We start from the raw sequence: 279,080 nt of genomic DNA, 5'->3' as shown, positions 1-279,080 counted from the left end.
GATCTCAGTCTTCAGATAGCTTATTGGTCAGACTGCGTGCTCTTGATTGGTTGAAGGAAAAACCTGCAGCCACACGGCCCGTAATAGGCACGTAATAGGTTTGACATGCTTGATTTAGACTGTCCCCTCTTTCATCGTGAGGGGCCAGGTGACGGGTGGACAAAGACAAGTGCGTTTCAGTTTGAAATTTGTGTAAAGAGTCCATGGGAAACAACTCGAGCAAGCAAAAAAAAACCCAAAACAAAGCAAAACACAGCCTGTGCAGCATGATTCCGTAACTATGAAATGAAATGCAGATTTCAGTGCTGTGTGTTTAAGTGTGAGCAGTGAACAAATGATGAACAAACTCATTAATTTTCACCAACAGTGCAGTAAAGTTTTTTGTGCGACAGAGCAAGTGAAAGAACAGTGTGTGTGTTTCTGTGGCCTGTTTGTCTGATTACCCTCTGAAGTTCGCTGTGGTTTTCCTGCAAGCAAGTTCCGCATACTGACACTTAAGCATCTCAATGTCCGTGTAGTCAGACACACCAGCATCTTCTCTGGAGGAGTCCGGACAGTCTGTGTGTTCAGCTTCATCATGGCTGGACGCCTGTTGTTTGTCATCCTCATGTGTAAGATAAACCTCTTCTAAATTTTTTCATTGTTAATGTCGGCTGTTACAAACCAGTGCAGGTTCACACAGGTTCAAACATGGCATTAATGTCAGCCATTATGTACCATCATGTTCTACCAAACCACACATATTTTTTTATCATTTTCATGGTTGATGATTTCATGTTATGTGTTGTTATATCCTCTTCTGTCACTCAGTGTTGTTTATTTGAAAAGTTATTCTGGAACTGTACTGCAAAGTTCAAGACCAATCACACCATCTTGATGAATATAGTATATCTTGATCTTGATCTTGACTTCTCCCTCTGATGGACAGAATTAAACATGAGGTGGAGTTTTAATCTTTCTATATGTTGTTGTAGGTATCAGTGTGTTATTACATCTGTTTACTGTGTGAACACATTATATTTCCAACAGATTCCTTTCACAAGATTCAAACACAAGGTCAGTGTCTGATGTGTTATCTTTCATGTGCAGCTCTACAGTGTTGGAGGTTTATTATTCTTATCTTTTAATCATTTGACTACTTTTCTTACACAGTTTGGTTTAACACTATATTTTTCTTTACTTTCTTTCTGACACAATTTCTCATTAGGAATACTATCATATTAATGCAACTATTAAGTATCTGACATAAAATATGTGACACTTTAAATTTTCAGCTCTTCTTCAACCTAAACTGACCGTGAATCCAGCAGTGATCACAGAGACAGACTCAGTCACACTGAACTGTCAGACTCCATCATCTGTTTCTGTGTCTCAGTGTTTTTTCTACACTGTAAGAGGAGGAACTGTCAGAGGCTTCTCATGTCAGCAGACACTGAGAGGAACTGATCTGCTGTGGATGTCACACCAGAGTTCACCTGCTGAGGTTCAAGTGAAATGTTATTACAGTGTAAAGGTTGGAGAGTTACAATCTCCATCTCCACACAGTGACACATCCTCCATCATCATAAGCAGTGAGTGAACACTTCTTTTCTGAATATTTCAGTAATTTGCTACAGTATGAGCTCAAACAGCACGGTTGTCCTTGACATGGAGGTCAGGCTGTCAGACGATGTGCTTGAAGATTTTCAGTGATTCTTCTCTGCCATTATAAATGTATCATTGGAAATGTTGTTTAAATAAATGAAAATATCAGTCATTTGATCCAACATGTGCTTCATTTTCAGCTCTTCCTCCACCTAAACTGACTGTGAATCCAGCGGTGATCACAGAGACAGACTCAGTCACACTGAACTGTCAGACTCCATCATCTGTTTCTGTGTCTCAGTGTTATTTCCGTCCTGTAAGAGGTGATCCTGTCAAAAGCGTCTCATGTCAGCAGACACTGAGAGGAACTGAGCTGCTGAAGATGTCACACCAGAGTTCACCTGCTGAGGTTCAAGTGAAATGTTATTACAGTGTAAAGGTTGGAGAGTTAAATTCTCCATCTCCACACAGTGACACATCCTCCATCACCATACACAGTGAGTGAACACTACTTTTATAAATATTTTAGTAATTTGCTACAGTATGAGCTCAAACAGCAAAGTGGTCCTTGACATGGAGGTCAGGCTGTCAGATGATGTGCTTGAATATTTTCAGTGACCATATAAATGTATCATTGGAAATGTTTAAATAAATCAAAATATCGGTTGTTTAATCCAACATGTGCTTAATTTTTCAGTGTCTCTTCCACCTAAACTGACAGTGAATCCAGCAGTGATCACAGAGACAGACTCAGTCACACTGAACTGTCAGACTTCATCTGTTTCTGTGTCTCAGTGTTATTTCTACACTGTGAGTGGAGGAACTGTTGGAGACTCCTCTTGTCTGCAGACACTGACAGGAACTGAGCTGCTGAGGATGTCACCCCAGAGTTCACCTGCTGAGGTTCAAGTGAAATGTTATTACAGTGTAAAGCTTCGAGAGTTAAATTTTCCATCTCCACACAGTGACACATCCTCCATCATCATACACAGTGAGTGATCGCTGCTTTTATGAATATTTCAGTAACTTGCTACAGTATGAGCTCAAACAGCATGGATGTTCTCAACATGGACATCAGGCTGTCAGATGATGTGTTTGAAGATTTTCAATGGTTCATTGCTGCCATTATAAATGTATCATTGGAAATGTTGTTTAAAAAAATTTAAATATCAGTTATTTAATCCAACATGTGCTTCATTTTCAGCTCTTCTTCCACCTAAACTGACAGTGAATCCAGCGGTGATCACAGAGACAGACTCAGTCACACTGAACTGTCAGACTCCATCATCTGTTTCTGTGTCTCTGTGTTTTTTCTACACTGTGACTGGAGGACCTGTTGGAGACTTCTCTTGTCTGCAGACACTGACAGGAACTGATCTGCTGAGGATGACAAATCAAAGTTCACCTGCTGAGGTAGAAGTCAAGTGTTTTTACACTGTAAAGTTTGGAGAGATAAATTCTCCCTCTCCACACAGTGACACATCCTCCGTCACCGTACTCAGTGAGTGACTGCTTCTCTCAATCATATGTTATCATATAGTGTTAGTGTGTTAGCGTTAGTTAAAAATGTGATGACTGAGGTGTGACAGTAGGATTGCTGTGAATGTGAGCACTGTTTGAAGTTGTTAAATAAAATGTACTTGACAGCAGAACAGTGCTTTGTATTTAATGACTTAACATTAATCTTTTTGCAGGAGGAAAACCACAGATGAGTGTTCAGCATTTTGATGGTGACTACGTTCTCTTTACTTGCTCTCTGCCTGGATCTGCTGATCATGATACAAGATGTAACCTGTACTTTGGAAAAGCAAGTGATCCAGTTGTATCAATGACCATCAAACCGAAAAGATCCACAAAAACCAAACAGTGGTTCTGCCAGTTTACTGTCACAATCGATGAGCTCCTGAATCGTACACGTCTGGTTGAACAAAGGGATGCCAGCTGTGATTCCAGTTTGGGACGTGAACCCAACTCTTTGTCTCCTCGTAGTGATCGATACAGCTTGACTGGTAAGTCAGAGAAGACATGAATACACGTGCTACAGTGCCTTTATGTGACACAACACAGCATTTCCATTATCCATTCCACAATTAATGAATGTATTCTGAATGAACTGCCAGTGAAATTGTAAATTCAGACGCCACAAAGTATGTCTCCCCATATGAGTTTATCTTTCATTGAATGCATTAACGCCATCCATCAGGGGCATTTTAGTTATACCCCCTCAAAGACAGGGGGGCAATGCAAAGCAGGAAAAAACAAAAGACTGTCATGCCTGATAAATTCCATTAGTGTTTGAATATCTCTAAACTTGACTAGAAGACTTTTACTTAGTTTATTTTTTAAACAAAGCAACATTTGGCAGTGGCCAGCAGGCCTTTAGCCTACTTGGCTTAATTAGCAGGGATGTGGGTAGAGTGAATAATATCAAATGTAATCATTTTATTACTAAAGTAATAATAAAGTAATTATATCAAACAAAGGGCCTTAAACAAATGCGTAGTTTGGCCTATATCATTCATACTGTAGAATTCAGATCTCAGCCTCTCTCACGGACCTGATGCAATATTTATCATTCAGCTTGTTGTCATTTGTATAACCACCAAAACCAACCCAAATCTGTTTGGGGGATGAGCAAAAGTTAAAGGGTCACTAAAGTCATGTGGATTTACATCTTTGGACCCTGAAAGTCTTTACAATATTTCATGACAATCCACGAATATCATAACCAAAGTGGTGGACCGACTGACTGATGTTGCCGCCCCTAGAGCTGCGCTGCTGGAATGATTAAAAACATGGTTTCTACTGTAATGTTTTGTGCTCAAGTGATTACATAAATAAGAGAAATCACACAAATGTTAATGTATTTGTACACACAGAAAACTGACGGGAACAAATCTTTCTTACTGTAGATATTGTTGAAAAAGAATCAAGCAAAGCTCCCACACAGCACACATCAGCATTTGCTATGACCACAGGTAGGACACGCTCTGCATCTAAATATTCACAACATCATCACTCAATTATTATCACTTAAAAGATCTGAAAAGTTATTTTGTGTCTGTATTTACCAGATTTAGCTGTCAGTAGGCCTGCTGTTTCCACTTTTGTAACTCATGTGAAATCCACATCAGGTAAGATGTATTAAGTGTTAAATGAGTCAGTCACAAATGACATGCTTTTCTGGTGATTCGCTCATGAAAACTGACATCATTTTCTTTTGTGGATATTGTGGAAGTGGAGTCACGCAGGACACAGACTCTGCAGACATTTACTATGACCACAGGTAGGACATGTTATACATTTTAACAGAAATCTACAACATTATTACAAACCAGTTATTATGTTTGTTGCTGTTTTGAAAGATTATTTTTCACCAGGTCTGACAGTCAGCACGTCTCATACTTCCACTCCTGCAGCTCCTGCAAAACAAACATCAGGCAACAGAATTACAGGTTCAGTATATTGACTGAGACTGCAGTTACTGGAAAATTCTGTTTACATTATCCTTTATGTGCACGTAGACCAAGTAACACTGAATTTTATCTCTGCTTCCCTAGTACCAGTGAAAAGGGCATCAGGTGACGCATCTCAGTTTCTCAATGATTGACTTTATCCTGGTTTTGTTAATTTATGAAATGAGGAAGTGATGCAACAAACATTTTTTTAAGACTTTTTTTTTTGTACTATTTATGTATTACAGATCAGACACTTGATGGGCTGACCACTAAAGCCAGCTTGTCTCCTGTAACCCCAGTAAACCAAGCATCAGGTTAGCAAGAGGCACATACTGCTTATTGTCAATATATTAAAAAAAAAAAAAATGCATTTCATTTGACATTTTTCAGCAAGTTCATTTGAGCTATGCAAACATATCCTTCCTGCAGTCTTCCTGCTTTTGTGTTAGAAGTGAAACTGACACTTGTTTGTGGCCTCCAAAACAGAAAGATGGTTGTTGAAGCTGGGAGTATTTGCAGCTGGTTTTGGAGTAACTGTGGGTGTTATCTTACTGGGGCTGGCACTCGTCTGTCACAAAAGAGGAACCGGTGAGAACTCACTTTATGTGTCTGCTAAAGTGTGAATGTATTTTTCCTCCCTGCTGTGTGAAACAGCTCGTACAGAATCTCAGCAGAGGATTAGGCTGAGAGAGCTAATGCCCCTTATTAAGAACGTAAATCTTAGGTAAACAACCCTATGAAATACCACATAAGGAGGAGGTTTTGGTGGTGACAGGAGTTGCAGCACCAGAGTGATAATGATGAGTGTCAGTTCGTAATGTCTGCTCTATACACCTGTACACCACCGCTTTGACTGGATGTTACTAGTTACTGTTGTCACACAGCTGTGAAAGAGCCAATAATTAAATTAAATGAAGCATATCAGAAACAGCTGATGCCAATCAGCCAACACAAGCACAACTTCAACACTGTGCTTTCTCTTTCTGATTTTTCAGACAAATTTTCTTTCAAGAGGTAAGAAACACTTTTACAGCAAAAGCTGGTTGACCAAGTATTTTCTCCAACTTTTTCATACAGATGTTCTCTTATTCAGTTCAAGTAGCTGCCCTGTGCAGCTTGACTTGTATTTCATGTATGGGGCAAGAAATATATCCCTCTGGATACAACGTTTACTGTCCTATGGTGCTTTCTGCTTACTTGTATATTAAGGGCACACTATTTATTAAATCTCTGTTTCCCTTTATATCTGTGTAGGACACAAGCCAATGTCACAGGTAATGTCTCACATTAAATAATGTAACAGTATGTACTGCATTTATAGTTTGGTCTTCTAGTGTACTGAGGTGTGTTTATCCTCTGTTGCAGATGACTTTATACGCATGACAAATCTTGACCATGGAGATTTGGTAAATAAAAAACAAATCAACTTTGCTTGGTCAGACATAATTATAATAATAATAATAATGAGGTAAATTAATGTGTAAAGTTCAGCATGAATTCCTCTCATTTCCTGTCCCATCTTACCTTTCATCTTAAGTCACCTGCAGGTAACGATGCAACCTACAATGTGGCCACCTCAGTACCTGGTGCTGACTGTGCTACTGGTGAGCTACTCTTTCCTTTATTATAATAATATAACTGAAGACTTATTATTAGAATTTACAGTTGCACAATGACTGAAATTCTTGATACAGACGGCGCAATAAATGACCAAACTTGCCTTCTCTCTTACTTGCAGGCACTGCACTGCTGAACAGGCAAGAACCTCAAAATAAGGATGTAAGTTAGACATGGGACACAGTGTTGAATGTGTTTGTTATATAGGTTTACAGATTCTACACATCAAAAGACTCTTACAGTTGTTTCTTTCTTTTATAGTCTTCCGCATACCATTTGTACGACACCATCTCTGAGGAGCCGCCACCATCAGCCCTGAAGGACATGGTGTACAGCACTGTACAGGAGCACTGAAACTCAAACTTTTTAAACCTGTAATGACAAACAGAAAGCAGAAATCCTAAAGAGCTGTTTTTAATTGATGTGGATTTTTTAAACTTGACTTTCATAGTGCACTTGCAGAGTGACCGAGGTAGTGTCCTGAGCACCCTCCTATTTTTGCTTTACGTTAATCCTGTTAGTTTTTGGTACAAGGACCTTACACAAACTTTGAAACGCAACCTCCAAGAAGCACAACAAACTGTGTGGTGTCATTCTGAGAGCTTCACTGGTTTCCAGTGGAGGGCTGAGCATAGCATATTGTTTAGATGTGGTTTGTACTGTAGAATTTTACATGGGAGCCTCAGCTGCTTATTATTTAATTTTCAATATTATTATTTGGAGAAGGTGGAGGAAGTTGACATTTATAATACAAAAACCAAATATATATATAGCAAAATTAAACCTCACAGTCCAAGAAGGGTAAAGATTGATTGTGTTGTAACAGAATAGCATAAGCTTCCTTCTTTAGTTAGGGAGTAACAAAATCACCCCACCTTTAAACAATGGCTTCTGGATGGTCCCTAAAAAAACTGGATGTCAAAATGTTTTACTTTCATTCAATGACATTTCTTGAACTACCAGCCAACAGTAACAGTACTCTCTGTTGAGTGTTTATACAAACCAAAAGGACATGATTATATTAAATGTATCTACAAACTGCCAATGAAAATGTTGATACTCTGTGTCTGCAAAATGTTCTCTGTCAATGTATTGAAGTTGTTTTTCTAAAATATTTGTTCCTGGCAATCCAAACCTCATTTATGTTTTCACGGTCATGTTGAGGCAACTCCAAGCACGTGGTTACCGTAAGGGAAAGCTTGCGAAGTGATGAGGTAAGGTGATGCACCTGAAACAGCAACAGATGTCGTTTGAAAGTGGCTGAGCTCCAGGACAGTAATCAAGACCAAGAAAACAAACTCATATTCCCTGATCAGTGCCAATACTGCTTGAAGGCATGTGGTCAAAACACAACTGAGCAATAAAACAAAAGGCAGAACTTGGTATTTGAATGTGTAGTGTAAATTTTTCTAACAGATATGTGATGATGTCATGTATTCACTGGAGAAATAGAATATAGTGTTGTAATCAATGGTAGCAAATGACTGAAGAAGATAGATTTGTTGAGCCTTATATTATAGTAGCTCTGATGAAGTGTGTTATTGTGATGCACTGCCCTCAGAATGACACCTGGCCACAGCCGATATACTGAGCATGAATCTGTGATACACTGAGACAGAAGGTGGAGTGATCATGGATATGACGGAAGGAGAATGCTCATGGTCTGAGATTTTGAGGACAGTGTTCGTAGCCTGAGATTCTGAAACCCCCTTTCGTGGCTTCGCAGGTGTATGGGCAGTTGCTACTCCTGAGATTTTGAAACCCCCCTTCGTGGGGTGTGCAGGTGTTTAGGCAGCTGCTACTCTGTGTGACCTAACATAACCTCGCTGTCCTGAAGTAACCTTAAAGCATATATTCTTTATAATTGTGTGTTTACTATAATCACTGATGGATTGAAAGTTCTCATAATCACTTTATGTTCACTGAATGACCAAAGTATTGTTTTTATGCTTTCTGTTATACACTCTGTGTCTGCAATAAAGTTGTAAACTTTTTACTTTAAGTATGAAACAAAAACCAAAAGATAATGATGTAATTTGGGAAGAATAGGGAGAAAAATAAATTGACTGCCTCCTTGAGAGCACTGACCATTGTACTCCGGAGCTCGTCAGGATTGCACCTTTTGTGTTTCTGAGCGTGTTCCCCTTTATTGTGCACAATAAAGTATTTTTGCTCCTCTGACTTCTGACTCCCGCAGAGTTTCATTCTTATCGGACTCCTATCAGACTTCTTGTCAGACACCTTTTTATTCTATTCGACTCCTTTTCATTTTTATTGGACATCCTCTATTTTTATTCGACACCCCTTATCTTTATTGGATTTTTACAATTTTTATCTTTATTTCTTTGAATACAATTGGACGGCTATTTTTGAGTGTTTTGGGCCTGATTGTGGTTTGTGCATTTGCCCTTCACATTCCATGACAAATGTCATTCCTCTGTAAGCAAAGCACAGATACTATCTGTGTTTTGCAAGAATTGAAATATAAATCGGCATCCTTTGAGTCTGCAGCAGTGAAGTTGTGCCCTTGTTGAACTGACTTCAGTACCTTTTGTAAAGTCAGTGTCCTGAACTTTCTCACACCTATGCTGTGCAGGCCTGCCAAGAGGCCTCTCTGCTGAGCATCATCATTTATGGTACAACTCCACCCTCTGCTGGGGGAAAGGATGTTTTCCCATCTTTAAAGTCAGGCAAATATGATTCTTTCTTGACACACAGTTTTCTGTTAACACAAAAACACGGCGCTGTTTTTGCTCAGTCAAGTTTGCAAAGGACATTTTCCTTTTATTGCACATGTGGTAGATGTCAACAATCTTGGGCCTACTGATTGGGGTGTGGACGCTGGGGCAATTTCATCATCACCAACACGTCCTACATCTGTGAGACATTAGCTCATTTGTGGCTGTGTGGGATGGCTTATTGTAGGAGTTGGCATCTAATAAGAAATGGCAGCTCTGTTCGTTGGCCTTCATACCACAGTTTAGACTAAAGCCAACTCTCTTTGAATGTAATGTGTGGATTATGTTGTTACGTATGATATGTCCCTATGTTCTATCAAGAGCCACCAGACATTACATGCTAAATGTTAGCACCTGCATCAGATACTTACTGTATTTAAGTATTTCATCTTAAGTCGAACTGAAGTTGTTTAGCTTCAATTTTATCACAAGATTTATGCGATGTACATATACAACTAGTCGTGTCATTTTAGGAAAAAGCAACATGTAAGACAAACAATAAGAAGTACAATAAGAAAGCAACAGAAATGATGAGCAAAGTGTACTTCTTCTGAACCAGTTAGCTAACACTGTGGTAGGTTTGATCTAAATATATAGTCCCACATGTACTGTGGCTTTATCAATGACGTCAAGTGTAGCCTATGTGTTTCTGTGGCCTGTCTGTCAGTTTGATTCTCTTCTGATGCTTGCTGTGGTTTTCCTGAGAACAAGTTCTGCAAAATGACACTACTGGCTGTCAAAGTCCATGTAGTCACACACACACACACACACACACACACACACACACACACATGTGTTGTCTTGGACATTCACATCATTCAGCTTCATCATGACTGGACTCCTGCTGCTCTTCGTCCTCGTGTGTAAGTTAAACCTCTTGTCACTTTCTTTCATTATAAATGCAGGCAGTGACAGTACAGGCACATTTTATTTGCAAGGTCCAGGTTAGTATGTAATATTAGTCCATTATATTGTATCAGTGTTGTATCAGTATGCTTTTTATATACACTTTTATGTCAGTTTGAGAGAAATACAGCTTAAATTGAAGTTTACTGTTTTTTGATGTCACCTGTTTCTCTTGTTCACACATTTTTTTCTCCAACAGATTCCTTTTCTGAGATGAAAGCACGAGGTCAGTTACAGAGTTTAATATTTGTTGTCATGACCAGGTTATTCTGTTGTGACTAAATGGACAGTTTGGTCCAGTCTGCAATTAACTTGACAATTTTCACACATAGTTTGGCTGTTCAGTACTTTTACTCCATTGTCTTTACGTTAAATCACAATTGCTCGATAGAAAGTTTATGATCTTAATGTGGATATTTAACACGTGATATAACATGCTTATCTGTGACTTTTCAGCTCTTCTTCCACCTAAACTGACCGTGAATCCAGCGGTGATCACAGAGACAGACTCAATCACACTGAACTGTCAGACTCCATCATCTGTTTCTGTGTCTCAGTGTTATTTCCGCTTTATAAGAGGACAACCTGCCAAGAGCTTCTCTTGTCAGCAGACACTGAGAGGAACTGATCTGCTGAATTTGACACATCAGAGTTCACCTGCTGAGGTTCAAGTGACGTGTTTTTACCTTTCAGTGTCTTCATCACCAGACAGTGACATGTCCTCCATCATCATTCGAAGTGAGTGAGCACTATTGTTGTATTAGGATATCTTTCTACAGCATGACAAAAAAGAAAGTGGCTTTAACATGTGGCTTGAGTCTGCCGAGGAAGTGTTGTAAGATTTAGAACGAGCACAGATTTAGTCAATTCAATTCCAAATGTAAATGAAATACATCCACCTCAGGGTATCCGCTACTGTTAAAAATGTATCATCAGAGTCAATTGAAATGAATGCAATTTTCAATTATTTAATCCAAAATGCACTTTTTCAGCATCTCTTCCACCTAAATTGACCATAAATCCAGCGGTGATCACAGAGACAGACTCCGTCACACTGAACTGTCAGACTCCATCATCTGTTTCTGTGTCTCAGTGTTTTTTCTACACTGTGAGTGGAGGAACTGTTGGAGGCTCCTCTTGTCAGCAGACACTGAGAGGAACTGAGCTGCTGAAGATGTCACATCATCAATCACCTGCTGAGGTTCAAGTGATGTGTTTTTACACTGTAAAGGTTGGAGAGACAAATTCTCCATCTCCACACAGTGACACATCCTCCATCACCGTCCACAGTGAGTGACTGTGTCTACTGAAATTATTGAGCCTTGATACAGTATCAGCACAGGAAAGGTGGTGTGGTTTAATAAATAAAGGTGTGAATTTGTTACTAACCAAAAGGACAGAAACACTGGATGAACAGCTTCAAAATACTTTCTGTTGTTGGAGATGAGACAGATATTCTTTAGTTAGTTTGATGAATTGTTTTTTTTTTTTATCAGGAAATTTGGTATTCTCAGCAGTGATAGATTAGATTACACATCATTGCATTATTGTGAAACATATAGAAACTCACATTGGATGGCACGCAGAATTATTTGATATGATGTCTGTGGTGTTTTATCACAGTAGAAGTGTTGTATATGTCAGCATGTTTGACAATATAGATACAAATTAAGTGCTTCATAGCAGACTCACATTGTATTCATTGACTTTTCATTCATCTTTTCACAGGTCTAAAACCACAGATGAGTGTTCAGCATTTTCATGGTGACTATGTTTTCTTCACTTGCTCTCTGCCTGGATCTGCTAATCGTGATACGAGATGTAACCTGTACTTTGGAGAAGCAAGTGATCCAGTTGTATCAACGACCGTCAAACCGAAAAGATCCACAAAAACCAAACAGTGGTTCTGCCAGTTTACTGTCTCAATCGATGATTTCCTGAGTCGTCTATGTTATGTTCGACAAAGGGATGCCAGCTGTGATTACAGTTTGGGACGTGAACCCAACTCTTTGTCTCCTCATAGTGATGGATACAACTTGAATGGTAAGACATGAATACACGTGCTGCAATTCAACACATGCACTGAAATAAATGTAAATTCTGTGTAAAATCAGACCGATGCTACAGAACGACTCAGAACAACTAATTTGTGACAGTTTGATATGAGAATCAAAATCATTGGCTCAGCATGGCCGCACATACAAGGACCAAGGTCCATAAAAGCTGATATAATTTAGAAATCAAAACACTGATAAAAGCATGCACATCTATACATACACATTGTCACAACTGTAATGAAAAAGGGTGTGTTCTCTCAGGTTTCTAGTTTTGTGAAAGTGATCGCACACACACAGTGTCCCACACAGTTGTTCACTCATGAAACTGACAAATCCATCTCCTTTCATTGTAGCTATTGTGGAAAAGGAGTCATGCAAGATGCAGACAGTAACATTTACTATGAGCACAGGTAGGACATAATATACAGATAACAGAAATCCAGCACAGTATCACAAACCAGTGACTATATTTTGAAAGTTTTAACAGATTTTTATTCACCAGATGTGGCAGTTAGCACGTCTCATGCTTCCACTGCTGTTACCCCTGCAAAACGGACATCAGGTAACAGCATTACAAATGCATGATGTGTTATATGCTTTTCTGAGCATTATGGCTATTTTGAAAGGTACTTTTCTTCATTCATCAGGTTGGTCTGTCAGTACACCAAGTATCACCGACAGTTTTATCTCCACTTTGCTAACATCAGTAAAACCAGCATCAGGTGACATAAGTATTCAATTTTTACGTTTCACACCGACTCTCATGTTGATATATGTACACTATGTACATTCACATGTGAAACACTTAATATACTTATCAAAAGTGATTATTCTGACTCTACATTCTCAAAGTACATCCTGAAATAACAGTTGCTGATTGTTTGGTCTGATAAATACGCAGTTGCTTATGCATATGTGGTTTATCTTCTTTTTCATCACAAGCTAGCCCACATTGTTCAAGTTAAATGTGCTTCTTATTATTTGTACCGCTAGTACTAAGGAAGCCAATATATAGTTCTAATGTTACTATGTTTTTGTGCCTTCAAGAAACAGAGAATATGACACCTGTGGATCCAGAGTCTGGCAGTCAAACAACAGGTAGACCAAAGATTTTCATGATTGCATCAAAATGCTAAAACGCTTTGCACACATTTGTGGTCATGGATTTTTGAGGTTTGAGTGTTAGTATGCCTGCCACTAAAGACAAAGCAACCACGCTGAAGACACTTCCAGGTGAGTACAGTATGTACGATTCCTTTGCACTTGAATTCACTGATTCAATTATGTTCACAAGCTAATTTTCTCAGTAACTTTATATCACTCAGCTTTCCATTTTATGTCTTTGGTGTGAACTGATATCAGTGGTTGAAATATTGCAGTTCAGCACATCATATGTGTTTTGTTCATGCTGTGAGAAGCGAAACTGACCCTTGTTTATGGCTTCTGTTATTTTAAAGCAGAAGCGTGGATATGGATGTTTGGAATAGCAGTGCCTGGTTGTGGAGTAAGTGTGGGTGTCATCTTGCTGGTTTTGGCAATTTACTGTAAGAAAAGACGACCTGGTGAGAACTTTTCACAGATAAAGTCAAAATCTATTTTTGTATGAGTGTTCACACATACTGCTCAATACTGAAGAGTAGAATTTCATGACAAAAATCTAAAGCCATCTGAACTGTTTGCCTCTGATTATGAAATGTATGTAAGCTTTACCAGCTGCATTTTCACATTTACTCAGTTTTGAAGGGTGAAACAGCTGCTCAAAAGATACAAGTATCAAACAAACAAACAAACAAACAAACAAACAAACAAACAAACAAACAAACAAACAAACAAACTTGAGTTTGAAACACTAGTCAAGCACTTGCCCATTTATAGCAAATGGTTATACAGTGAGACTGAGCAGATGGTTGTGCTCTTGGAGGGATCTCTCAAAGAATCCAACAGCATTAAATTTTAGTTAAATTAAAAATACTGAAAATGTAGCATATAGGGAGGAGGTTGGTGAGAGGAGCTGCAGCAGCAAACGTCACTGGCATGAGTGTATGAGCAGAGTGTCAGTGGGAAGTGTAATGGCTGCACTGATAGGCACACAGCTGGTGAACGAGCCACTGGTGGTGAAACATGGATGAAACAGATGATGGCAGACAGCTAAAGCAAGCACAGCTTCAGTGCTGTGCCTGAACTAGAACTATTCATTTGGGTTGAAATAGGCCACACAGTTGTCCTGTATACATAGTTTGGCTTGGATATAAAAGCCTGCAGAAAGCTACACTGAGACAAAAATAATCTTTGCTTGGGTCACTGTTTTTCACATACGGACAAAATACTTCATGAGAAGTGATGGTAGAGAATTGTTCTCTGCTCGACTGCTGGTTTATTTTATTGCCACTAAAAGATGAACTTTACAGTGTAATTTTCTCAAAGATGCATATTGTGACCATCAAATTCTTGAATCCAATCAGCTGGACTTTTATTTTATTCAGAGAAACGTATTATTTGACATACAAACTGTGCAATTTAATCAAGCTTAAACCAGCTAGTTGGAGTGTGGGTGCAAAAATGTTTGTAGGTGTGTTCAATCTTCACAAACTCCCACAATGTTCAGGCTCCCTCACTGCTACCAGCAAGTAGCAGAGCACACGGTCTCACAGGTAGCAGCTCCCCATACTGAACAAATGGCCTTACCAATCTCCCAATGGCAGCTTTACAAAGCACATTTCAACCACAGAGGCAATTCAAAGTGCTTTACAGACTTGAAGAAAAACTTTAGAATGACATCTAAAAACAATAAGCAATAGAAACAAGAGTAAAATCTGTTCAGATAGAATAAAATTTGCTTTTAAAAATGAGCTGAAATGAAATATAATACAAATAGCATAGACAAGAAATACAGCTAGGGTGCAGTTACAGTGCAGTTGTAAACCACCAAACTTCATGGGAAACAATCTGTGTGTGTTTCTCACGAGCAGGTTCTGAGGAAGTGAAAAGGCAGGAGTCTCAAAATGAAAATGTAAGTCTGACACGAGGCACAATGTTTAATGCACTTGTCATGTATATTAATAGATGCTACAGCCGTTTTTTCTTTTCTTTTGCCAGTATGACGCATACCATATGTACTCCATCATCTCTGAGGAACCAGCTGCATCAGCCCCGAAGGACATGATGTACAGCACCGTGCAGACACACTGAAATGCCTCAAGAAGTGTTAGAAGTGTAATCTGTGTGTTCTGTAATGTCTTTCTGGGATCAAACCAAACCAAAGTTTTACAAGTTTTCCAGCCAGATCCAGTTTAGATATAGATTGATAACGCATTTAGTTTTTCTGATATATTACTAAAGCCATAGTTCACTTTACTCCTGTTTGTGATTTTTTGTTTTGTTTTCTAACGTATTTTCTGTTGGATGTTGACCTTGTTTTTTGTAAGTGGATGTATTTTATTGGAGACTTCTGTCACTAGTCACTACATATAAATTTACATGCATTTACAGCTTACTGCCACTGGACATACACTGTATGTCCATCCATCCATTTTCTTTCCCGACTATTCCTTTCGGGGTTGCGGGGGGGCTGGAGCCTGTACAGGTACACCCTGGACCGGTCGCCAGTCGATCGCAGGGCCATACACTGTATGTTTCTCCCAGTAATACCATACTTTGAATTTCTCTGTATTATTCAGATAGGTGTTGTATTTTGTATACAACCTGCATGAATATATTTCATTTTTTTCAGTGAGTCTCTTTTAGTCTCATTAATTGTTCAAGGTCAGATACTAAACACTGTTGGTTCTATAACTCATAGCTTTATTTAAAATCAAGTTTATTTAAAATCAGTATATTCATCTGGCTTCTTTCAGTGTTTGACACCTTTGCAGCAATATCACTGCATTCCCATGGCTCAGCAATTAACTTTGGTGAGTACAGATATTAGAGTAGATGATGGGTTTTGAAGCATCCAGTTATCCCACATCCTTCTCATGTACCATGAAGTCCACCTATGTCTAGTTCCAGAAGCCCACTTCTCATCCGGGCCCTCCCAGATCTTGCTGACCCATGGAACTTGGCCCGGTTTGACTCTCACAGTTGCGGATTCACTCATACTTAAGAACAGACACTTTGACCTCGCAACAGAAGCATCTCAGAACGGCTGGAAGATGAGCATCTTTCCAGTAGAAGTGGGATGCAGAGGTTTTATTGCGACATCTACCACCAGCCTGTTAAGGAAGGTCAGAGTGAAGGGACGCTCCCTCCAACAGGCTATCAAAGCCATATCAAGTGCTGCGGAAAAAAGCAGCAATTGGCTATGGACAAGGCGATATGATAACGTCTGGAAAAAATGACAGAGGACAGATGGCATGCAACCAGGTATTACAAGAGGTACGGAGGGGATGGCATGGAGGGGAGTGTACCTGGGATGCTGGGCACACTGTCGAGCCCCCTGGAGATGTCGTGGGCCTAAATTAACGAAACGTCGATGAAGGGGGGTGCCCACCTGAAGACCCCGATGAAATACACCCCCCCCCCGCCCCTACCTTTTCAATCACTCAATACCAACGGCCATCATCAAGAGAACCCACTATCAGAGGGATTGAAACACCCAGTCCTATGTGCTTTACAATTTCTGTGGCCTGTCTGTCCGTGTGATTCTCTACTGATGCTTCTGATCAGACAAAGTCAAGAACTACTATATATAATTCAGAGATGGCTGTAAATATTCATCCCAACAGATCCCAGTTAAGTCATCAAAGTGATAAAACTTAAATAAAAAGCATGAGAAGGAGGAGGTTGGGGTGCTGGAGCAAGCTGCAGCAGCAAGTAGTTGTTGACATGAGTGAATCAGCAGAGTAATAGTGACAACTGTCAGGTCAGAGAGCCTCCATCTCATATTTTCCCAGCAGAACCTGAGATTCACATTTTTCTCACATCATTTAGAGATATTTGGGGAGAATAATACAGTGTACTCATTTGGAAGTGTGCATTGCGCTTTTGTTTTCTTCTATAATGAATGCACACTCCTTATAAATAGCTGTTTTTCTGCTTTTTTTTTTTTTTGGAAACTTTTTGACCTTCTTAACACAAATGGAAACATAACCACTTGGTGGTGCCTGTTCTGCTAAAATTCTTAAAAGTTGGCAGAATTTGAGCACACATAACATGTCATTACAACATGTTATGTGTACAATCATGAAAATGTGTGTATTCCCTGATACAAAAGTGTTTCTCTGAGTAAACATGTGCAATTTTTACATATTGATAAATGCATAATGCTGGCAAACACGCATCAGTGAGTGACATCAGCAGCACCTCAGAGGGTCCAGCTACATCAGTCCACAGAGATACAGTGTTCAGCACTACAAAGTCAATTTGAAACACAAGCATTGCATCTTTTTCACTCTTCTGTCTTATGTTCAAGTTGTTCATATCACTTCCATCATTTTGTCAGAGAGCAGACATTAGACTGAAGTCAGAGCTTAAATGGACCTCATTGAATTGATAGAAACAGAAGTTAGGTCAAAAGATAACCTGTGTCATGTTGCAATGAATAATAAAACTATTGTACACAACTTTTAAAAAGTCCCATTAATTTCAAAAGTTAAACTTCAGGTTTATGTTAAAACATGTTTGTACCAAAGAGCTTTACATAAGAGGAGCGATTCACATGAGCAACACAAGATTTATCACATAATGATGCAATGAAAATGGGAAACCACAAAAGAGACAAAGTCATTCACGACTGTATGCATGGAAACAGTATTTTAAGATAAAATAAATTCTATTCAATTTAATCAATCAAAAATATCTATTTAGCCAAAGTGACAATTTGACAGCTAGAGGGATGAACACACAACTTGTGCAACACAATATGCAGATACAAAATAGTCAAATGTTCAAGACAAACATGGGAAATGGTTTGATCTAAATATATAGTACCACACGTACATGTACATGTGTCTTTATATGTGTTTCTGTGGCCTGTCTGTCAGTTTGGGTCTCTTCTGATGCTTGCTGTGGTTTTCCTGAGGACAAGTTCTGCACAATGACACTTCTGGCTGTCAAAGTCCATGTAGTCGCACACGCACACAGACACACACACACACACACACACACACACACACACATACACACACACACACACAGGTGTCGTCTTGGACATTCACATCATTCAGCTTCATCATGACTGGACTCCTGCTGCTCTTCGTCCTCGTGTGTAAGTTAAACCTCTTGTCACTTTCTTTCATTATAAATGCAGGCAGTGACAGTACAGGCACATTTTATTTGCAAGGTCCAGATTAGTATGTAATTTTAGTCCATTATATTGTATCAGTGTTGTATCAGTATGCTTTTTTAATACACTTTTATGTCAGTTTGAGAGAAATACAGCTTAAATTGAAGTTTACTGTTTTTTGATGTCACCTGTTTCTCTTGTTCACACATTTTTTCTCCAACAGATTCCTTTTCTGAGATGAAAGCACAAGGTCAGTCGCAGAGTTTAATATTTGTTGTCATGATCAGGTTATTCTGTTGTGACTGAATGGACAGTTTAGTCCAGTCTGCAATTAATTTGACAATTTTCACACATAGTTTGGCTGTTCAGTATTTTCACTTCATTGTCTTTACGTTAAATCACAATTGCTCGATAGAAAGTTTTGATCTTAATGTGGATATTTAACACGTGATATAACATGCTTATCTGTGACTTTTCAGCTCTTCTTCCACCTAAACTGACCGTGAATCCAGCGGTGATCACAGAGACAGACTCAATCACACTGAACTGTCAGACTCCATCATCTGTTTCTGTGTCTCAGTGTTTTTTTCGCACTGTAAGAGGAGGAACTATCAAAGGCTTCTCATGTCAGCAGACACTGAGAGGAACTGATCTGCTGAAGATGACACACCAGAGTTCACCTGCTGAGGTTCAAATGAAATGTTATTACAATGTAAAGGTTGGAGAGTTAAATTCTCCATCTCCACACAGTGACACATCCTCCATCATCATATACAGTGAGTGAACACTGCGCTTCTGAATATTTTAGTAACTTACTACAGTATGAGCTCAAACAGCAAAGTTGTCCTCACCATGGACGTCAGGCTGTCAGACGATGTGCTTGAAGATTTTCAATGATTCTTCTCTGCCATCATAAATGTATCATTGGAAATGTTGTTCAATCCAACTTGTGCTTAATTTTTCAGCATCTCTTCCACCTAAACTGACTGTGAATCCAGCGGTGATCACAGAGACAGACTCAGTCACACTGAACTGTCAGACTCCATCATCTGTTTCTGCGTCTCAGTGTTATTTCCGTCCTGTAAGAGGTGATCTTGTCAAAAGCGTCTCTTGTCAGCAGACACTGAGAGGAACTGAGCTGCTGAAGATGTCACACCAGAGTTCACCTGCTGAGGTTCAAGTGAAATGTTATTACAGTGTAAAGCTTCGAGAGTTAAATTTTCCATCTACACACAGTGACACATCCTCCATCATCATACACAGTGAGTGATCGCTGCTTTTATGAATATTTCAGTAACTTGCTACAGTATGAGCTCAAACAGCAAAGTGATCCTCGACATGGAGGTCAGGCTGTCAGACGATGTGCTTGAAGATTTTCAATGGTTTATCGCTGCCATTATAAATGTATCATTGGAAATGTTGTTTAAATAAATTAAAATATCAGTTGTTTAATCCAACATGTGTTTAATTTTTCAGCATCTCTTCCACCTAAACTGACTGTGAATCCAGCTGTGATCACAGAGACAGACTCAGTCACAGTGAACTGTCAGACTCCATCATCTGTTTCTGTGTCTCAGTGTTTTTTCTACACTGTAAGAGGAGGAACTGTTGGAGACTTCTCTTGTCTGCAGACACTGACAGGAACTGATCTGCTGAGGATGACAAATCAAAGTTCACCTACTGAGGTAGAAGTCAAGTGTTTTTACACTGTAAAGTTTGGAGAGATAAATTCTCCCTCTCCACACAGTGACACATCCTCCGTCACCGTACTCAGTGAGTGACTGCTTCTCTCAATCATATGTTATCATATAGTGTTAGTGTGTTAGCGTTAGTTAAAAATGTGATGACTGAGGTGTGACAGTAGGATTGCTGTGAATGTGAGCACTGTTTGAAATTGTTAAAAAAATGTACTTGACAGCAGAACAGTGCTTTGTATTTAATGACTTTTCATTCATCTTTTCACAGGTCTAAAACCACAGATGATTGTTCAGCATTTTGATGGTGACTACGTTCTCTTTACTTGCTCTCTGCCTGGATCTGCTGATCATGATACGAGATGTAACCTGTACTTTGGAGAAGCGAGTGATCCAGCTGTAACTACAACTATCAAGAGGGAAACAACTTCAACCAAACAGTGGTTCTGCCAGTTTACTGTCACAATCAATGAGCTCCTGAATCGTGTACGTCTGGTTGAACAAAGGTATGCCAGCTGTGATTACAGTTTGGGAAGTGAACCAAACTCTTTGTCTCCTCGTAGTGATGGATACAGCTTGACTGGTAAGTCAGAGAAGACATGAATACACATGCTACAATTTAAGCTTTGTTTTTATAATGTAGATTTTCTGAGAATACACGTTGACAGAACAACAGAAACAAAATAACAAGAAACACAATCTAAATTGATAGATTTGTAAATGAAGTGAACTGCACCTCCATACTGTCAGACATCGAAGACCTCAACTCAGTCAAGTTTAACTGTGACATCAGAATTTTAAACGTTTGTTCTCCAAATACGTGCTCACAAATACGTGTAAATTAAATGTCATTTCAAATGTACACACACACACACACACACACACACACACACACACACACACACACACACACACACACACACACACACACACACACTATTCTAATTAATAAACCCTCCAGTTATTCTGTGTTCTGTGCTTTTTATTTTTGTGAAAATAACTGCTCAATTAATTACAGTAATAATCAGGCTACAAGGCTTAAATGCATAAATATCGATTTATTTGTAAGCACATGAAAAAGATCCATCTTCTTTTATTGTAGATATTTTGGAGAAAGAATCAAGTATGAGCCTGAGAACGCCGACATTTACTATGACCACAGGTACGACATGCTACACATCTCAAAGTCAGTCCACAAAATCACCACATATCACTTATACATTTGTCATTTTAAGAGTTTATTTATTTATTTTTTAATTAACAGCGATGACTTTTAGCAATCCTGCTGTTTCCACTCCTGTAACTCTTGTGAAAACCACATCAGGTAACAAACTCACTGATATTAAGAGTTCATCAGAAAATGTGAATGTTTCATACTGAGTGTTTTAAAATGTACTTGTGTTTATTCGGCAGGTCAGACTGGTGGTCCATCACATGATATTGGTAGTTCTGCCTCTTCTTTCCTGACATCAGTGAAACCAGCTGGTGACTTAATTACTCAAGCTCTCAGTGATTCTCTCTGACTTTTTAGAAAATGTTTGGATATTTGACATTTTTCATATAAATGTTTTTCTGTCTTCAGTTACTGCTGCAGGTAGTTTGACTTTTGCTCACACAACTCTTATGAGTCCAGCATCTGGGGATGTAATTGCAGGTACACCTCATTTTACTTAGTGTATCAGCATGTTAAAATACTTTGCTGGAAATGTTTCTAATTGTTTTGGACTGCGCTCTCACTAAATCCTGCAGCTTGAACAGATAGCAAAGCAAGCTCGTTACTCGTAAGATGCATGTCATTCTTCACATGAACTGTATATTATTAATTTGAAATATTCACATATAAATATTGACATATTTATTCCTAATTCAGTACTTTTTTTTGCCATTATTCAAATCTTTTGAAAATTGTTTAATTGACAGATTATTTAGTATTCTTTAATGGGCAGTAGATTGATTTCATATCACTTGTCATCATTTGGGTTTTTGCTAATGTAAATAAATGATCAGCGTGTGAGATTGTTAGATCATTAACTTGTGGGTCATCAATAAATTACAACACCGTAATAGTAATAGACATCACCATTAAATCCAGCACACAGTAAATGATTAAAAACAGCATGACAGAAATAATATAGAGCAGTTCTTCTTTCCTCTGGCAGCTTGTAGGTTTTGCTCTCATCCTGTTAATCAACATTTGTGTTTGTCAGGTTTTTAGTCTTTAGGCAAATTAATGTCAATGAGCTCTTCTCTTAATCCAGAGAAGATGATATCGATAATCGGAGCTGCTGTGACTGTGGGTGTCCTGTTTGTGGGATTGGCACTTCTCTTTACTCAAAGCAGGATTGGTAAGAATAAAAAAAAACATTAACTTGGACAGTTTGAGTGTTCAATATAAAACACAGCTGCAGCTGCAGGAAACACATTTCACATGACTTTACATGTTTTCAGTTAAAGTTCACATTAGACATTATCACTGTTTTGTGATGGATTTTTGAAGCTTCCTGATATCAATAATTGCTGGATTATTGTGACTTTTTCCTTTTCTAGAAAAACATGACTCCAAGAGGTAAGAAATCTTATTCCTCAGATATCATGAGTTGGCTTGAGTGAGTACCTCTTACATGTCTTCTTTTCCATCATGTCTATACATAGTTTCAGACATTCATTCTGGAAGCGGCGCAGGAGAACACAGTCCTCTTCTCACTGCCTCTGAGCTTGTAGATTAAGTGCTTTGCTCAAGTGCACATGAACACTTGGCAAAAAGATTCTGTGAAACTTGGAGCAGCATTGATAATTCTGCTGGGAAAAATAACAGCTCTGGCACATTTTAAGATTTCACTAAATTATAGCAAAGAGAATTCAGAGATGGCCGTAAACATTCATCCCAACAGATCCTCGTTAAGTCAACAAAGTGATAAAACTTCAAAAAACAGCATGAGAAGGAAGAGGTTGGAGTGCTGGAAAAAGCTGCAGCAGCAAATAGTTGTTGACATGAGTGAATCAGCAGAGTAATAGTGACAACTGTCAGGTCAGAGAGCCTCCATCTCATGTTTTCCCAGCAGCACCTGAGATTCACACTTTTCTCACATCATTTGGAGATATTTGGGGAGAATAATGCTGTTTTTCTACTTTTTCTCTTTTACTTTCTTCAGATCAAACACAAACATCATTGGTAAATCAAAAGGTATGATGACCATTTGAGTGTAATTTCTACATCAATGTTTCATTTACATTGTCTTGTTACAGTGTGTTAACTTACACTTCTGCTTCTGTTGCAGATGGCAGGAAATATACAGTAAGTGTCAACAGGAAAAGTGGTGATATCAAAACTCCTGCTTCTACTGAAAGGTTTTCCTTCATGCAGTGATTATTCTGTGTCAGAGAATCTGCTCTCACTCTCTCCTCCCTCTGTCATTTTGTCAAATAATCTGCAGGTGGATTATGATGAAACCTACAGTACTGTCACCTATGAATGCAACAACAGTGAGCTGCTTTCCTCTTCCTGGATGTAGTTTAAGGATCTTACATGGGCTGATTCACCACTTGGTGGTGCCAGTCCTGCTAAGATGCTTAAATGTTGGTAAAATTTGAGCGGGTGTAACACGATATTACCGGTACATTCATGAAATGAGGGGAGTTGAGTTATGTTCATTTCTTTGCACAGAGTGACATCAGTAGTACCTCAGAGGGTCCAGCGGCATCAGTCCACAGAGATACAGTGTTCAGCACTCCAAAGTCAATTTGAAACACAAGCATCGCATCTTTATCACTCTTTCACTGCTTTCTTATATTCAAGTTGTTCATATCATTTCCATCATTTTCTCAGAGAGCAGACATTCGACTGAAGTCAGAGCTTACCTGAGCCTCATTGAATTGATAGAAACAGAAGTTAGGTCTAAAGATAACCTGTGTCATGTTGCAATGAATAATAAAACTATTATGCACAACTTTTAAAAAGTCCCATTAATTTCAAAAGTTGAACTTCAGGTTTATGTTAAAAAATGTTTGTACCAAAGAGCTTTACAAAGTCATTCACGACTGTATGCAAGGAAACAGTATTTTAAGATAAAATAAATTAAGTTCATTTTAATCAATTAAAAACATCTCTTTAGCCAAAGTGACAAAGGGATTGACACTTCTCTTTACTCAAAGCAGGACTGGTAAGAAATAAAAACATAACAAAACATTAACTTGGACAGTTTGAGTGTTCAATATAAAAGGTGCAGGAAACATAAATCATTTGAATTTACATGTTTTTAGTTAACGACAGTCTACATTAAACATTATTAATGTTTTATGATGGATTTTCAAAGCTTCCTGATATCAATAATCACTGGATTTCTATGACTTTTTCCTTTTTCTAGAAAAATGTGGCTCCGAGAGGTAAGAAAACTTATTCCTCAAATATCATTAGTTGGCTTGAGTGAGTACACTTACATACCTTCTCTTCTATCATGTCTATACATACACTGAACAAAACTACAAATGCAACACTTTAGTTTTTGCTCCCAATTTTCATGAGCTGAACTCAAAGATCTAAAACATTTTCTATATACACAAAAGATCAATTTCTCTCAAATATTGTTCACAAATCTGTCTAAATCTGTGTTAGTGAGCACTTCTCCTTTGCCGAGATAATCCATCCCACCTCACAGGTGTGGCATGTCAACATGCTGATTAGACAGCATGAGTATTGCACAGGTGTGCCTCAGGCTGGCCACGATAAAAGGCCACTCTGAAATGTGCAGTTTTATCACAGCACAATGACACAGATGTCGCAAGTTTTGAGGGAGCGTGCAATTGGCATGCTGACTGCAGGAGTGTCCACCAGAGCTGTTGCCTGTAAATTGAATGTTCATTTCTCTACTGTAAGCTGTCTCTAAAGACGTTTTAGACAATTTGGCAGAACATCCAACCGGCCTCACAACCGCAGACCATGTGTAACCACACCAGCCCAGGACCTCCACATCCAGCATGTTCACTTCCAAGATTGTCTGAGGCCAGCCACCCGGACAGCTGCTGCAACAATCGGTTTGCATAACCAAAGAATTTCTGCACAGTCAGAAACCGTCTCAGGGAAGCTCATCCGCATGCTCGTCATCCTCATCGGGGTCTCGACCTGACTGCAGTTCGTTGTCGTAACCGACTCGAGTGGGCAAATGCTCACATTCGATGGCGTCTGGCACGTTGGGGAGGTGTTCTCTTTGGATGAATCCCAGTTTTCACTGTTCAGGGCAGATGGCAGACAGCGTGTGTGGCGTCGTGTGGGTGAGCGGTTTGCTGATGTCAGCGTTGTGGATCGAGTGGCCCATGGTGGCGGTGGGGTTATGGTATGGGCAGGCGTATGTTATGGACAACGAACACAGGTGCATTTATTGATGGCATTTTGAATGCACAGAGATACCGTGACGAGATCCTGAGGCCCATTGATGTACCATTCATCCGCGACCATCACCTCATGTTGCAGCATGATCGTGCACGGCCCCATGTTGCAAAGATCTGTACACAGTTCCTGGAAGCTGAAAACATTCCAGTTCTTGCATGGCCAGCATACTGACCAGACATGTCACCCATTGAGGATGTTTGGGATGCTCTGGATCAGCATATACGACAGCCTGTTCCACTTCCTGCCAATATCCAGCAACTTCACACAGCCATTGAAGAGGAGTGGACCAACAGTCCACAGGCCATAATCAACAACCTGATCAACTCTATGAGAAGGAGATGTGTTGCACTGCGTGAGGAAAATGGTGGTCACACCAGATACTGACTGGTTTTCTGACCCCCCCAATAAAGCGAAACTGCACATTTCAGAGTGGCCTTTTATCGTGGCCAGCCTGAGGCACACCTGTGCAATATTCATGCTGTCTAATCAGCACCTTGATATGCCACACCTGTGAGGTGGGATGGATTATCTCAGCAAAGGAGAAGTGCTCACTAACACAGATTTAGACAGATTTGTGAACAATGTTTGAGAGAAATGTTTTTTTTTGTGTGTTTATAGAAAATGTTTTAGATCTTTGAGTTCAGCTTGTGAAAAAAACCCCAAAAGAGTTGTGTTTATATTTTTGTTCAGTGTAGTTTCAGACATTAATTCTGGAAGCAGTGCAGGAGAACACAGTCCTCTTCTCACTGCCTCTGAGCTTGTAGATTAAGTGCTTTGCTCAAGGGCACGTGAACACTTGGCAACAAGATTCTGTGAAACTTGGAGCAGCATCAATAATTCTGCTGGGAAAAATAACAGCTCTGGCACATTTTAAGATTTTACTAAATTATAGCAAAGAGAATTCAGAGATGGCCGTAAACATTCATCCCAACAGATCCTCGTTAAGTCAACAAAGTGATAAAACTTCAAAAAACAGCATGAGAAGGAGGAGGTTGGAGTGCTGGAAAAAGCTGCAGCAGCAAGTACAGTAGTTGTTGACATGAGTGAATCAGCAGAGTAATAGTGGCAGTTGTCAGGTCAGAGAGCCTCCATCTCATGTTTTCCCAGCAGAACCTGAGATTCACACTTTTCTCACATCATTTAGAGATGTTTGGGGAGAATAATACTGTTTTTCTACTTTTCCTCTTTTACTTTCTTCAGATCAAACACAAACATCATTGGTAAATCAAAAGGTATGATGACGTTCATTTGAGTGTAATTTCTACATCAATGTTTCATTGACATTGTCTTGTTACAGTGTGTTAACTTACACTTCTGCTTCTGTTGCAGATGGCAGGAAATATACGGTAAGTGTCAACAGGAAAAGAGTGGTGATATCAAAACTCCTGCTTCTACTGAAAGGCTTTGTGGCGACAGTTCAAGGAAGGCTGGACCCAAATGCGGGGTGGCAACAAATAAACAGTTTATTAAATAAAAAGTCACAACAAAAAACTCTCAGCGGCTGGAAAACGATGCTCGACTGAGGAAGGCAGTCTCTGCTGGAGGGAAACTCGACAGCTGGAACACAATACTCCGTTATGGGAAAAAAGGCTCTCAGGCAGGCAAGGCAGGAACGAAGCTGGAGGAAAAACTCGACAGCTGAAACAAAAAACTCTGTTAGGGAAAAGGCACTCAGGCACACAAAAATAAACACGTACTGGAGGAATAACTCGACAGCACTAAAAGAAACAAAGAATCACCATAAGGGGAAAAAGGCACTCAGGCAATAACTCAAACACTCGAGAGAAACAATACTCGGATGGACTCAACGTCGGGAGATACGTGGCAGGGACCAGAGACCATCAACCCTTCGACACTCTCTCAGGGAAGAACCACAATCTTCTGGCGCCTGAGAGTGAGAAGAGCGTGCTTAAGAGAGAGAGCTCTAATCAGTGAGAATTAATCGCAGGTGAGTCTGGCCGATGCTTTAGTCTCAGGTGAGATCGGCCCCGCACTTGCCACGTATCTGCCCTGGAGAGACACAAAAACAGAGTCATAAGCAGAAACCAAAACCCAGCCATAACAGGTTTTCTTTCATACAGCGATTATTCTGTGTCAGAGAATCTGCTCTCACTCTCTCCTCCCTCTGTCATTTTATGAAATAATCTGCAGGTGGATTATGATGAAACCTACAGTACTGTCACCTATGAATGCAACAACGGTGAGCTGCTTTCCTGTTTAAGGATCTTACAGGGGCTGATTCACCACTTGGTGGTGCCAGATCTGCTATAATGCTTAAAAGCGGGTAAAATTTGAGCGGGTGCAACATGATATTACAGGTACAATCATGAAAATGAGGGGAGTTGAGTCATATATGTTTCTTTTCACAGAGTGACATCGGCAGCACCTCAGAGGGTCCAGCTACATCAGTCTACAGAGATACAGTGTTCAGCACTCCAAAGTCAATTTGAAACACAAGCATCGCATCTTTTTCACTCTGCTGTCTTAGGTTCAAGTTGTTCATATCATTGCCATCATTTTCTCAGAGCAGACATTAGACTGAAGTCAGAGCTTAACTGAACCTCATTAAATTGATAGAAACAGAAGTTAGGTCAAAAGATAACCTGTGTCATGTTGCAATGAATAATAAAACTATTGTACACAACTTTTAAAAAGTCCCATTAATTTCAAAAGTTAAACTTCAGGTTTATGTTAAAACATGTTTGTACCTTTACATAAGAGGAGCGATTCACATGTGTCCCTTCCATTTACACAAATTCATACAACTCATATACGCAACAACATCGGACAACCAACTGAAACACAAGGATTTATCACACAATGAAAGGGTGAAAATGAGAAACCACAAATGACACAAAGTCAAGCACTACTATATGCAAGGAAAGAGTGTTTTTAAGTTAAATGTAATTAATTCAATTGATTTAAAAAAATGAATTCAGCCAAAGGGATATTTTACTGAAGAGAAGGAAGAACACACATCTTCTACATCACAATATGTAGATTCAAAATGGCCAAATGTTCAGGACTAACATGGTTAATGAATGCATGTTCACTTGAGCAGATCATGAACTTCAATACAAACATGAGACGTTTTCAAGAAATAATTTTTAGTGATGCTCGTGTGTGTATGGAGAAAGAAGTGGTTGGCAGCCATCTGAGTGCTGGAAGTGAGATAGACCAGAGGACAACTTGTGAAGGATGTTATGTGCATATTTGACCCACTGAAGCTATTTGGAGCAGGAGGCAGGGTTTTAGGAGGAAATGTACCACAGGGCTGTCTCCATCTCCACATGCGTTCATATGTTTTGTCTGTCCGTTGGACTGAGTGAAACCCAGAAGAGAGACTGACAGTGGCACCTAGGACACAGCAAAACGAGAGGTGAATTGAGGTACCTTGTCAAACACTGGAGTAAGTTTATAAGAGGAACAGAATGTGCAGTCTTGGAAAACTGGTCAGCAACACTGAGGATGACCAGATCATAATGAGAGGAGAGCTGATGAGATGTGAGACCAAGGCCAATGAGAAACAGGCAGCGTCCTTCAAAAGCCTGGTGGAGGATCTTTGGGTTGAGAACATAGTGTCCTACGTCATGGAAGATCACTAGTAATGTTGACGAAGGAGAGCCAGAGTGCAGGTGAGGCCAGGCAGAAGGAAGGTCCCCAGAGGAGGACCAAATATGAACTGAGACCATAAAGCATTTACTGAGACGAACCACTACAAGCACGGTGTCCTGAGTTAGAGTGCTTTACCTCTCGATTGTGTCTGCTCCAGTGATGCAAGCAGTGGGGAGGGAGTCTTGCCCTCTGACTGGAACTGGTGAGAAAAGGCATCTGGTTTTGCATTCTTGGAACCAGGTCAGAGGGAAGGAATGAGCTGAAACAGTTGAAATCAGGGCCCACTTGCCCTGATGAAGACTTTAGATGCTTGGCAGTGCACACACATTTCAGGTGTCCTGCCCTGTATGGTATGGTAGCTGCACGGTCTCCAACCGCAAGACTCTGCGCATAGTGAAAACAGCGACTCAACTCAACATGTGAGCTCCACCAACGGGAAACAGCTTCATCCACTGCACTGTCAGGATGTTGAACTCTCTCCCCATTCTCCCCCCTCTCCCCTCTGCACTCCAAAAGACTGGACTGAAATCACCCTGCCCCCCCCCCCCCCCCCCCCCCACCACCTCTCCTCATCACACACGCACCCACATCCAGCAAAACTCACATGGAGTCGTGCATTCATATAAAGAGTAAATTACAATCTGCTGCGATCTGTTCTTGCACTATGGACATCACTGTATTTGCCTTAGTACTCTTCAGTGGTTTGGTACTTTTATCTCTATTGCTGTCTTGTTTGTGCCTTTATATTTTTTTCATTTAACTCAAACTCACCAGGAGGAGGAGACAGAGCAGATCTGAGGCGCACAACTGTCTGATGTATCATAATATAGATCAGGCAAGTAAAGTAAAATGTTCAGCTTCACTCATATTAAGAAAACTGGCAAATGGCAAAACTGACACAGAACTGCTGTGTGTCTGGGAGAAACAACAGCAAAGCAACAGCAAAGGCGAACATCTTTCTGCAGAGTTCGGTCTCCAACGTGGTTGATTTGATCTACGTAACACACATGCACACTCGGTGCTTTAAAAAGAATGTTGCGTGTGTGTATTTCTGTGGCATGTATGTTAATGTGATTCACCTCTGATGATACCTGTGGTTTGTCTGAGAACACGTGCAAAATTTTACTTAAGCATGTCAATGTCTGTGTAATCAGACACACAAGTATCTTCCAGTCGGGACAGTCTCAGTATTCAGCTTCATCATGGCTGGACGCCTGTTGTTTGTCATCCTCATGTGTAAGTCAAACCTTTTATGGATTCTTTCATTGTTAATGTCAACTGTTACAAACCAGTGCAGGTTCACACAGGTTCAAACATGACATTAAAATGTCAACCATTGTGTGCCATCATATTCTACCAAACCAAACATATGTTTTATATTTTTCATGGTTGATGAGTTGATTTCATGCTTTGTGAGTTGTTATTTCCTCTTTTTTCACTGACTGGTGTTTACTTGTATCTTGATCTTGATCTTGACTTCTACCTCTGATGGACAGAATTAAACATGAGGTGGAGTTTTAATCTTATATTTTGCTGAAGGTATCAATTTGTTTTTATTACATCTGTTTACTGTGTGAACACGTTGCATTTCCAACAGATTCCTTTCACAAGATTCAAACACAAGGTCAGTGTCTGATGTGTTATCTGTTATCACACTGTTGAAGGTATATTATAGTATTAATTTGTCTACTTTTACACAAGGTTTGCTTACATGGTATACTTTTCTTTACTTCCCCTATATTTAAGTACAATTTCTCCATGGGAATATTATCATATTAATGCAGCTGTAATGTATGTGAAATAACATATGATTACCTCCAAATTTTCAGCTCTTCCTCCACCTGAACTGACCGTGAATCCATCGATGATCGAAGAGACAGACTCAGTCACACTGAACTGTCAGACTCCATCATCTGTTTCTGTGTCTCAGTGTTTTTTTCGCACTGTAAGAGGAGGAACTGTCAAAGGCTTCTCATGTCAGCAGACACTGACAGGAACTGATCTGCTGAAGATGTCACACCAGAGTTCACCTGCTGAGGTTCAAGTGCTGTGTTATTACAGTGTAAAGGTTCGAGAATTAGATTCTGCATCTCCACACAGTGACACATCCTCCATCATCGTACGCAGTGAGTGAACACTGCTTTTATGAATATTTCAGTAACTTGCTACAGTATGAGCTCAAACAGTAAAGTGGTCCTTGACATGGAGGTCAGGCTGTCAGACGATGTGCTTGAAGATTTTCAATGATTCTTCTCTGCCATTAAAATTGTATCATTGGAAATGTTGTTTAAATTAATTAAGATATCAGTTGTTTAATCCAACGTGTGCTTAAATTTTCAGCTCTTCCTCCACCTAAACTGACTGTGAATCCAGCAGTGATCACAGAGACAGACTCCGTCACACTGAACTGTCAGACTCCATCGTCTGTTTCTGTGTCTCAGTGTTTTTTCTACACTGTAAGTGGAGGACCTGTCAGAGGCTTCCCTTGTCAGCAGACACTGAGAGGAGCCGAGCTGCTGCTGATGTCACATCAGCGATCACCTGCTGAGGTTAAAGTGACGTGTTTTTACATTGTAAAGCTTGGAGGCACAAATTTTCCATCTTCACACAGTGACACATCCTCCATCACCATCCACAGTGAGTGCACACTACGGCACTGGACAAACACTTACATATCTTGTTACAGTATGCACACAGTACACACAGTGCACAACTGTCAGAGGCTTCCCTTGTCTGCAGACACTGACAGGAACTGAGCTGATGAAGATGTCACATTTCCACACACAGGTTCAATTTAAATGTTATTACACTGTAAAGTTTGGAGAAGTAAATTCTCCATCTCCACACAGTGACACATCCTCCATTACTATACACAATGAAAGTGAGTGACTGTTTCTGCTGATATTATTTTGTCTTGTTAGAGTATCAGCAAAAAGAAGCAAAAAGGGTGTTACATTTCATATATGAATTTGTCGTAAGGGGTTCCAAACCAAAATGAAGGGATAAACTTTGCATTAACAACATCTATTTCCATTGAAATGCCATCTGTGGCAAAGGTGTTGCAGATATGATTCTTATTAGTTTGATAAATTGTTTAATTGTGTTCATCTTTTCATAGGTCTAAAACCACAGATGAGTGTTCAGCATTTTCATGGTGACTCCGTTTTCTTCACTTGCTCTCTGCCTGGATCTGCTAATCATGATACGAGATGTAACCTGTACTTTGGAGAAACAAGTGATCCAGTTGTAACTACAACTGTCTGGAGGGAAAGAACCTCAACCCAACAGTGGTTCTGCCAGTTTACTGTCACAATAGATTTCCTGGGTCGTGTACATCTGGTTGAACAAAGGGATGCCAGCTGTGATTACAGTTTGGGAAGTGAACCAAACTCTTTGTCTCCTCGTAGTGATGGATACAGCTTGTCTGGTAAGTCAGAGAAGACATCGATACATGTTCTACAGAGCCTTTACTGTATGTGACATAACACATCCAGTAAAACTTAGAAAAAGAAGTATTAATGAAAAGTGTAAATTATATACACTTTATAGAATGATTGCACCCTAACCCCGTTGAGTCTTTTTTATTTCATGCTCTTTTGAAAACTTGACACTTCAGAATCAAATCATTATGCAGTGAGAATACTTATATATGCTTATTATGAACTGGGGCCCATGCTAAAAACATACAAATACACAAATAATCAGACTACATAAACATTGATTTATGTATCCACACAGGAAATGTCATCCCAGATGTGTCTTCTCTTATTGTAGGTATCATGGAGAAGGAGTCAAGCAGGACCCCAACAATACCAACACTTAGTACGACCAGAGGCTTTATATACAGAAATAGTAGACAGAACATCATTACATACAGCATTTCAGTGTCTAAGCCTGAGGAGGTCTTTATCTTTTTATTCACCAGGTCTGACTGTTAACAGGTGGGGCACTTCCACTACTGTAAAACTGACATCAGGTAACTTAACATGTGACATTAGTCACGCACACATTATACATGTTTCGTTGTATTAAGTATTTTGAAATGTTCTTTTGTTGTTCCACCAGGCTTTCCTGTTGGTCAGCCAACAATTACTGCTGGTTCCACCTCTACTTCCCCAACACCAGTGAAACCTGTCACGTTGTCAGGTGACGTAATTATTCCTTTTTTCAGTGATTCACACTGATTCATTAGATAATGTTGATGCACATGTAAAACATTTAATATGTTTAGAGTAACCATTTACACAGTAAATACTATAGTTTTAGTGTTGATATGTTTTTGTGCCTTCAAGAAACAGAGAGTATGATCCCCATGAATCTGAAATCTGGAGAAGAATTAAAGATTCTAAACATTATATCAAAATGCTGACATTTACTTTGCTGTGGATGCTTGCGGCCGTGCATTTACCAGGTTCGAGTGTTAGTATTCCTGCCATTAAAGATGCCTCCCTTTCTGCAGCCCCTCTGAATACAGCTTCAGGTGAGTATGAGTAATTCCTCACACATGCAGTACTGCATATCCTGATATCAGCATGAAAAAACAGTCTACAGTGACATAGCCGCTTGTTGTATTTATGTTTTTCTTTTGGAAACTTTTAGCCACAAGTTATCTTCAGAAACTGTTGGACATGATTTAAAATTTGAAGAAATTTTCTATTTTAAAGTTGAAAATGCTTACTCTCTCATCTTTAGTAGACACACACTATAAGCTGCCATTGTGAAAAGAAATTTCAGATTTAGGTAACACCTTTTGAATCATTTTAATTCTTCATGACCTCAACTTGCTAAATTAATTTTAGAATTTAATCACTAACTTTATATCAGTAACAAAATAATACTTTTCTGTTCTGTTTCATATCTTCCTGCTTTTTGGTTTTAATATTGTGAGAAGCAGTCTGGCACTTTATGGCTTTCTGGTTGCTTACTTATGGCTGGTGTCTCACAGCAAAAATGTGGAGATGGAGGTTTCTGGTCGCCGTGGCTGGTTGTGGAGTAACTGTGGGCATAGTTGTAATGATTTCAGCAGTTTTCTGGAACAAAAGAAGAGCTGGTGAGAACTGTGTTCATTTCTTTGATAAAGTCAGAATGTGTGTTTATACGGGTGTTCACTTGAACTGTTCAATACTGAGGTGAAGAACTTCATGACAAAAATCAAAACCTCTCCCCATATTTTTTTTAACACTTCGTTTTAGGATCAAATATGTGTAAGCTCGAGAGGGTTCTCACTTCACAAAGCTCAAAGCCACTAAAAATAACTATTGAAGAAATCAACAGCATTAAACAAACACACAAGACCTGCAAGACCCACATAAAGAAACTGCAAGTAAACCACACGTGTGAGAGACTACTGCTACACTGAGACAAAAACAAACCCCCTGCTGTCGAAGACTCTTTTTCACATGTGATCAGAATACTATATGAAAAGAGACGTTATAGAATTGGTCTTTTAACTGCTGGTTCATTTTATTTTGTCTTTCTCATTAGCAGGTTCTGAGGAAGTGAAAAGGCAGGAGTCTCAAAATGAAGACGTAAGTCTGACATTAGGTACGATGTTTAATGTATTTGTCATATGTATTAATAGACAGATATTCATAAACAGATGTTTTTTTCTTTTCCCAGTATGACACATACCATTTGTACGCCACCATCTCTGAGGAACCAGCTGCTTCAGCCCAGAAGGACATGATGTACAGCACCATGCAGACACACTGAAATGCAAACTGTTTGTACTGTATAAAGATGAGACAGCCCAAAGAACTGTTAGAAATGTAAAGTTGTTTAAAGTCGACTACTATCACCTAGACTGATGTTAGACTGCTGCAATACTTTTTTTTCAGACCAAACCAATGTTTTCCAAGTTTTACAGCCAGATCCAGTACTAAAGTCATGGTTTATGACATACAAAGCACAGCATGGGTTCCTGCATTTCAGTTTAGCTTTTTAGATCAAGATTGATCTAAACACACACACACACACGCGCACACACACACACACACACGCGCACACACACACACACACACACACACACACACACACACACACACACACACACACACGCCCGTGTACCTCGTGAACAGGGGACTGTCGCAGAGCACCTGGGAAATGGTGACTGGTGTTTCTGGTCATTTTAAAAATACAAAACCAAAGTTTTCCAAGTTTTACAGCCAGATCCAGTACTAATGTTGTGGTTTATTGCATACAAAGCACAGCATGGGTTCCTGCATTTCAGTTTAGCTTGTTAGATGAAGATTGATCTAAACACACACACACACACACACACACACACACACACACACACACACACACACACACACACACACAGACGGAAACAAACACAACAGCTAAAGGAACGACAATATTTCTTTGTATTTATTCATCAGCTTTCTTAAACATGTAGGAGTCTGTGGTCACCTTGACAAATTATGAGTGGATGGATGTATCATTCTGTCATCCTCTTCATGCATCTATAGCTTGTCTGAAATGTCTTCTGCTTTAAAACAGAGAAACTGGCAGAATAAAGCAAATACAAATGTTCCGTTTCCTCTCAGGTATTTTACAAGATCCATATTATTACTGACATCAAACAGAATTCAATTCCAAAATAAACTTAAACTACTGGAAGGAAGAAAACTATGATGGTACTGTCAATTGTTTTTGGCCATTTACTGCCAAAAATATAGACCGCTCTGCATTATTTTCACGTGACAAAAAGTGCATTTTACATTCTGCAGACTTTTACATGAGCCTTGATTTTTTTTCCCCAACAACAAATAAACACATTTAATGTCTTACAGTCACAAAGGACCTGTTTTATACTTTGACAAGAAACACCTGCACTCCTTTTTGAAAAGAAATAGCTGTATTCTTTGTTTTTACTGTTAACATACTGCATTTCTTTCTCTCATCTCATTTCAGCACACATTCAGGACAATATGGCAACCTGTCAGTGGTCTGATGCTCTGAGCAACATCACCAAGCACTCCCATTAGTCTCATTTTCTCTTGCTGCACACATCCACATCATTTGTGTTTTCTACATTAATGGATGTGAGTCTCAGTGCTACAGATAAAGATTTTTTCTGAGTAGAGCGCTGCCTTTTGCAGAGGTATGAACAATTCATTTCTGAATGTTCTCTATGTGTTTATAAGCTTCTTCTTGTTGATTTAGTCCTTACTGAAGTCCATTTCTGCCGCTAATGGTCACCTGCTGATGGTCGCCACTATCAGAGGGAGCAGAGCTGCTGTTAGAGGACTGGACAGGCGTGTTGCTGAACCACACTCCATGGCATTTTCCTGCAGAGAACACAGTCATCAGGGTTTGATGTGAATATCAACAGGGTGGATACAACTTGTACTGTTTGGAAAAGACAGTAGTGGAAGCTAATAGATGTGAGCTTGCTGTTGTTGAACAAGCTGGATCTTAATCTCACAGCTTTGACCATCATTTTGATTGATCATGATAACACGGTACAAACAAACGTGACTACTGAGATCTGGGAACACTGCAGCATCACTACAGCCCAGCCACTCTGAATTGCTGCCCCCAGCTGGAGCTTCTTTCGCTGCCAAAACTTGCATTAAAAAGGGCAAACTGCAGCAGTCTCATGGCAGTAAATGGTTTGAGCTTTCATAATCACTGCTCCTCCTCATGGATAAATAAAGCATTGCAACTGGTTTCCACAACTGGAAGATACAGCAGCCAGTTAGCTTAGCTTAGAAGGTAGACTGGAAGCAGGGGCAAACCACTAGCCTGGTTTGCACCTCTAGCTAATTAACATTTTATATGTTATACATATTTATTCATGCATAACTCATAACTCAAAATTCAAACACAACAAGTTGGAGGTTTTTTTGCACATGTACGTAAAGGCACACTTGTATGCAAACAAACACACAGTCTCACACCTCAGGGTGGAACGGATGACATGATTCAGGCTTCTTCCTGTCCTTCCAAAAACAAAACATGCTCATTAGGTTAATTGGTGACTCTAAAATTGTCCTTAAGTGTGAGTGTGAGCGTGAATGATTGTTTGTCTATATATGTTGCCCTGTAATTGACTGGCGACCGGGCTCTCATCCGTTGACAGCTGGGATAGGCTCCAGCCCCCCGCAACCCCGAAAGGGATAGTTGGGTATAGACAATGGATGGGTGGATGGATTTCATTCAGTGCCTGAAAATTATTACATGTTGATGTCGTGCTAAAGAGCGAGAGGTGCGACCATGAAGATGCATTCGAGATGCAACAAAATGATTTCAGTGTAATAATCTCAAAGATTTTCATCTAGATAAATGTTTGATAAGTTGCCATCTTGAGCTTGTGATTGAGCCCGGGGCTCTGATAAAAGCATTGCAACATTTTTATGTTTGCCATGGTTAACTGCATCTGTGGAGATGCCAGCGGATTTGCACTAAGGCTAAATCTAATGATTGTTTTCTTTATTGCTTAATCTACCAATAATTTAGCAATCAGCCATTAGCAAAAACAGCCCAAGCACAAGTTTCCTGAGCCCAAAGTGACGTCTTAAATTGTTCTGTTTTGTTCGACCAAGCATCTTAAACCCAAAGATTTTCAGTTTACAAACCTTACTAAGAATTAGTAAATGAGCTGATGTTTGGCACACAATGAATAAGTGTTGTCCTCATCCAGTGTGCAGACAAACAGGGCTTTCCCAGACGATTCTGAGAAAAGCTCTAATTGCCTGAAATCACCAGCATAAATCCTTCCATTGTGTGAGAGAAAACCTTGTTCATCATCAGCAGAGCTTTGTTCTCAGTGAACAGACCCGGAGAGGACTGTTGATTAAGGCTGCCCTTCACTTATGTGATACAGACATATTTTGTTGCAGGGCACAGTGTTGAAAATGTGACCATTGTTTTCATTCATACTCGGAGCATGGCTCTGGGCGTTGGCTGGAACATCAGTAGGTTCATCGCTTTGGTCCAAACTGAAATATCTACTACTGGATGGATTGCTATGAAAGTTAGTACAGACATTCATGGTCCCCAGAAGGTGAATCATACTGACTTTGGTGATTCCAATGTCATGAGGTTGGAATTTGCAGTGTTGAGTAAAATGTAATTACATTAATTACATCAATTACTGGATGGCCATGAAATGTGATACACACATTCATGGTCACCTCAGGATGAATCACCAGCAGGTCAAAGTTCTCACTTTCCCAGTGAAATGTGTTCACATACAGTTAGTGTATAGGTACACAGTTATGTACAGGTATTCATGGTTCTCAAGTGATATAACTGTAATGAATTTGTGTTCCTGTGATGTTTTATCTTGTACCCCATCAGGTCAAAATTTTACATTGTTTGTTTTATGATCAAATGCCAGCAAAGCTAAGAGCATTCCTATTGGCCTCATCTGTATGCACTTTGTGTTTAGTGCTATTTAACGAATGTTAGCACGCAAATGCGTAAAAGATTGTTAATATATTGTATACGCCTGTTTGACCACCTAAACATCAGCATGCTAGCATTGTTAGTGTGTGTATGTTCAGCATGCTAACATTAGTATTTGCAGTAGCTCACATCACTGCTGTACAGCCTCACATAGTTGCCAACATGACTGTTGTCCTATTCCAGTAATGACTGAACAATACCATTCTCAATAAAAAGCAACTAATCGGCTTAAAGTTTCTTAGTCAACTAAGACCCTTAATTATGGCCAATTAGTTGTCGAACCAACCGAGACAGAGTCCCTCTACTGCATATCATTAGTGTCATCGAAAAGTGACTTTGACTCTGGTTGAGCTCATTGCAGGCCGTGTATTCTGCATAGCACATGGTAAATTCAGACGAGGAGCATTATGAGAGGAAGACATGTTCAATATTTGCATCTGACTGGTCTCACAGCTGCATTAAAAGAGCTATTAACAGTCCATCCATCCATCCATTTTCTATACCGCCTATCCCTTTCGGGGTTGCAGGGACTGGAGCCTATCCCAGCTTCGATGGGCGAGAGGCGGGGTACACCCTGAACCGGTCGCCAGCCGATTGCAGGGCAACCTACAAAGACAGACAACCATTCATACTCACACTCACACCTAGGGGCAATTTAGAGTCACCAATCAACCTAATGAGCATGTTTTTGGTCTGTGGGAGGAAGCCGGAGTACCCGGAGAGAACCCACGCATGCACGGGAAGAACATGCAAACTTCACACAGAAAGGCCCTGCCCGAGGATCGAACCAGCAACCTTCTACCTGCTTGCTCCACCGTGCCGCCCGCTATTAACAGTCATACAATTCAATTCAATTCAATTCAATTCAATTCAATTCAATTCAATTCAATTCAATTCAATTCAATTCAATTCAATTTTATTTGTATAGCGCCAAATCATAACAGAAGTTGTCTCAGGACACTTTCCATACAGAGCTGGTACAGGCCGAGCTCTTTTATCTACAGAGACCCAACAATTCCCTCATGAGCAAGCATTTGGTGACAGTGGCGAGGAAAAATTTCCTTTTAACAGGCAGAAACCTCAGGCAGAACCAGGCTCTGGGTGGGCGGCCATCTGCCTCGACCGGTCGGGTTAGAGAGGGAGAGCGAGAGAGAGAGACAGACAGAAGTGCAGTCATGAAAGTGATCTTACAACTAAGAACAGAGGTTTAATTGTTCCATTGTCCATGATCGAACGTAAAATGCCATTGATCAGCAGGCATATTTATATGCAAAGACATATCGGGGGCGGGATGTGAGGTGAATCCACCTGCGCAATCTTCCAGGTGGAGTGTGATTTATAAAGGGAAAATTGCGTCCAGGTGTGAGTACGCACGGTTTTATAAATCCGAAATTTTTTTCGCGTACGCCGTTTTCAGCTTTTGGGTGTATGCACACTTTTAGTGTGGATTCTACGCAATGTTTTATAAATGAGGCCCCTGGGCATTAACCAAGCAGGTAGGGTTGCATGAAAGATGCTTTTAGCATTTTTGGTGCTGTCATTTGTGACATTTGTATTATTATGATTACTAATGCAACATTAAATTGGTAGAATACTGTAAATCTGAGGTTTTCACCCATCAACATCAAGCTTCAGTTTACGGTGGAGAATGACATATGTGTGCTACAACATACCAGAGACTGGTCAGGAGACCATGATATGAAGATCCACTCGTAGCCCTGTGCATTCTGGGAATCGAGGCAGTACAGGATGTAGCGGGGCTCCTGGTCGTCGAGGAGAGGAAGCAGTCAAACTTCAGATCTATTTCTCTCAAATATTGTTCACAAATCTGTCTAAATCTGTGTTAGTGAGCACTTCTCCTTTGCCAAGATAATCCATGCCACCTCACAGGTGTGGCATGTCAAGATGCTGATTAGACAGCATGAATATTGCACAGGTGTGCCTCAGACAGGCCACAATAAAAGGCCATTCTGAAATGTGCAGTTTCGCTTTATTTGGGGGGGTCTGGGGGGGTCAGAAAACCAGTCAGTATCTGGTGTGACCACCACTTGCCTCACGCAGTGCAACACATCTCCTTCTCATAGAGTTGATCAGGTTGTTGATTATGGCCTGTGGACTGTTGGTCCACTCCTCTTCAATGGCTGTGTGAAGTTGCTGGATATTGGCAGGAAGTGGAACAGGCTGTCGTATACGCCGATCCAGAGCTTCCCAAACATGCTCAATGAGTGACATGTCTGGTCAGTATGCTGGCCATGCATTGAGGGAGCGTGCAATTGGCATGCTGACTGCAGGAGTGTCCACCAGAGCTGTTGCCTGTAAATTGAATGTTCATTTCTCTCCCATAAGCCGTCTCTAAAGACGTTTCAGACAATTTGGCAGTACATCCAACCGGCCTCACAACCGCAGACCACTTGTAACCACACCAGCCCACAACCTCCACATCCAGCATGTTCACCTCCAAGATCGTCTGAGGCCAGCCACCCGGACAGCTGCTGCAACAATCGGTTTGCATAACCAAAGAATTTCTGCACAAACTGTCAGAAACCGTCTCAGGGAAGCTCATCTGCATGCTCGTCATCCTCATCGGGGTCTCGACCTGACTGCAGTTCGTTGTCGTGACCGACTCGACTGGGCAAATGCTCACATGACTGCGTGTGTACAGAACCTGAGATTCACACTTTTCTCTCATCATTTAGAGATATTTGGGGAGATTAATAATGTTTTTCTATTTTTCCTCTTTTACTTTCTTCAGATCAAACACAAACATCATTGGTAAATCAAAAGGTATGATGACCATTTGAGTGTGATTTCTACATCAATGTTTCATTTACATTGTCTTGTTACAGTGTGTTAACTTACACTTCTGCTTCTGTTGTAGATGGCAGGAAATATACAGTAAGTGTCAACAGGAAAAGAGTGGTGATATCAAAACTCCTGCTTCTACTGAAAGGTTTTCCTTCATGCAGCGATTATTCTGTGTCAGAGAATCTGCTCTCACTCTCTCCTCCCTCTGTCATTTATGAAATAATCTGCAGGTGGATTATGATGAAACCTACAGTACTGTCACCTATGAATGCAACAACGGTGAGCTGCTTTCCTCTTCCTGGATGTAGTTTAAGGATCTTACACGGGCTGATTCACCACTTGGTGGTCCCAGATCTGCTATAATGCTTAAAAGCGGCTAAAATTTGAGTGGGTGTAACCTGATATTACAGGTACAATGATGAAAATGAGAGGAGTTGAGTCATGTATGTTTCTTTTTCACAGAGTGACATCGGCAGCACCTCAGAGGGTCCAGCTACATCAGTCCACAGAGATACAGTGTTCAGCACTCCAAAGTCAATTTGAAACACAAGCATTGCATCTTTTTCACTCTGCTGTCTCATGTTCAAGTTGTTCATATCACTTCCATCATTTTCTCAGAGCAGACATTAGACTGAAGTCAGAGCTTAACTGGACCTCATTGAATTGGTAGAAACAGAAGTTAGGTCAAAAGATAACATGTGTCATGTTGCAATGAATAATAAAACTATTGTACACAACTTTTAAAAAAGTCCCATTAATTTCAAAAGTTGAACCTCAGGTTTATGTTAAAACATGTTTGTACCAATGAGCTTTACATAAGAGGAGCGATTCACATGAGCAACACAAGATTTATCACATAATGATGCAATGAAAATGGGAAACCACAAAAGAGACAAAGTCATTCACGACTGTATGCATGGAAACAGTATTTTAAGATAAAATAAATTCTATTCAATTTAATCAATCAAAAATATCTATTTAGCCAAAGTGAGAATTTGACAGCTAGAGGGACGAACACACAACTTGTGCAACACAGTATGCAGATACAAAATAGTGAGACGTTCAAGACAAACATGGGAAATGGTTTGATCTAAATATATAGTACCACACGTACATGTACACGTGTCTTTATATGTGTTTCTGTGGCCTGTCTGTCAGTTTGATTCTTCTCTGATGCTTGCTGTGGTTTTCCTGAGAACAAGTTCTGCAAAATGACATTTCTGGCTGTCAAAGTCCATGTAGTCTCACACACACAGGTGTTGTCTTGGACATTCACATCATTCAGCTTCATCATGACTGGACTCCTGCTGTTCTTCGCCCTCATGTGTAAGTTAAACCTCTTGTCACTTTCTTTCATTATAAATGCAGGCAGTGACAGTACAGGCACATTTTATTTGCAAGGTCCAGATTATTAAGTAATAGGGCTGGGTGATATGGCTGAAAACTCTATTGCGATATAAGTGTTTTATATTGGTCGATATCAATAATTATTGATATTTTTATGACCTATTTAAAATAAGGACCAGGAGAAAAATACATTCAATTCAAACATTTTTGTTTTAAATTGAACCTTCCTCTGATTATAATCCCCTCAGCTATCAAGGCAGAAAGGAAATGTCAACACAACCATGGAAAACACTCAAATAATAAATGTAAAAAAAAGTAAAAATGTAATGTAATGTTTTTTTTCTGCAGGTTTAGTGCAGAAAGTTCACAAGCTGATTCACCTTCTGCTGAATAAAATGTTTTCAGATATGTGCAGTGTTTTGGAAACGTAGCAGAAACTCAGGTAGACTTGACATCTGTAACATACAAACAAACAAACATGATAAACAGTACAGTAAGATTGACTGAGCTATAAAACCAGCCTAGACATATGAACAACTTTAATCACTCTTCTTACTCTAAACATACATGAACTATTCATTTGTATTTTTATTGCAAGTGTGTTTAAAAAAAAAAAAAAGCATGTATAAGAGATGTTTATAACCTGGCTTCTCCACAGTGCTCAGTGAAGCATGTCTTTAGCTATATGATATGCCGCTGCCTCCATTATGTCTTCGTGCCTTTTAGATGATTTGTCATCAGGCACTGAAGCAGATACCTCTGCATGGTGGTCAGCTGCTTGTGCGGTGGTGCTGCGGTTGGCGGACGTTGGCGAATATGGCTGCGCTCCAAAGAGTGAGCGCGGCTAAGGTGGTTAAATAAGTTTGTGGTATTACCGGTCTTGGTGGGGACGACAGTATTGCATAAGTTACAGACCACATTGGTCTAACTACGGTCCGACTTATAAAATCCAAAAAACTCCATACTGGCGAGCTGACTTTCCCGGTTTTATCGATAATTTCTTCGCTCGCTGCAGCGCTCACTTTCTATTTCTCATCTTACTCCTCGTGGAGCAACAAACACGTGACAACGAGATGGCGCAACCGAACTTGATAATGTTACATGATTGGCATGTTAGCGTGTCTCTCTCACTGATTAGCGATTACTCCCTATGTTGCTCGGTTACCTGAGAGTGAGTGCCATTGTTTATGCAACCAACCTCGCTTAGCAACTTCTGGTTTCTTCCGACGAAGAAAAAAAAAAATTATCGAATGTTTTATCGAACGCGTTTTTTTACTGATATTGATGACGTGTCTATCGCGAGACATATCGCTATCGTTTTATCGCCCAGCCCTAGTAATTAATATTAGTCCATTCAATTGTATCATTGTTATATCAGTATGCTTTTTAAATATACTTTTATTACAGGTTGAGAGAAATACAGCTTAAATTGAAGTTTACTGTTTTTTGATGTCACCTGTTTCTCTTGTTCTCACATTTTTTCTCCAACAGATTCCTTTTCTGAGATGAAAGCACGAGGTCAGTCGCAGAGTTTAATATTTGTTGTCATGATCAGGTTATTCTGTTGTGACTAAATGGACAGTTTAGTCGAGTCTGCAATTAATTTGACAATTTTCACTCATAGTTTGGCTGTTCAGTATTTTCACTTCATTGTCTTTTCGTAAAATCACAGTTGCTCCATAGAAAATTTATGATCTTAATGTGGATATTTAACACAGGTTATAACAGGATTATGTGTGACTTTTCAGCTCTTCTTCCACCTAAACTGACCATGAATCCAGCGGCGATCACAGAGACAGACTCAGTAACACTGAACTGTCAGACTCCATCGTCTGTTTCTGTGTCTCAGTGTTTTTTTTACACTGTGAGTGGAGGAACTGTTGGAGACTCCTCTTGTCTGCAGACACTGACAGGAACTGAGCTGCTGAAGATGTCACATCAGAGTTCACCTGCTGAGGTTCAAGTGCTGTGTTTTTACATTGTAAAGGTTGGAGAGACAAATTCTCCATCTCCACACAGTGACACATCCTCCATCACCGTACACAGTGAGTGACTGTGCTATTATTATTATTATTATTATTATTATTATTATTATTATTATTATTATTATTTATCTACTCTTATTATTATCATTATTAATGATAATTTTAGATTAGATCAGATTCACCTCTGTTGTCATCGTCAGAGTGCAACACAGACACAATGAAATGCCATTTAGCAGCAAACCAGAAGTGCAAACAGCCATATTATCCAAAAATATAAATACATACATGTAGTGCAATTGGCATGAGGTATAAACAGTATGAGGTAGGTGCAGGCAGTGCAAGTAATTTCTGTGAAACTATAAAACATGTGCACCATGGTATGTAAACAGTGCAGTGCAGTAAAAAGTAAAAAAAAGTATAAGTGAACAGATGATGAATACAGTGCATATAAAATATAGAGTGATATGTGCAGAATGACATGGGCTGAGTTGTAATATTCATCTTTGTTTCTACTCTCTTGGGTCCTGAGTGAGGGCCACGAGGTGGTAAGAGGGGGTGTCAGTGCCAATGGGAGGGCAGCAGGGGTTGGAGGGGGGGCTGCTGGGGGATACAGTTCAGCAGGGTAACAGCTCTGGGGAAGAAGCTGTTCCTATGCCTGCTGGTGTGGGAATGGAGGCTCCCAAACCTCGTACCAGATGGCAGGATGGCAAACAGTCCATGGTTGGGGTGGGAGCCATCTCTGCTGATGCTGCATGCCTTTCTTAGACACCACTTGCGCTGGAGGTCCTCGATGGTAGTTAGCTGGGCACCGATGGTGTACTGGGTGGTTTTCACCATCCGTTGCGGGGCCTTCCGCCCAGAGGTGTACAGCTGCCATACCATACTGAGATGCGGTTGACAGAACTGCTGAACATGATGTCTGTGGTGTTTTATCACAGTCGAGCTTCTGTATTTGTCAGCATGTATGAAAATACAGATACAAATTAAGTGCTTGTTAGCAGACTCACACGTTGTATTCATTGACTTTTCATTCATCTTTTCACAGGTCTAAAACCACAGATGACTGTTCAGCATTTTCATGGTGACTACGTTCTCTTTACTTGTTCTCTGTCTGGATCTGCTAATCCTGATACGAGATGTAACCTGTATGTTGGAGAAGCAAGTGATCCAGTTGTAACATCAACCGTCAAACCGAAAACAACCACAAAAACCAAACAGTGGTTCTGCCAGTTTATTGTCACAATCGATGCTTTCCTGAGTCGTCTATGTCATGTTCGACAAAGGGATGCCAGCTGTGATTACAGTTTGGGACGTGAACCCAACTCTTTGTCTCCTCGTAGTGATGGATACAACTTGAATGGTAAGACATGAATACACGTGCTGCAATTCAACACATGCACTGATTTGTAAACAGAACGACAGAAATTTTGTCAGGATGACAAAATTGTGACAGTTTGATATGAGAATCAAAATCATTGGCTCAGCATGGCCATACATACAAGGACCAAGGTCCATAACAAAAGCTTATATGATTTTGAAAATAAAACACTGATAGAAACATGCGCACCTATACATACACATTGTCACAACTGTAATGAAATAGGGTGTGTTCTCTCAGGTTTCTTGTTTTGTCAAAGTGATTGCACACACACAGAGTCCCACACAGTTGTTCACTGATGAAACTGACAGATCCAAATCTCCTTTTATTGTAGCGATTGTGGAAAAGGAGTCATGCAAGATGCAGACATTTACTATGAGCACAGGTAGGATATGTTACACATCTAAAAAGCAATTCACGAAATCACCACATATCGCTGAGTTAATCATAAAATGTGAATGTATCATATTGAGTGTGTGCCAGTGATATAATTACTCAAGCTCTCAATGATTCTCTCTGCTTTTTAGAAAATTTTGGGATATTTGACATTTTTCATATGAATGTTTTTCTGTCTTCACTTACTACTGCAGGTAGTTTGACCTCTGCTCACTCAACTCTTATGAGTCCATCACCTAGGGATGATATATCAGGTAGACCTCATTTAAATTTGTGTATCAATATGATAAAATACTTTGCTGAGAATGTTTCTAAATGCTTTTGACTGTGTTCTCCCCAATCCTACTGCTTATTCAAATCTTTTGAAACTTGTTTAATTGACATGTTATTTATTATTCTTTTTAATGGATGGTAGATAAATTTTATATCACTTGTCATCATTTGGGTTTTTGCTAATGTAAATAAATGATCAGCGTGTGAGATTGTTAGATCATTAACTTGTGGGTCATCAATAAATTACAACACTGTAATAGTAATAGACATCACCATTAAATAAAATACAGCACACAGTAAATGATTAAAAACAACATGACAGAAATAATGTCGAGCAGTTCTTCTTTCCTCTGGCAGCCTGTAGGTTTTGCTCTCATCCTGTTAATCAACATTCCTGTTTGTCAGGTTTTTAGTCTTTTGACACGTTAATGTCAATGAGCTCTTCTCTTAATCCAGAGAAGATGATATTGATAATCGGAGCAGCTGTGACTGTGGGTGTCCTGTTTGTGGGATTGGCACTTCTCTTTACTCAAAGCAGGATTGGTAAGAAATGAAAAAACATTAACTTGGACAGTTTGAGTGTTCAATATAAAACACAGCTGCAGCTGCAGGAAACACATTTCACATGACTTTACATGTTTTCAGTTAAAGGCAGTTTACATTAGACATTATCACTGTTTTATGAAAGATTTCGAAAGCTTCCTGATATCAATAATTGCTGGATTATTGTGACTTTTTTTCCCTTTCTAGAAAAACATGACTCCAAGAGGTAAGAAATCTTATTCCTCAGATATCATGAGTTGGCTTGAGTGAGTACCACTTACATGTCTTCTTTTCCATCATGTCTATACATAGTTTCAGACATTCATTCTGGAAGCGGCGCAGGAGAACACAGTCCTCTTCTCACTGCCTCTGAGCTTGTAGATTAAGTGTTTTGCTCAAGGGCACGTGAACACTTGGCAAAAAGATTCTGTGAGAGACGTTTCAAAAACTTGGAGCAGCGTCGATGATTCTGCTGGGAAAAATAACAGCTCTGGCACATTTTAAGATTTCACTAAATTATAGCAAAGAGAATTCAGAGATGGCCGTAAACATTCATCCCAGCAGATCCTCGTTAAGTCAACAAAGTGATAAAACTTCAAAAACAGCATGAGAAGGAGGAGGTTGGAGTGCTGGAAAAAGCTGCAGCAGCAAATAGTTGTTGACATGAGTGAATCAGCAGAGTAATAATGACAACTGTCAGGTCAGAGAGCCTCCATCTCATATTTTCGCAGCAGAACCTGAGATTCACACTTTTCTCACATCATTTGGAGATATTTGGGGAGATTAATACTGTTTTTCTACATTTCCTCTTTTACTTTCTTCAGATCAAACACAAACATCATTGGTAAATCAAAAGGTATGATGACCATTTGAGTGTAATTTCTACATAATTGTTTCATTTACATTGTCTTGTTACAGTGTGTTAAGTTACACTTCTGCTTCTGTTGCAGATGGCAGGAAATATACGGTAAGTGTCAACAGTAAAAGAGCGGTGATATCAAAACTCCTGCTTCTACTGAAAGGTTTTATTCATGCAGCGATTATTCTGTGTCAGAGAATCTGCTCTCACTCTCTCCTCCCTCTGTCATTTATGAAATAATCAGCAGGTGGATTATGATGAAACCTACAGTACTGTCACCTATGAATGCAACAACGGTGAGCTGCTTTCCTCTTCCTGGATGTAGTTGAAGGATCTTACATGGGCTGATTCACCACTTGGTGGTACCAGATCTGCTATAATGCTTAAAAGTTGGTAAAATTTGAGCGGATGTAACATGATATTACAGGTACAATCATGAAAACGAGAGGAGTTGAGTCATGTCTGTTTCTTTTCACAGAGTGACATCGGCAGCACCTCAGAGGGTCCAGCTACATCAGTCCACAGAGATACAGTGTTCAAGACTCCAAAGTCAATTTGAAACACAAGCATCGTATCTTTTTCACTCTTTCACTGCTTTCTTATGTTCAAGTTGTTCATATCATTTCCATCATTTTCTCAGACAGCAGACATTAGACTGAAGTCAGAGCTTACCTGAGCCTCATTGAATTGATAGAAACAGAAGTTAGGTCGAACGATAACCTGTGTCATGTTGCAATGAATAATAAAACTATTATGCACAACTTTTAAAAGTCCCATTAATTTCAAAAGTTGAACATCAGATTTATGTTAAAAAATGTTTGTACCAACGAGCTTTACGTAAGAGGAGCGGTTCACACATGCCTGTTACATTTACACAAATTCATACTCACACAAAATCCTATGCACAAAAAACATATGGACAACCAACTGAAACACAAAGACTGAAAGAGTGAAAATGGGAAATCCCAAATGACACAAAGTCAAGCACTGCTGTATGCAAGGAAACAGTGTTTTTAAGATAAAATTCAGTTAATTTAATGTAATCAATTAAAACCATGACATTTTACTGAAGAGAAGGAAGAACACACATCTTCTACATCACAATATGTAGATTCAAAATGGCCAAATTTTCAGGACTAACATGGTTAATGAATGCATGTTAACTCGAGCAGATCATGAACTTCAATACAAACATGAGACGTTTTTTAAGAAATAACTTCTAGTGAAGCTCATGTGTGCATGGAGAAAGAAGTGGTTGGCAGCCATCTGAGTGCTGGAAGTGAGATAGACCAGAGGACAACTTGTGAAGGATGTTATGTGCATTTTTGACCCACTGAAGCTATTTGGAGCAGGAGGCAGGGTTTTAGGAGGAAATGTACCACAGGGCTGATTCCATCTCCACATGCGTTCATATGTTTTGTCTGTCCGTTGGACTGAGTGAAACCCAGAAGGGAGACTGACAGTGGCACCTAGGACACAGCAAAACGAGAGGTGAATTGAGGTACCTTGTCAAACACTGGAGTAAGTTTATAAGAGGAACAGAATGTGCAGTCTTGGAAAACTGGTCAGCAACACTGAGGATGACCAGATCATAATGAGAGGAGAGCTGATGAGATGTGAGACCAAGGCCAATGAGAAACAGGCAGTGTCCTCCAAAAGCCTGGTGGAGGATCTTTGGGTTGAGAACATAGTGTCCTACGTCATGGAAGATCACCAGTAATGTTGACGAAGGAGAGCCAGAGTGCAGGTGAGGCCAGGCAGAAGGAAGGTCCCCAGAGGAGGACCAAATATGAACTGAGACCATAAAGCATTTACTGAGACGAACCACTACAAGCACAGTGTCCTGAGTTAGAGTGCTTTACCTCTCGATTGTGTCTGCTCCAGTGATGCAAGCAGTGGGGAGGGAGTCTTGTCCTCTGACTGGAACTGGTGAGAAAAGGCATTGGGATTTGCATTCTTGGAACCAGGTCAGAGGGAAGGAATGAGCTGAAACAGTTGAAAATTAGGGCCCACTTGCCCTGGTAAGACTCTAGATGCTTGGCAGTGCACACACATTTCAGGTGTCCTGCCCTGTATGGTATGGTAGCTGCACGGTCTCCAACCGCAAGACTCTGCGCATAGTGAAAACAGCGACTCAACTCAACATGTGAGCTAAACCAACAGGAAACAGCTTCATCCACTGCACTGTCAGGATGTTGAACTCTCTCCCCATTCTCCCCCCTCTCCCCTCTGCCCATAATATAGACGCCCATGCGTGTCATAATATAGATCAGGCAAGTAAAGTAAAATGTTCAGCTTCACTCATATTAAGAAAACAGGCAAATGGCAATACTGACACAGAACTGCTGTGTGTCTGGGAGAAACAACAGCAAAGCAACAGCAAAGGCGAAGATCTTTCTGCAGAGTTCGGTCTCCAACGTGGTTGATTTGATCTACGTAACACACATGCACACTCGGTGCTTTAAAAAGAATGTCGCGTGTGTGTATTTCTGTGGCATGTATGTTAATGTGATTCACCTCTGATGATACCTGTGGTTTGTCTGAGAACACGTGCAAAATTTTAGTTAAGCATGTAGATGTCTGTGTAATCAGACACACAAGTATCTTCCAGTCGGGACAGTCTCAGTATTCAGCTTCATCATGGCTGGATGCCTGTTGTTTGTCATCCTCATGTGTAAGTTAAACCTTTTATGGATTCTTTCATTGTTAATGTCGACTGTTACAAACCAGTGCAGGTTCACACAGGTTCAAACATGACATTAAAATGTCAGCCACTGTGTGCCATCATATTCTACCAAACCAAACATATGTTTTATATTTTTCATGGTTGATGATTTCATGTTTTGTGTGTTGTTTTTTCCTGTTTTGTTGCTCAGTGCTGTTTATTTGTATCTTGATCTTGATCTTGACTTCTACCTCTGATGGACAGAATTAAACATGAGGTGGAGTTTTAATGTTTCTATATGTTGTTGACTGTATCAGTGTGTTATTTTTACATCTGTTTACTGTGTGAACACATTGCATTTCCAACAGATTCCTTTCATGAGATTCAAACACAAGGTCAGTGCCTGATGTGCAATCTTTCATGTGCAGCTCTGCTGTTACAGTGCTTATTATAGTATTAATTTGACTACTTTTACACAAGGTTTGCTTGCATGGTATACTTCGCTTTACTTCCTCGATATTTAAGTACAATTTCTCCATGGGAATATTATCATTTTAATGCAGCTGTAATGTATGTGAAATAACATATGATTACCTCCAAATTTTCAGCCCCTCTTCCACCTAAACTGACTGTGAATCCAGCAGTGATCACAGAGACAGACTCAGTCACACTGAACTGTCAGACTCCATCATCTGTTTCTGTGTCTCAGTGTTTTTTCTACACTGTAAGTGGAGGACCTGTCAGAGGTGTCAAAAGCTTTTCTTGTTGGGAGACACTCAGAGGAACTGAGCTGCTGTGGATGTCACACCAGAGTTCACCTGCTAAGGTTCAAGTGAAATGTTATTACACTGTAAAGTTTGGAGAGGTAAATTCTCCATCTCCACACAGTGATACATCCTCCATCACCATATATAATGAAAGTGAGTGACTGTTTTTGCTCAAATAGACATACTTTTAGCTGTTAAACATGATCTCTGTGGTGTTTTAGCGCAGTAGGCTTTCTGCGAATTTCCTCCCTGTTTGAAACAATAGACATGTTTTAAAGTGTGTTTAATAGCAGACTCACACATTATATTTATTGACTTTACATTCATCTTTTCATAGGTCTAAAACCACAGATGATTGTTCGGCATTTTCATGGTGACTACATTCTCTTTACTTGCTCTCTGCCTGGATCTGCTGATCCTGATACAAGATGTAACCTGTACTTTGGAGAAGCAAGTGATCCAGTTGTAACAATGACCGTCAAACCAAAAAGAACCACAAAAACCAAACAGTGGTTCTGCCAGTTTACTGTCACAATTGATGATTTCCTGAATCGTGTACGTCTGGTTGAACAAAGGGATGCCTGCTGTGATTACAGTTTGGGACGTGAACCCAATTCTTTGTCTCCTCGTAGTGATGGATACAGCTTGACTGGTAAGTCAGAGAAGACATGAATACTCGTGTTGCAATGCCTTTACTGTATGTGACATAACACATCCCATGAAACTTAGAATAAGATTTATTAATGAAGTCAATTGTCAAAGTGTAAATAATGTACACTTTATAGAATGATTGCACCTTTGAGTCTTTTTAATTTGATGTTATTTAAAAAGTTTGTCACTTCAGAATCAAACCTATATGCAGTGAGCATACTTATATACAGTTGTGATCAAAATTATTCAACCCCCATTGCATACTAGGCTTATTGGCAAAATGTACCATTTTCAGCAGTTTGCAATAAACAAAGTAGACAAGAACAGTTGAAATAGTTTAATAAAACTAATATTACCATATTTTTTATCCAAATTCACCACAAAATGCTACTTTTAATCACTACTGCACTACTTATTCAACCCCCTGTTTCAAGCACACTAAGACCCCGTTTACACTTAGGGAAAACGCATATGTTTTCATGCGGTTCGGCCTCTCGTTTACACGCAAACAGAGTTGTTTTGTTTTTTTTTTCACGGAAAACGATCATTTTTAAAAACTCCGGCCAAAGTGGAGATTTCTGAAAACGCCGGCTATTTGTTGGTGTGTAAACTGGGTTAAACAGCGTTTTGGGTTTCGAAACGTCACAACATGCGACCTGTGTTTAGGGTTAGGGTTAGGGTAGCGTTAGGAGGGTAGTACTAGGGTAGTAGGGTAGTAACCCTAACCCTAACCCCTAACCCCAGGCACTGAGGTTTCAGTTTGCACAGTAAGATGCATACTAAACACTGAAGGGCTCCATGCCCGGACTCCAAGACGTACACCACTAATGACCCAAAAGCACAAGAAAAGTCGGCTCCAATATGCTCAAAACCATATAAACAAGCCACAGAAGTTTTGGAATTCTATTCTGTGGAGCAATGAAACAAAACTGGAACTTTTCGGGCCTATGGATCAGTGGTATGTTTGGAGGAAGAAGAATGAAGCAATGCTGAAAAGAACACCCTGCCTACAGTGAAGCATGGCAGTGGCTCAGTGATGCTCTGGGGCTGCTTTGCTGGCTCTGGCACTGGATTTCTCAGGAAAATCCAACCCTTGCAGCAGGTCATAACAGCTAACCCAGCATCTTGTGTTGAATTTGGATCAAATTTGTTTCATTGAACTACTTAAACAGTTCTAGTGTAATTCATTTATTGCAAACAGCTGAGAAATTGTATATTTTGCCAAAAAGCCTAATATGCAATGGGGGTTGAATAATTTTGATTGCAACTGTATGCTTATTATGAACTGGGGCCCATACTAAAAACATACAGAATACAAATACACAAATAATCAGACTACATAAACATTAATTTATTTATATTATTTATTTAATGTATTCCCAAGTATGTCTTCTCTTATTGTAGGTATCATGGAGAAGGAGTCAAGCAGGACCCCAACAATACCAACACTTAGTACGACCAGAGGCTTTATATACAGAAATAGTAGCCAGAACATCATTACATACAGCATTTCAGTGTCTAAGCCTGAGGAGGTCTTTATCTTTTTATTCACCAGGTCTGACTGTTAACAGGTGGGGCACTTCCACTCCTGTAAAAATGACATCAGGTAACTTTACATGTGACATTAGTCACTCAGAAATTATACACGTTTCGGTGTTTTTTTTTGGGGGGGGGGGGGGGGGGGGCTTTTTATCCTTTATGATAGAAACAGCTGAAGGTAGGACAGGAAAGGGGGCAGAGAGAGGGGATGACATGCAGCAAATGAGCTGCAGGTGGGAATCAAACCTGTGGCCACTGCAGAGGACTGACAACCTCAATACATGGGGCTATACTGACATCAGCATGAAAAAACTGTCTACAGTGACATAGTCACTTGTCATATGTATGTTTTTCTTTTGAAAATTTGACACATTTTGCAGCAAGTTTTCTTCCGAAACTGTTTTCTATTTTAATGTTGAAAATGTTTACTCTCTAACCACTAGTAGACACACACTGTATGCTGCCATTATGAAAAGAAATTCCATATTTTAGTAACACCTTTTGAGTCATTTTAATGCTTATCAAGCCCTCAACTTGCTTACAGAGATCAAATGATGTTATAATTTAATCAGTTACCTTATATCAGTAACAAAGCAATACTTTTCAGTTAGATTTATATCTACCTGCTTTTTGGTTAATGTTGTGAGAAGCAGTCTGGCACTTTATGGCTTTCTGGTTGCTTATTTATGGCTGGTGTCTCACAACAGAAACGTGGAGATGGAGGTTTCTAGTCACCTTGGCTGGTTGTGGAGTAACTGTGGGCATAGTCGTAATGATTTCAGCAGTTTTCTGGAACAAAAGAAGAGCTGGTGAGAACTGTGTTCATTTGTTTGTTTGATAAAGGTTGTTCACTTGAACTGTTTAATACTGAGGCGAAGAACTTCATGACAAAAATCAAAACCTCTCCCCATATTTTTTTTAACACTTCGTTTTAGGATCAAATATGTGTAAGCTCGAGAGGGTCCTCACTGGGGGGCTGAAATTGTATCATTGTCCGTCAGACATCTGCACGTGGATCACCGTCAGTGTCCAACTTCACACTCTGCATTTGGGTCTTTGCCTGGTTTTCCTTGTTGTATGTGATATTTTCAGGAAACACTTGATGCAGCTGCATATTTCTCAGCTGAGCAGAGTTCACAAAGCTCAGAGCCACTAAAAATAACTATTGAAGAAATCAACAGCATTAAACAAACACACAAGACCTGCAAGACCCACATAAAGAAACTGCAAGTAAACCACACGTGTGAGAGACTACTGCTACACTGAGACAAAAACAAACACCCTGCTGTCGAAGACTCTTTTTCACATGTGATCAAAATATTATATGAGAAGAGACGTTATAGAATTGGTCTTTTAACTGCTGGTTCATTTTATTTTGTCACACACACACACACACACACACACACACAGAGATGGAAACGAACACAACAGCTAAAGGAACAACAGTATTTCTTTGTATTTATTCATCAGCTTTCTTAAACATGTAGGAGTCTGTGGTCACCTTGACAAATTATGAGTGGATGGATGTATCATTCTGTCATCTTCTTCATGCACCTAAAGCTTGTCTGAAATGTCTTCTGTTTTAAAACAAAGAGAAACTGGCAGGTATTTTACAAGATCCATATTATTACTGACATCAAACAGAATTCAATTCCAAAATAACTTAAACTATTGGAAGGAAGAAAACTACGATGGTACTGTCAATTGTTTTTGGCCATTTACTGCCGAAAATATAGACCGCTCTGCATTATTTTTACATGTGACAAAAAGTGCATTTTACATTCTGCAGACTTTTACATGAGCCTTGATTTTTTTCCCCAACAACAAATAAACACATTTAATGTCTTACAGTCACAAAGGACCTGTTTTATACTTTGACAAGAAACACCTGCACTCCTTCTTTGACAAGAAATAGCTGTACTCTTTGTTTTTACTGTTAACATACTGCATTTCTTTCTCTCATCTCATTTCAGCACACATTCAGGACAATATGGCAACCTGTCAGTGGTCTGATGCTCAGAGCAACATCACCAAGCACTCCCATTAGTCTCATTTTCTCTTGCTGCACACATCCACATCATTTGTGTTTTCTACATTAATGGATGTGAGTCTCAGTGCTACAGATAAAGATTTTTTCTGAGTAGAGCGCTGCCTTTTGCAGAGGTATGAACAATTCATTTCTGAATGTTCTCTTTGTGTTTATACTGTAAGCTTCTTCTTGTTGATTTAGTCCTTACTGAAGTCCATTTCTGCTGCTAATGGTCACCTGCTGATGGTCGTCGCTATCAGAGGGAGCAGAGCTGCTGTTAGAGGACTGGACAGGCGTGTTGCTGAACCACACTCCATGGCATTTTCCTGCAGAGAACACAGTCATCAGGGTATGATATGAATATCAACGGGGTGGATACAACTTGTACTGTTTGGAAAAGACAGTAGTGGAAGCTAATAGATGTGAGCTTGCTGTTGTTGAACAAGCTGGATCTTAATCTCACAGCTTTGACCATCATTTCGATTGATCATGATAACACGGTACAAACAAAAGTGACTACTGAGATCTGGGAACACTGCAGCGTCACTACAGCCCAGCCACTCTGAGTAAGCAGAGTTTTCACCTGCAGGGGGCAGCAAGCAAACACACAATCCTTTCAAGCATAGGCGGCACCAAGGAGGGGCTTGCCGGTGCTTCAGCTCCCCCTAGTGGTAACATAGCACCCCCATAGAACCCCCATGAAATCCAATAAAAAATCATTAAACAAAGTATATTTTTATGACATTTTATCTCATGTGCTTTTTTATCATGTGCTGTCAGGGGTCTCAGCTCTAAACCCAAAGCACAGATCTTTTTAGATCAGAGGTGCTTATTGACTATGGCACAGAATTATGACCTCACTGAGGATAACTTAAATGCAGAGCTGCATCAAGCCCGACGTCTTCTCGAAAGAAAATCACAACAGGGACACTCCGTTAACACAACTTTGGAACTTTGAACACTCATGGCACCATACAAGGATGCGTTTATGGACTTGTACAAACTCCTCTGTATATCCCTGACATTACATCTTCTTCCTGTGAATGATCTTTCTCCTGTCTCCGCCATTTGAAAACCTGTTTGAGGAGCAGTAGCAGAGATGCTCGTAGCAGTAACCTTGGAATTTTTGGCTATCAATATTCAATTCAATTCAATTCATTATACCATTAAAAGGGCACGAGCCCTGAACGTCGACAAGATCATCGATGCATTCGCCCTCAGCCATAACAACCATCCTCCTGTGATACTGTATGTCAGAAGGGAAGTGTTTTTTTTAATTTCCCATGGTGATGGGTTGCTGTTTTGATATGCTCTTTGCAAGTATGTTATCTATTGTGTTTGCATTTTGATGTTTTTGTCTCTCATGGCACGATGGTTTTAAACATTATTTGATGAGTACACATGGATGTTTCCACTTTCATGCAGTTCTGATTTGAGATAGTTGCCTAATTAGTGTGTCAATAGTAATCGTGTCACACAGACCTGTTTAGGTCTGAAGGAGACACCGGGGGAGACACATGAGAGATTGCACTTCAATAAAAAAAGTGAATGTCAGACAGTGGCATAATAATACAGTTCTGGAATACTTGCAAAAATATATTAACGTTGCGTAGTTACTACTGTTTATGTGTGTGCTTGTGCACATACTGTATTTCTAGGAGCACCCCCAGTCAATGCTGGAGCACACTCATAGCACCTGCAATCAAATTTCTCTGGCACCGCCCCTGCTTTCAAGCCTCTAAAAGAACATCCAAAAACTGCTTAAAAAGATAATGTGGCTTTATATTTTCTGTACTGTAGCACAAATGTATTTTCAAAAATTAGTACTTATTTCACCCAGTAGATTTAAATTCTCTCAGTGTCTCTCCCGATCCACCTCATATCTCCATCCATATTAAATATAGAGTGAATATGTATCAACATACCTGTTTAACTCGGCCCTGAAAAGGCAATCACAGCAACAAAATGTTAGATTTCAAATACAGGCAGTTATATTAATGACACAAGTAGACCTTTGCACATGCAGTGATGACAACACTGTTGAAGGGATGTTGACCTCTCACCTCGGTGATTTTGATCCTCTAAATCCGCCTAATGTGAGCGGGGCAGGACCCGAGCAGGATGACACATGACGCTGGTAGCCCAGCAAACAGATGTCCTCCTAGTGTTGCAAGCAAATCAAAAGGCCATTTACAGGCAGCACAGGACAAATACCCAGAAAACACGTCATCAAAGCAAAATCTGTCACAGTAAATCGAAATGAATTGAAACATTTCCGACCTCAGTTGTGCCAAATATCTCATATTTCACGTGGCCAACGCCAAACTCTTTCTTCACTGCGGCACGGGTGGCAGCATACAGCATCTTTTGCTTCATCTGCAACTATCAGAGGGGAAAATATATGCACTGTTAGTGTAAATGTTACTGTCAGAGAGACTGAATTAAAACTGCTCAAAAACACCTTGAAAACCAAAGAGATAAGATTAATTAGGTATGGCGTTCCACCAACCATTACCCTTACCCATTACCCTGATGACATCATCCGAACCCTGATGATGTCTCAGATTGTGCTCGAGTCTAGGAGTATTTGAAGTATTTTAAGGTGCATTATGGGAAATGTAGGATCCAGCATTTTTTGTGCTGTCATTTGTGGCTTCTGTATTATTATGATTACTAATGCAACATTAAATTGGTAGAATACTGTAAATCTGAGGTTTTCACCCATCAACATCAAGCTTCAGTTTATGGTAGAGAATGACATATGTGTGCTACAACATACCAGAGACTGGTCAGGAGACCATGATATGAAGATCCACTCGTAGCCCTGTGCATTCTGGGAATTGAGACGGTACAGGATGTAGCAGGGCTCCTGGTCGTCGAGGAGAGGAAGCAGTCAAATTTCAGATCCATTTCTCTCAAATATTGTTCACAAATCTGTCTAAATCTGTGTTAGTGAGCACTTCTCCTTTGCCGAGATAATCCATCCCACCTCACAGGTGTGGCATATCAAGGTACTGATTAGACAGCATGAATATTGCACAGGTGTGCCTCAGGCTGGCCACGATAAAAGGCCACTCTGAAATGTTCAGTTTTATCACAGCACAGTGCCACAGATGTCACAAGTTTTGAGGGAGCGTGCAATTGGCATGCTGACTGCAGGAGTGTCCACCAGAGCTGTTGCCTGTAAATTGAATGTTCATTTCTCGACCATAAGCCGTCTCCAAAGACGTTTCAGCCTCACAACTGCAGACCACGTGTAACCACACCAGCCCAGGACCTCCACATCCAGCATGTTCACCTCCAAGATCGTCTGAGGCCAGCCACCCGGACAGCTGCTGCAACAATCGGTTTGCATAACCAAAGAATTTCTGCACAAACTGTCAGAAACCGTCTCAGGGAAGCTCATCTGCATGCTCGTCATCCTCATCGGGGTCTCGAATTCTCGAGCACTTCGCCGTCATAATCTACTTGAGTGGGCAAATGCTCACATTTGATGGCGTCTGGCACGTTGGAGAGGTGTTCTCTTCATGGATGAATCCCAATTTTTACTGTTCAGGGCAGATGGCAGACAGCGTGTGTGGATCGTGTGGGTGAGCGGTTTGCTGATGTCAACGTTGTGGATCGAGTGGCCCATGGTGGCGGTGGGGTTATGGTATGGGCAGGCGTATGTTATGGACAATGAACACAGGTGCATTTATTGATGGCATTTTGAATGCACAGAGATACCGTGACGAGATCCTGAGGCCCATTGATGTACCATTCATCCGCGACCATCACCTCATGTTGCAGCATGATCGTGCACGGCCCCATGTTGCAAAGATCTGTACACAATTCCTGGAAGCTGAAAACATTCCAGTTCTTGCATGGCCAGCATACTGACCAGACATGTCACCCACTGAGCATGTTTGGGATGTTCTGGATCAGCATATACGACAGCCTGTTCCACTTCCTGCCAATATCCAGCAACTTCACACAGCCATTGAAGAGGAGTGGACCAACAGTCCACAGGCCATAATCAACAACCTGATCAACTCTATGCGAAGGAGATGTGTTGCACTGCGTGAGGAAAATGGTGGTCACACCAGATACTGACTGGTTTTCTGACTCCGCAGACCCCCCCAATAAAGCGAAACTGAACATTTCAGAGTGGCCTTTTATCGTGGCCAGCCTGAGGCACACCTGTGCAATATTCATGCTGTCTAATCAGCATGCTGACATGCCACACCTGTGAGGTGGGATGGATTATCTCGGCAAAGGAGAAGTGCTCACTAACACAGATTTAGACAGATTTGTGAACAATGTTTGAGAGAAATGTTTTTTTTTTTTTGTGTATATAGAAAATGTTTTAGATCTTTGAGTTCAGCTCGTGAAAAAAAAAACAAAAGAGTTGTGTTTATATTTTTGTTCAGTGTAGTTTCAGACATTAATTCTGGAAGCAGTGCAGGAGAACACAGTCCTCTTCTCACTGCCTCTGAGCTTGTAGATTAAGTGCTTTGCTCAAGGGCACGTGAACTTGGCAACAAGATTCTGTGAGAGACGTTTCAAAAACTTCGATAATTCTGCTGGGAAAAATAACAGCTCTGGCACATTTTAAGATTTCACTAAATTATAGCAAAGAGAATTCAGAGATGGCCGTAAACATTCATCCCAACAGATCCTCGTTAAGTCAACAAAGTGATAAAACTTCAAAAAACAGCATGAGAAGGAGGAGGTTGGAGTGCTGGAAAAAGCTGCAGCAGTAAATAGTTGTTGACATGAGTGAATCAGCAGAGTAATAGTGACAACTGTCAGGTCAGAGAGCCTCCATCTCATGTTTTCCCAGCAGAACCTGAGATTCACACTTTTACTGAAAGGTTTTCCTTCATGCAGCGATTATTCTGTGTCAGAGAATCTGCTCTCACTCTCTCCTCCCTCTGTCATTTTATGAAATAATCTGCAGGTGGATTATGATGAAACCTACAGTACTGTCACCTATGAATGCACCAACGGTGAGCTGCTTTCCTCTTCCTGGATGTAGTTTAAGGATCTTACATGGCCTGATTCACCACTTGGTGGTGCCAGATCTGCTATAATGCTTAAAAGCGGGTAAAATTTGAGCGGGTGTAACATGATATTACAATCATGAAAATGAGGGGAGTTGAGTCATGTATGTTTCCTTTTCACAGAGTGACATCAGCAGCACCTCAGAGGGTCCAGCTACATCAGTCCACAGAGATACAGTGTTCAGCACCAAAGTCGATTTGAAACACAAGCATTGCATCTTTTTCACTCTGCTGTCTCATGTTCAAGTTGTTTATATCATTTCCATCATTTTCTCAGAGCAGACATTAGACTGAAGTCAGAGCTTAACTGAACCTCATTGAATTGATAGAAACAGAAGTTAGGTCAAAAGATAACCTGTGTCATGTGGTGCCATGAATAATAAAACTATTGTACACAACTTTTAAAAAGCCCCATTAATTTCAAAAGTTGAACTTCAGGTTTATGTTAAAACATGTTTGTACCAAAGAGCTTTACATAAGAGGAGCGATTCACATGAGCAACACAAGATTCATCACATAATGATACAATGAAAATGGGAAACCACAAAAGAGACAAAGTCATTCACAACAGTATGCAAGGAAACAGTATTTAATACATTTATTTCAATTTAATCAATTAAAAATATACATTTTTCAACAAGAGGGATGAACACACAGCTTGTGCAACACAGTATGCAGATACAAAATAGTGAGACGTTCAAGACAAACATGGGAAATGGTTTGATCTAAATATATAGTACCACACGTACATGTACACGTGTCTTAATATGTGTTTCTGTGGCCTGTCTGTCAGTTTGGGTCTCTTCTGATGCTTGCTGTGGTTTTCCTGAGAACAAGTTCTGCACAATGACACTTCTGGCTGTCAAAGTCCATGTAGTGTCACACACACACACACACACACACACACACACACACACACACACACACACACACACACACACACACACACACACACACACACACACACACACACACACACACACACAGGTGTTGTCTTGGACATTCACATCATTCAGCTTCATCATGACTGGACTCCTGCTGTTCTTCGTCCTCGTGTGTAAGTTAAACCTCTTGTCACTTTCTTTCATTATAAATGCAGACAGTGACAGTACAGGCACATTTTATTTGCAAGGTCCAGATTAGTATGTAATATTAGTCCATTATATTGTATCAGTGTTGTATCAACATGTTTTTTAAATATACTTTTATGTCAGTTTGAGAGAAATACAGCTTAAATTGAAGCTTACTGTTTTTTGATGTCACCTGTTTCTCTTGTTCACACATTTTTTCTCCAACAGATTCCTTTTCTGAGATGAAAGCACAAGGTCAGTCGCAGAGTTTAATATTTGTTGTCATGATCAGGTTATTCTGTTGTGACTGAATGGACAGTTTAGTCCAGTCTGCAATTAATTTGACAATTTTCACACATAGTTTGGCTGTTCAGTATTTTCACTTCATTGTCTTTACGTTAAATCACAATTGCTCGATAGAAAGTTTTGATCTTAATGTGGATATTTAACACGTGATATAACATGCTTATCTGTGACTTTTCAGCTCTTCTTCCACCTAAACTGACCGTGAATCCAGCGGTGATCACAGAGACAGACTCAATCACACTGAACTGTCAGACTCCATCATCTGTTTCTGTGTCTCAGTGTTATTTCCGCTTTATAAGAGGACAACCTGCCAAGAGCTTCTCTTGTCTGCAGACACTGAGAGGAACTGATCTGCTGAATTTGACACATCAGAGTTCACCTGCTGAGGTTCAAGTGACGTGTTTTTATCTTTCAGTGTCTTCATCACCAGACAGTGACATGTCCTCCATCATCATTCAAAGTGAGTGAGCACTATTGTTGTATTAGGATATCTTTCTACAGCATGACAAAAAAGAAAGTGGCTTTAACATGTGGCTTGAGTCTGCCGAGGAAGTGTTGGAAGATTTAGAACGGGCACAGATTTAGTCAATTCAAAATGTAAATGAAATACATCCACCTCAGGGCATCCGCTACTGTTAGAAATGTATCATCAGAGTCAATTGAAATGATTACAATTTTCAATTATTTAATCCAAAATGCACTTTTTCAGCATCTCTTCCACCTAAACTGACCGTGAATCCAGCAGTGATCACAGAGACAGACTCCGTCACACTGAACTGTCAGACTCCTTCATCTGTTTCTCTGTCTCGGTGTTTTTTCTACACTGTGAGTGGAGGAACTGTTGGAGACTCCTCTTGTCAGCAGACACTGAGAGGAACTGAGCTGCTGAAGATGTCACATCATCAATCACCTGCTGAGGTTCAAGTGATGTGTTTTTACACTGTAAAGGTTGGAGAGTTAAATTCTCCATCTCCACACAGTGACACATCCTCCATCACAATACACAGTGAGTGACTGTGTCTATTATTATCAGTTATCTATTATTATTAATTATTTTTTTAACTGATGAACATGATGTCTGTGGTGTTTTATCACAGTCAAGCCTCTGTATTTGTCAGCATGTATGAAAATACAGATACAAATTAAGTGCTTGATAGCAGACTCAAACATTGTTTTCATTGACTTTTCATTCATCTTTTCACAGGTCTAAAACCACAGATGACTGTTCAGCATTTTCATGGTGACTATGTTTTCTTCACTTGCTCTCTGCCTGGATCTGCTAATCGTGATACGAGATGTAACCTGTACTTTGGAGAAGCAAGTGGTCCAATTGTAACATCAACCGTCAAACTGATAACAACCACAAAAACCAAACAGTGGTTCTGCCAATTTATTGTCACAATCGATGCTTTCCTGAGTCGTCTATGTTATGTTCGACAAAGGGATGCCAGCTGTGATTACAGTTTGGGACGTGAACCCAACTCTTTGTCTCCTCGTAGTGATGGATACAACTTGAATGGTAAGACATGAATACACGTGCTACAGTTCAACACATGCACTGAAACAGATTTATAAAATTCTGTGTAAAATCAGACCGATGCTACAGAACGACTAAATTGTGACAGTTTGATATGAGAATCAAAATCATTGGCTCAGCATGGCCACACACACAAGGACCAGGGTCCACAACAAAATTTTATATGATTTTGAAAATGGGCTGCACGGTGGGGCAGCAGGTAGTGCGCATGTCTCACAGCTACAGGTTGTCGGTTCGATTCCCGGGTCTGTGTGAAGTTCTTCCCGTGCATGCGTTGGTTCTCCCCGGGCACTCCGGCTTCCTCCCACAGACCAAAAACATGCTCATTAATTGGTGACTGTAAAATTGCCCCAAGGTGTGAGTGTGAGTGTGAATGGTTGTGTGTTTGTGCCCTGCGATTGACTGGCGACCGGTCCAGGGTGTACCCCGCCTCTCGCCTGTTGACGGCTGGGATAGGCTCCAGCACCCCCCGCAACCCCGAAAGGGATACGCGGTATAGAAAATGGATTATTGGATTTTGAAAATAAAACACTGATAAAAACATCCTCACCTATACACATTGTCACAGCTAAAATGAAAAAGGGTGTGTTCTCTCAGGTTTCTAGTTTTGTGAAAGTGATCGCACACACACGATGTCCCACACAGTTGTTCACTCATGAAACTGACAAATCCAAATCCATCTCCTTTTATTGTAGCTATTGTGGAAAAGGAGTCATGCAAGATGCAGACAGTAACATTTACTATGAGCACAGGTAGGATATGTTACACATCTAAAAAGCAATTCACAAAATCACCACATATCGCTTATTTATTTATTTATTTATTTTTTAATTAACAGAGATGACTTTTAACAATCCTGTTGTTTCCACTCCTGTAACTCTTGTGAAAACCACATCAGGTACCAAACTCACTGATTTAAGAGTTCATCATAAAATGTGAATGTTTCATATTGAACGTTTAAATATGTACTTGTGTTTATTCGGCAGGTCAGACTGGTGGTCCATCACATGACACTGGTAGTTCTGCCTCTACTTTACTGACATCAGTGAAACCAGCCGGTGATATAATTACTCAAGCTCTCAGTGATTCTCTCTGACTTTTTACATAACATTTGGATATTTGACATTTTTCATGTGAATGTTTTTATGTCTTATGTCATTTACTGCTGCAGGTAGTTTGACTTTTGCTCACACAACTCTTATGAGTCCAGCATCTGGGGATGAAATAGCAGGTACACCTCATTTTACTTAGTGTATCAGCATGTTAAAATACTTTGCTGGAAATGTTTCTAATTGTTTTGGACTGCGCTCTCACTAAATCCTGCAGCTTGAACAGATAGCAAAGCAAGCTCGTTACTCGTAGGATGCATGTCATTCTTCACATGAACTGTATATTATTAATTTGAAATATTCACATATAAATATTGACATATTTATTCCTAATTCAGTACTTTTTTGCTGTTATTCAAATCTTTTGAAAATTGTTTAATTCTTTTTAATGGACAGCAGATTGATTTCATATCACTTGTCATTATTTGGGTTTTGCTAATGTAAATAAATGATCAGCGTGTGAGATTGTTAGATCATTAACTTGTGGGTCATCAATAAATTACAACACTGTAATAGTAATAGACGTCACCATTAAATAAAATACAGCACACAGTAAATGATTAAAAACAGCATGACAGAAATAATATAGAGCAGTTCTTCTTTCCTCTGGCAGCTTGTAGGTTTTGCTCTCATCCTGTTAATCAACATTCCTGTTTGTCAGGTTTTTAGTCTTTAGACACGTTAATGTCAATGAGCTCTTCTCTTAATCCAGAGGAGATGATATTGATAATCGGAGCAGCTGTGACTGTGGGTGTCCTGTTTGTGGGATTGGCAGTTCTCTTTACTCAAAGCAGGACTGGTAAGAAATGAAAAAACATTAACTTGGACAGTTTGAGTGTTCAATATAAAACACAGCTGCAGCTGCAGGAAACACATTTCACATGACTTTACATGTTTTCAGTTAAAGTTCACATTAGACATTATCACTGTTTTGTGATGGATTTTTGAAGCTTCCTGATATCAATAATTGCTGGATTATTGTGACTTTTTCCTTTTCTAGAAAAACATGACTCCAAGAGGTAAGAAATCTTATTCCTCAGATATCATGAGTTGGCTTGAGTGAGTACCTCTTACATGTCTTCTTTTCCATCATGTCTATACATAGTTTCAGACATTCATTCTGGAAGCGGTGCAGGAGAACACAGTCCTCTTCTCACTGCCTCTGAGCTTGTAGATTAAGTGCTTTCCTCGTGCTTTCCTCAAGTGCACGTGAACACTTGGCAATAAGATTCTGTGAAACTTGGAGCAGCATTGATAATTCTGCTGGGAAAAATAACAGCTGTGGCACATTTTAAGATTTCACTAAATTATAGCAAAGAGAATTCAGAGATGGCCGTAAACATTCATCCCAACAGATCCTCGTTAAGTCAACAAAGTGATAAAACTTCAAAAAACAGCATGAGAAGGAGGAGGTTGGAGTGCTGGAAAAAGCTGCAGCAGCAAATAGTTGTTGACATGAGTGAATCAGCAGAGTAATGGTGACAACTGTCAGGTCAGAGAGCCTCCATCTCATATTTTCCCAGCAGAACCTGAGATTCACACTTTTCTCACATTATTTGGAGATATTTGGGGAGATTAATACTGTTTTTCTACTTTTCCTCTTTTACTTTCTTCAGATCAAACACAAACATCATTGGTAAATCAAAAGGTATGATGACCATTTGAGTGTAATTTCTACATCAATGTTTCATTTACATTGTCTTGTTACAGTGTGTTAACTTACACTTCTGCTTCTGTTGTAGATGGCAGGAAATATACAGTAAGTGTCAACAGGAAAAGAGCGGTGATATCAAAACTCCTGCTTCTACTGAAAGGTTTTCCTTCATGCAGTGATTATTCTGTGTCAGAGAATCTGCTCTCACTCTCTCCTCCCTCTGTCATTTTATGAAATAATCTGCAGGTGGATTATGATGAAACCTACAGTACTGTCACCTATGAATGCACCAACAGTGAGCTGCTTTCCTCTTCCTGGATATAGGTTAAGGGTCTTACACGGGCTGATTCACCACTTGGTGGTGCCAGATCTGCTAAAATGATTAAAAGTTGGTAAAATTTGAGCGGGTGTAACATGATATTGCAGGTACAATCATGAAAATGAGGGGAGTTGAGTCATGTCTGTTTCTTTTCACATCTGCAGCACCTCAGAGGGTCCAGCTACAGTCTACAGAGATACAGTGTTCAGCACTCCAAAGTCAAGCATTGTATCTTTTTCACTCAGCAGACATTAGACTGAAGTCAGAGCTTAACTGAACCTCATTGAATTGATAGAAACAGAAGTTAGGTCGAACGATAACCTGTGTCATGTGTTGCAATGAATAATAAAACTATTATACACAACATTTAAAAAAGTCACATTAATTTCAAAAGTTGAACTTCAGGTTTATGTTGAAACATGTGCCAACGGGCTTTACATAAGAGGCCTTTACTTAAATTTATACAACTCATATACGCAACAACACACGGACAACCAACTGAAACACAAGGATTTATCACACAATGAAAGGGTGAAAATGAGAAAACACAAATGACACAAAGTCAAGCACTGCTATATGCAAGGAAAGAGTGTTTTTAAGTTAAATGTAATTAATTCAATGTAATTGATTTAAAAAAATGAATTCAGCCAAGGAGACATTTTACTGAAGAGAAGGAAGAACACACAACTTCTACATCACAATATGTAGATTCAAAATGGCCAAATGTTCAGGACTAACATGGTTAATGAATGCATGTTCACTTGAGCAGATCATGAACTTCAATACAAACATGAGACGTTTTCAAGAAATAATTTTTAGTGATGCTCGTGTGTGTATGGAGAAAGAGGTGGTTGGCAGCCATCTGAGTGCTGGAAGTGAGATAGACCAGAGGACAACTTGTGAAGGATGTTATGTGCATATTTGACCCACTGAAGCTATTTGGAGCAGGAGGCAGGGTTTTAGGAGGAAATGTACCACAGGGCTGTCTCCATCTCCACATGCGTTCATATGTTTTGTCTGTCTGTTGGACTGGGTGAAAGCCAGAAGAGAGACTGACAGTGGCACCTAGGACACAGCAAAACGAGAGGTGAATTGAGGTACCTTGTCAAACACTGGAATATATGTTCAGCAAGTAGTCTTTAGCAGTGGGCCACTTAGGCAGAGGAACAGAATGTGCAGTCTTGGAAAACTGGTCAGCAACACTGAGGATGACCAGATCATAATGAGAGGAGAGCTGATGAGATGTGAGACCAAGGCCAATGAGGAACAGGCAGTGTACTCCAAAAGCCTGGTGGAGGATCTTTGGGTTGAGAACATAGTGTCCTACGTCATGGAAGATCACTAGTAATGTTGATGAAGGAGAGCCACAGTGCAGGTGAGGCCAGGCAGAAGGAAGGTCCCCAGAGGAGGACCAAATATGAACTGAGACCATAAAGCATTTACTGAGACAACCACTACAAGCACGGTGTCCTGAGTTAGAGTGCTTTACCTCTCGATTGTGTCTGCTCCAGTGATGCAAGCAAATGCCAAAGGCGAAGATCTTTCTGCAGAGTTCGGTCTCCAACGTGGTTGATTTGATCTACATAACACACATGCACACTCGATTCTTTAAAAAGGATGTTGCGTGTGTGTATTTCTGTGGCCTGTCTGTTAATGTGATTCGCCTCTGATGATACTTGTGGTTTGTCTGAGAACGCGCTCACAAGTGCAAAATTTTAGTTAAGCATGTAGATGTCTGTGTAATCAGACACACAAGTATCTTCCAGTCGGGACAGTCTCAGTATTCAGCTTCATCATGGCTGGACGCCTGTTGTTTGTCATCCTCATGTGTAAGTCAAACCTTTTATGGATTCTTTCATTGTTAATGTTGGCTGTTACAAACCAGTGCAGGTTCACACAGGTTCAAACATGACATTAAAATGTCAGCCATTGTGTGCCATCATATTCTACCAAACCAAACATGTTTGATCTTTTTCATGGTTGAAGATTTCATGTTATGCGTGTTGTTCTTTCCTGTTTTGTTGCTCATTGCTGTTTATTTGTATCTTGATCTTGATCTTGAATTCTACCTCTGATGGACAGAATTAAACATGAGGTGGAGTTTTAATCTTTCTATATGTTGTTGAAGGTATCAGTGTGTTATTTTTACATCTGTTTACTGTGTGAACACATTGCATTTCCAACAGATCCCCTTCACGAGATTCAAACACAAGGTCAGTGTCTGATGTGTTATCTGTTATCACACTGTTGAAGGTATATTATAGTATTAATTTGACTACTTTTACACAAGGTTTGCTTACACGGTATACTTTTCTTTACTTCCTCTATATTTAAGTACAATTTCTCCATGGGAATATTATCATATTAATGCAGCTGTAATGTATGTGAAATAACATATGATTACCTCCAAATTTTCAGCTCTTCCTCCACCTGAACTGACCGTGAATCCATCGATGATCGAAGAGACAGACTCAGTCACACTGAACTGTCAGACTCCATCATCTGTTTCTGTGTCTCAGTGTTTTTTTCGCACTGTAAGAGGAGGAACTTCCAAAGGCTTCTCTTGTCTGCAGACACTGACAGGAACTGACCTGCTGAAGATGTCACACCAGAGTTCACCTGCTGAGGTTCAAGTGAAATGTTATTACAGTGTAAAAGTTCGAGAATTAGATTCTGCATCTCCACACAGTGACACATCCTCCATCATCGTACGCAGTGAGTGAACACTGCTTTTATGAATATTTCAGTAACTTGCTACAGTATGAGCTCAAACAGCAAAGTGATCCTCGACATGGAGGTCAGGCTGTCAGACGATGTGCTTGAAGATTTTCAATGATTCTTCTCTGCCATTAAAATTGTATCATTGGAAATGTTGTTTAAATTAATTAAGATATCAGTTGTTTAATCCAACATGTGCTTAAATTTTCAGCTCTTCCTCCACCTAAACTGACCGTGAATCCAGCAGTGATCACAGAGACAGACTCAGTCACACTGAACTGTCAGACTCCATCATCTGTTTCTGTGTCTCAGTGTTTTTTCTACACTGTAAGAGGAGGAACTGTCAGAGGCTTCCCTTGTCTGCAGACACTGAGAGGAGCCGAGCTGCTGCTGATGTCACATCAGCGATCACCTGCTGTGGTTCAAGTGATCTGTTTTTACATTGTAAAGCTTGGAGGCACAAATTTTCAATCTCCACACATTAACACATCCTCCATCACCATACGCGGTGAGTAAACACAAACATATCTTGTTACAGTATGAGCACAAACAACAAAGTGGCTCTCATCATGGTGGTCAGGTCTTCAGAGGATGTGTTAGACAACTTTCAGTGGGCAGCCTCTTCCATTATAAATTTATCACTCAGAATATTTTTTAATACATTTGAATCTCATTAACTTAATTCAACATATGCTTACATTTTCAGCATCTCTTCCACCTAAACTGACCGTGAATCCAGCAGTGATCACAGAGACAGACTCAGTCACACTGAACTGTCAGACTCCATCATCTGTGTCTGCGTCTCGGTGTTATTTTTACACTGTGAGTGGAGGAACTGTCAAAAGCTTCTCTTGTCAGCAGACACTGACAGGAACTGACCTGCTGAAGATGTCACACCAGAGTTCACCTGCTGAGGTTCAAGTGAAATGTTATTACAGTGTAAAGGTTGGAGAGTTACATTTTCCATCTCCACACAGTGACACATCCTCCATCATCATAAGCAGTGAGTGAACACTGCTTTTATGTATATTTTAGTAGCTTGCTACAGTATGAGGTCAAACTGCATGGTTGTCTTTGACATGGAGGTCAGGCTGACAGATAATGTGTTTGAAGACTTTCAGTGACCATATAAATGTATCATTGGAAATGTTTAAATAAATCAAAATATCTGTTGTTTAATCCAACATGTGCTTAATTTTTCAGCTCTTCTTCCACCTAAACTGACTGTGAATCCAGCAGTGATCACAGAGACAGACTCAGTCACACTGAACTGTCAGACTTCATCTGTTTCTGTGTCTCAGTGTTATTTTTACACTGTGAGTGGAGGAACTGTCAAAAGCTTCTCTTGTCTGCAGACGCTGACAGGAACTGAGCTGCTAACAAGTCAAAGTTCACCTGCTGAGGTAGAAGTCAAGTGTTTTTACACTGTAAATTTTGGAGAGATAAATTCTCCCTCTCCACACAGTGACACGTCCTCCGTCTTCATACACAGTGAGTGCATTACTTCTCTCATTCTTTCATTTGTTATCATATAGTGTTAGTGTGTTAGCGTTAGTTAAAAATGTGATCACTGAGGTGTGACAGGACTGCTGTGAATGTGAGCACTGTTTGAAGTTGTTAAATAAAATGTACTTGACAGCAGAACAGTGCTTTGTATTTAATGACTTTACATTAATTTTTGCAGGAGGAAAACCACAGATGATTGTTCAGCATTTTGATGGTGACTACGTTCTCTTTACTTGCTCTCTGCCTGGATCTGCTGATCATGATACGAGATGTAACCTGTACTTTGGAAAAGCAAGTGATCCAGTTGTAACAATGACCATCAAACTGAAAAGATCCACAAAAACCCAGCAGTGGTTCTGCCAGTTTACAGTCAAAATCGATGAGCTCCTGAATAGTATACATCTGGTTGAACAAAGGGATGCCAGCTGTGATTCCAGTTTGGGACGTGAACCCAATTTTTTGTCTCCTCGTAGTGATGGATACAGCTTGACTGGTAAGTCAGAGACGACATGAATACACGTGCTACAGTGCCTTTATGTGACACAACACAGCATTTCCATTATCCATTCCACAATTAATGAATGTATTCTGAGTGAACTGCCAGTGAAATTGTAAATTCAGATGCCACAAAGTATGTCTCCACATATGAGTTTGTCTTTCATTGAATACATTAATGCCATCCATCAAGGGCATTTTGATTATACCCCCTCAAAGACTGGAGGGCAGTGCAAAGCAGGAAAAAACAAAAGATTGTCATGCCTGATAAATTCCATTAGTGTTTGAATATCTCTAAACTTGACTAGAAGACTTTTACTTAGTTTATTTTTTAAACAAAGCAACATTTGGCAGTGGCCAGCAGGCCTTTAGCCTACTTGGCTTCATTAGCAGGGATGTGGGTAGAGTGAATAATATCAAATGTAATCATTTTATTACTAAAGTAATAATAAAGTAATTATATCAAACAAAGGGCCATAAACAAATGCGTAGTTTGGCCTATATCATTCATACTGTAGAATTCAGATGTCAGCCTCTCTCACGGACCTGATGCAATATTTATCATGCAGCTTGTTGTCATTTGTATAACTACCAAAACCAACCCAAATCTGTTTGGGGGATGAGCAAAAGTTTAAGGGTCACTAAAGTCATTTGGATTTACATCTTTGGACCCTGAAAGTCTTTACAATATTTCATGGCAATCCACGAATATCATAACCAAAGTGGTGGACCGACTGACTGATGTTGCCGCCCCTAGAGCTGCGCTGCTGGAATGGCTAAAAACATGGTTTCTACTGTAATGTTTTGTGCTCAAGTGATTGCATAAATAAGAGAAATCACACAAATGTTAATGTATTTGTACACACAGAAAACTGACGGGCACAAATCTTTCTTACTGTAGATATTATTGAAAAAGAATCAAGCAAAGCTCCCACACAGTACACATCAGTATTTGCTATGACCACAGGTAGGACACGCTCTGCATCTAAATATTCACAACATCATCACTCAATTATTATCACTTAAAAGATCTGAAAAGTTATTTTGTGTCTGTATTCACCAGATTTAGCTGTCAGTAGGCCTGCTGTTTCCACTTTTGTAACTCATGTGAAATCAAGATCAGGTAACAAAATTCTAGATGTATTAAGTGTTAAATGAGTCAGTCATAAATGACATGCTTTTCTGGTGATTCGCTCATGAAACGACAGTTATGTATGTAACTACGATTCTATGAATCCTTGATGACCGCCAGAGGCGGTGCCTTAAGTGCTGAATGACTCCGTCTCGCGCTTGCGCAGGTCTAGAAGTACTACCAACAAAGTCACCTGTGAGTGACCCCCTGACGACCCCGGACAGGCTATAACTTCCGGTGTCGTCAGAGGATCTGTTCCTGCAGAATCTTCTTGCGAAGCCACAAGGATTCTGAGTGACTGAACGCTCTGGTGGTCATCCAGGATTTATAGAACCGTAGTTACATACGTAACTGTCGTTCTATTTCATCCTTCCTGACCGCCAGAGGCGGTGCCTTAAGCACTGGATGACCAATACCAACAAAGTCACAAGGAATCCAAAATGCATACCTCATTGACTGGAAGCAGAAGAACTTGGTAGGAGGACTACACCCAGTGGGTGAGGAGAGGCAATGTTTACTCGATAGAACCTTGCAAAAGTGATCGGCACATATTGCCTCCAGGGGCACCCCTCTCAGGACAGCCCATTATGTGGAGACACTTCTCACAGAGTGGCATCTCACGCCAGCTGGCAGGGGACAGCCACCCGTCTTATATGCGTCCATGATCCGATGAGACGGATGCTGTTTGGAGAAAGCACAACCTTTCTTAGGACCACTAAAACACACAAAAAGCTGGTCCGACTGGCGTATACCCACAGTACTGTCCACATAGGCTCTCAGAGCCCGCACAGGACACAACAGCACCGACTTCTCGTCCCCTTCCCCTACTGGCGGGTTAAACCGAGCCAGCTGGATAGGCTGATTAAGGTGCGAGTTTGACAAAACCTTTGGCAATAATGCAGGATTTGACCATAAGGTGACCCCTGAACCGTCTGAGTTCCACCGCAGGCAAGAACTGCTGATCGACAAGGCATGAAGCTCACTAACATGTTTCGCTGCGGTGATAGTGAGGAGGAAGGCAGTCTTCATTGACAACCACCGTAGGCCTGCCTGTGCCAGGGGCTCAAAGGGTGGCGAGCATCTCAGAGCCCCCTTCAAGAAGAGGGACACCAACCTGTGGCATCCCACCGTGTTGTCATCGACTGGAACATGTCGAGATGAAATGGCGGCCACGTACACCTTCAGGGTAGAGGGGGACCGACCGCTATCCAGGAGAGACTGCAAAAATTCCAAAATAGTAGACACAGAGCAGTGCACAGGGTCCTCATGCCTCCCTGAACACCAACCAGAGAACAGCCGCCACTTGTTCTCATACTGTACCCGGGTAGATGGTGCCCTGGCGTTCAGAACAGTATTCTGGATGGTGCCTATGCACTCATTCAGCAGTGGATCAAGCCCTGCAGAGGCCAAACCCACAGCTGAAGACGGCAAGGGTTGGGATGCCACACCTGGCCCCCCAGCTGAGACAGGAGGTCCTGTCGGGAAACCGCCATGGTGGGCTGTGACAGAGCCTGTGCAGGAGAGGAAACCACGTCCGTCCTGGCCAGAAGGGGGCCACGAGCAGCAGTCTGTGGCCCCGCTGAAGAACCCTCTGCAGCGTTGCCATAATCAGAGGGACTGGCGGGAATGCATACAGGAGTACCTCTGGCCACTCGTGTGCCAGGGCATCCTGCCCCAGAGGGCTGCTCTCCTCCATCCAGGAGAACCAGAGAGGACAATGGGTAGTCTCTTCCGAGGCAAAGAGATCCACCTCCGCCCTGCCAAAGAGGCCCCAGATGTGGAGCACCACCTCTGGGTGAAGCAGCCACTCCTGTGGGGAAGGCTTGCAGCGGGAAAGGAAGTCTGCTACCTCGTTCTGCCTCCCCGGTAGATACATTGCCTTCAGGCTGGCTAGGCGGGGGGCTGCCCAAGTCAGGAGGCCCCAGGTCTCCTGCAGCAACCGCATTGACCTGGTACTCCCTTGGTGATTTATTTGAGAAACGTCTCGATGTTGTCCGACCGTACCAGCACATGCTTCCCCCTCAAATATGGGAGAAAGTGCTTGATCGCCAGGTGCACAGGCCGCAGCTCTAGCACATTGACATGCTCCATGCGGGCCTGAGCAGACCACCGCCCCTGAGCTGCTCTGTTCTGCCACACTGCACCCTACCCTGAGAGGGAAGCATCTGTTGTGACGGTCTTCTGATGAGCCGGAACAGAACCCATTCGCATGCCCTGTAACATGAAGGCCCTTTTTTCTCCACGGAGACAGAGGAAGGAGGCAGCGCTATGACACCCTGATCTTCCTGTGCCTGTGCCACTTGGCATCCAAGTGAAAGCTGTTCAGCCACTGTTGAAGAGGGCGAAGTGACAGCAAGCCCAAAGGAACAACAGTCGCGGCAGCTGTCGACTTGCCCAGGAGACGTAGATACTACACGTAGGGCAATCATCTGCCCTGCCGGAAGAGGGGAAGGAGGCGGAGGATGAGGACAAGCCTTCATGGTTGCAGAGTCCAGGGCCACACCGAGGAAGGTGATACTCTGGGAGGGGATCGGACAGCTCTTTTTGATGTTCACCCTAAGACCCAGCCGGGCTAGGTGAGCCAGGAGAGCAGCCGTATCCTGCACCACTTGAGACTGGGAAGGTGCACACACCAACCAGTCGTCTAGATATGGAAGGATCTTCATGCCACGTGACTGCAGGGGAGAGAGGGCTGCTGCCATACAGCGGGTGAACACCTGGGAGAGGGAGAGAGAGGGAGAGACCAAAAGGTAGCACCCTGAACTGAAAATGACGGCCTTGACAGGCAAACCGAAGGAATTGCCTGTGGTGAGGTATGATGGGAACATGAAAATAGGCATCCTTCAGGTCGATGGAAGTGAACCACTCCCCTTCGGCAACCACATGCAGAACCTCTGCCATGGTGAGCATGTGAAATGGCATGACCTTCAGAAATCTGTTGAGGTCCCTGAGATCGAGGATGGGGCGAAATCCGCCATCTTTCTTTTCCACCAGAAAGTACGTCGAGTAGTATCCCCCGGGCTGTGACAGGGGATCTACTGGCTCAATGGCACCTTTGACCAGGAGGGCAGACAGCTCTTGGTCCAAGGCTAAGGCTTTTGCCGGGTCGCCTATGATGGTCATTTTGACCGGGCTGAAGGCAGGGGGCCGGCGTTGGAACTGCAGTTTGTTCCCCTGGGCTAGGGTGGACACCACCCAGGGGTCTGAGGTGTAAGCAGCCCAATAACTGAGCTGCTGCTGGGAAAAGCAGCTGACGACCGGCCCCGGAACTTCAGTTCCTGGCCCAGCCTTTGGAGGCTCTGGGGGGGGTGCCGGTTAACATCCAAGGCCCGAGGCTGACTAGAAGGCTGACAATCAGGCGCCCGAAGATCCTGAGCTGCCCACCGAGCTGGCTGCTGCACTGGCCCTTGCACTGGCCACTGCACTGGCCGCGCAGGCCTCTGGTAGCTACCAAAACAAGCCTGTGACTGAGAGCGGCGCTGTGCAGCTGCTGAAGAACTAGGTCGAGCAGGGGGAGGCACGCTCCTGTGGAGACCTGAGAACTGCTGTCTAGTCTGCCTGGCTTGGACCGTCCTAAAGCGGCCGACCCAAACAACTCTCCTGGTTCCACTGGAACACTGCTGAGGGTCCTTCTGCACGCCCCTGAGAGGGGCGACTGAGCCAGCCAAACCTGGCGGCCAGCCTGGACCAGGGTGGACATCACACGCCCTCGATCCCTGGTCATTAGGGCGAAAGTCTGCAGGGACGCATCACTAAAATTATGAGCTGATGTGTCCTGTGTAGTCTCCTGAAGGCAGGCTGAGAGGGCGAGCATGAGGTGTGACATCGAGTTACCGATGCATCCCATACGAGCTGCTGCATCATAGGCTTTGGAGAGCATATCATCTGTGACACGACACTGGAGTGAAGGACACCTCGCATTCAACCTCAGGGCCTCATCAGGAGAGACTACGAGTGCAGCCACCGTCGGCTCAACAGCTGGCATGCGGCCAAGGCCAAACTTGGCCGCATCCTGCATGGCTGCCAGTGTTTGGCCATGAGACGTCGCATGAGAAAGAGCCCTGGAATCTCTCCAACATGCATGCAACTCCTTCAGGTACTCCTCTGAAGGAGGCACAGTGAATGTGGCAGGGGCTGAACTGCGCCTGAAAAATGCGCTCACCGGAGCTGGTTGGGCTTGCGGTACGTCTAGCTGCAGGCGAGCCAAGACCATGCGAATGATGGCCCCCATGGAGCTACCCTCTGAGCAACCACCTGAACTATGGGCTGAGGAACGAGAGCCCGCTTCTGAGGGATGGGAGGCGGTGTCAAGAGAGACAGTGTCTGTCCCATATTCCCCAAATTCATTGGCTGAAGCCGCCGTTGAGAGGATGTCATCCTCTGGACCCGACAAAGCCACATGAGGGACAGGCGCACACGCATTCCCTGCACCAGTCCCCGTCTGGAGGGCTAAAAAGATGGACTTCATCTGATTACAGCTCTGCTGTCAGGAGGTCCACTCTGGAAGCAAGCTTGCACTCTTTAGCCTTCTTCCTGGAGGAACCACCTTCAGTGTCCGGCGCCCGCTGCTTTGGCCGGCCAGTCCGGGCTGGGGACAGCCTGTGACCGTCAGTGAGGCCTTCTGGTGAGGGGGCACCACCAAAAAGTCATTCCACCTCAGCCAGTGTTGCAGTCCGCAGCGCCTGGGGCCTGAAGCTGCAGTTCATGCAGGGGTCCTCTGAAAGACCTTCCCTCAGGTGCTCGAGGCCAAGACATGAGGGGCAAAAGTCATGACCATCCTCAGGCTGCAGAGGAGCCATACAGGCGGTACAAGAGTGAGAAGTCATCATAATGGCGGCCACCAATTATGAAGAACCACTCTCAAAAAATGATGTATGCTGGGAATGGGAGCAAAAATCCCGACTTCCCAACAAAGTTGCAAAGAGAACCAAAGAGGTTACAATAAAAGTAACTCAATGACAGTACTACAAAAAAAGGTGAGCCAAATAAGGAATGCTGTAGCAAACCCCACCCCACAGCATATTATGACCGAGTTGCCACCAAAACAAAACAAATTAACACAGCAAGCACCGTTGCTAACCCCAAATCAAGAAGGGACGCTGCAAAAGTACAAGATACAACCATGTCCTTACCAAAACAATCAGATTAGCTCAAGCGAAAGCACTGCTGCTAACCGTAACAAGACAGAACAAACACATCTATGCTGGGAGAGGGAGCGAAAACACAGCCATCACCAACAGGTCGTTACTGCAAAGCTACTAAATAATAAAGTTAGCTCAAGCGGACACACTGCTGCCAACTGTAAAGATAACAGAGCACAACTAAGCTGGGAGAGGGAGCGAAAACACTGTCGTCACCAACAAAGTACAATATGCGCTGATTAGTGGTACTTTACCGGTCGAGTCCAACTGTAAGATGAGGGCGAACCAAATAAAGGAGCGTCGACGATGCCAGTGAGACAGCACACACTGCCTCCCGGAAGGACAGCTTGCCGCAGCCCTTGGAGGGCGAGCACCTTGCAGCTCCAACCAGCAGTGAGCAGTCACAAGGCTACTGGCAACAAGCTTCCAATACTTACTTCCAGCTACTGTTAACTAGCCACAGTTAAGTGACGGTGATAATTAGCTCCAAGCTAATGCTACGGCCGTAGTACCTGCGAAGCGAGAAGAACAAAGGAACAGATCCTCTGACGACACCGGAAGTTATTGCCTGTCCAGGGTCGTCAGGGGGTCACTCCCAGGTGACTTTGTTGGTATTACTTCTCGACCTGCGCATGGGCGAGACGGAGTCATTCAGTGCTTAAGGCACCGCCTCTGGCGGTCAGGAAGGATGAAATAGAACTGACATCCATTTTCTTTTAGACTGCAGTTACTGGAAAATTCTATTCACATTATCCTTTATGTGAGCGTAGACCAAGTAACACTGAGTTTTATCTCTACTTTCCTAGTACCAGTGAAAAGGGCATCAGGTGACACATCTCAGTTTCTCAATGATTGACTTTATCCTGGTTTTTGTTACTTTATGAAATGAGGAAGTGATGCAGCAAACATTTTTTAAGACTTTTTTTATACTATTTATGTATTACAGTATATCAGACACTTGATGGGCTGACCACTAAAACCAGCACGTTTCCTGTAACCCCACAAAACCAAGCACCAAGTGAGCAAGAGGCACATACTGCTTATTGTCAATATAGAAAAAAATGATGTTTTTCATTTGACATTTTTCAGCAAGTTCATTCGAGCTGTGCAAACATATCCTTCCTGCAGTCTTCCTGCTTTTGTCTTAGAAGTGAAACTGACACTTGTTTGTGGCCTCCAAAACAGAAAGATGGTTGTTGAAGCTGGGAGTATTTGCAGCTGGTTTTGGAGTAACTGTGGGTGTTATCTTACTGGGGCCGGCACTCGTCTGTCACAAAAGAGGAACCGGTGAGAACTCACTTTATGTGTCCGCTAAAGTGTGAATGTATTTTTCCTCCCTGCTGTGTGAAACAGCTCGTACAGAATCTCAGCAGAGGATTAGGCTGAGAGAGCTAATGCCCCTTTTTAAGAATGTAAATCGTACACAACCCTATGAAATACCACATAAGGAGGAGGTTTTGGTGGTGACAGGAGTTGCAGCACCAGACGGCAGAGTGATGAGTGTCAGTTCATAATGTCTGCTCTATACACCTGTACACCACCACTTTGACTGGATGTTACTAGTTACTGTTGTCACACAGCTGTGAAAGAGCCAATAATTAAATTAAATGAAGCATATCAGAAACAGCTGATGCCAATCAGCCAACACAAGCACAACTTCAACACTGTGCTATCTCTTTCTGGTTTTTCAGACAAATTTTCTTTCAAGAGGTAAGAAACACTTTTACAGCAAAAGCTGGTTGACCAAGTATTTTCTCCAACTTTTTCATACAGATGTTCTCTTATTCAGTTCAAGTAGCTGCCCTGTGCAGCTTGACCTCTAATTCATGTTTGGGGGCAAGAAATATATCCCTCTGGATACAATGTTTACTGTCCTATGGTGCGTTCTGCTTACTTGTATATTAAGGGCACTCTATTTATTAAATCTCTGTTTCCCTTTATATCTGTATAGGACACAAGCCAATGTCACAGGTAATGTCTCACATTAAATAATGTAACAGTATGTACTGCATTTATAGTTTGGTCTTCTAGTGTACTGAGGTGTGTTTATCCTCTGTTGCAGATGATTTCATATGCATGACAAATCTTGACCATGGAGATTTGGTAATTAAAAAAACAAAACAACTTTACTCAGACATAATTATAATAACAAGGTCAATTTATATGTAAAGGTCTTCTCTCACTTCTGGTCCCATCTTACCTTTCATCTTAAGTCACCTGCAGGTAACGATGCAACTGACAGTGTGGCCACCTCAGTACCTGGTGCTGACTGTGCTACTGGTGAGCTGCTCTTTCCTTTACACCTTCTTCAACACAGTGTAAAGCTCTTGTACAGAATGAAGTACAGGTTTCATGCTGTGCATACCATTATGTATAATAGATGATTATAACTGAAGACTTATTATTAGAATTTACAGTTGCACAATGACTGAAATTCTTGATATAGACGGTGCAGTAAATTACCAAACTTGCCTTCTCTCTTACTTGCAGGCACTGCACTGCTGAACAGGCAAGAACCTCAAAATAAGGATGTAAGTTAGACATGGGACACAGTGTTGAATGTGTTTGTTATATAGGTTTACAGATTCTATACATCAAAAGACTCTTACAGTTGTTTCTTTCTTTTATAGTCTTCCGCATACCAATTGTACTACACCATCTCTGAGGAGCCGCCACCATCAGCCCTGAAGGACATGGTGTACAGCACTGTACAGGAGCACTGAAACTCAAACTTTTTAAACCTGAAATGACAAACAGAAAGCAGAAAACCTAAAGAGCTGTTTTTAATTGATGTGGATTTTCTAAACTTGACTTTCATAGTGCACTAAAAAAACTGGATGTCAAAATGTTTTACTTTCATTCAGTGACATTTGCATCTTGAACTACCATCCAACAGTAACAGTACTCTCTGTTGAGTGTTTATACAAACCAAAAGGACATGATTATATTGAACGTATCTACAAACTGCCAATGAAAATGTTGATACTCAAAACTGCTAAAATATTACCAAACTACTAAAATATTTGTTCCTGGCAATCCAAACCTCATTTATGTTTTCACGGTCATGTTGAGGCAACTCCAAGCACATGGTTACCGTAAGGGAAAGCTTGTGAGGTGATAAGGTAAGGTAATGCACCTTAGTGACAGGGGGTGTGGGCGCTGGGGCAATTTCATTTTAAGCTCACCAACACGTCCTACATCTGTGAGACATTAGCTCATTTGTGGCTGTGTGGGATGGCTTATTGTAAGAGCTGGCTTTTCTTTGGCCTTCATACCACAGTTTAGACTAAAGCCAACTCTCTTTGAATGTAATGTGTGGATTATGTTGTTACGTATGATATGTCCCTATGTTCTATCAAGGGCCACCAGACATTACATGCTAAATGTTAGCACCTGCATCAGATACTTACTGTATTTAAGTATGTCATCTGAAGTGAAACTGAAGTTGTTTAGCTTCAATTTTATCACAAGCTTTATGTGATGTACATATACCACTAGTCGTGTCATTTTAGGAAAAAGCAACATGTAAGACAAACAATAAGAAGTACAATAAGAAAGCAACAGAAATGATGAGCAAAGTGTATTTCTTCTGAACCAGTTGGCTAACACTGTGGTAGGTTTGATCTAAATATACAGTCCCACATGTACTGTGGCTTTATAAATGACGTCAAGTGTAGCCTATGTGTTTCTGTGGCCTGTCTGTCAGTTTGGTTCTCCTCTGATGCTTGCTGTGGTTTTCCTGAGAACAAGTTCTGCAACACACACACACACACACACACACACACACACACACACACACACACACACACACACACACACACACACACACACACACACACACACACACAGATGGAGACGAACACAACAGCTAAAGGAACAACAGTATTTCTTTGTATTTATTCATCAGCTTTCTTAAACATGTGGTTAGGAGTCTGTGGTCACCTTGACAAATTATGAGTAGATGGATGTATCATTCTGTCATCTTCTTCATGCACCTAAAGCTTGTCTGAAATGTCTTCTGTTTTAAAACAAAGAGAAACTGGCAGGTATTTTACAAGATCCATATTATTACTGACAAACAGAATTCAATTCCAAAATAAACTTAAACTATTGGAAGGAAGAAAACTACGATGGTACTGTCAATTGTTTTTGGCCATTTACTGCCGAAAATATAGACCGCTCTGCATTATTTTCACGTGACAAAAAGTGCATTTTACATTCTGCAGACTTTTACATGAGCCTTCATTTTTTTCCCAACAACAAATAAACACATTTAATGTCTTACAGTCACAAAGGACCTGTTTTATACTTTGACAAGAAACACCTGCACTCCTTCTTTGACAAGAAATAGCTGTACTCTTTGTTTTTACTGTTAACATACTGCATTTCTTTCTCTCATCTCATTTCAGCACACATTCAGGACAATATGGCAAACTGTCAGTGGTCTGATGCTCTGAGCAACATCACCAAGCACTCCCATTAGTCTCATTTTCTCTTGCTGCACCACATCATTTATGTTTTCTGCATTAATGGATGTGAGTCTCAGTGCTACAGATAAAGATTTTTTCTGAGTAGAGCGCTGCCTTTTGCAGAAGTATGAGCAATTCATTTCTGAATGTTCTCTATGTGTTTATAAGCTTCTTCTTGTTGATTTAGTCCTTACTGAAGTCCATTTCTGCCGCTAATGGTCACCTGCTGATGGTCGCCACTATCAGAGGGAGCAGAGCTGCTGTTAGAGGACTGGACAGGCGTGTTGCTGAACCACACTCCATGGCATTTTCCTGCAGAGAACACAGTCATCAGGGTTTGATGTGAATATCAACAGGGTGGATACAACTTGTACTGTTTGGAAAAGACAGTAGTGGAAGCTAATAGATGTGAGCTTGCTGTTGTTGAACAAGGTGGATCTTAATCTCATAGCTTTGACCATCATTTCGATTGATCATGATAACACGGTACAAACAAAAGTGACTACTGAGATCTGGGAACACTGCAGCATCACTACAGCCCAGTCACTCTGAATTGCTGCCCCCAGCTGGAGCCTCTTACGCTGCCAAAACTTACATTACAAAGGGCAAACTGCAGCAGTCTCATGGCAGTAAATGGTTTGAGCTTTCATAATCACTGCTCCTCCTCATGGATAAATAAAGCATTGCAACTGGTTTCCACAACTGGAAGATACAGCAGCCAGTTAGCTTAGCTTAGCATGTAGACTGGAAGCAGGTGGAAACCGCTAGCCTGGTTTGCACCTCTAGCTAATTAACATCTTATATGTTATACATATTAATTCATGCATAACTCAAAAGGCAAAGACAACAAGTTTGAGTTTTTTTGCACATGTAGACTCACACTTGTATGCAAACAAACACACAGTCTCATACCTCAGGGTGGAATGGATGACATGATTCAGGCTTCTTCCTGTCCTTCTGAAACTTCAGTCTGTCACATTTTAATGACTCATTGTGTTCAAAGGCGTCAAGGGTGTAAATACATCACCAGGACTTGTTTATAAGTTCAGATCTCACACACACACAGCTCGGCGTGAAACTGAAGACTTAAGTGGTGCAATGTATAAAATCAATTCTAAAGAGGAAATGAAATAATTCTCATCGTCAGTAAATATTCTTATGATCTAAGCAATCTTGAGCTGAAAGGATATACATGATCTCAATGGGATCCATGGTTACTGGAGGAGCACCGCTGCAGTCGCACTTATTGTCCACAACAACCATGAAGAGGTTGCTGCTGGGAATCTGCTGTATGACAAAAGATCTGCAGGCCAAACAGAGACAGTGACCAGCATTAAAATGTTACAATGAATAGTAGCAGACTGGACATCTACCGTTTAAGATATAGAGATACTGTGAACTATTTTAAGAAGCCTAAAGCAGGACCTGATACAGCCTTCACAGTCGATGTTTCCTGTTGTTTCTTTGATGGTGCGTTCAGAGACGAAGGCAGGGTACTCTGTGTCACATGGCACCATCATGGTTTTACCCCGAGATCTCTGAGCTGAATGTGTGACAAAGCAAGTTTAAGTGAATGGCAGAAGCTGACAAAACCACAGATATACAGAGAAGATTTCTGGCTTTCAGTCATACTCTCTCTCACACACCTACATGCCTGGAACATATATTTATCAACCACAGTTACCTGTGACTGAAAGATCCACGTTCCACCAGCTGTACAGGTTAAATTCTAGCAGAAAACTTTAAAGAAAAAACAAACAAATGTCATATTAAAACAAATGTTTCCAGTGACAGTTTAATTAATATGAGTTAACACAAGGATATGCACTACCTAATGCTTAATGTCTTGATAAAAGGGTATAAATACTTAATGAAGACATTATTACCATTTAAGGATATAAACCAAACATAATAAGTCTTAAGTTACCATTAACAGTGTGTCTGGTTACTGGATGACATTAATATCAGTAGATAGAAGATAGGACGTGATTTTAGCTGAGTTATTAAACTGATGCAACCAATCATATTTTAAAACTTACTGTTGTTCTTATCAATAATAATAATTTACATTGATATACTGTCATTACAAAGCATTCCCATATTATGTACATCATATCTGTATGTGTATTTTTTGTGTTACTCTTACATGACAAGTTCAGTCAGAAGCCACTTAACAACGGAGAAGGGCTGGAAGAGAGAGAGAAAAACACATAATGTTAGAATCTGTATGCAAAAATGAAATCATGTTTCAGTTTGTTTCAGTGTCTCAGTTCATTTTGAGACTCTACAGTATGCTTATGTTCCATACAGTGTTATCACAAACCCTGAAAAAGGTATCTACGCTGCTGATTTTGACTTAGGTCATACAAATGCAGATGCGCAGTGGTGTACCACATATCCACCAGCTGATGTTCTGTCACTCACGTCTGATAGAGTGCGTGCACTGTCGCTGCTCCCAGCATACTCTTTGCAAAGGGCCTGATAATCATACAGCGTGATCCTGCAACACACACAGAGTAGCAAACATGACATGCATAACAAGAAGGTTTAATGTATCCGTGCAGGGCTCGGGGGGATGTTATATCGTGTCTCAGACCTTTTGAAGGACCCCATCTGGAGAAGTTTGTTCATAACAGCACCCTCCACCTCTCCAAAGAAGAGCCCTGTCTGAGAGAGAAGTTGTGTCAAAGCACACAGGCACATAGCTTAACACGCACACACTGGGTGGACAAAATAGCTGGAACATCCAATTAAGTAATTAATTAAGGACTTGCAACTAATTCAGTTAAAAATAAAGGTTTTTCTAATTTAAAATTTACACAAATTTTACTGCTGTAGATGTTTGAATTTGAGCTCATTTTAACCACTTTATAAACAGTTGGTTAGTATCTCAGTTGCTGTTAAATAAAGTAATATGTACTTAGTTTCATTCCACCATTGGACACACAATTGACAAAACTCTAAAAACTAAAAGTACAATTTCTTGAAAAATTACACCATCATTTTACAGAGTTAAGGTGGATGCTGTGATACAGTGTGTGACCACTTACATCATCAAATCTAAACATTTACTCAATGTTGAAGCGTAAAATACAAAGTAGACTTTTCTGCCGTCCCCTATATTTCATCCTATTTCCTTCAAGATCTTTCAACTTTCCTTTTTGGAAGAATGGTCCAGTGTTGCTCTAAAAACATGCTTGAGACTCTTAACAGACATTTAAACATTTAACAGATGTGTTTATGTGTTTCCATTATTTTGTTCATGGATGTAAACGTGTATAAACAAACATACAAACAGTACCTGAGATTGCTCCTCTGTGACAAGAATGAAGCCATTGTTGTCAATGAGATAACAGTTAATATCCTGTGAGGTGGGTGAATAAAAAGAATATGTTAACAAATCAACCTGAGAAGAATACACAAAGCAAAGACTTATGTTCTTACCTCGTTATCACAGCTAATGCTGCATTTTCCATCCAGAGCTGTACACTGAGCACAAAACATAAGTAGTTTAGTTTCACGCTTAATCAGGGAGCTCGTTTGTGTTGTTGAGTAGCTACCTGTCTGCAGGCCGTCCAGAACTTCCTCTGAAAGAACTCGAGCTTCATCTGGATCCCAACAGCTGAGCACAAGACCGAGCACATGAGAGACTGCACAATATCCAAAAATAAGCATAAAGATGAAGATAACAATGATGTGGCAGATGCTTTAGAGCTTGTTACCTGCAACGATGGGAGACTTTCTGTCATCAAGGAGCTGAATTGCTGTGCTGGCCAAAACCACACTCTTATTTTCCAAAGCTGCAGAGGAAGAGCAGAGGATGAATTACAAGTCATTTGATTACACTTCCTGCTCACTAGATGGTGCCCTTTGCTCAGCAGCCTCTGTTGACAGGCCCAACAGAAACCGCAGTACCAGTGCATTTCTTGCATCAAAGGAGTTCAGTCAGAGCTTTTCTACAGCCAGATGACTCTGATAATTCTGAAATGGGTGCTGTGATTGGACATTTTAGGTTATGATGGCAAAGCCCGAGCCGATGCAGTCATCATTAACAGAAAGACGGTAAATGTCATGGAGAGCAAAGCTGAATTGTCCCTCCTCAGGCCAGCGGGCTGAACGAGGGCCACTTTAACTGCATAAAAGCTGTGAGGGAGGTGAGCTGTGCTGCACATCCTATCAGTGAAAACCAGTAAAAGCCACAATCCATAACAGGCTGAAGGACATAGAAAAAGACTGATTAAGATGTTAAATGCTGGATCACCAAAGCAATGGATGGATTTCCAAAAAGTGCCTTATAAAATGCACTCTGTAATTGAAGTCAGTTAACAGCGACTTCTATATTGTACGATGCAGATCGTTCAGAAGCAATAGATTAATGTGTGGGCTCAGGGAACTTTTCTTCTGCACTGCACACGAAAGCTACAATCTCTTATCTGTGGTTTTGTTGTGCATACCTGTGCTGAAGGGGATGGAGTAGACAAATGTGCCGGGGACCTGCTCTGCTGCTCTCTTGTACCACAGAGGGAAGTGATCAGCATTAAACACACCCTCCTTGTCCTCGGCTGTCAGGAAGTCTCTGAGGAGGCACAGAGAATTAATCTGAGGTGAGGAGCAAGGGATCAGATTCATCAAGCACAACCACGATGGCGCCTCGTGCTGTAAGTAATGATTAGAGAGACGTTGAGAAGCGGCACTCACTGATTGGAGAGCTGATCGGCGGGTACAAACAGGTTGGTTCTCGACAGGCCAGTTCGTGTACCAAGGAAAGCAATCTCCACTCCTTTGTCTGAGTTCCTGTAGGTATCATGCAGAGTAGTGCCACATAAACACATCTGTGCAGCCACATAACGTAATTTAGATTTTTCTTTTATTAGCATGATGTAGACCATTTCTAAATGTTTCCATGCAGCATGACCACGTTTCTGCTCATTAAAGTGAATTGTGAAGGAGTGTTAAAGGAGAAGTTCTAAGTGTATTGAAACAGTTTTTGTCCTCCTGTACACCCGGGCTGTAACAGAAACCTGTCTTACTATAGTTCTACTGAAAGTGATGCAGGACTAAACCCATAGTCCTCATCTTCAGCAAAAATGAGCTCTTAAGTGCAGCTGCAGCTAATATGAGGCTTCAGTAGATTGAGTTAAACAAATCAAGTGTGTATCTTCTGAAGTCACGGTCTTTTAAGTACAAAATTCCCTCTGTGTGTAGCTGTCCCTGCACTACTGCACTGCAAGAGGAGTACAAGCTGTGTGTGGGTGAGCACAAAGAGGAAAATTCATCCTGAAAAGACTGTAACTTTGGAAGATACAACCTTGATTTGGGTAACTGATGAAGCCTCACATTAGCTCCACCTGAACTGTAAAATGCATTTTTGCATGAAACAAGGCCGGTGGATTTTTCATCATTTTTACCCTTGTCTCTTGCCTTGAAATTGCTTTAGGAAGGGATCTGTTCACAGTGTGTACAGGAGAGACAGTTAAAGCAACCAACACTGTTCTGAATATACAACCTCAATTCCAAGAAAAGTTGGGAAGCTTTAAAACATAAATAGAAAGAGAATTTTCTAATCCTTTTTGACATATACTCAATTGAAAACAGTATAAACACGATATATTTAATGTCTGACCTCATCAACTTAATTGATTTTTGTATATATCTGCTTATTCTGAATTTGATGCGGCAACATGTTTCAAACAAGCTGGCACAGAAGCGACTAAAGACTGGGAAAGATGTGGAACGCTCCAAAAACAGCTGTTTGGAACATTCCACAGGTAAACAGGTTCATTGGTAACAGGTGATAGTGTCATGATTGGGTATGAAAGGGGCATCCTGGAAAGGCTCAGTCGTTCACAAGCAAGAATGGAGCGAGGTTCACTACTTTGTGAACACGTGATTGCATAAAAGATGTTACTACATGGGCTCAGGAACACTTTGTAAAACTGCAGCCCCACTTTAGAATAAGGGTTGTACATAAGGGCATGTGAGTATTGTTTTCAGACATACTTGAAAAACTATGAACCAGGAATAGATCATGGTGAACAGATTTGGTTTCGATGTCTCTTTAAAAAATGTGGGTGCCACTTTCTATAAACTGTATAAAAGGGTTGTAACTAATGGCTTTGTTAAAGCTTTGTTAGATCATATAAACCATAGAGAAGAATATTTTGGGGTGGGATTAGTGTGGATTATTTCAAGAACCTTTCATGAATGATTTTCTAACAATCGTAATTACAGATGACTTCCCAACATTTACTGATGGTTTATTAGAAAACCCTTAATGACTTCTTAACACTTATGACTGTAGGCCTGAAGTGACAAAATGCTCTTACTCTGATTTGTTGAGGGCCAGCCCAGTCCAGTAGGCCTCCAGTGGAGCAGTGACCACAGCATCAAATAACACCTCTTGGATTAGCTCCCTGTCACCTGCAAAATGTTGCAGACTATTTTAAAGACCTGATCAACAAACACAGACCCCTTTGACCGAAAATATCTGATCTAACAGATAAAACAGCCTCCAAGTGGTCTAATTCATACAGGTCGGATTCAGTTGTCTCTTACATTTGAGGTGTGGTCTACGGCCAGTCATGAAGAGCTTGATGGCTTGAATCTGGGTCAGGTGACGGTGCTCGTGCTGCTCCTCTGTGTTGCAGTAAGTCCTGTGGTCCAAACAGAGCCACACTGTTACATCACAGGCCCCAACATCCCCGATGAACGCAGAGGGATAACCTACATAACGCATGAATGCCCACTTCCATAACCCCAATGTTACCATTCATCTGCCAGGGCGACATCTGGCTGTTCCAGATCACGGAGCCCTGAAAAACACAAGTCAGTAACGCTTCAGCAATGCCAGCCTGGGAAGACTGATACAATAAGCCCTCCCAAACAAGCAGGTCAGAGTGACATGCATCTCACTGCATTCCGACTTTTGTTAATAGAGTAACTGACAGAGCTGACGTGACATACCAGCTTCAACTGATACATTTCCTCTGAAGAAGTACTTTCCATGACCTCTGGAGAGAGCCACGCCGACACTGGACACACAAACAGAGGGGAGAATTGAGCAGAGAGACATAAACTGACAGAAAGTCGTTTTAGGAATGTAATAAGACTTTTCCTCCACCTGAATGGTGTTCCTTTTATGTCAGTGTAGTAATAATCATTGTGCATCTTCAGGACACGTCTCTAAAAGAGGAGCAAAAGAAGTGCAGATGAGATTTGCTCCTTTAGTCTCAAAACAAGAGAGAGAACAATCCTCATCAGATAGGGAGACACTAAACATCTTTATCTGCAGCCTCACCCCTCTATCCACTGTCTTCTTCACCTCCATAGAGAAAGTCCCTGTCCTCCTGTTCACCATAGCATTGCGCAGCTGAAAGATAAAGCAGAGAAGTCGAGGCTGGGTCACTGATGCAGCAGCCCGTATGTGGCTGCTATTTTAATGAAAATCTCGATAACTCCAGTTGATCTGAATTTGCTGGACAGACTAATGAATGAATAATCCAGTAAAAATGTGAAATCAAGGCATTGCGTCAGTTGCAAAGTACACAAAAGCACATCTAGCATTTTATATTGCACACAATATATTTGCACTGAAGGGTAAGATTTTTTTCTTTTATAATATTGGCTTTTTGGGCTTTAACACGTACGATGTCATCTTTGTCTTCCCACTCCACCTCAGAGAGATCCACGCTGCTGTAGTTGGGCTTCCTCCTCTTCTGACCATCCTGATACTGCACACAGGAACACAATATACATAATTTAACAATCCCTTTTGTGAAGTGACACTTTTTGTGACTAAACGTCTAATCACGGCTTAAACATGTCTGCTAATTTATCTTTACCCAACTGTGAAATCTGCATGTGACACAGGATTTATGAGTTTGATATTAAAGAAGTAAATGTGCTGAAAAGCTGTTCACTGTAACCTGTCTTTAGTGTTTCAGTGTTGAAGACTTGCTGTATGCTCTTGTTTTGGAGGTTTTGCTGTGTAATTATTTAACAAATCATCTGTGAAATTAACACTGTCAGGTAGATTAAAAATAATTAATATGATTGATAGGAAATCCACCCCCATTCAAGCAAATCAACATCGATGCATTAAACTGTACATGCCAAACTCTGCTACTGTATGTCGTCTGGCCAACAAGAAACAAGAAGTCAATGACTACAACCACAGCACAGTTTTAGCCACAGAGAGACACAAAAAACCAACACAGACCAACACACGCACAGTTGCACAGAGAGGAATAGCACTAACACTGGCACACACAGATCCACTAGCACAGCCATAGCTCCTGAGAAACCAGCGGTCCCAGGGCGAGCGGCTGTGGTCTCTGCCAGCGAGTGTTAAGTTACCTCTGGGAAATCTCAGGCCAGCCAGCCCTATGAGTGGCCTTTATCCCTGCATGCATACATCAAAGGAAAAGGTTGGGATTACAGACTATACGAGCCCATTCAGCCTCCTAACCAGATAACACATTTGTCTGTGTGTGCACTCATTAATGGAGGCGTTCATTTCATCATTTCGCTTATGCATACAGTTGCATGGACAAAACAAAAAGAAAAAACAGGGTAAAGTCAGGGAATGCTGTGAGACAGTTCTAAAGTGGGTTACCAAAGGTCTGAGGTCCGGGTGTGTCAGGATGTAGCCATTGTTTGTGATCGCAAATGCGTACCCATGGATTCCTAACTAGAGACACAAAATGAGATACATGAGGAAGTAATAAATGCATTTTAATAAATTCATTCACTCAAAGCAAAAGTACAAGAACAGCTGACTGCACCATATGTTTGGGGATGAGCTTCATCAGCTCCTGCAGAGGGATGTCTGTTCCTACGACCCCCAACAGAATACCCTGGTTCTTCTGCATGAAAAGATTCAAAACACACATACACAACTTTAGATGAAAACTGCATGAATATTCAGTCAGTCAGCAGTTGTGGGAGAAGTACTCGGCTCCTCCCCCAAAAGGCTCCAATACAAGCAAACGTCCTTCAGTAAAAGTAAGGAAGTTTTGCTAGCAAAATGTAAAAGTCTATGTTACATCAAAAAAGTCCTCAGTTGTCACTGATATATTTACTATATGACATAATTAGATGGTTAATGCTGATTCATCAATGTGTTGGCAGCATTTTACTGCGGTGGCTGACCAAGGTGGAGCTACTTTTAACCACTGTACATACAGTCAGGTAGTTTAGTAGCAACAAATGGAAATGATCAAGTAAACAACAGTGCGAGTTTGTCAAAAAATGCACTTAAGTACAGTACTTGAGTAACTGTACTTAGTTTTTTTAGTGTCACTCAGTCACTCACCGTTTCATTCTTTGTGCTGAACACAGGCATGGCAACTGTGGTCATCAGACTTGGGCCCGCTTTCTCATTCAACTGACAATAAAAGAAGAAAAGAAATACGGAACATAAATCAAGCACATACAGAAGATTACTTCATGTGTATTTTTTGTTTACAAATTTAAATTCCAAAGTGTTTTATTCTATTCCTAAAAAGCCTATAAACTATTCAACAAAATCCTGCGAGAACGTAAAACAGGAAAAAGGAGTGATGGAAGTTAATGAATGCTAATGCACAGCTTCCGCACAGTAGCTAATTATCAGTGAAGAGACAGCCGAACTGACATGAAATTCAATTAAAATTCCCAGATAGAAAGGAGAGGAGCGTGACTCATTGAGTGGGGAATAAGAGCTTCAGGACCTGACAATAACTAAGCCAAAGGTGGCCACAGATTTAAGTAAAGAGCACATAAAAGAGTCTAACGAAATCTAGAAACAGAGAACTATTTGACACAGATTTAGCATTTATTAGTTGTACAAAATGTATAAAAGCAGCACCCAAATGAATTCCTGCAGAATCAAACAAGATCTTGCTCACAGCCTTCCTGTTGTCCAACCTGAAGCCTGCGAGTCTCACAAGGGGCTCAGAGCAGGAGACGAGGTCAGTGCGGTAGGATGAAGGCTGACATAATTAAGCACATGAGCCCTGTAAAAGTAGGTCTGCTATTCCCTCACCTCGTCAATTGACACAGCTGATTGTGTGTGTGCTTTTGTGTGTGTGGTTCATGTTCATTTGTATATGTGCATGCATCGGAGGCAAACGAGCTGTGAAGTGCTGTGTGTACTAGCTATCTTGACAAAATGAAGAATGGTGGGTCCTTAAATTCATCACAACACACAATGGAAGAGGAAAACGGACTGCTTCAACACACACACACACACACACGCACACACACACACACACACACACACACACACACACACACACACACACACACACACACACACATACACACACACACACACACACACACACACACACACACACACACACACACACACACAGGTTAACCCAAGAATGCCTAACCACCTCCACCTCTCTCTCTCTCTCTCTCTCTCTCTCTCTCTCTCTCTCTCTCTCTCTCTCTCTCTCTCTCTCTCTCTCTCTCTCTCTCGGTCTCCCCTCCAATGTCAGTTTTATTATGGGCTTTAGGAGATAAAATGCAATGATCCACAGAATGATGAATGGTGTGTCTGAGGCTGAGATACAAGAGCACACACTCCAGAGGACAATCTCCCAACCCTTCTGTGCGTGCGTGTATGTGTGTGTGTATGTGCGTGTTTTAGTGTGTGCATGCTCATCGTCTCCATACTGGAAAGGAGTACAATAAATGCTCCTCTACTGCTCCTGCCTCTCGGAGAGAAGAACCTCTCCTAACTTTGGACTTCAAGGAAATATTAAAGCATAATGATGAAAAGTAGGAACAATGAGCAGCTATTTAACCTCTCAAGTCACTTCTACTTTATACAATATAACTCACATTTACTGAGTCCCAGTGGAAACCTTATATTACCCGTCCATGAACTCCTCTCTGCTAGTTCAGAACTATTTCTTACAGCATCTGACAACAAATACGTTATGTTTTTTATAAATATGATTCTACCTGATAGCATGTAAAGATCAGATCACATGTAGGTATTTACCTTATGAGCCTGGGAAAGCTGAAATCAAAGGACAGGGGCATAAAGTGAGTTAAAGCCTTCACACTGTGCATCGACTTTGTGGATGCAGATGTATCATGGGGGGAAGATCCATGCAGATTAATGAAGCTCATAATGAGGAATCATTCCAGCAGCATGAAGAGTAATGATGAGAAAGCAGATGCACACATGTGCACGCTTACTGTACGATACAAGGATGGACAAAATAACATGAATGCCTTTCAGTGTGATGTAATGTGGGATATCAACACCTCTCTGATACAATACAGCGTGCTGTTTTGTATTGTACATGACAGATTCCTGTTTTCATGTTAGCATGTTGCAGCTCTGTACATACAAGCATGCAGCCTCACTCATATGCAAATGCATATCGGGAAGGAGATAGCTTGGACAATCACAGGGAGTCATGATACAGCTTGAAACTGAGAAGTAAGAGTGCCGTAACTGACTTACAGCACTGTCCACGTAAGCTTCAGTCCACACTGTGTCGTGTTCGTGGTCAATGACCTTCGGGCGGCTCATCACGTGAAGATACCTCATCACGTTCTCCTGAACGTCTGCTAAGGTGGAGATTTGACTGAAATATCCTGCAATTAAACACCCACACATTAACCTAAAATGAGGCACAGCATACACATATTCCTCAGTGCATTTGAACCATTTAAGGCTACACTTGAAAATATGAAGTGGTGGAAGAAGCATCTTGTGTCTTGTAGCTCAGATTGTGGAAATACTGAAGTCATGTGTTCAAGTTTCCCACCATGCACCTTTACATTATTTTGACCAGACACCAAGAGGAATTTTGACACATACACCTCCCCCTCCTCCCAAGGAGTTCAGTGGATACACTGAGATTTAATGATGGAAAACAGAATGCAGCTTGCAACAGATTTGTATGTGATAAAATGCTACACAGAGGGCTTTGACCAGCCAGTCTGTGACATACAGTCTTCATCTGCAAAACAACTAGACATGATGGCTGCAAAATAATGGAATATTTCCTTCTGAAATGGCGTGCAGTATGTTTGCACTAACTAGTTACTTTCCACACCTGCTGATGTCCCTGACATTACTGGATTATACTGAACCACTCAGGAAACAGATCTCCAGTGTTTCAGCTTTGACCGAAACAGGAGCCATTTGACTTGTTGTCAGCTCCTGCTGTTGCTGACAATGCTTCATATTGGACATGCAAGGTTATCCCACAGCGGGGGTCTGAATGGGGAGGGATGTTTGTGTCCCCACAGTCCCTCTGTGATCTGTTTTCCTGGCTGCGACTTTCCTTTCCAGAGGGCACTCATCTGGAGCGTTGACACGTGGGAGCCATCAGCAGTGAGCAGCCAGGGGGGAGACACTCTGACAGGAAGAGGGATTAGAGTGGATTGACCTCTGACCCCCCCCAAGTGCCACTTCATTGCCTCTTGGCAGAAGGAGTCTAAGCCAGCACATACACACATGAAAACACACGTAACATACACATACACTGCCGAACCGCACACATCCTCAACCTATCATGTCACTGTGCAGAAGCACATCAGCCCATGTTCGACACTCTGACACAAAGCTGTCTTGAGAAGTGTTTATCAAAAAATCCCAAACCTTTGTTGGCACAAGCCATCCATTTGAGGTTATCAGCAAATGCAGATTCTCGTCCAATCAGGTAAGGGAATATTCGCACCTGTGCAGAAGACACATGCAAAAAACATGCAAAGTGATTCTGAGTGCTTAATCTTCCTGTCCTGATTCTATCTGACTGTGGTGCAAGAAGTCACAGCGTGTTTTCACATCCTCATGAGGAAACACTGAGCACTGAGCTCCTTTTCCAGCTTTCCAGCTCTTTCATTTCATTCTTCCCCTTTTTGCTCAGTCCATCCTGGTCATTTTTTTTTAACAGTAAGTTGTGGATTATGCTTTTCATTTTGCACTCCCTGCAGTTAAATTCATTTCATTTTCTTTCGTTGGGGGTTGGGCATGAGGGCATGTTCCACTGTCCTTTTAAAGAACGCTGTGTGACACTTTGCCAAACCTGCATGGCTCATTGGCTCCAGATGCTTTGCCTAGCATAAAGCATATAGAAAACACTGAATGGCTTCCATATAGCAGCCCTGAGGGTGTATGAGGGGGGTGGGGTAGCCTGCCAAATACTGCCCTGTACCCTGCCAAACACTGCCAACACACATATGCTTGATAGGACTGAACAAAAGCCCCTGAGCTGTTGTATTTATTGCTTTGTGAATGGCACAGCAGCCCATTTCATTTCAATTGCATTTAGATCTTACAAAGGGAGGCAAACAAAAGATTTTTAACCCAGTGTCAAGTCCAGGAGGAAGTGTGGCGAGAGCACAGCAGTGAGGAGACTGAAGCCTTTCAGACTGAGCTGTTTGTACATACTCTGCTCTTGAAAGCGGTACATTTCTCAATATTGTATTCCTCATGGGGGGAAATAAACACATTGAAAAACATCACATTGACAATGATTTCACATCATGGAGTTACACGTGATAATGAAGTAAACCAATTCCTCAAAATGTCAAAACAGGAGCTCCACCTGCCATAAAGTATTAAAATGTACATGTATCCCCATCGGAAGAGAAGTGCAGAGCCAGCAGAAACTTCAGAAAAACGACATGTATAACTGAAAATTAGACACCATGCGGAACAAAGGAGAGAAAGAAAGAGGGGCAGACTCACCTTTCTTTCTGGCCAATTGTACTTCTCAAAAACGTCGTCATACATTTCAGTCGCCCCGTCGGTCACAAGCATTATGGCCTGGCTGCAGACACTGCCACGTCCAGTTTGATTAAACTGCAGAAAGACACAAAACACATGTAGATATGCATTAAAACCCCAACTCAGATCTGAATTGTTATTCAAACATCAAACAAACACAGCCTGTCTGTTATATGGTGATGATGTCTGATAAGGCAGCTCTGCAGCCATCTATCAATAAGATACAGATAATGTCTTAGTGAATAAATCTGGAGAGTGTGGTGAACATTATCCTGATGCAGGAAGATGTATTGCAGTAATTAAGTGGTTTATTGACTTATAACAGAGCAAATGTGGAGGGAAAGAGGAGCACGTAGTGACACGATCACTGGATATAACCTGCTGAGCAGCACAGCTCTCAAATCACGCAGGCTTCACACAGACACGCAGGCACAAGATGTTAGAAAATATAATGCCATAATACCAGATTTATAATCATATGACCTCAACTCCAATATTAGAAAATGTTAAATGTATAAAAAAAATAAAATTTTCTGTATAATGAATAGGAAAAGTAAGATGATCATCCACAATTTCTGAATGTAATAAAATGGACTGTTTTGCTCATCATATACTTTTTATAGTCTCATCATAGTCGGAAAAGAACAGATGTTAATTACATTAATCATGACTCTGTTCTATTTAAGTGTCCCAGTAAGCCACAACAGTGTGACAGTGACCAGCATGCACAACACCTGGACCCTGAAAATGAAGTAGCTCCACCTGTAAATACAATTCAGCCATCATTCATTTCATTATTACACCTGCAAGCGTTTTTGCACATCGAAAAGTCTTCTGTAAAAACAGCCGATGAAAAAGTGACTTGAAAAGATCACCTCTGTGTCTATAAAAGGTCGCACATGTGCTCTGTTCTCTCTCCTTTAAGCCAGCGTCTTCCTGTATCTGTTTTATTAACCTCTACAGCACAAGCCTGACATAACCATGCCATGTTTTCATGGCTGATTTCAGCATCTTATTGTAAATTTAAGTTATGTTTAGTTTAATAAATAATGTTGTTCTCTCAGATGGACTTCCTTAACGTCACAGTCCCTGAGCCAGAGGAGGATTTTCAGCCAATCAGCTAAAAGTCACTGAATTGAAGACGTTCATGCACACTCTGCTGCTGAGCATCTGTCCTTAAGCTAAGCCTTTGTTTGAAAGTATATAACGCCATTTGTTTCAGTTTTGTTTAAGCGAATGAGAATTAGCAAAAATAAATGTTAATGATGGCAGACATAATCAATAATCTTAATCATTAATTAACTGAGGGTGATAAGATCTAATCAATCCTAAGCTCTGGTTGTTTGAGAGAATCAATGATCCATCATCATATAAGTGTACTCGTGGTGGTAAAATATTTTATTGCATGCTCGCTGTTTGGTGATTCGTTCAGATCATCGGCCTGTGAGAGGGAGAGAATGTGCTTCAGCACAGCTCTCATTCAGCTGACCAAGACTGGGTGGAAAAATGGTGCAGTGCTCTTCAAGTGTTTCTTTTGATTTGGTCCATGATAGGCTGTATTCTCTCTTCAATCACTGGCCACTGGTGTAACAATGAATTTCAGCAGTAGGCTACTGGCTACCTGATTACCATATTCATTGCAGGGCTTTAATTAATCTGACAAATGCAGAAGTAAAAGCTGCCGTCCCTCAGCTTCAGCGGCGCAGCCAAAGCTTGCCTGAAAACAGGGAGATAAAAGGAGTGCGGCGTGGCTCCTGGCCTTATCTGCTTTGTGTTCCAATCAGCCACGTTATTAATCATTGACAATAATTAGAGCCATTAATCACGCTTCAGAATAGATGTGTCTGTGTTTGGAGGGCGGAACAGGCACAGCACTGGAGCTTTTCGACAGGCGACACACCTCCCAAACGCTCAAATATATTTGACCAGACTGTGTGACTTTTCATGATTAGCTGAGAACACGCAGCGTGTTGTACTTGAACACTTTCTGTCACTGGAAACAAATGCGGCTTGTAAAATGAAAGTTTTCCTCCTGTTCTGGTCAAGTAGAGTCTGTCAGTTAAATGAAAACAAAGTGCTTTTGTGCTCGCTGGCAACAAATTCATTATTTTTATGTCAGATGAACAAATAAATAAATGAATCATTTTGTGAAATCTCATGAATACTCAACAGTATTTGTCAGGTAATCAGTAAGCAGAAAAAAGAATTTAGCTGGTCTGCTTTGTCGTACATTAAAAACTGGTGTTTGCACAGCATCAGTGTTAAAGTGACAGTGAGCTCACATGAAGAGCTTTACTGTACTGGAACTTACATCACTCAGGATTGTGAACGCTTCGGCCAGAGCTTCACCCAGCAGCCCGATCCCTTTGGCAAACAGCTTGTCCAGATGTTCACGGAAATGCTAACAGATAAAGACAGAAGCGGAAAAGAAAGCTTTCACGCTTTAATCACACAAATCCAACTTGATCCACATATATTCATTGCATCAATTTTACTCACATCTTTGTTGGTTCTGTCGGCTCGGACCAGCGTGCCGTTCAAACAAGGCTCCACGTAGTGGATCTCCTGATTATACTGCGCAAATACAAACATTTTGCTAGATGATTGTTTTCCATGAAAGCTGTAGCTGTTGGAAATACTTAAGACAAATATCTTTGGTCTTTTGTTACGATTAAAGAGAAATAGGACAGAGCGATGCATATAAATGAACAATGAGTCAAACTGAGAAAAAGGTGGCAGTTTGGTTGAACTAAAACTTACTGCAATGATGTTGAAGAAGTCGTCATCTCCGAGGGTGTCTAGTATGGAGGAGACAGTCTGCCTGGCGATGGTCAGCCTCAGCCCTTTCATGCTTCCACTAACATCGACTAAGATAACAACATCTTTGGGGGACGTTGCTGCCTGAATGTACCTGAGGTGTAAGAGATTAAATTATTTTATTAACTTGGCTGTTCTAGTTAAAGAGGAAATAATTTAAAGAAAGCTTTATTTATAAACATTACAATGCAGCAACAAGCGAAGTACATTTTGTCTGCCATGTAGAGGCTTACCACTTCCTGTTTCTGCAGTCAAAGCCGATGACACCATGCTCATCTGGATGCCACTTCACTCCTGAGAAATAGATCAGAAGGTCAACTGAGAGGAAGTGTAAGAGACATAAATGAGAAACACAGGCACACTGACACATCTGAAGTATAACCATAACACATGTGGTTAGAAAGTGCTGCACTGTTGTAAGTATGAAGCTTACTGTTGGTAATTAAAATCATACTCACAAGAAGGCTGCCAAAAAAACACAATGTGTGTTTGAAAGGCTTTGGCTTTGCAGCTCGATGACCGATAATTTTGTTTTGGATGTACTGAACTCTGTCTGATTACAGATAGTGGGATTTTGCTCATGTTGCCAGATCACTATCAATCAGATCTGATTAAACCACACCAGTCCAGAGCTGATGAGGCAGATTTGAGTGTTAAAGCCTTAATAAATAAAAACTAAAAATGTTTTTTACAAACTTAAACTTTTATTGCTGCTGATTTAGCCATGAATGTTTAATGTTTTAGGGAAATGCTTGAGATCTTAAACCAGATTTTCAGGGATTTCAACACATTTGCAGTACTTGTAATGTTATAGCTGAATGGGGTGGAGCTTATTAAACTGCTTTATATTCCGTTGGTTGATTTAATCTATCAAAATCCATCACATTTTATAAACTGATCGTGTTTTCTACATAAAATCTTAATTCAAAAGGCAACTGTGGGTGTAATGGGGTAAAAATAGCAATTTTCCCCTTTACAATTGAATAGAGTAAAAGTGTAAAACAGCATAAAATGGAAATACACAAGTAAAGTATGAGTACCTCAAAAAAGTAAAGGACTTGAGTAAATGTACTTAGTTACTTTCAACCACTGCCTATGATATACACTGTATATTTTCTATCTTTAACAATGATTTCCCTCTCTAGACCAAAACATGGAACCAAGGAGAGCTCAGTGAAGTGTGATTTTCAGCCATTTAAATGATAAATACATTATGGTACAATAAAACACTGTTAAAATAAAATCTCGCTCCTAATACATTAAACATACAGAGTCCACATCTGTATTACAATATCATCATTTGTATCTTGTCTCTCTGGCATCGCTGCAGCACTGCAGTGAGTCCACCGCCTGTTTCTTATCATTGTAACAGTCTGATAACTTCAGTTGGATCGAGCAGCCATGCCCTGATCCTCAGTATGACTGTAGGCCCACTCTGACAAATTCTGATTAATTACAGTCTGCATATATGCATCCTCTCTGATGGTCTGTAAAATTACAACATTAGCCAAATTACCCTTTTAGTAATTTCTAAATCATTTGTTCTGATCTGTTTTTTTCCCCTGCACTGACAGCTGATGGCTCCCTTGAGATGAGCCGTTCTTTTCCCACACACACACACGGACAGACAGAGAAATAGGACGAGAGGCAGACCGACAGAGTGACGGCACTCACCGGGATACTGCCTGAAGAAACCCTTGGCGCTCCCAAAGTACTGCCAGATCAGTGTTGGGTCTCTTTCAAAATTATCTACAAAGACTTTATTCAGAGCCTCGGACCAGTAAACTCCGTTCACTATGTCAGGATCTGAGAGGAAAGTGAGAAAGAGAGACAAGTGAATTAAATGGTGATAATGGTAATCAGTCTGGTCACCTTTACCCAGTGCACAGTTGACCTTTGTCCTTTATTGACCCCCCTGAAGGAGACACAATGCCTGTGACTAAATCTTCCCGTCCCCTCCTCCTGCTGGACGACCCTCCCTTTGTGCTGTGAACACAGAGTTATGGGGAGTCCATTATAGCCAAACAAAAGCAGCCCTGGCCATACACAGGGTGAGGTGACACACTCTGTTATAAAACAAGAAGCGGCTGAACAGCTAGCGTATGACAAACATCTTTCCCACCCCCTCCCCCCTCCCCCACTCTCTGCTCTCTTTCCAATCTCTTCAAGAGGTCTGCAGTTGCTTTTTCCTTACGTCTGGACTATTATCGATCCCCTCAACTCCACTTCTCCCAGCCTGTGACACTGAGACAGCTTCAGCTACAGTACCATTTCTCACCTTCATCACTCATTTTCATCCCTCCTCCTCTCCTCCCCGTTCATCAGCACAGGGCAGGTAAATAACCCTCACATAATCCTGCTGTCTGCATGCGTGCAGGCAGCAGGCTGAGCTCTCACCTTTGTTGTACATGTTGGTGGGCACCTGCACCACACTGAGGCTCAGGTTCACTGACAGGTTATTGAAATGGTCGTTGGGCTCCAGGAGGAACTCTCCACCCAGCTCCACGTTATTGCCCATCTCGTCCACTTCATTGATCAGCACAGCGTTGAAGTACTCATACTGAGGAAAAGAGTGAATGCGGCAAATGTTAACTGAGGCCTGCAGAGATGTAAGCGAGCACTCATAGCCCAGATTTTTTTTTCCGGCTCAAAAATAAAACTATAACAGCAATGTTGATATCAATAATTAAAGGATTGGTTTTACAGTCTTTTTAATAAAAAAAATTGGTGATCTGACTGATTTTCCCCCAAACATTTCTACAGATATTAACACAAAAATGGACTCCAGGACTGATTTTGTCCTCCAGCTCTTCTCTTGGAATCAAGCTAGGTACAGGAGGAACAATTGCAGTGACCAAAACCCGTTTCCCTGTGCACAAAAGTGAGGCCACACAAATTGTCCTCATGTAGTTAAGCCTTTCCACAACAAGTTATTCATCAGATGCACAAAAATGCGTGCTTAGTGTACATCTGTGCTCATAGCATTACAAGCTATCAGATCTGAAATCCTAAAAGCAGATGACACAGAAGTAAAAAGGACAAAATGAAAGAGTGTAAAAAATAGGAACAGTGTACACGACAGCATGGCTTCTCAGTGTAGAGACATCAGATTTTTTACATAACATTGATTTGTAAGAGACTTTTATCCTTAATTAGCTCAATAATCTCTGTGACATGGACACACTATTTGGCAGCAATCTGGGGGTTTGACACTGCGGCACATGGACAGGAGGAGACAGGGATCAATTAATCTGCTCTACCACCAAAGCTAAAGCCACTCATAATTAACAAACAGTAACAAATAGTGAGAGTGTGTTCAGATTTTATGGAAAATTCACTTTAGTTATTTTAAATTTAGTGCAGCTATAATCATCACTGAGGTCTAAGAGGGACCTGGATGCACAAAGAGGACTTCATGACTGCCAGTGAAAAGTCTGGCCTCCCTGAAGTGAAAGCCAACAGTTTGTCTGTCCTGCCCTTCACTGCTTGCTGAAAGACTGCCTCATCCTGTCTGAGCGGCCTCTCTGTGGCCTCTGGTTCTTATTGTCTGCACTGAGAGGGAAAGAGGGAGAGAGGAGAGATGGAGGGAGGGAGAGATGGGTGATGGACTCTACAGCATCACACTCGGGGGAGGCCGCGCAGGCATCACCATCAAGCAGCCACTGACAGCTCATACCACGCCTGAGCAGCTCTCTGACGAGCTGCGGCGGGGTGGGTGGGGGAGGAGGGCTGCAGAGGGGGAGCAGCAGGGGAGAGAAACGTGCACCCTCAGCAGAACTGATAGTGCTGTAGAGAAGCACGTTAACCACCAGGGTTATTACTGTAGAGCAGGCCATGGGACACTGCAGCTCTCCGAGACGCCCCACTGACTCTTACGCTGCAGTTAGCTGTAGGCCCCCACTGCAGAGATCTGCTCTCCATTACAGGCTGCTGGGCCTTACTGTATAACCTGAGTCCAATATGTGGAGACTGTGGGTCTCAAGAAGCTTTAACACTGACGCTTTAACAGGCCCTGACTCTTAGTGTAGCTGTTATGGCTAACAGCTTCATACAGTTGAAACCAATTTGTTCTGAAGCTGCCTGCTTCCCCAACATTGTCTGAGGGGACGTGTTGTTCAAAATGCTAAGTTACTGAAATATGGGATCAACAAAACATTGAGCATATGAGCTAAATACACTCTTCTTTGAACAAATCATTCATTTAGAAACCATATCTGCAGACAACAAATAATATGATGTGGATTTTAAATATTCAAACATCCCTCTGTGTCATTCATTTTATTTCCTCATATAAGAAATATGAAATACACAGTATAAAAGGATCCTAAATTACACAATAACTTTCACTTTTTCTTAGAAGACACAGAAGACACACTGCAGTAAATAAATTTCCTGAAGTAAGAGCCAGTTTTCTGCGGCTCCATCAGACCTGATCTGCACACCCTTGAACTGTGGACTACACTTGGGGTCAATGCAAAACACCTGACTGTCCTGACACGAAGCAGCTGAGATAAGAGCAGCCGGCTTATCTCATTGTGGTCAGTGAAATGGTGCGTGAAAAATGTGTGGTGCCGGGGGAGGCGAGGTTGGCTAAATGATGCCACAAGGAGTAATATCGTGACATCACATCATTATCGTAGGTGGATATTGAATTTACCTTATTATTTTTTATGGCCTTAAAGATGAAATGTCTGTGTGATAAGCCTCGGCTGTATGTCGACCGCTTGAATAAAAAGATATAAAATAACTGGAACTCATCAAAAGTATAGAGTCTTTATTATTATTATTATTATTATTTATATATAATGTATAAGAATACACTGTGAGATGCTATTGAAATGCAAAATATAGATATTGGTAAAATGTAAAATGATAGCCAACTTTCATCAAAAGTTTAGTGAAAAAATTGTAAAAAAAAAAAAAAAAAGCAACAAAAACGTTTGCAACAGAAACATTCTCTCTCTCTCTCTCTCTCTCTCTCTCTCTCTCTCTCTCTCTCTCCCCCCCCCCCCCCCACACACACACATACACACGTATGTATGTATGTATGTATGTATGTATGTATGTATGTATGTATGTATGTATGTATGTATGTATTCTATTATTAGTTAAAAAACAGCTTGTCATTGCATAGCCTTTTTTTAATTCAAGTATATTATACACGTGTGTATGTATCGATAATAGAAAAGATATATGCATGTATCTTTTCTACTATAAGGTAAAAATAGCGTTTGTATTTTTGGTGTAAAGGTACAGTCTGCATTTGTTGTTATGGTTTTGTGAACAGCAGAGAAACGGGCAGGGAACAAGGTGACTGAAATGTATTCACATGATGTAAATGCTTCTATTAACTGTAAAGTGCTGCCATTATTTCAGTGTTTTGTTGCTCGAGTGGGTTTCCAATCTAGAGCCATGAAAGTGAAACAATGCGCCGCGCAAAAGAGTTTCATTTATCTTTGTCCACTGGACAGAGAGAGAGAGAGAGAGAGAGAGAGAGAGAGAGAGAGAGAACAGACGACAGAAATACTGCACTCCCTCTGCAGACACAGGGGAAGCTCAGTGCGCCCTGGAAATCTGCAGTGAGAGCTGCTAAATAATGTCCTGAAAGTCAGAGTACATGAGCACATCCTGTGAAATACAACTAAAAGTAGAAGCAATGCAGGCCGACACAGAGTCCAATACAGAGTCTTCTAAGAAATGTCAGTACATTAATCAAAAATCACAGCCTCTAACTCTGCATGAAACAACGGGACACTGGCCGCAAATCTAATACTGTATTACTACAGTTATTCGACTACTGTACTGAGCCTGAGAGCGCTGCAGCAGCCGCCGCAGCACAGACCTGCCTTTGAGCTATGATTACACTTACAATCAACCAGTGTGAGTTATGACACATGGCGCAGCAGCCTTCAATATGTGCGGCATTGCTTATCAAAGACGCGTTATGTATCAAAGCGCTGACAGGACATCAGTGTGAAGGACGATGCCAGTGCAATTAAAGACTTGTAAGGCCTATTACCCTTCTCTCACCTTGCAGCCGCTCCTCCCCAGTCCAACTAAAAATGATTCATTCCGATCTCACAGAAAGACACGCCACATTTTTAATAATCATGTTCCTCTTTTCTTTTCTTTTCTTTTCTTTTCTTTTCTTTTCTTTTCTTTTCTTTTCTTTTCTTTTCTTTTGTCCGGAGCAGATCTCACCTGCAGGTCGGGATTTTCCTCATGCTGATGGTGCGCTTCTTCTGCTGCCTCCACCAGCCGCTGAGGAGGGAAGATAAAACATGGGTTGATGAGCTAAAACAAACAATGTATAATGATTAAAAACATATGCAAACGAACCACTTCCTGTGTAAAGTCTGTTAACACACACTTTTCTCTGTCAGACCTCCAGAAACTCGCCGTGATTCATCCCCAGAAGTTTGTCCCCTCTCTCTCTGCTGCTCTCTGTATTTGTCAGACTTGCTGTTTGCGCGTCCATTATTTTCAAATCTCACCAAACGTCATTCCACTGAGGAGGAACATGATCGAGGACCATTTCCAGCCTTTGGGTTAATCTTTGGATGGAATCGACAGCAGCCCGTGTCCAGCTTTTGTTCTGAGCTCAGTAACAGGATGTGTTGCCAGATTTGTTAGTCTCTCCCCCCTTGGCAGTCCTCATAGTTTCCTTTAAGCGCGCCAGTATGTATAAAATGTGGGACACCGCTGTGAAGCGCCGCTGTAAAATGATTGATGGAGGCAGGTGATTTCGTGCCTTGTACCAAAGCTGCGACACTTTGATTCTGGAAAATGTGCTTGGCTCTGTGTTTCCCGGGAAATGCCACCTAAACGTTGAATTTGCTGTGGCCCTCGGAGCCCAGCAGGTAATTAACATCTGTCAGACGTATCAAAATAACTGCTATATAAACACAACAGAGGCTTTTGCCCCGACTGCTGAGCGGTGGTGCCACATTCAATTGACCTCATGGCGACTTCTCAGGTCGTCAGCAGGCGGCAAATAAAAAAAATACATCATGAAATATATGTAATATCTATGAATATACATATAAGATTATGTAAATATATGTTTTTCTGATTTAGGACGGGAATACTCTCAGTAGGCCCGTCCATCATTTCTCCTCTTATAAAATGTCCCTGCAGCGGTCACACACATCACCTTCACCACTTTATTGGGGTCTCTGCCTCGTTTTTAAAGTCGCTTTTCAATTTGGAGCAAACGTGATGACGTCAGCAGATCAGGATTTATCACACCTGCGCTGGTGGAAGTTTAAATTTGACACCGGATTTTTTTTCATTGTATTTATTTTAACAGCAGCCAAGTGCGTGCTTTTGTATTGTTTGCAAATCATTTTTTAAAAAACAAAACACTTTTATGTGAATCAAATCCCGTTCATTAAATTAAGCGCTTTCCTGTAAGTGTAATTTATAGGCTGCTTTGTCGTGAATTGTCGCACGCATGGGATCAGGCCGGGGGAGATAAACGTTATCATTTCCCAGCAGTCCCTGCGAGGTGCAGCATTAAAATGGTGACAGTCTCCTCTGCGCTGAGGTCGCAGACAGGCTGCTCCTGTGAGGCTGACAACAGCTCACACGTCGACTGTAATAAATGACGTGAGAAAATATTCCTGATGAGCCTTTTACATCAACATTACAGAGATTAGATTTTTTAACATTGCACAATAATTTGCTTTTCCAAGCGACCAAATATGCTCATTTAGGGACCGTATGAAAATTAGGCCTTTTGGGGTGGAGATGGGGCTGTGATTGACTTTTAATAAAACTCAGCTCTGCTCATATTTATTTATATTTTCTTTGGACCATTTGAGAAACATTGAAACACCACCCCTCTATATCTCAAACCTTTCTATGTTCTTCTATTTAAACTTTAACAGAAACAAACATTTTCAAATACAGCCACCAAATCTCTTATTGAAAGAAGAGCTAGCCATTGTTAAAATTATGGCAAACTCAGAAGAATTCCTGCGCCCTTTTTGCTGAATATAAATAAGATCAGAGGACGTTCGCCTGTTATGATTGGAAGTCAGACTGTCCATCATAATTAAACCCATGACTGATGCCTGATAACCAGATGTGTTGGGGACTGCTTAGTCCAGGCAGTGTGTCAAACATTAAACACAAAAATGCAAGTTTAGTGCTGTTAGCCTCAGTCACATTTTCAAACTTGAAATATCCCTCAAAATAAATAAATGAATAAATAAATAAATGATATAAAAACCAAAAATATTCTCTCCCACCTCATCCCACCCCTCTAATAATTAAATAACAAACAGTCCCTTTCACCCCAAAATAGATTAAAATGAATGACTAAACAAACAGCGTATAAAACTCTTTTTTTTTTTTTTTTTCAAACATACCCTGGTGGCCTCTGCTTTTTTCCGGAACACTTCCTCCATCTTCACAGCCAGGTTTTTGACCAGTTTCACACCATCAATTTCTTCCACTCTGACCGACTTCTCAAATTCTTTATATTTCTGAAAATAACCAGAAACAAATGTGTTGCATTGACAGAGGGAACAGCTGCAACCCTTATAACACTGGCTGCAGGAAGACATGCTGCAAACTCATTCAGCTGATGTGGTTGATTAACTCATTAGGAGTGTCTTAAATGTCCACTCAATAAGACAAGAAAAAACATTAAGATAATCATCATTTTCTCTGTGTGTGTTTTGCAGCATTTTAGAGCACTGTTGTTTCACTGCATCCCACTCCAGAGAGGTGGGGAATTGTTAAACAAGGCTTATAAGTCGTCACATGTTGGCTGACAAGCTGCATGCAGCCAGGCTCAGATGAACGGCTGATAAAACCCTCTGCAACACAGAATGATTGATAGTCTTTATCCGGTCTCAGTCATTGGCTGCACATGCTGGTTCTGTCTCTCTGATTGGCTGGAGATGGCCATGTTGGGTGGCCAGGGGGGAGGGTGGGGCTGGTTCTGAAGACTATGCATGGTAAGAGGGTAATTGAAATGGAGTCAAAGCACAGGAGAAAGATAATAACGTGTCAAGCTTGGGTGATTCTGGGTAATGAACTACACCTCACATAATGCTGATTCTGCTGGATGCACAGGACCTCCAGTGATACAGAACAAAGCCCGCCACAGCTCGGAGGACTATAACATTACATAATCCCACACCTGCCTGGCACACACACACACACACACACACACACACACACACACACACACACACACACACACACACGTCAAACAAAAACAAAAACCTGATCCTCTCACGCTGTCCAGTCAGCCACATCACACACACTTCCAATAACCTTATCTAAAAATAAACAAAAGCAACGTACGGCTCGTAGTTGGCATTCAAACACATTACACATTGTGTGGACAGGATGCACACACATGCACGCACACACACACACACACACAAACACACACACACACCAGTACATGAGGCGACAAATTACCTACTGAAAGGAAGAGTGTGGGCTCGCAGTGGAGCATAACAGTTCATTTCACGCCTGTCCTCCTCGCCTCAGCACCCTGTATCCCCCAGTCCCCCCATCCTCCTCCCTCACACTCCTCCAGTCATCAAGAGGAGGTTAAGCCCCATCCATCAAAAGCACTGATCATGATTATTGATTAGAGTAATGACCAATGCAGGAGTGAGGCCTGCCTGCCAGGAGCCCGAAGAGGCCCAGTGTTTCCCTCTCTGCAGAAGTCTTAGTAAAATCGGGTAATTCGCCATAAAAGCATCTAATGATCAGCCTTAATGACCAGCCCCTAACGACCCGTCAGTTCTCCTCACAGCTCACTGCTTTGTGCTGACTGGCTCGGCACAGCTCTCTCCAGACATGCCTCCATGAACAGGAACACGAGCAAAGTGCTTACATACACACAAAAAACAGGAACAAATCTGCAGGGCATATTGCAAAAAGGTTTTTGTACAGAGATGAAAGACATATTTGGCAACAAATGGAAGGCTAGCGCTTCAGCTTCCACCACACCTTTGAACTTAAATCTATATCTTATATAAGGAGCTGTCACCTCAGAGCAAGGAGGTCCTAGGTTTGGACCCAGGAGCCGCTTTCTATACGCAGTTTGAACGCTCTCCCCATGTTTGCGTGGACTTCCTCTGGCTGCTCCGCTTTCCTCCCACAGACATGCAGCGGAGCTTTTAGGATTAATCCTGCTATTGCCCTTGACCGAGGCACTGGCCTCAGAACTGGAGTTGGTCCCCGGACGCGGCGCTGTGATAGCCCAGAGCTCCTAAAATAGTGAGGATGGGTCAAATGCAGAAAATTAACAAGTATGATAGAGGCTCATGTAGTAACTGGACCTACAGGAGGGAAGTAAAGAGTTATTATAGACAGAGGGATCACAGTGTCCCATGCTGAAAATGGTCTATACAGGATCCTGTACATGCAACACAGTCTCACGGCAGTTTGTTAAATAGTCAGGAAATTGCATCTGTAGGATTTGTGTGCATGGATACAAACGTTCCATTTATTTGTGACACTCAGCACTAATTAGAAATGAATTTATTTCAACTGGAAGTATGTTTTGCGCATGCACAAAGCATGCAGATTCAATTTTGTGACTACTTTCGAACTGCCGTGATACTGGGTTGGTACTTTAACAAACGGATGCCATGTGCAGTGAGTGACCAGAGAAATAAAAGCCACTGTCCACTGCAGTGCAGTCTTGTAACGATGAAACATTCTGTGGTCTGTTTCGAGGCTATAGTTTGCATGAGAGATGCGTGACTAAAAGGTGTCTGCAACATTCTTCCATAGATGTAAATGTGATTGATATGTTTCAATACCGCGTAGTTCAATTTAACACAGGCCACAAACTACAGCCGCAAAACATACCGAAGAACTGAATTCAAAACGGCTGCAACAGAAAAACTAAAGCTGAACGTTTTAGGTAAGATTGTATTTACTGCAGGGTGATGTATTACAGTGATGATTTAAAGCCAGTGGTGGTCTTCTCCCTGTCCATACTCCAATGTTTTTTAGTTTTTGTATTATTCACAGAATGAAGACCTGAGATTTTTGAGTCTCTACCTGCTGTACATGTCAGACATATGACAGAGAGATAGAAGACCTTTCACCAGGGTTTAACCCCTTCAACCTGCAGACCTTCCCGTTGGTCCGCTGTTACAAACTCATGTTATGTGACAGAAACTTTAATTTTTATTCTAGTGCTAATCCCAAATTTCCAAATATACTTAAACTGTCAGGCTGCATTTTGGGGAAGTGTAGATGAATTAATTAATATGCAAGATTTCCAGAACATTTACTCTTGATGTGACGATGCACCCATAAAAAAAAAGATGTGTCGGGTTTGAATATTTTACATAGTCTAAGTAGACATGTATATAAAAAACTGTCACAGAGAGCAAATATTCTTTGGTCTAAAAGTCGGGCTTCTTGAATATGATAATAACTTGACCATAACTTTATACTCTTGTTGCTTGTGCAGCTTATGTCTATTTTTTTTTATCTTCCAGTCCATCTCATTTTTTTACTTAATAAGAACAAATCTAAGGATAAAACCAGGGTTAATTATTTCAGTGGGATATAATGTATTTTAAAATGGCATGTGTATCCTTTCATGCATAATATCTTATATACATATAAATCTAACATGACACTTAAAACACATTACAAGCATGCTGACGGACATTTCGCCATTCATCCACCTGACTCGACTCTGACCACCAGAGGCCTGTGAACACAGAGCCATCGAGTGGTCAGAGAGTTGAATCTCCTGCACTGGGTCATCGCTCACTCTCTGCTGATTTCACTTGTTCGGGACATCATTACCCCCCTCACCCACTACTGAACCCAACCACACTCTAATTCAATTTGTCTTCTTGTCGCATTCATATCCAGAGGTTGAAACTCGACTCCAGAGAGTTAACTGGAGAGATGAGATGAGAGAGGAATCAGATCCATGGTAAATGAGCCGTGTCAAGTACAAACACACACACGCACGCACGCACACACACACACACACACACACAGAAACATGGAGCTCTGTCTCGGCCAAACACCAAACACACCTGAGTCTCCTCTAAAATAATGCATCAGCATTCAGCTGAGACACCAAAATGTCTCTGCAGCCATTAGACAGGGAATACAGCATTACAGCTTACAATGTCTCTAACTACACGACCATCAGAGAAAGAGAAAATGCGTTTGCTCTGGAACAAGACTGGGAAATGAGAGGACTACCTTTTGCAGTAGCTGGGATCCAGAATATTTTGCAGAAATGGATTTAATTTCTCCACCAAATGCTGAGGCCCAGAGCTTTACGCTAGAACACACACACACACACACACACACACACACACACACACACACACACACACACACACACACACACACACACACACACACACACACACACACACACACACACACACACACAAAACAAGACAACAAAAAAAAGACAGTTGACTGTTTATCCAAGAGTCTCCCAGATATTCTGGAAAAAATCCACATAAAAATGTAAAAAGAAATACACAGAAAGGTAAGTGATTGAATTAAATAAATGAAATAACATTGAGATTATCATCCAAGTTTAAATGTTATATTTAAAAGAACACATCTGAAGACTTTTTACACCAAATGACACGAGTTTGAGCAGCAGGAGGTTTGAATTTGTTAGCTCGAGTCACCTTCTCCCCTCTGAATACTTCCTGTCCTCTCCTCCCCCGTGCTGCCTCTAAATGCCCTTAATCTCTCCTCAGTGGTCTTGTTTTAAAGCTTTATTTCTGAGACAATCAATCAAAAGATTGTCGTCAAGGCCCGGCGTCCCTGACCTTCACCCTCCTGACAGATGATCGCTTGTAATTTGGATGATCCAGACTGTAGTTATTGGAGCTTCTTCTATTAAACTGTCAGTGACTCTGGCTGAGCGTGGCACAGAAATACTGTACCTGAAATGTAAAACAGAAGTTGAAAGTGAGTGTCCTATGGGAAGCATAGGTGCTGCTTTAAGAGAGTGGTCTGTTTTAAGGATTTAAACCATTTATTTAAAAAAAAAAAAAAAGGATTTGTAGTTACGCGTGGTGGTTAAACTGCTACTTTCAAAAGCTCAGAGATATATCTTATAGAAACAACTTTTTCCTTAAAAAATTTCCCAAAATGAAATTAATTCGTCTCATCTGACGTTTTGTTTTCAACTGGTTTGCTAAATCTTTTGGATTTTTGATGTAAGATTGTGTGTGAGATGACAACACCTGAACTTGGAAATTAGTTAGTGCACAGTTTAAAAATAACTGGCAGGAGTGTCATACAGGGTCAGCTTAACTATCAGAATCTACATTTAAATCCTTCATTCTGGATTTTTTTAGTCGTGTGTTGAAATTGTTGGAGGTAAAAAGAAGCAACAAAATCCTGCAAGAAGGTTCCCAAAGTAACAGGTTTCATATTTTAATGCTTTTCTCAATCTGCTGCAGACTTGTAAATAAAATGTGATTCACTGTCAGTTAATTGTTGTAATATGAAGACAATTGGGAATTATTAAATTACACCTGCAAAGGCGTCCCCAACTGTGTTTTAAACTTTAATGATTTACTTTTAGCAGAAAAGTTTGTAAGATTAATAAGAAATGTCAGTCTCTTAAACAATTTGAGATATTGTACGTTATAATAATAATAAGAAAAAAATACTGAAATAAAAGGTGCTTCCAAAAATGTACATATAAAGTTCATGACGTAGAAAAAAGTCTGTCCTGTTTTTGCCAGAAACAGACACTGGAGAATTTTTCCCTTGACTTTTTAATAACACTTAATAATTAATACTGACTGACTGTATATTATGCAACCATGTAACAGAATAAGGTAAAGGTAAGAGGTAGATGTTGTAAGGATGTACACCTCTTTGCTGAGGCTTGTGATTTTTAAACAATACTGCTTATTTGCTAAAATCCCATCTGCTGCTTTCTTCCCACGATGCTATCAGTCTCTACCAGTAAGTGATGAGTTGAGCCTGTAACAGGCTCTGTGTGGGGGAGCACACACACAGATCTGTGGTTAAATTAAACTCTCCCCAGTCCCTCCGTAACTGTAACCCGTTTAAAACTCCTAAAATTCACTTAAATCCCAAAGAAATGCTGCTCCTCTGATGGCCGCATCTCCTGCCTGTGAGAGATCAAAGTATTAGTTATCTTCACGTGAAACGAAGTTGCAGAGCTGCCTCTCACTCACACTGACAGAGGGATGCCTTGCTGGGACCCCGCCACCTCCACCACATTCAAGCCGACGAGGATCCAGAGCAGGAGGAGGCTGGTGCTGTGAGCGTGAGAGAGCAGGGTCCTCCAGCCCCCCAGCATCTTCAGCTCCGCGAATAAAAAAGATGTGTACAGTAAAATCCCGTCCCGGCACCGTGCTGGACTGCTGGACCCCGGTGCACCGTCTCCAGCCGCGTTACTGCCGGCACGTAGTCTACTGTATATGACTGGAGAGAGAGAGAGAGAGAGAGAGAGAGAGAGAGAGAGAGAGAGAGAGAGAGAGAGAGAGAGAGAGGGAGAGGGAGCATCACCCCCTGCTTCCATCCTCTTCTCCCTCTGCCTCTCTCTGAAAAGGGAAAAGCCCCCTCAGACGTCTCTCCGCTGCACGGATGTTTTCAGCTGATTCCTGGAGGCGCGCAGTCATCTGCTTGTTTGCAGCGCAGCCTGGAAAAGCTGGAGGAGATGAAGTCTGCAGAATAAGGTTCCTGGAGACTAGAGGGCCTCTTTTGTTCAGTTTTCAGCTGAGAGGGGCAGCAGGGACAGGTGCACCGCCCGCAGAGCGAAAGGGAACAATGAAAGTCGACTGCAAAATGTTGCTTCGAATGAGTGAACTTCGCTTTCCTCCACGACGCACTTCTCTCACGTCGACTGTTGTGAAGTTGTCACATTTAACGCTGACGCTGCATTTTAGTGTACACGCTCGATGTACAGTATGGTGTCCAGTCTCCACGCTGCACACAGAAACGCCTGCGAAAGCGTGTGGTTTTACTGTAACTGAAATGCGATCATGACATGCATGACATAATGTCTTTTATAAGAGCATAAAGGTTCGAACTAGCGCACAGAATAAGGGGAGATTCCGGACTTAAAATGGCTCTGTGTGCGATAATGAGACTGCAGATGTTTGATGAGGACTTCCGCACTGCCAGCAGCACAATCACAGAAAAAAAAAAAAAAAAAAAATAGAAGAAGAAGAGTTTACGATGGCAGTCATTTGGACTTAATGAAACTACCTCAAAAGAACCAAAATAAAAGAGATACATAAATAAGTTAAGTTAAAATAAATAAATAAATAAATCAATCAAAATCTCCTGTTAACTTTGCGCATTCGTCGATGATTGGCGGAAGTCTAGTAATTGATCACTTTGACCAATGACGTCATGTCACACACCAGCAATTTTTGCACGTGGGCCTCAGAGATGACTTCAGGGCTGAAGGTGTGATGAATCCGTGAAGGAACAAGATCTAAACTCCTCTTCCACGCAGACATAAAGTTTTGGGTGGTGCGCCATATTCATCGGTGCTTATTATAAAATAAGAGCGGAGCCACCGTCCACTTTAAACTGCTGATTGAGAAACGATAATGTTGTCAAGGCAGCAGGCGGGTTGATGCACCACCCCTCCACCCTCCCCCTCCTCCACCACCACAGAAACCGTGTTTCGACTTGAGGCTTTTATTAGTTTAGTAATTGCGTCGTACATCAAAGTTGTGAGGAGCCTGTACTGTCTGGGACGTGCCGATAAGCTGCCTGCATGTTGGATGACGGACAATATCATCCAGGCCTCTCCTCTCGCTGCGCCGCCTCTCCGAAAGCTTTAATTAACTATCGACGGCAAGTAAAAAGCAGTTCTGTCACGATACTGAGGAGAGTCCCCCCGTGTTTTTTCGTCTTGTCCTGCTGAAGTGTCCTTGAGCAAGGACTGTGTGCTTCCGCGTCGCTGCACCAGTCTGTATCCTTTGCGCATGGGGATACAGATCCCTATTCTCCATTTGGCTGAATCCCTTGAATATCACAGTGACCTCCACCCACGCGGTGCAGTAGGTCAAATAAACTCATTAGTCAGTACAAATTGAGTGCATTCACCAGAGTACGATGTTATAATATCGTGTATCTTGCAACACCTTCGTCTGCGTTTGTGTGAATATTTCTTTTAATGCATTTGAGCAGCTTCCACAGTGAGCACAGTCTTGATTAATAATGAGTTTAATACCCTTAAAATACTCTGAAATGTTTTTTTTTTCCCCCCAAAAAAACCAAAAACATGCAAATATTTTTCATTTCAGATTTACTGGACACAAGATGTCCAAACTTCACCAAAAAAAAAAAAAAAAAAGTCCATTCACACTGTGTGTGGCCTGGAGCTTCTGTGTCCTACTTGTGTAAGTTAAATGCAGGGACATGATTGGCTTCCAAGCTTCTGATGTCATAAAAACATTGCGTATGTGCATGTGTTAAACTCTAATGTGAGCAGAGAAAAGAACGTTCCTCCTTCAACAGATGAATGTGAGAGCAGCCTTTTGGTGTCAAACTCTGCATACTAAAGGTCAAACAGCCAAGTGGAGTCACACAGAGCAACACAATGAAGAACGTCCACAGTTAGCACTGTTTATTTTACACGTTTCACTGTCCATGTTACCAACTGAACAGTTATAGTGACATAATCAATCCTGCCTCAGGACTCTGAGGCCTTCTGGTGCTCTCCGAGGTGCTGAATTTGGTTTGGAGCACAGCTTCTGTTTGCATGTTTGTCTGACATATATTATGTTTAAGAAAGACATTCCCAACTAAAGGTCAACTTTCAAGCTTTTTTCCAGGACTTCCAGCCATACCACACATACTTCATCATGGAATGGCATTATCAGGGAGCTAGATCTGTTGATGTGCTAGCTCAGCAGCTGTTATCATTTCATGCATCATACTTTCAGGAGCTCTTGTTCATGTTGGCTAAGCATAAGTGCATGTTTCACCTTTTAAACAGTAGTTTCACAAAATAATTTGTATTCAAGGTCCACTTATTAGCATTCTGAAGTTTTCAAATAAAAAAACTGAGGAAAACAGAGGAAATATCTAAATCTCTGAAATCCCATCTGTGGAAATGATGTGTTCATGGACCTCTGGTCGGACTCTTTAGTAAAGCGGGGGGGGGGTGGCGTTCAGCCTTCTGAAAACAGGTGAGCTGGTCTCTGTTTTCACAGCTTAAGTTTGTGTTGTTCCAAGTAAATCAAAACAAATGAAGGTTTTGTTCTACACATAAAGATTTATCTGAGCCAGACTGCCGCTGATCTCACAGCCCAAACAGTTGTAATCTCCGTCTTGACTTGATTGGACATAAACCTCTTAGAAGGTTAAACATCGGACACCTGTTGTCATGTTAAGTCCGGGGGCTTAACCTCACCTCATGCCTTCAGCAGTGGGAGTATAAGTCGATTTAGACCACCTACAACATCTCATCCAGTGAACTGTGACTGCAGAAAGATTATATCCCACCTCAGTGTACCCTACATTGCTCATTGGTCTTATACATGCATGGAACCACTGTTGCCTTTATATGTTAACATCACTGCTGCCAAGACTCAAAATGACAGTGTTTGATATTAACATTAGTTAACCATGCAACAGTGACATGCTATACTCAGTTAGTTCAGACTTCACTCGAAGCTTCAAACATTAAAACCATGAAAGTGCCTGTAGCTCTTTTTGCTGTTATTATCACATGTGTAACTCAGCATCAGTCTGACTCAGTTTGATAACATGTTCAAGAGAGATTTATTTATAGCACATCACAGTGATCCTGAGTCCAGACAGCACATTGCATTATGGCTGTAAATAAAAGCTTAACCGGTTACTTCACCATTCTCTGCAGGAGCACGAGCTTAAGTCTTAATCTGACCCTCAGAAAACTTAAAACTTAAACTCTGTCATACAGACACAGAGAGGAAAAGCTGTCCACGTGCATTTGACCCTTATTGTCAGTCATATGCAGTGCAGTGTAAATTGTTATAATTAATACAGGGGATGAACAAAATATCCAGAACACCTTAGAACAAGTTGATATGATGTTGAATCTTTTGCAAAGATGCATCAGAGATAATGATGTTACCATCAATGTAAATGAGGCCTGAACAATCTATAATAAAGGAATCTCTCACGATGACGCTACCTGTGCCGTCTGATTACAATTACAATTAGTCATTTGGCAGACGCTTTTATCCAAAGTGATGTACATATGAGATTTTCATACATGACAAGCAAGGTTCTAGACGGGAGAGAACAACAAGACTAAGTGTCCTAACGCAACTTTCTGGTCCAACTGGACACAGGTGCTACAAGACAGTGCTACGAAGTCTCTGTCTGATGGAGATGATGCGATGGAGAGCATTTAATTTACCTGGTTAAACTTTTACTGAGGGCTGGTTTGTGTGAGGAAAGCGAGAGGGAGAGAGAAGCAAAGAGATCATCAGCCCTCATCCATCTGTGCTGTAGTAACTATAAATTGTGATACTCCTCCTGTGAACATGTCTCAGACGCACTCTCTTTATCCCTCTGTGAGGTAGGAGTGGTCAGAGAGTTTACTGATCCTGGTGAGGAGCACTGTGGAGTCATCCCATTTAAGTGCATTTACAATCAAGGAAAAGGTGAGGGATCAAGGATCATCATTTGGAGGAATTACTCTTTGTTAAGTCCTGATCTGGAGGACTTATTCTTAGACTCTGGGCATCTAATCTCACTTGTCACACTTGGGTCGCGAGATATTGAACATCAAGAAGCTCCAGGACAAGAAGAAACTACCTGACCGCTTTTTAAAGCTTTGCATCCATGCAACCATCTCTTTTTTCCCCAAATGCTTCCTCCTACCTGGGCCCACATGGGGAGCCCCCTCTGTCGCACACTGGCTTCATCATTCTCTCCATCATTATGGCCATTTTCACCTTTCCGGCCATCATACTCAACGCTACAGTTATTATTGTGTCTCTCATGCACAAGCAGCTGAGGCAGCCGCTCAACTACGCTCTGGTGAACATGGCTGCGGCTGACCTGGGCACAGCCATGACCGGGGGGGTGCTGTCTGTGGTCAACAACGCCCTGGGGTACTTCTCCCTGGGAAGAGCAGGCTGCGTGATGGAGGGCTTTGCAGTGTCCTTGTTCGGTGAGTGAAAAGAGGAGGAGCACATTAAAGGTTATTAACTGCTCAAATTATCACTGTTCAACATGAATACTCTTCTTCATGTAAAATGTAGTGTCTTTTGTTAAAAATGAATTTTTCATTAAACAATCATTTGATAGTGTTCACATCATTTTCATGTAATCATAGAGCAATATATATTCATTTTTTCGGTCTGCAGGCACTTCCCTGCTTCTCCCCCCTGACTTTGCTTTCCCTCGCTTCTCTGCAGGCATCACATCTCTGTGCACAGTTGCTCTGATCGCAGTGGAGAGGATGTTTGTTGTGTGTAAGCCGTTGGGGCAGATAACCTTCCAAAAAAAGCACGCCGTTGGAGGTATTGCCTTATCATGGCTGTGGTCCCTCACATGGAACTTACCCCCCCTGTTCGGCTGGGGCAGGTATGAGCTGGAGGGTGTTGGGACGTCCTGCGCGCCGGACTGGCACGGACGAGACCCTCATAACGTCTCCTACATCCTGGCTTACTTTGCAGTGTGCTTTGCTGTTCCCTTTGCCGTTATCTTGGCATCTTACACGAAGCTGATGTGGACATTACACCAGGTGAGCATTTGTACATTTGGCTTCATCACAGGCATAAATGTCAAAAAACATTTATTACCGTTACCACAGTTTGAGGCTAACTGAAAGAAGTAAAATTATTTAATATTTCACAAAAAATCTTAATTATAGAAAAGTCAAAATACTTAAATGAATAAAATAAATAAAAAGAATGAAAATAAAAATGTGTGTAAATTTGTTTTTCCATTAACCATCTGAGGACACCTCAGATTTATCTTTTAATTCTTTGGAGGTGGCCTGACCCCTATTTGAGAACCAATAGACTAAACTAACTAAATGGATATTTAATGTTAGCTCCACCTTGACCATCTACAACAGGAAAATCCTGCCCACTAGTTGCATTAATATATTAGTCACACAGGGTATTTTTCTGCAGAATCGGTACTTTATATCTTTATATTTAAGGCACATTTAGTTTTAATGCTTCTGTAATTAACTAGGGTTTTGAATGTACTCTTACTTGTGATTGAGTATTTTTCACATTTGGTAGACTGGTACTCTTTGTCCCAGTGCACAGTGTTCAGATATACAGTTTGTTGGTAACCATAGTTCATCTGTAGTCTCTCATTTTCCCATCATTCACAGTGCATGCAGGAGAAAGCGGACATAAGGATTAAGATTAAGGGTCATGTAATGAAACAGTGGTCGTCTGACACTTTTGGACCAGAGACTTTGCAGTCGTGCTATGAAAAGGCTAATGGACCTCGAACTGTTCACAGGTATCAAAGATGGCCTGTTTGGAAGGTGGTGCAGTAGCTAAAGGAGAGATGAAGGTGGCGTCCATGGTGGTCCTGATGGTCATGACATTTCTGATCAGTTGGTTGCCTTATGCTGGCTTGGCCATGCTGGTGGTCTATAACCCTGAGGTGGATATTCACCCACTGGTGGGCACAGTGCCAGTTTACCTGGCCAAGAGCAGCACTGTGTACAATCCTATCATCTACATCTACCTCAACAAACAGGTACTCTAACACTAGATGCAGATAATTACTGAATTTAAGTCAGATGTGACGTATGCAAATTGTAGGAGCAAAGCTTGTTAAGAACCAGATTTCTTTGCCGTTTTGGCACACCAACACCATCTAGTGGATTGATAGACCTGGTTTTAGGACACTTGTACAGCTCAGGAACATGCATTTCTGTTGGAATTGGATCTAAAGACAGCTAACTGAACTAACCAAATTTGAATGTAACAATAACTTTTTGTCTTTCATTGCAAATGCGATCACTTTAATGTGCAATTCATTATGTGCCTTTTTGGTAATCTTTTCTTTATTCACATTGTACTTTAGCCCTCATCCTTAGTATTTATGAGTTCCATACAAACATTAAAAAAGTACTAACAAGTATAACACACTCTAATGTATTTTTAAGCAGCTCCAAGGACATTTTGAGTGTTTATTAATAAACAGTATTTGTCAACTGTGATAACTTTTCCCATAAAGACATGTTTCATATTATTACAACTGTGTTATAACTACATTAAAAATATTTCTGCTCAAACCTAAATTATAGTGCATCAAAAAGTATTTTCTTAAATTTATAAGTTTATAAACTGCTTATACATGCTAAATAAGGTGAAGAAAAGAAAAATATCTTTTATGTTATTGTTTTTTTCGGAATATCGTTAACATTATTGTTGAATATTAATTTCACATTTATTTCTATATTATACAGCATATATCATTTATATGATATATAAACAATGCACATTGAAAGAGCTACTGAATGTTGTCTGAATGTACATGTATAGCGTGTCTTGACAGAACTTTATCTGCACTGGTTCATTTTTTGTTTGTTTGTTTGTTTGTTTTTTTCTACAGTTTCGTAAATTCGCAGTGCCCTTCCTGCTGTGTGGGAAAGAGTCCTCGCTGGAGGACGAGGTATCAGAGACGACTGTGGAGACGTCATCCAGCAGAGTGTCGCCCGCCTGAAATGTTTGTCACCTTTGACTTTGATATGAATATTATTTTATGCCATGGGTGAAGATGTGGTGGTGAAGACAGAAGGCAAATAAATGAGAACAGTAATTCAGCATAAGTTTATTCAATGATGATCATTAGAAAATAAAATATCAGTATCGATTCAAATAAAGTCAAGGCTAAAATAAAATGAAAAATACAAAAAAAATGTATTGATACAAAACCCAGAAGGTTATAGTAAAGCATTTGCTACTAAGAGAAATGATGTTTACTGAATAAAAACATTAAGGAGCAAATATCAAGACTTTCAAGTAGAGAACATTACCATGGGTCTTTCCATACTTTTGTACATATTTTACATTATCTTCTATTTTAATACAGCTTTCAGAACATTAATAGTTGTAATAGTAATTAGAATAATAACAATATGAAGAAAACTAATAGAAATGTTCAAATCAATATGTGTTTCTCTGTAAACTGGTACTTTACCGCTTTATTTTTTTCTCTACCCGCGAACAGAGAAACAGTGCACCTTGAAAATATTTTTTCAATACTCTTTCATTCCCAGCATTGTAAGGTGAGGTGTAAATGACAAATATAGATTCCACTAAACCATACACACAGTCACAAAAAGTACAAAATTGTCTCACCTTAATACACAAATCTGTTTAGAAAAAGGAGAAACAAAAGCACTATACAGTTACTTGTGCAAAGACAAACAGCTATGTGCTAATATTTAAATACCATTGGTATAGACTGAACCAAATCATTATTTTCTTTTTTCAGGAATCCCTGACATGAGGTAAAAGTAAGTTCTTTTCATCTTTAGTTTAACACAACTTTTAAAAGTGTTTACAAAATAATGCATATCTTCAGTTCATCAGTACTGTAATTGCTACGAATAGTACAATGTGCCTGTTATGTGCATTGGTCCTTTTATGTGAGTCATCAACAAAAGGACTAGAACACATTTTTTTTTTTTTTTTTTTTTTTTACTCACAAACAATTCAAAGAGCCCTTTCAATGTGCACACAAAATGGAAAACCTACATTTTCATGACAGTATTCGGTTGAATTAGAGTACAGTACGCACTCGCCAACAAATCAAACACTCATGAACGACAGATCACGTTAACCCTAAATATCCTTGGTGCTAATTCAAACTCTCCATGGTAATGCCTGAAAAAGAACACTTCAGTTTATTTCGTCCAGTGTCTGTATTGTAATCGACCAATAAATGAAAATCAATAAATAGATATTTTGTTGTCTTGTGTTCCAACTTGTGGGCTTCAGTTGCTCCTTTTTATGCATCATGTGATAGTTTCATTTTCCCTTGTAGTCTCATTAATAAATATGGGGGAAAAACACTAAGTCCAGGTTCAATCCTTACTAATCCCTTTCAAAGACTCCACTGGGACACTGTGACAGACAGGTAAGTTGAGACAATGATATGTTGTCACCGTTGCCTAACGAGGTATACTGTATGCAGGAACCAGGCAGGCTGAGAGAGAAAGGGGCGGGGGGTTAGTATTGCTTAGCCTCTCTCCAGCATCCTGACACCAGGACACCCTCGGTCATTCCACCTACAACACACGTCGGACTGTTTCTGACCTTTGGATGTGTGCATGTGTCTCCTGCCACCGCAGGCTCAGAGGCCTCACACACTACATGAAGGCTAAGATGTGATTGCCAAGATTCAGTACAAAGGTTGAATGGAATTACACCATGATCAACGAGGAGTATGTCATGGAAAATCCCAGCACAAGCTATGAGAAGTACGAATTTATCCCTGTTATTACCATCTGTCATTTTTTCTTTCTTTCAGCAGCAAAAAGGCATTTCAGTAGGGGCTGACGAAACCTAGGTTTGACTCTGAAACCAACTAAAAAAGCAGCATTGTTAATGCACTATGCATTTTAAATTCTTGTGCATGCCCTGCACAAAATATGCAAACAAATGTGTTCATCACATCTATTATAAAATTTCAGCACTGGATCCTTGAGGCCTGCTTTCTAAAAATGCTCCTTTAAAGGGGGCTTAACCTTATGCAACTGGTGTTGGTTTAATGAAGTAACACATATACTCCTATGCTAAGAAATCAAAGCCATTTGCATATCTTGTGCAGTAGTGTCGTCACACAAGCAGAACCTCTTAAAAATGCTGTTTTTATAGGCAAAATAAAGGGTGCATATTAGCAAAAAAATAAAAGGCAAATGAATATCAGAATAATTTACCTAATAAAATAATGCAAGTCTGCTTTTATAGCATAACAGGAGTCACAAGGGTCCATATTGCTGATCTTTTAAATAATACATAATTACAAAATATAGAATATCTCTTTACAAAGTTTCTTTTGTTATATAATACAATTTACAGCATATCAACTATGAAATATTAATCAGGCTATTCTAAAATTTTAAAATAACCTGCCTGCTAGTGCATTTATCACAAATGCTTTTGTCGCTTCAAAAGTACATATCTCAAGTTGAATGATGCTATAAGTAGGACGGTTAGTTCCTGCATAATCTGGTACAACTCTACTGGTGCTCTTCACTTTTTGACTCAGCTGTAGCGAACATTAAACGGTCTGTTCTAACAACAAAGGGATCAAGTTAGACTAACGACTACGGGAGGAGATATGCCTTTCTATACTTGCATTGAAAACTTGCATGATATGCCAAACCTTAATAAAGTGACCGAGGTAATGACATCGTACATCTGATTGTCATCACCCTTAGAGACCCGCCTGAAGGAGTATCTCACACCTTTGCCAACTGGTCCATCTTTCACTGGCATCAATGTCCTCATCTCTGATTGGCTGCAGGCTGAACCTGTATGTCACCTCCAGGTCAAGACCTTTGACAGTCAGTCCCTCTGTGCTCAGCAGGGATGGTATCTAACTCTGTGCTGTGACCTCCTTTGCTGGCAGGTGGAGAACAATTAAATGAACGGGACTAGTGTGTCTCTCTTCTATATGCCTTTTTCTCTTCAGTGTAAAAGGCACTTCTTTTGGTCAGAGCCAACAGATGCATTTCTTTTTTGAATTTTCACAAATTTTGTCTGACAAGGTTCTAATTTGCAGATTTCTCCAGCCACTGCTATAAAGTTGTGATGCAGATCATCTCGTCTGCCAGGTCCTCCTCATAGAGTGCTCTCGGCTCTGTCTCTGGCTCCTCGTCGCTGTAGCTGGCTGCCGTGTCCTGCAGTTCATAGTCCCTTGGAGTCAGAATGGGGAACACGTTGACCCCGTTGACGCTTGGGGCCATCCCTCCGTTCAGCAGGTGACTGGCTGCACTCTCCATCTCATCTATTGTCATCTCACACGCATCTGCTATCTCGTGCTTTGTGGCAGCGACGAACTTGGGGTCCTTGGCATATCTCCCAAGCCCTTCAGATATCAAAACCTGCTCGACAGATTGTGAGGAAAACATACGTTACTCTCGATCTCTGCAATCTTGTGCTACTTATCTTGCTTGTCATATTTTGCTTTGCAGCATCAATTTAAAAATGTGTCTGCGAGAGCAATGTGTTTGGCAAAGCTGAAAACTCACCGCTTCCACAAGGCTGGTGGCACTGCCTCTCTTCTGGTGGTACTGGTTATGGTACTCAGGTGGCACCTGCAGGTGGACAGGCGAGTACGTCCTCTGGGAGAACTCGGGGTCGTCTGTGTACCAGGAGCTCTTGCGCACCGACACTTGGCTGCTAGCAGCACTCTCCCTGTGTGGGTGATCCACACGGATGAGAGGGGTGTAGTATGGTGACTGGTCTTTACTGGCCGGGGTGGCAGGGGGAGTGGCCCAGGAGCGGGTGGAGCGGGTTGGGGAGAGGCGGTGGGCTCTGCTGGAGTCCAGGCCTGCTACAGCCATAACCTGATGAGCCACAAGAGACACGTAAGCCAAGCAGCAGGCAGCTGAAGTACAGTCAAATTGTACTACTCTACAACTAACTACAACTACTACCGCTCCTGCAGGAGGACGTGTGTGCATAGAGGGAAATATGATGCATTTGTTACAATTTAGAGACAGGGAAGTAATAAAATAATTTCAAACAAGTCAAAAATGTGTTCAAAACAATGTAAAGGAGCAAACATTACACGTGAGACATGTGCTCGTGTTACCTGGTGCTGCATAAGGTGCAGTGGGAGAGCGGTACGCTGATGTGGAAGCTCATCCTGGCTACTTTGTCTGCGCAGACACTCAAAGTTGAAGGATGGCCTCCTGTTACCTGAACGAGTCAGGAGTGGACCAGTGAGTGACCTCATGCAGGAAACTTTGACAGCATGCAACACTGCAGAACACTCAAGGAATATTCAACTGGGTGAGAGGGTAAATCATACAGTGAGTGTTAGATGTATTGCTATGAGTGCATTCAGTAGAGTGACCCTTTGCTGACAAAGAAAGCTGTTTTGTGGCTTCTTTTATCCAAACGTTTGTATTTTTCAGTGGCTTTGTAGGAAGGCTATCGCTAGTAGTTTTAAAAATCACATTCAGTTTATTATATATATATGTGTGTTGATATTTCTTCCATTCTTGTATATGATTATCTGCTTTTGCAAATGAAGCCTTCATATGTAACTCATGCTGCAGGATACAAAAGGGTAAGATACCTTGAGGCGTGGCGGGAAGCAGCCGTCTCTTTGGTGATCTCCGTGAATCTCGGTAGAGAGGCTGCTCATCATCGTCATAGTAACTGTCTGGGTGATGGTAACCTTTGGGAGTCTCATACTCCGTGTCACTGTTCTGATACCTGAAAACATATAGAAAAAAAGCTCTTTCTATATGTTTCCTATTCTGAGGAGAGAACGACTGCACATAAGCTACATGAGCTCAAACAGAGGTCAGAAAGAGTAACACCTGTCCCCTGACAGCATACTGTCGTCTTCATAAAACTCCTCCCCGCTGTAATACTCCCCAGAGAAGCGATCTTCATCAAACTCCTCCTCTCTGCGGATGGTGGGGTGGCGTCCATCCACTCCGTGGGACCTGATGAGAGGTCAGGGCAAAGGGGTCAGAGCCTGCACACTGCTGCTGTTCAGAGGGGTAACTGGAATAGGGCCATGCACTGCCATGCAGACGCAAGCCTCCAGGGGGCAGCGATGCAACTGAACACCCTATTAACCACAGCCAAACCAAGACAACAGGCAGCAAGTCTCAGGTGGAGGAGCATCACTATGTCATCCAATCATCTCCTCCACTTTGAGGTCCTTCATTAGATGAATTAAAACACAGATTGCTTCTGTTCAGGAATCGTGGAGTGAATTAAGTGCAGAACTAGCAGCGACGAGTCGTGCGATCTTAAAAAACATTCTCAAACATTTGTTTGTTTTTGAGCATCTGGGTCCTTCTTCAAAGCAAGCACGTCACTTTGACACATGCATAAAGCAGGGCTGCTCTCAGCAATATGCTGGCCACTAACATTTATGTTGTTCCTCCTTTTACTTTAAAGCACTGACACAACTGCATCACAACAGAGGCAGCTGGTAACCTGACGAATGACTGGCCAGCATATAGCACATAACACTGACTTATCAAGGATGCAACCATTCACCGATCCAAAACCAAGTCAAAATGAAACAAATAAATGTGAAAATAAAGTCCTTCTTTTGCTGTTGAGACAGACAGCTGGAGCCAAACCTAGAAAAACAACATACCTAACATAGGTCTCATAGTAGCGCCTTCTGTCCAAGAAAGCAGAGGGATGGTTGAGAGAAAGCATTTTGGTTAGGAAGGAGAAAGGGAGGAGACAACACAGAGAAAAGGGTGGAGAAAGTGTGACATATATATCCTACAGTATATGAATCATATACAGCATTCTCATATATATGTATGAGGAGGAGAGAGTGTGATGGCGGATGTTGACTCCAGTGTTGGCTGACAATTCCATTTTCTATTTTTAAGATAAGAAACAAACTAAAAATCATTTCTCTTTTGCAAAGTGGCAGCAATGAAATTGTCCTCCAAACTTATTGGGTACTAAAGAAAAACAGGCCCAACACTGGAGCAGCTGACTAACCAGAGCATGGGAAATCAGGAGATAAGGATACGATGGGTCACTTATGAAATTAACTGTCAGTATGAGAGTAGGCTTGTGATGCATTATGGAGTGAAGGGTTTACAATATAGGCTTGTGAAGCAGGAAGGTTTGATAAGAAGCTGGCTCCTGCATGTGGGGAAAAGTATTTATGCAACAGATATACATTCACAGGTCTTCTCATTGCTGCAAGCAGTCAATGTGTTGAAGCTAATACCAGCGTTTTTAAAAATGTCCTCAGTTATGTGCTGTCCCACAACCTAAGATAGCTGCATGAAAGGAGAAGAGTGCAACAAGAAACACATTTAAATACTTCTCCAATTGCTTTTTTTTTCTGCGTGCTGACGTTTCAGCCAAACAACTAAAGGGAAATACATATCCAGATACTTTGAGACTCTTAAACACTTGCTGTCAGAAGTTATTATTGTGATATATTCTGTACATTACATGAGGTATTTATATCTAAACTATCTATCTTGTCACAAAAATTACGAGAAAACCTTGCTTAATAGGAAAAAGCACAACCAAGTAGTCCTGGGTGTTATTTAAAAAAAAACATTCATCATGTTTGCATAACATACAGCATGTATCTTGAATAATTTCTAAATTTGGCAAGTTCAGGAACAAGCATACACCATCAAACGTGCTCAGAGATCTCACTCCACATCTATAATTTGAACCATTTCTGCAGCAGATCAAAATGCCGATAATCAGCATGTGGATACCTTTGACCTTGGGGTGTTCGGGGTTTGTCGTAGTCGTAGTAGGAGCTGCGAAGACCTGGGTAGCCATTAGGAGGTGCGTGTTCATAGTAACGATGATGTCCTCCGTTGGGCAGACTGGAGACGTTGGCATTGTTGAGGTTGATGTTGGTGGATTTCGGAGACTTGCCGTAGGAGTTGTGGTGGCGGTGGTGATGGTGGTGGTGGTGGTGATGGTGGTTGGGGTGGGACATTGCATTGGCTCGAGACAGGCGTCCCACCGGCTGTTCCATATGGGCGTAGTGAGGTGGTGGCTGCACCTGCAGAGGTCGCTGCGTGGCATTGGTCTGATGGCCATTGGATCGCCGATGACCACCGTTCATGAGATGGTTACCGAAGAGTCCGCCGTTACGCTGTGGAGGAAGGCTCAAAGTAAAACCACCAGGGCTTCGACTTGTTACAAAGCAACAGAATAAACATGCTATTGATGTTAAGTCTGGGGATTTTCTTTTCAGAAACTGTATGCGCAAAAAGAAGTTCAGAAGCGGGTTTCATGGCACATGACGTGATGAATGCATTGTTTGTAGTTTGTTGAAATTGAAATGGCAGAAAAACAAAGGAAGCCAAAATGAAAAAAAAAGCTACATATTGTAGAATTTATATAGAGACAGTATCTACTGCATATTTAGCTGATTCATATATCCTTTAGCTTTATTATATGCACATTAACATGGAAACACCAATAAGTAACTTTACAAGCACAATATTTGATTTTTGCCACAAACATTCCTCCTGTCATGTAGAATTAAATCAGTTACCCTATAAATTTCCTCGTCTTCCTCTGGAATAAAGTCTACTAGCTCGTCATCTTGCAGATCACATGATATCGCTCGGCGAATTTCGGGCCCAATATCATGCAGCGTGCGAAGGCCAGCCTGTAACCATGACAATAAGAGGGCTAAACGCTACAGCGGGGACCTTCATCTTACAGCTCACAATGCGAAATCTGACATCACACAATCACAACCATCACACATACTGGGCATACACACACCTGTGCTGGAATATGCTGACATTTACGGTACTGACGGACTGTGAGAGATGAGAACGCACAGACAGACAAATGTGCCCTCCTGAATGCGACCTGCTGTGAGTCTCACTCAGCTGAAATGTCTTGTGTAGCATCCAGCTGTGCTTTGTCTCACATATGCTACAGTGAGTTCGGTAAAGGACTACTTTTCTTGCTTTCCTTTGCTTTGTGGGTGTACTTAACCAAATTAGCACAACATACACAAAAAACGTCTCTACAATGAACTGTAAGCTGGTCATTTTTACTGTCTGACAGTGATATATGGGGATATATTGTAGCCATATATCGTACATCATAAGGTAACAGAAATGGCGACAAGCTTTGCATGTGAATTTCATGAGTCGATGAGTGAACTGGGATGCACAGAAAACACATGAAATGAAGGCTGGAGACGATGGCACACGCTTAACATCAACGTCTATGATACTTAAAGATGCAGAGACACGAATAACAAGTTCACACATCGGAAACATATAAACCACAGATTCATACTGTACACCAAGATCATGAACGTCCTGCTGGATCATAAACCATAACATTAGCACACTTAATGATATTTGAATGAAATGCACAAAGACACATTTTAAAGACTTGACTCAACAAAATTACAATGCTCATAAATCCACGTTTTCACACGATGCTGAACAATCTCTCTCCTCTCTCTCATAAATAGTCCACAAACAGTGCGAGACTCACCTGCAAGGCGATAGCTGTGTTGTTCTGGGAGGGGTGAGCACCCACCAGGCCTTCCTCTTTACGTTTCTTGAATTTCCTAAAGTAGTCCTGTATCAGGAAGGTGGCATAGAACTTCCCCACGGTTACCTCATCATCTGAGTGAACAGACCACACAAATGCTTCCTGTGTCAGCAGGTCACTACACACAGCACCCTGGGAGAGAGAGGGAGAGGCTCTTCTCCTCCCTCGTCCATTCTCCTTAAAAAATGTGGGTCCATCACCTTAGGACTGCAGACAAGTGAGGCACGCTTCAACCCCAATCAATCAAAATGATTTATATCAGAATTATATACATCCATCTTGATGGTGTATATACTGTACCTCAATCTGCACGACCTGAGATCCTTCGCTGTGTTTCAGAAAGAGCAGAAAATCAAATATTTGCTACAATATCTTCCTGTTGTTTGTGTATTTCTACATCTACAGAGATTTAGATGATCTACATTAAATGTATGTTTGATTTTAAATGGGATGGATTCAGTTGGAGGATTACACGTTCAAATGCTTAGACTGTGACAGATTAAAAGTGAGAGTAGTCGCTGCAGTAACTTCTCTGTCCCTTCTTTCTTAATGTTGGGCTACTGATGAAGAGGACAGACTGAGCAGAGTTACGGTCAAAGAGACCACAAATAAACACACAGCATGATTAGAAAACACTGCTACATTTCAACTGGCAGTGTGTAATTAGCAATGACATACAGGCTGCAAAACAGAGATTTATATCAGATTCATCATAAACAACTACCATTAATTTACCTTTGAGACACTTTCTTATTTTGTTTGAATTTTTTTTAAATTTCGTTTTTGGGAGGCAGGGCGATGTATGCACCAAATTATCTTTTGAAATGTCTGACAATGCCATTTAATTTACTGCTTTAGCACATGCAAGCAAGCAGATCTACAGTATGCATCATACATGTCAGTATGTTTGCAGAAATTCACCTGTTTGTGCTCATGTATGCCTTTGTGTCGTATGATGTGTGCTAGGCCATGAATACTGTATGTTCTTGCATGTATTTTTGTCCCATTTTGGATTTTTTGGTTTTATTTGAAGAGTATTTGCAAGAGTGTGTGAGAATCATTCTGAAGCAGGGGTCTGAATCACTTTGAACAAGCACGCCGGGGACAGAGATCGGAGAGAGAGGCAACACTAGTTCCATGCCACCACCCTAAAACAGAACTGCTTCAGAATATTCTGAAGTGCCTTAGAGTTTTAGATACAGAGACATAAAAGTGTGAGAAGAATAAGCTGTGGAAGCTCAAGCAGTGAGAAAAGGACAGAGATTAAGGCGACAGAGAGGGTCAGAGAAATGAGAGAGACAGATAAAGGAGGAAATAGACAGAGAGATTAGTGAGAAAGACAGAGCATGCACTCGCACAGTGGTCTATATGGCCATGCAAGCCCAAAGCCCAGCGGACAGTCAGTGGCCTCCATCAGCATCCAGGGCAGGAGGGAGGAGTGTGGACCAAACACACATGGATAAGAAACACACTGCTGAGGGGGCAACCAGGAGAACATGAGCAGAGCAGAAACAGCACGATACAGCTTTACTTGTGTGTGAGAACTGATGTGTGTGTGAGTGAGTTTTTATTTAAGGATATAGTTATGAAAGAGTAGTTTGGAGCTTCCTGTAATTTTATGCAAACAGCATGTGGGCAGCATATGGTGTGTGTGTGATTCTGTGCAAGCTGCTCTAGCTTGGTTTTTGTGTGTCAAACTGTAACAGAAGGACTAGGAGGTGTATGTGATTTCATTGATAGACACGGGCCGATTCCACTAACCACCAGCAGGGGGCACCACTTGATCCAGCAGCTTCATGCTGGTTCTCTTCCAGATTTTCTTGATGACAGCTCGCAGCTCTTCATTGGCTTGCTCTAGATTACCTGCACCACAGGGGATCAAACGTCCCTCAGAAAGCAGCACTCCAGTTCACAGCCATTTTAAATCCATGCAGGCTCATAATTACAGGTAACAGAGAAAGTTCAGTGAATGCATCAGCAGAATATTATATGTGTTTTTTTTTTTTAGGCAGTACAGTGAAGATCATACCCTCTGTTTTGATCTTCAGGGCGGTGCGCACCAGTGCAAACAAAGTGGCATTAAACATGACTGTGCCATCACTGTTCAGAGGCATGTTCATGGCTACCAGCCTCTGAAAGAAGAGAGTAGATATGGGCCTTTACATGGCAGAACAGGCTGGATCAATGATCAGTACTTCTGTGTGCAATTTGTTAATAAGATGATAAAAGAAGGGAGAGACCTTGCAAGCGACTCTATGAGGGCACAGTTTGCCAAAGCCGAGAGGAGGCTGGATACGACGAAGAAGTGTCACGACATCCAGATGTTTAATTCTGCCCCTGTATGAGAGAAAAAGCAGATGTAAGACGTTAACTGCTAATGTACTTACTGACACATGACAGCACAGAAACATAAACGTGCAACACTTCCTGATACTGTTGGTAATAAAGCACGTACTTCGCCTCTGGGTCGTACTCTGACCAAATTCTCTTGAATTCATCAAGGTGGTGTGGACCAAGAATGGACCAATCACGTGTCAGATAGTCAAAGTTGTCCATGATGACGGCCACAAACAAATTGATAATCTGGAGGGGCACAAAGGTGTAGTAATATTAAACATTATGATGTAAATAACTACTAGAAAACCAAACACTGTTGGATTTTTGTGTTTACCAAGAAGGCGCAGAGCATGTAGAAGGTGATGAAGTAAACTATTGCAAATCCACTGCCACACGTCATCTCCTCCCCGGGGTTGTAGTCAGACTCTGGGTCACAAAGTTTCCCTGGCATACAGGCCAACATGATCTCCTGCCACGCCTCTCCAGTGGCACATCTGCAGAACAGACAGCCATGACAGACACAAATGAATCACTCAACAAGTGACCCACAAAAACTAGACGAACAGTGAGTCAGTTTCCTAAAATGCTACACACCTGAAGAGAAGCAGCACAGCCTGAGGAAAGGTCTGGAAGTTGTTGTTTCTGTTGATGTGCGTGCCGTCCACCATGGCAACCTTTCCGAACACCTGAAGCACAAACATTGCCCACATGAATTTAACTGCGACCTCACCAACACGTGTAAGATAGAGGAAAAATATTTTCTGTCATTTTTAGCTCCCAACCTGCATGCCAATGACAGCATAGATGAAGAACAGCATGGCTATCAGAAGAGCAACATATGGCAGAGCCTTCAGGCAAAAAGAGAGGAAAGAAAGTAGATTAACATGAGTGACTTTAATATTTCCCTCAGTCGCTGATCAAATGATTGTGCTACGCCTCACCTGGAAGGACTTGATGAAAGTCCAAAGCAGGGTGCGAATACCCTCCCCTCTGCTGAGGAGCTTGACCAACCGCATGACTCGAAACAGACGAAAGAAGGTGATGGAGATGCGAGCGCTGTCCTCTGTGTTCTGTGGAGAAACAGCCAAGAGTCAGAGGACAGGAGAGCAACAGTGTAGTAGGTAGTGAACACAGAGCATCTGGCTGTGCTTTACAGGATGATGAGGTCTGAACTGAGACCCAGGAGCCAGATACATATGGGCTGAAAGAGCAGCACTGCATCTTTTACATATGGAAAACTACATGTTTAGCACTGATTTGGAGCAGGGATTAGTTCTCTGGTGTAATGGCAACATCTATTAGATGTTCAAAGTACAGATTTTTTACACAGCATATACAAGGCTGTAGATTTTAGACAATTATTGGTACAAACGTAACCAAACAGAGTCTCTTAAGCAGTGTAGCTACAGCTGATATGTTTCGCTTAATCTGCGTCCAAAGCACTGTCAGGAGCCCTGTCACTGTACAGACCTACAGGGGAGGAAGCAAGGAGGCAAGCATGCTGGAGAAAACCTTGCCATACTTGACAGGACACATCTGCACAAGCATGGCACCCTCAGTCCAGAGTCACTGCATGCGGAGTCACAGTGGGGCCAACCCGAACGGGTCGACCAGGAGGTTCACAGGTCAGAGCTGGGTGACCTGATCCCAGGGGTCATCCATGGGTCGCTACCCCACGCAAGAATGGTGGCAGAGACCATGTAGCAGTGTCAACAGCACAAACGTGAGGAGCGGCCCTAAACCGCTCCCACCTAACAGGACACACAGCGTCACGTTTGAGTGACACACTCTCCTTAGAAATAACTCCAAACGTTTAGGAAAATGAAAAGTAAATTTTGTGGATATGCGCCAAATGACCAAACAGAACACATGAAAGAAAAGAACTACGGAGAATGGAGACCTTACCATGAGAAAATAAACGAAATAGAAATAAGCAGTAGATCGTAGGAGATGTAGACAACAGAAACATACTAAACAAGGAAATGCAGATCTAAATATGGCATGGCCCTAAGGGGGGTGGGGGGCGGAGCATCTTACCCCCATCTCATCCACCTGAGGAGTCTCCGTTGGCTTTAAAATCAAAGACCTGTATTAATGACTTGCACAGAGCCGGCAGGTCTCACACACACTGGGCCAAACACGTGACATTACATTTGAAAAGTCTCAGTCAAGACGTAGACACAACAAAGTCACTACTCTTGTCGTTGACAGGACAAAACTGCCTTATCGTACCACTATGACAAAGACAGACATTCATGTATCACTGTCTATGTACACTTAGTATAATGACAGACATCAAACATTATCTTAACACTTTAAAAGACTGCCACAAAACAGGTTTACAGCTTAACATTCTCCATGTACGACTTAACAATTGCATGTCAGACTGACAAACAACATGGAATTACTTAATTACTTAGCAACATGTAAGACTGGCACACAACTTTATCACTCCCCCGGTGTGAAGGTCATTACTGATGGGATTGAATGGATTGTATGGTTGAGATGTCTTTGCTGAGCTTTAAACAGTGTTAATGAGAAGGTAACTGACTGACATAACAAATGTTATGAATTCATGTCATGATAAAAGCGCCGTCTGCTATTCTGACACAGCCTTGACTCACAGGCAATTATTTGTTTTAGACTTCGGATTCAGGCAAGTACACATCAACATATGAAAATCATACATCGTGTGCATCATCAAAGGACTGGAGTACATAAGACAGCTGCAATCTCACTCCCCTCTGGGTTGCAATGATTTTACGTAAACCAAGTATTTTGAAAACAATTTTTTTTTTCTGTGGTTGAAATGAAAATGCTTGAGAGGACTGAGGATCACAAAATTATTTGATAGCCGCTGGCACAAACCCACACCCATACACAGTTTTTTGTCTGCAATTCACATTATTAACAATAAATTGTAGCAGTATTCAGTGAGCATTTGAACACAGAGAAAGTCCAGGTGCAAAATAAAATAGAAACATCAATCATAGTGGTGGTGGTGGTTAGGCAGGACCTGTATAATGATAATGTGATTTTTTGCAAAAGAATGAGATTAACTCAGCACTCATATCAGAAGGCTCAGCACTGAAAACAAAGAGATACTCCAGACAGACATGGCTTCATTCAAATCCCTCAGCACAATACTTGACAAACCGTCAGTATGAGGTGCAGAATGAGCAGAAATGATAAAAATGTAGAACTGGCTTGAGGAGGTTCTTTAGGTAATCCTGGCCACAGCGCAGATGGAGCATGCGTTGGGCATTGCCACGTTGCTGGGGAAGCACTGCACGCACACGCAAGACATTTGGATGATGAGGAGCCATAGGTGAACTCATAGCAATGCAGCAACTCATGCATGTCAGTAGTGCCCTGCAACAAAACTGCCATAGCAGGGCGCTCTCACAGTCCGGTGCAGAAAGAGGTGAATGGACGACAGGAGTCAGAAAGACAGAGAGGGAGAGGAGGAAACCAGAGAAAAGAGACCAATACTCGGATAGAAAATAAAGCCAGACAGATTGAGTAGCACTGAAACAGGAGGAAGAGGAGGAGGAGAGGCAGAGAGGTGCAAAGAGGGAGAGAGTAGAGCATTACTGTTGGAGTGTTCATGCACCTGACTGGAGTCTACACACCTGCTCTACACATGAGCTCCTTTCTGAGCTTTAAGAGCTCACTACAGGAAGACAGAACAAAACACAGAGACAATCACTCACAGAGACACAAACACAAGATCATCAAAGAACCTCAAACTCAGCTGCATTAAACCACCATCAGTGTGAATGTACAAAAATACGGACTAATTCAATGGCTTCTGATCCATTGATCAATTCTTACCTGCTGGAGACTGTTCAATTTGAGGACTGTAACTGAAGCCTAAGTTTTAGCTGCTGAGCAAGCATCTGTTTCTATCAAGTTCACACCATGACTTATCTGTTCACCTATTATCGATGCATTAAATCAAATATCTGCAAAGCTGCACAACTACACAACTTTAAGGAAAGGAAAAGATGACATTTATCTCTTTTTGTTGAAAAACATCACCATTTTCAGCTTTTCAAGCACTGGTTGAGTTTCACAGATTCTATATTAAAATTGTCCTTAATGTTGTGTAGGATGGACGTTTCCAAGCTCTGAGCTCCAGGGCCATTCTGTCTGGAGGTAAAGATCGAGGGGTATGGCAAGAGAGAAATGGCAAACTTCACAAGGCTCTATGGAAAAAACTGACCGGCGGGGAATGGAGCGGGTGGCCAAGCGCCATCTGTGAGAGGCGGGACATGGAAAGGATGTTAGGGAATGAGATGAATGATGGACGCCTCCCAGCATGCATTAGGAGTGGTCACAGTGGCCAGATGAGAAGCCAAACAATCACACAGCTCATGAGTGGAATGGCAAGCAAGTAGCAAAAATCATTAGATTAAGATGCAAGCCCCTTGTAGATCAGCAATAACAAAAGATTAAATGATCAAAGTTCAATATCTGATCTGGAGCAGCAGCAGCAGCGACCACATGCAATGCAGATCACAAATAAATGGAAATGACAGATGGAAGGTGCCTCACAAGAACCGCTATGAAAGCCCTTGTGAAATCAACATCATGTCCCCGACATTCACAACACACATACATACTTACATTCATACAGACAGCACACCTTAAAGTACAAACTACACACGTAAAACACACATGCATAACAACAATAACCACCACCGCATGTTTTAAACAAAGTTAGTGCTTGTTCGTACACTCATGCAGACACACATTTTGGAACACAAACTGAAGAAAACACAGAAAACATGAAATATAACTCCAGAAAAACAGCACTGCAGCTCAGACACGAGAGCACTCAGGAGGGGGAAGGTGGGGCAGGCTGAATCGTTGGTACACTGCCCCTCTGACAAGCACCATCATCGCCATAAGTATCCCTCAGAAGCATGAAATTTGGTCTCATAGCCTCACTGGTGTTTCTTTGTAGCTTGGACTAAAAATCTTTACCATTTTCGTGGCAGTTAAACTCAACGCACAGCTCAACATTTTGACACCTTTGTTTAAGGTGCTTTTGTGAGGAGCCCAGCCATAAAGAGGGGAATGTTTTTTTGGAGTTGGTTGATGTAGAGAAGAAGTAATTCGCTATTTATGGAGCCTTGACATGAATCATCAAAGTGACTGACTGATTTGAATCAACACTGAAATAAGCTTTCAATTAAAATTAAAACTATGTGTCGCTGCAAAATCTTTTTTTTTTTTTGACTCAATAAAACCAGTTTACTTTTGAATCCACTGTAAAGGGGTCCCGAAGATAAAGTTGTTATACACAACAGGTTACACACAGAAAACATTTTTGTTCATTGTCATACTTGCCTCTACAAGTTTCTATGGGAACAGAACGAACAAGAGTAAGAATTAGACAACCACATCATAAATGAGCCTGCTCTGAACCAAATACAGGCCACAGTTCACAAAGACATGTGACAGACTCCTGTTTTGGACACGCATGTCCAAGGGTTAACAATCAGCATGTTCATCAGAAAACAGACGGCACTGCAACACATTGATGATAAAACACTGAGCAGGAGCAGAGTTCCTACAAGACAGACCAGTCGATTAACTCAGTGTATTGTGGATGTAGCAGTAATAAGAACAGGACATAAATGAAGGTCAAACTGAAGCTTTGCAGAATGAGCCAATGGCACTTCAACAACCATCAATGCCACTGCAGAAAATAACGCATGCTCGGTATCACAATAAATATGGAAGCTCTGATTGGGAGCACTAGAAAAATGGTTCCCAAATAAAATCTAAGGGGTCATCGGATGATTTAAGAAATAAGAAATTCAGGTTTGTTTTTAATTGTTTCTCATTTTTTTACAGAAAAAAAAAAAATTGGTTGATCTGCTCAACTCTTGTTAAGGCCAAGTAGACTGCTTCATTTTCAAGGTCCTCAAAACAAAAATGTTGGGAACCTCTGCATCAAATCATAACAAATCATTCTGGCAGTTGCCATGTGGCTTTCCTGTAAGGCTTCAGTTCAACTTGAAAGGCAGAAAAAAGTAGTACTTACATTCACTTCAGTGATAGCGATATCGACGACGCTACCAACAACAATTAAGGCATCAAATGTGTTCCAAGCATCAGCGAAATAGTGCTGTTAATGCATGGAGTTACATGTGAGGGTAAATGGGAATGAAAGAGAGAGACCATGAAGATGATCAGGGAAGAGGGAACGAGCCGAAGGATTAAATGAAATGGCAGGGTCAGGGGAGGACAAAAAGAGAGAAAAAAGGAGATTAAGTGTTAAGAGAGATCAGACAAAAGGCCAGAAATCTGACTCCTGCCAAGGACACCTGCAGTAAGAGCCGCGGTGGCCTGAACAGAGAGAGGTCGGAGAGCAGCGGGCGGCTCAATGTAGCCGAGCTTACTTACATCGATCTCACTGAGAACAATGTCTACTATGCTGCCAATCACAACCAGGGCGTCGAACACATTCCAGGCGTCCCCAAAATAGCCCTGAGTGAGGTGGAGCGAGTGGTGGGCGAGTGGGACGTGAGATCAGCACAAACAAGAAGTCTTTATTCTTACAATGAATTTCATATAGACTTACTCTGTTCATTGAAAACACACACGGCTGCTGCAGGGCTTATGACCGTAGGCCATCCGTTTATACTGTTGAGGATCTCTTAATGCTAATCTTACATGCAAAAGCTCTGCTGCCAAGATTACGACAGACAGTGACGACTATTTTAGTACAAAAAAAGAGCAAAAGTCAGCACTGCACCCCACACTCAGTCTCTTACTAGCATCCTGTCCTTCTTCTCAACACACAGCTGTTGGACACGCGGCGCAGTTGAAGGGAAAATGGAAAGACGGTGACTGACTCAATCCGCTGCTCTGTTCTTAAACATTCAAGTAATTATTATTATTTGAACGTTGGATGAGAGCATTGATACCACTCTCTTATCCTTCCACTAAATATGAAGCTACAGCCAGAAGGTGGTTAGCCTAGCTTAGCATGAAGACTGGGATCAAGCTGAGCTAGCTAGCCCAGCTTTGTCAAAAGGTAACCAAATCTATAAAGACAGGCCATTGTGGTTTTACATGGTGCCATGCAGGAGCAGTAATGTCCATCTATCACCACCACAGAAGCTCACTAATTAACACTGTGACCTCCTGGAAAACATTTCACCTTTGGACAGAGCCAGGCTAGCTGTTTCCCCCTGTCTTTGTGCTAAGCTAAGCTAACTGTCGTTTAATTTTTAACAGATGGATGTATGTGTCAGTGTTCTTAAAGCATTTCTTTAATACAGTAAATAAAACTGTATAAAATGTATGTCAAAGTAGGACATCTGTGTGTGGTTTTCAGTGTTGAGCCTCTATTTGAGTGAGTGGATGTTTGGTTGTCTGTGAAGACGTCTGTGGGGCGACTCACCCTGGGTTTGAAAGCGATGAGTTTGAGAACCATTTCCACAGTGAAGACAGCAGTGAAGACCATATTAAGAATGTCCATTACATAGTTAAAGAGCGCTGACTGGCCGTAGTGCTACAACATGGAGATAAAGAGGAAAGGTTAAAGGAAACCAAAGAAAGGGGAGCTGCTATTATTTTTTAAACTTTACCACTGGATGGTATAAATATACCATTTATAAAAATAACATTTTTGGAGACAAGTCATCTATACTGATGAAAATATGTACGTAAGTACGTCATTTCCATTAGACCTATAACCTGTAAGTATATTTGATCTTCACTTTTGCGTCACATTACAGTACTACTACAGAATATCCTTGCAGCCAAGCGTAATCTCATTCTTTTGAACAGACCAAGAGTGTGACTTTTTACCTGCACAGCCAGGCAGAGTGTGTTGAGCATGATGAGCACAAACATGATGTACTCAAACCCAGTGGAGTTCACCACATACCAGAACTTGTACTGGTACGGGTTCTTAGGGATGTACCTCCTCAGTGGACGTGCCTTAAGAGCGTACTCCACACACTGACGCTGCACAGAAATACACAAAATGAGTTTTAATGCTCCCTTAAACACAGCCCTGAATCCAAACTAGACTATTTAAAGCAGCCACAATTAGCTTTTCTGTGGAACAAGAACAAGTTCTCCTTAAGTTCTCTTTAGTTTTTGACCTAACACACACACACACGCACGCACACGCACACACACACACACACACACACACAGATTTTGTGAACCTGCTGAGTCTGACCTGGTTCTTGTCCAGTTCACAGTTTTTGTACTCTTTCTCTCCTTGTTCCTGAAATGTGACGATCACAAAACCTACAAAGATGTTCATCATAAAGAAAGCAATGATGATGATGTAGATGATGAAGAAGATGGAAATCTCCACACGGTAGTTGTAAATGGGACCGAGGTTCTCCCTGTTGGAGTCGATTGCCTTGTACAGTAACCTGAGAAGAGCAGAAAACAGGAAGAGAGCATGTGACCTATGTTCTCCACATTTTGTTTGGTTCTCTCAGTGCACTTTGAGTTTCGAACTTTTATTTTCCAACCTTTTCATATGCTGCTGATAATACTGAGATCTGACTTTAACACAGGGATTAAGAAGTCTGAATCTTACGCAGGCCAGCCTTCAAAGGTGGACACAGTGAACAGAGCCATCATAGCCATGAGGACATTGTCGAAGTTGAAGTCACTGTTGTGCCACACTCGCTTGTGGATGGTTGGCTGGTTCACATCTCCATCCTTATACAGAATGTAGGTGCCCCTATGAGATGACATGTTACATGGAGGTTAAGACTGAAACTAGGATGATGACTGCGCGTAGTTTTGCTGTGAAGGAACAAATCAACCAAAACTAACTTGCACTCCTCTGGGCTGGACTTGGCTTCATCAGTGCAGCGATAAAACTTTCCCTGTTGAGGAAAACCAAACATCAATGACACATACATCAAAACTCTGGCTTCATGTGTAATTCTGATTTTTTTCATCCTCACTGCTCTGACCTTAAACAGCTGCACCCCTATGCAGGCGAACATGAACTGGAGCAGGGTGGTGACAATCATAATGTTGCCGATAGTCCTGATGGCCACAAACACACACTGCACCACGTGCTGTAACGCAGACATACAAATGTAAACACATTGTGGCATCCGCACTAATCAGTCTAACATTGTGGTTATTATTGCGATTAAGCTGCAGGATGACTGTGTGATGAGGCGTCACCTTCAGGCCTTTGGCTCGGTTGATGGCCCTCAGGGGTCGAAGAACACGAAGGACCCTCAGAATCTTCACCACCGAGATGGCCGAGGACCTGAACATCGAAAACAAGTCTAACTGAGAAATGAGAAATGTTTGCTTTGAACTTTTCCAGGAGCATAGGAACTGTTTCCAGAATTTTACTTGCTTTTCAACAAGAAGCAACCAGTAACTAAATTTAGCTGTCTGCCAAAAAGAGTTCCTGAATGGGGTTAATACTTTCTGATGTCCATGGAACTTGTGACTGCTACAGCTTGTTTACAGCTCTATTCACACAACAAGAAAGTACTGGATGCTGCTAGAATCAATACCAGGACAAGAACGGGCCATTTCCTGTAAAGTGTGCTGAAAAAAAATGTGTTTTCAGCATCCTCACTAATCTAAAAAGAAAGAGATAAAGAGAAACTGAGTGTATGAAAGAGAGAGAGGGAGCAGTGATCAGGAGAACAAAGAGAGAAAGTACTACACCACAGATAAACAACCATAGCACACTCAGCAGACTGTCTACATTGGAAGCAAAAGTTCTGTGGTTTTCAACCCCCTTCTCCACCTCGTCACACCTCCTTTGCATTAATTCATGACATCCATTCAAGCATCACAGTGCTGCAAAGACTCTGCATCCAGGTTTTTCACATGTGCAGGAAATGCAAACAGGAAGGGGGACTTTTAGTTCCTGCTTCTTCTGGCTCCATTGTTCCTGGAACTATTTGGTCAAAAAGGGTAAAAATGATGCTGTACAACAATCAGGAGGCAAATGGATTTGTTTGTTTGTATACTCACTGAATGCCAAAGGAGACGAGGGAAACTCCCACTACCAGCAGGTCCAGGAGGTTGAAGTAATTCCTGCAGAATGCTCCTTTATGGAGGAAGGCTCCGTATGTCGTCATCTGAGGAGAGGACAGAGGAAGTTAGAGGAGCAAATGGCAAAGAAAAAAACATGTATCTCATCCAATGCACACTGGACACACGCAAATATAGTTACACTCACACTCCACACTTCAGAGGACACAGTGACACAGACGCTACAAACATGTTAAACAGGTGAAACGTTACTCTCACGTACAACACTCTCCACCTTGCACACGCGCACACGTCTCCACACTCTTTTAGATCACTCTGATTTGGGGTGGCGAGCTCAGAGCAGTGAGGCTAAATCTACCATCGCCACCCCCACGGCCCTTAACTACATGAATGTAGTAGTAAGTCATTCATTTCACAATCTACTATGGGATGAGGCAATAAATCATGCATTTTGTTGCCATGATGTCAGGGATATTTACTACCTGCAAGAGCTCTATTATAGTGATTGGAAAGTTGAAATGGCCTTACTGTCACATTCATGTGGACCGTCATCTTAAAGCACATTCCATTATGTTCTTTAATAGTTCAGAATAAGGGGAAGCAGCTCCCAATTAAAACTTCAGAGTTCAGCAGGCAGAGAAGAAAAACCAGCCAAAATAACTCTTCTTCAAATAATAAAAGTAAAGGATTAATTTTCCGAGTGCATGTAAATGTGGAGCCTTGCAGGGAGACGGAGAGAGGCGAGTGCTAAGTACGAGCACTTGAGAATTTGGCGTAAAACAGCGATGGGCTTGGCAGATGTTTGCCACAAATAGCTCCAGCCAACTCCACATTTCCATGCACTCAGTCAGGGAAAGCAGACTGAACCATGCTCGGCAGGAACATGGTTGGTTTTGCCCCCTCTTTTATGGATAATCTGAAGAGCAGTCAGTACGAGAGGCATGGAGTTAGCTTTGACTGGAGTTGACTTTTCGTCTTCGAACACCTCCCTGAAGGTGACCTCAAACCCAACTTCAGCCAATGCCTTGACAATGTTTGAACAGCCCATTAAATTGTGTTGCATTGCACAAGGGGTTGCATCATGTTTTACATATCTGCATCATCAAAATCATTTCAGCGATGACTGCCCGAATGACGTGACACCCATGTGAGTATAATGTAATGCTGATGTGATGTTTCCTTCCCCCAACATGAGTTCTTCGATTAGTGTAATTTGAGCAAATCTTGTGTTTGTGTTGCAGTGTGTGCAAAGAAGCAACTGCAATATTTAGCTTTTTAAAAGAGGTGCCATGAAGAAAAAAGTAAATAAGAGAAAGGAAACAAACAAGCCAGGTTGTACTGAGTGGCAGGTGACACACAAGGAGAGAATGCAGCAAGGCTCTCGTTGTCATTTAAGGGGTTACCTTCAATATGATCTCAAATGTAAACATACTAGTGAAGACATAATCTGCATAGCCTAGGACCTGGAAGGCAACGAGACGTTTGGAGTGTTATTGGGGTGAGGTTAGTCACAGCACGGACACGGGACACAGGGCATTTACCTTCAAAACGATCTCAACAGTAAAGATAGCCGTGAAAGCATAGTCAAAGTAACCAAGTATCTGCAAAAAGCAACGTAGATGTTTAACAAAGACAGTTCATCGTGCAGCTTCATACATCATATGTAAGCAAGATGAATGAAAAAAACAAAACAAAAAAACATTTGAAGCTTTTTCTGGAGAGAGTTTGTTAGAGTAGACACAGTACATTTTGATTACTTGCAAAAAGTATCCACTGATCAGTTCAGGAAATGCAAGGTGACTTTACGCCATCATTTCTTCTGCAGCATATATCATAAATTAACTAAAATCAGTACACTGCACAGAAAATGAAACACAAAGATCCCTGAAGATCCCTGAATTTGTTGCTTTATAGCACTGTACCAGTGTTTTTCCCTGTTTTAGCTCAAAAACTCTAAATTGCATATCCTTAACATTACTGTCAAAAAAAGTGACACCGCAAGTTCAAACCTGGCAGACAGCAGGGAAGGTGTGCAGACGCCTTACACTAGTTTGACATAAAGTACATCACAGCGTACATAATCATTTTCTTTTGTGTGGCAAACGACTTAATGGAGGCAACATCTTTAAAAACTCTCCTTTATGGTGCATTTAACGGCATTCTGACATCTGTGATTTGTGAGTCAGCTGCTAAAAAGCATTGCATTCATAAGCTCTGATGCTCGAAGAAACAATTTCAAGAGACAAACAACATTGTCAGAAAGATAATGTGAATTTGGTACTGCGGTTTCTTGGATTTAAAAGGTTGGTGCTGAGCACCTAAGCCCTAAATCAGGAAGGGTGGAACAGAACAGCCTGAGCAGGGTCACCTGATGCCGCCATTAACTTTGGACAGCCCATATCTTCAAGCATTCATCCCGGTGTTCTGACAGGAACAGTCTTTGTCCTGGTAATTACTCTTGAATGTATGTTTTTGAAAATAAACTCAGAGTAATATTTCTGAAATGTGTTGAACGGTGAGAATAAATGACATAGACGCAATAAAAGGAAAAGAAACTCCAGATTTTCCCATTCTTTTCCCTTTTTTCCCCCTTTGCCCTCTCTATATTGTAAAGGAGAACAGCAGCAGTGGACAAGATTGGTAGAGTTCAGACTCACAGACACAATGAATAAATGCCTCTATCATGCCGGTAAAAAATAAATCAAATCCTTTAACAATGGTGCTGTGAAGAACAGATCTCATGCTGCCTTTGTCTTGCTATATCAAACAATTTTAATTCATTTAAGTGTTACTAAAACATAAAAGTCGGGTGGTGTATGCTTTGGAAAACTGTCAATAACAATGTTAAGTATGCAAGTTAAAATGAATGGGCTGAAACATGCAAAAACACCAGTATGCTCATTTAAAGGTACAAAAGAATTCAAACACTCAAAACTGCAGAGCAAAGTGATAAAAGTAATGTCTCTTCACACACTTATCTTTGCTAGTTAGAATCCAAAAACACATTTCTATTGAAGGTTTGTACACTTACAATATTGCGAGCTGAGAGGTTTCGGATAGGATCCTCAGCAGCCAGTGAGACAGAGCTGAGCATGATGAACACCAGGATGAGGTTGGTGAATATGTGATGATTGATGAGTCTGTGGCAAAACACACGCAACCTGGAAGACAAAGGAAACACAAAATCACCATAGAACATCAATGTGTTATGAACCTGTGCGTATATGTGCCCATATGTGTGCAGTGTGCTTCATACGGGTTTGTGCTGCTGAAGATGAAGAAGGCACTTCCCTCTGGGATAGGTGTGATCTTCTCCTTCTTTACCAGCTCGGAGATGACTGGCCGAGGTCCCGATGGAACTTCTGGATCCTCCTCCTCCGCCGCGGTGTCATCATTTTCCTCCTCTTCCTCCTTACAGACCAGCAGAAAGAGTGTCAGTGAATATAACTTCTCACACTGTAGAGATAAGCTACTGTAAGACGCTCGAGGATACCTTGTCATCTTTCTCGTCGTCCTTTTTGTCCCTGCAATGAACAGAGACAGCCTTATTAATGACAGAGTTTGAGCATACAACTGAGCATGCAAAGCTCTAACATTTAAAATGACATTTGTCATAGAAGGAGATAAAGCTGTCACCCTTTCTTATCTCCTTCGTCTGTGTTGAGAGACTCTGCATCTGCCAAGTTGTCCACAGCGATAGCCAAGAAGACGTTCAGGAGGATATCTGAGCAAAGTGTTCAGTGAAGGTCAACCCTCTCTGTAAAAGCACTTCATTACAGGTTATACACATCCAATGATGAATGCAGGCTGCAGGCAATGTTTGTATCAGTGACACAGGATACAGTTTCCACAGATGAAGAGGATGATGAAGTAAAAGCACACGATCATCCCCGAAGACGAAGGGCCTCCGTATGCCATGATCCCATCATACATGACAGCGTTCCAGTCCTCTCCAGTCAGGATCTGAAATCAATAACCATGGTTACTTTGAGGCAGATGCATCAACAGCAGTGTGAAGCAGCAGTGTCAAGCTTAATGATTATAGAAGGGATGTGGTGACAACATTTTTTCACATGCTACGACCCTCCCAGTCCCTGCTGAGCGGCCCCATAAACCTGTTACAGCTGCTGCCAATGGGCAGAGACTGGGAGATGGATGTGCTTGATGAAAGAAGGACAAAAGTCACATTTCCTGACATGTAAATCTTAAACCCCCTTTACACTAAAATGTGCCTTGTATCATTTACGAAGGCCCAAAATAGCCACAAAAATAACAAAAGTGAAAAAAAAAAAAAGAGATGGCAGCCATCCGTGAAGCTGCGCTATTGTTCGGACTTTTGTTGCATTTGAAGCAGGGGAAGAAGCCATCTTCCACAGCTGGATTGCAGAAGACGTACATTTCACGGCTGAAAAAAATCAAGCGCTCTCTGGTGGACAAACTATGTAATGGTGACCTCAAGCCTAGTTTGGCATTTTTGTGCTACAATTTTGCATCACTTATCGGCCGATGTGTACACGGAAACTGATGTATTTGTAGTAAGTTAATGTCGACAGATATATCAACAAATACATCAGGCTGATTTCTCTTCTCTTTAACCTTCAACAGTCATTAAAACGTCTTACCATGAATCCTTCTATATCCGTCTGTTCTAACAACTGCACAGCTTTTTCTATTTATCTATATTTTCTGTGTATTTTCCACCAACAAACAAACGCTGAATGGTGTGATGGTGGTGTGCAGATATAGCAGAATCTGAACTGTAGATCAGATTGTACATAAATACCTGAAAGACAGTGAGAAGGGCTTGGGGAAAGTTGTCAAAGGTACTCCTCTTGGTCTGGGTCTCGTCAAAGTTGAACTTTCCACCAAACACCTGCATGCCCAGCAGGGAGAAGATGATGATGAAGAGAAAGAGCAACAGCAGCAGGGAGGCGATGGACTTCATGGAGTTGAGCAGAGATGCCACCAGGTTACTGAGAGACTGCCAGTGACTATCAAGAAACACAGAGCAGCAGAGGGAAGGAGGGACAGGTGATTCATTGAACACCACCCATACACTCGACACGCTCACACAAACGCAGCACGAGAGCAGTCTTACCGCGTGACCTTGAAGATCCTCAGCAGGCGGACACAGCGGAACACAGAGATACCGAGGGGAGACATGATCTCCAGCTCGACCAGAATGGTTTCAGTGATTCCTCCACACACCACGAAGCAGTCAAAGCGGTTGAACAGTGAAACAAAGTAGGCCTGCAGCCCGAGACTGTACATCTTCACCAACATTTCACACGTGAAGAGGGCGAGCAGCACCTTGTTGGCCACATCTGAAAACCAGACAAAAGACACCAAAAAACAGAAATGGAAAGAGAGAGGAACAACAGAGAGTGTGTAGTTACTTGTAACTTTGCACATTTACAAAATTAATGCAAAATATAAAGCAACTAAACGATTATGATACATTATTATTGCTTTATAACAAGATTTATGTTAAACTAATGTGAGCACTAATGCATCAGTGACTATAATCTAATAGTAAAATGCATGTGTTTCTGAAATGGGCACAATTTCACACAATAATAAAAATAAAAAATAAAAAGTTGTTACACTAAGCATATTTTGATGCTAATACTTTCATACTTTTACTTAAGTAAGATATTGGATGCAGAACCTTTCTTGTAACAGAGCATTTCTACACTCTCCTGTTACACAGATGATATATGTAACACATTTTTATCAGTATTCATGAGAAAACAGTGCAAATGCTCAAAGAATCCATCATCATGACATGCAATATTAAGAAATCCTTAAAAGTTTTGTTTCTCCTTGACTCATGGTTGAAACTGACACCTAATTTCATTGAAATCTGTTCACTAATGAAAGAGACAAATGAAGCAATTAATCAAGATTTTTTTTTTTAAATAAATAAGACTTTGATGCGTCCTGTAGGTCCTGTAGTGCCGTTCGTACCCTGCACTTGTGTCAGCCATAAAGGCTGGTTGTAGTGCTCTGATGATATGGTGAGCGTGTTGAGGAACACCAGGATGATGACCAGCCAATAGAAAGGCACCGATTTGACAGCCAGCCGGCACTTCCTGCGGCAGAACCTGTTCCAGCGGCGCCAGCGCCGACTGCAGGAGAAGAGTGCAACATCAGTACGAATAGTAACACTAATGTGACTCACTTTCCCTATAAAACGATGCAGAAGAACACAGCGTTGGATCACATAGATCACAGTGTCTAAACAACAGAATACATACATCTCCTGAGTGTTTCTTTAAGAGAATCACAACGGTTTCCATGAATAATAAGAAAGCAGAGGAGTGAGGGAGAACGGCCACAAGGGAACTGCATCAATACATTTTTGCAAGTCACACAGTACAGTAAATGAGCTAAAAAATACTGCGTAAGACTATTCTCCAAAAATATCTCACGGTACATGCTGACTTTATAAAAGCTGTTGATTTATCATCCCTGGAAAAGTCTCATTAAAATGCAGTAAAAAAAAAAAAGAAAGCCAAGCACTTACAAACAAAAATCTGTATAATCCGATGCAGGTACGAACCCTATGGTAATAAGCTATATGCACCATGCAGAGACACAGACCCATAAATATACTGACCTGAACTTTGACTTTGAAATTTTTTGACTGAAAGAAAGAAGAAGTAGCCAAAGTTTACAAAATGCAGGTCGTAGCAGAGATGTGTAAGGAGCATTGACTGGTTAGTGGGGTTAATGGTAACAACATCAGAGGTGTGAACGCAGCAGCATTGCAAGGTAGGAAGATAATATAAACATGTGAGTTGCTTTAACTGTTTGTCTTTTACTACAAGCAAGATACAGAAGGTAACACTCAGGAGGAAATGTGGTGACGGCTGTTTGTGCTGAGAGCCGATGATGTGAGAGACTGACAGGTTGAACTCTGCAGCAACGGTCGCACCAGAAGGGACAGCAATCTGACGTACTGAAATTTCAAGTAATAACGAAATAATCGTGGTGCAAAGTGCTGTGCGTTCTCACCACAGAGGTCCGCAGCACGGCGTCTTTTCATCCTCCCCGTTCTGATTCTCCGTGTTCACGGATTCTGTTTCGCTGGCTGGAACGCTCGCTGCAGCGGCAAATAGAGCAGACATTTACCAAAAGATAATAATGATCATGTGCACTTTGCAGTGGCACAAGTTTCTTCAGGTGAAACACAGCGTGGTGCATCCCAGTGAAGGGGGAAGAGGTGTGAAAAGAAATAAACTGGAGACCGCCTGCGTCACATCAAAGCAATTCTGACAGGCATTTCTTTAAAACAAGAGAAGAAGATACACTAAAGGTGAGGGTTTAAAAGGATTATACTCACACACTATCACAATTATTATGTAATCATTTTTAAAAAAGAAAACTGTCGTATTTTCTCCTCCAAAGTCCCACTGCAGCTACAAAACTTTTGAACTCACAGAAAGGAAGGAGCTAAGCGCTGTGGCTCTGCATCACTGTCATCATTAGTATCGTTTACCAAGTGCTGAAAGGGAGCTGACATGGGACAGGCGAGTGGACAGCTGCTGTACGAGGGCTGACTGATGCAGACAATGAGGAGCAGGGGGAAGAAGGGAGCAGGCCGAGGAGGACAGAGCTCTTAAAGCTGTCTCTGAAATGCTACACTCAGAGTACTGGCAGCGCTTTAGAACGACTGTGCGCGCAGACAGATGATGATTAACTGTGTGAAATGTCTCAGTGCTTTAACTGGTATGAGGGAGCGCGGTGTGCGCTGCTGCTTAGCTTACGAAGACGTGTTGGCTTTGATTCCTGAGTGGTCGGACAGCTCTGAAAATAGTGCTGACTGCTGGAGTAGTGATCTGGGTTTAGCCCTGTTTCCTATATTCATACTGAGCCCCTGCTTTTGAAATGGGACATGGGAAGGAAGTGAGGCGTGTCTGCTATCAAATGCAGCTGTATTTCTGTTCCATATCAGACTCGTATAATGGGCAAATTATAGGCTTTTTTGGTAGGAGCCAGTAGACTGCAGAAAAAGAACAAAATGGGGGAAAAAAAAAGAAAACAAGAACTGAAAAAGGCTGTGAGGCTCAAACACGACGGGTTAAACACAATAGTAAAGCACAAAGTGATGAGGTATTACATTAGGCGGCACACATTAATGCACAGAGATGCGTGCGCGCACACACACACATACACAGACTCACTCAACTGGAATTTTGAGGCCACTGCTGCTCACCTCATCTGATCAATTTCCTGGTTTTAAGTCAATCTATTCACCAACAACATACATTTGTGAAGAAAAGATCAATGATTTTTCACTGATAGATGGAAGTAGAAGTAAAACTGATCCATTCATTTGCGTGTTTGTGTGTGCATGTTGCTCACAAGAAGAAATGCAAGGCTGCAGCATGTTGATTAAAAACAACAAATGAGAATCCTCTGGCACTTTGAGGTACATGTTGCAATTATTTAGAGCATTTTTCTTATTTGTGTTTAGAAACAATACAGCTAACTCAGCTAATTTGAGCATCAAACACTCACAGTCACTGACACACACACACACACACACACACACACACACACACACACACACACACACACACGTAAGAGATAGAAAACACTGGAGGGAAAACCACAGGATTTACCATGAGTGTCGGACGACTGGCTGAACCACCCAAACCTTCCTTTCTTCTTCTCAGTAAGGTCAGCCAGAGTCACCCCTTCATGTGTAATGCATGCAAGTCCATGCATTCAGACACAACGGCACAGCAGAGGGACATGGGGGGGGAGGGGGGGGGGGGGGGAGAATGGGCTGCTATCAAAATGGGTCAGAGCAGACAAGCACCACAGGACAACAACAGTATTCAAAAATATCAATATCCAACAATGACAAGAGCAGCAGGAGCCACAGGGGCTGCAGACACTGAGGAGGGCAGAAGAACAACACGGAGAGCTGTTAGTCACTGGAAGCGCCTGCAGGTGACGAGGCCCTGTACTAACATGTCACGGTGCAAATTTACGTATTTGCATGTTCACATGTTGGTAGGGGCTCGTGTATCATTGACAGACACCGAAAGCGAGCATGGATGTTGAAGAAAAGCAGTATGGACCTGCTTCGCCATAACACAGCGCCTCCACAGCTTTACCTACGAGCCTCTCACTAAATGTTTGCTGTAATGACAATCGGACTAAACATCTTTACACATGAAGGAAAACACAGGTGGGAGAGACAAAAGTAAATGGACAGAGTACATTAAACATGAGGGGAGATCGTAATGAGCAAAACCAGAGATCCTACACTCAGACTATTAGGCGACGCAGCCGCAGTTTCTCTGTTCTGCGTCGTGAGTGCTGCTTATATAAAGAGGATTTGGATTATGAGTTTTTCTACTGCTCAAGTAATATATATTTTTTCACCTTTGCTCACAGCATGCTCCACTGCCATCAATGACATAAATTGAGCGTGAAGATAAAAACAGTGTGTACAGCTCTGCGTCAAAACACCTTCCATGTGTTCAAATTGATCTCTTACCTCTGAGGTAATGTCTGCACGTAGGCATGTATCTAAGCGTTCATGTGTGCACTACATCTGTGTATGAACAACAACGTCTCATTGACTGCAACACAAATATTGTCAATATTTTTGCATTTTTATGGGAAAATTCCACCATCACTTGCTATTAAACTGTCAATCTACAATGTTCAATACAATTTTGCAATTACTGTAGCGTAACTGACCTTTATTTCGTGGCCACGTTTGATCAACCTGCTTCGTCTATTTCTGCTTCAGTTAGTGATTTCCAATGTTTTCCAGAAATCTCAATCAGACCCACAGATGATTTGCACAAATTGCTTTATGGACTACTAATGCTACTGTTGGCTTAGACGGTTGACCTTCTCTCCTCTTCGTGCTGCATTATTGTTAAAAGCTGATGCAAAATTGTCAGGAAATTTTTATGTTTTAGATTGTTGGCTTGTTTTTCTTAATTTATCGCCTCTGTATCTGTGCTACATACGTCTCATGATTGACGAGTTATATGGGACAATAAGAAAAATAGAGCTCTTTACACCAAAATGAACATATAAATGCAAGGAAAAGCACCCATTCTGTTTTACAGAAACAGAAACAGAACAGTGCTATGGGATAAATATTTCTCCTCTAGAGAGAAACGATCTTGTAGCTAATCCACTGTGTTCTCTAAAAAAAAAAAAAAAAAAAAAAAAAAAACTCCCACTATGACACATTATAGATTTTTGGAGTTCAACCTCTTTCATATCTTGATTATATAAACACAGGCCTAATTATAGTTGCAGAAATCACAACCCCCTCAAGCCAACAATAGTGCTCACTGCTGGATACTTTTCTTAATGTGGCAGGAACAGATTCGATCATTTGGCTGTATCAAAGGGCGCATGTGATGCCAGCGCAGCATTACTCTTAATTGCAAGGCGGTGGGAGTGGGAGACGGTGCTTACGGTTGCGCTTGCTCTCCTCATCGGCCTCATCTTCATTGTCGGGGTCGATGTCTTCAGCCTGAGTGATCCAGTCCAAGTAACCCTTCAGATCCTCCTCCAGCTGCTGCTTCTCACGCAGCTTCTGGAAGTCCCCGCGAGCTTTGGCCTTCTCTCGCTCCTTGGAGAACTCTCTGGGTTTGCAGAAGCACACGAGGACAAAACACACAAACACAATGAAATATACAGGAGTGCATAAAAAACACACACAAAGAGAAACTTCCGCTCACAGAATACAACAAAAAGATTTTTTCACACGAAATGGAAATAATACAAAATAACCTCAAACAATAGGACATTTGTCACGACCCTGAATAAAAACACCCTGTGAATGCACTTCCTGTATATCCTCTTTGTCATTGCATTCTACATATTCACATGCTTCAATCACAGCCTCTCAGTGCCTCGTGTTTTTGTGAACCCTAGCCACTGGAGGGAGATGTACACCTCTGAAAGACAACAGCGCTATATTTAGAGCCGACAGTACAGTAGCTCATCCTTCAGGCGAGCATCTTAATCATACACAAAAGGCAATTTAGGTAGACAGATGGTTTCAAGAGACATGCAACATTTGCGCAGCGTCTAAATTCATAGATCATATAAAACGACTGTGGAAAGTACAATACGTATTGAAGAGACAGGAGGTAAATATATTCAGTGCATGGTGGGATATGGTCATTACTGAGAAAAATATGTGTTTTAGCTGTGATAAGGAAAAGGTTACAGCACAAAAACAAGGACACTTGACACTTGGTAAGAGGGGAATTTGTAAAGCTGCATTTAGAAAGTCAATGCAGATCATAAATTATGCCAATTTCAAGACCGTGTGAGTTGATGATTGGGTTAACCTTGTTGGCTTTTTTCTTAAAATCAGGCTTTGCTTGCTGGTCAACCATCCAGAGTTAATTCTAGTGTAATACCCCACCCCCACTCCACAGAGCTGGGAAAGCAAAGTGGGGTTTGAGAGAGCTTAGGAGCGCAGAGGGAGTGAAGGGCGAGGAATAAGATTAATTTCTCTCTCAGGAGGTTGGGTGGGTTGAGGATGGCGTGGTAGAGGAAATGCTCACTTTGCAGTTGCCGTGGAGAGGACGTGATAGTCAACAACAGAGGTCAGAGAAGAACACCTGAGAGAAAATATACATTTATCTCGAGGTCCTAATGCAGAATAGCCAATCGTGGGTTTAATGTCTCAATATTTTTGTATAAAGATTGTCAGGATCTGTGCATTTAAGTGGCTTACATCCCAATGATCTGCAGTGAATATACTCATTTATAGGCAAACACTACTTCCAAAACATAGTAATTGCAGTAATTCCACAAGTCACTGCATACACGCTTTGCACACTGCAGACCAAAACCACTGCACAAGTTGCCTCTTACCCACTTAGCACACCCAACACAAGGTTTAACACGAAAAAGGAGCCCAGTATGATCAGGCTAACAAAATAAATCCAAGGTGTTTCCCATCCAATGGCGTCGTTGACCTACAGGAGCCAAAAACAGCCGGTTAATGGGCAGAAACACATACAAAAACAGAGAGCCTCCAGCCTGAAACCAAGCAGGAGGTCTCTGTCTGCAAAGAGAGGAGGGTGCTTACCCGCTCAACACACCCAAAACCAGGTTAAGCACGAAAAAGGAGCCGAAGATCACAAGACTGACAAAGTACACCCATGGAAGCTCAAAGCCCATAGCATCGTTCATCTGGAGGAACAAGCATCACCACAGAGGAAGGGGAGGAGTGGGAAGAGAGGAAGAAAAGGGTGAAAGAAACTATTAAAGGCAGAAACTGTCAGAAAAGAAGAGCAGAACAAAAGTTAGACAAAAGTAGCTTTTTCCTCAGATAAAGAAAAACAGAGATCTTGCAGGAATACTAAAAGAGCCAGGACTGCATCGTGTTGTTATTGTGAGCTGTTGAATACATTCAATCATTTAGTCAATCAATCATATCAGAGCGATAAGAGCTGCTCGAGGAAATTATGCGCAGCTTCATCATCCAAACGTCAGTCGCATTATAGCTGTGCGTCTGATCTGAGGAGACATCTAAGCTGAAGGCGTGTGATGGTCCCAGGATATCGAACTGGGAGGGCAGAGCGAGAGCGCTCACCCAGTACAGCACGTCTGTCCAGCCCTCCATGGTGATGCACTGAAACACTGTCAGCATGGCAAACAGGAAGTTGTCAAAGTTGGTGATGCCACCGTTGGGACCTTGCCAGCCTTCCCTGCACTCGCTGCCGTTGATGGGGCATTGGCGCCCGTGCCCTGAGATCGCACATGGAGCTGGTTCCTCCTCTGCTATCCCATCTACATAGAGAGAGGGAAAAAAAACTGTTGTGATCATCAAAATGTGCTAAAAATGACTGAATTTGAAATAATACAAGATTTGAAAGGATTCTTAAACTAGATCGAGCCCCAGTCACCTTATATCTGGCCTGCAAATTTACTTTTTCCCATTTTGATTTCAGAGTAGTGATTGAATTTTCTACCAAAGACTTTGAAATCAGGTGATAAAAATGGCGCTGAAAGAAAGAAACATTGACCTGGGGGACAAACAGTTTCATGAATCGCGACTGCCTCCATTCTCATGTACAAGGAGAAAGCTGCTGTCCTCCCTGAAAACATTCTCAGTTGCTGTTACTCTGATAAACATGCAGAGCAGTGCCATGTATGAGGGAGGAAGGGGAACAACAAACACTGACATTTATTATTTTTTTAAGAAGCCCCTGAGAGAACAACCTGGCCAGTAGCCACCAGGTAATACACAGTGGACATCATCCTTCTCATGTCTAAACTGTCAAGTAGAAATACACAGATCCTATCTTATTTCCCATTTGAGACAAAGAATACAATTATGTTAACCTGTACTAATGTTTTTACTACTAATAATAATAATTAAGTACAGCAGTTTTAAGATCAGGCTACTTTGTACACTAAAAAAGTGCTTACAGTAGTGAAAATAGCTGACTTGGTATTATATGTAAAGCAGGAAAGGAAGAGGACGTTACCTGTGCCAGGAATATAGCAGGTTGCGTGCATTTTACCGATGAAAAGCTCCAGGCCGATAATAGCATAGATGATGATGACAAACAAGACCAGGAGGGCAATGTGAAGGAGAGGGACCATGGCTTTAATGATGGAGTTCAACACCACCTGTAAACCTAAGCAAGGAGGAAAATAAACACATTATATGACAACTGGTTGTAAAAGTGTGCGCGTGAATGCCTGGTGAGAAAATACAGCTGCAAACGTCAGCTGCTACGTCTCTGACCCTGTTCTTATTACAAACATTAACTCTTGTGTCTAGTCTCTGGTTATCTCTGGGTGGTTGTCTCTGCATGATCCTGACATCTAAATATAGTTAAGGATGCAGGTAAGTGGGCAACACTCACACTCACTTAATGAGTAATCACAACTTGATGATTAATTTACATCTGTTGGACATACAGTACATAAGTCATGATGGCTCACATAATGACAGACTGATGACAAAATATAAATCATTAGAATTTTCTTTATTAAACACAGATGTGTGTAAAGTAGCCTACTGATGCCAGACTCATATTTCAGTACATCCAGAACCGCATATAGTTCATAAATGTGCCAGAAGTGTTTACTCTGAGTTTTGTTTTTATTGCACCCAGAGCTCATGTCTCCAAGGCACTGATGTAGATGTTGCATAGATGTTTTTGAAAAACAGTCCTCAGGGACGGCACACAGACCATCTGGACTCGTCATGTGTAACCCTCCAACATATAATTCACTGGGACTAATAAGGGCTGAGACTGCTTTACAACATATACAGAAAGTAAGTGTTAAATCGAATGTACTGGGTTAGCATGGGTTAGCATGGGTGTTGGTATGTGGAGCCCAGCAGTTGGCGCTACTTACTGGGTACTCCTGAGACCAGCCGCAGGGGTCGCAGCACACGGAAGGCTCGAAGGGCTTTAACATCAAATCCACCTGGCTTACCCCCGTGCCCGTGCATTGACGGATGGCTACTTTCTCCGTCGCCTTCTATCTTCTCCTCTTTGGTCAAAAGCTCCAAGACAACACTGAAGAGTCTGTCAGAAAACCACGAAAATCACACTATGAGTCTGCCAAGGAAAACACACTGTGTAACATTCAGCAACATGCTTTCCTCTGAACTGCTTTATCTTATGTTCCAGAGGATCCTTACCTAAACGTTTAGTTGATTAAACGATGAATGTATTTTGATAGTTGATTCATTGTTTTAGTTCATTTTCAATGATGGAAATTACAAAAATTTGGCAGTTCCAGCTTCCAAGTGCAGGGATTTCCTACTTTTATTTGTCATATATATATGAGACTACGCTTAATATCTTTGGGGTTTGGACTGAAAACACAACCAATCAATTAATCAAGTAAATAATCAACATATTAATCTACAGTGAAAATAATCATTTGCTGGCATCCTAAATGCTCTTTTCAGATCTTAGTACTGTTACAGTGGACAGTTTTTCAAACAATGTAGTAGATGTGGATTTTTTTCACAAAAATTGGTGTCAACAGCTTTCTATTGACAAGGGTTTTTGCTGACTGCACTTTCAGATATTACCACTGTATCATAGTTGTGAATTCTTCTTTCTAATCTCACTGTCTTAATGAGACAGTCTCAAAGGTCAAACATGGAACAGAACACACAGATTGTATCATCCATCATAGAATATTATTTACGATTTTCCATCACAAATATGTTTTCTTTATACATTCATTTATCGTCCAACACTTGATCCCTTAACTAATCTGATTAACAGTAACATATTAGAGTACATTAAACAGCTGATCAATTGCGGTTATTCTGATCTTAATGTTGGTAGTTTGCAGCACCAGGTAATAAAGAGTGCATCATGTTGAGCCTGCACATTCCATATGTGTTACTAATTCACAATACTGATGACTTATTCAAACTGATATACTTATTCAAACAATAACTCAATCACTTCAAAAATGGTCTTAAAAGCCAAAATCTATAATTTATGGTCAGATAGATAGAAATTCACAATCATAGAATGTTGTCTCAGACTAATTATGACTAATTATGTCATTAATTCTTGATCAATAATGTCATAATGATATTTATAATGACATTTATAACTCTTTTTGGCTGACAGTGTTCTATTCTGCCTCAAAGTACAATTTAACGGTGAAACTATAACATAATATGTGTCATCAGTTTACTTTACAGCCACCCACAAACCATACCGACATCACCAGGATACAGTTAGAATAATAAGTCTACACACACTGTATATTAAACACAATTAATTAATGTTAATAGATGGTTTAGAAGCTGGTCACTGAACACTGCAGATCAGTTGCTTCTTTTCAATATAAAGCCAGAGGCAAAGCTGAGAGTCACCTCGTCCCTCTGCCTCAGTGCCCAGTTACAACTATGCAAACAGCCCATATGCATACAGCAGACAAATGCAACACAAGAAGTGTTTCCTACTGTAATCCAAAAGTGAAATCAGCAGTGAACAAATGTTTCACCATGAGAGAGGACACTCCATTACGGTCAGTCAGACATTCCTCACCTAGCCATGAGGGAAAATCATCTTGACGCATCACATCAAAGCTGTGGACCAAAACCAGTGAATGAAGCTGCCATTAGGGGCTGGAAGGAGCTCTGAGGGCCTATAAGCGCAGTCTGCTCAGACTTATACTGAGTCACAGCTGTAAGACTGACCGCCTGCCACTGGGGTTTCGTTATTCATCCAGTCGCGTTCAAAAGAAAACCATTGTTCCCATATTGAAAGCTTTTTACTGGAAATACTTGAGGAGAACCACCTTCATGAAAGCAATTCTTTACCAGTCAAGCTGGATAAACTCAATGTGTCTCCTCCTCAAAGGAATCGCACAAGTGCTTTTAAATGTTTGAGCTCATTTACTACAAATCACATGCTGTTTACAATCATTCTGCCAACCACGCTGCTGTGTTTCAGAAATGTGAACGTGATGTGCTGTATAAAAATCAATTAGCAGACGCCTGAAACTCTTCCAACTCTAAATATATAAAACTGTGCAACATATATTCCATAATGTTCATGCATTTGTTGTGGTGAACCTGCTTAGAAACATATTTACATAACCAGCAGCCACAAGGCAACATTTGCATTCGTTTGTACTCGTGTCTCTGGCTTCCTGCTGAATGTAAATCACTGTCTTTATGGCTCTGTTTTGGTCTTCACCGACTCCCTGAGGGAAATGACTGGCACCTTAGCTGCTAAATGCTCCAACTTTGTCTGTGAACTAAAACAATGAGCTGAAGGACACTAAAATGCCCCTAAAGCTGAGGGGGACTGCTGATGAGGGTGATAATTCAAAACACATGTACCCTTTAATTTTACACATGCCCATTTAACCCACTGTTAATTCCAAAATATTTATTAGTGCAGCTTTAAGAAGACATTATCTGCAGTTTAAGAGCTTTAAACACTGGCAAAAGTCCCCCATGTCATAATTATTCACCTCTAACTACCCTCAGAATTGTGTCTGAAATTCACCAAATGTTCTTTTCCATGACCTTACTGTTACCTTTTTCTTTGTTGTAAAGCTAATTTACATTTCTGACACCCACGTCCTTCTAATAACAATGATCTTTTTAATACATTTCCCCCCACTTGTTTTTGACTTTTTTGACTTCATCAGATAAAAGAAAAGAGGCTTTGTACTGTAACATTGTACCTTCTGAACCTTAGATATTTTTCTTGCATTTCAACACTTGATGGAGTGAAAAAATACATTCCAGCCCTCAACAGAGAACAGCTGAATATTTTAGCAACCATAACCTTTGTGTAACCTCTATTAAATAATGATGAACTGCTACAATCTATACATACAAGACATATTGAACATATTGAAGCCTGAAGTGAACTGAACTTTCACCTTCAATAAGAATTTACTATATAGCCCTCTCACATCCATATTGACGCAGCTATATTTTGACATCAGAGGCTGGCAGTATTATTTTAGTGTGGCAGTTCAGTGATTTAGCAGCAACAGTCACTCTTCATAGCAGGAGCAGCCGTCTTTGCATTTGACTGCATGGCAGATCAACCCTGCATGCTGCATACAGACAGAGATCTGACCCAGCTACCCACTGGACTGTGTGTGTCAGAGGAGAGAAAGAGGGAGGAGAGAGAGAGGAGGGAAGAAAAGAGGAAGCTGCGATAAGGATGAAGATAACACGAGGAGAGTGTGCAGGAGATAGGAATGAGGGCAGAGTGAGGTGGGGAAGTGTAAAGCATGAAGTACAACCATTTCAGAGAGATCAAAATGGAAGGGAGAAGCATAAGAATGAGCTGCGGAGACAAAGCAGAGCAGGATGAGAGAGTGTGAGCAGAAGACAAGTCAGTGAGAGGAGAGGAGAGGAGAGGAGAGGAGAGGAGAGGAGAGGAGAGGAGAGGAGAGGAGAGGAGAGGAGAGGAGAGGAGAGGGAAATATGGGAGGGAGTGTTGGAGAAGAGATGAAGTATGGAGAGATGGTGACTCACTCCAGTGGTGGTAAAGCTCTGATTTATTCTCTGTGTCTTTTCTGGGTCATATACTGTGGGTGTATGAGGGTCTCGATTAGCACTTGGCCGCTTGGAGCAGAGGCTTAAGCAACTTTAACTTTAACACTGACAGCCTCTCTCAGAAACACTGTAAACTGCAACTGTCAAACAGATCAAAGTGCAACTCCAGACCCCAAACTGAAATAACAAAACCTCATGACGCGGTCTGTTTGGGTCAGCTGACGAGATGCCCACTGGAGCAGGTCTAATTAAATGCATCATACACTACGTTTAAGTCAAATAAATCAATTGAAATAACTGAACCGCAGGACTTACCCAATGACGACAATGACAAAATCCAGCATGTTCCAACCGTTTCGCACGTACGCGTTCTGGTGCATCACCAAACCATAAGCGATAATCTTCAGGAAGGTCTCAATTGTGAAAATGATGAGGAAGGCATACTCAACTGTTTCCTGCAGACACACAGAAAAAAAAGACAACAGCAGGTCTTCAATAGGAAGAAATTCTGTTCAGTAACACTTCATAGATACACATATTCCGCATTAACCAGCTGCTGATTAGCATGCATATTAGTAGCATATTGGCCATTAACTAAGAGTTTACCCTCAAAACTGTCCTAATTACTGCTTATTAAGTAAGGAAGTTTTTGTAATTACAATCTTTATAACCTAAACCTAACCCTAAATAACCCTCAGAATAAGCCATTAATTATTTCAATGACTAATAAAGAGCCAATATGCTGCTAATATGCATGTTAACAAACAACTAATGGTGAACATATGTACATTAATATAACGTTACAATAAAAAAGGATGAGCAGGGCATTAATACAGTGTGTTGGATGGACAACACACACAGTTACATACGGATAAATGAATGATGTGAACATTTCAATTCAGCTCTGTAGTACTGAGGAATGTCTCCAGTGGAGTAAAGACAAAGACAAACTTTTTGTGGAAACAACGAGGATGACGAATAAATCCAGGATCATATTAGGTAACTTTATATTACCCCCCACGACTGTTAGCCAAAGCATTACCTATTTCTTCTATCCTTGACAAAATATGATGTTTTCTTTTCATAAATAATGTCAGAATGTGATCAATAAACACGACCAAAAACCAAGCTGAAATGTGCATGTTGTTGCACAAATGTCACAGAGATGGCTGCAGTGAAGAAACCATCAACAAATGTGATATTTCTGGACGAGCTGTTCAAGCCTAAGAATAGGAGGATGACTGTATATGATCTAGTTTACCAGTGTTGCATGTTGATTTTCTTTAATATCTGAAAGTCCAATCAGTTCAAAAGGTAAAAACACTCATTCAGTTGCGTCTCTCTGAAGAACAGAACAACATAGCTCAACCAGAACAGCAACGTCTCACCTTGGCCTCATTCTGATCTGATCTCACACTCTCACAACACAACCATGACAAGATGAGAAACCTTGACTCGGTACACAAGAACGTTTGGAGTTTTGAGGTAAGAAAGGTAAGAGCATCAGTGTTTTCATTTAGTATCATGTAACTTCAAATTAAGGCTGAAGAGACCAGAAGCTGTTTGACTTTATGATTTATGACGAGCCAAACCAACCAGGCAAGAACATAAAAAGCACCTCAAAGACTGGACAGCTGACCACCGACATGCATGAACCTCCTTCTTCAGTAGTTTGCACTCGTTATCCAAGAAGATGAAAACAAAACTTTTTGTCATTTGCTTGCAATATTAATATGATAATATGTGAGATTAAGGTAAAACGTTGCTTGGCTTTGCACAGACATAGACCAGTAATCTTTAGCAACTCAGCTAAAGTTAACATGCAAAGGCACAAATAAGGAGAAAATGGAACTAAATAGGTGAAAACAATGAGGCTGAACAACCGATCAGAGAGCTCTCGCTCACCGATGCATGCATGTATCTGAGGGAGGTTAAAAAGGGACACTTTGAATAAAATGACTGTTTTTAGAGGGCATACAGATTAGAACCAGTGATGTAACTCAGCATTGAGCCTTCCTGCGGTTGTTTCAAAGACAGGCAGAACACAGGAACATCGAGGTTGAGGTCGATTGCGAGCAAAGCGGACCACAGAGGCACACATAGCTCGATAAAGGTGGCATGTGCATGTTAGTGCAGTGAAATGTGTGAGGTGTCGGAGGTGGACACACCACAGGGTGACTCAGCTGTTCAGGACAGTCCTGGAACCTCCCTGGAGATATGAAACCAGAGAGAGGCCCTCTTCATCCTTTATGCATGAGGCAGGTCAATGTAAACTCTGCTATCCGGCTGGTATTCATGCTATCTGTATGTCAATATAACAGTCATTTAACTTTTCACACAGGATACCCATTAGGTTCTCATAATACACAAGACAGACAAAAGCTAAAAGCCACACACACACATATATATTATTATATACATATAATAACCTCCTCCGCCTGAGGGAGTCCTTAATCCCCTGCTCTGTGTTCTCTGCAGACACCATAAATGCAAGAGCACTGTGGGCTGCGGGGCTCGTTTTCCCAACAGTTTACTGCAGATTGTGAGAAGCACTTAGCCCACAATAAGAGACATGGGCCTCTTTGTTACTGAAGTAAAAGGTTGAGTTAAGCTTACGGCTGCTGCCTCTCTGACAGAGCAAGCTCAGGCCACAGGGAGCAGAGAGAACAGAGCGATGCATACGAGGGTGGAAGGAAAGTGATGACAAGGGAACAATTTTAGAGACTTATACAGGCCAAAGGGACCAATAGTGAAGTGCCACTGCAGTAAAATGAGGCTTCAGTGAAGTGGTTAACGAGTACAAGTAAACAAAAGTCATACAGCATCTTTGTTTATACGTCCGCAAACGTCATGTGCCACAATGTAGACACGTTTTCATGTGAATTTAGAATAAAAATATACTTTCTCACGTGTGGTTCACAGCAGTAATTGTGTAATGATTGCAAAAGATACTGAAACCAGCAAGTAATACGTTGTCAGAACAGTTATTAGCTCTCCATGGCACAGCAAATTTATGCAAATTACCACTTCCTGGTTCGTGAAAGCATGTTAAATATAATAGCAAATGATAACCATTCCCTCTCAATTAACCAGCAATTTATTCAATCATCAGCATATTAAAGAGCGAGCAGAAATAGAAAGAGGGAGAGAGACAGAGAAAAAAGAGAGTGAGGAAAGAGGCCTTTAGGGATGACCATAAATATCTCTGACTCATCTTAGTTTATTTGTGCTGTAAAGAGACTTACTGTAGTATGTTTCCTTTTCTTATACAGTATAGACATATTATCAGCAATTAATATGTCCACTCTCTCTCTTAAGTATACATCCCAACATGATAGCATGTTTATATACTAAAAAGCACGCTAACTGCACATGATAAACATAAGAGCACAATACTACGCGGCATAATACATGTTCCCCCTCAACCCCCCACAGCCATGCAGGCCCTCCTCTGCCACAGTGTGAGTGCTCATGTCTACAGGCACGACTCAGTTCATCTCACACACTCACAGAGCTCAGATCACCATATGACAAAGGATGCTAACTCGCTGAACCGTGCACTCTCCGACATAATTCGCCATATGACCGAGCCATGCGGACAGCGGCGATGTAAACCTATTAAGAATTCAGATGGTCCTGCGTGCAATTCACATGAGGATCTGTGTGTCTTCCTCCAGACTACACGCACAAGATCACCAATTAAAATTCATGCATACTAATAAAGAGTGGAAATGGAGTCATAAAAATACAATAACACAGCTTGTCTTGCAATTACAGCCCCATTGTTCATGCATTATCTTTTATTATCTAAATAAAGACAGTTTTAAATTGCAGCCACCTGAAGTGAGACAAACAGTTACAGAATGCACAATTTAAAGGAACAGAATGGCATTTTGGGGAATCTGCTTGTAGCCTAAAGATCATTAGCTTAGCTTAGCATTGTTTGTTTGTTTGTTTTTTCTTCACATTTTTACATTTCTGTATGAATTAATCAAGATTTAGAGCTTTGGATGTGCTGCAGGAGGATTTTTTTCATTTTGTGGACGGTGTTTCCAGTCTTTGTGCCAAGCTGCTGGCATTAGCTTCAAGTTTAGGATACAAGCATATGAGTGCTATTGTCCAAAATGTCAAACTAAACAAAAACAGCCATGAAGTGTGAATAGAATATAACATTAAAGAGAGAACAAAGCCAAGCTTCAGTTTATTTAAAGGCTTCAGACAGAACATATGATAATATTGAATATGCAGGACTGTTTCAAAACTTTTCATTAACAACGAAAGGTGAGGCAACTAATAAAAAATGGATCATTCATCATTCATTCATTTTTGTGTTACTCCATATTGCCCCCCCAAGGGACTTGGAGCCACGGCAAAAGGTCTCATAGATATCAATAAATTAAATGTACAATCAACCAGGCAGGGCAGTCAACCAGCCTGAAGGTCTGTAATAAATCTAAATGCTTTATGTTAAGACGGCATGAATACTTTGGCCATAAAATGTCTGCATAATATGCAGACATTTATGCAGACATAATATGCAGTGAAGGAATCATATTCCTTCACTGGCATGACAGTAAAATGGAAAAGACAGAATGACTGTTCAGAAAATGGAAATTAATTACTGCAGAAATTTTTTTCTTCTTTTTACTTGCTTGTTAAAGCAACTTTGATCCAGTTTCTTTCTCTAGTTTGGAGGGAAATCAGGTCAAGATGGCAAATCCTGGCCAGAAACCATGACATAAAGAGTGTATGTTAGGGCTGCACCTAATGATTATTTTCATTTTCGATCAATCTCTCAACTTCTCAATTACTTAATTAATTGCTTGGTCTAGAAAAATTCCCACAGTCCAAAGTGAAATCTTCAAATTTCTTGATTAATACAGTCCAACAATCCAAACCACAGAATTTCTGCATTCTTTCTCACAAATGACTCAAAATGATTAAGGCTAATAAATTATCTCAAGCGAACTGATGAACAGACTTATTGTTGCCACTCTAATATATTATGAATTCTCTACCAAAAACATGGTAATTGTCTGTCTGATCACGTGACCACCTGAGTGTTACTACATGTGCGTGTATGAAAAGCCACATCTGAGCGTGTGGTGGCGAGCCCACAGTCACATGAGTCACAGTGACATCAACCATGTTTGATATCTGTGTGCGACCAGAGCGCTTACAAGCAGAACACAACAAACTACAAGCAATAATACCGATGTCAGTGCAAGCCATATATGGTAGAGCAGAGAGTAAAAATGCAACACGTACACAGCGCAGTGAGACGACACAGCAGCCAACACATGACTGTAAACCAACCAAAGCTCAGGTATCAGCTACGGGACAGTTTAAGAGCAGATATGTTATAATATCATTTTGCATCTGATTCTGCACATAATGAGCGGACATACATTCTGTAGGACTTCCCACACCACTCTCCTGCTCCATCTCCCTCCCCCATACTCTCTCCATCTTTCACTAACGCTCTTTCCATCCCTTCCCCTGTCTGTATGGATCAGTCAGTGCCATCCAGCCAAGCCAGGGGGGGTGAGGGCAGCCAGCATTTAGTGCTTCTTCATCGCCTACTCCTGCAGGTTTGCACAGTAAATAAGTGTGCCTGAGTGTGCGGTCTATACAGGCATGCCTGTTCGAGTGTGTTATGTATGGGGTCTGTGTTTATCTTGCACATCTTTGAATAAGGCCTGCCGCATCAGCTGATCCTACGTGCAGTAATTTCACATTTTATCACAGTTTATTCGATAATTTCCTGCTATTTCTCTAAAATAGTAGAACGTGTGTGTGGAAATTTATCCTAGTCTCTACATTTATTTTCTTGTTCAAATGTGTTTGATACAAAACTACTGATGAAATCCAACAATAAAACAGTAACAGTGATGAAATATCATGTTTCTACTTCAATGCATTCAACTGAACCAGCAACTAAGTCACAAAATAAAACACAATGTACCGCACATCTGTTCTTTATCGCTCTGTATATCTGGGCTCATGTGTTTGTCTGTACAGTATAGAAATGTGTCTTTGTGTGTAGTGTATGTGTGTGTGTGTACTGTGGGGGTGGGAAGGAGTTGTGTGAGGATGTGGATGTCACTCTGCCAAGGAAAACACTTCAAGTGCAGGTCATCTTAAGTATACCCACACTACCATGTGAGCGTCTCCACAAAGAAAAGAAAACATCACACTGAATATTTGTTGCATAAGCTTGGCGATGCATTACTTAGTTTTTCCCTAAAGTTGCACGACCCACACAGAGGTGAGGGCCAAAGCAGTCGCTGAATCGAGTTTGTAAAATGCTGCAGTTGTCGTGTACGATACAGCACGACCTGTGCAGAGCAGCCGTGTGTCTGTCAGCCAAAAGGAGTCAATCTGGAAAAAGGTTTTTAAAGTTTAGACAGCGACATGTGGACTGAGCTTGTTAGAAAAACATCGAGGCTTCTCTCGGTGCAGTTTCAATGTGCCAGTGTATGCATGTGCCAAAGAGTGAATGTGCTACCTGAATGCTGTAAGACCTGACAGGGAATAAAACATGTATTCTCATTTCAGTCAAGCCCACACACTCCTGTTTCTCTCACAAATATATATATACACACACACACAATGAAAATTTCAGATGTAAAGATGTATAATCCTCCCTTCATCCCCTTCTTGTTTCTTCATGGTTAATCATTTGCATAGTGCACTGTGCCTGCGAATGCTGGTGCTCCATCTGCACAGTGAGTCTGTAAGAACATACTTCAGTGCTTGCAGATGTGCGTTGCAGATGTGAGGAAGCACATACAGTAGCTGTCATGGACATTCAAACAATGGCTGGACTCAGGAAATTAAAGTAAGATCCCAAAAAGCCAAACTTCAGCTCCTCAGCTCCAGACTGCATGTTAACCAATCAGCTCGGCTCTTTAGTTTTACTGAAATTTCACCTTTGTAGCTTTTGGCTCAAGCAGCCATTGGACGAGGCTACGTCCAAGTGCTCGATTACTGACTCCATGCAGTTGCGGTGATGTGAAGTTATAACATCAGCACAACATTAGAAAAGGACTATCAAGGAATCCAAGAACGTCAGATGTGCAGGTGTCCACATCGCTCTGTCTGCATTTGAGACCCCTCTTTATTATTCAGTCCGCCCATTTTGATCTGGTGTCATCTCTGGTTATCATGCCTCGCATGTTAAATTCATCTCTCTCGCCTTGTCAAGATCAGTCTTCCTCATATACACAAACCCACACTTAGGCACACACACACCCACACACACACACACACACACACACACACACACACACATTGTGAAAGCTGAGTAAAAATATAATCATAGTTTATTCTTATTTGTAAGTGATACGATAAACTGTAGAAATGTGGTCCATTTCCATTATTATAGTGTTCTCTCTCTCTCTCTCTCTCTCTCTCTCTCTCTCTCTCTCTATATATATATATATACACACACACACACACACACACACACACACACACACACACACACACACACACACACATATATATATATATATATATATACACATATATATATATGAAACAACCCATACATGTTTTGACACCACGCAGTGACCCAACCAGTCTGTCACACGTCAAACCAATGGAAACAAAAGACGAGAGAAAAACAAAAGAACACTGGAGTCAACAAACAACAAATTTTCAAGGTGAACTGACTATACTCAAACACCATCATCACTGAAGTAAGCAGCAGCTTTTTGCCATGAAGCTTCCCTCGTAGGTGAAAGCGAGTGATGCTGTCTGCTCAGCCCTGACGCACAGTGTGTTACCTTCTCATTAAATATGTACAGTGCTTGGAGAGTGTAGACTAGTTCTGTGCTGAATGTGACAGATTAGACCACAAACAGACAGAATATACAACTGAGCTAAAAACAGCATTCCTGCCCTGTTAAAGTTTCAGTGAACTACTGAGCAAGTGTGTAACACGGCAGGTACACACTAAAAAAAGCAATTTCACTACAGCTTAAGTAACATCCTGCATCTATTTTTACATTTACTATCTACTTATATAATTTGCCTTTACATACTATAATATTATATTTTATATTTTTTAACTGTCTCAGCAACAGATTGGAGTTGCAATTGTAATTTCGCTGTCATGGAGAGATAATCAAGGTCTCTTCAATCTTTCCAATCTTGTGTGGGTTTGATGAAAAGTCCAAAAATGTCAGGATGTGCAGTTGTGTTAACTGGAAAAGGCCATCACACAACATTTACTGAAAGTGAACTACATTAAGAGTAAGGATTATAAAACAAAGCATAAAGAAACCGTCATCATATGCATTATTTTCAGAGGCTGAGGTAAAAAATCATGAATTCATGAATTGCCTGTCGTTCCCCTTTAAGAAGCCCTGTTTGACGCACGCACTGTGAACATGCTCTGCTGCTGTACTTCATCATGGCTGCACTTTCACACACTATGCACACTGACTCCAGCTTTACCCTCCCTTTCTCTGCCTCTCCCTCACACGTGCACACACGCACACACACACACACACACACACACACAAACAAACACACTTTCACACTTACACACACATGCAGAAATACACATTCAAGATAACAAGCAGGGACAGTGCTAGCGTGAGCCACAAATGAGCAGTTACGTTAAGTGACTAAACACATACTTCTACCATCATCTCTATGGGACTCCACAGTCCAGACGTTGCCGCTTGTGCCAGCCATTGCACACACACACACACGCACACACACACACATGCACAGCCAACTGCTTCATCCATCACACACGTACACATTTACACTCTTCTTTAGATGAGCAGTCAAAACACTGGCACATGAACCTTAGCAGCACTCCACATATGGAAATACATGTCATCAACTCCTCCAGCATCGACTTGAATCAGAGTACGACATCAAAACAAAGACTGTGGCCAACAGCAACATTAGGAACTTTCCATTCTATGAAGGTACAATAAGGTTTAACTGACGCTGAGATTGAGGAGCACAACATATGAGAAATAATGCAGAAGAAATCAGATGTATAATATCACTGGTGTGACTGTGATTTGTCTGTGAGTAGGCTTTAATTCCTATTGATGTGAAATAATATCAAATGTCACGTCACCAAAGAAACACACAAAAAAAAACCTTTGCTGTGTTGTGCGTCTGATAATCTTTGACAAGAACCACTGCAATGTGGTGGATGCCTCTCAGAGGCTGGTTGTCACATTGAAGCACTTGGTGACTGTCATCAGTCAGACATTGGCTGCGAGACTGATCTGGCACTGTGATGGTTGTTGGTAAATGACTTTGCTGGTAGTTGCTCGTTTCGTGGCTCTGTATGTGCATTTCACGCCTGTAACAGAGTTGCATACAAACACAACATACATTCCCAACACTTTGCTGCAGCGTGGCTGTTGTCTTGTTGTGCAACTGGCCTGAGAGTTCGTCGAAGCTGGTGTTAAATTGTGCGTGCGTGAACTGACTGTCGATGTAAGCTTTAGGGGATAACTGATGATAGATCTGTGTGATGAGTTAATCTGCTGTGTATTTGAACCTGTGACAGGAACTTCTGCTGCCTGCTGGCCTACAGATGGTGCTGCTGAACTATGGCCAGTATACCTTCAAATATGGGAGTGTGCCATAAAGGTAAGCATTATCTTAGAAAAACTATATTAAATGTATCCTGCAACACAGGAATAACCAAGACAAGCATATGGTCCATGACTCTGGAGGAAGACTTTGCTGTTCCTATGCATGAGTTCTATTCACTCTTAAAAGCAGTCTTTTGTGAGGTTTGCAAGAATGCCGATTAATGAAATTAATGTAACATATTTCTACAAAGCCTGTAATCTCAATAAAATATGCTGCTAAGAGCTGTGCCGTAACATTACATTACATTACTGGGAGATGACAAGCATGTAACTGTCATTACTGTAAACAAGCTTCACTTGTTAATCTTAAACAAGGGGGACAGTTGTTCACAATGACCATCTCCCACCCCCCACCCCCCCTCTGCCTGTGTAAACCACTGAGGTCTCCTGAGCTTGTTGTGACACCAAATGTTAACATCAAAGAAAACCTTTTTTTTTTTTGAGAATTACCCAAAATGCAGATAGTAAATAATAAAATTTTACCCATATTTTATTATTTCAGTCTGTGGTTTTCCTTCTCCGTCTTTATTTCCATCCTTATTCTATCTTACTTTTACTTTTTCATTATAGAGGGTTTTATTCTCCATCTTATTCTAAATTAATTTTCTATCCCTGTTTTTATATCCATTCTTTGTCTTTTCTCTGCACAGCACTCACTCGGTGCATGTGATTTCTTTCTTGTAAAGCACTTGGAGCTGCAATTCCTGTATGAGAGGTGCTATACAAATAAAGCTTATTGTCATTATTATTATAATTATTAAATAAGCTGCTAAATACAACCAGGCACCAGCATGAGTAGCATGTTTGTTTGCGTTCATCCGTCCCTCTGTCTTCCTGTATTAAAAGCAATACCCTTTTTTTTTTCAATCATTCATGAAACATTTTTTGTAAAATGATTCATGTGTTCAAAATGCTCACATCCTCAAGTATAACAGTATCCAAATGCGAAGCTGATGCCAAAGTGTGAGTTCTCCACCGGCATCAAAATGACCTCTCAATTGGCTCGTGAGCGAACATTTCAGCCTTTACATGTTTGTGTCCTTTTGTCCCCAGTAAAATAAATAGCTCTGCGGCCCCAGAGTTATGCAATGACAGTGGTACGGGCAAACACTACATGATACCAAACGCAATTCGCTGCGTGTTGCCTTACGAAGGATGAGATGTATGAATCATATTCACCATGAAAAGGTCATTGTTTTGCTCAGCTACCTTCAGCAGGAGCTGCCTGGGGTGTTGAGTCTCAGATAGATAAGTCAGAAATGACCTTAAAGCAAAGGCAGGAGGGTTGCAGACTATTTGTCTGTCCCCTAGACAAGGTGGGTGTGGAGGAGACACAGTCACGTGCAGTATGGGTTGTGTGTGCGCTTCTTACTACTGCAGTCAAATGACTAAACATAGGAAGAGCAACAAAGAGCGCTAAGCAGGAGAGGGATGAAAGAAATGACTGTAACTTCCTGACAGGGTTTGTGGTCTTACGCATGTGTGTGTACGTGTGTGCTCGCTACATCCTGTTACTCACTTGTGCCTCCTGGTGGTAGCAGGACCCCAATCTTTTGCCCTGTGCTCTGCCTGAGGAGGAAATTGCTTTCTATTTATAATGAGCTGCTGCATTTAACCAAGCCTTACTAACAAGACGGGCAGACTCATGGTATCAAGGCCTCCATGACTTTGCAGCATTGCCCTGTTCTCACTCACAGCAGCTCTGCACCACCTAGGCACGGTGTGCACACAGTGTAGCACGAGCAAACAAGCAGATTCAGTCTTTTTACCTTTCAGCGGTTCATGTTAACTGACAGTGCACTAAGTGAACTGTCTACACACCTGCAAGCCTACAAGCCAGCTTGTCTGTATTGCAGGGTTTCAGTGTCTCTCTGCGTTGAAAGCTACACCGCTTTTGAACGTGTCACCGAGTCAAAAACCTGCTTGTAGCCTTGTGATATAATTTGATCCTCGCTTTACACATCAGGCCTCTCAGCGCCCCAACTCAGGTTTCATATCAGCCCTCAGTCCACCTGTGAGGCTGCAGAGCAGAGCGGTGTGAAATGGCAATCTTCACTACAGCTTTACCTGCTGGCTTCTATAGCGAAACTAGCTCAGCATTTTTCTCTCTGGAGCTCCTCCTGTGACTACAGCGTGAATTCTGTGGAACAACAAGGCCAAGCCGGCACACCTGCCCTACAAAGTATCCTATTGTTCAACCTCTGCTGAAAAGGGAAAGATTGCATTATTCACCCTCTGGTATCTGATTTAATGTTGACGCTACAGAATTAAGCCGAAGTCTTGCGCAAGCAATGTGAAACGCTTGACAAGGATCAGTATCAGGATCAGCAAAAACATCACAGAGTGCAGTGCAACCATCCACACATGCACAGACGAGCCTTTGCCCTGACTATACTGAAAAGAAGCTACTTTACACTAAATCATTTTATATCTAATCATCAGCATGTCTTCTCATCTCAGCTTAATGATCTTGTTCATGAAGCATGTAAGCCGCATCAACAATGCTGCTCAGTCCTGGACCATCTGCTAGGCAGTGCACAAAATGTAGCATTCTGGTTCATTCTTACTGGCTGCATGCATAAATCCAATCTGACACTTGTGCTTAGAGGAGAGCCGTACGAGGTCCATTAGAAAAAAGTGACAAATACTAGAGAGCGATGCCCAGGTTCAGACATAATGAAGACATCATTAAAGAGTGTCAAACTAGCCATCAACTGTTTGCACTTTGAGCTTTGGTTTGCATTATAAAGGCTGAGATGAGACGCAGAGGGTGGCTTCAGTCCTAGTATGCTTAGTTATTTAGTTTGATGCCATTTGGTCATCGTTAGAGTAAACACAGAAACGCTCCCAGATCCTCCTCTCTGCCAGACACCCTCAGATGTGATCTGAACACATGTGAAGGTGAAGCTCTGAACATATGAACAGAAATTCTGACAGCGCTCCGAATTCATTAAAGCTATTAAAGGTTGCGTCGCAAATCCGAAAAAAGACCCGAGGTTTAGACACTACCCCAAAAGTTAGCCGTTATACGCACCTGTCAACACTACACACACCGTCCATTATCAGTCTGGGGCACACATTACTGAGTGGCATCTGTCACTGAGGGCTGTTTAGCTCCAAACACCGTGGAGCCGCTGTTCAGCTGAAATCTTCTTTTAACACTTAAATAAAGCTCACATTTATGCTCTGTGGGAAAATATTTATCTGGTACATTGCAGCATTTTGTCACACATTGTAGTCAACCAAAACAGAGATGTACCAATGTGACTTTTTCTTCCCTGACACTGATTCTGAACCGACTGATAACAAGACAACGATGATAGACATATTTGGTCTCTAATTCAAAATCAGTAATGCTCTCTGTAAATAGAATTTAACAACAACTTAGTCTTAATATAGCAATGTATGTTTACTTTTGAGTCAATTTTGGGTGACATTAACTATTGGGATTAGTCGATATCAACACCTCTGGTCTGAAGGCCTGTGACATTAAAATCTTCATATTAAAACACATTTGGCGAAAAGCAGAAAGCGACAAGAGACAGTGATGATTCGATATCAGCAGCAGCTTTACACACTAAAATTAGCTTAGCACAGAAAATGAACAAAGACAAAATGTGGATCGGATTTGTCCAATACCTGATTCACTTACGCAGGTCACTGTGAGCACTGATACCAATCCAACAGACTGGTGCAACCATAAAGACACAAAAAGAGAGCTAGGGTGTATGTACAAGAGTTTGTACTCTCAAATCTATAAGAGTAGTCTTTTAACTGTATTGTTGCTGTATTTATTGTCACATTAAGGGAGCGCATATGTTTCAGTAATGCTTTCTTCACGGTCCAACCAGCAACGCATTTTTCTAGATTCTTATTCCATATTTGGTTCGTAAGTGAGCCCATTGGCTTCCAGTTGACACTATTAGGACAACTCTTTCAAACTTCACTCCCAAACCAACCCTGACAACATACTGCATTGCATGTACTTTAATACTGTATTAGATGCTGTAACATCCCAGATGGCCCACTTTCCTCTCATGCACCACCGCTGTGTAAACAAACACCCTGAGGTCACCCTCCAGGAGGTCAAACTGAGAGGCAGTACACCTCACTTGTCTAAAGTTGTCCAGACACACTTTCAAGCAAAGCTGTGGCTTATCTTTGTGCAGCGGGTTCAGCAGTGTAGCAGACAGAGAAACACTCCCGTCGGTCTTTTACAGCGGGCTGGTAACCTTTCTCTCACATGTTCCTGCTCTCACACGAAGCTTTCAAGAACATTCAAATGTCTGCAGACACGCCGTATAAGCTGCTCATGAATCATTGAGCACCACGGCTAAATTCTGCTCATGTAAGGGACACATTCTGCGTGTTTGTCTGGCTTTTGGAGAGTGCACTCATCCTCAGCTGTGGAACAATGCTTACAACACTACATCACCCATAATTCATCACATAGACATAAATGCACAAGGTGCACAGAGTGGTGCAATGACGAGGAATTCTAAAAATAGAAAGCTGAATAAAACCTCTGTATGGGGAAACTATGACATGATAAAGCACCAATGAGGATAGCTGCCAAAGTGTTTCTTTGTGTAGGCACAGCAGATACTTCAAATCTGCATGATAAAGCATAACACCGAAGACACAATCTGCAAGCAACATCTCACTATTACTGCAAAATCTCTGACTATATCTTCATCTGGAAGGAGTGATATAATCAAACTTTCCCAACTGAAAGAGGATTATGAAGTAATAATGCATTTTTAATGTATCTTGAAACAACTAAACAAATAAAGCAGGAGACAACAGACACAAGAGGAGGTAATCTTCCATTCTTTTCCCTTCATCACAAACATGGCGCATGTCTTTTTTTATATTCATAACAAAGCAAATATTTGTCTATTTTACACAAAACAGCCCTTAATTCAAGCCAGACAGTAAGAGGTTTTGACAGTGTGACAGGTAAATAGCAGAATGACACACCAGTCACTGAATTAGTAAATGGATTATAATGACGTATACAGGCTACTCACCAGGTCGTGGTTTGTGGAGTTGGAATCATCTTCAGGGAAGGGGACATAGACAGCTAAGGCCATACAGTTGGCAAAAATAGCAATTAATATAAAGATATCAAATGGCCTGAGGAAAGAAAGTTAAGGAAGAGACAGAAGAAAATGATGGAATATGCAAAGAAAACTAAAGAAGTTACAAATGAAAACTAGTTAAGACATGCCTGATCTTTCAGTCTTTGATGGACTTCTTAATCATACATATATGCTTTTGTTGGGTTATCTGTGGTATAACTTAGCTGCTATGTAAGCCATGTAATTCTTTTTGTTTGATTGTGTATTAGATCACTGGTTCCCAGCCTGGGGGTTTAAGAGTTCACCGGACACATTTAAGAGGTCACAGTAGTATTATTTAGCAGTTATTGGATAACAGTCTGAAAGGCCTAGTCACCCTTGGATGACCTGGTTTGAATCCACAGACAGTGGATGTATGTAACCTTGGAAGAGGGATCAAAAGTCCTGTGTATGTTTGATCCATCCACCCACCTTCCTCCACCTGTGGACTCTCTTGCTCTTTATACTATGCCACCTGACTCCATTGTTCCTGTGTTAATTACTACACTCACTAGAGAAGGCAGCCTAACAATAAATGTAAATATGGGTCGTAATAATCTGCTTGCATGGACGACCTGTACAGCTGTTTTTCTGATGAGGACAGGCTGTAAATGCAGAACAGTTTGGGGCTCCTCATACGGCCACAGCTGCATTTCCAAAAGTGTAGTGGTAGTAAATCCCCAATGACATTTTTTCCAACAAAGTCACAAAGGTGGATTAAGAAATGTATCTTTGTGATTCACATTCGACAATCTCCTTTGTAACATCTGATGGCTTTTGTGATGACAGCATCTGCTTAAACAACAAACCCAGCAGACTGTCACACAGCTGTGTTGCACCAGTGTTGAGTCCCTGTCTGTTCATACCCAGCCAATATTTTAGGATTCAGTGACTTTCACTTCATATTTTGCATGAGAACCTTGTTTCTGCACATCAGTTTAACTGGGACTCAGAAGAAAGATTTAACAAGTATATCAACCACCTGTGTTTATCTATACAATACTGTACAATGGTTCTTAAAAATGCTTTGCATCATCCTCCAGCTGGCATTTATTACAGCTATAAATAACACACTGACTTGTGGAATTCAAAAACAGGTACGCAATATCTAAGCCAAGAGAAAGGAGGCCTTTTTTCTATCATTTTTGTACCCTTTAAATGCCTGATTACACAATATGAGATCACCTCTGTGAGCACAGTACGAAATCACCTGATGTGGCAGTCTCATAATTACCACAGCTAGGGTCCAGCAGAGGTAAACACACACACACACACACACACACACACACACACACACACACACACACACACACACACACACACACACACACACACACACACACACAGGAGCTGTGAACAAGCAGGCCTGCAACGAATGATCATTTTCATTATTGAATAATGCACCAACTATTTTTATTTTGCATGTTAAATGATTAATTGATTCTCAAAATTTCTGCCATCAATCGACTAATCAATTACTCAGCTAATCACTTCAGCTCTATGAACAAATAAGGATCTTCAAACCTCAACGCTCAGCCACCACCACCACCACATAAAGCCAATGTAAAGGATACTTCCACTCCACCAGGCTGATGCAGGCCCTGCGTATGGGGTTGTTGAGGTTGAGGCAGAACAGAGCCCTCGGTGGTCTGCTGTTGGCGTTGCTGCCCTGTTTCTTGCTTTTGGCATACTGCTGCCGCTTCTTCTGTGCCAACGCACCTACCGGAATGGTAGTGGACGTTGGGGCTGGCAGGGCGGGAGGAGCGGGTGGCGCCGCGGGGGCTGGAGCAGGGGCTGCGGCAGGGGCAGGGGTGGAGGCGGGAGGGGCCTCTGGGGCCGCGGGGGCTGGGTCTGGGGCGGGCCCGTTGGCGCTCATGGTGCGGGCGTGGCTCTGTGAGGAGCATCCAGCAGCATGGATCTGCCAGGGTAGACAGGGAGGCTAAAGAAGGGCAGAGCAGTCTGACCAATGAGCTGGCACGTCACCAGGGGGAGCGACTCTGGTGCTGCTGGCATAATTTGCCTCTGAGAAGGAGAAAGAGGTGAGAGGAGATGGCATCAGTGCATTTTCAACTTTTTCGATAATTGATATTCCTTTTATGCGAGAGCACATGACACCTGTCCCCAAATCACCAGCATAATGCGCTGGAGTAGACTTTAAGGTTCTTCTGCTTGTCTGTTAAGCTCTGAATGGCCTTTTCCCATCATAAATATTAAACCTGCTTAAAAGCTACTCTCAGGTCATCTGGTTCTGATATTCTCAATCATTCTTGAGTCAGTTCAACATCCGGAGAAGCTGCCGTTTTTATGCCCCTGCAAGCTTGAACAGGCTTCTTGAAGAGAAATATTTCTTTTTTTTCTGTTGCCTTTCTTCCTCTTCCTTTGCTTTTGTAACTGAATCTACACAGTATGTGAGTCTTTGTGTGCACTTGCTGTGAATGGTCATTATCATTATTAACATTCTTATTAGATATTTCTTTTCCCTCTTCTTGTTCTGTCTCTTTCTTTTCTACTTAGACTTCACATAATGCTGCGTAGGAAATGTGCTATATAAATAAAGCTTACCTTGCTTTAATCTAATGTGTTTTCTTTGTCCAAGATAAGTACTGACAATCCAGCTCAAACTCGAATATTTCTGCTTTTAGAGCCATCTGTTGTGCTGCAGAGGTGCACTGAACAGGTATGCCATACAGTAGACACTCTAAATGGTCTCAAAGGTATTCAGTAGAGCAGGAAGGTGTCAGGCTAACCCATATAGGTATATACAGCTAAAAATACTGCTTTAGATGACATGAGAACTTTTCAGTTTAGCTTAGACATAACTGACTTTATGAGAGCAAGGGCATTAAATCACACACAAAGTGTCAAAGATGGCAGAGTGAAGTCTTGGACAGCTTATTGAACTGCACATGTCTCTCAAAGGAAGCTACTTGGTCCCTCAAACACGCGAATGGGACGACACCATAATGTCATCAAATGTGAAATGTATCCTCGCTTATGCCTGAAACAACGATAATAATGAAATGTGCAACTGAAGCCGAGGTCCTTTTGAAAGCACACGAAGCATGGCAGGTTGGACAGGCTCTTATGTTGCCATCAATGGTCTAAATCTAGTACAACAATGCAAAATGTCCTGAACCTGAACATATTCTCAGAGTAAAAACATGAAGCCTCAACCCAAAACAAACACACACACACACACACACACACACACACACACACACACACACACACACACACACACACACACACACACACACACACACAAAGCTGTAAAATCAGAGCTGCCACTCTCAGACATCACTTGGTCACATCAGTTGTGTAAGTCCTTGAACTGCGATGCGAGCAGGCCCCACAGAGGAAGAGGCAGAAAAGGTCACACTGCAGAGATGCTCTGAGAAGAATTACTCTTCTTATTGCACAGAAAAAATTTGATATGAGTGGCACTGTGATGTAACACTGCACATCTTGTGGTGGATTCAGGCTGCCAGCTTTACATCTCCTTTGTGCTGCGATGCTGCCTTCATGTAGCCGAGGCTAGTGCAACCTCACTATGTGAACAATGCGTATTAAATGCGCTGATTTTTGGAATATTAATTTCCACTGCTGCATCGACAGCGTCGACCGTGCACCCGTGATCAACGCGAACACTTACATTTCCACGAGCGATTCGTGACAAAATAACCAACATCTAGCGTCCTCACATTTCTCCTTGGACACCACAAAGGTAGGATGTGGTGAAATCTCCCCCAAAATGATGTGAAATGACAGCCTGACTCCGGGCGCTCGCAGGCAAAATTGAGCAACGCACAGCCGTCAGATGATCCTCGCTGCTCAGCAGAAACAGCTGGCACCGCTATTACATCAAACCTCAATCAGCCGGGCTCTGACACTCAGGGCTAATATAGTGGACAGTCCACATGAGCAGAGCCCACCGCGGCTTGGAGAAAAAGGATCAGCCCTGACCATGCGCTGGTAAAATAGGTTTAAATGTACTGCTAATGACAAGGCGATGAATCTCCTCTGAAGCCACAAGACATGACAGCGTCGAGGGGAAAGTGGCCATTAATAAGTGCGGTCCTCTGCCAATAAAGAAAAAGGCATCATCATTGCTTGCATGCAGGAAAACGCTGCTATGCTAAGAGGCTAACTTCAGTTAGTGGAGCAGAAACCGCACCGTGCAGTACCTTTTCTGAAGACTTTCTAATTCAGCCGCGGTCCTCTCCGCTCGCTAAAACGGGTCCAGAGCTTCGGAGGGCGAAAAACGCAGGTCCGGTCACAAACGGCGGGTTAAAATTCATCAGCTCCGGGAGCAGGAGGGACACATACAGCCTGTGCATTAATTAAGCTCTTCCATGGTGATCGCGGAGAGCTGGAGACAGGAGAGTGCGCACCAGACAACAGAGCATCCTCGTCCGCTGCCTGCTTATCGTCACGGCGCCAGTGAACAGTGAAACGAGTGCACATCAGAGAGCAAGCTCTCCTCCTTCTGGCCCCGACCCTCCTGCTGCTGCACAACACCCTGCTGGCACCAAAACGGTGCCACAGCCTGTCCCCAGCGTTACCTGCTCGTGGTTCGTCAGTGGAGGCTGACACCTTTCAAACAGGGTGTCACATGCAGCAGCCATTAATCACGTGAAGGTCACTGAGATGGTTCTGCTCAGAAGTGTGGACTCAGTGGGATCCTGTGTTTTCTGTTTGGGGGCAACAGCTGTGATACTTAAACAGAACTGCAGGCATGCTGCAGAACTTATCTTGGGAATATGAAAGGGCTCAGAAAGTGTAGCTAATGGCTTTGTTGTGGTTCACGAGTCGGTTACTAATGCTTTATACATCATTTATGACTCATTTATTACAACAAATTTTGGGTTGTCAAGTTGTGAGAATTCCCATCTGCAGCTGTTTTTCACCAGTGTTTGTAAATAATGCAGTTATTAATGTTGCTAATCCTTTAATAACTTCCCATGTGTTTCTCACCTTCCGATAAGCCATGTGGATAGAAATGTTAATAGGTCATTAATAAAGGTCTTTCTAAGTGTTAATAAATTGATTTTCCATAGCATGTTTTTCTTAGAAATAAGTGATGAAATGGTGTAAGGGCTGGTCATATCCTGACAACCCAAAGCTTGTTGTTTTGTTGTTGTTGTTGTTGTTGTTGTTGTTGTTGTTGTTGTTGTTGTTGTTGGGGTGTAGCTAACCTGTAAACCCTTTTATAAAGGGTCCCATATTAGAATGTGAGGGTAAATATGGCTGAACTTCAATTCATTAAATATAAAATCTTGCAGGACAGCAGCCACACTCTTGATGTTCAGACTCTTGCCACAAATTTGCACAACAGGTAAATAAAAATAATTGCTGTTCCTCAAATTCCCAGCCCCATTTTGATGGCCTCATTGAACTATATGGTGGACTAAGACAAGAAACAGCACAGGGACCCTCATTAATGACCATCCTTTGTTTTAGTTTTTTTGACCAAACTCATACTCTTTCCTGCTTGAAATATTATAAATGTAATTTTTGTTCTGATTTTATCCAAAATTTCAAATTAATAATATCAATTATGACATCAGGGTGTTGTTAAAGATTATGTGGAATCGTCATCATTAAATCAGAATTATTGGTTATCATCTTCATAAACTGTCAGATCTTCATAGAGTGCTCCAGAGGCCAGCTGTGGCTCCAAAATAGTTATGTATTGTCGCCCTATATGTAGCCAGTAATAAGCCTATTTGAATTATGAGAGCTGTATATGTGAAATGATCCTATCATGGCTGCAGTCACTTTAGGAGTGTGGCAGATTTGGCAATGTCTGCTTTAAAATGACAGGACTGGGAGATTGTGGTGGTCATTTCTTACTGGCAGAGAGTGGAGGCTCAGCAAATCACACTCCCTGATGAAAGCAGTATTTAATCCCTCAACTATAACAACAGGTTTTCTGTTTATCGCTCCACTCATACTCCTCACAGAAACCTGCTGCACGTCACTCTATAGACAATGTGGCGAATGCTGCCAGTGAGCTGCATTATGCCGTTTAAAGGGACATTTAAAGGTGGTGTGAATGTGTGGCCTACAAAGTTAAGTTGAAAGAGCAGACTACCCTCTGCAGTGGTACCCGCATGGCAGACATCATTGCATTTCAACAGTTCAACAGGCTGCAGGTTTGGGTGGTGATTCTCTGTAGGTTCATCACTAACAGCTGCACATTGTTTTCACACTGCCATTTGATGCATTGTTCTAATAAAAACATCAGTTATAGCTGCTTTAAGAACATCCATTCTGTGTACAATGAAGGTCCGCATGTCATTCAAATGAGGTACGCAATTACAAATCTTCGCTATAATGATATTCATGTCCCTCCTGCCAAAGTCAATGAAAATGTGTCGTTTCCTCTGACAATATGTTGCCCTCCTTCAAACTGCTCCCTTTTGAACTACGTTTCCCATTTGCCTCCAGTGTTCGTGATGAGAAAGTAAGTCAACACCACTCTGTTTGATCTAGTTGTAACACACGTACCTCTCTCCCGTTACAGCTGTTCTTTATGAGCAAGCCGGTTCTGGAATATTCCAGATGTAAATGAATGAAAGGCTATCCTTTTACTTTTAGATATACATATAGGATGAATGTGAGACCCTTTTATGTTCAGAAATAATTTATTTTGTTTCATAGCAGCTTTTTCTCTTTGAGCCTGACAGAGATTAAAATATCTCTATTAGCTTCATTTCAGAGAGTGCTTTCCATAAAATTCTGCAAATAACACAGTGTCACCGTCAGTACTGTTCAGATCTGTAACACTGTGAAAGAAGAAATTAAGACTCATTAAATTCTGATCTCATAGATGTCATTCATTTTGTGGGGTTAGTAACCTCTTCAGCCAATACTGTTGGCATTGTCCTAAAAGCTGCTTATTTTGTAAGTAAAAATGCAGTCTGGTAAATGCAACAGCATTATAGGACACTTGCACATCTGTCACACATACAGCTACACATTAATCCCACCCTTATGAAAAACTAATGACCAAATGATAGCTTTGACCCTCAGACGACCCTTCAAAACTCATCTCTGGACTTTTTTTCCAGTCACTTTTTGTGTTGTCAAGCCTATTTAAAAAGCTCTGATGAAACAGCAACAATTTTAAAAGTATGAGTACTTCAAATTGTTTTCTAGAGAGTACCACCATAGTACAGCAGAAAAACAAAACATGACAGCACAGAAATGTTTAAGTTGCTGGTTGCTCGAATATCAGCGACCACAGTTCAGTACTACTGAGCTGCTATTGTCAGTGAAAATCCTACCTGTCAGAGTAGAACAGCTGAGCCGAGGCCTCTGTTTCACCTACATGTCCCAGCTGACAACAAAGAGCAGAAAACGTTCATTTTCTTCGTGGCGGCTGGTCAGTGAGTGAGCTGCGCAGTGTTTGGTGAGAGGTGGAGAATGACTGGGACAGGAGGCACGGACGAGGCTCATCGGATCACCTTACCTGTCTGCCCAGGATAATGGTTTCTTCTTTGAATCGTCTTGAATTATTCACCTATGGATGAGATGTAGTGTGTGTGCGTGCGTGTGTGTGTGCTCATGTATCACTCACATTGTGGGGACTTTATGGGGACAAAACACAAGACGCAGAACGTAAATAGTTCAGTTTTAGGTTGAAGACTTTGGTTAAAGTTAGGTTAAGGTCACGTTGATTTTATGGTAAGAGTTAGTGTCAGGCAAGTAGTGGTTATGGTCATGGTTAGAGTTAGTCTCCAGGAAATGAATGTAAGTCTATGTAATGTCCTCTGAAGTGATGGAATAATGACTCTGTGTGTGTGTGTGTGTGTGTGTGTGTGTGTGTGTGTGTGTGTGTGTGTGTGTGTGTGTGTGTGTGTGTGTGTGTGTGTGTGTGTGTGTGTGTGTGTGTGTGTGTGACACATCTCAGACAATATACTTTAGAAAGGAACAGTGATTACATTTGGTCCCCTCACAAACCCTAGCCAGCCTGAATTAAAGCCATATATCTAAAGCTCACGGATTAACACCTTACATCTTGCGTGTTGAATCGGTACACATGGTTTCTTTGCTTCCTCTATGTGTGAGATGCAGTGACAATAAGATCGCAGGAAGTCATCGTACCTGGCTAAGAAAGAGTTCCAGCACAGAACCGCTTGTAAAACTACAGCTTTGGCATCGTTTTCCCACTTTTTTTTCCAAGTCTTTATGCTAAGCTAAGCTAATGGCTTGAGCTGCATGTATATTGTATAGGATAGGATAACAGCAAATAAGCATACCCAAAATATTTAACGCTTTAATGATTTTTCATGTGTTGACAACTTGGGACGTTTGAGCTGGCTATCACTTTAGCCTGATTTAAACACAGTATTTGCAGTACTTGATTGGAAACATATCACTACTGTTTCTTTCCCAACCTCACTCTTAAGAAATGCTCTCTTCTTTCTATTTTTTTCTCTCCTTTCTCCTGTTGTTCTTGACCTGGATTTCTGTGTACTGATGCTTTCCACACAAAGACTGCCGTATGGTCGTGAGGATGGTGGAAATAACAGTTACATGTTTCAGTGTGTTCGTTCACCTGGAATAGCTGATGTTCATGTATGCCTGTGTGTTTGTGGTTTTTGTGAGAGTGTGTTCAAACTCTGTGTCTGTCTTCCCCTTCCAACACACACAAACCCTGTGTGTAATCCCCAGTTGGAAAGCGCAATGCAGTTCATTTTCACTGAAAATAGAGTAAAAACACAGAGAGAGGGTGCAGTGGCCCCCAGGGACCACTGATGCCATTTGGTTCAGTACAGCAGTCTACCCCCACCTCCGATTTGATCTGCTTTTCTACCTTCTGCGCCACCAAACTCTCCTAACCAAAATGAACCTTATTCAAACATGGTGATTCACTTTGAAACTGAATCATTTGACAGCAGGAGTTTCAAACTTCTCTGATTTCACAGTATTAGATAAAGGAACATTATAGTCTTAATTTCCCAATAAGTTGCTTTTACTGTTTTCTGTATAATTTTTCCAAATATGGAGATGTTTTGTCTGATTGCAATCTCTGAGTAGGGAAATCAAATATAACAGATCAACAAATATAATTCTGCACGCAGCAGGTCATTGGCTCTTAACTCTGCTGTGGTGAAGGTCCTGTGTAAATGTTGTGTTTGACTAACCTCTGCAGGGATTATAATGTGTTGACTCAATAAAAACGTGTTTAGTTTACAGATGCAATTTACAGCAAACAGCTGTTATGTTTTTCCATCTCTTTGTAAATGCACTTAGCTTTTACTCTACGTCCTTGATCCATCAGCCTCGCCCTCCCTCACCCTCTCCCTTCCTCTCTTACTGCAGCTCTTTTTAAATCAGATTGCAATAAATCTATGGGAGCGCTTCACTCATGTGCTCATAAGCTGTAAAACTGCCATTTTCTTCCTAGTGCTGTTCTCGTTTAATCTCAGTCTCATTCAGCATTTCTGTAGCTTCACTTGCTGTATATCTTTTTTCTTGTTCAATCATATCTTGCAGTAATGAGGGTTTGGGATATTTGCAAAGAGTCTGAATATTAGCACACGCGACTTGATGTCTGATTTCCTGGCCTGACCAGGCATATGAAACCTGGTTGGAAGGCACTGATGCAAAAGCACTGATGCAACAATCAGTGCTTTTGCATGTTTATGAGAGCTGTGTATATGTGTGTGTGTGTGTGTGTGTGTGTGTGTGTGTGTGTGTGTGTGTGTGTGTGTGTGTGTGTGTGTGTGAGAGAGAGAGAGAGAGAGACAGAGAGAGAGAGAGAGAGAGAGAGAGAGGGAGAGAGGCAGTGTGTTGTTGGAGCTGCTTGAAGGAGAGCAGTAGTGATGGAGCCTGAAAGCCCTGCAGCGCAGCTGTTCTCCCAGTGCATCGTCAACTTCACTGCTGAGCCCACAACACACGCTCAGCCTTAACCCCTGCTCGCACACTCTGCTCTTCTCTCTGAATCTCTTTGTTGTCTCTCCTTTTTCTCTTCATCCACCCTCTCTGCTTATCTGAAGCTTTCCATCTGAATCATTATATCTCTCATCTTCAAATGGTTCCTTAATCCACTTCACTTCAATTACCTCACTGATTCCACCTCTATGCCATGGCCGCATCTGTCTCAGTCGTTTCCACTTCTTTTTGTTCTGTGTGTGACCGGTGCTTCCAGGATGATCACCCAGTCCAGCTGTGAACAGCTGTATGACTCTGAAGATAACTCAATCATAAGTCTTATGGTCTTGTCTCGTGCACTGTTAGGGGGTGGGGCCTTTGGGTGATAGACAACTCTCAGATAGAAGGGCAAGCACTGTGTCATCACGGTGACTGCAGAGCGATTTAAGGAAATGGAGTGATAAGAGCAGAGTGGAAGAGGCTCAAGCCCGAAGGAGCGACTGGCATTAAAGCAGCGTTCCAAGATTCACGGATGTGTGTGTAAGACTCTATGCATATGAGTGTGAGAATATTCCTGAGTTCATTTATGCGTCAAAGTGTGCACGTGCGCACATGTCAGCATGCCCGAGTGCATATGCACACATGTAGGCCTCTATATGTGCATGTGTGTTGTTTATCTGCATTTTTGCTGCTTCTAGAATCCCATTAATTATTCAAGCCCGACAATGCTGAGTACATTTCTGTTTACCTGAACTCTGCGTTGTGTTGGAGGAGCCGCACACATGCTCTGTGTTATATTAAGGCATTGTTTCAAAAGTGGTTGCTTTGCTCCTCTTTTTCTGCCAGAGAGATTAAAAATAGAAACATTCATGCTCTCTGAATGTACTTTCCCTCCAGGAAGTGTGCAGTTGTGGGTGTCTGACATTGGCTGCACACCATCACGTGGCGTCTTCTTCCCAGGCTGCCATTGGCTGGCACCTGTGGGGCTCTGTGAAGAAAAGCTTTTCTGACAGGACCCAGGAGCCCAGAGGAGTTGCTGAAAACTGGGAGAAGGACAAAGTCGGTGGAACCAGGAGAGCAGTGGGGGTGCTCGAGAGATGGCATCACCATGGCTGTGAGCGTGGAGGTGCTGGGACGTGACCTCCCAGCAACAGCAAAGGGCAGGAATCCACAGAGATGATCACATGGCTGAAGAGGTGCAGAGGGAAATGAATGAGGGACAGGAGAGGACGATGATTTGCAGCAATGACACTCAGAGAGCACGTGTAACAATCATAGAAGTTCAGCTGACACTTAAAATTGTCCTGTCGTCCTATCACACTGTTACCAAAAACTTTACATCTGTCCACATTTGTTTTAATTCGATAAGGTGCACTATTGATTGATTTCATAAATAATGAATAGGTCACATCTTTAGTATTAGTAGCATATTGGCATTTTATAAGTCATTATAAAGCACTTATTAATGCCCAGTCTGGGGATTATTAAGATTGCAATTCATATATAACAGCTTCTTTACTCGCCATCAATGAACAGTAATCAGGCAGTTGGTGAAGGTAAAGTTTTAGGTGTAATAAGCAACTAGTTAAAGCTGAATATGTGTACCTCAATATAAGGTGTTACCAATGAGTTGAAAATGTAAATGTTGTTAATTATTAAATACGTTATGTATTTAATGCATCAACTTCAGTTACAGGCTAATAAAGTGGTTGGAACAGTCCTGTAAACCATCATTTACAGAGGCTGTCATCCTACATTTATGGGCAGACAGTGTCCTCTGGTGTTTAATGTCAGGAATACAACTGGCCTGGAATGAAAGGATGCCCAAAATGGAGTAGTGAAACATAGCGAATGATCCCGCAACACATGCAGGATAATGTCTTGTTAATATTTCCTTACATGCCTCACTGATCTACTGTCACCTGTCATGTCAAGCGAAAGACAGAAGTGATGATTGATATATTATAGCTCTAATAAAACAGATCTCAAAATCTTAAAAGATATATCAAAATGTGTTATGTGTTCATTGCAATGTGCTCACAGCTCCCCAACAAGAATGACATTGTACATGATTTCACCCCTCTCCTCCTTCCAGTGGAAGATTCTGGACTGTACCACATCAGCAGCTGCAGTCCGAAACAACTCTCATCTGTTTCTAAATAATCCTGCCTTTCATGGACACTTTGAAATGTATGCCTTCAAAAAACATCAAATTCATCAAACGATTCTAGATGGAAAAATGTTGTTTATAGTTTTCATTTGGCTCATATTTAATTGATTCTCTTCAGATCACATGTCAGATACAGCAGGTGACCACAGGAAACAGGTCAGATGTACCATCAAAGATTATCCTCTAGATGGCATCCGACTCTCTCCACAATGATAATCCTGCCAGATGCATGTTTCTGCAAATCAAACATCGACATGATGGCAAACAGTTTTAAAAAATATTCAATTATTTATCAAAATAATGGGTTTCGCATTCACACTATATAATTTAAATACAAAGAAAATATATTATGGTAAATGGTAAAAAGGTTAAATGTGTGCTGGGTGTAGCATAATGCTCCTGTTCTGTATTAATCTGTACAATTACAAACTGAATTTCACATCATTGAAATGAGCCATTTCAAAGAGGAAAAATCAGCTCTTATAGGTAATTGAGTTTGAGTGCTTAATTACTGTAATACGATGTAAAACCTAATACAAATAGGCTCTCAGTGGCGAGGTCCAGGCAAGCCTGCTCCATGAGGTCTGGGCTAAAGAACACAGTGTCCCCGGTCTGTATCCGAGTCATCAGACTCACTGAGCATCATGATGTGAGACAGACGGCAGCAAGAGGCCAAAGAGGAGCTCACGACTGGGGAGAGATGTTCCATTTTAACCGTCTCAGAGGTAAATCCCCAACTTAAAATATGCCACCAATCTTCCTTTTTTCTCTCTGTCTCTCTTATACACCGTATTACTCTCCCTTAAATAAGAACAGCATTGCCAAAGCAGCTTGCACGAGGTTAAGTATGTAATGTGTATGTGTGTAAGTATGTTAACTCAGAACGTGAGGAAAAAAGATTTTTTTATTTATTTATTTTTTTTAATTGCTGCACATTATTACACCATAAATACTTATAGGCCTCACACTATACAAAATATACTATACAGTACTACATAATATACCACAATGACAGGAAAACAAATGATTGACAAAAAAAAGAATAAAAAAGAATATATATGATCTACTGTTCATCTCTCTCTCTTGCATTCTTGTATTTTGATGCTAAAACAATTTTCATCAGGATGGTTTGAGACAGACTTAAAGCTGATCATGATTATTACAGTATGGTGAATGATGTGGAGAAGTTCACTGTCAGTATCTGGTGTCAGAAAACAGGGTGACCTGGTCTTTAGACTCTTAGACTCAACTTATGTATTTATTTTTTATTTATCTATTTGTGTTTCCCCTGTGTTGTTTTCATGCATTGATTGTTGTGGAATATGAATTCATGTTGGGATTTATGGATGATGATTTGATAAATCAAATCAAATCAAACTTTATGTATATAGCACATTTTTTAAAAAATAAAATAAAGTGCTTTACAACAGTTAAAAACACTGTAAAGGAAAAACAGAGAAAACCCGTCCCTCCCACCCTCCATGTATACATACCCCCCCCCCACACACACACACTCTCTCTCTTTTGCTCGCTTTCCCTGTTTTCCTCTTTCTTTTACTTACTATACCTACTATTACTATAATTCTCCTTTTGTCACTCGCACATCCATCATCTTTATTTCCTGCCAAATTAGGGTCTGTTCAAACACGAGCTTTGGCAATAAGAAAGAGGCTTGAGTAAATAACAAAGAATAATCAACCATCAACTTCTGAATTAAATTAAATAGTTTAGACAGTGAAGCCAAAGCGAATCAGGGTGAGATGCTTCAAATGACCCCCTCCTCCTTCCAATTATCCAGCCCCTCCTTACACCACACACACACACACACACACACACACACACACACACACACACACACACACACACACACACACACACACACACTAAGCCACATCTCTAACTGCGACACACCTCCACCATCCCAGTCACACAGTAGCCAATGAAATGCATGCCATTGGATTTTAGCAGTAACACCCAACTTACGTCACTGGATCCCCCGCCTCTCCTCCTCTGTGTGTGTGTGTGTGTGTGTGTATGTGTGTGTGTGTGTCTGCAGTGTGTCCTTGTGCATCTATGTGTCTGAACGCCTGATAGGATAAATCCAACTTCTCCTCCATTCTCTCTCTCTTTCTCTCTGCCTCCGTCACTCACACACACACATACAGGTGCTGCTCTTTGGCAACCCTTACTCTCTCACACACACACACATTCAAAACACACAAACTCAATAGAGGATCTTAGTTGGTCCACTTTTCTGGTGCAAAGGAACTTGACATTTTGCCTTCATGGAGGATTACCACAAACCTGACCAGCAGACAGTGCAAGCACTGAGGAACATCGCCAACCGCCTCCGAATCAACTCCATCAAGGCAACAACTGCAGCGGGCAGCGGGTGAGTCGCCTCCACTGACTCTCAGATGTCAGCTTTAAGTCTGAATGCAATGTACAATGCAAAAATATAAAAAGTGTGTAAAGCATTATGCAGGCTCAATATGTTTTTGCAGCATGCATGGATGAGCACCAACAGTCATTGAGCTACATACATGCATGTACAAATGCACACACTCAGACACAGATGTTAGTGAAGGGCCAAAGGAACATCATGTCCTGCCTTTGTTCTCTCCCTCTGGTCTATGGACAGAATTAGTCGAACATCCACAGATGTCATATGATAAGTGGTGTTCTGAATTCAGTATAAATAAATGAATGAAATTCTTTATATTATACAAAATGTTTTATTCTGCCTTATAGAGCATTTATGGTATATAAAAGATACAACATATTAAAGAAATTTAATTTTGTCTATTTATGCTTTTGAGTGTATTAAACATACGTAACTGTGAGATCTATTCACAGCTAACATTAAGAGTGAATCATTTAATCTTTTCAGATGATCAGATTTTCACGTTCTGGAGAATTGCTTAAAAATAATATAGTCTTTGGTGCATTTAAGTTATTGAAAATCAGATATTTATTTTGTTTGGAGGATAAATATTGTATTTGGTCTCTGATTTTAGAAAAGGTAAATGTAGTATTGGGCACAATAGTCCGCTACCATGTGCAGTGCTGGGTGGATTGTATGGTGGGGATAGAATTGAGTACTGCATGGTTGCTGCAAGAGCAGGATTCATGATTATCTGAAATCTTTTATATCATGTCCTCTTGCCACTATGCTAAACAGTCAATGTGTGGTATCACACCAGAAAAAATCTTTAAAGAATAGCTCTTTAGATATCAGCAGAACTGTGATTTTTTTTTCTCACTGTTTGAACAGTTATGTGGGGTGCAACAGACCTTGAAGGGAACAAAGAGAAACTGAAGAATGTTCAACAAAATGTTACTTAACCTAAAATGTTCTAAGTCGTAGTGGTATGAATGACTGATGGCTGTATTAAAGCACCAGATAACTTTGGCATGTGTCATTTTTGTACATTATTGAGTGAAAGGCAGATATCCAGCCATTAATATCAGGTCACCAGAATACTATCCTCACGTTCCATACCACTGTATGGAGCTCCTGGTTATTAAGTGTAAAGCTGGCAGGAGATTTAATATCATGGCTCAATGTAATTATTGTTCAGAAAAGCAACACACATTGTCATTTTAATGGTATGATTGCATTTTCAACCAGCTCTCTACTTAATCTGTTGGGGCCTTTGTTTGCTTTATACAGCATGCTGTGCATGGAGCTCTGTGACTGATGGTATTATTACAACAAATGGTCTTCACACAGTGTATCTGAATGCATTTCCAATATAGTTACTCGTCCAACATGTAACTATTGGGAGTTTCCTGAGGTTCTGCGGTATTTTTATGTTGCACTGTGATGTGTAAAAATCTATATAATGACCCACATGTTGAGCTTTTTATTCTATTAATATGTGCAAGATTTACAAATTCTGTAATTTCACATGTTTGGACGATTTCCCAGGATGATTTCACAACATGACTATGTTGTGCAGATGCAGTCACAATGATAGCTCATTTTCAGGGTTAGGGCAGCATCACTTTGCACCTGTGCTAATATGGAAAGAAGCATTCATAGTGACCTGGTTTTTAAATGTATGCTCTTAATAATAAATGTGTTCAAATTGAAGCAGTCTGTGTGTGTGTGTGTGTGTGTGTGTGTGTGTGTGTGTGTGTGTGTGTGTGTGTGTGTGTGTGTGTGTGTGTGTGTGTGTGTGTGTGTGTGTGTATGTGTGTGTGTGTGCATTCTTGTGTGCACCTGTATGTAATTTGTCTGACATATGGGTAACAGCACCATCTCCTCTGTCATGCAGACACCCCACATCATGCTGCAGTGTGGCAGAAATCATGTCGGTGCTTTTCTTCCACACCATGAAGTACCGCTACGATGACCCGCGGAACTTCAACAACGACCGCTTCATCCTGTCCAAGGTGAGAGTCAGTCAGTCCTGCTGGTCTGGACGGGAGGTCATCTTTTCATATTTTTGATTGTGTCTCCTTTTCCTTGAACGACATCAGTGTTTGGATGACAAAGAATAACGTTGATTTGTGGTTGTTTTTTCTCCCTCAGGGTCACGCTGCTCCAGCCCTGTACTCCATGTGGGTTGAAGCAGGCTTCTTGAAGGAGAGCGAGCTGCTCAGTTTGTGCCACGTTGACTCCCCCCTGGAGGGTCACCCAACCCCTGTAAGCTTTACTGTTCCACGCATTGTGGATCATCTCCTGGAGTGCAAACAATTGTTTTCAATAACACTTTACTGCGTGTATGTGTGTGTGTGTGTGTGTGTGTGTGTGTGTGTGTGTGTGTGTGTGTGTGTGTGTGTGTGTGTGTGTGTGTGTGTGGTGTGTGGCTTTCAGAAGCAGCAGTTTGTGGATATAGCCACTGGCTCCTTGGGGCAGGGTCTTGGTGTTGCCTGTGGAATGGCTTACACTGGGAAATATTTTGACAAGTCTAGGTAATCTTTCATACATATGGACACACACACAACTGAAAAAAGTCTCAGTAGCTCAGTAGTAGTAGTACTTCTTTTTAGTGTTGAGTGATTAGGATTTTCCAGATTCTCTGGGTCTATGCTGCAGCTACATGCTCAGCTCTCACAATTCTTCTGCTCTAATAACCACAGGCCCAGCAGTCACATCTCAGTTATTTTTACCATCCAAGCAGATTTAATCTCAGAATCAAATTCAGGCGTTGTGTTTTCAGCCATGTATTTGTTTGTCTATTGCTCTAATTTATTGTGATTAAATGATTCCATTACTACTGTAATGGTGGCCAAAAATGAATAAATAAATAAATAAATTGATAAATAAATAAAACACCTATTGTACATATAAGAAATTTTGACAAATTTGGTAATATTTTACCCATCTGATGCACTATATATATACACACACACACACACACACACACACACACACACATATATATATACATATATATATATATATATGCCCTGTGGGATTCTTATGGGAGACTTGCTTCAGAGGCAGGTGTGAAACCTTTAAGGGCCTCAGGAAGCTTTTATCATGTCACAGCTGGCTACCGACCCAACTGTCAGTTAATGGAAGGAGAATCAGTCTGCCCAGAAATGTCAGAGAACATTTACGTGAGATTTGCCTGCTTCTTGAAAGCACAACACCCCACCCTCATATCACCCCGTTCTTTGCCTCAGTTATCGTGTGTACTGCCTGCTGGGAGATGGTGAGATGTCAGAGGGTGCTGTCTGGGAGGCCATGTCCTTCGCCTCCTATTACCAGCTTGACAACCTTGTGGCCATCATGGACATCAACCGTCTGGGCCAAAGTGACCCTGCACCCCTGCAGCACCATGTGGAGAAATATCAGAAACGTTGTGAAGCATTTGGGTAATACTGCATAACTCTGAAAATTCATGGTGTCCATGTACCGTATGTATCTGGAAGTTAATGTAGATGATGGTGGTAACACATGAAGTATTTGAGCAACATGCATTATCTGAGATCTATCCATAACTATTACGTTTAGTGAATGTAGGGTGGTGTTTGTCCATGCGACCTATATGAAATATATAATACCAAGTGTGTTTTAATGTGTGGCTTTGATGTGTGTGCGTGTGTGTGTGTGTGTGTATAGCTGGCATGCCATCATTGTGGATGGACACAGTGTGGAGGAGCTATGCAAGGCTCTAAGCCAGCCACGCCATCAACCCACCGCCATCATTGCTAAAACCATCAAGGGAAAAGGCATTCCAGGTAAACTTTGTCAACGTCCACCCCTCATCTGCTTATGCATCAGTCTCGCTCTAATGCATATTATATTCAAAGGCATACAGCATCAGCTGTCCAGCCTATGTCCATAACCCATCCACCAAACAGCAATGAAATCCACCAATATGACGCCATGTTTACGTGTGTATAGCTGCAGAGGATAAGCTGGGCTGGCATGCCAAACCTCTCCCCAAAGACATGGCTGAGATGGTTATGAAGGACCTGCAGAGCCGCATCATGAACAGCAGCAAGCACCTGTACCCTCCAGCTCCCGTAGAGGACTCCCCACCGGTGAGCCTGAGGAACATCAGGATGCCAAGCGCACCCAGCTACAAGGCTGGAGAAAAGGTTTGTCACCTGTATACAAGAACAGATTTCATTCACATCACCAACTTCTATTCTCGAGTATGCTCACACAATGTCAACTAAAAAAAAAAAAACTCTCTCTCTTTCTTTATAGATTGCCACACGGAAGGCATATGGGATGGCATTGGCCAAGTTAGGCCGCTACAACGAACGTGTTGTGGCTCTTGATGGAGACACCAACAACCTCACCTACTCAGAGATCTTCAAGAATGAGCATCCAAACCGCTTTGTGGAGTGCTACATTGCTCAGCAGAACATGGTATGATCACTCATACAGAATTAAGCCTGTTTCACATAGCTTGCAAAATTACATTTTGTGAGATGTATATTTTCTAACAAAGCCATCTGGTCTGTTTTTCTGGCATTTTTGGTCTAATCCTCTTATCTTTTTTTTTTTTTTACTTATTAAAAAACACATCCAAAACTCCCTCTTTAAAGTGGTGATTTAGCTGAGTAAAATGCTCTTTCTTAGCTTTGATTGGATGTGAGTACGACCTTGCATCTCACAGCTGTGGGTCGGAGCCCGTGTCATTTAATAATACATGACTTGTCCATCCATAATGTAAGAATGGGCAAAGACATAACACATTCGCCTCCTTATAGTCAATGTCGCCGCTGCTGACACCAGTGTCCTTCTTCTGCTTCTGTCACTGTTTCACCTGATCCTCGATCAATAAGTAATAATTGGAGCGAGGCACTCCAGACATTAATTCCTAGCGCTGCTATGGCTCCAGCAGCAGCCAGCTCCAATGTAGGTCAGGCATGTGTACTGTATGATGATAAGCAGTCATGACAAGTGTATTCAGAAGTGAAATATTAATCAGCGCAGAGGGTGGGACCATCTGGCTGAATACATGAGAGAAGTCAAGAGGTGAATGGCAGCAGATTAGATGAAAACCCCCTGAATTTAAAATAAGGAGACTGACACAATAAAACCAAACACTTGATTTGCTATAAGCACAGATGTATGTAATTTAATTGTATACTTTTATTATTAATGGCATCTTCTTGGATGAAACAGCTGCTGGTTACAGTGCGGCCTTTAAAGAAGTAGTTTGCTTTCTTTGATTGTATCTATAAGAATTTATCCAACATTACATTTGCACTTTCATGGTTGCTTAGCTGTTGCTTTTGACAAAGCAAGGAAAAGAAGCTGAGGGATCGCAGAGAATTTGGGAGACAGGACAGAGGAAATTATTTGTAAGAGGAGGTATGCCACTGATTCCACCCATATGGGAAAAAAGGCTCAAGAGCTTTGGAGAAATATCTTCTCACTGACTTTCTACTTAGTACGGTCTTTGGTTCAAAGAGCCTTTGAAATGTGGTTTGTGCCACAGATATTTGGTCCTCTGGGTGATCTTTTTGGGATTAAGCACATATGACCTGTGTCTATAGGTTATGTTTCTTGTGGTAAGAATATATATACATTCCTTCCACAGGTCAGTGTTGCCATGGGATGTGCTGCCCGTGAGAGGAACGTTGTGTTTGCCAGCACTCTTGCTTCCTTTTTCACCCGCGCATACGACCAGCTCCGCATGGCAGCCATCTCAGAGAGCAACATCAACCTGTGTGGCTCCCACTGTGGCCTGTCCACTGGTTAGTAAACTGCTGCTAATCAGCCATGCTCACCACAACCCTTCTCACACACCTCACCCACCCTGGCCTTCACAAACACCCCTCACTCTGAAACCAGACATTTCACAACACCCATTTTCTCAGACCATATTCACAGGATCCCTAATGGTGATAAATGCGTAAAGGAATGATCTGTGTGTGTGTGTGTGTGTGTGTGTGTGTGTGTGTGTGTGTGTGTGTGTGAGAGAGAGAGAGAGAGACTGTGCAGTTGTTGCAATCCTTTCTCTCTTTCCCTCTAACCCTGTGTTTTCCCTGCCATTTACCCCCTCTGGCCTTACAGCTAGTACTCAATCCTCCCCTTTTCTCCCTTCCTGTCTGCCCTGGAAGCTGTCAGCAGGGAACCACGTGTCCCTCTGTTAGTGCAGGTACACTGCATGCAAAGTCTGGCTCTATGTCTGCAGATCTGCATGCATCAGCTCACCTGGCCTCTCAATAAGTTTAGAGGATTTTCTGAAAGTTGAAACACCAAAAATCAACTTTAAATGTACGTATTACAGGAGAGGAAGGCCCCTCTCTGATGGGTCTAGAGGACGTGGCTATGTTCAGGGCTCTTCCCACAGCGACCATTTTCTATCCCAGTGACGGTGTGTCTACAGAGAAGGCTGTAGAACTGGCTGCAACTGCGAAGGTACATTCTGAATGCAATGTTCTGGCCTCTCCATAGTATCTGTGCAACACACACATTTAGTTGCTTAAACAGCCTATTTGCTGTCTTTTGACTGTTGTGTTTCCCTTCATAAAGGGTGTTTGCTACATCCGCACCAGCCGCCAAGACAGCGCCATCATCTATAACAGCAATGAGGACTTCCATATTGGACAGGCTAAGGTGAGACAGTCTTTGCATAGCCGTTGTGACAGTGTGGGGAAAATAAGAAGCAGAAAACTATGACAACAGGATGAACACACCAATCACTGTCAGACACTGGATCCTGAAAATAAGACCTTTCCCTTTGGCAGGTGGTGTACCAGAGCAAGGAGGACCAGGTGACTGTGGTGGCAGCTGGAGTGACTTTGCATGAGGCCCTGGCTGCAGCTGAGCATTTAAAGAAAGGTACAGTAAATTAAGCACTGCTTTTGATCATAAGAAAGATGGGATGTTATGTTTAAGTAAACCACATCATGAATTTACTAAGATAAAACCGAATGTAAAGGCTAGATTCACTAGCTCTGAGCGTTACTGTGTATAGAAAAACAACATCCATGTTTAGAAATAATTCTTACTAATCTTTTTAGACCATCCCTGGGATGCAGCAATGATTGCTTGAGGTGGAAAATTCATCAATAGCAGATACATCTGTGATTGCATCACTGTGATATTTCATAAATGCATCGTGATGATATTAATAACTAATCACTGATTAAACCATAATTTACAAGGACATCCTGACCTTAGAACCATTATATGAACTGTATGTCTCAGTTGCAGCGATGTTGTTAATGGTTTTGTTATATGTTGTATTCCTCAAATGAATGAACTGAATTTCCAGAGAGGATCTCTGTCAGGGTCATTGACCCGTTCACAATCAAGCCACTGGATGTCAAAACCATCATCGACCACACGCGTGCCACCAGGGGACGAATCCTCACCGTGGAGGACCACTACTATGAAGGTAGGTTTTTATATAAACTGCTCATCCTGTTCAGCTTCTGCATAATCTATGACCACAACCAGCCTAGCAGCAACAAGCTTGTCAGCATAACGCAGCTGGGGCTCTGTCATTGGTTCATATCCTCGGGTGTGTTGTGGTGGCATGTTTCCATTGGTTCAGCAACACCGACGCGATGTGGTGGCATTTGCTTATTGGCCGAGGGGAGGCTCACTGCTGCGTGCCCTCATTGCAAGCAAGGTATTGGTATTGTGGTGCATTTTGTAAGTGTGAGAGCCAGAGAGGCAGAGTGCTGTCAGATTTCTTTAACCGAGCATGTGCCCATGGGGCTCTCTGTGACCTAGATAGTGCAGACAGCCATGCCCAGTGCCTGTTAAGAGAGAGGGGATGGGTGATGGCATGGGCTTGACTAGACAAAGGGTATTTGGCAACTGTAATCAGTCTGATGTTGGGTGTCTCACTCATTTTACAGCTGGACCAAGAGAGAGAGTGGTAGAGCGGTCAAGAGGACATAGATGTTTTGTTGTCCGCTCTATAAACAGGCCTGCTGCATGTGATAACATTATGCTTATATACAATTCATTTTTGTTGTCAATCTTTTGTTACTAGTTACCCTCAGATTATAATTTTCATGTCCTTTCTGTCTTGTGAAAACAATGTATCTCCACATTTGCGTATTTTGAATTAGATTTTTGGAGGATGAAGTGTTCCTTTTGAGTTGAGAAATTTCTCTTACTTCTTCCTACTAAATTAACTATTCAAATCCTTCTTGAATTAGCTGGAAAGTGCATTGTCACAAAGATGAAAACAGGGCTGAGCTGAGTTCTTGTAGAATATGATGTAATGCTTTAGATTAAACTATTCAATAGTACAAAAAGAGGTACACACATACACATGGGTCATAATATTCACAATTATGTTTTCAGTAGTGTGTTATCCTCTTCCACAGAGTCTGCCATGTTTCTACAGTAGCTCAGAACACACAAACCAAGAAATGGCTTTTTCAGGTTTTTTGCAGCTATTGTAGTTTCTCCTTCATGCTTGGAGAGGGAGGTTTGGTGCAAGGGGTATTCAGCTGGTTGCAATCTGCAACATCACCACTAGATGCCACTAAATCCCACACACTGGTCCTTTAAATAATCAGCATGACCTTAAACATCTACAGCACTACAACATAGACATTGATGCAGTGGTGATATTAATCCAAAAACGTTACATATAATAATAATAAAACACTAATGGGAACATTTTTCTGCATAACTTTTACTTTTGATACTTTGAGTATATTTTGCTGACGTAAGGTCTTTTTACATTTAGTAGAGTATTTTCACAGTGAGATATTTGTTACTTTTACTTAAAGAAAAGCATCTTAATACTTCTTACACCACTGGTGTCCCCCATCATTGAAGAAGGACTGGTGTCCACATCTCTTTCACGTTGATGAATTGTTGTTCCACAGGTGGCCTTGGGGAGGCAGTGTCCTCAGCTATGGTCAATGAGTCTGGCTTCAGTCTGCATCGCCTGGCTGTGTCCCATGTTCCTCGCAGTGGCAAACCTCACGAGCTGCTCAAGATCTATGGGATCGACCGTGACGCCATCACCCAGGCGGTCCGCAAGATGCTCAGCAGCTCCACCAATGCCAAGTAACTTTCTCCCTGCCCCACCCACCTGTCAGATCACACCCCTGCAGGTGAAGATAAACAGTCAAGTATGTTTTTGATTCACATGACACCCAGCTCTTTTAAATTCCTTCACTGTGAATGCCCCTATGTGTGTTCTGAAGTAATGTGATTTCGTGCTGTACACTTTGAAGTAGAGTTCCACGTTTACCTTTTTTTCATGCATCCATCACATCACACTCAAGGACAGATACACAAATTCAGACACTCATATCCTCATACCTAAACTCATAGTTGTGCCATCAAAATAACAAGCGTTTGTCTTTGGTGGAGACTCACAATACAAAACAATAGATGAATACATGTTCGACATGAGTACGATGGGATGCTCTCGTGTTTTTTTAAAAGCTCTTTGATTAACTTCATTCAACTGGAAATGTTTTTATATTGTTCTGATGTAGCTCTCAATAAAACTGGGTGGGGCATAGTTTTAAAGTGTTGATCAGTGTTGATCATGGCAACAGTGTCAGAAAAAAAAAAAAAAAAGCGAACCGAGTTGTTTTTTGTAGAAGGTAGTGGAGAAAAAAAATCAAACAAATGTAGGCAGGTGATAAAGAGCAGTCACTCAAAAACAAAAATCACATCTTCAGACCATTTAAACTGTTGTAGTTTCAAAAGCTGTATCATTTCTCTTCAGCACTCTTTTTTTATGATTTGTTATTAATTTCAAAGTTACCATCAACCTACACACCTCAATGTTCATTTGTGCTAGCTGTACAACTGGACCATACCAGCAGTGTGACGATAATCATTATGTGGTCAGTGGCATTATCTTTTTTTACATAAGGTGGAGGGCTGAAGGCCCTTCAAGTGCTGGAGACTGGAGAATATGGCTGACTGTGACTATGGAGGTAGAGTTACATTTGACTTGTGAACCCAAGAACAAACACTTTCTTTGTTACTTGAAATTTTCTATGTACCTTACTTTCATGTAATAAAGCCCTCTGCATTTGACTCTGAGTGTTATTAATAGTTTGTTCTTTTTCCCAAGAAGTATAACCCTGATTCCAAAAAAGTTGGGATGCTGTGTAAAACACAATATGATCATTTGCTGATCCTTTATGACATATACTTAACTGAAAACAGCACAGAGATAATATATATGATGTTTTAGCTCATCAGCTTCATTGTTTTTTGTTAATATCTGCTTATTCTGAATTTGATGCAGCAACACATTTCAAACAAGTTGGTTCAGGAGCAGCTAAAGACTGGGAAAGATGTGGAATGCTCCAAAAACAGCTGTCTGGAACATTCCACAGGTAAACAGGTTCATTGGTAACAGGTGAGAGTATCATGATTGGGTACATGGGAACACTTTGTTAAACATAGTTTGTTTGCAAATGATTGTATTTTGTTTTTATTTACATTAACTTTTTTGGAATTTGGGTTTTATTTGTGTAATTCAAGCTGTATACACACACACACACACACACACACACACACACACACACACACACACACACACACACACACACACACACACACACACACACGCACACACACACACGGAGGAAGACATACTTGAACTTTTAATTCAAACACAAAGCAATGACAACATACATTAGCATACCACAAATCATAGAGCAAATATCTGCATCATGAGAGCTAATATCTCTGAGTATAAAGTTCATGTCATCAAACACAATTCTGCTCTTTGACCTTGAAGGTACGGCAGTGAATGTCACCACCAGTAAATTCACCCTCTTGTGAACTTGCTTTACCACATAGGGTGTTGTCTATTTCTCAGCTTTCTGCCCAGAAGAGATAAATAACATTCTTAGACCACACAAATGCCATCAGCTCCATCTTCAAAGACATTTAAAGATGCTGAATTTGACTTGTGATGAAGCTACAAATGCTGTCTATCAGAACAATGTGCAAAATTGAAATCAATTTTATAAGCCAACCTACCAGAGAGAGCTGTATTTCTGTTTTGCTCCTCTAAGAGCAAACACAATGATTGGAGTTGAGTTGAGGTTCAACAGCCACACAGCTAATACATATACAGCAAAGTCAATTTTAAAACAACGTTCAGCTTACTAGACGATGCCCACAATCTCAAACACTATGGTGGTGTAAGAACTGATGGATTATGAGTGCTGCAAATGCAACACACACATAAAGGATCACGGAGGACATGTTATAAACTTGAAATATGTACACCAGAACTTGAATGATATTGTACGTACTTACAACAAAATGGCTTATAGAGTGCTGTTCCATATCAAAACCAAAGCAGACTGAATAAAAGTGGTCATATTTGTCTAAAAATGTTCAGAAGAAGAGATTAAAATTAAGAAATATCTTTGAAATAAAGGTGAATATCTTTTATGATGTGCCACAACCCTCCAATTTCAATGCAGACTATAATGTACATACGGTGTTGGTAAACATCAACAACAACGTCCCTTCCATGTTCCTGTCAAAGAAATATTATCATGATCTCTTGTTAAGACAGATCAACACAAATAGCTTGGTGGCAAAGCATAAAGTAAGCTGTTGCTTGAGACACATGCATATATATACAGTATATACAGTATATACAGTATATACACACACACACACACACACACACACACACACACACACACACACACACACATACACACACACACACACACACACACACAGTATATATATATATATATATATATATATATATATATATATATATATATATATACACACACACACACATATATACAGTATCTATCTATCTATCTATCTATCTATCTATCTATCTATCTATCTATCTATCTATCTATCTATCTATCTATCTATCTATCTATCTATCTATCTATCTATATATATGTGTGTGTGTGTGTGTGTGTATACTTTATGCTTTGCCACCAAGCTATTTGTGTTGATCTGTCTTAACAAGAGATCATGATAATATTTCTTTGACAGGAACATGGAAGGGACGTTGTTGTTGATGTTTACCAACACTGTATATGTGTGTGTGTGTGTGTGTGTGTGTGTGTGTGTTGTATATAAAGTGAGAAAATGGATTAACATTACCACAGGTGGAGGACCCTGAAACCTACAAATACAGGAGAACAGTATACTCACCATTTATGTTGCGCTTCAGGCAAAGTCGCCTGGCAGGTGGAGCAAAAACAGAAAAATCAAATATCAAGAAGACAGCACACTTAACCAGATAAACCACTCTGCAAGTATTGTGTCCAGACAGAACGGACATTCCAGATAAGACTGCTGTGCTTTCACATTCATATGAATCAGAAAAAGCTTTATTGCCATGTATGATTTTACACATACAAGGAATTTGTTTTGGTGATGTTGGTGTATGACAATCTTCTAAAAATAAACTATAAACTAATATGATTTTACGGTCGGCCCCGAGGCTTTGAAAAGGACAGAGTATGTCAAGGATCAAAGAGCCTAAGAGATCTTTCAGCATTCAGTGGAAGAAGATGAAAAATCAACGCTAAATTATCTAAATCTAAATAAATTATCTAAATAAATTAAAGGCAGTGTCTGTGGGTATAGTTGTAGTTTCATTATAAAGTCTCTAGATGGCAGTGTTGTACTGACGTCTTCAATAAAGAAACGAGTTCCAGCCAAACCCACGCAATGCATTCTGGTACTCGAAGTCAATATGGCTGCTGAAGTACGTACTCCCGGAGATGCTGGCGATACACTTAAAACTACATTTCCCTCCCCACTCACAGACATTTGAATGTCTTTCAGTGATAGTTTTTTCCAATCGATGATCTCAACTGAAGTTTCTCTGTCAGCTTCATGAGAAGGCTGAAGAGACTCCTCGAGAATGACAAAAGTATCGTCTAGGCTGAGCACTGTCGAAGTCTGTGGTGGAAAAAGAAAAAGGGAACTAAGCGCCATTGCAGTCCCAACAATGCGGTTCAAACAAAGACGACACTGATTTGTGGTCTTGGTGGTTTCCTGCGCTGCTCCTGCTAGCCAGGGCTGGGTCCCGTTACAGTTGAGACTCGGCGGCTCTCCAAGATGTCTATGGAGGAGCAGGAATATGCCGAAGCGGTACTGGTGACGGAGTCCGGGCCGCAGTGGCTTCAGGCCGAGGTCGAGCGTCTTACCCGGGAGCTCCGCGAAACGACCCATGAGAAGATCCAGGCAGCTGAGTATGGGCTGGCTGTGCTGGAGGAGAAACAGCAGCTAAAGCAGCAGTTTGATGAGTTGGAGACGGAGTACGAGACGGTCCGACATGAGCTGGATCAGCTGAAGGAGGTAACCCGAGGTCACAGCCACGCAACCAGACACTTAGAAAATGATTGTAGTGCTATCGGTATGTGAACACTAGCATATGTTGTGTTCGCAGCACGTTAAAACTCTGTTTCCCAACGGACTTGAACGTGTCAGTCAAGACCCACACGATCAGAAATAAATGATCTAAGCTGTCAATCATGGGCCTGGTTCCTTGGAAGCTCAGCCACAACTCGCAAGTGCCATAAAGGGGAAAGCTGAAACTTGTCTGTACGGTTATGATAGATGAGTATGTGGCAGCCAAATGCTATTCTAAGCAGAATGAAAGTCGCATGGCTTAATGTTTTCTTCATATTGGAGGATAGAAATGGATATGAGTTACTTCTCGGTCACTTGCCCGTACGTGCTTTTGGTATGTAAAGTCGAGGCCTTCGAATCAGACGTCTGCAGCTGCACAAGTGTGTCATATTTAGATGGCCATGTGGCCAATCTGGTGCGAGTTTGTTGGGTCTAAAAGTAGCTGAAGTATCAGGCTGCAGTAGAAAATAAGTCCTAAAAAATAGCACATTTTGGATGTTTGTTTTTTTTTGTTTTTTTTTTAAACTCCTGTCCTGATGTCCTAAGTGGCTGTTCAGAGAGCCGAGGTTTCTCTCAATTTCTCCTTCTCCTACAAACCTTTTGGATTTGTGAGAATGAATTAGGTCTGGAGTGTCCTTGGTTCAGATGACAAGGAGGTTTTCATCTGTAAATTCAGCTGGTCAGGATGTGTTTTACTCATCAATTCAGTGTTATATTTGTATGACTTTAAACCAGACTGTCGCCAACAGATCTCTCTTCACAGCTGTTATGATCCTGATGTCTCTCAGTAATTTCATTCTCACATGAAACAATGTCATTCCTTTTTTACATGGCAGTCTGTGACATACCCACTGATTTCTGAAGGGCTGAGATTAAGTTATTAACAGTCATTGGAGCCTTAAATTGGTGAATAAGGAATAGCCTGGACAAAGCTGAGGTGGGGTGGGAAGTGCAGCAACCACCACAGCTCAGTGATACAGGCTGAGACACCTGTCAGTCAAGCAAACATGACACAAAACGCCAATGTCACACATTTTACCTTAATATCTTCTTAGTAAACCAATGAGTTTTAAAAAGACAGACATAAAAAGAAATGACATAAGTTACTGAGATCCTGATTTGTGGGGAATTTTGCCTGTATGTCAAGAGAGAAGTTGAGGTTTTCCCTTCTGTGGGGTTCAGACAGTTTTCTTGCAGCTAGTGTATCAACCTTTAGAGGAACTGCTTCTTAAGGCACTTCCATATTATAATCCATTATAATACATAGTATTATAAACTGTTGCTGCAGTTTGTCTGGATTGCTGTCATATGTGACAAAGAAAAACATCAGATCCTCTTGTTGAAGAAGCTGCAACCAGAGAATGTTTGGCATTTGCATTAATTAGTCAATCGCCAAATCGTGAAACTGTTGCAGCTCAATTTTCAATCAATAAATGACATGTCCAGTCAAGATGAGGAACTGACTTGAGTCAGATGCTCTTTCAATGACTTCCTGTCATTTGTATGTTGATGGGGATTTTTTCATGGCATGGATCACAGTCCAGTCACTGAGTGACTCATGGTTGAAGTCATTCTCTTCGTGGCACCTCATGATACTGACGGTTACTTCTCCCTTTAGCAGAGGATGTCACTGAGGCTGACATGGGAAAAAGAATCATCCATCAGCACTCACTGTGCTTTAGGCCACAAATTGATTCACATCATGACTGACCACCGCTGGTTACACATACCAGTTTGTTTGACTAAAACCTGGAGGAAGAAAAAGCAGATGATGGTGGGAAGGTGAGCCACAGCTCAGTGGTGGGTTTCAGGACTTTCCTGGACAGTAGGTGTTCGCTCCAGTCAGCTCAGGATCAGTGCTTATTGGCTGATGTCTAGTTGACTGTGGGAGTCTGACATCAGCCTGTTCATATGAAATATTAGCCTGTTGTCCTGACTCTGTCCATACTGTTAACTTAAGCCCACAGACTTTACTTGTTATCTAGCCATTACTGCTTTCATGACCACATTAGTGATTACCTCCATTACACCCACCCCTCCGCTGCAGAAAGACCTTCATCGGTAGAGTAAATATCTTGTTTGTGTCTTCGGTTCTGCCAGCATCTTGTGCAGTTCTCTTGTTCATTCTGTTTTTGTTATATTTGTCATTTTTAGAAACGAGCGGCAAGCCCCGAGTCTTAAAAATGAAGCCAAAACAGAAGTGCCAAAAACTACAGTTCCTCAAATGGCTACTTGAGGCTGGGTCCAAAATCGAGTCAATCCCCACAGACCACCATATTAAAACACCCAACATTATAGCAGAAATCAACATGTTTACGGCCTGTATAGCTAATTTCCCCATTCATGACAGTTGTATTCTACAACTCACTCCTGTAAATTATAGTAAAGCTTAAAGTTCAGCATAATTACGGGTATGGTCGCTTTGAGTGACAGCTAGCCGTGAGGTTTCAGCAACCAGGCTTTATTTGGCCTTCCTCAGCTCCACATCTTTGCAAATTTTGGATTAGCCGGGTGTTTGTGGAGTCAGGCACTGCTAAGATAGCGACACCCGGAGCCACTGACAGAGCTTCACAATGGCTCTTCAGAAGCCTGTGGGTGACGCAGCGAGACCACGTCTCTCAGTTGTTTAAAATGCTCATTAATCGACACAATATGTAGTATATGAGTTTTTATTTTGATAGATAACTATGACAGGTGTGGTCGTCGTTCTTGTTCAGTCCATAAGGGTTCGGGGTTGTTTTTGCCCTGAATTGACATGTCAGGGAGTTGATTCTCAGGCTGTGTACAAGCTCTGAAAGCTCAATGGGACATTTATGTTAACTTTTGGTAGAAGATAAAGAAGGAGATTTGAATTAGCAGAGCTTGTTGCAAGTGTTTGCGTAACTTGTGATTTAGTGCTGTGGTGCAAGTTATTTTGTTGAGGTTTTGAATGATTCTGTGCAGGAACGAGCAGTCTTTTGCAAGATGTGCTTAAATTTCTGTGGCACATGAAATGTGTTAAATGTGGATATTATCAAGTTTTAACTGTAAATTCACATTGTTTTGTCTTAAGTCAGATTTCCAAGATAGACCAAATTGAGTGTTTTTTTTGTTCCCTGATTGTTGAGCAAACAAACGACCAGTAATAATGCAGCAAATGACATATTTTCACATTTTGGAATAAACACTGTTTGAGTAAGAGAGCACTTATCTTACTGCCCGTGGTTACTCTCATCATACTTGTGTGCATGCATCTTAAAGCTGGTTGGCTATTAATCCTTGATCAAAGTAGTTTGCCCTGATGTTTATTCCTTCTGTCCTTCCTCAGGCATTTGGACAAGCTTACTCAACCCACAAGAAGGTAGCAGCAGATGGGGAAAGCAGGGAAGAGTCACTGATCCTGGAGTCTGCCAGCAAGGAGGCTCTCTATCAGCAGAAGGTCCTGGAGTTGCAGAATGAGCTCCGACAAGCCAAAGCCTCCTTCACCAGTGTACAAGCTGAAAATGAACGCCTGTCGTCCATCGCCCTGGAGATGCGAGAGGTGACTGTGTACTTATATGCTGATCGGAATAAAATCAAAATTTCAGTCATGATGGTCCTAAACTGCTCTGTGGATGTTTTTGACATACAGACCCGCCATTTCCATCTGTGCTGTGTTAAGTGTTTTATGTGGCAAAGCTGTGGAAACTTTAACTGTTTTTCCTAAATCAAACGTAAATGTTTTGTTAGTGCTTAAATCTGGATTAGTTTAAGCATGCTTGTGAGCTTGAAAGGCTCACAGTGTGCCTCAGCTACAATCAGAATGGGATGAAAGAGGTTCGTAAAGCCAGGGGAAATTTAGACAGAGACACGGAGACCGGATCACTGCTAGTTGTCAGGGTGAGTTGGAGTTTGTGCTTGTAGTGGGGGAGGGTCAGTTAGGAGGACTGCAGTGAAACCAGCAGGAAAGATGACGTAATGGTCCACTGTGAGTGACACAAAGGATGTCCTCCGCCAGGGCTCTCTGTAGCCTGGATTTGTAAGTGGACCATGTCCTCCTTCTGTCATTACATTCGCCTGCCAGAGTCTTGACCCTGTGGTATGTGAGACATGCTGACACGCTGATCCTCATTTCACTCACGGTGACCAGACCGTTGCAAGGATGCAGTTTGCACTGCCTGGGTGTTTTTTTTGTTTCACTCAGTCAATGATGGTGAACGTTTATTTTAATTAGAGTTTATTCTCATGCAGCCTGCCGTAACAACCCCTCTCCTCCCACCTGCAGAATTCAGAGCTGGCAGAGCTGCAGCGCAGTCAGCTGCGTGATGACATCAGAGAGTACAAGGTGCGGGAGGCTCGTCTGCTGCAGGACTGCAGCGAGCTGGAGGAGGAGAACATCTCTCTTCAGAAACAAGTGTCTGTGCTGAGACAGAGCCAGGTGAGACCAAGAACATGAGCTCCATACTGACTTTGTTACACATGTTGAGCTGCTTGGGAATCATGGAAGAATAGTCATTGTTTCATGTATGGAAGTGATGAGTCTTCCACCCGCCCAACACTTTTGAAGTGTGCTTTAATCTAAAGTGTCAAAAAATTATTTTCCTCCTTTTTTTACTTGTTCCATAAAATTTTACATTCAGGCTTTTGTTTGATGGTCACTGGACCGTATTTTGTTGTCTTCATGGACAATATGAGTCACTTTGGGCTAATAGACACAAATCAGCTAATTATGCATAATCAGCAGAATTATTAACAGCCATATTTGTATTTTTAACCATCTGCTAAGGTGGAATTTGAAGGTCTGAAGCACGAGATCCGCCGTCTGGAGGAGGACTCTCAGTGCCTGCACAGCCAGCTGGAGGAAGCCATGCGTTTGAGAGAAATCGCTGAGCGCCAGCTGACGGAGGCCTTAGAAACAATTAAAACAGAGCGTGAGCAGAAGGCCACCCTGCGCAAGGAGCTCTCCCACTACATGACCATTGGGGGTTCTGTGTACAACAGCTCGTTCAACATCTCCATCGACAACCTGAAACTCCACGAGGACCCCTCTGCGGCCACCGAGCCTGACAACGACGATCTGATCAGAGGCTTTGAAAACGGTTTGATCAAGGCAGGTGAGAGTGGTGAAGACAACAGAGCTGCTGTGAACAAGAGAGGAGAGGCTTTCAAGCCGGCTCCGAGCCTGGTGGACGACCTGCTGAGTGAGCTCAACATCTCTGAGATCCAGAAACTCAAACAGCAACTTGTACAGGTAGGAAGCCTTTGGGACTCTCCTTGACCATCCAGCACCATTACTTCCTGAATTATTTCAGTGTATTTCCTGATGCCGTGTTGTCAACACATTCACTCAAAACAAGATTCCTTATTATGCTAAAACACACTGCATATCAGACCCATGTATCTGTAAGGCAACATCTCCAGTTATCACAGACATATTGTAAGACTATTGGATTGACTTTTCATACTTTTTCATTTATGGCCATATTAATTTTTATGCATTTCATATTAATTAAATGTGTATTTGTGCATTTTATGGGGATATTTGCTGTATTCAGTTTTGTTGTGTTGTTGCTGATTTATTTATTAATGTATTTATTTCTGTGTTTAGTCATTTATGATCAGGTGCTGTTAAGTTGGCAAACTGACAGAAAATGCCTTTGTTTGTGTGCTAGGTGGAACGGGAGAAAGTGGCTCTGATCAGCTCTCTCCAGGAGAGCCAGAAGCAGCTGGAACAGGCCTATGGCACTGTGTCTGAACAGAAGGAAACCGTCAACAGGCTGACTGAGAACCTCAGTGCAATGAGGAAACTCCAGGCCAGTAAAGAGCGCCAGTCTGCCCTCGACAGTGAAAAGGACCGGGACAGCCATGATGACGGAGACTACTATGAGCTGGACATCAACGGACCTGAGATTCTGCAGTGTAAATACACTGTGGCCATGTCTGAAGCTGGAGAGTTGAGGCAGGAGCTGAAGACTCTGAAGGGAAAGTACGAGGAGTGTCAAACCCAGTATGAAGAGGAGCGATCGCGGCTGGAGAGCGAGGTCCAGGAGTTGAGGTTGAGGCTGGCATCCCTGGAGAAGATCAGCCAAGGAGATAAAGCCGAGGTGGCTCGTCTGGAGAAGGAGCTCCGTCTGGTCAGCGAGGCTGCAGGAGAATCCCTCGGCAGCCTTAACGTGGCCCAGGATGAGCTCATAGCTTTCAGTGAAGAGCTGGCCAATCTCTACAACCACGTGTGTATGTGCAACAATGAGACCCCGAACCGCGTCATGCTGGACTACTACAAGCAAGGCAAGGCCATAGTAAGAAGGGGGCAAGAAGGGAGGGAGCATCAGTGTTCCATACTTCTCACTAATGGACTGATCACCGAGACTGAACTTAAAAAGTCAGACTCCAGCAGCACCGCAGCCACACCAGCACCTGCTCCAGAGCACCGGCCAGAACCCATGAACATCTATAACCTCGTAGCCATCATCAGGGACCAGATCTGCCACCTGCAGCAGGCGGTGGACCGCACCACTGAGCTGTCGCGTCAGAGACTCGCCAATCTGGAGCTGAGTACAGTGGCCGACAAGGACAAAGAGGCTTGCATGGAGGAGATCCTCAAACTCAAGTCCCTGCTTAGCACCAAAAGAGAACAGATCGCCACTCTCAGAGCTGTGCTCAAAGCCAACAAGCAGGTCAGACGACCGCCAGAGTGTGTGTGTGTGTGTGTGTGTCTGTGTGTGCGCATGCCTGCTGAGTGTGTTTCTCAGAGGAAGGATGTTCTTTGTTTCTCAAACTGTGCTACAGAAAATGAGAATTTGCTTCAGCTAAGAACAACCACAGTTTAGACTCTTACAAAAATGCAAGAAATCTGTAATTATAGAAGATCTTATTCCCTTTAGACGGCCGAGGTTGCTCTGGCCAACCTGAAGAGTAAGTACGACAGCGAGAAGGCCATGGTGACTGAGACGATGATGAAGCTTCGCAACGAACTCAAGGCTCTGAAGGAGGATGCTGCTACGTTCTCCTCTCTTCGAGCCATGTTTGCTACAAGGTATGATTAAATGTAATCACTGGTTCACATTCCATTCCTGACAAACATGAAATGAAACAGCGTGTGGTTGTTCTATTGTGTCCTTTGTGATCTATTGTACTGTATCTGTAACAGGAAACATATTTATATATATGTGTGCGTGTGTGTATATATATATATATATATATATATATATATATATATTACACACATCTTTACGTCCTGCTAATTCTGCCTCTTCGCAAAATCTTTTCCTGGTAATGAAAAAGAACATTTTTAAACTTTATTTCTTATTCTGCATAACTATTGTTTGAGTGTCTATACATACTTGTGAGAAAGACACAAAGCATTGTGGGAGCAGTCTGATGTAATACTTGTGCGAGTGGAGACCTCATCCTCCCATCTGGAAAATGCTGTCTGGGGAATGGAGAAAACATGCGACGGCAGCAGCACTTCAAGGCCAATTGCGCCACCTGCTGGAAGTAATGCTTATCTCTCGTCTCCTCCTTCTCCCCTCTCTTGCTTTTTTGTCTCCACCTCTCTCTCTCTCTCTCTCTCTCTCTCTCTCTCTCTCTCTCTCTCTCTCTCTCTCTCTCTCTCTCTCTCTCTCTCTCTCTCTCTCTCCCTCTCTCTCAGGTGTGACGAGTATGTGACCCAGCTGGACGACATGCAGAGGCAGCTGGCTGCTGCTGAGGATGAGAAGAAGACCCTGAACTCTCTGTTACGGATGGCCATTCAGCAGAAACTGGCCTTAACGCAGCGCCTGGAGGACTTGGAGTTCGACCATGAGCAGGCGCGTCGCAACAGTGCAACAGTGGTGGGAGGCAAAGGCAAAACAAAGGGCAAGGGAGCCTCTTCCAACCATCATGTAAGTCAGAGGCTGGGCTGTAGAAACATCTGTGAGTCACAAAGCATCAGCAGAGGCTCTTGGCCCTTCTGCAAGGTTTTATGTGCCCTTTATAGGCTTCTATATCTATACTATTGTAAGATTTGCATCTCTCTAAGGCTTCACATACACTCATTTTTTCTAACACTAAATTCTCTATTTTTGTAGCCATTAAACATTGAACACAATATGTGGCATACAAGTATTACTGCTTAATACCTCCGTACCTGTTAACACTACATAGTGGTACTCACAGTGTTAGACTGGTTGAGCAGTCCTTTTTTTGTGCTGTGTGTAATTTTCTAGCATAAAAGCATTTACATTTTGAATAACTGTTGTTTTCGGGGTAAAATTAATATAAAGAATCTGTTGAGTCGGCCTGAGAACCACACGGAAACCTACATGCTAATTTTATTTCACCTGGCATGTGCTTCAAATTCAGTGTGATAAGTATAAGCAGGTATGATCTTACTGTGGAAAGTACCAGGCTTTCATCCACCTTTGAGTTTTGTGATACGTTGGTGTGCGGGTGAGTTGTTTCATTGGGGGAGGTTGTCGTGAAGTTTTGACAGTATTGTTACTATTTCATTTGATGACATAAAAAAACATTGTCAAAGAATAAGGAATAGCATCTGACAATATTTTCAGTCAAGCTCGATCTCTCCTTACAGTTGTACTGCGAATGCTGTCTATAGCCTCATTTCACTACTCCAATAATCATGTTCTATTATAAATAAGATGCTATTCCTTATTCTTTGTATCAAATATATTAAACCTTTTACCTTTTTGATACCTTTTGTATCAAATATATTAAACCTTTTCTGATTTATTTAAAGGAAACTTGTCTTGAGGTGAAGATAACCTTCCCTGTCGTGTCAGAGTCATTGAAGCCTGCATGCATTACACGTCTCGGTCCTCTTCTTCCTGCAATCATCTTACTTTCCTAGCTGCTAAACTCATGAATAAACTCCATCTGACTAATGAAGCGGAAATGAAATTTCACCAATCAAGAACAGTAAATTTAACGTGATTTTCTTGTGCTTTATCTTTCCATTTGCAGTAAATCTGTCATGCCATGCGCCCTTAAGGAGGTCCGTCTGTGTCTGAGGAGGTGTCTGGGACAGTTGCCAGTCACATGTGCTCCTGGTTCCTTCGCTTTCTAATCACGGTCCAAATCATATCACCACTTAACACAAGAACATATCCAACAGTAGGCACCAAGGGCCTTGTTGTAGTGTGCCAAAAACGTATGTTAAATTCTGTTGAACACTTTGACTGCAGAAAGAACGACCGACTCATTTCACCAGCTGCCCACTGCAGCAACGTGCACCACTATTGATACTGAACCAGAGGAAGAATCAAGATGGGTGTTTTGCTGATTACTCATTGCCTGTGTTACCCTGACTGAGCACTTTTTCTGTACTTATTTGCTCTTAGGTGATTCCTCTTTCTTTCTAAAATCATACTAATTCTTTTCAAGTATTTTATTGGATGTGCATGTTTGTCTCCCAGATTCTTGATTTAACATGTTTTTGTCTCTATTTATTTCATAGCAACAAAAAACAGATTATGTGGAAACTCATTGGTTGAAATCAAACAAAAAGAGAGAAAATGAGCTCTTCTGCCTTAGTTGTTTTTCCTTTTGGCCTTGGATTTAGAGGTGCCTTTCTGACAGCCCACAGAAACAAGCTGTCAGTGTTATCAAGATCACCACTTCTGTTTGTTTTCACAATATGATCCTACAAATCTGGAGCCTCAAATTCAGGGTCTGAACTAGATTTTGTATAATTGGGCTCCTCCTTTGTAGATGTGGCAAAGCTGTTACAAATTCAGTTGTGCTTGTTATGACTAAGGAAGAGTATTAATGCAAAGCTTATTTAAAGATTTTTAAGTTAAGGTCAGATGTTAATAGTATTCATAAACATTATTCATGAAGGAGAGTTTTAATGTAATTGTTTTAATACGACTTTTTGTAAGCCTTTTGAGTCCTAAAGTCCATTGTCTGCAAACAGTAAGCCTGCAGTGCCATTTCGTTATATTTCTATAAGTGCAATTTGCATGGCGAGAGAGAACTTAATGTTTATGCTATGTAAAAATATTTTACACATTGTTGCTCACATACTTGGTTCTAATTGATTTTATATGTTTTTACTATAATTGCAATTGTATTTATTTGACACGTCAGACTGCAGGATGTCATCGTCCTTTTCGTTTTATAAGGGAGCTCGAGTGGCGGTGGCTGCTCAGAATATCCACCAGAGCGAGATTCATGACTGTGGGCTTCTGTCTCTGCTGACAGTTATGACTGGAGAAGAAATAAATCTAACTTTCACAATACTGAGGTCTTTGTGCTTTTTCAGTGAAACAGAAGTTAACTACCACTCCACGTTAGGTTTTACAGTAAAGACAAAGATGTCTAAAATGCTATGATAGATGGGTTTTTCTCATATTACTGATCAATGTTGATAGTTCATGGGGTGGGAGACCCTGCATTTTCTGAAACATTACGATAATTTATCAGGTCACAACAAAATGTTTTAAAAAAATGCATATCACATAGAATATATACAAAAAACTATACAATAAATAAAGACCTCATGCCTAACGATGATGGTACCAATGTATAGACAATGAACAGTAAGTAAAAAGAAATCCCATTGTTCAAGGGACACTCAAACCACTGTTAATTTTCCAGCAATGTTCATGTGCTTTTGTTAGTTTAGTCTTAAAGGACGCATGGATAGATCGAAATATGCTAAGACGTTTTTGTTGGAGGAAAATTTAAAGTTTTACGTATGAAATTTACCATTTTCATTTTGAGATTTACGATAAAACAAACGTATTTATTCTTATATTAACATTTCGTTGTAATGGCTTTACCACTGCTCATAACTGAATACCCAGTTGTATTGAAATGTTTCCAAAAATTACAGAACGTCTATAAAAGTTGATAAGGGACAATAATAAAATATCTAGCACAGCTTAGCCTTAGCTACACTCACTTCCGGTGAAAAGGAAAACGGTTTTTTTTCTTTTCCTTTTTTGAAGACGTCAACGTACGCCCCTCCCTCCCAGCGGGATGACGTCAGAGGGCGTGTCCAAACAAAGGACAGAGGGGACTCCACAATGGGAGGTTCGTGTCTTTCTTTAACTAAAAATAACCTGTGTTTTACCATGTAGTAGGCATTCTGGTTCGTCTTTTTAATGTATGTCCATTAAGTCCAATTCACAAACATTACTTCAGCACTAACGAGCTGAGAAGTTGGCTCGCTTTGCCGATGACAGTGTAACGTCTCCTACCAAATCCTGTTGAGCTTTCTGAAAAGTTTCTTAACACGTCTGACCCTAGAAGGAGTCGTGCTTTTCGATTCGCCGTCAAAATGCCGTTAAATGAAGTGTTTTCTCGTAGCACTCCCGATCCTCCATTCCTCCGCGTTCCTCTCCGAGGAAAGACTAGACATAATGTCAAATTTCCGCTCAGCAGCCTGAATGGATGTGCTGCTGCACACTGACCTCCCCTTTCAATGAAAGAGCTAGCCTGTTATCAGACAGTGTTCAGGAATCAGCTGATGCACTAAGACATTTCTCCAACTTCTCTCTGTTAACGTGGATAGACAGTTTTCATGAGCAGCTGATAGAGGACAGCGACTTCCTCAAAGCTGACCGGAGACTGGACACGGAGCTGGTGGACAAACTCATCCTGCAGCTCAACAGAATCTACCCGCAGATCCTCTCAGACAAGGAGGCCACCAAAGTCAGTCCACACACACACACACACACACACACACACACACACACACACACACACACACACACACACACACACACACACACACAGTACTTCACTGTCTTCGTCTCATGCTATGGATATGTAGTATTTGTAGAAAACATGATGAAACAACACTCTAATATGAATAAATGGAATCACGTCTAAACTGATTCCAGTGGAGATGTTTCAGTCATATTTACATTTTGTCTTCGACAGTGTCTCTAAATTACTGTTGTTTTTGTCCAGTTCCGAAACTTGGATGTGCCCACAAGTGTTCGAGTGGGTGAGCTCCTGGCACACCTGCAGGGGAAAGGAGAGGAAGCATGCAGGGAGTTTTACAGAGCTCTCCACTTGCACGTCGAGGAGGTGTACTACAGTTTGCCCACACGGCTCCGCCTCAGAAGTTAGTCCCCCAAAACTGATTCTCTGTATCATCCCAGTGAGATGTTTATTCATTATATATTACAGTTTGGATAATTCATATTTAGGTGCACAGCCCAGCTACACATATATTTGTTGTTATTCCACACACTAAAATGTGTCTGTCCTGTATCCAGATTATCTAGATCCACTCAAGTATCCTGGTGTCAAAAATCAGAAGTATGTCCTGAATGACAGAGGTAAGATGTTAATTTGGATGAATGTATGTGTGCAATGCTGCATGCCATGTCAGTGTTCAGCTGTTAAGAAAGCTGCTATTCTTGCATGTTAGGCAGTAAAATCCTAAAATAATCTGTAGATGGTTTAGTGATGACCTTCAAGAATCCCTAAATAAGTAAAATCTGTGTAACTGAAACTTTTTCCAGAGTAGAGGATGTGTGTCAGGTAGTCATTTAGCACTGACACCAGATAATGAATTACATTTACGTCTTCCCAGGTCCCCTCTTCTTTCTGGGCTGTTTCAGCGTCGCAGTGGGAATGGCTTTACTCTATTACTACAGTGGTGAGTAGCTTTTCAGTTTTTAAAATCCCCTGACATTGCAAATGTGAATAAATTGGCAAGCTAATTTATATTCATATCATCTTAAGTCCATGCACGCTTTTGAAAATATAATTTTACTTAATACTGTTAATTCATATTGCTCAGAAGATGTCTTTGTTCTGCAGAGGCTAAATTGACAGGAGGGAGCCGGGCCCTCGGGATGGCTGCTCTGGGTTTGAAAAGGAAAGCTCAGGAGGTCCTCATATGGTACGCTGAAGAAAGCCTCATGGAGTAAAGGGTGACTTAGCCTCACATAGACAGACCGATCTCTACAGCGCCGTGTTGGAGAATGGGGTGACTCGCTCACACTCGGTGCTTCAGCGGTACTGCTCTTATGCTACTTTTACCAAAGCACAGCGCAATATATCTTTTCAAAAGTTGAATACTAATTTTGTACACAGCTGTACAGTATATAATATTTTGCTTGTCATTTAAATGAGAAATATGGGGCAAATTTAGAGCCACGTTTGGCACTTTGCTCTTATTCCCTCATATGTTGTTGTAGTTCTTTAAGTGGGTTGAAGGGATTGAATACACTCGAGGGATGATCACAGTGAAATCAAAAAGCTGATTAATCAAATTCATCTTGCTAAAGATTTCAAATGTGGCATAAAGCACCTTTTATAAACCAGTTAAAAAGGAAAACTTTGACTTTATTAGTAACAAAATAAGACATTTTCAGTGACCAAACATTAACACGCGGAGGTCTATTCTTAACTTTATAGAATCAGCCTACATATTTTCATCACTACAAAAACAATAGTTTAATTCATCAGTACATTTTGCAGCCATATAATAGTTATGTTTGAATATACAAACCAACAACCTGCATTTTATTTGCTTACGTACGCTTTGGTTTAAGAGACTTGGGCCAGACTTGTTTTTCAACTTTTTATTTTGGTTCAGACAGCACTCAGTGTAATTCTTTGCAGTGTGCTGAGCTATACACATCTATTTGGTTAATGAAAAATTACGTTTGTTTTGCTCTCACTTACCACTGATGTAAAGCACACTTCAATGCACCTCAGACTGTCTGTGAGGCCAAGCTCTTGGTGGAACGTCACCGCCCTCTTGTGGTCAAAAGTGAACATCACGAAACGTAGTCCGACTTGTGTTGGCTTCACAAGAGCTTCCCGAAATTCTATAACCACGCTGAAAAAAGGGAGAAATTATTTATATGACCAGCCAGAAATAATGCGAAGCCGTGTCCGTTTGATAATACCTTAGATAAATTCATTGTGACCGTGAAAATCACGTGACCGCTTGTGCCAATGATATCCTGTGCTACCAGCGCAGTGCCTTATGGGTAGAGTCACAACGGAACCAAAATATACAAATGTCGAGTGAAGAATCGTAATAATGATGAGTAAACGTTGCTTTTAAACGGAACAGACAAGGCTTGTATGCAACATATACAAGATGTATTACCGTGAAATCGCACCCTAAGTCAAACTAAGTCGTGTAATTGGGTTTCTATATAGTGACGTATTGCGCTGTAGAAGATGTGTTGTATGAAAGGAGAGAAGGTTAGCACTCCCCTTGACAAGGATGGAATTGGCCCTTGTGGCCTTCAACACACATACGGTTAAGGCATTGCCACCTACTTCGTGGCATCTCTAACCAAATTTTTTCATCTGTTACATTTTGACTTTGTGTAAAAGTACGCTAGTTGCACATCACATTTCCTTCTCTCGAACTGCGTCTCTTCTTCCCACCATGTACTTTAAGACCGGAAGCAAACCCAAGTATTTTCCCATGCCTTTGTTTCCGCAGGGTGGGGCAGGATGGAAAATTTTACATTTCCTGTCCGTCTGTAGTATGTGGCTCTCTCTCTCTCTCTCTCTCTCTCTCTCCCTCCTATCCACAGACGTAGTCGACTAGTTTGTAACAGCAAAAGTACATTTAAATGTTTAGCAATTTCACCCCGTTATTGCTAAATATTGTATTTTATAGTGTGGATATTTGTTTGTTCTTACTGTGCCTTTTTACCCACTGCATACTGAACAGTTAGTTTCTGATAAGTCTATATTAAATGAAAAGTCTGACAGTAAATGAATTTACCCCCACATGACAGGCAGATCAAACGTTAAATTATTTCTCAGGCTATTTGTATTTTCATTAAAATGTATAACAGAATATAAGAGCATTTATGATGGTGCTTTGTTAATATTTGTGATAAGGTGGTTAAACGTCAGGATATCAGAAGCCAAGAGCAGAAACAGCTGCAAGCATTCATGAAACTTGCATGGCTTTGTTGTTGTTTTTCTTGTACTCCAGTTTTGTAATATTATTCTAAATGATATTTAATTTGTGATGGTTGTCAGTTAATGTCTACCCATTGAGGTCCAGTGCCTGACACTGTGTCACGTTCTGTGTACACTGTGTTGCGTAAAAATGCCTTAAAATCTGAAAGTGCCAGAATTTGTAAGATTGAAACTTTTTTGTCTTTGTACAATAAAAAAAAATTGAATGCACGATGAGAATAAGCAGGGCAATAAACACATCTTATCACTTTTGTGGTTTTATTTATAAACGTCATTTAAAATAGTAGTCACAGTATGCAATCCAAGGTCATATAGTAAAAGCTGTGTTTTTTTTTGGTCCTTTAAACGTAATAAAAATGTAATCAAAATGCCTTAAAATAACCACATACAGTTCAGTACACAAAGAATTATAGACAATAACTAATACACACATATAAATCAGTTTAAACATTACACACTAGATATTGCATAGCAGTAAACAAAACAAAGGAAGTAAGGTCCACTTCATTTATTGGTTGAGGTTTATAACACTGTAAACAACGTTTGCCCCATAATAAAGCTGTTATTTATAGAAACGCCTCATGAGCAGCAGGAGGCCAAGATGGCTCCTGATGCACTTACTAAGACTTTCCTTTGGATTATGCTGTGGTGATTTATTTTTTCTAAAGATTACGCTTACACTGACGGGTACCTAAAATAACAGTGGAACGTCTTCTTTTTTCGGGAAACATTCACAATGACTGTGACTAATGCACAGTATATTGCTCCTGATGTGTTTGCTTTATTAGTAAAGGCAATCATTTATTTGCATCAGTGACCTGAGCATTGTAAGAGGTAACAAACTGCTGAATTGCTGCATGAAATGAAAACAGATCACACATTTGTCCAGAGCCATGGTTAGATAAGAAGTGAACACATCTAACACACACACACACACACACACACGCACACTGTGTCACTCGATCCTCAGCGAATCAAGTGACATGTCTGGGAGGTTGGATTACAGAACGGCAACACGCCTTCATGCCTTTTAGTTTGGTGGATAAATGAATATTCTGTGCATAATGTAGAGGTCCATCTTTAGTAAGTTGATCAGCAGGTATGGAGACTCATGTAAAGGGTGATCAAGAACTTGGGCTGGGCCGCTGGACACCAAAGGCTGTGATGAACACGTTGACCACGACTATGATGAAGACAAAGGCGGTGGCAAAATTCTCCATGATGTTCAGCTTATAGTGCATGCTCTGATCGTTCAGGTTCCACTTCACTGACGAAAGAAATCAGACATGAAGACATTACTGAGTTTTGCTTAGTCAGTAGGAATGATCTCATTTGCCCACAAGGGGGCAGCACAGAGTTTCCTGTCAGCTTAGCAGTGAGGTAATCATTCCTGAGAGCTATGACACAAATTAACTGCATCTGACAGCACTGCCCGCAGGTGAATTATTAGCTTCTTCCTCCATTATAAGCCTCACTGGTCTGAGAAGGGAATACTTTTCAGACAGAGGGAAGTCCGTGTTTTATTTTACTGGTCATGTTAGTATTGGCAAATCTCCTATGACTCTTTTAAAGTGGAAGCAGCTGACAGCGAAGTTGATGCTTCCTGTTGTGGCCTCTAAAGTCAGCTGTCTATCACAATAGTTTTCTCTGTAAGGATAAGATAAGGACACGGTCAGGAGGGTGAGGAAGGTGGACACCAATGTATAGGAAGACAAGCTGCACTGCATGGCTCAGCCCTTCCACTTTACGAATCCAACACATTAGTCATCAGCAATTCGAGATAAACAAAAGAGTACATTCCAAATGTATGTGCCCAATTAAGCGCGAATACGATTTTGAGCTTGTGCAGTGATGTGCATCAATGATTTCATGGCCTGTGGTTGTAAAGCCGTGGGAAAAAACTCACTGTGAGAGGAAATGGAAGTTTGTAGGAAAGATTTGTAGAAGAAAAAAAACTGACGTCTACATAAAACTGCATGAAGTGCGAATCACATCAGCAGCTGTTCAACAGAACAGCCGCAGAGCACAAACTGCACAAAGTTATCAGGAACACGCTGTTACAAAAGCAAGGCGAGGCCGAAAGCCATACGAGTAACTTTAACGTCATTTCACACATCTGTGAATGCTGACAAGCCAATAACAGCGTTTGGCTAGCTGAAACTAGGAGACTAACTCCAAACGTACCGATGAAGATGAGCAGGACTCCCACCACGATTTGCAGGATGAGGGAGATGCTAATGAGAGTGATGAGGGGCACATAGAAAGTGAAGTCCGGTCCTTGCTCCAGCACGGCCTTCAGCTGTGAGGCGTTAGCCATCAGCAGAGCCACATCCAGCATGCTCTCTGCTGCACTCTTCTTATTGGCATAATGGTTCATGTTCAGAGGCCTTTCTTGCCTCCTCTCGTGGCCTCGCAGCGGGACCTGAACACAAACGCAAACACAGAGAATGACACGTAAGTGACGGCTGGGAACACAGTACTTGAACAAGCTAGATTTATCTCTGACAATTCCTTCATCAATGGCCTGCTATCATGATAGGTGCCATTAATACTCAGGGGTGCCCTGGTAGGTCACCTGGTAGCATGTGTATCATGTTTCAAGGCTGAGTCCTCACAGCAGCAGCCTGGGCTCGCCTCCAGTCCGGCCCATTGCTGCAATCATCCCCTCTCTCTCTCTCACCTGCTTCTCCTATTTCTTTACAGCTGTCACTACTAAATAAAGCAGAAATGCTGAAAAAAACTCAACTATCTATCTATCTATCTATCTATCTATCTATCTATCTATCTATCTATCTATCTATCTATCTATCTATCTATCTATCTATCTATCTGTATGTATGTATGTGTGTGTGTGTGTGTGTATATATATACACACACATACATACATACACACACATATATACATATACTCACACACACACACACACACACACACACACACACACACACACACACACACACACACACACACACACACACACACACACACACACACACATATACTGTATATACACATCAGATGGGAGTCAAATTGTGATGTAATGTCTCAGACATCCTTAAAATGCACTCAACAGCCCTTGTTTAACTAAAAACAGCTGAAAACAAGCCCCCTGTGACTGGCTGTTTTCATGTTCTTAGAAACTACTGGATAAGGTGGGCAGGCTCTAAAAAAGTCCCACTTTGCTTCCCAAATCACAGAGGTTTTATGAGTTTCAGATCGACTGCACCCAAAACTAAAACCTAGATTTTAGCAATCGCTGTATTTTTGTTCGCTGTGGAAGAAGTGGAAGTGAAAGTGCACGACGGCCAAACTCAAACAGGAACACCAATGACTTAGCAAGGCCGCTGAATTGGTTTCAGTCCAAAGGTTATTTGTGGAGCCATATCCTGGTAACAACGCGGTAAGCCTGAGAGAAAGTCTGACAAGGTCACGCATCAGAAACACAAGAGTTCTTGGTAACCTCAAGCCAAACAACAGGAACATCTGCCAGAAATCAGTTTCCTTCCTCTCTGGTTTACCAGCTAAGAAAGGAGGTAAATACCAGTGAACTGAGCCTGGGTTAAGAGGTTAATTCAAAACCACGCTGTGAACGTTTCTCTGCCTATGAGTTCAGCTCGGTGCTCAGACTTTCAGTCAGAGTGGAAGCGTAGCAGACCAACAATGGCGCTCTTGTGCCCGCACAGGTTGGCAGCATCACAGGCTGAGGTTCAGCTCAGCGTCGCTCTTTCTTCACCTCTGAAAACCTGCCAGGCCGCAGAGCGAGAAGGTGCTCCGCTGGTAGACCAGCAGATGAGCGTCACACTCACTCTCTGTCACACACACTTTATCTCTCACTCTCACTTCTCGTACTGTAACACCTTCATCTGTAGCATGAGGAAATGCCTTCTTCCCACCCGCGACTGATGACGTGCCCCGAGCTTTCCAGGAATTGGCCATCTATCTCTTTTTCATTTTCTTCTTTTGTGCTTTGGTGTCCTGGAGGTTTTGCCTTGTCCTCTTAGAGAACTTATGGGTTAAAGGTGTAGCTGCGTTTAGAGCCTCAGACATCATATGTGATATTCTACAAGTGAACCTGATGTGGTGTGTTTACCATCAGTCTCTAACTGGCTCTGGCCTCACATGCCTACAGTACACTGAATGATGTATCTTTGAATGAACCTACTCTCCATCACTGTCTTATTTATTATCTATTAATTAATTTATATTACCACAGACGCTTGCTACGAGGAACAAGAAATGTGGAAAACATCATTCAATTAGTGACAATTTAACTACAGTTATTCCAAATTTCTAGACCATTTTCCAACAACTGAAGGACACTGAAGTTTAAAACAAGTAGGCCTGCAACAAACTATTGTTTCTATCATCAATTCATCTGTTCAACTATCGTTTTTGTTAACCATTTAGTCGATTAACATAAGGACAAAAATGTTCCCAGAGCCCAAGATGACATCACACAATCGTAAGTTTTGTGACACTCAAAATGAAAAAAGACAAGAGAAGTCATTTAAAAATGAAACAAAATTCAACTTTCACTTTCAACACTGACCAGACCAAAGTCTGTCTCTGTGTCCGGCACCGGCTGGATAACACCTTTTAACAAAAGGTTCCCACATCATTATTTTGAACAGAAGCGTCATTATACTGGAAAAGCAGATTACAAACACAAAGGTGTACACAGAGGCCAGCATGTGGAGCTGCACCGACGTCTTTCTGACTGCAGCAGCAGCAGCGCTGTCGCTCACTGCCGCTTTGCTCCAGAGGACAAACATTTATTACACCTTTTTACAAAAGTTAGCGGTTTGTTATGACCGGAGGCCACTTCCCATTCAAGCTTAAAATGAACACAAAATGTACTTGAACATACTCCACGATGTTCAGAGATGTTATGCATTGAGATTATTGTTACGTTTTTTGGACTAGAGCTGAAGTGATTATATTTGACTATTTTGGTGTTAAATTAACCAGTTTAAGTAATTTTCTTAATGAAAAAAAGAAAAAAAGGTCACAATGATCTGATTTCAGCTTCATAAATGTGATATTTTCTGGTTTCTTCACTCCTCTATGACAGTAAACTGAATATCTTTGGGTTGTGCACAAAACAAGACATTTGAGGACGTCTTCCTGGGCTTTGGGAGACGCTGATCGATATTTTTTCCATCTTCTGACATTTTACACACCGAACAACTAATCCATCACTTGAGAAAAATAATACAGATTAATGGACAAAGATAATAGTTAGTTGCAGCCCTATGTTGGACAGGCTTTCCCAACGCAATCCAAACTGAAAAAGTTGAGGTGATTTCAGAGTTTGTGCTCTTGCATGTGACCTACTAATCAGACTGTCGAGGCTGGAGGTATCTGCAGCAGGCAGGACTCAAGACAATAACTGTCCATTGTCCTCTGAGCAAGCAGAGGACACTCTCCTTCTCGGGGACTCTGCACATTGAACTTTGATTTCCTGAATGACTTTGCATTCATCTTTAATTTGCACTGTGAGAGCTTTCACTTATAGATCTGTTTGTATGTTTTCTATCGAATGCAGGAGTTTCAGTGTTTTTCCTACCGACCTCAGGTCAGCTCAGTGTCAGTCACGTGTGCTTTGTGGTAATTGCTGCAGTTTCCTGTGTAAAGTATCACTAAACTTCTCTGTCTGTCCATCTGTCCACATCTCTATGGGACTTTGTGTCCACTGTGCAGGAGCATCTTAGAGACGGAAGTCAAACAAAGCGAACACCAAACTGGCCGTGAAATGAGAGCTAATCAGAGGCTCCGCCGCTGATCGATCACATTAGCACTTGTTCTGCGGAGCTTTAACTAACTACAAACAGGATGTGTGGATGGATGAGAGATGCGTGAAAACCCGGCAGCCACCGCCGTCCTCTGAACCCCACGCACCTCCCGTCACGTTAGGCGGTTAATGTTTCTGTGAGGGTTTCACTCTGACTGAACCTGTCCGGGATATCTGCGCTGGTTTAACATTACCGAGCAGGAAGCCATGCTGCCCTTTGTAACGGACACCGGCGGAGCATGAACGTACCTCAGCCTCGCCGTTTCGGTCAGCATCACCGTTCATCTCCAGGTTTTCCGTGGCCATCTCCTTAATTACCGCGTTATACGCCGAGCGGGTTGATCATGTGCGGAGCGGGCTTCTGGGAAAGGTCGGTGGGTGAGCCGGCGGAGACGAGCTCAGTCTGTTTAGAAAAGCCTGCCGTGACGACAAGAGGGGAGACTGGCTGCAGATTACCGCCCCTCCGATATGGGGGCGGCAGTCCTCGGAGAGTGGGAGAAGTGAGAGCAGAGCTCTTCACCAGACTCGTCATTCACCAGTGACGTTCTTATTTTCCACTCTTGAACTCAAACCCTGATGTAATGTGTAAGAGCCACGCGCTGTCTTTACTCACACTGTAATTACTTACACAGGAATGTCTGGGAACGTGACTCTTTACTGCCCCCCTGCGCATCGATGCTCGCATTGCACGTTGGAGGTGAAACTTTACCATGTATGTTTATGGACAGGCACCGTGTAAACATATCTCTGTCCGTGGTTCTTAAATATTAAAAGTATTAAGCCTATTTTGTTACACAGCCCTCTACAAGACCCTGTTAGGGTCATTACCATGTTCAGTTTTTGGTTGTGCCTTGTTAGTGACTATATATAATATCCATATCCTACTATGTGCAATTCAAAATCCAGTGAATAGGCTGGCCCATGCATGGGTTCACATTGAAAGGCCTGACCCACCAGCTGGTTCCTGTTATTTCCACTGTTTCACTGGTGATCTGGGCAAGTTTGTCCCTTGAGGTTGACCCCATGAACTTTAAAACTGCTTTTTGTTTTAGCCTTGCAGAGGAAAAAAAAATAAGACCTTTGAGGCCTTAAATGAGAATTTTGACCCTCAGTTCTTGTCCTTAATATCTGTTTTCCCTCATTTCAAATGTTATGATTCTGTTGTATTAAACAAACCAATAAAAGTTTATTTTATAAAAGATAAATGTGACCTAAAGCAGGTCAGAGAACGACAAGGTGGCCACATGATCTCTACCTCTGATGTTTGTGCCAGCAGCAGTTTAATTTATTACATGTGTAACTTACATTTGTTAAGGTGATATAAAGTTACACAACATGGACAAACTTTATCACTTGTACACATGTTGTTACCATAACTCACTAACTAAAACCCACCATTAAGGAAACTCCAAGGAAAGATGTGGATGACAACACTCTACTACTCTACAAAGGTAGATTTAATAATCACTTTTCTTTATCGTATTAATCACACAGAGAGGAATTAGAAAACAGAATCGATATGATAAACTATATTTCCTGTAACATCAATGAAAGCTCAGCATGAAGCTTTAACCAAAGTTTGAACTCTTGAAGGGATTAAAGGGAATGCACCTTCCAGAAGGTTTCAGTGGATTTATCTGCATCTTCAGAGATGACATAATTATAATATATAATTATTACACTATCAAACTGGTTCATGTTAGCCCTTTAAATTGATTTATTCTATTGGTGATTTTCTTGTAATTATACGTTTTGAAGGCAGCCTTTTAAAAGTTGTATTTATTTATTTTTTTTCAAATGAGGAAATGTGAAACAGTACATAGTCGCACTCAACATGCAACACTAACACCTGCGGTTAAAGTCTGCAGGGGATCAAGACAATAGGAAAACTAGTAGAGTGGGAAAAGATACTAAAAGGCATTCCTCGAATAAGAACACAATTGTGGAATAAAACACAGAGTGATTGAAAACACTGCAGGCAGACAAATGACTGGAGGAAGCGCTTCATATGAACCACTGAGAGACGCTCATCCTCAGTCTCCCTGCGCCGGTCCATGTGGATGAATATGACGGTAAGATGGGGTCCGGTGCGTCTTACCCAGCAGCCCATAATTCCTAGCAGCGTCCCTTTTGGTTGGTAGGCTTTCACAGACATCTTCCCATTGGAAGTTTAGCGCGTCACGATGAGGGCGGACAGTGGTGTGGTCCACGCAGCCTGTGTCAGGGGAGGATGAGGGTGCCGCCTAAAAGCGTGCCGAGGTATTGGATGCGTGTTGTTGCTAGGGGCGTGGGCTGTGCCGTGAAATATTTTAGTTTTCTCAGACCTGAAAGAGATTGCGTTCACAAGACAACGGCCTCATCATCTGGACGAGAGACGGGCCGAGAGCCGCCTGCTCCAGGGGAAACTGTGCCGCAGTGGGCATAATCTGATAAGCGCTTCTGTCCATCCTGCGCTCCGCCACAGGACAACAGCAGGGAGAGGAAGAAAGTACGTGCGGGTAGTTAAAGGAATAATGCGGAGAATCTGAGCTCACACTTCTCGGAACTTGTTCTGATTTTCTTCCGGAACACCTGCGATTTATTTGCATCAACCGGAGCCCGGGTGGCCGCGTCTTTCCAGCGGATGACAGCTGCGCACTTGGTCGTCCCGTGATGTGTCTGTGGGGTGGATTAGTGCGCAGCACAGCCTAAACATCCTGGCCTGTCAACCGGAGGCCATGTGATTTAATCTGCGGAACAAATCACATTTTTATAGTTTGCGCTGGAGCGGGGACCTTATGCAATGTGGAGGAAACTGTTTTCGTGAGCTCATAGGTTGAACTGGCAATGACATCAGGCTTAACTTGAATATCTCTGTGCTGTATTGCAGCAAGGTGGACCGGGGCGTGAGGTGGTGGCAAGGAGCAATGCACGCATCCTCCCAGCGGGACATTTTGTGGAGATGTTGCGTGTCCTAAGCAAATTCAAGGTATAAGGCCATACATCCTGAGCTGGCGAACTGCGTCACTGCACGCGAGTGTTGCAGGTAGGCAGCAAACTCTCCCAGCAGCACCGGGAGAGCAGCATGCTCATCATCATCGCTGCACAATGTCGCCGGTAAGTGTTTGACAAGTTACCGGGGATGGATTCGGCGGACGATTCAAGAAAAGATCCGCCGCTGGGATCCACATTTTCCTCAGCACCCAATTTAGATTCGGACATTAATGCCAATGCCCGTAGGCCTGTTTATGAGAACGGGACAGACCACAATGTCAACATCCAAAACGCAGCCCTGCGAGGAGCGAGTGACCCCAGCGCGTATCCCTCCACAGACTACCAGGGGCTCATCCGCCAGAGGTTCGTCCGCCGGAACTTGTGGGTGTCCGACGCCGAGGAGCAGCCTGTGGACTCACCGGAGTGTGTCAACAGCAGCCCGATGCTCACCATTGACCTGCGGACCATCGTTGATCGGAGTCGGACTCGGGTTCTGCATGGAGCCCGGCTGGGCCTCGGGGAGACTTCAAGCACGGAGAGTCAGGTGGGGCTGAAGGACAGCGCCACAGAGAGCCTGAGCGCCGACGAGGAGAAAGGGGACAGGACAGAAACCGAGCCAAAGGCAGAGGTTGCGCCCGCGGATGTCACAGGTAAATCCGGAAGTGACGAGAACGAAGAGGAGCCCGGGATGAAGGCTGTGTCCACTTCACCTGGGGGGCGATTCCTCAAGTTTGACATTGAGCTGGGGAGAGGGTCCTTCAAAACCGTCTATAAAGGTCTTGACACCGACACCTGGGTCGAAGTGGCATGGTGTGAACTCCAGGTGGGTTCAGTTACAATTACAATTTCAGTGGTTCAGTGGTCATTCAACTCCAACATCAAATAATAGGCCTGCGGGCTCTGTGGCACAGTGTGTGATGTATGAAAGTGTGCGTGTGTGTGTGCACCCTTGATCTCAGGATCCAGCATCTGGATCTTTCAGGATGTGTTATGTCAAAGGACTAGTTCAATTACACGGGAACTTCATTCATTTGAGGGCAAGACAGTCAGATGTGTACATTTCCCCTCTGACCATGTGACCACCTGGACCAGAACCAGAGCACATCTAACAAACTTTTCGTCCAGGGTGTCTCAGGTAATGAAGGAGGGGTCCATGGCACTTTAATACCTGCTTAAAGGTGCCTTAATATCAACAAGTGAATATTGATTATTGTCTGATTATTCTGTTTATAATTATGGTTCATTTTGTTCTTCCTCTCTCACCAGGTTCAGCCACTCGTTATTGAGGAACAGGATACATTTGATTAACCAGTCAGCAGTTACAGGCATTTGTGTTACACTGATGATGAGATATTTATCAAAGTATAGTTCTTTCCTATGTGTTTAAAATCTCATATTGCTGAGGTATAACGCTGGACGGTTCCCAGGTCAGATTCTGGGTTAGCCCATTCTGCTCTCCATCATGTCTTTATTAGTGAGCCGTCATGTAATGTTCGTTCTCACTGTGGAACTGAGGAAAAGTACTTGTTCAGAGTTTTGTTACAGGGCTCAGTGAGGAGGAAGAAAGTCTGTCAGTCATGTAGTTTTTACTTTGCTCAGCGTTTATGCCAACGTTCCCTCGCATTATTCATAGCTCCAACGTTGTCATCATTTAGTTTTGTCACCCAAAGGCATTCATAATGTCTACATTCTCCTTATTTCTGCACACTCTGATTTATAATGAAACCGAACTGAAGTCATTCTGCTAAGCCGTATTCAGCCTTTATGCGCAGTGTCAGCAGCTGAACTCCACATACTGTAATTAGTCAGAATTTTAGCATGGGGCTAATATAAACACGTAGCTTCACAGCAGCGAGAGCTTACTGTGTCGCTAATCTGTGTATGTGGTAATCTAATGATCAGTTTAGATGCTATCCATGTGATAGACAGATTAGCCTGCAGACAGATCTGAAGACAGTGGTTGCCCTTTCAGGGCTCAAAATGTGCTGAGCTTTTGCAGTCTGTCCAGAGCAAATAAATACCGTGCACTTTTTTTTTTTCTTCACATTATACCCAGGCTTAGGTTGCAACAAAACCAGTGTACCAGACATTTGTAAAGTTTCTGATACTCGAGGAAGATTTCTTAGCTTCATTGGGAACGGTTTGCAGAGCAGCCACTGTTTTATGTCTTTGACATAGCTTTACTAAAGCTATTATCCGAAGAATTCATAATATACGTTTCTTTCTGATGAATTCCTGGAAAGCCTGCCTTAAGTATAAAAACAACCCATCAAGTGTTTCAGCAGTATGCAACTTTTTTTTTTTTTTTTCTCAGGAAAATAATCTTTCCAAACTTTGATGAGCTGCTTTGCTGTTGGATTGTTTTAGTCAATGCACTGACTGTGACTTGTTCTGGGGTTTAGCAGGGGGACCAAGCTGGATCAGGCTGAGTCAGTGCCTCAACATCGTTGTTATGAGCGTTTAAATCACATTAAATTACCGTAATGAGAGTAACGTTTGTGACTTTGAGGCCCAGCTCTGCAGCACAATTTTCTAGATTTAGTGCGGCTTCACAGCGTGCAGAGTTGATGCTTTTTTTGTCTTCCTACTCTTGCAGAATCCAGGTTCACCCTGTCAGGCCCAAGGGAATAAGTAATAAAAATTACAGCCCAACTCAGTCCCGTTCAGACATAGAATCAAATCAGCATTACCTTGTGCTTATCTCACAGCTCTCGTTGGCAACATCACCAGTCTAGATGCCAGTGAGGCAAGAAAACTGAAGTTCTCCACTTTGTTAATGTTAACACCAAAATATACGTGTGATGAAGCTGATTTGGATGTGAACCTGCAATCAATCCTTGTAGGAATTACAGGCCCCAATTGATTGTGCACAAGGTAATGCATTGTCTCCTGCTAACATCCCACAATTCAGCTTTGTCTCTCCGCTTCTGTGACTTGAATTTAATAACGCAGTGTTAAGTAATACACAGTGTTGCTCATATAGGAGTAAAACATTAGCTTCAGTTTTCAGGTCTTCATTAGGGATTTAAAGGGATTTTAAAGTGTGCCTGCAGTCTTTTTTTAGTAGGCCTTGTCATCTGTTGAGAGAGAAAGCAAAAACTAGCATTTTTGAACACTTCTACATTATTAACACCTTTCAAGAGGAAGAGTAGTTTTTTTTTTTGAATGTGGAAAGGGAAACACCACACATGCATTCCAGGAAAAGAATGCATGTGTGGTGATCTCTGCAGAAAGTGTATTTGTACAGTGTGTGTGTGTGTGTGTGTGTGTGTGTGTGTGTGTGTGTGTGTGTGTGTGTGTGTGTGTGTGTGTGTGTGTGTGTGTGTGCGCGTGCGCGTCTGAGCAGGTTCTTAGGGGAGATCTAGTGATGATTCAACCATTCTGTCCCCAGAGGTGAGGCCTTGCCCTTCAGTGCCTGTGTGCCTGGCTCACAAAACGCCACTGTAACTCAGATCGTTTACCGCCTGTATACTGTGCGTGTGTGTGTGTGTGTGTGTGTGTGTGTGTGTGTGTGTGTGTGTTTGGGAGTAAGACTAAGAGTGAGACAGCAGAAAACATAAATGCTCATAGAAAGATTTCTAAATCAGATCTGAAGAAGAGCTGCTGCCTGAATATTGAGCAGCGCAGACCACTCGTCTTGTTACTTATTTATCCACTAAATGATGAACAAACATCTGCTGAGCAAGTTGTTGACCTGAAAATTAGCAGATTACGCAACATGACTTAGTGAAATGCCGAATCACTTTAGCACTTTGAGATCTGATCTCGCTGTTGTACACCATTTGCCTTGTTTGATTGCTTAGTGATGAATACTAAACATGGATTTATACCCCTGTGGTAATGCCACACAGATGTGTCTGGAGAGTGAATCCTGCTGATGCAGCCCTCTGCACCAAGGCAGAGTGAGGAGAGAGGGAAAGGGTGGGTTCAGCTCAGGACAGCGTGTAAGATTTGGAGTATTTGATACACAACAAAACAAGTCCTCTAATATTTGAATTAATCGCAGCGTTGTGTCCTCCCCACTCCACACTCCATTAGATACAAATATCAGTGCTGCTAATATATTTTCTTACTCAGTTTTTATTGTGCAAAATGACGTCTCAGTAAAGCTGATAATGTGCTGTAAGTGCCACACCCTGCTTAGATCTTCTCTCTGCAAAGAATCGTTAACAATCTGTATGTAAACTGCCTTGGAAAATTGGACAGTATGGACAGAGAGATGAGACAGACTGAAATGCATTTGTTGTCATTACGAATCAGCATTATGAAGGTAGCTGAAGGCTGAGGTGAGTCTGTCACAGCGCTGCACGTAATCTAAGACGCACTGGGCTGTGCACTGCATAGATCACTATGGGCTGTGAATGAAATCTGACTCCCCAGCATCAGTCAATAATCAATGCCAAAAGATGTACAGGAGGCTCCTGTCCTCATTGAAGACTCTAAATGCACCCTCATCGTTGTCGTTAAAATGTGCCTATCAAGACAGCAGGACAGAAAATCTGGAGGTCGTGTAGCATTTGTCGTGGCTCAAGCCTTTGACTTGGATCTGTCATGCTGACTGGAGAGAAACAGAAATGTAGAGGATGTTCGCTGTCAGCTGTTTTACTATTTATACAACAGTTGAGGGTAGGCAGGGGCCAAAATATTGATCCAGTATACACGGATTCACTCAGGCTTGAACACCCAAAGACACAAGATTTAAACTCTGAAGAATAGTACACAGTAACTGCTGCGTGTCAGAGCTTTATCTTGATGTTTCAGGCTTTGTGATGGAAAATCTTGGTCCATCTTGCTATTATTAATCCTTGATTTTCTTTTTTTTTTGTTTCAATTTTTCTACCAGGGACACATTTGATATTTTCTGATTAAAAATGCAATTTAGTCTTGTTTATCTCTCGTGACTGAATGTGTCTCTGCATCACAACACAGATGAAATAAGGCTTTCACTTCCTGTGAAAATGTAGTCAGGATTCCACTCATAGTTGTGGTGGGGTGTGTTTTATACACAGTGGTAATATAAAGAGTAAATGGTCCAGACCCCCATATTTACACACAAAATGCCAAAGTTGTGTTCACTCTAAACATGAGCTACAGGCAGTTCTTAACTGAGCTCCACTCCTGAAACTCTATTTAAAGAAGGTTGAAAATGTATTTCATCTCTTCCGTTACGCTTTATAGAAGAAAAACACTGAACATGATGATGATTCAGCCCCTCCTTCCTCCTCCACCTCTCCTCTAACCTATAAAATCTGGACAAATTGATCATGGCTGGAGCTGCTCCTCAGATAAGGCTCCAGAATACAGACAGACTCATTTTCTCATTTTAAAAAATTAATTGTCTTCCTCCATTTTCCCTAGGAACGGAAACTGTCCAAGGTTGAGAGACAGAGGTTCAAGGAGGAGGCAGAGATGTTAAAGGCCCTCCAGCACCCCAACATTGTGCGATTTTATGACTTCTGGGAATCACCGGTTAAAGGGAAGAAGTGTATCGTTCTGGTGACAGAGCTAATGACCTCAGGGACGCTAAAAACGTGAGAGTCCACTTGAAAATACAAAAGAAAATCATTTTCTATAATTACCTTCACTGTATGTTTGAGATATCTTGGTGTGCTCCCCATCTTATCTTATATTTGACAGTAAATCACTGATGCAAATATTAGTCTCTTATTGCTGCTTCTATTAGTCAGTTTAAAACAACCTTACAGTAATGACCATTAGACCGTCCACATCATGTGTATCAAGTTTCATACCGATTGAATCACACCATTACAGTAAATGTAGTGCTAGAGCTTAAGAGAGACTGAAACTCCAAGATGTTGCTCGTGGTAAAAAAAAAGTGAGTAACTGTGACGATAGCATTGGTTTCTTGCTCAAAGCTTAATTAATTAACGAAACAATTGAATCCAACAAAAAGTATGGGCAAACAAAGTTTTCAGGCAGTCGTGAGGAGATTAGTTTGAGAATAGAAAAGTCATCAGAGATTTGTATTGACTGTTTGTTGGCAGCTGATGCTTAATGACAGCAATAACAATCCACTGCAAAGTCTCAGCTTCATCACCACAGCGACTAGTGGGGACAGACCTTGATACGTCTATTTGTCTTTTAATCTTCGACGTGTTTTGAAAAGCAAATGTCTGTCCTGGTATATTTATCCTCCCACAGGTATCTGAAGCGCTTTAAGGTGATGAAGCCTAAAGTTCTGAGGAGCTGGTGCAGGCAGATTCTCAAAGGCCTCCACTTCCTCCACACAAGGACGCCTCCAATCATCCACAGAGACCTCAAGTGCGACAACATCTTCATCACTGGTCCTACAGGCTCTGTCAAAATAGGAGACCTGGGCCTGGCAACGCTGAAGAGGGCCTCATTTGCGAAAAGTGTTATTGGTTAGTTATTAGCTCGTTGGCAATACTCTGTTTTATTGAGCTGTGAGCAGATAATGTATTTTAAACTTGCATGAACTGAATAAGGGGGGTAGGGGTGGGCGATATGGTCCAAAAATACTATCATGATTTTTCAGTGTATCTCTGGGATAACCAAATATGGCGTGCAGCTTGCTAAAGATTCGCTGATGCTATGCTGAGCCACTCAACCAGGTGCTTCTGCTTGTGGTGGTGAAATAAGCTTCTTTTATTACCCCCTTTTGTTGTTACATTCTTCTTGCACATCTTACATATTATCATGGTTTGTTACTTATCTGATCATTTGTAACCAAACCAAATCATACTAAAAATGAAACAACTGAACAATGTGCTATGGCACACCCTTACTCAGGGCAGCTGAAGCAAGCCATGATCACAACAATGACATTCTACCTTTTAAGGCAGACTTGCTGCTTATTTACACTTTCAGCAGATGCAGAGCGACATTAGCATGAACTTGGAATTGTGATTCACTAACATTCACTCTGTTTTTAACCTCTGTTTTGGTCTCTACCAACTCCCGAGTGAAATATCTGGCTCTTTAGTCGTTCAGTGCACCACGGTGTTCACCAGCTAGTTGCTAACTGTGTCTGTCTGCTGTTTGGTGTTGGGCAGGAAGAGTACAGTTAAGCTCAACGTCGATGAAAGACATGATAATGCCAAAACAGTAAAGTTGTGGGCCATTAAAACCAAAACAACGACCTGAAGGACACTGTAAAGCTCTCTAGAGTCATAGGGGCATTGCGCTATGAGTGACCCCTTTCACATAGTTTGTCATGTGATCAATTGTTAATGCAGAAATATTGATTATAGCTTCTTGAAAATCTAAAACATGAAAAATTGATGTGTCTAAATATCAGCTTTTCTACAGGCCGTTTAAAATGCTACTAGCTCACATTTGTATTAAAGCACAAATCTGTACGTTATTTCAATCTTAAGTTTAGTTGTGTTTTAAACGTTACAGACATCTATGAGTAGATCCTTCCAGGTGTACAATCTTGGTAAATGTTCAGGGGACAGAAGTGTGCTTTAGGACAACCCATATTCTATAATTTTTACACAGTGAAATCATTTCACATTAAAGAATCATTTGCAAAACAGCTGCATCATTTTATAGAGTTAAAGTTGCACAGAACATCCAAAATTTACCTCGTCTGTCCTTTAAGTGATTAGACAGTTCTTGAAATTGTGACTAAGCAGCTGTGTTGGATTTCAGTCCTCGACACTAACACTGATCTTACCTAAATGGGATGAAACAAGTTGAATGTGAGCGTGTAATTTATCATCCTCTCTTACATTAATTCTCCAGGCACTCCAGAGTTCATGGCCCCAGAGATGTATGAGGAGCATTATGATGAGGCTGTGGATGTCTATGCCTTTGGGATGTGTATGCTGGAGATGGCCACCTCAGAATACCCCTACTCTGAGTGTCAAAATGCTGCTCAGATCTACCGCAAAGTCACCAGTGTGAGTTCACAGTTAAACTGCACAAAAGCTAGTACAACTATTTCATGGATTTTTTGAAGACCCAGCCACATTTCTTGTGACATTAATCATGTATATTGTTTCTTAAATGCAGGCTGTATCGTATCTAATACAGTAAATCAGTTAATTTTGGAGAGGGAGTTAATCTGGGAGAGATGCAGAGTTTGCAACTAATGGTGATTCTTACTATTAATTAATCATATATTTTTGAATAGACTCATGAAGCATGCATTATTTCAAATGTTAAAACTGAGGACAGCAGCCCAGTACATTCATCCAAAGAAAAAGTAAGTTTTAAAATCTTGGATTTAGTCTGACCAGCAGCCAAAACACTACCTGCATTTACAGTGATGATACTGGCAACTTTAAAGTAAGACTGTGTATCTTTTGCCAGGCAGCAGCCACTGTGGCTACAAAGTGACAGTGATGGAGTAATGTTTAGTGCTACAGTTAAACTACTATTTAACATTGAGCTAAAGTAAAAAATGCAAAATGTGATAGTGTCACAAGTGATGAGAAGAGTCATAAAGTCAGTGTGCTAACTCCAAAATGCATGTTAGACAGCAATACTTACCTGTTTACCTAAAGGAATTCACCTTTCATTTGTAAGAAGAACAATGTGTTATGTCTGCTTTCAGCGGCTGCATAGTCTCGCTTTAACCAGCAAATGTTTAGTATTTGTATTTTATAAATGACTCCGACACTCATCATCATTTTAATCAGTTCTTTGTGGATTAACTAATCAGCCAACGAAGCATTCCAGCCCTCTGAAAGTCCTCTTACACACGAGTAGCTTCTTAATCCCCAGAGTTGAGATGTCTGGGAGAAAATGAGTTTTTGGAGAGTTTGTCATTAATGTTTTTTGACGCTGCAGACAGTAGTTCCTTCGGCTGTTACTCCCTATATACTGCTGTGTTGAGCGTGTCTGCTGGTCAGTTGAAACATGTTGATGCTGGTTTGTTTTGCAGGGGGTGAAACCTGCCAGCTACAGTAAAGTCAGTGACCCAGAAATAAAGGAAATAATCGGGGAATGTATCTGTCACAGATGGGAGGAAAGGTAAGTGGACCAGGACCTATGACAGCGCCTCGGGGCTTGCGACACATTTTGTATGTGGGTCGAGGTTATCCTTCCCGTGTTGTTTTGTTTCTGTTCCGACAGTGTGACGTGTACGCCAGTATTTGGCTCTGGCACAGTTGATGCTTCTGTGTGTTGTGTATGGTTAGGCTTACAGTGACCTTTACTGCAGGTCAGTAGCTGCTGCTTGTGTATTTCCTGCAGGTACTCCATCAAGGACCTCCTGAATCATGCATTCTTTGCAGAGGATACAGGCGTGAGGGTGGAGCTCAATGAAGATGACGATGGGAAGAAGTCATCCATTGCTTTGAAGCTGTGGGTTGAAGATCCTAAAAAGCTGAAGGGGAAATACAAGGACACTGGTGCCATTGAGTTTACCTTTGACTTGGTGAGCGAGGTCCCAGAGGTCGTTGCCCAAGAAATGGTAAATATGAATAGTTTGACTTTTTCTTCATGCCATCAGGTGTTCACTTGATTATCATTATCATATCTCACTACGTGGGTAGCCCTTTTCATTAGACTCGTTTGAGTGTCTCTCTTTTGACCTTGGCTTTTGTTGGTACAGGCCAGAGAGCACTTTGTATTCCACAGTCGATGCTGCCATAGCCTTGGAAAACACTCATTTCTGACACTTCAAAAATAGGTTTAACTCATTGCGTAAGGAATATTAAACTGCAGTTAACCGTAGCAACAATACTTCTTCTTTGTGCTACATCACCAGTTTATTTCCATTAATTCCACAGGCCAAAGCATGGGTTAAGCTGGCTACAGACAAACTTTGAAAAAAATGGATGGTGATGTCAACACCCTTTCTCATTTTCCCTGTGATAAGTGCCTGAGGTACAGGCACAATTACAACCAATGATGTAGCAGAGGTAATGCAATGAGGTGCTTTTGATATATGACAACTCATTGTGGATTATTAACTGAGCAGTATCATTCCATCACAGAGGTCCCTGTGTGTGGATGATGTGTCTTGTAATAACGCAGTCATATTTACTTTGAAGCACAACCTCAGGTCGTTTTAATTAGATGTAAGGTAACTGGGAGTGGGTTAGTGGTCATGTCTGTAATGGTAGGCTTGAGGCATGTACTGTATTGTATTGATTGAAACCAGAGCAACTTATCAGTTGATCTTTGCTCTTCCGTGAAGTTATGAGAATGAACAATAAGGCAGGTCTCTGTGGTTCAGAGGGAAAATAGACTATAGATTTGTTGATTTATCACAGAAGGTGTTGAATTACAATCATGACGTAGTTCATTCTGAGCTGCAGCAAGCATCTTACCTGTGCCCTGTAGGTGGAATCAGGTTTTTTCCTGGACTGCGATGTGAAGATAGTCGGAAAGTCCATCAGGGACCGCGTGGCTCTCATCAAATGGAGGAGGGAGCGGACTGTTTCGTCAGGAAATGGTGAGGCAGTGGTGACGAAGACGCAGCAGAACCTGCTGCAGGTGCCCGGTCCTGGTGTATCACAAGCAGCCGCATTAGCTACGACAGATTATGAGGACCAAGAGGTGGAGCAGCACACCCTGATCTGCGCCGTGCCAGCCACCACGTCTGCCACATGTGAGAACCTGCAATTACACACGCACCTGAATGTACTGTACATCATACAACCTCGGCCTCTGGTAATGAATCAAATCACTTTTAAAACTCATTCAGCCATTAAAAGGAAATTACACTGACCCTGACTAGAAATGGTTAAACTGACATCTGTGAATGTAAGAAACGAACCAAGAGAAGGCGACTGCAGCATCTGAGTAACACCTATTAGTCATCAATGAGACATCATCACCCAGCTTTTGAATTTTAATGAGATGCTACTCCACTTCTCCCTCTGCCCTTCCTCAGTGTCTGTCCTTCCTGCGGGGCATCGCGGTGAATTATAATGTTTTATTCACTCTGTTTTTACAGCTGACAGTGGAGTTGGCTCTACCATGCAATTAGATGATCTAAACAATCAGCAAAATGGCCCCTACCAGTCACTTCCAGAGCCCATTTCCACAGCTCAGATGGTCTACAGTCCTCCTGCACAGGTTAACCCTCAACTGCACCAGGGGCCCTACCAGCAACCCACAGCACAGGCCTCGCATGAAAACTACACACAAGCATCCACTCAATTACACCAGGGAGCCTACCAGCAAACCACAGGTCAGCTGCATCCTGGGGCCTATCAACAACCTGCGGCACAACCACACCAGGGGCCTTATCAGTCTCAAACAGTGAGTGAAAGCATTTCTTATTTCTGTGGCAGCTTTCTTAAATCCTTCATTTTTTGAGTTGTTTTCTGAAATAACAACATTTTTATTTTCTTTTTTGGAACGATACCTGATCAGCGTCACTACAGTGATCCCTTTGTATGCCAACACAGCCTGCTCATCACTGAGAGCACGGCGTGTTTTAGGCGTGGAAGCACCTCCCTGGTTGAGATGTTACGTTGTAGGACGCACTCTCTCACTAAGGCAATGAATCCCAGCCCCTGTCTGTGTCTGCCTCAGGATGTGGCTTCAGCACACAGAACAGAAAACTCTGTGCATGCGACAGACTACCTATCCCCTGCTCAGAATCCGCCATTATTATCTCCTCTCTTATCCCCAGATCAACACTTTCATCATGACTCAGCGAGTCATTTCAATTCACCTCTCCTTCCCCTGAATTTACAACCTCCCTCGGAGCTCCGTCTGAGCGTCCCACGCAGCCCTCCATCCCACCAACACTGCAAAGCTTGCATGTCTCTGTTCCTGAGCGATAGGACAAAGGGAGGCAGATCTCTGGGACACACACATATACGCTCTTTCTCTGCATCCGCCCAGTTTACTTCAGTCTCTAAGGCAGGCTCACCCACATCTCCTCATCTGGCAAGGTCTCCTACAGTCCCTCTACCTCCTCTTGTGGGCTCACCCTCTCCCCCACCAGCAAACAGTCAAACAACCCTCATCTCTTCACCTTCACATCTTTGCCCACTCCCACGGAGTTTGTATGAAGGTGGAGATCTCACTCTTCTCAACCACTGTCTCCATCATATCGTCAGTCGGAGGACCAGTTCCCCCACCCTCTCTGCTAATCATCCAATGCACAGCCACGGGGAGGTTGGGGGTAACGCCTGCTCAGTATTCGAGCATATAGACAAGAGGCAGAGCCTGGATGTCCCACTCTTCTCTTATCCAAATCTGGACAAGAATCTGATGCTGACACCGTATGACAGTGAAGGCAGACCAGATCCACTGGTAGGTTAGGGAAGGAGGTGTCGTGTAGGCTAAATCTTGCCATAGCAGCAGCCTGATGCCTCTTTCATGATTCTGCTAGCTGCTTCGCTCCTCTGGCCTTCCCATGATGGTAACAAAACCAGCCCAATACCCAGTCTCTGCTCCTGCCTAATCCAAAATAAGGCTTAAATTTCCCTGTTAAAGAAAAGTTGGGTTGTTACATAGCAAAAGAGCGTGGCAGTGTACGAAATAATGTGCTAGCACAGTGTATGGCAGTATGGCTGATGAACGCTATAACTTCCCTTTTCCATTTTAGCTTGCTTTATTGAACCTTGCCAGCCTCTCTACCTTCTTGCTCATGACTAAACCAGCTTTGACACACTGCACATTTGAACCTTAATCTTAATTTGTTGAAGCAAACATACAAACATGATCATGTCATACCTAAACTCAGGGTCCAATAAATGTGATCTCTCTCATGTGTTTCTGACAGACAGTTTCTGCTCCGGCTACGCCAGCCCCTATTGTGCACCAGAGTAGACAGACAGCACAGAGCTTCCCAGCTGCAGCCCCCACTCTACAGCTTACTGCCCAGCCCAGCCAGGAGCAGGTACTGCTTGCATTTAGCTGCGACAGGCCCTGGCATCAGCTGTAGTGAGACACAAAAAGCAGAATTTGGCATCACAAGTTTGAAAGTCACCCCTCGCAGCCCGCTTGGAGCTGCCTGACAAGGTCATGTTAATTTGAGTGTGTTTGGATTGCTGGTTGATCTAAACTCAACAGCAGATTTCTGTTTCCAATGACTTAGCATGTTTGGAATGTAGGCTAGCTAAAGGCTTGCAAGCTACACCATTAAAGCTGAACACCTGTCCAATTATTAATGGTTCTTCATGCTTGTCTGACATCCAGAATTACTAATTCTATCATTCAGTGTCAAATATTAAAGTTAAAAATTAATGTGCAATTAAGTGGCCCCAGCCATCTGAAAACACACTATTTGTAGGGTGGGTGAGGTAAAAAGTGCACCTGATCTTCCCTTCTCAATGCATCATCATGTACTGTATATCTATATACATATGTGTGTTTGTGAATGATTTTCATGTGGTTTGTGCTGCCTTCCCATTTATCTTTCCTCCCTTTAGTGCCATCTCCAACCAGCTGCTGTCCTGCCCCAGGTAGAGCCATCATCTCTTATAACTTACTGTGGGCTACAGCACCATACACTGCAAAGCATACAGAAAAGCTGAATTGCATTAGGTCTACCTGCCCTGCTTCTCCCCTTTATTAAAGTATAGCTTTTAGACCAGAATATCTTGTCAGTTTTATTCAGAGTAACCCATATTCTCCAGTAAAAGTGAAAAGCGAATGTTTGATTTTCTTCCTTAGCTGTTATCTGCTGACCAGCCTACATCTCACCTGAGTCCTCCTGACATATCTACCAGTTTTCCACAGTCAATCTCCAGTGCTCCTCCCCCACTCCTGCCTCTGCAGATCAGCACACAGGTGCGTTGTAGCATTAGAAACACCATCCGAGGTAGAGAGAGAGAGTTGGTAGAAACATCATACAAAAGTTAATTTAATATAGGTTACAGGGATGAGTCATATACAAAGGGCCTGTGTGAATGCTATTTCTATCGACTGGCTGTCTTTGTTCATTTTATATCATTTTCCCTTTTTCTCTCCCAGTTTCCCTCACCATATCCTGTTATTCAAACGGGGGGCATCAAGCCCCCTCCTGTCCCTCTAGGTCCTCTGCCATGTGCCTACAGCAGCAATGGCCCTCCTATGTGTAGCTCTCACTTCTCACCTTCACCCCACTATCCCTCCCTTCCTCTGACCCCTCATGTTACCTTTCCCTCAATACCTACTCTCAGCACCCCTCAAACCCCTCTGCCGTCACCTCAGCACGTGCCCAATGTGGCACTCCCTGTTCCACTTCTTGCCATGACCATGTCCCTTGCAGTGCCCCAGCAGCAGGGCAGCCCTTTCACATCTCAGACAAACTTCACTAGCCTCCATACCACCCATTCCTTACCTCTCTCCCAGGTACAACCCACCCCATACCCCGCCCCCTACCCTGAGCAGGAACTGGCTGAGCAGCCTGTCCAGGTGAATATGTGACTCGGTTCTCACTGTAATGGTTGCGTCATGAGAAATCTGTCGTACTAAGGTGGCAATGTGTCTTAGTCGTTGGTGTAATGCATGCAGGGCATGCGTTTGGGGATTTAGAGGTGAACAATATTTGTATTAACTAATGAATAATTTCCCAAATGTGCTATTTTTTCCAGGTACAGGCAGTTGCACCACAGGGGAATTTGGGAGATGTTCACCTTTTGGCTCCAGTCCACCCTGTCTTACCTGCTGTTCAGACTCATCTCTGGGGAAGTGGAGTAGAGGCAGAAACGACTGCGGCTGGCCTCGACTTAACTGTAGCCCCTACAGTTCCAGCTCCAGTCCCAGCCTCATTCTCAGTCTCAGTCTCAGCTACAGCCCAAGTCGAAACTCAAGCCCCAACACAAACGCCAGCTCTGGTCCCAGCACAAAACCAACCACCTGTCCCAGTATCAGCTCAAGCTGCAGCCGTGCCTCAAAGTCCAGCTTCAACCCTTGTTAAAGCCCCAACTTCAGTCCCAATACAAGTTCCAACAGCAGTGCCAGCTCTAGCCTCAGTCCCTGTTCAAGCACCAGTCTCTGCATCAGGTCCCACTTTTGAGCCACAAAATAGCTCATTGACAAGCTCAGAGACATCTTCTGCAATTGGGAAACCCAAACTCTCAGCCGCAAGTTTAGCCTCGGCCCCCATCCCTGTCACGCTGCCAGCCTCGGCTCAGTCTGCAGCCCCTGCTCACGCTCCACCTCCTGTCGCAGCTTCAGTCCCAGCTCCGGCTCTGCAGCCTGCTGGCACCCAGACAGCAGTCTCAGTGTCTGAGTGTGCCAGCCTGGCCACAACTCAGCAAAACCTCGAGTCAACATCTGCATCCAGCACCCTTCAACAAGAGCCCTGTGTAGAGGTAGGGATAAAGCCAAAGTTTGCATGTTTTCAAGTGTCTATATGCATAACTATGCATATTCTTAAGAATTTGCCCTGCGTCAGTGACATCTAATTGTGACTCTCAAAGCACGTTCAAACCACAGGCTGGTTTTCAAATTACATTCACATCAGTTTTCTACCTCTATTCCATCTTGAAAGCAGCCTCTCCACCTGAGACCAAAAAAGCCCTTTAAGGTCAAACGCTAATAGCTCACTAGTGCTCTAAAGTCTTGCAGCGATTCCAATTTGTATAAAATAAAACTTTCCTAACTGTTTTGCACCGGCCCATTTTTCTTTCTTCAGGATGTGCTTCAGGACAAACCAGTATCTTTGCCCAGTTACGCCTATGACAGGTGTGTGTCACGTTTTTCACTGACTTTCAGCCTTTTACAGATTCTTTTCATAACTTTATGTGTCTCCAACCTACATGATTAATTGTTTTTTTCCTTTGATAGTCTCAACTCTGATGTGGCATCTGGTAAGGAAACAAGTGACGGCTATGACAGCCTGGCTAGTGGAGGGAAGGGGGACGGAAAACCCAGGAAACACCACCGCAAGTCTGCCCGCACACGCTCCCGGCAGGAGAAGACCAGCAAGCCTAAACTGAGCATGCTCAATGTGAGTCGTGATGCAGTTTGTGACAGTTTAAGTTGCATATTTTTAAAAAGCGCAATGTGTTTGATTGTGAAAGTGTAACCTGCCCCCACAGGTTTGCAACACTGGCGATAAAATGGTCGAATGCCAGCTGGAGACTCACAACCACAAAATGGTGACATTTAAATTTGATCTGGATGGAGATGCTCCAGAGGAAATTGCGACTTACATGGTTCGTTCAACCTTTAACAGTTTGCAGTCTGTTGGTTATATTTATGACACTGTTTTACATCTTCAAAACTTTATGCCTTCAGGTAGAGAATGGCTTTATCCTGCTGTTAGAGAAGGAGATCTTCATTGACCAGCTGAAAGACATTGTGGATAAAGCTGAAGACATGCTGAATGAAGACACAGAGGGTGAAAGGGCCTCCACCTTGAGCTGCAGTCCTCAACAAGGACAAATCTGTGAAGTGCTGGTGGGAGAAGTAAGATGGCGGTAGATACAGATAAAGCGCGTACAGATACTTATGCTAGATTTCTAGATTTAGACGTGGACTGAGACATACGCATGGATATGGTGAAAGACAACTAAACACAGAGTGGCAAGCAGGAGACTGACTTCGCTGTCATCTGTCTCTCGCTCCACAGAGTCCACAGCCTGGAGCACCTCAGCCTGTCTATCAGCAGAATGGTAACATAATTATCTCATTCAGAACTGTAGCCATCTGCCTGCCTCGTAAACCCTTTTTGCATATGTCACACACACTTAAACAAAGGGTGATAATTGTCTGATCTCTTGAATTGCAGTTCTTCATACAGGAAAGAGATGGTTCATAATCTGCCCTGTAGAGGAGACGCCCACTTCCAGCCAGGAGACCCCATCTGATGGCACAGCTACGCAGTCTCCAGGGAGTTCAGCCACCACCCAGCCTGCTGACAGTGGCACTGCAAGGCCTTCTGCATCCAGAGGTGACTTTGTTTCTACGGAGCAATTTCAGCACAAAGTTTCACAGCTTCACAGAGCTACAGCACCTCCTTGTGGCAGCTGAATGAAAGGCAGCTGTTGTGTGCTGCTATGACTTTAGAAAAGGTTTAACATAAAACTAAATTTTCTCTCATCTTCCTGTTTTTCCTCCTGCAGAAGAGGGCTCATCCTCCACAATGTCAGGTGGAAGTGGAGGCTTCACCTATGATGTGTATGGATTCTGCAGCCCTCCAATAATGTCCAACACGGACCCTCTCCTCTTTGCCACTCTGTCTCCCCCTGTGTCTGCTCCCCCTACCCTTCAGTCAGTGTCCTCAGTGGAGCCTGCGGGCAGCTCGGTGCAGCCCAGTGTTCACCAGGCTCAGCCAGCCAGAGCTCAAACTTTGCCCCCATCATCCCCACATACATCTTTCCCAGTTGATGAGTCCCAGGAATCCCCTTTGGGCTCCATCTCCCCGATCCATGCAGCTCAGCAGATGCCTGACATGACGTGTCCCGTTTCTGTGGCTGATGAGGTGCCCTGCTGCCCTCTGGTCATGCCCCTGTCTCTGGATGTGAGCGGTTTACAGGGGGGGTCTCCTCTCACCCCTCTTCCACTCCAGGAGCCAGGTTCAGCCAAAGAGCCGCTATCTGTCTCTTATGCCTCTGCAGCGCGGAGCGAGCGTCCACAGCAGTCTGTGGTGCTCCACCAGCCGTTTTCCACCGTGGGAGGGGCCAAAGTGCCCTCACTACCCCAGAGCCCGGCGCCGTCCCAGCACGGCGCAGGGCCCAGTGAGTCAGATGGCGAAGGACGGGTGGGCCGCGGGGGCTTTGTAGACAGCACCATAAAAACACTGGATGAGAAACTAAGGAACTTGCTCTACCAGGAATATGCTCCCATGTATCCATCAGGCAGCGCTGCAGAGACACCAGGCTCCGGCACCGAGTACATCCAGTCTCCTCCGGGTCCAGACAGCGCTACAGGAGGGTCAGGGAACAGCACGCCAGGGCCGATGGGGGAGGGACGCTACAGGACAGGAGAACAGCTGGTCAGTGCAATAATCAGTAACTTTTTAAATGACGTAAATGTTTTATATAAATTACAGCTGCAGTTTATTATAGTATATTTAGTTGAAATGTAAAGTTTCGACTTTGGAAACAGCAGCTGACAAAACAATCTCAGCACATGGTCCATTAGTCGCTGTTTGAAATCGTACCACTTTGTCTCCCTCAGCAGGTGGTTTTTGCCCAGCTGACATGGAATTGTAGATGTTCAAATGAAATTTTTTTTTCCAAGCAGTTGAAAAGAAATTTCACTCTTGACCAGTGAAAAGCAGTTGACAAAATTGTTTCACCACGAGGTGCATTAAGTATTTAGTATCAATCTGCTGGGGTAGACTGTGTGATATGATTGACAGCTTGAGAACAGCAACTAAAATGAGCTTGTGGTCAGACTGTTTTCTGTGTATTTGTGTGTTAAGATTTTTTTTTTAATTATGTGTATTTCAGATTGTTTTATGAAAAAAATGGCATGCTTTTTATTTGTTTTCACAGATTCAGTTGTTGTCTAATGTTAGTCTCTGCATTTAAAGACCAGTCAATCAATTTGTGAGTAATAGAGGGGTAAACATATTTTGACATACGTTAATAACATACAAAAATAAAACTATTTGCACACAGGGGGAGATTCTACATTTAACGTCTTGTGAATAATATTTTTCACACGTTTTTACTTATATTCATGTTTCTAAATATGTCAAATACAAGGAAAATATGGAAATACTATTTAGTAAATCAGGTTTAAAATATTTTAACTATACTGTATGCTATTTGGATACATGGACATACATTTCTGTTGCATAAGGAATTTGAAGAAAAACTGTTCTGCTTTCGCAAGAGCTACAGAAAGATTTCATGAGAAATATTTAGTGAGACAGCACCCTTTCAGGCAATATTAACAGTTACATAACAGGACAATGATAAACGGTTTGTGTTGCAGTTTTCCCATGACTGTGTTTTGTTCATCTCTCATCCTGTCACCTCTATTAGCCTCAAATTCCAGAGAGAATGGATAGTTTGAGCACACTGAGTGACTCAGCCGTGTGTGGTATGTACAGCAGGCACTATTCAATCTAACAAAGCTGGCATCATTAACTTCTAACTAAACTTTCACTGTTGATCGCTGCAGTGCCACAGTGTTCACTGTTGTGGAAAATCTTTGCAGCTTCCTTGTCAAGAAGGCACGTTCCTCACTCTGCTTCCTGCTCTGGAACAAGAGGAAGATTTAAGGTACAAAAGGGAGACTTTTCTCACCTTTGAGGGGGAATTAGAATTGTCTTTCAGATTACCTCAAGCACATTTGCTATTACAGAAGCATTACCTGCTGCACTGTGTAGATCCGGTTTATCTTTTCTGCTTTTTGGCAGATAATCTCCGTTCCTCCTGAAGTGGCCAACAGACGAGATGTGAAGCAAAGGAGCTGGAGCAGCGCGGCCTCACCGGCGCACCCCGGAGGATTCAGCGTGGAACACGCTCAGGCTGAGGTCATGGCTGCCTCCACCACAATTGGCCGTTTCTCTGTGGTGAGCACTGAAGATGACATCACACAGAGGACACGCTGCAGCCGCTACTCTGCCCCGCCTGATTTCTACCTGGACACACCTCCTTCCATGGCCAAGCGGGGCTCCCTGCCTCGCACCCTGACCTCGCCCTCTGTCCCTGTGGATGTCACGGTCCATGCTCGTTTCCTGTCCTCAGACTCAGGGGCAGAGAGCAGCCCTGCAAAGCTGGCTCCCGCCACCCCATCTCAGCACACCCGTTCCGAGCGCAGAGGAAGTGACCTCATGAAGAGGGCAGTGGCCTTCCTCCGTCGCTCAGGGCGCAGCAGCAGTGTGCAGAGCTCTGACTCACCCAGTAGGCATGGAGGTGTGCACGGCTCAGCCTATGCCAGCAGTGATAATGACTCAGAGATGGAGGACTCGGACATGAAGAGGGAACTACAGAGACTCAGGGAGAAGTAAGTTCAGCAAGGGGTTTACTTTTTGCCTCATTTATTGTCTTTAAATGAGAATATTTTGTCAGTTAGCTTGCACATGAGCAGTATATTCCTGCTTCTATCCGCTCAGGCATCTGAGGGAGATCTCTGAGCTGCAGGCCAATCAGCGAGGGGAAGTGGAGCTGCTCTATCGACGGCTCGGCAAAGCCCCCCCTCCTGGCCTGGGTCTCTCACACATTGCACCACACGCCGGCCGGAGAAAGAGGTCCAGCAAGCACAGACTGAAGCCTGGCAAACTTCTCAGCCCGCTGGTTCAACAGTTTAGAAATGTCACAACCAAGAGTAGTGACTCCAGCAGATCCAGTGAGTCCTCTTTCAGAATTTCCAGTATTATAGGTTGTATATTTACAGCAACAGCAAGCAGTGTACCTCTCTGATTCCTGTGTGTGTGTGTCCAGGTGCTGCTACAGGTACAGGTGAGCCCACAGTGAGTTTGAATGGCTCTCCAGCCAAACGGTCTTTCCCCACTCATGGCAGGGCACGATCATGCACCAGCCACCTCCCCAGCTCGACCTCAGAGCCCGTGCAGACTCAGCAGCCCTGTTCCCTCAAGGGCTCTTTGTCTTCTGATAACATTTACGCTGGACTACATGGAGATGGCTCCGGCACACACGCTCCACCCGGACAAGGTGATCACCAGCGACACACAACAGAAGATATAAGCTGAGCAGTCCCTAATTCTAGACTGTAAACAACAGAGCATCAATAACAAACGCTTGTTTGTGGTGGATATTTCAATGTGTGCTCTTCTTACCCCGGTGTCTTCTTCCTCTTCCCTCTAACCCTAACCCTCCTCTACAGGCTGGTCTAATTACCCTCAAACATCTGAGAGAGTGACCTATAAATCGAGTAGCAAGCCACGAGCTAGATTTCTCAGTGGGCCTGTGTCTTTGTCTATCTGTTTGTATCTCCTCTCTTCCAGCATAGCTTCACTTTTTTGTTTTCCATATTTTCTATTTTTCTACTTTTCGCTCACTGGTATCTTCTTTTCTGTCTTTGTCACATATTCTACAACACTGCTGGTTTTCTTTTGCTTCGTCCTTTATTACTTGAATTTATCTTGTATTTTTGCTTGCACAGAAATATATTGCTTATTCAAACCCCTGAAGAATAATAAATTGAAATGTAAAGATTTTGATCGATTCAATGTTTTGTTTTTATTGCAAACACAATATTCTCCAAAAAAGAAAGAGCAAGAATTTGGCCCATTACGATATTGAATAATTTTTACTGATCATTCCTGTTTATTGGACCAGTTGCCTTGTTTCATAAGTTTGAGGTTTGGATAATCAAAGTTTATCTTTACACTGATCATTATCTTACATTTAAGTGTCTCTAACTGATGCTTGTGCTGTTATCCACCTCTTAACACACACATTTTTGTGACTTATGCACCCTGCATTACTAGGCACTGGACTTCTGCATGCCACATTCACCCCAATCTGCAATAACATTTCTAATCTCTCATCTCTTCTTAACCTCTCTGTCTCCTTTTTCTTACCTCTGTCTCTCTACCGCTCTAACACTGCACTTTGACGTGGCTGTCACCTGGACCGATTGCATGATATTGCTAATAAATGGACTGTCTGGTTTCAGGGGACTTTTTGCTTTATTTACCCATCAGTTAGTTTGGTTTTAGTTTGCTCCTTTGTTTTGTGGCAGTATTCAGCAGCTTTGTTTTGCACTGCATCCTGTTATTGAACATCATTACCAGCTCATGGGTAGGATTATTTGTATTAAGTCTTTTTTGTCTTGCAGGGTCAACGCTGAAGCGACTGTGTCTTGGCAAAGAGCGTGGCAGCAGTGCGTAGAATTATTGTGTCTCAAATGAATTCATTTAAAATCCTGTTAGTTTATCTCAGTCTAATCAGCTCAATAAACATGGTGTCACAGTGTACGTGAATGTGTGTCCTCTCAGGGTCTGGAGCCGGGCCAGGGGCTTTCAATCAATCACAGCAGGCGCCTGCCGGTGCCACACCTCCTTCTCATCAGCCAGTAATGGGACTGGCCCAAGCTCAGGCCAATAACAGCAACAACAAGACAGGCACATACACTGGTGCATCCATGAGTGTCAATGAAAACAACCTGCCTGAAGACTTACAACGGCTGATGGACGACTGGGCCCAGGAGGTTCTCATTGTCACCCGCAGGCCTCGTACTAACTCTCTGAGCATCAGCGGGCAGCAGCTTTGGGATCACGTTGTGCCTCGAACATGTGGACAACTGGCCAGTGCTTCAGATGTGAGTTTCATGGTGGTTATGTGCCAGTTTGTGTTCAGCCAACCCTGTAGTCACAAAAAAGAAAAATGGTTAAAACATTAAACAACCTTTATTAAAATTGAGTTTATAAAAGAGGTACAGTGAAAGTCCCATATATATCCACAGTGGTTAAATGATGAGGCCTGAAGTGGAGAAGTTGCACTGGCTTGCAGAGGTTCACAACACAAGAATAGCTAAGGAGTGACAAAACTTGATTTGCCTCGAATTTGGTGCTATTTGCCCTATTACTTCCTATTTCTACACTTACAGTCATGGTTTGTGTCATCATAATGAAAAGAAATGAAAGGTATGCTGCACATTTCATTACAAGTAGCGTGCTCTACAGTGAAATACCTATGAAGATAGTTTGTTAGTTAGTTATTATTTAACCCTTTCAGGTATCTTCATGGACAGCCCCAGATCCAGAGACCTGCAGTCCTCCCCTGCCATGGCCTGACAGCCCTGGGTCAACAATGATGACCACCTCCTCCACAGCGCCCCATCCCAGTGATCAGCTCCACTCTCCTGCTCCATTCAGGGCCTTGTCCTCACCTCTCTCGGTCAGCCACTGGCCTGGGTTTCTCTTCCCCCTCCCTGCAGGAGTCTTTGCCTTTCCTGCCGTACCCTCAGCCCAGGATGACCCCAGCCCCACTCCAGCTCCATCATATCAGCCCCCCGACCCCAAAGCCAGGACTCTCTAATTTGAGTAGCATTGTGTCTTCCAATTCTGTTACCAAAAATAAATCTCATGATAGGTCTAGTCAATCTTATGTGCATATACTGTATATATTTAACCAGCATGAATTTAACCATATGTACATACTCGTCTCCATCCTTGAGTTTTATGGTATTTGTTTCATTTGCATCAACATACCTCATGTCCATATTGCAGTACATAATCCTTGAGTGCAGTGTAATGTTAGTAGTACAATTAAAAAATGTATAATTAGCCAAATCGGGCTTAAAAGTGCAGATTTTTGTCATTGCTTATGTATGTACCTTACCACCCATTGAATGTACATAATGTACTGGTCATTCATGCTGTGTTTATATAAATAGTTCATGTTTGTGTTGCTCATATCACCCCAATATATAAGCTGCCGTGTGTATATATGAATTCTTGTTAGTCTGTACATAGCTCCTGTGTTTGTACAGTTAACATTAGATAATCCATAGGTTGGTGCTGCAGATACGTGTCTTAATGCAACACCTAATTAGCCACCATCATGCCGTCACTGTGAAGACTTGACATCCTGGTCACTAGGACCGGTTGCTTTACTCAGCTCTCTCAGTCCAAGGATAGGTTTCATTCATCATCGATGAAATGCTTCCAGCACAAGCGCTTGAAAAATCCTTAAGAGATTTGAATGAACTTGAACTTTATCTTCAGGTGGGAAAGACACCTGTGAGAGTGCCTTGAATTGCAGTTTCAATTTTATGAAAAAAAGCATTTAGATTCAAAGCAGACACTAGATGTTCTATATACGCTTTCACCTTCAAAGGTAAATTATGTGATTTGAATAATGAATGTGGATCGAAACATGTTTAATTTAGCAACAAAACATAATTGAACACTATAATCTGGTCGTGTTGCAGTTCATAAAATATCACAGATTGTAAGAAGAAATCTTGTTCACTGAAGTTTCCTTGTGGGATTTGCTCTACCACCTGCACCACCGCCTGCATGAATACACTGATATTCTGAATGTGCACAGGTTGATGTGGTGAGTTACAGGAGGATATTGTTAAGAGAAACCGGCATTGAAACCATACGACAAGGAGGGCTGAAGGACTCAACGTACGAGTCAAAGTCATAATCATACCATACCTCTACTAATGCAATCTGTAGCTTTACATATTGTTGCCTTTGTGGATTTTAAGAGATTACTGTGTGGCCGGTTGTTATTTGATAAATGTTGATGATACGATGATGTTAGAGGCACAAGAAGAATGTGAATTATTGAGAAGCCACAACTGTTTGACATGTTATTTGTACAATGCATAGGTTTACTAAATTATGTTTATTAGATGTTGGCCTCACAAGATCATCTGGCTCACACAGCTAATTGTATGTATTATGGCTGACTTAATTCAAACATCACCGAATATTACCCCATCACTGATTCAGTTATTGCAATACTTCTATTTTACAACGTCTATAATGCTCTCTGAAGAATAGTCTGTTGAATGCATCAGTGTTTTTATGCATTCTTCAGAAACAAAGCTGTGACAAAAATGTATGACGTAGGACAGATATAATGAGTCAGACAGTTCTTGAAAACTGAGAAAGCTGCTATTGACAGTTTGTGCCGACTGCAGACAGTACTTAACAAAGCAGTTATTCAGATCTCTTCGTGGCCTGTTTCCCAACTCATAGCTCCTTCAGTTCTAACATGCTTTTTACAATTAAAGGGGCAATCCAGCAATTTAGTGTTACACTTCCATGCAGCTGGGTTAGGGTTAGAGAGTGTCAAAAGAGGCCAAAGTATCCTGACTTTTAGTCCTGACTGTGGCTTACGCTCTAGAAATGCTGGAACCTACATTTCCCATAATGCAGCTCAGTGTATCCAAATTTTTTCAGAGCCACAGAGGACATTGTACAACAGTTATCACAGACTAAGTAGTGGTTCTTGTGATGAGTAAACTGAACATTATTCATAAAATCTCTGGAGTGCCCCTTTAAAATCTTTCCACATTTGCATAGTTTTACAATATTTTGAGTTAAACTGAATATTTGTCTTACAGGTTTCTACCATGATGACAGACATTTTTTTTTGGTTTTGCTTTCTTGAGATCATCCTCTATGCAGCCATTTTCTTTGTGCTTCACACAGTAACTCCTGTCTTTGATCTCTTTAATGCTTGCAGTGAACGCTAGGTGTATGATTGCTTTTGCCTGCTGTACCACCTGTTTTCCTTGCCATTTCCTGACCTCGTTCTCATCGGGACTCTTTCACAAAAACTGTACATACTTGAAGACAGAAATAATAAATTCATTTTTGCTTGACACCATACAATATTAGACATGTATGTGTTTCATTCACAGTGCACACTGAACATATGAAGCCAGACTATCTGTGTGTATCTCTTTCTTGGTTCTCAAACCAACATTGTCTGTGTTTGCTTGAAAGGCTTTCAGTGTGGTGACAAAGTCTGAACCTCAAAGTCAACAGTAAAGCTCTCGTAAGCAGTTAAATTTCGAATAATTTTCTATTTTTTCATCCACTCACTGTGATTCCCGGCAGTATGCAGAGGAGGAAAATGAGTGCGTATGTGGGTGGCAGTGTGTTTTTGTCACGTGTGCAGGAGTTGTTGAAAGGGCAGAGAGAGAAAGAAGAGTTTGCCCTTTTAAAAAAAATTATGTACACATCAATGCTGTCCTGATAGGGTTTAAAAGACAGCTGCTTCAGCTGCCTAAGTTACAGTCCGGTGGGAGCCATCATGGAGAGAGCTGTGGTACAAATCACCCTCTTTGGGCTGCTGCTGGCTTTGGTTACCACACTGCCAAACAAGGTAAGGTCACAAAACCTCAGAAACCACTGAATATATCTATAGGTAAGGTAAAGAGGTAAGCTATCTATATCTTACCACTGATCAATAATCAGATATTGGAGGATTGTGCTCTTTATGTCAGCTGCAACACACTGAACTTTGCCTTTGATAAACATCAAAAAATGCAGGTTGAAGGACCTGCTGTCTTTTTGCATTTAGTAGTTTCATATTGTTCATATGTATGCTTGCGTGTGTTTGCGCATACTTGGATTATTTTTGTTCTTGGGACAAAGTCACATTGAAATGATCCATTCAATTTTCAGGTTAAGGCCTGGTATTTGTATGGTTTGGGTAAGGGTTGAGTTACAGTAACACTCCAAGGAAGTCAATAATACAATGTCCTTTTGAGTCACATACACATCTAGCTGTGTGAATGTGTATTACTCATGTTGTGGGTCCATAAAACTGTCACACTGAGGAGGGGAGGGCTGGTCCCCATGATGTTAATCATTAAATTATAAAGTATAGCCTGGTAAATGATAAGGTTAAGGAAAAGTGAGAGTGTGTGAAATTACTAGAGAAAAATAACCAGAATGGGGAGTTTCTGCAGTTAGACCAATGAGACTTCACTGAAGCCACCCACCAACACACTGTTTTCCACCATCATCTGATCTTTGGTCGGCTGGTTGTCAGCCAGCGAGATCAACCAAGCCATTTTTTTTCCTATTGTGAAATGCACCTCCTGTATTTGCTCAGGATGACTGGGACATCTACAGTTTTCACATCAATTCTACAGTGACCAGTCGTTATGCCACCACCGTCATCACGAGTCGTGTGGCCAATCGCATGGATGAGCCAAAGGAAATTGAATTCCAGGTCCGGATTCCCAAGAATGCCTTCATCAGTAAATTTAGAATGTGCGTGAAGCAAAAATGACTTGTCAATATTTACAGGAATTTGCAAACAAATAAAGCATTATTGGAAAAAATCATGGGCTTTTCATCAGTATGAATATGAATTAAGAATTTTCCTTGTTCTTCAGGTTTATAGATGGCCAGGAGTACGATGGAGTTGTGAAAGCTAAGGAGCAAGCTCAGCAGCAGTACACTGAGGCTGTGTCCCGTGGCCAAAGCGCTGGACTGGTCAGGTACATTGACTGATGCATCAATTTCTTCCCAGGCCTCATACAGGTGGTATATAATTTTGCATTTTGTAGATGAGCCTTGTGTGGGCTTATAATGTTTGTTTTTATTTATTATAAAACAGCTACTCCTTTCAAACCTTCAGGTCTTCAGGTCGTTGAGAACTACTCACAACCTATGTCCACACTAAGGCCTTAACCCAGTGTTTCTCAATTCCGGTCCTCGGGCCCCACTGCCCTGTATGATGTTTCCCTCCTCTACCACACCTGATTCAAATGATCAAATCGTCATCAAGCTCTGCAGTGGCCTGATAACGAGCCACTCATTTGAATCAGGTGTGTTGGAGCAGGAAACCTCTAAAACCTGTGATGTAGGGTTAATAACATGTGATTGGGAACAACTCCTATAATGCAATGATTATCGTCTCTGTTGCAGCTCTGTTGGGAGGACCCTCGAGGAATTTAAGACCTCCGTAAATGTGGCTGCTCACAAAAAAGTCACCTTTGAGCTCACATATGAGGAACTGCTGAAGCGTAAGCTTGGGAAGTATGAGCTGCAAATCCACGCTCGACCCATGCAGCCTGTCAAAGACTTCAAGGTGTGTCTTTTTCTGTTCCGCTGATTATCCAGTGATCATCCAGGAAAACAGTGATAGGGTAATAACATCCTCTGTGGTCAGAGCTTTTAACAGTTTCTTTTATTCTCAATGCCAGGTTGACATATACATTAATGAGCAAGCCGGCATCAATTTCATCGATGTTAAAGGAGGACTTAGCACCAAAGACCTGGCTAATGCCATCACCTCAACACATGCAGACAAACAGGTACAGCACGCAGTGGTGCAAAATTATGATCTGCATTTACTCAACTGGTATTTGTCCCATATTTTACTGTCCTTTACATAATGGCATCATAAAGTCACTGGACTGTTTAACTTAATGGTGAGCCCCAGGCTCAGATTATGTAAATTAATTGATAATTAGGGATCCTATATATTTAAAGAACATTTTTACCTTACAAAAAAACCCCGCATAAACTCTGATTTCTATTTTTTTTTTAATTAAAAATATATGGGCTGCCTAAACTGTGGCCCATGTGCACATCTACATTCTACATTCTGTCTTATTGCTCATCCTTGTGCACATTTCTTCATATTGCTGTATACCTATGAACAGTTTGCACTTTCTGGTTAGATGCCAAATGGTCACGTTTTGTCATACCAGTAATGCTCAACAGAGTGCAGTGACAATAAAGTTCAATCAAATTTGATGAAAGGCACATGACTTTGCTTTTTAAAACACTGCTGAACACTGAAACCTAATTAATCCTGTTTCCAGGCGTGGGTGTATTTTTACCCAACAGAGGACCAACAGAAAACATGTGACAGCTGCGGAGATCAGGGTATGAATGGAGACCTGGTTATTGTTTATGATGTCAAAAGGGACAACTCAATGGGAGACATCAAGGTACAGTGAGAGTTCACTTCCCTGAAGACTGTTGATGGTCTGTACATAAATAATTTGTAAGAGCTAAAGAAAATACCACATTTAATGAATTATATATTTTGTTTTCGCTGTTTTCTCAACAATCTGTTCCAATCAATCACACTTTGTTAACTCCCTTCAAGAAATCAGCTGGGTACTTTGTTCATCACTTTGCTCCATCTAATCTTCAACGCATACCAAAAAATGTTGTCTTCGTCATTGATCAAAGTGGCTCAATGCACGGCAGGAAAATCCAACAGGTACAGTTTTCGCCACCATTGCATAGGAGGCATTTTAGTTTGTTATGATATGTCTATGATATACTTTACAGGCAACTTTATTAATGACATCTACGAATGCAGATGAAACAAATACATGGTTTCTTACTTGAACAGATGTTTTAACGTGTGAATCATGTTTTTGCCCAGACCCGCATAGCATTAATCCATATCTTGAATGACCTGGCAGAAGATGACTACTTTGGTCTTATCACTTTCGATAGCAGCATTTTTCACTGGAAACGAGAACTTGTTCAGGCCAACAAAGAAAACCTGGACGGTGCCAAGAAATTTGCAGAGATGATCCAAGACAGAGGAGGTGAGGGTTTTAAGAAATCTTTAATGAATGGTTATGAACATTTGACAGCAGAAGTAGTGAAGCCCATTTTTGTTGTTCATCTCAGCCACTGACATTAACCAAGCCGTGCTGGAAGGAGCACGTATGCTGAATGCACATCCCAGAGAAGGCTCAGCATCTATCCTTATACTTCTCACTGATGGAGACCCAACCACAGGTTACAATAAAACACACATGCACCCAAACACATGTGCAAATATTTTAAGAATTTAATAATGACACAGGCCATCATTTTTGAATCAGCTTATATCATGCATCTCGTGTCTTTGCAGGGGTGACAAATCTAGAAAAAATACAGTCAAATGTAAGAGAGGCTATTCAAGACAAATTCCCACTCTACTGTCTCGGTTTTGGTTTTGATGTCAATTTTGAGTTCCTTGAGAAGATGTCACTGCAGAATAATGGTGTCGCTCGACGGATTTATGAAGATTCAGATGCTGATTTACAGCTGAAGGTATGATACAGGTGATTTCACATCTGTAGTTTGTTTGCTGGTGAACTTGAAGAGTTCTCCCCTTGGTTCTGTTTCTTTTCACTCAGAGAAAAATGCAAGCAAGCCAAAATGCAGCACGACAAACCACATGCGAATGCTCACATGAACAAGAATGTAAACATAGGAAGAGGGTCCAGAAGGAGATCTGTCACTAACCAGTCTGGTTAGCTGCCTGATCTGAGTAGGGCATGTGTGTAGGCCAAGTGGTAATGCCTGACAATGGGTAATCCTAATTCTAACCAATCCCCAACCACTCGAGTGTGTGCTACTCAGATCAGGCAATCCCTCATATTGGGCAGTGCAAGGTCCACTGGTCAAATACATCATACTGTGCTGCACTTGTCCAAGTGTGACCTTAATTCTTCAGTGTAGCAACAATCCGCATCCCACTGTGCAAAGCACACCTGGCTACAGGAACCGTTTCGCTCTAATTTACACAGTACATTAGGTAGTTGGACTGGATAAAGGTCAGATCACATTCCCACCACAAACAAACTGCTCCAGAGTTTGCTTGGGACCACACTGAGACCACATTTTCTCAAGGGTCTCAGTCAAATTGTTTGGCCACACCAGGGTTGGATTAATAGATTTTACAACAGCGTAAAAAATCAGCACTAACTGGATTCAACACACCAGGGTTCAGTTTAACCAAACCAAACCAAACAGGTTGGGTGTAAAAGCACTCTAAATCATTTGTACTTTAATCACTTTTTAAATGTGATTTGCTACATTTAGATATGTAAAAGTGACGGCTGTATAGGGATTAAACATTCATACAGTATCCATATTGAATGTCAACAGGGTTTCTATGAGGAGGTGGCCACTCCTCTGCTGACAGATGTGTCAATGATCTATGTTGGTGGGACCAATCTAACCCAGACTAACTTCAGCCACTATTATAATGGTTCTGAGATTGTGGTTGCCGGTCAGATCACCGACAATAACATCGAAACCTTCACTCCACAAGTTGTGGCCATTTCGGTAAGGATTGATCCACACTGCACATCAGCTGTAATCTTCTGAAAGCTTTGCGACAGTGTCTGTGTACCCTGACGCAACAATTCATATACACTGTGACAGAGCAAAAGAAGGGTGGTGTTTTCTGACACTAACACCACCGTGCAGTCCACTGAAGCAGTGTCTGACAGCAACATCCAGAGGGTCTGGGCCTACCTCACAGTCAAGCAGCTTCTGGACAAAGAGTGAGTGTGATGTCCACCATCTTTTCACTTCTCGTTATTTACTGAAGAGCTGCAACCCTAATGTTTCCATTTAACCAACTGATTGTTGAGTCTAGGAAATGTAATTTGAATGGAAATATGAAAATACTGGAAAAGGCCAATCACACTTTTGCAGAGCCCAAGGGGATGTCTTTAAATTGCTTGTTTTGTTGGACCCAAGAGATTTTAATTTACAGTTAGGTAAAACAAAGCAAATCCTCACATTCAAGAAGCTTGAATCAGAGAATGTGGAGCAATTTTGCTATGACTTAAACAATTTCATCGACTATCAAATTATTGTTGATTCATTTTCTGCCATTCAATTGCCTTCTTGGTTACTGTTGCTACACCGTTCAAGTCTTCACTTTCCACAAGATGAATATTGGACTTTGGTGGCAGAAATGACATTATGTTCCTCGCAGATTTTGTCAGCCACAGCTAGCTTAAGATAACGTTAAGGCTAATGCTACAATGATAAATCAACAAATCATTTCAGCACTAATTCATTGACAAAAAGTGTGTGTCATGTAAAGTGTGATGTTTAAAACATATGTATACAATTTGTGCCACAGGCTGCAGTTATCCGGACCTGAGAAGGAGAATGTAAATAAAGAGGCCTTGAGGCTGTCGTTGAAGTATAGCTTTGTGACTCCACTCACATCCATGGTGGTCACCAAGCCTCCGGGGGAGAACACAGATGTCCTCCATAAACCAAAAGAAGGTGAATCACCGCAAGCAAGGCAACCATCACATGGTCACGCCATATTAATGCCAAACATTAATCGGAAAGGCCTTGCCAGACTCAGAGGCTTCCGTGGTGAGCAACACAAACGCGTACAAAACCAACACAATGAAAAATCAACAGTGTTCAGTATCTCTTTCTCAACATTTTTCTCATCATCAGGTCAAGCTGCTGCTCCACGTAAGACACATCTGCATGCTTTGGTATCAGGTGGTATAATTACAATGTATGAATACAGTTTGAAATAAGGTCTCTCTATAATCTTCCAATTTCCTGGTTCGGTATGTTAAATAGCCACAGACGTCTGGACAGTTCAGGTAAATTGTTTTATATTATATTTATTGAATACTGTCATTAAACCATTCAACACATTCCACTTGTTGGTGAGTGGATGGTTCTATACAAGAGATAAGCATAACTATAAACCAAGCATATTCAGCCTAAAGCATCTACAAATTGATAAACATAATCAGAAGCAAATGAATTGACAATTTAAGATTAAGACCACTTTCATATGACTTAGGTTATTTGTTTTTGAAAGCAACAATTGAAAATAGGTGAGAGTGAAATCCAATAAATGCAGCATTTGTTGAACTAGACATAAACCATAGAATTATTAATAGAAAGGTCTGGCACTTACAGGTAGCTACACGCACATGCACACACACGCACGCACGCACACACGCACGCACGCACGCACGCACACACACACACAGAAACAGGCCACTTCTTAAAACTCCGAATTAACTGTCTCTGCTTTGCTTGTTGAATATGAAAATATCTCACAGAGATACCTCTGTGGCCAATCTGATTGGTTGTCACTGATCGGCGATCTTTAAGATTTTCAGACAGAGGCCAATGCATGTTCATGTCAGAGAATCTTCTCCACACAGTTATTGCTTTTAATAATGACTGTTTTATACCTATAGTTATTAATAATAACTATAGAATTCCTAAGGTTTGTCAGTGGCACCAAATCAAATAATTTAAAAAAAGTAATTTCAAGTGTGGGTGTAGAACTGGACATCATTTTTTTAGCATTAGCAACACTTGGGGAAATTGAACATAAGTATGAATATGTGAAAATAGTTAACACTACTAACCAATTAACAATAATGGAGATTTTTTTTTTTTTCAATTTACTGTTTGCAATTCAACTAACCACTATCTAACATTCAATCAATGTGAACATGAATTGCTACAATACAGGGAAAAACATTTATAATAACGATGAAAAAATAAAAATAAAAAACTCTTCTCTCTGTGCACTAAAGATACTTCTGAAAAACTCTGAATAACTAATAATAATCTGAAAAAATGTGCAAAATTTTAAACCACTAAAATTAACTGATACCTAGCCAAAGTAGCTAGGCATCTGTAGCAACTGCATCTTTCATGCTCTCATGTTTTTCTTTTCAACAGCTGCTGGTGCTGGTGCTGGTGCTGTTGCTGGTGCTGGTGCTGGTGCTGGTGCTGTTGCTGGTGCTGCTGCTGGTGCTGGTGCTTTTCTGAGTTATGGTGGCGGCCTCTCTGCTGGCAGAGGTACACATGTGCACTGTTCTAACATTACTACACTATAACGTATTTAACTATATGTGGAGATTTTAAGAGAATGGCCTTGTTCACATTTTCTGACTGATACCTGAGTTTATAGAAATGTGACAAAGATTTAGTCCACATCTGCAAAAACATAGCAGAGTTGTAGCAATTGTTGCCTCATACATATTAAATACAACACAATAAACCAAAAAGAAAGAAAAGAAAAAAGATCACATATTTGATTCAAAAATGTATTACCCTACTCTCTGGGTAGTTTCTGCTGTGCATTTTCTGCCATCTATATTACAAGTTCTTAAATCCAAAGATTTCAACACAACCAAACAAAATCACATTAAAACAGACGTTGCACCTTTGTAATATTCTAATAAAATGAATTAATGCTTGACAAAAAAAATACACAAGGGAAACAGTGAAGAGAAACTTTAACCATACATAATCTAATCACTTGTGTCAGTAGACACCTAAATGCATGATGGCAGTTCAAATTTTACTGAACTTTACCAAAAAATCTCACAATCACATCTATGAATCACAGAAAACATGTGACAATATTGAGATTAGGGAAGCTGGGGGCCCTATCTGGAGGCACATGTGGATGGGACCATGCAGGCGAGTGCCTGCTGGCCAGGCCCTTACTCATGGTCTCCAGAAGAAGTGGCATGAGGCCGCCGGTGAAATCAGCAAGTGTTGTAGTGCAGTGATGGGCTAGGCCTGAAGGCAAAGCTCACAGGTGCTAAAAGTGTGGCTCCCCCTGTTGGTTAGGCTAACTCGAACCCCGAACTGTGTGACAGAAAGTCAACGTCTTGTAATTTTGGAATAGTTTTTGTATAACTCACAAATGTAATTAAAATGCTACAGAGTTTTACCAAAACTCTTTATGGATCAGCAGGAGGGAGTCACCTGGGTGTCTCTCCCTAGGACAGGTTTGGGAGGGCTGCAAGCTAATCACGGGTATTTCAAAGCCAATTAACAACTGTATCTTGATTTCATGCTACCATTTTTTTTTTCAACAGCGCATGCTGCTACTAAACCTATTAGTAGAAATCCATGCATTAAGATTGGAGGTATGACACAGTACACAAGAGTGCTGCTCTGATATGTCTATGCGATCATGTAGTTAACTCTACAGTAGGACTGTTAAAATTATCCTATATAAAAACAAAATAAAACTGAACAGAAAAAACTTAAATCTTTTTGACTAAAAAATGTATGACATTGCTCTCTGGCCCCTGTGTAAATTTCTTATAGATGCAATACAAATGTCTTGAACTGTATGTGACCAGTGATCATCTTATATACTGGCTCCATTAACAGTCTGTCTGGTGGTCAGCACAGCTGTGGTAGTTGAACTGCGGTGAAAATTTGCTGCTATATGGCTCACTCGATCAAGCAGATGGCTGGCGTGGCCTACGTTCAAACCTGCTGGTGAAACAAGGTTTAAAGTGTCTGCAAAACACTTTCTGTGCAGGGACAGTCCAGCCTCACTCACTGCTACATCCATATTTTGTGCATTGTCTGTAACAACAGCAATACCATGATGTTGTTTAGCTTTCGTCTCTTGATACAGAGCTGCTATCAATTTGTGACTTAGGTGTGGCTCCAACATGTTTACTAACTTCTGAAATCCATCATCGTCGACCACAGAAAATGGCCTTAAAGCTGCAGTAGGTAACTTGTATAAGCGTAATTTTTTTGTCATATTTTTTGTCTCTATGCCCAGACAGCAGTACATGAAACATGTAATCTGTGAAAAAAACGGCTCTATTGGTCCCACCTACTGCTCCTACTGCAATTTGCAAGAATCCACCGCGCCTGACACAAAACAACCAATCAGAGCCAGAACAGTGTCTGAGGGAGTATCTGACATCTGTCAATCACTAGTCACACACGCTGCGAACCGCCCCCTCCCTCCGCTCATGCTGCCGCTCAGTCAAACAGCTCTGTGAGCGGCGTCAGGAGGCTAGTGAAAGCTATGGCGGAGTAACAGCCACCAGAAAAGGAGAAAATGCTCATACCGCCACTACCAACAACAGCATATACGGCTAAGACAACAAATAACCAGAAACACTGTGATGTAGCAGCTGGGCAGAGTTGGCTTGTTTCCAATTCTAAGGCTAACATTACTGGTTGTCATGGCAGCCGTGCAGACGCCGCAGGGAGGATGGGCTTGGAGGCAGGGCATGAGTGAAGCGAAGAGGGAGGGGGAGTGACATGGAACTTGTGTTGGTTCAAATTTTCAGGCTACGGCTACGTTCCCACCAAACGCGATGAAAATTATTTAATCGCGCCTCAAATGAAATCGCGTCGCGCCAGACGCTCCAGTTTTGACGCTGGTACAAAAACCCCTTGACGTGGCATCGCAGCATCGCAGCATCGCGTCGCGCGTCAAGCCTGTCCAACAGCAACATTTCTTTCTCTCGTCGACCGGAATGTGGTTTTAAGATTATTTTATGCGACAAAGTGGATGTTAAAACTTAAAATCTGTGGTCGATTCATCACGATAGCGCGTAGTTTAAAATTTGCTCCAAAGTTTTCGGAGATGTGTCGTCCTGCTAACGGACGAGCTGAGGTGGTGACGTCATCACATACGCTGCCGTCCCAATTGCATGCAATGACAGTCCTGCGCTCTCCCGTCCTGGAGAGACTGTACTCCCAAGTTGAACTTGCTCAGTCCGAACTGCAAAGTTCGTAAGTCCGAACTTGGCGTACTTGGTATTGAGAAACGGCTCATGGCTGAAATAACCACCATCGCTGCACTGTACCTGTACTGCACAAAGTAGTGCAGCTATTGTTGAATGAACCAGACAAGTATGCTAGTAAAGCAAGCTATGCTAACTGGGGCTATGCTACGCTGAACTGTCATAAAGCTCTGGGTGAGCGGTGATGGCAATGATGAGCAGCTCCTCCATTGTTTCTGGCAGTTTCACTTTGCGAGGGAACACCAGGACGTCCGTACGTCAGCACGTCGATGACGATCTCAACGCTGATAGGCTGTCGCGGCGCGTCTTCATGCGAATCCGCCACAAAAGTTCAATTATTTCAACTTGAGCGATGAAGCGATCACGCGATGGGGCAACGCGATGAGAGCGATGAAGCGGCCAACGCGTCCATCGCGTCGTGCAATTGCGTCCATAGCGTCGCCTGGCAAAATGACGCTTCAAATCGCGTCTTTGCATTGACTTTGTATGCGATCTTGCAGCGCGATCTTGTTTTATCGCATTTGGTGGGAACGTAGCCTAAGTCTGCTCTCTTCTTGATCTTACCTACTGCAGCTTTAAGTCGTTGGCTGCTTTGTTGTTATAATTTGAGCTTCTCTGGGTGGCAACACGTCAAATGGCTTCTCATGTTTGATGTGTTTCCCGAAGTGTAGTTAACCATCATCCAGCAGTATTTGTGAGCTGTTTTGCATTTGTCAGTTTCCTTTTCGGCACTGTCAGTTCTTGAAACATCTGTCTTATTAACTACTATGACACTGCTCTCTTCACTGTTTCCCTTGTGTAAATTCCTTGTAAAATCTTAAAAGTGATGATGCAATAAAAATGTCTTAAACTATATGTCTACTCACAATTCTAAAGTAAAGGCTGAAATAGTTTATAACTCCAAAATAACAACTAATTGATGCCTAGCCAAAATATCAATTCATATCTACAAAAAGGTTTTATGAATTTATACCTAACTGCACAAACAAATAATTAAGATTTTTTTGGTGTTTTACCAAAACTCTTTATGGATCAGCAGGAAGGAGAGACCTGAGTGTCTCTCCATGAGACACACTGCAAGCTAATTTACAAATCATGAGTATTTCGAAGAAAATTAACAACTGTATTTTGATGTCATGTTGTCATTTTCTTTTCAACAGGGACCACTAGCAGACAACAGCCCATAATGCCTGGATGTATGACACAGTACACGTGCACTGATCTGACATGGCTACACTATAATGTATTTAGCTATACGCTTAGATTTTGCATCTTAAAAGAAAGACCTTGTTCACATTCAGTGACTGATACTTGAGTTTGTGGAAGGGTGGCTACTGTAAGTGGAGGTTTATTCCTTGTCTTCAAGAATATAACAATTACTGCCTCATACATACACACACATACACTTAAAAAACACTGGAAATGTAATTAATAGTAGACTGTTAATTGATTAAAAATCATTCTAAATAAAAACAAAATGAAACTGGAGAAAAAAACCCTTAAATTCAACAATTCAATGAAGTGTCTTGAAACATATGTGCTAGTTCACCCACAAATACAAAATACAGGTCTTGTAATTTTGAAAGAGTTTTCTCATAATGACAAAATTCTAAATTTCTTTCTTTGTTGAATGCAAAATACTTAAGTCTTCTGTGCATTTCCAGTCATAACTAGCTATAGTTCAGACATACACATGAAAGGCAATAACATGTTTTCTAAGTTTCTAAATCTGACTATTCATTTTCCATCTTTACATAAAGGGCCAGCAGGCAGTGTCACTCAACAGATAGCCATGGAAGAAGCATTATTGGTTGTACAAGGTAAACTTGTCTGTTTTTAATTTTCCTTTAATTGTATTTTATTTTTATTTTTATATTCTCTTCTAATCTCTTTCTTTCTTTCTTTCTTTTTTTGAAATGTATGATTTTAATGTATTTTTATGCTTCTGTAAAGCACTTTGAATTGCCTAGTGTATGAATTGTGCTATACAAATAAATTTGCCTTGCCTTGCCTTGCCTTGAACCTGTTCAAATCTATCCTTCTAATTTTGTAATGATGGTACCAAGCATCCACATTCAACTCGAAAGCACTCAGGCACCTCATACCTCCACCAAGGGTTGACAATCCCAAGGTTACGTTCCCACCAAACGCCTCAAATCGTGCCTCAAATGAAATCGCGTTGCGCCAGACGCTCCAGTTTTGACGCTGGTACAAAAACCCCTTGCGGCGTCATCGCGTCGCGCGACAAGCCCGCCCAACAACAACATTTCTTCTGCCATTTCATTCTCTCGTCGACCACGTCCGTACGTCAGCACGTCGATGACGATCTCAACGCTGATAGGCTGTCGCGGCGCGTCTTCACGCGAATCCACCGCAAAAGTTCAATAATTTCAACTCGAGCGATGAAGCGATGGGGCGATGCGATGAGAGCGATTTTCGCGGCCAACGCGTCCATCGCGCCGCGCAAACGCGTCGCCAGGCAAAATGACGCTTCAAATCGCATCTTTGCATTGACTTTGTATGTAATCTTGCGGCGCGATCTTGTTTCATCGCGTTAGGTGGGAACATAGCCTAAGGCTACGTAGCCTAAGGCGAAGCGATGGACGCGATTGCACGGTGCGATGGACGCGTTGGCCGCGAAAATCGCTCTCATCGCGTCGCCCCATCGCACCATCGCTTCATCGCTCGAGTTGAAATTATTGAACTTTTGCAGCGGATTCGCGTGAAGACGCACCGCGACAGCCTATCAGCGTTGAGATCGTCATCGACGTGCTGACGTACGGACGTGGTCGACGAGAGAGGCCGTTTCTCAATACCAAGTACGCCAAGTTCGGACTTACGAACTTGGCAGTTCGGACTTAGCAAGTTCGACTTGGGAGTACAGTCTCTCCAGGACGGGAGGACGCAGGACCGTCATTCTGCAATTGGGACAGCAGCGTACTTGATGACGTTAGCAGGACGACACATCTCCGAAAACTTTGGAGCAAATTTTAAACTACGCGCTATCGTGATGAATCGACCACAGATTTTAAGTTTTAACATCCACTTTCTCACATAAAATAATCTTAAAACCACATTCCGTACTACTAAAACAGCAGTATTTCCAAACTTGTAACTTATAGTTGTGAGTCCTCTCCTCCGGCATCGTTGCGACGAAATGCATTCTGGGATACGTGGTTGCCCCAAGTCCGCACAAGTCACCATCCGATGCATCCTCGATAAAGTGGGAGAGGCAAGAACACATCCGGGTATTTGAGTGTACTTGTCGAGATGCGGACTTGAGAATTGGAACAGTACTTGGACTCAGAGTGATGACGTTTCTCAAGTACACAAGAACACAAGTACAGAGAAGAACGCATATTGAGAAACGGCCAGAATGAAATGGCGGAAGAAATGTTGTTGTTGGGCGGGCTTGTTGCGCGATGCGATGACGCCGCAAGGGGTTTTTGTACCAGCGTCAAAACTGGAGCATCTGGCGCGACGCGATTTCATTTGAGGCGTGATTTGAGGCGTTTGGTGGGAACGTAGCCGAAGTCTGTCCTTTTGATGCAATTTTCAACGCCTGCATCATAACATACATAGTGACAGATAATCAGTCATATACAATATCAAAAAGCCAAATGGGCCAAATCTAGTATAATAGTCTAATATACACTATAAGCATGGACAAAACTAAAAATAAGCAATACCAAACATAGGCAGAGTTCACACGCCCTTGTAAAACACAGATTTACCAATATGGAAACCATATCTGTACTCCATTAGCCTAACTTCAGATAAACTTGCATGTTGCACGAAGGTGCAATACCACAGGTGGGGCAAAATATCAATACCAGAATATATCATATCACTTCCTCTTACGATGTGTTATCAATGCCATGATGTCAAATAGCAATATTTCTATTTAAACATGCCCTGAATGGATTCCCCTTTCCAAACTTAGGCTACGTTCCCACCAAACGCGATGAAACAAGATCGCGCCGCAAGATTACATACAAAGTCAAAGTCGATGGCCGCGATGGCCCCATCGCACCATTGCTTCATCGCTCGAGTTGAAATTATTTAACTTTTGCGGCGGATTCGCGTGAAGACGCGCCGCGACAGCCTATCAGCGTTGAGATCGTCATCGACGTGCTGACGTACGGACGTGGTCGACGAGAGAATGAAATGGCGGAAGAAATGTTGTTGTTGGGCGGGCTTGTCGCGCGACGCACTGACGCTGCAAGGGGTTTTTGTACCAGCGTCAAAACTGGAGCGTCTGGCGCGACGCGATTTCATTTGAGGCGCGATTTGAGGCATTTGGTGGGAACGTAGCCTCAGTCATGGAGCCAGTGAGTGCGTCTGTGTGCGCGTTTGTTAAAGAGCAAAGCATACAAATGCATTGTGGAATTGTTGTATCTTGATATTATTGTTACCACGGGCGATATATCGTCATGTTGACTTAAGGCTGTGTTTGACTCTGACTGGTGAGGATTAGAACAGTGTGTTTTGAAGCTGAGTTTAGGTGTCAGAATAGGAATGTCAATTAATATAACATCCTCTTCAATGAGTAACCTCTAAAGCTTTGTAATATAAATGTACTATATATAACAATATATAACTGGCTTTGTGTAATCACAGGTAGGAGTCATTATGATATGTCCTATGATCCACACCAAATTGGAATGTTGCCCGGACCTCCCAGCATTGTGCCTCCAGTAGTGATTGCAGCAACTACTGGTACAGTATCTCATCGATGTTATTCATGGAAGTTTCTTTAAAATCTAGAATGTATTTCTGTTGTGCAAGAAAATGTTACAAGAAAAGTAAAAAGCATCATAAATAAGTGTAGAACACACATACACAGTGAGCCTACAGTATTTGTTGTGTGATGCTGGCGTCATCGTGATCTGGATTGTCATAATCAAACATGATGCATTTATTTAAACTGGCATTGAGAGCAGAAGCAGTTTATTTTTGGGTGTTTCCTCCTGCTGTGTGACTCTATATGTCTGTGGTCCTCTGTAGGTCCTCTTTCCCACAGGTTTTTGCTGAAAAGTGAGAATCATTCTCTTCCACTATGCTTTGACGTTACTGGAGATGTCTTCCTCAAACTACTTCACCATCCCAACAGGGGTCAGTAATGTTCCTCTGTGTGCCATCACTCTTTCCCCTAAATGCCTCAAACGGCCTGCTCAATGAAGCCCTATTACTTTGTCTTTTGTTCTACGTGTGTAAGAGAAAATTGTTGTTCTTTCTTTGTTCTCATCAGGATCATTCTATCAGTTCCATAATGTGCATTGACCCAAAATTACCCTCATAGTTTGCAGTGGTAGAGAGTAACTAAGTACATTAATTCAACTTTTGAGGTAATTTGAATTTTATATGAGTATTTGTATTTTATCCTACTTCATACTTCTGCTTCATTTCATTTCATTTCAGGTGGAAATAGTATACTTATTACTCCACTACATTTATTGTACAGATATAGTTACTACAAAAATTAAGCGTAATAAACACAATGATTTGTTAGAAATTAAACCACTGGCAAAGAAGCAGTGTCTAGTTAGGACTACTTTTCCAATGCATAGCAGTTTCATTGAAATAACTGTTTGAGGCCTGAAGAGGAAAAATTATTTAATATTACACACATTTGTGTAGCAGAACTTTGTTTTTCTTCTTTCCGACACCATTAATCATCTCGCAACATCAACATCTTGTTGGCCTGATCCCTAGATTGAGTACCACTGAACCAAAGTACAGTACTTTTACTTTTGATACTTCAGGTATAATTTTCTGGTGTTGCTTCTGTAGGATTTTGAATGAAGGACTTTTATTTGCAATCATTGTTGTACTGGTATTTTTACTTGAGTGAAGGATCTGTGCACTTGTACTATAAGTGCAGTTGTTTTTGTTTTCTTTTATACTAGAACTGTCTGTGAATGGTGAGCTTGATTCAGGAGCACATGGAGGATTCAAAAGGATTGTCATCCACTTCAAGACTGACCAACATATTCAGGTTGACACCAACGGAATCACTGTACGAGAAGGACAGACAGAAACAAAGCACACAGGCCAGGACCTCATCACCGTTGGAAGGTGCATTGTAATGGCAGGAATAATGCTGTGATGATGATGCTGTGGTGTGTACAGGTTGATTTTCATGTGTATTTTGTGGTTCTAATGCACGGTCTAAGGTCACATTAGAACGACTCTTGAAGTAACAGCTTGACATTCCCGGATATACACCACCATCCACTCAGAGTTAGATGAGAGGATCTGCTCTTATGTTCATTAAATTAAACATCCATCTTATCTTAAATTGCTTCCTTCAGGAAGAGTCCAAAAGAAAGTGACTTGACTAATGTGCATGTTTTTTTAGTGTTACAGTGATTAGGCGGGACAAGGAAATAGATGTCACAGCCGGAGACATACGCATGGTAATCTTAATTCATGAGGAAGGACACCGACAATTCCTCTGGCCGGTTATAAGACAGAAGCCGTCAGACTCCAGTGTCACAGGAATTTTAGGTGGGTGAAAAGGCTGGATTTGCTTGAATGATTTTATATCAGGTCAACCATATGTTGAATCAATGTTTACACCCAACTGTGCTGGTTGATGACAAAATAATATTTAGGTGCCAGCTTCACTGTCTGTCCTCTGTGTGTCCAGCTCTCAAGCCAGCAGTTTATGAGGAGGTGCTGCAAACTCCCTTGACAAAACTGAAAATCAACAACCAGGACATTTTTGCTATCAGGTATATTTTGTTCTGTATTATTAGCAGGTCTAAAAAAAATGGCGAGAATGCTTTAATTAATATTACTCTCATATACAAAGATACAGGACTACTTATGTCTTTCTTTTGTAGATCCTTTGCTGTTGACTACAGTATCGTCTCTTCCCCGACCCTGGACTGCTGGCTCATTCCTGCTGAGTCTGCCCTGCAGAGACCCCTGGACAACTTTATTGCTTCACAGCTTTAACTGGGAAACATGATGAAACACTTGCAAAGATTTCATTTAAAAGAAAAACAATGATTCATTAGGTCAAAATACCTACCACCTGTTAATAACATGAAGAAATAAATAGCATCCCAGATCTCTGGTTGTCTTGTATTAACTTAATATTTACCTGAAGGATTTTTCAGATTATTCATTTGTTTGAAATAATGCTTAAATTTGAAGAATTTCATTCTAAACAGAAAGAGAAAATATATATACCATCAAACACTGAATAATGCTTGCTGATCAGCCACCATAAATAGAATAACACTGACTGATGATTGAGAGCAACATCATTACTCTAAAAGAGCCTGCAGAGCAGACCCTAAAGCTTAACGCCACAGTTTACGCTCCTACAGTCTCTCCCTGACAAAGCCTGCACTACCAATTATTACTTCATAGGTAAAGAATGCTGCACGCATCAAAATTAACCCACGACCCTGCATACAACTGCACATCCATCACGAAAACAGAAAGTGAAAGCTCTCTGCTGTTTACATAATGTAATATTTGTACAGAAGAAACCAGCCAGGCTTCAAATGAATCTATTTTTCATTCTTTTATCTGTACCTTGCCATTTTAGCTACCTGGTAAACAGAGGCGCTTTCCATAGTACATAAAAGTGCATTCAAATGTAGCCAATGCTTTGAAATGAATCAGTAACTTTTCTTACAAATGTTTTCTCCAAAGATAAAGCAAACAAAAGACACTTTAAGTTGGACTCACACACCAAACTGCACAGTTGTGGGAAAAGTAGGCCATTCAAACCCTTTACTGGCAATACCACAATACAAAGAACATGACAAGTAAAAGCTGCTGCTTTCAGAACTTGAAATAACAAGAAAGAACATTTGAGGTGAATCTGATGCATAGTATGTGGGGTGGTGCTTACTGCTAGCTTACTAGCTATTTAAACAAAGGCAATCTTATCTTAATCTGGAAACTAATAACTTGAGCAATCTGTTAAATGTTGTAGAGGGAAATATTTCAGTCTGAAATATTACAGATCAAACGTCTAAATCCCTCTAAAAGGATCTGTTTAGTGTCACTGCCTCACAGTCAAACTTTCTGTAACTACAGAGCTTGAGTAAATATACTTTCAGCCTTTGCTGTAAGTGACTCCACTGCATCGATTTACAAAGTCCACAATAGGCGGCTGTTGTTTTCTACTTTGGTTTGAACATTTCCAGAGAGTGATAGGCAGATAATGGAGTTCGACACTATGTGGTCAAACCAGTCAAGCTGCTGTGTGAGCCATGTGTCTTTGTGCTGCATAGGACTGTCCTCTCTCAGTGTACTGCATCTCAGTGCAGGTCAAAGGTAGCCCTGCAGAGTCTTATGAGCCAAGGTGATAAATTTGTTTGTCAAGGCACAGTTTACTTCGAACGGCACAAGAAGGGAACTTTGCCAAATCTACATAACAAGTCCAAGTACCAACAAATTAGCTGTGAAGTGCTAACTGTGTTTAAAATGCAGCTCTGTGCGTAAAGCAACTTTAATCCAGTGTTCAAAGTGGAGTCTTGTTTTCATTAAACAAAACAGTTGTGGAATTTGACCCGTCAAGGTCATACCAGTTCCACTGTAATGAGGAATTCAGAGCAGGAAGTTTCAGGATTATGTGCATTTTGACACCTAACGGAGCTTTATAGGCAAAATCAGAGTCACTCAAAGAAAGAAAGAAAGAAAGAGAGAGAGAGAGAGAGAGAGAGAGAGAGAGAGAGAGAAGGAGGGAGGGACGGCTTCTGAGTCAGGACTGTGACGTGCTGTGTGGTGCAACTTCCACATGACTCAAATGCTTCTTAGTAACTTTGAGTAGGTGTATAGTTCAATAATCTTTGGAGAGGAAAAGCACCTCAGAGTGGATTACTTACAGTGGATCACTAAACATCGTAAGCAACCTTAATGATATTTCTATGACAGTACAAGTGTAATTTAATATCATTTCTAATGTTACATTAACATGCTCTTATGTTTGTTTGTTTGTTTGTTTGTTTGTTTGTTTAAAAATCGATGGTGCTCTAAGAAGAGACTATCCAGTTCTTTGTTATCATGCCTATAAACTGTTGGTGAACAATGTGGTTTCACTCAGATGAAACCTCTGAAGACACACCTGGCAGAGAATACCTATACCTGCATTAATGTGTGTCTTTTCTTCCCCCAGGCCATAACCAAACAGCTACGCTCTAACAGTTTTGTCTCGATTCACTGGCTTCCATTCCAGCGTGCACCTTCAGCCAGGAAGAGTTAATCTCCAACTAAAAGTCATGATGGGAAGGAAGACGCCAGACTTGTTTAACAAGGTTTTCATGTTGCTCCTGGAGAAAGATATCTGGAGAAAAATGCTGTAGGACTCAAATCTTTCAATCAGGTCATCCTCGGGTAAAATGTTTTTTCCTGGATGGTCCGTTTGGTGCCTTTTACTGACTGTGTGTGTGTCAGCCTGCAGTTTGGAGATATCTGGATATGACAGCCATGAAGTCATCTGCTCACAGGTACTATAGGATACGCTGCTTGGGTGCACTGAAGCAGACATTTCCTGTGCCGTAGTACAGTGCATACAGTTATGTGTTGACAGATTACACCTTTAATTTCCTTTTAGCACTGGTGTAGCCTGCTCTGACAGTTTAATTTCCCTTTTCACAGATAAAGTGTTTTATTCTCAAACATTTAATTAAAAGCAGGCGAAGGGTTGTAGCCATCTACCTGCTTGTCAAAATATAGGGCTGCTGTATGTACATTAATCACAGCATTGGCCTCCGAACAGCAAATATTTAGCATCTGGATGCCACACATTAAACATGTCTTTTTCCATATCATGTTTTTTTCTCTTTTCAGGGCCTCTCTGATTGCACTATGAAGGATGAGATGCCTCTTAATGTGGCAGAGAACGATGTGGATGTCAAAAACCTGACGCCGTATTTCAAGCTCTGCTGTGAGGACAGAGCGCCGTGTACATTATGTCTGGTGATAGACACAGAGCTCAGTATTTATGCAGATAAAGACGTGGAGGACGAAGGCCACTCTGGGCTGGATGAGGAGGATTATAGGGAGGACATGAGGAATCCAAAAGGTATAAATTAAGGCTGTTTGCAGCCCACTGTCATGATACTATTTGTTATTAAAGGACCATACTAAGTGGTTTGTATGTTTAAACAATCTATTAATTGGCCTTTGTGTTGCTGATGATCATCTCCCAAAGTTTATCACAAGTTTTTAAATGATTTACTTCCTTTCCAGTAAAGATATATTGCATGCTATAAAAATAAATGCAATTCAGAATCTGCACGTACAGTATGTAAAGTACATGGTTGATGGGTTAAAACATAGAAAAAACACTGGTATGGTCCTTCAAGAGTGGACGTGAAAGTGAGTTTTAAGTACTGTTCTTGCAGTCCACCTTTCTTTGGAAAGGTTGTTTCAATGAATTCTCAACCCCACCCTTGTTGTGCTACCTCTGTTGCAACAGCGTCTGTGACATTGTGTTATGATACGGCACCTACCATTCCCTCATGCAAGAAGGTGGAGTTTACGGTTAATCACACAGCTCTTACTCAGCAAAACCAGGCAAAGGTACTGTAGACTCCATGTACTGGAATATAAGTTTGCATTGTCAATAGGGATAAAATGTACGTTCACTTCCAGTCACCATGTCTTATTTACTCTGTGTGTGTGTGTGTGTGTGTGTGTGTGTGTGTGTGTGTGTGTGTGTGTGTGTGTGTGTGTGTGTGTGTGTGTGTGTGTGTGTGTGTGTGCTCCTATAGCTTTCCATCATGATTACTAAGCCAGCTGGGGTTACCTTCAGCAGTCACGTAACTGTTTATTCATCTAAACTGCCACATCTAAGTCGGGAAGTTGTTGTTCCATCTCTACATGAAGGTAAAGTTTGGTCTCTTCAGAGATTTAAGTACAAAGCACCTGCTGAACTCATAAGTGCTACAGCACAGTGCACAGTCGACTCACACTGTATTATCTGTCTTCAGTTTGTTCCCAGGAGCTGCAGGAACGTGTAGAGGAGTGTCATGGTAAACAATCCACACATGATATATGTGTTCATTTTCCTTGTGATGTTTTGCTTCTATTTGGAGAAATAAATCATTGTTTCTTTGTGGCCTTTCAGCACCCAGACTCAGAAGCATAATTAACAAAGAGATGAATTGGGTGGAGCTGCAGTCTGCTGACAGCAACAAGAGCCTCCCCTCTGTGTGCATCCAGTATGAGCACAATGGAACATGTCAGGTCAGTGTTGTGTATCAGTGTCTGATTTTGGTGGCAGGCAGTCACTGTTTTTTGTCACTGTTTCTGCTTTTTGTTTACTTTCAATAAAGTATTCATATTCATTGTATATTGAGTAAATGCAGCGATGCAACAATGTGAAATAAGGTCATGCATTCAAAATCTCTCAAGTGAAAGTACAGAGGGTATTCTCAGCAAAATTTACTTTAATTTTACTTTAGGTGTATATATATATATATATATATATATATATATATATATATATACTCACCATGTCAAATGCCCCTTTACTGTACGTTTCTATATTTCATTGCTCTTGTTGTATTATTGTAACTAACGTATTAATATATAAGCAGGATTTTACATTGCAGCTGGTGGAGGTACAGCTTTATGCACTGTTGCATTCTGGGTAATTTGATATGACAGTGCATCGTCCCACATGCTCTAATTCACGGGTGAAGAAACTTTTCCCAGTCAAGGGCCTTCCCATTTTCATGACCTCTTTCAATGGCCAGACTAAATTATTGAGCACATATATCACACTAACCTCTGTGACCACTGGAACTGCTTCTCTTTGGCGAGGCCTTAAAGTCAGATGGTAGAGGTGATGATGGTGGTGATGATGATGATGATGATGATGATGATGATGACTGCAGCTGGTTTGCCAGGTTTGGGTCAGTCAGCCTTGAGCAGAGCTGAGTCTTTGTATGAGTCACTTTTGACTGCGTACAGTTGTTGGTTATCCCAAACAGATGCGATCTTCCGTGTATGTCTCCTCATACTGGGAAGCTACCCAGGACATACATGCAGTTAATGGTTTGTAGATGGTCAGGTACACCCAGCAGCGTATTCAGATGTCTTGTTCTGACAGCGTAGAAAAGCTGAGAAGCTGGCTGGAGCTTGAGGTTCAGCTCTGAGAGCGACTTGGTCCACCATGAAGGCGAAATCACACAGACACTCGCTATCACTGAGTTTCCACGTCAAACAGAAACTCTGGCACAACCATACTTTGTGCTAGCAGCTCCTCAGCAGCAACAAGTCACAAATTCTCCTTCTGGAAGAGGTTTCACCTTCTTCGCTGTGAACTCGCTCACCTCAAAATTTGCCTGTATAACACTGTGTCCGTCAGAAAATGGTCTGTGAAAGTTGCTTCTTGGGCATCCAAACTCCGCCGAAGAGCGTTGACTTTACCCAAGCACGTTTGTCCTCGTAGCTCTTCGAGGTTAGCATGTTTGTAGCTGTAAAGACTCTTGAATTTGGTCCCCACAAACTAACTCGGGCACACTGACGTATCGTAAACTTAAACAAAAAGTAATTGTTTGTCCATTTCTCTTGGAAAGCGCGACATTCCACGATAATATGACGCCATATCAACGGAACGTAGCGCTGGAATGTGTTGCGTTCAGGGACCACCCGGAAAAATGTGTTCGCCAGCTGTTTCATGGTGTTATCTGTCATCGCAGAAAAAAAATTGCTGTCGAGATTTTTTGTAATTACGAATTGCAAAGTGCAGTAGTAAAGTAGCATAAAACGGAAGCACTGCAGTGAAGTACAATTACCTACAGTACTTGAGTACATATTCCTATTTCTCTCAAGCAATGTTCGAAGTATCCAGATCTTGTACTTAAGTAACAATGCCACAGTTGAAATACTGTTACAAGTAAAAGTGATACGTTCAAAATTTTACTTAAGAAAAAGTTTAAAAGTATATCAATACATATACTTACAATACCAAAAGTGAAAGTATCCATTATGCAGAATCATGACCCATTTCAGAATAATATACACTGTTGGATGATAATAATAATAATAATAATAATAATAATAATAATACTACTACTACTAATAATAATAATAATAATAATAATAATAATAATGATAATAATAATGATAATAATAATAATAATAATAGATACATTAATCACTTTAATGTTAATGCTGGTAAAGGTGGGGTTCATTTTATCTACTTTATGGAGCTTAATCTATAATAAACCATCATAATTTGTTAATCTAAATCTACAAAGTAACTAGAGACACTAAAGTTGGCGTGTAAATGTATTGGAGTAAAAAGTATAATGTTTGCCTCTGAAATCTAGTGCAGTAAATACTGTACCAGAGTAAGTGTATTCACTGTTTTCTTGCTGTCGCTAAAGCCACAATGTGTGAACTTTATAGGGGTGGAACAGAACGGCCATCCCACTGTATTCTGTGACGCCCTGCATGTGTTTCCAGGTAACATCACTTATAATGATTACTCATAGCTCGCATACCAACAGTGTTGTGTTTATACAGGACCTATACGACTGACGTGTGTGTGTGTGTGTGTGTGTGTGTGTGTGTGTGTGTGTGTGTGTGTGTGTGTGTGTGTGTGTGTGTGTGTGTGTGTTTAGGTATGGGATGAGGATGATCAGAGGCCGAGGCGCTCTCGAAGCTGCCCCTTTATTAACACAGGTGAGAAGTCTGAGGGTGTCTTCCTCTTTTTTGCCATCACTTTCTTTCTGGTCTCACTTTACAAAGTGCATGTGAAGCAGTTTATCATTCGTATGCTGACATTTCCTATGTGTCCATTTCCAGATTTCCTTCAGAGGAATGTATGGCAGAATGTGTCCGTTTCTGTAAACCAGGGTCAAATGAACAACTACCTGTCAATGCTGGGGTGGAACCTGTCTGCCCCCTGCAGGCTGGAGGGTGAAGTGTGGCCCTGTTACAAAGAGAGCACCTGTAAGGAGATGAAGGGCTTTAGACAACAGCTGACAAATGACAAATGGAGACAAAACAGGAAGGGACAGTGGGTAAGAAAACCATAATACCGTCTTGTACCCCTTTAAAAAAAAAACAAAAAAAAACATTGTAACATCAAATCTTTCATTTTCACTTTCGTGCTTAAAGTTTTGAAATCTTGTCTTATGCCACACTGTCTGACAGTATTAAATGAAACAGAAATATTCTACACGTCTATTGCAAAATGTCAACATCATGAGTTTGTCATGATGACCCAACATTCATAATTGTGTCCTCTTTAGGAGATAAGGGGGGTGTTTGAAGATATCAACCTTCAGCTCTCACCATGTGTGATGGTAAAGTTTTTGCAACAGTCCTCAAAACTGTCATACATGTACAGCATATACTCAGTGCAGCTCAATAACGTATTGATGTTTATCCATTGGTGCAGGTGAAAGTAAAGGGAATGGAACATGATCTCGGTCCATTCTGTTTCAATAACAGTGAGTCTGACACAAAAAATGATGCTGGTTGTGATGTATTTATCTAGAATCCAGCACCTGTATTTTGAGCTTTTTATGAATGCGGTTTTGTTTTATACAGCTGACAGGTGGCGCTGGAGTCTCCTGGTCGTCGTCGTTATGCTGCTGGTCTGCTTGACTGTGCTCCTTTTCTATCTCCTTCACGACTTTGTCAAGAGTAAGTTTCTTTTATTTTTTCTTTTTGCATTAAATGTGTTAAATGTGTAAGAATACCAGGACACTCTAATTGTACATGAAGAAAACAGTGCAGTGTCCAGTTTCTCTTCTCTGGAATTTGTACAGTTGCCAACCCCTGATGAAATATGCATTGTCCTGGTGAATTCCCTCAGGCACTTCCCACAGAGGCTCCTTTCATTTGCCTCAAAGACCAAATTTTGTTTACCACATCTGGGAATTACTCATGAAGTCTTCCCTGTTCATACATATATTTTACCCACATATTTGTGCCACTGAAATGATAAATATGATATGATTTATTTACTCTTAATTTTCTGGCTTTTATAGAATGGGTGTGGAGCTGGCATCATGGCAGATTTGAAAGTGAGTGTTTTCTACTTCTAATAAAAAATTCATGAAGTCATGATGGAACAAGCCAACTGTCTGACATTTGTCCCCTTGTGTTTCCTCTCTAAAGTTGGCAGAAGGTGTCATGTGGTGTTGCTGAGCCCTCCAGATGTGGATGATGGTGTTTCAGAGTCAGTATGCCGGCTTGGCTCCCTGCTCTGCAACCAGGGCTTCAGTGTGTGTGTGGACCAGTGGAGCAGGAAGGAGCAGTGCGCTCTGGGGCCTCTGCTGTGGCTGCACTCCCAGCTGCTGGAGGTGAACAGCCAGGGTGGCCGAGTTGTGCTCGTCCTGAGCCGCAAAGCCTTGGAGAGAGCAGAGGAATTGACTCATCGCCTCAAAGAGGTTATCAAGACAAATGGCGAAGAAAAGGGTCTGTGTCTGCCTCAGAGAGTGTCCCCTTACTCTGATGTGTTCATGGCTGCCCTGTGCAAAATCCAAGTGGAAAAGCAGCTGGGCAGAGCTGCAGAGTGTTTTCTGCTGGTGAAATTTGACTCCAATCCACGCAGTGACAGGAGTCTGCCAGAGCTTCTTCAGGGGCTGCTGCTGTTCCAGCTCCCCTCGCAGAGCCAGGCTCTCTTGACTGAGCTCACTGTGGGAGGGACAGGGACTGGGTCACGTAGAAGGACATGGACAGGGTGGAAATGGAGTGCCCCACAAAGATGGAGAGCGAATACTAAAGAGGGACCAGACCAGCACAAGACATTACATTGTAAATATGTTGGAATTGAGAAAAACTTGGAGACAAGGCCATTGAAACACCCATAAATGTTATTCTGAATATGTTCTTGATCTGGGAAAATGAAGGACTACTTTATCCAAATTGTGGATGATCTAAACACAGGACACAATCAAAGGCTGACTGGCTGGAAATAATCTACATTGTTGTGTTGTGAAGAAATGCCATGAGATAACCAAAACCAACAATACATTGTCACTCAGTGCTTTCTAAAACATTGCTTCCTTGTCTGGAGTTTTTGGCCTCAAACCAGTTTATTTTTACTGGAGGTGTTAAATAACTTACTTAAACTGCTGGGCACTTTAGGTTTGATCAAACATTGCTCAAATATGAAGTCTATTTGTTGGAGACTATTTTCAGGCATGGATTTGATGTGCTGATGACAGGCCCATGCTCATTGTCATGGAAGAAAATTTCATGAAGTGTGACAGTGTTACAGTGTTTTTAATGCTGATCACGGTGGTCTATGGCACAGAGGAATTAGTTATATCAGACTTTGGCTACACAGACAAATTTTGTTATCGTGATTAATAACAAGAATGATTTGGTCTATTTGTGGGATTTGTTGACCATAATAAAATACAGAATATGACCACACTTACCCTTTTAGCTGCTAAATATTTAACCGAAAATCCTGCAGACTAATTATATCCGTGTGCTGTCGACTCTTGTCTATAAATAAATATACATATTTTTGTGCATGGCGGATCTCGGATTGTGATTGGTCAGCTCTCAGCGAAGGGCGGGGAATCCTTTTGATGGAAGCTAGCGTCAGTTTAAGGACACAGAGGCGTGCTTGTTAGGTTTTTGAGGACATTCCGGTTGGGCGGTGCTGTGAGGCTGATGCGCGTTCCGCCCGCGCGGGACGTTCTTATACAGTAATCCAACACAAAGAAGTCCGGCTGTTTGACAGGCGCGTCTCGGCTCTATTCGCTTCACTTAAACTTTTTAAAACGAAGACGGTACAGTTCAGACTCAGTCAACGCACATCGACGAGGTAAAAAACACATTAAATCCTCTATAAAGTTTGTGTTGAGGTCATCTAAAATGCTTGGTGTGTTAACTGTCCTGCAAAAATCAGCAACTGTTTAGTCATACATGATCTTAGGGGGGGTGCCATCAATTCTATATTATACTGTAGCCAATAGACTAGTGTCACCTTCATGATCAAAGTGACAAGCAGCAAGAGGATCATAGAGACACAGTGCTGCCTGTAGTAGTACTATAATATTCCTGTAATATTTCCAGGATCATTCAGTAACATCTGTGCTGCTGACATACAGTTTTTACTGTAGATGTTTGGTGTACGGTGTCATGCTGCTACGTTCTTTATCCATCTTATACTTTATTCTGCCAGGGATCTGTTCCTTGTTCTTATGATCTCAACTTGCGAGCATCATTGAACAAACTAGGACGTGATATTTGGGATTGGATAAACAACTTTATTTTCTGGACCTGATGGAACAGATGGGAGTAAGGATGCTTCAGGGGAACTTGCTGCAGGCCGTTTGGCTGTGTTGTCTGTTGGTGGTTCAGGTGCACAGCTGTCCAGATGTCTGCAATAAGTGTTCAGGCCCAGAAAATGACCGGTGTGAGGAATGCAGAGAAGGATGGATACTCCATAATAACACCTGTGTAGGTACTGTATGCAGAGCTTTGAGTATGAGTCTGGAGATCATCATATACATGTGTGACATGAGATAAGCAGAGTAATGATGTATATCCATGCTTGTTTCAGACATTGATGAGTGTGGCACAGAGCTGGGTATCTGTACTGCAAATAGCTACTGCATCAATACAAAGGGTTCCTTTGAATGCCGAGGTAAGTGCTTTATCATTCATAATTGAGATGTCATACCCAAACAGATACAATGAAAATAAATGTTTTTGAAATTTGCTTATGGCAGTAGTGACAGGAGTCTG

At 41.7% G+C, this 279,080-nt stretch overlaps 12 protein-coding genes and 1 non-coding gene across 19 annotated transcripts in view; 10 read left to right on the top strand and 3 right to left on the bottom strand.

Moving 5' to 3' along the window:
• Positions 1–35,662: 35,662 nt before the first annotated feature.
• On the bottom strand, positions 35,663–113,317 carry LOC139328739 (voltage-dependent calcium channel subunit alpha-2/delta-3-like). The gene is made up of 40 exons (XM_070958722.1): positions 113,178–113,317; positions 111,199–111,280; positions 109,004–109,225; positions 107,358–107,474; positions 105,187–105,246; positions 101,383–101,545; positions 100,660–100,791; positions 99,219–99,279; positions 98,929–99,079; positions 98,668–98,742; positions 98,480–98,569; positions 96,130–96,243; positions 95,038–95,116; positions 93,892–94,025; positions 93,421–93,438; positions 91,741–91,812; positions 91,211–91,291; positions 91,042–91,116; positions 90,074–90,157; positions 89,725–89,796; positions 89,548–89,609; positions 89,391–89,458; positions 89,194–89,239; positions 88,983–89,080; positions 88,754–88,847; positions 87,126–87,221; positions 86,882–87,003; positions 86,150–86,227; positions 85,988–86,049; positions 85,872–85,916; positions 85,729–85,791; positions 85,024–85,094; positions 84,852–84,927; positions 84,574–84,614; positions 84,112–84,167; positions 83,853–83,970; positions 83,618–83,730; positions 83,340–83,422; positions 82,031–82,739; positions 35,663–35,851 (listed from the first exon to the last, which is right to left on the bottom strand). Exons 1-39 carry the CDS (start codon positions 113,300–113,302, stop codon positions 82,647–82,649), a joined length of 3,492 nt encoding a protein of 1,163 aa, XP_070814823.1. The 5' UTR covers positions 113,303–113,317; the 3' UTR covers positions 35,663–35,851; positions 82,031–82,646.
• A 4,481-nt stretch (positions 113,318–117,798) lies between these two features.
• On the top strand, positions 117,799–120,752 carry LOC139329069 (parapinopsin-like). Its single transcript, XM_070959202.1, has 4 exons — positions 117,799–118,129; positions 118,377–118,705; positions 119,443–119,685; positions 120,547–120,752. The coding sequence occupies exons 1-4, from the start codon at positions 117,799–117,801 to the stop codon at positions 120,655–120,657; spliced, it is 1,014 nt and encodes a 337-aa protein (XP_070815303.1). The 3' UTR covers positions 120,658–120,752.
• Positions 120,753–121,615: 863 nt separating this feature from the next.
• On the bottom strand, positions 121,616–178,940 carry cacna1da (calcium channel, voltage-dependent, L type, alpha 1D subunit, a). 6 transcript variants are annotated; one of them, XM_070959197.1, is made up of 47 exons: positions 178,543–178,940; positions 175,933–176,380; positions 174,269–174,374; positions 159,919–160,058; positions 155,958–156,130; positions 155,075–155,227; positions 154,177–154,373; positions 153,670–153,773; positions 152,037–152,206; positions 148,596–148,683; positions 148,198–148,224; positions 147,546–147,706; positions 146,677–146,902; positions 146,362–146,569; positions 145,421–145,541; positions 145,215–145,302; positions 145,072–145,102; positions 144,835–144,989; positions 144,610–144,739; positions 143,120–143,179; positions 142,982–143,041; positions 141,558–141,664; positions 140,745–140,832; positions 140,525–140,632; positions 140,382–140,434; positions 140,140–140,286; positions 139,768–139,969; positions 139,389–139,547; positions 138,979–139,089; positions 137,614–137,697; positions 132,500–132,628; positions 132,341–132,406; positions 132,153–132,244; positions 131,893–132,052; positions 131,677–131,804; positions 131,462–131,558; positions 131,251–131,353; positions 130,983–131,084; positions 129,162–129,295; positions 128,194–128,310; positions 127,400–127,788; positions 126,295–126,318; positions 125,498–125,626; positions 125,251–125,390; positions 124,762–124,868; positions 124,196–124,513; positions 121,616–124,048 (listed from the first exon to the last, which is right to left on the bottom strand). In XM_070959197.1, the coding sequence occupies exons 2-47, from the start codon at positions 176,232–176,234 to the stop codon at positions 123,743–123,745; spliced, it is 6,300 nt and encodes a 2,099-aa protein (XP_070815298.1). In that variant the 5' UTR covers positions 176,235–176,380; positions 178,543–178,940; the 3' UTR covers positions 121,616–123,742. The 6 variants fall into 6 exon arrangements, with proteins under 6 accessions (XP_070815298.1, XP_070815296.1, XP_070815297.1 ...); XM_070959195.1 differs by having other exon boundaries at positions 126,295–126,321; positions 178,543–178,938; XM_070959196.1 differs by lacking the exon at positions 178,543–178,940 and adding an exon at positions 178,011–178,045 and having other exon boundaries at positions 126,295–126,321.
• A 9,524-nt stretch (positions 178,941–188,464) lies between these two features.
• Positions 188,465–198,861, top strand: tkta (transketolase a). The gene is made up of 14 exons (XM_070959678.1): positions 188,465–188,802; positions 190,691–190,808; positions 190,948–191,061; positions 191,233–191,330; positions 192,048–192,239; positions 192,487–192,605; positions 192,772–192,968; positions 193,081–193,245; positions 194,426–194,582; positions 195,119–195,249; positions 195,364–195,447; positions 195,579–195,672; positions 196,109–196,231; positions 197,688–198,861. Exons 1-14 carry the CDS (start codon positions 188,696–188,698, stop codon positions 197,873–197,875), a joined length of 1,887 nt encoding a protein of 628 aa, XP_070815779.1. The 5' UTR covers positions 188,465–188,695; the 3' UTR covers positions 197,876–198,861.
• Positions 198,862–201,629: 2,768 nt separating this feature from the next.
• On the top strand, positions 201,630–212,381 carry bicd2 (bicaudal D homolog 2 (Drosophila)). The gene is made up of 8 exons (XM_070959170.1): positions 201,630–202,131; positions 205,493–205,705; positions 206,429–206,581; positions 206,930–207,394; positions 207,816–208,820; positions 209,028–209,179; positions 209,795–210,026; positions 211,105–212,381. The coding sequence occupies exons 1-8, from the start codon at positions 201,892–201,894 to the stop codon at positions 211,105–211,107; spliced, it is 2,463 nt and encodes an 820-aa protein (XP_070815271.1). The 5' UTR covers positions 201,630–201,891; the 3' UTR covers positions 211,108–212,381.
• Positions 212,382–213,137: 756 nt separating this feature from the next.
• On the top strand, positions 213,138–217,305 carry card19 (caspase recruitment domain family, member 19). The gene is made up of 6 exons (XM_070959952.1): positions 213,138–213,177; positions 213,659–213,798; positions 214,060–214,216; positions 214,371–214,433; positions 214,691–214,756; positions 214,921–217,305. The coding sequence occupies exons 1-6, from the start codon at positions 213,171–213,173 to the stop codon at positions 215,028–215,030; spliced, it is 543 nt and encodes a 180-aa protein (XP_070816053.1). The 5' UTR covers positions 213,138–213,170; the 3' UTR covers positions 215,031–217,305.
• LOC139329598 (U6atac minor spliceosomal RNA) lies at positions 216,300–216,427 on the top strand. Its single transcript, XR_011602087.1, has one exon. It is a non-coding gene; the product is annotated as a U6atac minor spliceosomal RNA (small nuclear RNA).
• A 538-nt stretch (positions 217,306–217,843) lies between the features above and the next one.
• ninj1 (ninjurin 1) lies at positions 217,844–223,497 on the bottom strand. The gene is made up of 3 exons (XM_070959953.1): positions 223,101–223,497; positions 219,244–219,481; positions 217,844–218,326 (listed from the first exon to the last, which is right to left on the bottom strand). The coding sequence occupies exons 1-3, from the start codon at positions 223,155–223,157 to the stop codon at positions 218,184–218,186; spliced, it is 438 nt and encodes a 145-aa protein (XP_070816054.1). The 5' UTR covers positions 223,158–223,497; the 3' UTR covers positions 217,844–218,183.
• Positions 223,498–225,027: 1,530 nt separating this feature from the next.
• On the top strand, positions 225,028–250,929 carry wnk2 (WNK lysine deficient protein kinase 2). The gene is made up of 29 exons (XM_070959954.1): positions 225,028–226,647; positions 231,183–231,355; positions 231,987–232,207; positions 233,553–233,710; positions 234,697–234,785; positions 235,008–235,227; positions 236,103–236,370; positions 236,719–237,026; positions 238,504–238,620; positions 239,153–239,185; positions 239,397–239,513; positions 239,697–240,119; positions 240,299–241,021; positions 241,345–241,394; positions 241,497–241,659; positions 241,751–241,867; positions 241,950–242,120; positions 242,284–242,326; positions 242,443–242,604; positions 242,777–243,648; positions 244,649–244,706; positions 244,824–244,888; positions 245,026–245,615; positions 245,725–245,957; positions 246,053–246,283; positions 246,456–246,554; positions 247,413–247,457; positions 247,573–247,895; positions 248,312–250,929. Exons 1-29 carry the CDS (start codon positions 225,973–225,975, stop codon positions 248,612–248,614), a joined length of 7,050 nt encoding a protein of 2,349 aa, XP_070816055.1. The 5' UTR covers positions 225,028–225,972; the 3' UTR covers positions 248,615–250,929.
• Positions 250,930–251,339: 410 nt separating this feature from the next.
• LOC139329451 (inter-alpha-trypsin inhibitor heavy chain H3-like) lies at positions 251,340–258,867 on the top strand. The gene is made up of 14 exons (XM_070959788.1): positions 251,340–251,425; positions 252,161–252,321; positions 252,447–252,551; positions 252,982–253,144; positions 253,260–253,370; positions 253,884–254,012; positions 254,174–254,290; positions 254,459–254,627; positions 254,713–254,823; positions 254,939–255,120; positions 255,961–256,140; positions 256,240–256,361; positions 256,952–257,100; positions 258,544–258,867. Exons 1-14 carry the CDS (start codon positions 251,354–251,356, stop codon positions 258,699–258,701), a joined length of 1,929 nt encoding a protein of 642 aa, XP_070815889.1. The 5' UTR covers positions 251,340–251,353; the 3' UTR covers positions 258,702–258,867.
• A 2,689-nt stretch (positions 258,868–261,556) lies between these two features.
• On the top strand, positions 261,557–268,457 carry LOC139329453 (uncharacterized). Its single transcript, XM_070959792.1, has 7 exons — positions 261,557–263,200; positions 266,001–266,099; positions 266,388–266,495; positions 267,290–267,458; positions 267,742–267,890; positions 268,033–268,117; positions 268,229–268,457. The coding sequence occupies exons 1-7, from the start codon at positions 263,074–263,076 to the stop codon at positions 268,341–268,343; spliced, it is 852 nt and encodes a 283-aa protein (XP_070815893.1). The 5' UTR covers positions 261,557–263,073; the 3' UTR covers positions 268,344–268,457.
• Positions 268,458–270,179: 1,722 nt separating this feature from the next.
• il17rc (interleukin 17 receptor C) lies at positions 270,180–277,862 on the top strand. Its single transcript, XM_070959787.1, has 15 exons — positions 270,180–270,250; positions 270,523–270,853; positions 271,197–271,431; positions 271,828–271,931; positions 272,123–272,237; positions 272,342–272,383; positions 272,479–272,597; positions 274,770–274,826; positions 274,985–275,045; positions 275,169–275,386; positions 275,618–275,671; positions 275,767–275,818; positions 275,919–276,014; positions 276,362–276,397; positions 276,492–277,862. The coding sequence occupies exons 2-15, from the start codon at positions 270,746–270,748 to the stop codon at positions 277,184–277,186; spliced, it is 1,992 nt and encodes a 663-aa protein (XP_070815888.1). The 5' UTR covers positions 270,180–270,250; positions 270,523–270,745; the 3' UTR covers positions 277,187–277,862.
• Positions 277,863–277,972: 110 nt separating this feature from the next.
• The window catches only part of LOC139329454 (protein disulfide isomerase CRELD1), a 3,087-nt gene continuing 1,979 nt past the window's right edge, over positions 277,973–279,080 (top strand). The window contains exons 1-3 of one of the 2 annotated variants that reach the window (XM_070959794.1): positions 277,973–278,154; positions 278,515–278,796; positions 278,896–278,979. In XM_070959794.1, coding sequence (XP_070815895.1) covers positions 278,616–278,796; positions 278,896–278,979 — 265 coding nt within the window. In that variant the 5' untranslated portion in view covers positions 277,973–278,154; positions 278,515–278,615. The remainder of the gene's footprint in view (positions 278,155–278,514; positions 278,797–278,895; positions 278,980–279,080) is intronic. The other variant, XM_070959793.1, reaches the window with a different exon arrangement.

This window comes from Chaetodon trifascialis, chromosome 3, assembly GCF_039877785.1.
Source record: "Chaetodon trifascialis isolate fChaTrf1 chromosome 3, fChaTrf1.hap1, whole genome shotgun sequence".
Classification (NCBI taxonomy): Eukaryota; Metazoa; Chordata; class Actinopteri; order Chaetodontiformes; family Chaetodontidae; genus Chaetodon; species Chaetodon trifascialis.
This window is presented reverse-complemented; position numbering and strand designations above follow the sequence as displayed.

Bases quoted from the DNA above. Each gene is read 5' to 3' on its own strand.
- LOC139328739 (XM_070958722.1), bottom strand. From the start codon at position 113,302: ATGCTGGGGGGCTGGAGGACCCTGCTCTCTCACGCTCACAGCACCAGC. The intron at 94,026-95,037 runs GTTTGGGATTTT...GTTTAATTGCAG, and splicing joins GATGGCTTGTGCCAACAAAG to GATATTTCAGTCAAATCTCC. The intron at 82,740-83,339 runs GTATGAGACTGT...TGTTCTCTGCAG, and splicing joins GTCATCCATTCCACCCTGAG to GAAAATGCCATGGAGTGTGG.
- LOC139329069 (XM_070959202.1), top strand. From the start codon at position 117,799: ATGCAACCATCTCTTTTTTCCCCAAATGCTTCCTCCTACCTGGGCCCA. The intron at 118,130-118,376 runs GTGAGTGAAAAG...GCTTCTCTGCAG, and splicing joins CTTTGCAGTGTCCTTGTTCG to GCATCACATCTCTGTGCACA. The intron at 119,686-120,546 runs GTACTCTAACAC...TTTTTTCTACAG, and splicing joins ACATCTACCTCAACAAACAG to TTTCGTAAATTCGCAGTGCC.
- cacna1da (XM_070959195.1), bottom strand. From the start codon at position 176,234: ATGAGCGCCAACGGGCCCGCCCCAGACCCAGCCCCCGCGGCCCCAGAG. The intron at 143,180-144,609 runs GTAAGTGTACAA...TGCTTTTTGCAG, and splicing joins ACCTCTCAGCTCGCAATATT to ATACTTGGTTACTTTGACTA. The intron at 124,869-125,250 runs GTATCTTACCCT...TGACTCGTTCAG, and splicing joins GCTTCCCGCCACGCCTCAAG to GTAACAGGAGGCCATCCTTC.
- tkta (XM_070959678.1), top strand. From the start codon at position 188,696: ATGGAGGATTACCACAAACCTGACCAGCAGACAGTGCAAGCACTGAGG. The intron at 191,331-192,047 runs GTAATCTTTCAT...TCTTTGCCTCAG, and splicing joins AAATATTTTGACAAGTCTAG to TTATCGTGTGTACTGCCTGC. The intron at 195,673-196,108 runs GTACAGTAAATT...CTGAATTTCCAG, and splicing joins AGCTGAGCATTTAAAGAAAG to AGAGGATCTCTGTCAGGGTC.
- bicd2 (XM_070959170.1), top strand. From the start codon at position 201,892: ATGTCTATGGAGGAGCAGGAATATGCCGAAGCGGTACTGGTGACGGAG. The intron at 205,706-206,428 runs GTGACTGTGTAC...TCCCACCTGCAG, and splicing joins TCGCCCTGGAGATGCGAGAG to AATTCAGAGCTGGCAGAGCT. The intron at 209,180-209,794 runs GTATGATTAAAT...CCTCTCTCTCAG, and splicing joins CGAGCCATGTTTGCTACAAG to GTGTGACGAGTATGTGACCC.
- card19 (XM_070959952.1), top strand. The intron at 213,799-214,059 runs GTCAGTCCACAC...GTTTTTGTCCAG, and splicing joins CAGACAAGGAGGCCACCAAA to TTCCGAAACTTGGATGTGCC. The intron at 214,434-214,690 runs GTAAGATGTTAA...ACGTCTTCCCAG, and splicing joins GTATGTCCTGAATGACAGAG to GTCCCCTCTTCTTTCTGGGC.
- ninj1 (XM_070959953.1), bottom strand. From the start codon at position 223,157: ATGGCCACGGAAAACCTGGAGATGAACGGTGATGCTGACCGAAACGGC. The intron at 219,482-223,100 runs GTACGTTCATGC...GTTTGTGTTCAG, and splicing joins ACCGAAACGGCGAGGCTGAG to GTCCCGCTGCGAGGCCACGA. The intron at 218,327-219,243 runs GTACGTTTGGAG...TTCTTTCGTCAG, and splicing joins AGTCCTGCTCATCTTCATCG to TGAAGTGGAACCTGAACGAT.
- wnk2 (XM_070959954.1), top strand. From the start codon at position 225,973: ATGGATTCGGCGGACGATTCAAGAAAAGATCCGCCGCTGGGATCCACA. The intron at 241,660-241,750 runs GTGAGTCGTGAT...CTGCCCCCACAG, and splicing joins CTAAACTGAGCATGCTCAAT to GTTTGCAACACTGGCGATAA. The intron at 246,284-246,455 runs GTGATCACCAGC...CCTCCTCTACAG, and splicing joins ACACGCTCCACCCGGACAAG to GCTGGTCTAATTACCCTCAA.
- LOC139329451 (XM_070959788.1), top strand. From the start codon at position 251,354: ATGGAGAGAGCTGTGGTACAAATCACCCTCTTTGGGCTGCTGCTGGCT. The intron at 251,426-252,160 runs GTAAGGTCACAA...GTATTTGCTCAG, and splicing joins TTACCACACTGCCAAACAAG to GATGACTGGGACATCTACAG. The intron at 252,322-252,446 runs GTGCGTGAAGCA...CTTGTTCTTCAG, and splicing joins TTCATCAGTAAATTTAGAAT to GTTTATAGATGGCCAGGAGT.
- LOC139329453 (XM_070959792.1), top strand. From the start codon at position 263,074: ATGAAAGGCAATAACATGTTTTCTAAGTTTCTAAATCTGACTATTCAT. The intron at 266,100-266,387 runs GTACAGTATCTC...GGTCCTCTGTAG, and splicing joins AGTGATTGCAGCAACTACTG to GTCCTCTTTCCCACAGGTTT. The intron at 266,496-267,289 runs GTCAGTAATGTT...CTTTTATACTAG, and splicing joins ACTTCACCATCCCAACAGGG to AACTGTCTGTGAATGGTGAG.
- il17rc (XM_070959787.1), top strand. From the start codon at position 270,746: ATGTTTTTTCCTGGATGGTCCGTTTGGTGCCTTTTACTGACTGTGTGT. The intron at 272,238-272,341 runs GTAAAGTTTGGT...ATCTGTCTTCAG, and splicing joins TGTTCCATCTCTACATGAAG to TTTGTTCCCAGGAGCTGCAG. The intron at 272,598-274,769 runs GTCAGTGTTGTG...TGAACTTTATAG, and splicing joins AGCACAATGGAACATGTCAG to GGGTGGAACAGAACGGCCAT.